At 34.0% G+C, this 243,395-nt stretch overlaps 8 protein-coding genes and 2 non-coding genes across 14 annotated transcripts in view; 3 read left to right on the top strand and 7 right to left on the bottom strand.

The window, feature by feature from the left end:
- The window catches only part of LOC146527243 (gamma-aminobutyric acid receptor subunit beta-like), a 43,995-nt gene extending 4,013 nt beyond the window's left edge, over window positions 1-39,982 (bottom strand). The window contains exons 1-10 of one of the 2 annotated variants that reach the window (XM_085205820.1): window positions 39,860-39,982; window positions 10,099-10,199; window positions 6,743-6,810; window positions 4,636-4,862; window positions 3,855-3,937; window positions 3,398-3,535; window positions 2,966-3,250; window positions 2,540-2,727; window positions 2,299-2,469; window positions 1-2,129 (exon numbers count right to left, since the gene is read on the bottom strand). The exon at window positions 1-2,129 is cut by the window's left edge and continues 4,013 nt beyond it. In XM_085205820.1, coding sequence (XP_085061946.1) covers window positions 1,965-2,129; window positions 2,299-2,469; window positions 2,540-2,727; window positions 2,966-3,250; window positions 3,398-3,535; window positions 3,855-3,937; window positions 4,636-4,862; window positions 6,743-6,810; window positions 10,099-10,199; window positions 39,860-39,948 — 1,515 coding nt within the window. In that variant the 5' untranslated portion in view covers window positions 39,949-39,982 and the 3' untranslated portion in view covers window positions 1-1,964. Of the gene's footprint in view, window positions 2,130-2,298; window positions 2,470-2,539; window positions 2,728-2,965; window positions 3,251-3,397; window positions 3,536-3,854; window positions 3,938-4,635; window positions 4,863-6,491; window positions 6,560-6,742; window positions 6,811-10,098; window positions 10,200-39,859 lie in introns of both variants that reach the window. The other variant, XM_085205821.1, reaches the window with a different exon arrangement.
- Window positions 39,983-47,915: 7,933 nt separating this feature from the next.
- On the bottom strand, window positions 47,916-50,636 carry LOC146527242 (uncharacterized). Its single transcript, XM_085206658.1, has 5 exons — window positions 50,007-50,636; window positions 49,634-49,764; window positions 49,073-49,138; window positions 48,714-48,799; window positions 47,916-48,140 (listed from the first exon to the last, which is right to left on the bottom strand). Exons 1-5 carry the CDS (start codon window positions 50,111-50,113, stop codon window positions 48,084-48,086), a joined length of 447 nt encoding a protein of 148 aa, XP_085062784.1. The 5' UTR covers window positions 50,114-50,636; the 3' UTR covers window positions 47,916-48,083.
- Window positions 50,637-51,375: 739 nt separating this feature from the next.
- On the bottom strand, window positions 51,376-67,061 carry LOC146527241 (sodium-dependent serotonin transporter-like). The gene is made up of 12 exons (XM_085206604.1): window positions 66,998-67,061; window positions 66,243-66,350; window positions 65,030-65,202; window positions 64,300-64,484; window positions 63,686-63,800; window positions 62,909-63,034; window positions 60,295-60,618; window positions 59,522-59,641; window positions 58,962-59,156; window positions 54,428-54,571; window positions 53,718-53,846; window positions 51,376-51,562 (listed from the first exon to the last, which is right to left on the bottom strand). Exons 1-12 carry the CDS (start codon window positions 67,059-67,061, stop codon window positions 51,413-51,415), a joined length of 1,833 nt encoding a protein of 610 aa, XP_085062730.1. The 3' UTR covers window positions 51,376-51,412.
- A 3,713-nt stretch (window positions 67,062-70,774) lies between these two features.
- LOC146527240 (putative cytochrome P450 305a1) lies at window positions 70,775-85,549 on the bottom strand. The gene is made up of 8 exons (XM_085206297.1): window positions 85,437-85,549; window positions 81,827-82,081; window positions 81,112-81,330; window positions 76,634-76,815; window positions 75,776-75,872; window positions 74,597-74,774; window positions 73,815-74,074; window positions 70,775-71,092 (listed from the first exon to the last, which is right to left on the bottom strand). The coding sequence occupies exons 1-8, from the start codon at window positions 85,519-85,521 to the stop codon at window positions 70,914-70,916; spliced, it is 1,455 nt and encodes a 484-aa protein (XP_085062423.1). The 5' UTR covers window positions 85,522-85,549; the 3' UTR covers window positions 70,775-70,913.
- Window positions 85,550-92,276: 6,727 nt separating this feature from the next.
- On the bottom strand, window positions 92,277-142,171 carry LOC146527238 (putative cytochrome P450 305a1). Its single transcript, XM_085206298.1, has 10 exons — window positions 141,838-142,171; window positions 141,572-141,729; window positions 135,745-135,837; window positions 97,091-97,345; window positions 96,687-96,905; window positions 95,761-95,942; window positions 95,077-95,173; window positions 94,794-94,971; window positions 93,305-93,564; window positions 92,277-92,546 (listed from the first exon to the last, which is right to left on the bottom strand). Exons 4-10 carry the CDS (start codon window positions 97,305-97,307, stop codon window positions 92,365-92,367), a joined length of 1,335 nt encoding a protein of 444 aa, XP_085062424.1. The 5' UTR covers window positions 97,308-97,345; window positions 135,745-135,837; window positions 141,572-141,729; window positions 141,838-142,171; the 3' UTR covers window positions 92,277-92,364.
- Window positions 132,857-140,755, top strand: LOC146527239 (uncharacterized). The gene is made up of 5 exons (XM_085206647.1): window positions 132,857-134,591; window positions 134,671-134,872; window positions 136,456-136,637; window positions 137,461-137,605; window positions 140,578-140,755. The coding sequence occupies exons 1-5, from the start codon at window positions 134,424-134,426 to the stop codon at window positions 140,718-140,720; spliced, it is 840 nt and encodes a 279-aa protein (XP_085062773.1). The 5' UTR covers window positions 132,857-134,423; the 3' UTR covers window positions 140,721-140,755.
- A 1,136-nt stretch (window positions 142,172-143,307) lies between the features above and the next one.
- On the top strand, window positions 143,308-173,171 carry Unr (cold shock domain-containing Unr). Of its 3 annotated transcripts, none has more exons than XM_085206292.1 (17): window positions 143,308-143,463; window positions 144,179-144,611; window positions 145,110-145,330; window positions 146,123-146,499; window positions 147,886-148,093; window positions 148,910-149,098; window positions 150,367-150,518; window positions 152,131-152,263; window positions 153,149-153,334; window positions 157,859-157,981; window positions 158,388-158,569; window positions 160,424-160,641; window positions 161,025-161,201; window positions 161,676-161,847; window positions 168,678-168,782; window positions 169,280-169,443; window positions 169,835-173,171. In XM_085206292.1, the coding sequence occupies exons 2-17, from the start codon at window positions 144,512-144,514 to the stop codon at window positions 169,849-169,851; spliced, it is 2,724 nt and encodes a 907-aa protein (XP_085062418.1). In that variant the 5' UTR covers window positions 143,308-143,463; window positions 144,179-144,511; the 3' UTR covers window positions 169,852-173,171. The 3 variants fall into 3 exon arrangements, with proteins under 3 accessions (XP_085062418.1, XP_085062419.1, XP_085062420.1); XM_085206293.1 differs by having other exon boundaries at window positions 143,427-143,526; XM_085206294.1 differs by lacking the exon at window positions 143,308-143,463 and adding an exon at window positions 143,716-143,734.
- A 3,372-nt stretch (window positions 173,172-176,543) lies between these two features.
- Window positions 176,544-242,746, bottom strand: LOC146527234 (peptidoglycan-recognition protein SB2-like). 2 transcript variants are annotated; one of them, XM_085206295.1, is made up of 5 exons: window positions 242,444-242,745; window positions 228,547-228,705; window positions 178,935-179,136; window positions 178,247-178,359; window positions 176,544-177,354 (listed from the first exon to the last, which is right to left on the bottom strand). In XM_085206295.1, the coding sequence occupies exons 1-5, from the start codon at window positions 242,658-242,660 to the stop codon at window positions 177,074-177,076; spliced, it is 972 nt and encodes a 323-aa protein (XP_085062421.1). In that variant the 5' UTR covers window positions 242,661-242,745; the 3' UTR covers window positions 176,544-177,073. The 2 variants fall into 2 exon arrangements, with proteins under 2 accessions (XP_085062421.1, XP_085062422.1); XM_085206296.1 differs by lacking the exons at window positions 176,544-177,354; window positions 178,247-178,359; window positions 178,935-179,136; window positions 228,547-228,705 and adding exons at window positions 235,019-237,530; window positions 237,741-237,896 and having other exon boundaries at window positions 242,444-242,746.
- Window positions 204,289-204,361, top strand: TRNAR-ACG (transfer RNA arginine (anticodon ACG)). The gene has a single exon. It is a non-coding gene; the product is annotated as a tRNA-Arg (tRNA).
- Window positions 216,931-217,003, bottom strand: TRNAR-ACG (transfer RNA arginine (anticodon ACG)). The gene has a single exon. It is a non-coding gene; the product is annotated as a tRNA-Arg (tRNA).
- Window positions 242,747-243,395: the final 649 nt, after the last annotated feature.

Raw genomic sequence — 243,395 nt, 5'->3', positions numbered from 1 at the left:
AAACTTATTAAAATAATTATTAAACGTCAAGTTAGTTATACCTTCAAACTAAGTCAGTCTTAAAAGAGAAGTAAAACAATTTAAAGTGTACATGCCTTAAATAGTAAATTCTATATTTAATACATATCCACTAATAAATTAATTTATTGAGCATGTTTAAAAAATAATTAATATTATTATCTATCATGTTATTATAAAGATAAATGATGTTATTTTTGTGGCACGTGTAAAAAATATTTTTAACACTAAATAACGGTTTTTTGTTTTAACTTTAGAAAGTGTGAGCCAATTGATAGGTGAATCTCGTACTATCGTTTCAACCAATTTTCATTAGTCACATTTTTATTTTGTTTAAAATTCGACAAAGTTATATTTTATTTTTTTCTTTGTGACATTTGTATGAAAGTTTCCACCGTAAAACAGTAATCAGTTTCAAGCAAAAATTAACGACTTTATTTTTTATTATTTTATTCGTCCATTCTAAACAACTATACTGTCGAGTTAGCTATTATATTAGCTACTGGTAATTTTAATTACAATAAATACTATAGAGATATTCATATCATATTTTTTTCAATTAAATAAGTATGACGTCTACAATATTTCTTTTTTAATTTAGTAACTATGGTTGTTGTTTAAAATCTATATTATTTTTATATGTATGTATAATAATTATGTGTACTAAAAAACTAAACTGGTGATGTCTATCGAAAATTATTTTTAATAAACTACAACTATGTTTTACATATATTTAAGGGGTTCCGTATGTCCGCAGTACAATGATATCTATTATATTTCCAACCTTTTTTTCACAGCCCACCAAACCTTAATTATGCTTATCAACATAAAAATAAAATATAAAACATTCATTCACACACAATATATTTTCAAAATTTATCAAATATAATAAAAATAAATACCAAAACACCCACGGAACCCGCGTAATAATAGCGATTTGAATTTAATAAAAAAATAAGAGTTAAATATTTTAACTGTTTATGTGATTGTGAGTACGTATAAGCAATAATTGTAATATCTATGTATTCAGTAAAAGTGATTGGTGCACTAGATTTAATATTGAGTGGTTCGTGTATTGACAATTATACGATTATTTGACATAATATCGTTCAGGTTAGATATTATATCAGAACATCCTATATAACATAGTAGACGTATAAATATTTACAATTTACCTTATTCACATAACATGGTCGTTCCTACATCCGTCGTTGAATAAAAATTTAATACTATTTTAAAATTATTTTTATGAATAGCTAAAAAACGATAACTAATAGTTGTATTACTCATTCATATCACATTCACTTGACAATGTCATCACTAAAATCTACCGACGACGGTAATAAATATATTTGTAATGTATGATTCTTATCAGGTAATAAGTTAAAATAGGCACTAATTGTAGTATTTGGTTAAACTTAATAACATAACGTATTTATATTCAAACTTAAAATAAATAATCCTATGTAATCCTACTGAAAACGAATCCTATTTTTAATAAAATTTTATAAAATAGTACCTACTTAAATAAGTAACTACAGTAAAGGTTTCATTGAGTTACACTAAGTAAGTCTTTGTTTGAGTACACGATGAATTAGTATGAATGATAATATTTTTTAATTATAATACAAACAAAATATTTACTATTCTTGCACACACATATCTTGGAAAGTTACAACAAAGAAACACGTCTGTACTACTTTCTAAATTTATCTATAAGTACTAATAAACACATGTATTAACATTATTTTTAGGTGATTTTTATTTTATTTTCTATATCTCATGGGTTAATGTTTTTTTAATTTTTTTTTTAACTTCCCACATTTCACGAGGGGGGATGCGTATGATAATATATTCTTAAGAAGCTCAAGGCCGTAGAATAAAGTTAGAAGCTGTTCTGGCGTTAAATGGTTGTGACGCAATAATCGGTGTCCGTTCCATAATATTTAGTTCTCTTCCCCAAGTAACACTAAGTCATCCGCGACCACGTCAGACACGTGCAAATAAATGATCCAATACATTAAATTAAAGCAGACAAAACACACGGGGAAAACGATGCGAGAATACTTGTCGATGTCGGAGGGCGTCGTACCGAGGAGCTTGTTGATACCCTGGAATATTTTTTTATCTTGGCTTATACTAATAATAAAATGAGAATAAAATAGTTTGCACTTCAAAAAATTCGCAACTAGGCTCCGTTTTCCAATCGCATTGCTCGAACATTCGCAGTGATTGAAACATTCAAATGCAATGTAAATAATATGTTATGTGAATACAAACCTTAGCAGCCTGAAGTAGATGAGCTGCAGCTTCCTCATCCACTGGCGGTACTGGTACCGGGACGTTAACAGGCATGGGTGCTGTTGAAGGACCGCCACGAGCCGAGCTAATGGTATTCACCTTAGGATCGTGAAACTTGAATCGAACTTCCTGTGTATGGGGATTATACGACTAAATTAGACGTAGAAGTCAGTTCTATATCAAAACCGTAAATAGAATATGAAAAAAACATGATTCTCACAGATGATCGGCTCGGTGGAGCAGGTCGATTCAGCGTAGTAGTACGTGGCGGAGGTAGAGGTTCAGGTCCAGACGGTCCAGGGGCACCATCAATAGCCAATTTCTTCTCGGCAGCCATTTTTTGAACCGCCGTGAAACGTTGTTTGCGCATTTGGATCCGTTTTGCCATGTAGCCGACAGTCGCGTACTCTGCAATTAGTATTACCAGCTATCTTATGAAGTATAACACTTAACGCTTAGCTACATATTGTTAGCAATTTTAACTTAAAAATATACTCAGATATATATAAAAAATTCGCGTGCATGTGCATGCATGCATGCGTGCATGCGTGTATATGTAATAGAATACAATCATTTAGAACAACATTCACTGTAAAAATACACGCAAATTTCATTTTTATTCATCAATTTAAATATTTTTTGTTACCTAGCAAACTCGCGAAGACCATAACGAAGCATGTTCCCAAGTAGACATCGATGGACTTGACATATGAAATCTTTGGTAAAGCGGCATTCGTGGACGACATAAGCGTAGTCATAGTGAGCACAGTGGTGACGCCTAGAGAGACTCGCGCCGGTGTAGCATTTCGATTTAACCAGAACGATACCCAGGAGATGATGACAATTAGACCCGATGGAATGTAAATTTGAATCAAATAGTAGCCCATAGAACGGACGAATTGTATTTCACATGCCAACCGGGAATAATTTCCTGGAATTAAAGATTAATAATGGTATCTTATTACTATAATAATATTTGATGTTACAATGAAATATAACAAAAGCGAAATACGTGCTGCAAGCGAAAATATGAGATGATTAAAACACTAAAATGAAATAAAATATTTTGTGCTTCTACCTGTTGTCAGCGAAATCTCCATAGCCCGTTGGCGATGGCCAAGCACCTTGAATTGGGGCAAAGATACTTCGCTCGATACGCCAACTGAGTTAGGTCCCTCGTTCCATTTATATCGGATGTCCCGCATGGTGTAGCCAACTGTACCATGCAGAGATACGAAACGGTAAAATATACACCCATCGCACTGGGTTTTTACATACTCCAAATGAGTGTCCAACTACCAAAAGCTGTGTAAACGACGTAGAGATAATAGCGCCGTATGATATTATCAAGCATTTTTTGCTTCAATCGTCTATCGTATGACACATATGTAGCGCACGTGAAATGCATATTTTCTTCTCGTATGTATTATGTTGCTTATAAACTATTGTTTAGAAGCATATGGAGAATTTAATTAAAATATATTAAATGTCTAAGAAATTAAAATATACATTATATTTACATATCCTTAACTTACAGCTTTCTATTTCGATGTTGCAAAGCTGACGGTCCATAGGAAAGTATTGCAAATCCATAGGACATGAGGCAGTTATGGTTAACCTGCAGCAAAAAGTTACAAAATTCTTATTTAATTTTAAAATATTATACATTGTATTATAAATTAAAATCATTTTTGAGTTCACGAGACTTAACCTGATCTTTGCATTCGTGTGAGAGATAGAAGTAGAGTCTGAAAAAAATAATATTAAATACAAACTTAATAAACAGAAATCATAAAAAAAATCTAACGTAATGTATTTATACCACTTCTTTTATGCCGTACATTGCATCCTGATAACTTTAACTCTCTGGTTTGAGTTAATAATTAATATTTCCGTTATATCATCAAGAACATCGCTGTGTCGACGATATTTTTAACTACTTGGTCAAATATATTTTTTCCATTCACGTACAGTGATACTGGCAATTTTATCTTTTATTTTTAATAATTCCAACACAAAAATAAAATATTAAAAGTTAAATATGTGACGCTGCTGTCAGTACAAATGTGTAGGTCGGTTAACAAAAAGTAATATTTATACCGGTTTAGACCAAGCGAGTGACGTTACCTACATTATATATGAACACTCACACAAATACAAAGCTCCACTTAGACCTCGCAGTAGTTAATACAAAAATTGTATATTAGTATAATGTTTTAGAATGCTTTTCGAGCATTTAACATATTTCAATACTTTTCCCAGTGGTGAAACATTATAATTAACCTTCAAACCATTTTAGTATTTAAATTTTAATACCTTATGCTCCGTGTGATCGACCCAGAATGATGGATGCGAATAAATTCATTACTGGTAGTAGCAATATGGAAATAGGATTGCTTTTCGTTGACGAAGAAGGTATCGGGCACCCAGATATTTCGTATAAACTCTGATCCCACTGACAGAGTTTCAACGCCAGGTCTCTTCTTGTAGGCGAGACGCGGGTCCGTCCAGAATTGTCGAAAGTAAAAATCCAAGGTGAAGTCCTGTTAAATTAACATTAATTTAAATAATGATTTTGACATAAAGAAGTGACAATGCATATATCATTTGTATTTTATTGTTATTATTATATTTCTTTATTAAGCCTACCAACACTGAGACATGCTTTGTTCGAATGCTACACACAGAGCAGCAAGGTAGACTTAAACGACATTCTGCCTTTAAAAATTTAATAACTCTCTTTGTAATAGACAAGTTTAAATTAAAAATCAAATTATAGAAACACTTAAATACTTCTTTAAAGATATATTTCGATATAAATGTACATTTAAAACGCGAAAGAGACACAAATTGAGTCAAATTATCCGCCAGTATTGGCTCTTATCTCAGTCTCGAGTGCTCTTTGACAATCTCTTTTAGATACACACAAACATAATTAATTAATACGGAAACTTCTAACTATAACATTCGGATAAAAAGGTAATATATATGACACAAATTAACGGTTTTAGCTTTAAATTGTAAGCTTGAAAATAGTAATTTTTGTCAATATTCAGAAAGAAATATAAACGTAGTTGTAATAAAAGCTTAAACATCTTTTTGTGTTTTTAATTAAATATAATAACTTGCTGCCAAGTGCAATTAAGATAAAACAGATACTTCGCAAAAAGATATTGTAGTTTTGCGTAAATTTATAAAAGTTACACGTTCGACATAATATGTCAATTCATACAAATTATTTTATATTTATATAATTTATTTTAAAGTCAGTCAAATAAAAGAATTTAATATAATAATAATATTTATCATATAACTCTCATTGATTGTTAGGCAATGCTTTTTAAGGTGATTATAAGAATTATTAACTAAAGAATAATAATAACGTGTAATTTTTATGGAAAATGAAATAAGTCTATATTTAATATTAAAGGCCACGTCTTAAGGTGACTTTAGAAGTCCCCTTGATTTGGTTTCCACAAGGGTTCACGCACTTTTAATTTATTGAAAGTGTTCATCGTAACCGCTATCGAAGGTCTTTACCGAGTTGAAGCTCAAGTTTTCAGGTATCAACAACAATTTACTTGACACTGACATACGAAAAAAATTCCACACACATAGATAATAAATAAATATATAAAAATATATATATCCGACATCAAAATACAACATATAACACAAATAATAAAACAATGATAACACAAAATTTAAACAAAGTTCCCTCGTCCAACCGGAACTTATTGACAACGGTACAAACATCAAAACATTCATAGCAAGTCTACTAAAAGTAAGTAAATTGCAAGTGGCGAGTTGAAAAGTTAGAGCGCCAGTTTGGGAGACAGTATTGAGAGCCCAATAGTCACAACAGATACAAGAAACATAAAAAGCTAACGTAAAATTACATTGATAGAGCAAGTCCACGAAGAAATATTTGGAGAATTGCTTAGTAGCAGAGTAAAATTTAGAAAATAACGATAAATCAGTACCACCCGAACGGCACACCACTCTTTGCCAATACGACATTATGAGGAAGTTAATATATAAACAATTTTTGGTGTTAGTTCAGAGTGGTGAGCGCCATCCGGGCGGTCAGAAAGAGAATGTTTACGCCGGCATGCTCGCAGCCTAGTGTCTAGGGCTACTCGTGTCAAGCGAGAGCTGACAGTGGCGAGTACCATGAGCACTTCGGAGACGGAACTGATTGACAGCACATACATGGTGACGCCGACTTCGACTGGTGGACCTGAAATCAATCCCAAACATAAGAATACCGCGCGGCGCGCAGTGAAAACCAAACCAGAGGACGATGACGCGACTTAACCTCGCTCGGTTGAGCGCCACCTGTGCCAGGCCAGCGCTCGACCGAAAGAGTTTAACCTAGATCCGCCTCACTATTTTCGCTACTTAATAATAGGCTCTTAAATACCATTTTCACTTCAGATAAGGAGCTGATGGATAGCACGTACATGGTGACACCCACATCCACTGGTGGTCCTGAAATTTCATATCCGTTACGTACTACTAGCATAGTTTTCTTCATTCGAAATATCATTGTTTTATTAAAAAATATTGTCACGTAACAGAACGATTACCCTTTTCCAACAATAATTTTGTGTAATCACAAATAAATGGTAACACAACTAAAACCTTATGATTAAATGTCTAATTATTTATATTTTACATTTTAACATTGGTAACTATTTCTTTAAAGCAGATATTTTATATAATGTTTTCTAATTAAAAAGTTATTACTCTATTTATTATTAAATTTATTTTTTTATTAACTTATGCAAATAAAAAATATTTTTTATATATTTTGTAAAGTCGGTTTCAATTTTGATCACTTTCAATTTCCTTTGTTCAGAATTAAATAAAAATTTTGACCTTCCCAAGCGATTAGTCGGTAATTCACAATTTAAATATATAACTCTACTATTCATTAGCGGATTATATAAGTCTTCATTAGGTGGGGACGTTAATGAGGAAAGAATGCTTAGTATTCCATAGAGAAAGGCCGAATAGTTCATTATTTGATTGCCGGGCCCGTCACGTGGCAGTGCGAAGATCTCATAACAGTGCCTAAGCAGTGTATAAATTATATTAATTTCTTATTATGTGAATTCATGTCTCAATGTTTCAATTTTTAATAATTATTTATTATTTATTTTTATTATCACTTGAGATTTATCATACCGTCTTTGAATTGGACTATATCTCGATTTAGGTAAAATGATATATTGCTAGACGTATCATATAGCTTATCAAATGCATAAACCATTGCTAAAATATATGAAGCGAGCATGCCTAAGGCAGTACTGGTGTACGTGCCAAACCTCTAAGCCGAAGTGATAAAACTATAGCCGCAAAGTTTAGGTCTATGCACATCCGGATGTCTATTTCAATAGGGATAATGGAATGTAAGGATGGAGATTGCTGTAAGACTGGCGAAACTGATATTTTTATTTAACTTCACATTGAATAGTATTTATAAAGGCCTAATTGTTTAGAGATTGATTTCAATAAATTTGCGACAAATTTTATGTGTATAATCCATATAAGATGACAATTATACAATTTATTGAGGCTTGAGATTCAATTATTTCATGAAAAACATGTCAATTTGCAAAAGATATAGCCGCAATTTAATTTACTGTGTCCGCAGTTATTGTTTATATAACAAAATATGTATTTATTAATTGATGAAAATGGTAAAAAGTGGTAAAAGATTGTATTCAAGATTTATTTTAGATTTATCTTATCTTGGTGATGCCGAAATTATGAAAATAAAAAACTATTACAGTGCATTAAACTTTTACGATTACGAGTAGGTACTTGGGAACGTTTTTGTATATCGTTTGCTCATTTCGATACTCAAATATTATTAATATTAATATTAGTCTTCACGATACATATTACATTATATCAAGTTTTTGAATAATATTATAAAAATCTATCTTTAAATTAGATTATTTTTTACTTTATAAACTCAATAAGAAAATCGATTCCAAACATTTTCTCCAGTTATCCTTCAGTTATAAATAATGAGATAAATATAAAAAAATATGTCTTCTATATGTTAATTACTATACTATATCTAAATAATATAATTAATAAATAACTTATGGAAAATAAATATAAATCCTTAAGTACCTATTTGAGAAAATGTCCATAATGTACCTACATCTAGACAGTAAAGCTAGCTTACTCCGCATTAAGTACGATTATTATTTTTCGTTTACAAAATTATAATTAACATGTTTCTCGCGTCCAAAATATCGTAATGCTTTGAAGCATTGAGGCACATGTAATCTGATAATAGTTATTAATAATATGGCAGATTATTTGAAAAAAAAAACCATAACGTATTTATTAACTCACCGTCCTCTAGTTGTGGCAACTTATTTTTTTATTCTAAAAGCTAAAATTAAATATATATAAAATTTAACATAAATTACACTAATCTAAGCATCTTTCATGTCTTAATTATTATCTTATTCATTTAATCTCATAACAATTCATTTATACACAAAATTAAGTATCAATTTTGATTATACAGACAGATTGCTCCATTCAACATTCTTTTAATAAACATAATAATAATGTAAATTTATGCGGATATTTTCCGTTAAAAGCTTATTTTTAAATACCTTGGGCCTTTAACCTGTTTAATTAGGATTTTTTAATATTACAAAATCCTTAAATATTTTTCATTAATTAAAGCGTAGCATCAATTTATAATGAACATTTTAGATATTTTTGGTAAAATATTGTATAATTTAAGTAAAAAATCTCTTTAAGTACGAACAGCCATGTAAAATTTACGACAAAATTAGTTCTCGCATACTCGCTTTTTCCGGACTAGTAAAAACATGTGTTGACTATCCAGTAGAAGTTTGGTAAAATTTGGATGACATATTTAGTGCTTAACATTTTCGTGACATGACTTGGAATTTGTTGTTACGTATTTTGGAAAAATAGAGAAGATAATAAATGAATTTCACGCTGTATCCCGATCACAGCAGAGTAGCATAGCAGGGGAACATAGTGTTAAGACACTCCGTTCCCCACTTTCCTTGGAATTCTGGAGGCACTGCGTGTTGAGTGGCGGAACTGAACGCCGTGCTTTCGCCTCGATTCCGGAGCGAATAAACGGAAATATAAATTTAAGTAAAATATTTCGTTTCCTCAAGTGGGGCTCGAATCCACAACCATCGCGTTACAGTCACACCCCCTGAGCCACGACGGACGGAAATAGAGATGTTACGTGGAAAATTTTATATTTATAAACAAATAAAATGTTCCAAAAATGTCTATTTTACATGTAAACCTTAGTAGACAATGCAAATAATATACACTAATTGCAAAGATAAAAATTAAGTTAGATGGTTTTTTATATAAATGAATAAATATTCAAAATATTAGTATATGTGTAAATGTTGCTAAAATTTCATGAAATTGCTAGTTGTATTGGTCATTATAAACATCAACTGTAGCAATATTTATTAAAAATTTAGTAGATATTAAATTTTAGGGCGTACCCGCTGAAAGGTTAATGAATATAACAAAACATAATATAATAATGAAAATATTATAATTTTTATTCCGAATTATATTTTGTAATTTACAGTATTTATTTCTGTAATATGTTGTATGAAACGTATCGTCCAATAAAATATAACATTTTTAAGTTAAGTTAATAATAGCTTAATGTTCATTAAATTGTTTTGATGCTTAAGCCTTTTTATTTCTACAAGCCACATTTCAAGCACGCTTCGAACTCACCTCCGTAGTTTGGCCTGACTCTTTTATCATAACTTACACTCAGCGAATCTAATATTGCCGAGATGTTTACATCCCCAAACATGCCACCCCCTCCAGATCCTCTGTGAACAAAAATAATTATTAATATTCTACCGATATAATTAAACAGTACTATTTACAACAACAACAAACAAAATAACTTAATAAAGCCTTCATGTTTTAGAACTCTAAAGCGCGGCGTTGAGTTCCTCTTCTCAACACGCAATGCTTCCAGAATTCGGTGGATAACGGAGAACGGAGTGTCTTAACACTAAGTTCCCTCTGCTTACCCTGATATGTGCGGAAAGCTTGAAGCTGATTTAAAAAAACAATGAAATCGCTTATATACTTTATCATAAAAGAAATAAATAAATATAAATTCCATTCCATATCACGTTTACGACAGGCTATTCGAACGTGTGAATTGATAAAGAGTTTTCTACCGAGCATATTTCAGTCCTCAAAAGTGCTGTCAAAGTTGGAAATAGCACGGCAATGTAACAAGATTTGCTCAAACTTTCAATCCTATCTCGCTAACAGCGAACAACTTTACATCAGCACCGCAGATATAATGCACTTCTATTTGAATTGTATTTCTTTTTAGTATTATTCCGGGACACAAGATATATTATTCCTTTTTACTAGCTCTTGGTGTAGTCGTATGTTTTTTTGTTTAATTATTAATTATTTATAATGTTAATTGAAATTATTTTAGGTGTTTTTTTGCGTTTTGTTTCAATCTTTAATATACCAGTACGAATGATGATATTTTAATGTGATAAGACGAAACGTGGTGTTCAGTTCCGCGATTTTGTGAAAAATAACTGCTCTTTACTCCCCTTCCTCCACTCGTCCACCCTATTATGCGTAAAAAGCAGGCAGTATAAAAAAAATATTTGAATTTTCTGCCTACGCTGTTTAGTAAGACTTTACGAGTATATTTCGAACTAGCGCGTAGACTCAATATAATTTATTTAAAAGCTTTTATTTAACTTGCAATGTATGTATGTGGGTTCGGGTGAAATCTTAGAGCTCAATTTTGAAGTAGATATCGTCAACCGATTGAGCTGAAATTTTGTATACACGTTTACTTTGGATGACAATGCACGATAAAATATGTGACGTCATTCTAAATGTAACATGGCGGACCATGCAAGATGGCGGAATTGTTATATTTCACGAACTTCTATAATATGGGTATCAAATGAAAGGACTCGTTGAGAGCAACCCGAAAAATAATGTAATGTCACGATAAATCCCATAAGGAGGATATCGAAGATAGCCGAGTATCTATTTGGTCTACTTCTACAATATAGATATTAAATGAAATGGGTCGTTGACCGTAACTCTAAAAATAATGTGACGTTGTACTAAATCCAATATGGCGGAACATCTAAGATAGCGGAATAGTTATTATTTATGCACTTCTGCAATATGGGTATCAAATGAAAGATCTTGCCGAGAACAATTAGAAAAATAATGTGACATCACTTGAAATCCAATAGAATTGACACGATTCAAGTTTTTTATGCTTTCATATAATGAAAGGTATGTTCGTACGATTGAGCTGAAATTTTGTATACACATTTGGTTTGGATGACAATGCACGATAAGGTTTGTGACTTCATTCTAAATACAATATGGCGGACCATCCAGGATGGCGGAATAGTTATATTTCATGAACTTCTATAATATGGGTATCAAATGAAAGGGCTTGTTGAGAATAACTGGAAAAATAGTGTAACGTCATTCTAAATCCAATATGGCGAACCATCCAAACTAACAGAATAGTTATTTTTGATGCACTTGTACATTACGGGTATCAAATGAAAGGGCTTCTTAAGAGCAACTTGAAAAATGATGTGACGTCATTCTAAATCTAATAAGGCGGACTATCCAAGATGGCGGAATAGTTATATTTAATGCACTTCTATAATATGGGTATCAAATGAAAGGGCTTCTTAAGAGCAACTTGGGAAATAATGTGACGTCATTCTAAATCCAATATGGGGGACCATCCTAGATGAACGAATAGTTATTATTTTTGCAATTCTGCAATATGGATATCAAATGAAAGGGCTCATTGAGAGCAACTTGAAAAATAATCTAACGTCATTCTAAATCCAATATGGCGGACCATCCAAGCTAGCCGAATAGTTAATTTTAGTCTACTTGTGCAATATGGATATCTATTGAAAGGGCTCATTGAGAGTAACTCGAAAAATGTGACGTTTTTCTGAATCCAATATGGCGGAACATCTAAGATGGCGGAATAGTTATTATTTATGCACATCTGCAATACAGGTATCAAATGAAAGGGCTTGCCGAGAATAATTAGAAAAATAATATGACATCTAGTGTGAGAAACCTTCTTCCTCCTGGCATTAATCCCGGCTATTGACAGGGTCTGCCTTTCTACTCAACCTACTCCACTTTGCGCGGTCTTTTGCGTCCTCGGTGGTTAGACCATTGGCTCTCATATCCGGCATCACGACATCCAACCAGCGCTTCCTTGGGCGTCCAAGAGGTCTCACTCCAGGAACTGATATAGCAAGGCACTTGCATCCGACATAGTTCTTAGACCGGCGCGTAACGTGGCCAAACCATCTCAGGCGGCGCTCTTGGAGCTACGTCACGGACCCCAAGACTATCTCGAATGAATGTGTTGCGTATGCGGTCAGACCGCATTACGCCGCACATCCACCTCAGCATCTTCATTTCCGTGACGTGAAGCTCCTGAGTGTGCCGAGATAGTGCTGGCTGCTTATCCGGCCATGGACATCGTGATCGATGCCTCCAGACTCGTGCATAACGGATCCAAGGTACCTGAACTTTTCTGACTTAACGGCTGGCTCAGGACCTACAAGGATCGTGCTCGAGTCCGAGCTCCCGCAGGCCATGTACTCGGTCTTCGACACATTTAGTTTAAGACCGCCGTTCTCAAGCGTACCCTTCCAGAACTTCACTTTACGCTTCAGCATCAGTCGGTTCTCGTCAATGAGTGCTATGTCGTCGGCATACATCATCAGCTATCGAGGCTGCACTACATTGAATAAGAACGGGCTAAGAGTCGAGCCCTGGTGAACCCCCACTGTAATCGGGAAGAGTCTAGTGTCGCCAACAGCATTCCTAACCATAGAAGCGGAATCGTGGTACATGTCTCTAGTATGAGAAACCTAGACAGTGGTAACTAAAAAGTAAAAAATAAATTATAAGCAAAAAAACATTTTTAGAAAAAGCTTTTATTTAAAAGCCCTAAAAAGGAGAAAATAAAATTTGTCTTTTAAATTTTAACTATCAACTCATAACCTCATTGTACACAATTTATATGATCATAAAAGCTTGTCGCGTTAATCAATATTTAATTCAAACTTTAAAAATTAAAACTTAGCAGATTTTACATAATTAAATTAGCACTAGTTTAGTTACATAAGTAAATCGCGCGACAAGCTTTTATGATCATATAAATTGTGTACAATGAGGTTATGAGTTGATAGTTAAAATTTAAAAGACAAATTTTATTTTCTCCTTTTTAGGGCTTTTAAATAAAAGCTTTTTCTAAAAATGTTTTTTTGCTTATAATTTATCATATATTATCATTAAAATTTTGAGAGTAGAAAAAATTAAAAGAAAAACGAAAAAAAAGTCAAGAAAAACATTTTCACGTACAAATGCTTAATTCACTACATATAACTACATGAATTAATTGGCATAAATGTTAAGTTAAATAAATTGTAAAAAAACTATTTGTTTTATAATATAAATTTAGAAAACTAAAATCTCAACAATAAAACTAAAATATACGTAGCTTAAACATCATCTAACTATTGCATCTGAGGTTTACCTTTTGTTACCGCTTTAATAAATCTAAAGCCTGGGTATCGTTCTTTGTGAACTTTGTCTAATAATAGCATATAATAGCATTGTCATGCATCTTTATTTTAAATATTTAAAGGTATTCATAGAACATACATTTAGAGGACATCCGCCAACTGTTAAAGCAATGGTTGTGGGTTCGATCACCATGCGGGATATTGAATTTTAATGTCACTGATTCATTCTCTGCAAATGTAACTTTTTAATACTATATATTTATATGGGATTCCAGAGTATTTATGCAGTTTGTGTTTCTAGACAACTGGACCGAAATGCCATTATATTATACTAGCGACCCGCTCGCGGCTTCGCCTGCGTGAACTACGTTATTATTAATTTCTGTCTCCATGTCTACCTACGTCCTATAAGTGACGTCCAAGCAAAATTTGAGACTCCTAGCATTTGTAGTAACGAAGTTTCATACAAACTTTCAACCCCAAAAACAACCCCTTAGAAGTCGAATATTGTAAATTCCCGTCTTAGCGAGCACCTACGTCCTATAAATATCACCTATGCAAAATTTGATATTCCTAGCACATGTAGTTTCTGAGATTTCGTGATGAGTGAGTGACCTTTCGATTCTATATATATAGATAACTAGCGGCCGGCTGGCGGTTACACCCGCGTGAACAATGTTATTATTAATTTCTGTCTCCATGGTTACGTCCTAGTGACGTCTATGCAAAATTTGAGACTCCTAGCATTTGTAGTAACGAAGTTTCATACAAAATTTCGACCTCAAAAACAATCCCTTAGAAGTCGAATATTGCAAATTCCCGTCTTAGCGAGCACCTACGTCCTATAAGTAACTCCTATGCCAAATTTGAGATTCCTAGCACTTGTAGTTTATGAGATTTCGTGATGAGTGAGTGACCTTTCGATTTTATATATATAGATGAGTGACAGAGTTACGTAACTTTGTCTAGTCATAATTACTCCTTCAACTTGAATGAAATTTAAAAAATAAATTATAAGCAAAAAAACATTTTTAGAAAAAGCTTTTATTTAAAAGCCCTAAAAAGGAGAAAATAAAATTTGTCTTTTAAATTTTAACTATCAACTCATAACCTCATTGTACACAATTTATATGATCATAAAAGCTTGTCGCGCGATTTACTTATGTAACTAAACTAGTGCTAATTTAATTATGTAAAATCTGCTAAGTTTTAATTTTTAAAGTTTGAATTAAATATTGATTAACGCGACAAGCTTTTATGATCATATAAATTGTGTACAATGAGGTTATGAGTTGATAGTTAAAATTTAAAAGACAAATTTTATTTTCTCCTTTTTAGGGCTTTTAAATAAAAGCTTTTTCTAAAAATGTTTTTTTGCTTATAATTTATTTTTTACTTTTTAGTTACCACTGTCTAGGTTTCTCATACTAGAGACATGTACCACGATTCCGCTTCTATGGTTAGGAATGCTGTTGGCGACACTAGACTCTTCCCGATTACAGTGGGGGTTCACCAGGGCTCGACTCTTAGCCCGTTCTTATTCAATGTAGTGCAGCCTCGATAGCTGATGATGTATGCCGACGACATAGCACTCATTGACGAGAACCGACTGATGCTGGAGCGTAAAGTGAAGTTCTGGAAGGGTACGCTTGAGAACGGCGGTCTTAAACTAAATGTGTCGAAGACCGAGTACATGGCCTGCGGGAGCTCGGACTCGAGCACGATCCTTGTAGGTCCTGAGCCAGCCGTTAAGTCAGAAAAGTTCAGGTACCTTGGATCCGTTATGCACGAGTCTGGAGGCATCGATCACGATGTCCATGGCCGGATAAGCAGCCAGCACTATCTCGGCACACTCAGGAGCTTCACGTCACGGAAATGAAGATGCTGAGGTGGATGTGCGGCGTAATGCGGTCTGACCGCATACGCAACACATTCATTCGAGATAGTCTTGGGGTCCGTGACGTAGCTCCAAGAGCGCCGCCTGAGATGGTTTGGCCACGTTACGCGCCGGTCTAAGAACTATGTCGGATGCAAGTGCCTTGCTATATCAGTTCCTGGAGTGAGACCTCTTGGACGCCCAAGGAAGCGCTGGTTGGATGTCGTGATGCCGGATATGAGAGCCAATGGTCTAACCACCGAGGACGCAAAAGACCGCGCAAAGTGGAGTAGGTTGAGTAGAAAGGCAGACCCTGTCAATAGCCGGGATTAATGCCAGGAGGAAGAAGGTTTCTCACACTAGATGTCATATTATTTTTCTAATTATTCTCGGCAAGCCCTTTCATTTGATACCTGTATTGCAGATGTGCATAAATAATAACTATTCCGCCATCTTAGATGTTCCGCCATATTGGATTCAGAAAAACGTCACATTTTTCGAGTTACTCTCAATGAGCCCTTTCAATAGATATCCATATTGCACAAGTAGACTAAAATTAACTATTCGGCTATCTTGGATGGTCCGCCATATTGGATTTAGAATGACGTTAGATTATTTTTCAAGTTGCTCTCAATGAGCCCTTTCATTTGATATCCATATTGCAGAATTGCAAAAATAATAACTATTCGTTCATCTAGGATGGTCCCCCATATTGGATTTAGAATGACGTCACATTATTTCCCAAGTTGCTCTTAAGAAGCCCTTTCATTTGATACCCATATTATAGAAGTGCATTAAATATAACTATTCCGCCATCTTGGATAGTCCGCCTTATTAGATTTAGAATGACGTCACATCATTTTTCAAGTTGCTCTTAAGAAGCCCTTTCATTTGATACCCGTAATGTACAAGTGCATCAAAAATAACTATTCTGTTAGTTTGGATGGTTCGCCATATTGGATTTAGAATGACGTTACACTATTTTTCCAGTTATTCTCAACAAGCCCTTTCATTTGATACCCATATTATAGAAGTTCATGAAATATAACTATTCCGCCATCCTGGATGGTCCGCCATATTGTATTTAGAATGAAGTCACAAACCTTATCGTGCATTGTCATCCAAACCAAATGTGTATACAAAATTTCAGCTCAATCGTACGAACATACCTTTCATTATATGAAAGCATAAAAAACTTGAATCGTGTCAATTCTATTGGATTTCAAGTGATGTCACATTATTTTTCTAATTGTTCTCGGCAAGATCTTTCATTTGATACCCATATTGCAGAAGTGCATAAATAATAACTATTCCGCTATCTTAGATGTTCCGCCATATTGGATTTAGTACAACGTCACATTATTTTTAGAGTTACGGTCAACGACCCATTTCATTTAATATCTATATTGTAGAAGTAGACCAAATAGATACTCGGCTATCTTCGATATCCTCCTTATGGGATTTATCGTGACATTACATTATTTTTCGGGTTGCTCTCAACGAGTCCTTTCATTTGATACCCATATTATAGAAGTTCGTGAAATATAACAATTCCGCCATCTTGCATGGTCCGCCATGTTACATTTAGAATGACGTCACATATTTTATCGTGCATTGTCATCCAAAGTAAACGTGTATACAAAATTTCAGCTCAATCGGTTGACGATATCTACTTCAAAATTGAGCTCTAAGATTTCACCCGAACCCACATACATACATTGCAAGTTAAATAAAAGCTTTTAAATGAACCGTGGTTGTACAATGGTTGCTCGATTACTGAAAATTCAAGGTTTGACTAATAGTAAAAATGGTTTGTACTGCTTCGAGAAAAGGATGGCACGGCCGTACAGCTGTTTTGCTCTATTTCATTACATGAAAGAGGCTTGTACAAGTTACACAGTCATTAAATGGTTCCCAACCCCCTAAGCTAGGAAACAAACCTGTATTTTAGGAAGAAGTGAGTCTAGTGAAACTTAGGTTTAAGAGGGAAATTATACAAGCCGAAAATTTAAGAGTTGAATATATATTTCTCTAAGAAAGGACTATATATTTCTATATAAATATATATAAAAGAAATATATATTTCTATATTCTATATATATTTCTTTCTTAGAGAACAAAATAAGAATAAAAATTAAGTAAAAAGAAATGTGTTGGTATGTGTGATTGTTTGTGTATGTGTGTGCTAAATAACGAACTTTATTAGGAATTTGCAAGAAGATCAATATTTAATATTTATAAAAGATTTTCAGTGAGTTTATAGTTTAAACATTTCAGTAGTTTTTCTACTTTATCCTTTACGATGTGTTTTTATACGAGTATAATTTCTTAACGGTGTTGTTAACGTTATTGTAGACCACGACGCTAAAAATTCTCTACTACCTGGTGGCAAAAGTTGTTTTGTAACGTTTGTTTAGATTACTTCAACATATCTACGCAGGATGATGCAATAAATAAAAAGGTTCATACCTGTTAGAACATTTACTTTTAACTTACTACAACTTTATATTAATACTAGCGGACGCGCGCAGCTTCGCTTGCGTATTTAAGGGTGAATTCTAATAACCCATGAAACATGTGTTCAATGAAATATTTTTAAGAGTCTAAATTTCAAATTTTATAAAAATCGGTAGCGATTTAAAGATTTTTCCATACAAACTTTCAACCCCTTATTTGCACCCTTAGGGGTGAATTTTAGAAAACCATGAAACATATGTTCAATTAAATATTTTTAAGAGTCTAAATATCAAATTTTATAAAAATCGGTGGCGATTTAAGAATTTTCCCATACAAACTTTCAACCCCTTATTTGCACCCTTACGGGAAGAATTCTAGAAAACCATGAAACATGTGTTTAATTATATACGTTTAAGAGTCTGAATTTCAAATTTTATAAAAATTGGTGAAGATTTAAAAAAAACCTATACAAACTTTCAACCCCTTATTTGCACCCTTAGGGGGAGAATTCTAGAAAACGATGAAATACGTATTCAATTAATTACTTTTAAAAATCTAAATTTCAAATTTTATAAAAATCGGTGCCGTTTAAATTTTTTTTCCATACAAACTTTGTACCCCTATTTCACCCCTTTAGGGTTAAAATTTTTCAAAATCCCTTCTTAGTGGATGTCCAGATTACGAAAGTAAACTTTTGTCCAAATTTAACGTTTCTACGCACAGCGGTTAATTTCATATGAACAATTTCCTTGGTTTATGTTTCTCATTTTTAGATTTAATTTTATTTTATATGGTGCTTAATAATTAATGTGCTTAAATGATAATTCCAGGTACTGAAACATACGTGCACGTTGTAAGTATTACATATCCATATCTATATTATAAATTCGAAAGTAACTCTGTCTGTCTGTCTGTCTGTCTGTCTGTCTGTCTGTCTGTCTGTCTTTTCCGCAATCAGGGCCAAACCGCTAATTTAATTGTGATAAAATACTCATATAGAGATACTTGAGGGTCCCGGGATGAACATAGGATACTTTTTTTTTCTCATATTTGTAATATTTTCGTTATATACCAATATATTAAAATAATTAATTTGACAAGGAATTTATTCCGCCATGTTAATAACAATCGTCGCTACGCGTTGCTAAGCAACGGCTTGCAAAGTTTGCTGTTTTAAGAAAACGTCACCCACAGTGAGTTTGCTTAATGCATACATGGTGCGCGCCGATATAGATTTATACAAATCTCTTTATACAAATCATTAACAAAAATTAGATGATTTCTATAATTTGATATTCATCCTTATGAAAATAAATATAATAGTCACTTTTAGCATTTCATCTAGATGGAAATTATAATTTACTGTATAACATTCTAATAAATAATTAAGATGTGACTGATTCCAAATGACCTAGCCTACGAGTGGTATAGTATGAGTATGACCGACGCGAACGGGCGGATGACTTTATAATAATAATAATAATAATAATAATATTTATTTTTCAGACATATGTCCACACTTTGTTAGTAATACAAAACCTTAAAAACCTAATGTTAGTAAATAATAAAATAATAAATTTATAATTATTAATAAATAAAGACTTTGATGATTTTGTAAATTTTTATAGATTTTCGAATTACTATTATTTTTTATGTAATTATTTGCTGCTTATAATTAATTTATCTCAGTTTGGTTATCTATAATGATGTTATACACTTAAAATATCGTAATTTTAATCATTTGAGATTTTATTTAATATTGTTCGCAAAAATTAATAATTATTTAATATAGAAAAATGTTTAGTACGCGCGCACAGCAAAGTTTAGGTTTTTTTTTCTAATATTAAGAATTTCCTTTAGTTACTTTTACTTCTTTGGTTTGTTCATTTCGGTTACTCAGATATTTTTTCTAATAATAAATCTCCACTTATTATTATTTTTTAACTTATTTTAATGATTTAGGCTTATATTTTCGCGGGCGTAGCCGCGTCCGGGCCCACTATTTTATATATATGTTAACTATCGGCCCCTGCTCAACTTTTTTGTATAATTGATATCCAAATATCGTTCAATTATGGTAAAAATATACAAATATCAATCATTTATGGTATTAGTTAAATCATGGTTCTTTGTAGTAATGAAATTGAATATTTATTACGAACCTTTTTTTGTTAAGAAATTATATAGTATGTTTTATAATATATTGTGAAAAATTATATCACAATAAACTCTCCCTTTTTATTAATTAACTTTTTCTATTTTGCATTTTCTTCCTCGGTTTGTGAAATTTCATTTATTACATCAAAGTTTGCGTTTGAAGTATTAGCTGCATCGATTACTTTCTTTTCTTCAAAGTTATTATCATTCGACTTCCATATATTTTTTTACACATTTAAAAAATATGGTAAATTAATTGAAAAAATATTAATGGTGAGGTGTCGTGGGACACCAGGTAGTAACGAAGTTCCTTCGGCTAATGTAGAATCGACACAAATTGCAAAAAAAGTCGTGCTCAATTTTATGTAGGTTTTCTTGATTTTTCTCTTAAATTTTGCTGATTAGTTTTTATTTAAGTACAAGAAAGTATTTAGGAAATTCAGTTTTTAGGAAATAATAAATTACTTAAAATAAAAAAAACATCGTAATTCAAATTATCAACTAAAAAAAGAAAGAGGAAGAAAGAGAAAGGTTTTATACACTACTCGTCTGTGTATGCGAGTGTCGCGCCTGCGCACGTCTCATTTAACGGTTTTATTCCACGCATTTTTCTTACGGTTTTACTATCACATTTTTTTCAGTTCGGTCACGCAGCGAAATCCCTATCCCTTCCAAGCCTGCCGTAAGGAACTTCGTTCCAATATTGGCTTTAAGTCATAGGAAAACGGTTGATTTTAATGTAACTTTAATTAAAGTCCAACATAAATCCTTAGGATTTATGTTTAGATGACAACAATTGGTTTGACCATCTTCTGTTTTAAACACTTTGAGTAAAATGCAATCAATTGTTTATAGACTAAAAGTTTATAAAGTAACGTTTTCAAGTTTTTTCTGATCTTTTTGTTGATGCATATTTTCCTTTAATTTTTTTTTATTAACAAATGTAAGTGATGATCAATCGTTCACACTCGTACAGTATACAGTAATTGCTCGACTCTACGTTTGCGTGCTTGACTCTAGGTGCTCCTTGTAATTAGTTAAATAGTACATTTAATTACATAATTAATAACAAAGGTTAAATTTAATTATATTAATCACATTAAAGTGCAACACAAAGTTTTACAGGCTATTTTACTATAAAATTTAAAATTTTCTAAGGAAACCGTAATGTAATTTATTCTACTAGCATGTAATAATAAAAAAACAAATGTCATAAATAAAATAGATACCCGCAGATTTTTCCAGCAGGATCATGTACTAGTTAATACCTATGTCGATACAAATTTTAATTAATACTGTTGGCCAAATACGCAGGTTTCAATTTAGGTGACCTCGGCTGCGATACGAGTTAAATGTTTTAGTCAAAATTAACTGAACGGTGTCGCGTTACCATAAAGTATAATACTTGTATCAAAATTATACGAGTATAATATGCACTTAAATTTTAGTCAAAATATGTTTGTATTTGATTAGATAAGTATTACAGAATGAAAGTTATAGTTTTATATGACTTCTAAAAAAATATTTTAAGGAAGAGTTTAGATTCATATAGTTAATGTGAAGGAATAAGGATAAAGAAATGCTTACGTACATCATTATATCCAAAAGTAAAATTTTGTTAATTTCCTTGCAAAAAGAAATGCATTCATAACGATGAGGGAAAAATGTAGTCTTTATTTTTCATGAAATTCAATTGAATTTTTTATTTCTTAATCATCTACTAGTAACATAATAAATAATGGTTGTATGGATTAGTCCTAAATCAAGTATAGGTATATCTTATATCTGAATTTGCCACGTAACAAATCGACCCAGTTTTTACGATGTCTTGTACCCTTGCACCGCTCTTTCACGTCCAAAATAAAAAAGTCTTGAAAACAAGTGAAAATAACAATTTAGTTTATATTCACTAAAAAAGTTTATTTAATTAAAAAAATACTTTATTTTGTAACAATTATAGCACAATCAATTTACGAATAAATTCCAATATTTAAAATGAATGAAACCAACATCAAGAATTTAAAATTTGTATCAAAACTGACATCTAGTGGCTTGAGTTGAGTGCCCTCGATGGGAACTCTGTTTGAGTGCCATTGATGTTCATTTAATGCCAAGAGTGGCTAAGGAGAATGATATTGACTTTCTATTCCGATTAACGAACATTTTTCCATATAACAGACACTGTGTTATTTTGTTTACTGTTGCCGAGAAGTGCAGGTGTAAGTCCCGCTACGGCCTAATTTAATAAAAAAATAATATTCAAAATGTTCAATATACATAAGTTTTATCTTAAAGTATGTTTAGTATTTTATATATAGTAAGGTCTTATTATTGTCCGTCTGTCCGCCTATCAAAACCACTACTTCGAGATCAAGCTAAAATTAATATCAATTATATATATTCTTTATTGCATAAAACAAACACACAGTAATATAAAATGAAAAAATAGTTGACAAGGGTGGACTTATTTCTAAAAGAATTATATTCAGGTCTACAGTCCCTTGAAGTACAGAAAAAAATAAAATTTCTAAGTCAACGCAATCGAAATATACAAGCATTTATATATATAACTTCACGTGGACCTACAGTTATGCAATTTTCTGTTTTCAATATACTTTGAAAATCTACTTTTCTAATCAAAATTTACCTACCTTGTACAATATCGAACACTGATGCTTTCAAAACTTCGCTTAAACAACTTACAATTACCAATTAATTACTACTACCAGTTAATTTTATTTTAAGCTACTCGTTAAAGTTAGATTTTGATGTTTTAAACTTTGGACTAGTATAGCAGGAAACATAAGAGTGTAGGACTAGTATATAAATCTATCAGCTTCACGCTGTATCCCGCATATACCAGGGATGTCGAGGGAACCTAGTGTTACGACACTCCCATTCTTCACTTTCTGCCGAAGTCTGGAGGCATTGCGTGTTGAGTGGGAGAACTCAACGCCACGCTTTACCTCGACATCAGAGTGAAGAAATAGAAACATAAACATAAATAAATATTTCACTTCCTCGAGAGGGAATCGAACCTACAACCGTCGCATTACAGGCACACCCTTGTGCCGCTGCGCTACGGCGGCCTCTATATATAAATTCGAATGCTTATAAATTGCATGATTATTTAAATAGTGTCGTAATATGCCGTAGGGTTTAGAACTCCGTTCTCTCTGTCTACCCTGCTACATAAAGCGTGAAGCTAAGATAAGATATAAAGATAGAACATATAATTCTTCAACTGTTAAATAGAAAATTTATACTTGATACATTTCAAATTGATCTTAAAAACTTCACCCTAATAATCTAATATACGAATATTAAAGATTTATAGAGAGAGCCAATAGTGGAATAGCAGAGCCAGACCTTCGTTATTTTATAAAGTTTCTCTATGGAACATACCCAACACCAGCAGGTTAGTATTATTAGGGAATATGGATCCTGGGTGGTGGTTACATTGGCAGTTATTAGGTTACTAAGATGCAAAAAATAGTAACTACCTTTCGTTAAATTATATAGTTTATTTTTTTATATTTGCTTGGTACTTACCGGTTTTGGGTGTATGCGCACAGAAACTTTCAGGCTTTTAAAATAACGGAAGTCTGGCTTGCTTTGGCTCTGGGGTCATTAAAATGCGGGGACGGAGCCATCATCTCACACTTTTGCGAGATATCACATTATGTCATAAAATAGAGCTTCAAACTATGCAATTAGCAGAGGATGGTCTCTTACGAAAATTATTCTGAGAGGAATTCTCAAGTAATTTGTCAATTAAATATATTACATGTAATAGTATTACATTCGATAGCTATATGCACAATACATAGTAGATATTAGAAGGTATTTATAATTATTTTTAAAGGAATTGCAAAGGGTCAATAGTTGGGACTATGTTTAATACCTATATTATGTTTTAAAAATAATAGAATATATTCTGTCTATATTTAATTAATAAATATCTATAAAGATATTTAAAAAAAAGAAAAAAAAAGCGTGTAACCTTTACACGGCCTTTTAGCCTGGTGGTACAAAAGGGAAAATAGAACCCTATTACTAAGACTTCGCTCACTCTGTCACCAAGCTCATGTACCGTAATAGTTATACAGCTGTTGTTGATAATAACAAATACTCAAAAACAAATTAAATAATTATTATAATAAACGTTATTTTTGCTGGTTTTATAAATGATACGGAACCCCTCGTGCGCGAGTCTGATTCAATCTTTTCCGGTTTTTTAGTCTTTACTCGGGTTCCACAAAGGGAACGAAGAAAACAAAGTGATAAGTTGCTATATTCTCCACTACCCTGTCTCTGTCTACTTGGAAGATAATATTTGGAAGAACAACAGTGCTATTTAATTTACATATACCTATATAAAATTCAATTTTATAAATTTTAATATTTTTTTAAATTTTCATAATTTCAACGTTTCACTCTGTTGTAGATGTTATTATTAAACATTAGTTCATTCACAGCTTTAAAGTGCATTCAAGACAAGTAAATAATACGTTCTTAACACGAAAACTATTCAAATTGCGACCTCATTTCTAGTGAGTGAAATTAAGGAAATTCTTTCCTTTTTTTCTAGGATAAATGTAGCATATCCACGTTGGTTTACAGATGAAATTTTAACAAGAAAATGGAATATGGAAAATGGAGTGTCCTAACACTAGAATCTCTGCTTTTTATGTTATATGCGAGAAAAGCGTGAAGCTGAGGAAAATAACAATGTCAGTGCGAATGATCTTATTCTAATTAGGTGCTACGTGTTGAGAAAGTTTAAGTGCGTATCTTGTTAACTTACTTCTTTTATAATTTTACTCTGTATCCCATGAGGCAATGCGTGTTGAGAGGCGGAACTCAACACCGCACTTTGCCTGGTTACCAGAACGAGGAAATGAACATATTAATATATTATAATTCATTAGTCCGAGTGGGCAATGAACCCACAACCATCGCGCTTACAGTCATACACCGCTAGCACCGTTGCTTGAATAATAATAGATTATATTTTTAAAAGCATTACTTAGTAGATATAGTGAGTGATGATTGCACCATGACATTATAATAACAATATGTACGAATACATATGTGTTCAACGTGATATTGGTGATGTGATAAGTGCTGGACTGGCACGCTCGGAGCACCACAGATAAAGAACATCAACAATATATTATATGTGTAAGCGATAAAAACTTTATTGAAAGTGATGAATTAATTGTAAACACGATTTGTGATGATTCGTAAGCCATTTTCAGAGGAGTTTAGGTATAAAGGTCTGAGTGAAAAAAATATAAGAATATAATAGCTTTGTAGTGTTATTTTTTTCATTAATATTACAAAAATAATAAACGCAACCATTGTTTTTCATTTTTTATGAATATTATAAAAAATATTTTCTTCTATCTATGAATCGATTTATTATGTCTGCCACTTTAGAAATCAATAAGCTTCTTTCATAACGGAGTTACACCAGTTAACATCACTTCAGTGGAAACATAATGAGTCCACCACGTGCGATTACTGCCCGCCTGTTTGCGTAGAATAATGTGTAAAATACAAATAAAGAAAAATGTAAAATAAATATTTAAAATAAAGATTAGTTTTCTTTGTAGGTATAAGGAAACCGGGAACCTAGTGCTGAAGACCGTTCCTATTAAGACACTTCCCTTATCCATTTTCCGTCGAATTCTAGAGAAATTGCGTGTTGAGTGGCGGGACTCAATATAACGTAATATGTATTTAGTAATCATCATCAATGTCTCGCTTGTCGGTCAATGAAGTGATAACACAGGCTTATAACCTTCAATTGTTAAATTTCCAATGTCAAAAACAAAGTTATTGTATTATAGAAAAGTAAACTATACATATTTTTTACTCAAATAACCTACTTTAAGTTAATTAGCATCGTTGTATCAAAATATTGTGACAATAGAGAGAAAACAATAATACATTGTCATAGAAATTTGTAAGTGCAGTTGTACCTAATTACCTTACAAAATAATATACAAAAGTTTGTTAAATTATAATACGGTAATGATGAAAATCAATAATTATACGACGGTGTAGCTTTTTAATTTCAAACAATATAATTCAATCCATTGTTTCTCAAACAATTATTTGCTATTTTTATTAGGTTTTATTCAAATAATCTAATTATTTGAGTTCATTCTAACAACTGAATATATTTTTACAATCATAATGACTAAATTAGGACCCCCCGGAGTACTAATGAAGAAAATGGCTTAATCGCAATACGGATAACGTCGAAGAAGCTATAAAGAAGGTTATAGAAAAACGACGGTCAATTTGAAAGGCTGCTGAAGAATATTATGAAAAAAAAAACAAAGAAAGCGAGATCACAAGAGTCATGGAAAATCTCAATAATGCTGTGAAAATTTTCTTTACTGATGAAGAAGAGTAGTTAAAAGTATCTAAATTTCACTATGGCATTTGCAAAGGGGATTTTATTAAGGTTTTTTTTTCTCAAAAAAATATTTTTTAGTAATTCCATCCATGTACGACTGTTTATAAATATAAGGATATGAAAAAACAATACTTCAAGTTAATTAAAACAGAAGTTGTGTGGGATTGAAGAATAGTGTCTTAAGGTGCAAAGCTCTCCCTTATGTACATTAATTATTGTACAAAGCTTTAATTCTTTATAAAATACACATATTTCATATATAAATAAAATACATTAACCATTGATAATGGAAACAGCCTTAATTACGTGTCAACTTCTCGCGTTTGACCGGAATGAACTGTTTATGATGTTTACCACCACCACCACCACCACCGTGTTGCCCCCTCTATTGACCATATTGAGGAGTTTAATACGTGACAATATAAAATATTTACAACGTACATTGAAAATAACCAGCGTAATATCCTTAATTAAGTTTCTATTATTTGTTAGTACTTTTGCACCATACAAACTAATTGAGCTTTTTGAACCTAAATTATATATAGTGTTTCATACACGAAAAAAAAAAGAAAAAGGAAATAGGCGACACTTAATTATTATGACTCCGTTCTCAACATTCTGCCATTCATTAAATCGAGGAGTAATGAAAGTATTTACTTTAAATAAAAATTATTAAAAACTTTTTAGGTACCTACTAGTAATTTTATAACTTTAAAACTAAAATAGAACTAAATTGTCAAGTCGTTGTACTCCCTTATTCCAGGCCGCGTAATTCCTACCATTATGTGTAATTAACATGTTGAGTTTAGCAATTAGAACATTCGACGGCTAAATCTAGAAAATACAGATTCTGATTTAATTTTTTATTAACCGACTTCTGTAAGAAAAGGAGGTTATCAATTCGACTGTATTTTTTTTTTTATTTATTTTTTTTATGTTTGTTACCTCATAACTTTTGACTGGGTGAACCGATTTTGAATTTTTTTTTTGTTTGAAAGGTGAAGCTTCCCGAATGGTCCCATTTTTTTTTGGTCCATGTCTGACAATGGTATCTATGAGAAAATCACATAAGTCTTAAATTTGCATTAGGTATGTGCGCGACAAATAGACGAATAACTGAATGTCGCGCCAACCGATTTTGATGAATCTTTTTTTTATTTGAAAGGATACACTTCAAGGATAATTTGGTGAAAGTTTGGTTAGGTTCCGATTATGGAATCCGGTGAAAATTGAGAAAGTTTGTTTTTTCTTGGTAAAAAATTGATTATACTGTTATAGTTACAAGCAAAAACTTTTTAAATTGATGTCAGAAGTGAGATTTTCTTTTGAACCAATCTCAAAAAAGAGGATGTTCTCATTTTCAACCAACTTCGAAAAAGGGAGATTCCCAATTCGCCCGAATACTTTTAATGTATGTTCTTGTCAATATACCAAAATATTACTTTGCACAAAAATAATAGCTAATTAAATGAAGTTTTACATAGAACAATCACAACCACTCGTTGACAACCACTACCACCACCATCATCACTCGTTCAAGAAGCATCATTTTAAGATCTACCCATCACTTAAAATCGTAAAATAAATTATTTTTTAACAAAAAAAGAAAAACCGACTTCTAACAACGAACTAAAAAGTGAAAAATAATTATATAATGATTTTATAATTTTGAAGTCGGTGCAAAGTAAAACAAACAGGCTTAGTAATTAATTAGATTTGACACCGACTTCAAAATTACAAAATCTTTATATAATTATTTTTCACTTTTTAGTTCGTTGTTAGAAGTCGGTTTTTCTTTTTTTGTTAAAAATTAATTTATTTACTTAAATGTATTCTATTTATTCTCTGTTACAATTCTTATTTAAATTTTGTATTTTTTTGTTTATTTCAAAAAAAAATCTGTTTTACGCCGTATCTCGCATTCCCCTGCGTGGTAGGCAGAGGGTACCTAGTGTTAAGATACTCCGTTTTCCACTTTCTGCCGAATTCTGGAGGCATTGCGTGATGAGTTTTGTTGATTTCAATGTTATATAAGCACTGTACACGTGATGATTGTGGGTTCGATTCCCACACGGGGGAACGAAATATTTTATATTTTCATTTCTTCGCTATGGTGACGAGGCAAAGATCGGCGTTGGGTTGCGCCAGATTTATGATTGAAAATTCCGTGAAAAGTGGAAGCGATCTTAACACTAGGTTCCGAGGTTCTACATGCGGGAAACAGCGTGAAGTTGCATTAATAATAATTAATACAATAAAATTATTTAAAAACAGTTATTATGCATCAAACTAATGCATATATTGACGTCATTGACTCATTGTTCAAATCCATGGATCGGAATAATCAAATTACCTTACTAAATTAAGGTTCTAGTTGAATAGAATTCGCTAGGGAAATATGTTGTAGAGACTACGAACAACATATTAAACAATGTTGCCTCGAACTATTATAATATGTGATATCTATGCACATGTATAATATATTAGATTCAAGTAGACATACGACATAGTTACTGTTATGATAAAAATATCAATATGGTGGCTTAATTAAATTTTTAGTCTTTCACACAATGAGGTCTTGTGAATGTTAAAAATTACAAACAATATTTATTAATTTATAACATATTTAGTAACTGATTATTATGTAAAATCCAACAATTAAAAGCACTGCAAATTCACGATCAAGGGAACCTAAAGGAGCATTATGCACGCTATAACTGAGTTAGTTCGCTAACTGCATAACGACGAATATTACTGACTTTAGAAAGTTCGCCGTTACATCGCACAAATTCAACATGACATTAATTGTGCATATTTAATCTGCCTTGATAATAATAAAGTTGGTTACAATCAAATTTCAATGAAATCTTTCTTTATGGAAAGTACTAGCGGCCCACACGCGGCTTCGCACGCTTAATCTTATTGCAGTCGTTGCAGTTGTCATTATATTATAGCATAATTATACAAAATCTATACATAAATTGTAGTCTATGTGTTATTAGCCGACTTCTGTAAGAAAAGGGGGATATCAATTCGACTGTATTTTTTTTTAATGTTTGTTACCTCATAACTTTTGACTGGGTGAACCGATTTTGAATTTTTTTTTTATTTGAAAGGTAAAGCTTCCCGAATGGTCCCATTTTTTTTGGTCCATGTCTGACAATAGTATCATATGTATGGTAATGGTATATACAAAGATTTTATAATTTTAAAGTCGGTGTCAATCTAATGCTACAACACCTTTACTACAATATCTAATTACTAAGCCTGTTTGTTCTACTTGGCACCGACTTCAAAATTATAAAATCTTTGTATAATTATTATTCACTTTTTAGTTCGCTGTTAGAAGTCGGTTTTTCTTTTTGTTAAAAAAATATTTATTTTGATTATAAGTAATATCAGTTCAAAGTAAATCTTTCATCATAAATTTAGATAGTTAGGGGGAGACCTCCGTTGACCTTCGAAAGCTAAGAGGAAGGTCACGTAAAACGCATGAGGACTGACCGGAGGGCATGTATGAAGAGGTTGATAACAGTGGAAGAGGCGAAAGAGGTTTGTAGAGACCGTAGCGTTTGGCGCTCCGTGCTGTCTGACTACCCCGCTAGGGATACAGCGTAAAGATAAGTTAAGTGTTAGTTAGCATAGCAAGTTAGTTATAATTTTAAATCATTTTATTAATAAAATTGCTACAATTCTTCCTCTTAAATTGCTTCCATGTAAATAAAGTATAATAGTAATCACTATAATAATTTATTTAAATGTTATACTTAGTTATTGTTATAAACACAACGTATGCATTAGAAAAATAGAATCTACGGTATATTCGATTCGTCTTTTTCACATTTTTATGTTAAATGTAAAAAGTAATTTATTTTTATTAGAAATGCAACTGTTTAATTCAAGATCTTTACTGAAACAATAATAGAAACTGGAATCATTATAGTGCCTAATTTATATGTTAATGGTGTTTTAACAAGTCAGATTTTCAAATAACCACGAATTCAGTACTGATGCGAGTGTGGCACGCACTCTTTGTTTCAAATTTTTACGATGTCAAGGTAAATTACAGCAGTATACTAATTAAGATTATATTAGAAATTACTTCAAGATATATTTCTTTTTTTATTATAAATAAAAAATATATTTTTCTGCTTGTAAAGCAGATAGGTAGAAGTTAGTGCACTTATATTTTGTATTGGCTAGCTGGTGTAGTCTTGGCTTGATCCACACCAGGGAAGTTAAAATAATATTTTTGAATATACATAGACACTCAAGCAGCCTCTAATTACACGTAATAGTTACAATATAGCAATTATATGTAGTAGGTATGGCTATTTTCATACATTTGTGATTATATGTGACCTTTTTACAATTTTATCGACTTCAATTTTATTTATATATTAAAATTAAAAAAAAATCCTCACGCGAGATATCGCAGACAAAAATAAATACTCGTACATACAATACATACAGGCTAAACTAAAAACATCCTTATGTTAAGTCGGTTAATAAAAAAATATGTATATCTCTAACGAAATTAATAACCACTTCTCTTCCATTACTTAAAATGTCTATTGTTACAAACTGGATGTATACAGACAAATCGGAAAGCAATTAAAACTCTTGTTAAAGTTTTCGATTGTAAACGATAAAATGTATGTATTATACGGTTATTTTTTAGGGTTCTGTACCTAAAAATAAAAAACCGGTAAAATGCGAGTCGAATGTCAACGGTAAGTACAATTTGAAGTTGACAATGGCGAAAAAGACTAAGTAAATAACAGTCGGTGAAAGTTGTCCAAAGTGACCTAATAGTCGATTTGCACGAATATGCATACGAATTGCACGAATGTATACGTAGTTTTAGGATCCTCAAGTGTTTAAAACGCCTAAAATTATTAATAGTTAACATTTCGTGGTATTATTGACTGACTGAATGCAGAAATAAAAAACGGCCCACATGCAAAAGAAAAAATCCATTTCATCAAGACAATGCACCGTATCACAAGTGGTTGAAAACAATGGATAAATTGGATAAATTACGCTTTGAATTGCGCTCTCGCCCACCGTACCTTCCAGGTTTAGCCCCCAGCGACTACAGGCTTTTTGAATGAAAAGAAAAGACGCTTCTGGCATAGAAATTTGACTCGAATGAAGCTTATCTGGAGATTAAAGAAGTTGCTAAATCGTTGCTTCAAAGGGTATCGAAAAGAGAAGAACGTTGGAATGACTGTATCACTCTTGAAGAAGAGTGAGTATATTGATGAGTAGTGGGCTTTCGATAAAAAAAAATATTTTCTTAGACCTGAGATTCATTGATTGATGTGTTATATACGAGTATATGTGTTTACATGAACTAAATTAAGTTTAAGATCGATTTGATAATAAAGAGCCGGTTACTTTATTTTGAATCACCTTGGTTAGCTAGTTCACTATTTTGTATCGTTTTTTTAGTTGGCACGATCCACATTTTCTGCCTTTTAGTTTCAGTTTCTATGCACTTGTTTCAATTTGTATTGAGTTTTATTGGTAAAGATATTTTTCAAGAAATTCCTTACATTTCGTATTACTTAAGGAATTAGTCATGTGCAAAACTTACTGACCCGTAGCAGTGTAACCTATTTGGCTATAGCAAAGGCTACTAAAGCATATTTTTTTATGTTAAATCTAGCAAAATATATACTAATTTTACTAAGATCTCTTAAATATAAGGGTTGTTTATTTAAGCTATCTATATTAATCTATTAACACATAATTTATATTAATTTCAATTTATCAGTTTACAAAATTAATTTACAAAATAATAAATGAATTTCGCTCAAATATTAATGTCACAGTTCTACCGTATTCCACAATTTTGTTACTCCATTGTAGCTATCTATAACGGAATAAAGCGAGAGTCATTGTCCCTTTCTACGGAACACTTTTGCGCAAGCGTAATCGTGTGAATTCGGCAAATTCCGGGCACTCTCGCGTACCCCGGATTCGGGGGCCGATAAAACAGCTGAGCGGTGTTTAGTTATAACTAAATATGTAGAATCTTTGCGGGATGTGACCTAGCCGTAGTGCAGCCGTCGTATTGTTCTTCATTTGGACATTTAATAAGTATTTTTATTAATATTTAAATAAATATGTACAATTTTTCGATAAATATTTTTTGGGAGTAAGATTTCTCAAATTCCCAAGTTATAGAATTCTGGCATTGTGTGTTGAGTATTGGAACTCAAGGCCGCGCTTTACCTCGACAGCAGAGCCGGAGCGAAGATTTTTTTTTTCCCTAGCCTACACCATCTCATTGTTGGGCAAACGCCTCTCTCCACTTCTTCCATTCCGGTCTATTTAGGGCTATTGAGCACCAGTCAGGCCTATAATGGTCCAGTTCGTCCCGCCATCTCCGTTTTGGTCTGCCGATTCTCCTTTTAGAGCTTGGAATCCATCTGGTAGATGATTTCGCCCAAGACTCTTCAGGCATGCGGCAGACGTATCCGGCCCAGTCCCATTTCAGCATAGCGGCTTTCAAGCCCACGTCAGCGATTTTTGTGCGAGAGCGCAGTTGGGTGTTTCGGGTTTTATCCTTTAATTTGACACCTAAAATACTGCGCTCCATCGCACGTTGGCAAACCTTGAGGCCGGACTTCTGTGAGTTCGTCAAAGACCAAGTCTGGACACCATAGGTGAGTACTGGGAGGATGCGAAGATATGAAATATACAATATATTTTGTCCTTGGAGTGGGAATCAAATCCACAACCTGTCACGTTTAAAGTCAAACTTAGCGCCCCTGCGCCACAACTGGCCTCGTAATGATACATAATGTATGTATTTTAGGGTTAACTACTAAGCTTACTAAAAAAACTGCTAAAGGCCGTAATCTTTATTTCCGCTTTCACTTAAAACCCTGAGTTTGATTAAAAATTACTGACCGGCTAACGGGGTAAAGACTCTTTGACGTTTTTAACATTGGGTTTTTAAACTAGTCAACTAGGTACTGTAAACTAAAGAGAATTATTGCACTAAAACGTCATCAAATATTTACAAATTTATGAAGAAAAGCAAGATTAGAAAGAAGAGAACAATAAAACTCGAAGCAGATATTTGAAATATTAATTGTAAAATGTTGCCATACAAATATAAACTTAATATGAAAAGCCCGCACAAGGCAGAGGCAGGCAAAGCAGAGAGAATCCTAACTAAGACACTCCATTCCCCATTTTCCGCCAAATTCTGTTCAAAGAAAGCTTTATTATCTTCATATATTTTTTTATATAAATATATCCACAGCCTATGTTAAATATATGGTTGTAGTCTCCACTATTTGTGTCTAATAGAATATGTACACTCAATTCGACAGTAACAATCTCGCATCAATTTACAATTCTAAGTAAGCCGCGCAGGAAGCCAGGTACGAAGCGACTAGCACACGAGTTGGCCATTAAATCATGACAAGTGAAATATGTATGATCTTCTTAATTTTTAAATATTACGTCCTTTGTGTACCCGATAATGTTATAAATAGAAAATAATTGTGTAAATAGATGAAATCGAAATACTATATAATATAATATTTGAATAATTGTATTAAGTCTATGCACCTGCTATTAATATTGCATGTGCATATGCACCTCAGCCTGACTTAGCATTGCTAAAGATATTTTGTGTAAAAATAGTAATTCTAACTCAAGAGCGTCAAAACAAGGGATTTTTTAGGGGTCACAACGCCGGTTTCTACCATATATCAGTAGGTTGAAGTTAAGGTAGAGTTGGTAGAAGCTTTAGCACTTGATGATATTCATTTACCGTCGAGACAGAATTTCTGTTGATTAAGCTGATTTGAAATATGAATTTGTTATTGTAATCATCATAATAGATAGATAGATAGACAGAAAGATAGATAAAACTCTTTATGGCATACATAGTAATAGCAATATAAAATAACACATAAATAAATAGTAAAACATAATAATCAATTTGTTTGTATACAGCGATTAAACTATCTCGAATTTATACCTATTTATTTACATCGAATATCTGAATAAAAATGTTTTATACATTTCTAATAGATCCAACTTAAGCGGCTTACTTTCACACTACAGCGTTGTTCAAAGGCCTATACAAGGCGAGATGAAATCAAATATTATATTTTTTAGAACTTTTTTGGTAAATAACTTATAAAAAACATTAATTTCATAATTAATAGATCTTTGATTAAATACAACGATTTAACCGGATTAATCACATATATTTAGTTTTATACATTTTTGGAAACCCCACGTTTCGAACACTGCAGTATTCCGTGGGCATGGGTAGACTGAGGTGACATTCGCCTGTTAGTTAACATAATAATTATCTTAAACTAACGATTTCCTAACTGCCTCTCGTACTACACAGGATTCTAGCAATTTAATGAGCTGACTGTATCTTGCTCTCTGGTATAGTGGTCTCTGGTGGTTTGGGACTTCAAAGTTTTTATGAGTGGGTTCCAGGCCTTCTCTATTGAAATAAGGAAGTTTTTATATTTCAATAGCCTTGTGGATCATTCGGTGAATATATCTGTTAACCTTAGCGAGGATTTGGGATTTAACCTGATGTAATGCCAATTCTTGATATTGGAGATGTGTTCCTTCATCTCATCACCGATGCTTATCTTTGTTTATCCGACGTATGATAAGCCAGTCACAAACGGTTTCCAAAGATGTACATACTACTTTTACACGCTTAATCCGGTTAAATAGTTTTATTTAAAAATTATTCAATTTCAGTGCCTCTATAATATTTTTATATGCAAAATACTTCAAGTTCAAGATATTTCAAGGGCATGACGCAATTGAGAATACATGCAGCTAATAGCTTTCCATTCGTTTCATTAATAGTTGTGTGTGTTGCTTTATGTACATAAATAATCGACCTAAGAAGTCGCCAGAAAGGAAAATGAAGTGAGTTAGATAAGGAAATAGACATTATATAATATTTATCTAAATCGGAAATAGGCTCCTGAATAGGCATCGAACCTATATGTATCGTATGCACAGATACACTAAGTCATGATGGCGTCATTATACATGAAAATTAAATATTATTTTGGTAATTATAAACTATAATTTCAATGTCAGCCTATGTTTGCAAAATATATTTTGTAAAATTTCTGTCTTTTTTTCTATTCCTTTTTCAACTATGCAATAATTAATTGCAACCGCTGCACGCAGTCCAATATATATATATATATATATAGGACTGTATATGTATATATATATATATATATATATATTGGTTTGTTACTTGATGAACGGTGGAGGCAAACGCCTTTAATTTATATTAGCTGAGCGGGAAATACAAGAAATTCCTAAGTAGGAATCGAATCTTCAATGATCATTTCTAAAACTAGACACAGTCCGGCAGCTACGATAAGTTTTAAGCAAATTTAATTTTGAAATTTCAAATGAATTCACATAACCAATTTTAATAATACTAACAATGCGGATATAATTAATAGCCAAAATTAATTATATTGCCTTATAATAAATAAAATCTAGCCTTCTGGAAAACGCGTGATCGACTGGCTAGTGAAAACAAATTACGCTTTACTACATAGTAATAAAGATCAGAACTGTAGTGTTAAATTTTATGATTGAATCATAAAATAAAATTTGTTTATTTTGTACTCATTAGTTCAAGAGTAACAAATTAGCGAATTTCCAATAACGCTTACTAAAAGATTAATATTGCTTATTTAAATATCAAAGGTTGATCTTACCTTTAAATAATATAAAATGACGGATTATAAATATTTATTGTTTAATCACCTATCAATTACTTTTTGCCTATTTTACTCTAGATTGAACTAGATTTAAATAAATAATTTAATTAATTAATTAAAAATCAGTAAAAAATCTTAATTGCTAATATTATCTGGCTATAATAGAAATATGTAACTGTGACAAAAACTCTACTTTAAATTTTCAGGTACCTGCTCTTACCGCACTTGCAAAGAAGTTATTCCAAGCACTTGTTATTCCAAGAAGCACGTGTGTTGCAGTTTGGTAAAATTTAGATTGCGTATTTTGTATTTATTGAAATATTTTAGTAATAAAATTTGCGAACTGTTGTTATTCATGCTCGGTAAGTACCCCTAATTATTGTGCATTTTTAGGGTTCCGTAACTTAAAAGAAAACAGGATCACTTTGTTGTCCATATAATTCATCTATTATAAAATTTCTGCGATATTAACCTGTAGAGTATTTTGCGTGGATCATAATTATATTATGAAATTTGATACAAAATGAGAACTTTCAACAGAAATATACGAAAAATGTCAATTTATAGGTATTTCATATAAAAAAAAATATTACAATCTTATGGTTTGGACTTCATTTTACTCAACTTTAGCTTGTTAACTTCCCATGGACATACAATTTCGAAATTGGTAAAGAACCCTTGACAGATGAGTTTTTTAAAATATTTTCATATACAGGGTGGAATTGTCAGCGCCACTTTAAATGAAACCACAGTTATAACTACTCTATAAAAGCCTAATATAATTCGGAAAAAAAAATATTCTCAAAAATGAAAAAGTTTTTTTTTTCAAACAAAACAAATAATAAAATTATCGTTTTAAAATAAAACGCCATTTGTAAAGTATAATATAGGCACGCACACACTTACCTGTCAAAGCGGCAACGTCGCATACGTAAGTGTGCGTGACACGAAATACAGGTATGGATAAAAATCGTGAAATGTAAAAAAAATCCTACGTCCAAACCGTTGAGGTACCTTGATTTTTTTTTTATTTTGGGTTTGAAATATTTTACCCTATATACAGTTTCAGTAAAAGAAGCGCTGCCTCTTCCACCCTGTATAATTACTTGTTTCATCCATGCAATATTCGTGTTGGTCAGCAAAACATCAACGATATTTACTGTTGAATTTCCTGTCAATTGTCGCTCATTCTTCTCTCTTTTTGTCATTTTACAGTAGTTTCCTCTTTTTTTTATATTTACATATATCATACATTTTTATAAACACATTTATTAAAAGTTCTAGTAAGTATTTCACAATGACAAATATTTAACTTAGTGAGTTTAAAAAATTCTCAAGCGTCCTGCGACTCGAGCCACGCATGAATGATTACAACTCTCATAGCATTTTAATGCTTCTTTGCATAAAATTCAACTTTTTAATATTTAAAACTTTTAAAAGTTTTGCGTTTAAACTATGTGGATTCGAATCTCACTGGGAGGAATTAATAATTTCCTCGATCTAGTAAGAAGACAAAGCACCGCGTTAAGCTACGTTTCCCACGTGATATCTCGAAGTTTGGGCAGAAAGTGGGAAGCGAAATGTCTTATCACTAAATTCCCTTTACTTACCCTACTATATGCGAAGTACAGCTTGAAGCTAAAAAAATTGAACTATTCTTAAGCGTACGATAATGTCGTATTCAATAAAATATAATTTTTAATAATATTTCTTATGAATCTACGGAAACGTGTCTAATAACGCTATATTAATTTCTTTTGAATATGAGAATGAAGACACATTCTATTGTTCGTTGTAGTTTTATAAAATCAGTTTGTACAAAGGTAACCTTGAACTTGTCAGAATATTTTCATGAGTGCCATACATCTTATATATTCTTAATTGGCTTACTATTTCATTATTATTATTAAAGGTATGAAACAATATACTTGTAGTTTTATTTATGGTGTATTCTTACGAAAGCTTGATAAAAACCGCAAAAACTCTCCCTGGCAATCTTGGACTTAAAAAAAGGTAGAGGAAGACCACAGGCCAGGTAGTGGATAACCGTCACCAAAGATCTGGAGCGGGCAAAATGAGATTTAAAGACAACCCAAGATCGTCTGACTTGGTACCCGAAAGCGAGGAGGTCCAACCCCAAATAAAGGGAAAAGGCACATAAGAAGAAGAAGAATCTTTTGTAACATAGATGTAATCTGAACTAAAAAAATCTAACTCTTACTCTATTGCTCAATGTAATAAGTAGAGTTGGAATTTTTTTTTGTAAACAATTCTTTTTTTTTTTATTTTATGAGCACACTCCAACACTATAACTGATTTATATATTTTCATTTGGATTAGTTATTATTTTTCTGTTTGTATGGCAAAAATATTTTTATTTTAGTTAAATATATAAATGCTTAATCACCGTAACGTCGATAATGTCCATCTATGCCATGATTATTTTTAATTGGAATTGAAGTTATTTTATTCATATGTATTTTAATAAAAGAAATAATATTTTATGACAGTTTTGTTTAATTATTTATTATAAAAACAATGTAGTTTTGCTATAGGTAGATATCATTTTGTATATTTAATTATTTATGTTTCTGTAAATATGCAATTATATAAGCTTTATTTAAATAGTTTTCGATTGTTTTAAAAACTGATGCTGACTTCGCGATGATTATATGTATTCCTTCTATATTTTAAATGTGAAACATGTCTGTACGAATTTCCAATGCAAGAATATAGAGACCCAACAAAAGTGTAGATATACATATATTGTGATAGAATTAAATGCTGAAATCATACACCACAAAGCTTAGATCCAAAGAATGATGTTTCTATAATTGCGACGTTTGATCTTAAAAAATATAAATAGTAAGCCAAGATACTTTTATATAAAAATATAATAAAATAAAGTAAATTATCACAAAGAAACGTTTTACTTAGTAAGTAAAAAAATATATTCAGACAGTTTGCGTTTCACGCACACTCTTAGCATAAAATAAAAATAAAAAAAAAACAAATAATAACATAAGATTAATCAAAAAAATATAATATAATAAAATATACATTTTTAAATATCAACTTTTATATAATATAATATACACAAGCAATTACACTTACGGGACCACAAAACAAAAAAATATACAATAAATAAATAACATAATTGAACCGAAATAAAAAAAAAATTAAAAAAAATATAAAGTCAAAAATCCAGTGCAATCGCTGCTATAAAGCTATTACTTACGCGGCGTGCTCTGCGTGCGGCAGGCAAGTCATCGTGAACACCAAGATGAGCGCGGCATTGCGCAAGTGACGCGGTCGTTTCGAGATCATATTTCCGCCGCGAGCGGACCAGCCGCTCACTGTGTCTGCCTGTTGGCGGACTAACACGCTTTCCGACTTCCCCCACGGTCCCAGCCCGCGCCTGCGCCCTGCAATATCGATCGCACCCCAGCCACACCTTCCCCCATCTTCCCTCAGATCATATAGTCGTATCAAACGAAGAACTCCTCCCAACTTACAAAGAAATGTCATATCATGCATATTAATATGAATTTGCGATCAAGATACGGATTTCGAAACAAATCTCTTTGATGCATCTAGTTGCTTGGGATTTTGATTTTACATCATATATATAGATATATGCTTATAAATATATTTTTGGAAATATCATGATAATATAAAAAAGAGCTATGAATTAAGAGATATTGATATTAAAAATATTTAAAGAAATGCCGTCAAAAAAGACGATAAGCGTGTCGAAGCTAATTGACGCGAAAGAGATGTGCTTTTATTTTCCAAACGCTTTAGAAGTAAATAAGCCTTGCACTATTCTCAGTAGCAGGCAAATAAGTAGGTGGCAATATGCAGAAAATGCGATCGGCTCACCGATGAATCGAGAAAATTTCAAGAAATTTGTAGAATTTGATGGAAATCGCATGCATGCTTTCGATCTCAAAGAAAGGCTAGAAAATAAAGTTGGTCGTTCTTGACCGCATAATGTGCAGATTTCACGGCGATCCAACATCACAAAGAGCTGATTTTCCACTGAAAGCAGTTTCTACATCTTATATTAGAAACTCTTATATTGGAAAATTTGAAGTATTAAGTCGGAATATTTGAAACTCTAAATATTTTGCTATTTATATTTTAAGCAATAGCATATTAAATGGTATTTATTCAATAGTTATATATACCAATTTTTTCACTAATAAATAGTAGCATCATCACATCGACTTTTACACTTTAAATAAAAGTAAAAACTAAAAATTTACAGCGTTCGTCCCTTTTAGGAATGTGGGCTGTGTCTGTGCCAAATTTCATGATCTGGCCCCCGGAATGGCACACTAAAAACAAATAACAGTTCAATATTCATAAAGCAATTTTTTTGAACACATACTAACAGTTTGTCTAAAGCTATTAGCAGTAAATATAGTGCTAGGTGTACTTTATTATTCAGATCAATCGCATATTCCTCTCTTATTAGGTGCTGTGCCGCATTGCGTCAGACCAGGTATTTAATGTTAGCCCTGTAACAGCTTTTTTAAAGCTAATATACTGAAATATCACCAACGGTTTATATGCTGGTGATATTTTATTTTACTGTTATTAAATACCATGAGGAGAAAAAAAAACAAATTTGGCTTTTCACAAAAATTTGAAAATGTACTATATTTTTACATTCATAGAACAATTATTGGTAAATAATATAATGTAGTATATAGCTTGAACTATACGAATATTTATTAAATATAGAGAGAGAGAGATGCGTTAAGCAAGCTTATTTTGGATGACATTTTATAACAACAAACTTTGCAAATCGTTGCTTAGCAATGGTCGCTTAGCGACGGTTGTTATTAACGTGGCGGAATAAATTGCATTTGTCAAATTAATAAGTATTTTAATACATATTATATATCGAAAATATTACAAATATGAGAAAAAAAAAGGATCCTGTGTTCATCACGAGGCCCTCAAGTATCTCTATATATATGAGTATCTATACTATATGAGTATTTTATCACAATTAAATTAGCGGTTTGGCCCTGATTGCGCAAAAGACAGACAGACAGACAGAGTTACTTTCAAATTTATAATATAGGTAAAAAAAAAATGGAGGTATGGATGGATAATATCTACTGTCCTATTGTACTAAAAATTAAGCTAACAATAAGTTAATACTATATTGATACTCCAAGAGTTGTATAACATAAGTAATTTACTAAAGTTCACACTTACTATGGGAATTCAACTTGATTGGGAGCTCCACAATAAATACATTTAGGTAGTTTATTAATATAAAAGATTTAATTCTATACCTACATGGAATAATGGACCTTGTGTCAAGATGTGTGTTGAGTGAGTTGTCTTATTTTTTTTTGTTTGTCATGCTATATCCCGCACATAGCAGGATAGGCAGAGGGGACCTGGAAAGCTAGTGGAAAGACACAGGCGTTGCGGATTGAGTGGAGGAACCTAACGCCACGCTTTGCCTCGTTACCAGAGAAAATGTTAAATATTTCGTTGCCCCGAATGGGAATTGAGCCTACAACCTTCGCGCTTACAGACGCACACTTATGCCCCAAGACAGCCTCAACTTAAATTAAAATGTGAAATTAAAATGATTGATTTCCCCGAGAGGGAATCGAACACACAATCATCGCGTTTACAATCAGGTGCTGTTCCACTGCACCATGACCATTGACCATTTTAAATCTTAATTGATTAAATGACTCTCTGGAAATATGTTCGTGAATAAAACCAGTACTAGAACAAGACTAGGCCTAGGATAGAGATTTTTTTGGGTCTTAGGATCTGGAACTACATTTTATATCGGTGGTTAATAGTGAAAAATATTTTGTTCGTTATCAACCTAAATAAATGAAGTAATATTTTAATTAAAAATAGCGTATATTTCGTAATATCATAATTAAAAATCGTCATATTAATAATGAAATGTTAACGAAGTTAAGGCGTGGATAGAAAACAAATTATGAAAAATAATTTTTATATGAGGCCACCATGGTGCGGCATAAGGATGTTACTGACTCCAGAATTAGGCAGAAAGTGCGGAACGGAGTGTCATAACACTAGGTTCCCTCTGCCTACTCTGCTGTGTGCGTGATACAACGTGAAGATGGTTTATATACGACACAGTTATAAGATAATATAATTTTCATCTTTATAACTTGTTTGTCATTTTCTTATAATAAAATAATATTATTATTTTACGTTATCTTTATTTATTAAAAATCTAATAAAAAAATCTAATAAAAATCTAAAAATTAACACACATAATTTATCAAAACAAAAAATAGTATGTCTATTTATACTTGAAATTGGCCAGTTCCACAACGAGCTTTTGCTTAAACTCCGTTAAACGATATTTTACAATAAATAAAGTCAAAGATCTCTAACGTAAAAAAGTTCTCGAGAGCACTTCATTAAAGGAGCGGATACGAGGGCTTTTCACAATTAAATAGCGCCCGCATCGTAGACGCTAATTGGGTGAAGCATTTCTTACTTGTAACGGTGGTCCATACTGAGATTTTTGTATGGATGATTTTATCTGAATACGGTTTAGTCTGGTAAAAGCATTAATATTAGAAGTCAAAATATAACTGCCTTGAAATTAGGTTCCTTACACTAGGTTCCTTCTGTGTGCAGGATACAGCGTGAACCTGATTTTTTTTTATTTAATTACCCCAGTATTTGGCTTGTATGATATATTTTTTAAATAATTAAATTATAATGTATGTCTCTACATAATTTTTAGTGGAACGATTTACTGCCAGTTTCTATTTTTCAACCAGAAAAGGTTAAGTAATGGTATGTTTGTTTAACTACTTTTATTTATATATTATTTTACTATACTTGTCATCTTAAACACTTACGAGGATAAAGGATATAGACTATCCAATTTTGTAACCAAAAATTCAGTATTTAATCATTTAGAAAATTTATTTTAATAAATAGAACCAGTCCAATATTTCATTATCAAGTACACTAGACACAAAATTATAATATATATATATATATATATATATAATAAAACTGTAACGGGGGTAAAATCTGTACATTGAATATAAACTAAAAAAAACACTTCAGGGGGACACTTCAATACAACCAATAGAAGGTAAAAATATGATTTTTGGAATTCTTGTCTGTCTGTCTGTCTGTTGTGGCTCTTTAACTCAAAAACTACTGGACATTTAAATAAAACTTATTTTGTTACATAGCTATTAGTCTTCGGCAACATATAGGCTATAATTTATTTTGATAGTCCGAATACCTAATGCGAGACCCTAGCAGCCCGCCTAATCTATAAGAGATATCAATACAATGCTTTAGGAAAAGTTATTCAGCGTGATGAGCATTTTCTGTTGACATAAAAAAATGGATCTAATGTAGAACCCCAGTCACCCAGCTAAACTTTATAACATTTAATTCGTCAGTCGTCTTAAAATAAATTATTCTACGTAATAAACATTTGTTTTGACGTTTACGTAATACCATAATTATTATTTAAAATGGTTCAACACTAAATAATATAAATTTAAGTAAATATTTTTAATAAATATATACAAATTAAATAAAATTTAAAAAGAAAATCCATAAATCGGTAACTTATATGTGTATCACAGATAAATAAAATGACATTCTTATAATTTTGAGGCCCGTTGTGGCGCAGTGGCACAAGCACGGGACTATAAACACGATAGGTTCTGAGTTCGATTCTTACTTGAAGAAATGAAATATTTAATATTTTCATTACCTCACTCTGGAACGAGGCAAAAGTAATTTTATAATATCAATAAAATATACGAAATATCTTCTTTTTTATAAAAATTAATCGCTGAATGTGTTGCTAAGCGCAAATCTCGAGAGCAGCTGAACCGATTTCGCTAATTCTTTTTTTATAATATTCCTTGAAGTACGAGGATGGTTCTAACGGACAGAAAAAATAAAAAAATACCAGAAAAGGTCCAAAAACATGACTTTTCTATATTCCCATACAAAAGATTCGTATTAATATCTACTTAAAAGTCAATTTGGACTTTAATACCCTACTATAAAGTTTAAATGTTAGTAGCTGGATTCCTGGAAGGCAAAACAATTGAGTGACGTTAGTATCGTATAAATATTATAGCCCAAGAACCCAGAGTTGCCAGACTGACGTCATTTTAGCAAAGGTGAAATTTTGAGGACTATTAGTCTTACATGTAGTTAAGACAGTATGCTTACTCACTAACTTGAAAATGGGATCCTTTCAGAGGTAGAGAAAAATAACGGTATATCTCTTTCTGGGAAAATGATAAAGCCATCGAAATGATCTGGTTGCTTAGGGTCTGGGGCTAGAAAGGTCTTGAAATAGTCCGTAAATAATATTTTTTAAATTTTAAATTTACTTTAATGTAATTTGCCCCAATTTTAAAAAAACCTTTATGACATCTGGCAGAAGTAAAGGTCCACGTGAAAGAATGTGAAATATACATTTTTTTCCTTTAAAACATATATAAAAATTCTCTTCCTTACTTAAGGGAGCGTTTTCAATTGATACTTCCAAGTGAAAGACATGTACGCACATATGTAACTCTAAGAAAGCTTGAGTGCCCTATATTTAATACCTCTTTCTATGAAAAATCCTTCACAGTTCAAGCAGTGCGCTTATGGAACTCACTACCTAACTCTATACTGTCGGGCAATCCATTTCTAAATACTATTAAAATCAAATTAAAACAACATTTCTTAATCTCAATTAGAATCTTTAGTAGTCGCTTTGTCTTTTTTTTATTAATTTTCTTTGTCTGTTTCAACTCTTTTATGTCATTTTATATATTTATGTAGGTATAGTAATATTGATTAATATTATGTATATTTGTATGTAAGTTTATTATTATTATTATTAACATTATATTAAAATACCGCACCCGAATCATTTCTTTTAACATCCCCTACATTCAAGGGTTTCTGGTAGAGATCTCTATTAGAGATAAGTTATACATTGTACACATTTTTTCTGTTGTCGTAAGTTTTCTGTACTTTCTTTCTTGTGTGGTACATAAATAAATGAAAAAAAGAGACTTTCTACTTTAACGCAACTGGAAGTGTGTTTTAAGTTGGCACTACCTCTGAAAGTTTTTTAAGTTAGAGAGTATGCATACAGTCTTAAGTACATATTAGACTATCGATCCTCAAAATTTCAGCTTTGCTAAAATTATGTAGGGCTGGGGCCCTGGGATCTCAGTCTATTAATGTCAATATCTGTAAATATTTCTATGGTAAGATGTCACTTGAAATGTAAACGTCTCATTGTGCATCTATATTATTACATCTAAAAATCACAAATTTTTATAATATTAATAAAGTGTTGTATATTTGTAAATATGCCTTCTATAAGGTAGTGGACAAATTTAGGCAAAAGAATCTAATCGTACTGCCCAGAACGTGAAGATTGCAATGAACGTGAGCACGATAGTTGACTGATAATGGTGCAAATTTGAATCGAGCTGCTTTTTGTTACGATATATCAATTGATGCCAGCAGTGCCTACAGCTGTGTTGCTATTGGACCTATGAACTCAGCTTGCCAATATTGTAATGTTATTGTAAAAACTCAGTTTACCAATCAATTTGGTGGCGCAATGATTTTATTATAAGGAGGAGGATTGCTAGTGGTTCCACGTTCAATGCAAGCTGATGAACTGAATTCATGTTGTCGAAACTTAAACGTTTCACTGAAATTGTGGAAACATGTCAAGGTATTACATTTAAGCAAGAATATGCGTGTCATGTTGCAAAATGATCAATCTGTAGACATATTCTCTAAACAACTCATTGATATTGGTAATGGAAAACTTCCTATATATGCGCTGACTGGCTGCATCACCTTTCCTGATTGTTTTTGTCAGTTAACGTAATCCAAAGATGAACTCATTCCTAAAGTGCTTCCAAATGTTGCTGAAATGTTGCTGATTATTTATTCCATAATTGGTTGAGCGAAAGAGCTTTACTGGCTGGCAAATACACTGATGTAAATGAATTAAATATAAATTTTCAAGATGGCATTCCTGGCAAAATAACCCAGTTGATACGGCAACTAATGAAGATGATGTCGTGAACTATCCACCGGAATTTTTAAATTCACTTGATTTGCCAGGATTGCCGCCTCACAACCTTCAATTAAAGCTTGAATGTGTAGTTATAATGTTGTGAAATATTAACCAACTGAAACTTTGTAACGGCACACGATTAGCGATAAAAAAATAATAAATAACGTAATAGAAGCAATCATATTGAAAGGAAAGTATAAAGGAGAAGACGTTTTGATACCCCGCATCCCAATGATTTCGACTGACATACCATCCGAGCTGAAAAGACTACAGTTTCCAGTACGGCTTACTTTCGCAATGACTATAAACAAATCCCAGGCGCAATTGTTAAGTGTTTGTGGTATTAATATAGAAAACTCATGTTTCTCGCATGTTCTGTTGTATGTTGCCTGTTCCCGTATTGGAAAACCATCTGCTCTGTTTGTTTACGCGCCAGATAAAAAAAATAAATAACGTGTACCATAAACTATTACAATGAAAATGAAACTGAATTTAGAATAAGTAAAAATAAAATAAAATATAATAAGTAGGCATCATAATAAGATATCAGAAATTGTTATTTTTATTATCATTTTTAAGAATAAAAAATGATTTAAGTTTTTATTTTTTTATCTTACTAGCTGACCCGGTGTCGCTAATAGCAGAATACATATTAAAAAAAAAATCGACTATTAGGCGATACGAAGGTCGCGGGTCTGCTAGTCAATAATAAAAGTATACCTGTATGATCAGTGTAGCTAGTCTATTCGTACTATAGAATTATGTAACTGAAGAGTTTGTTTGGTTGATGTGCTAATATAGATACTAATTTAGAGTGGAAAAAACGTTTTGTGCTAAATAGTCCATTTATCGGAGAAAGCTATAGCCTATACATAATCATCTCAAAGTAACTTACTGTACTAAGGTATAACTTATTTAGGCATTTTGAATATGTTGTGATTAATACAAAAGTCATCTTAATGCAGACGAAACCACAGGCAAATGTTAGTCTTATTTACAAAGATACAGTCCTTACAGTTTAAATGATCCATTGTCTCCATTTTCTCCTTATATTAGAAACATCAGATAAAGGAAAATTAAAGAAAATAAATAGAAAAAAAGAAAATTTATATATATAATTTATTTTTCAAAACAGCAATTTTAATATATATACGTATCAACTAAAAAAAAAAAAACTGTGGCACTTCTGTACACATATATATGTAAATAGAAATCAATTAGGCATTTATTTATTACACATATGATTTATTTATTATATTATATATAATTAATTATATTATATTATTATTATTTATTTATTATATTATATATAGTTAATTATATTATTTATTATATTATGTATAATAAATAAATCAAATCACGGCAACACGTCGTCCGTCACGCCGTCATCAAGTCGTCTTGAGTTGGAAGTTGACTGAAAAGAAAACAATTTTTAGTCTTATCCACACATCAAGGGGAAAAAAATGATATAGGTATGTATATTGTAAAATAATGTTATTTTATTTAGCTTCATGCTATATCCCGCACAATGCGGGGTAGCCAGAGAGTACCTGGGAACAAAGTGTTAAGACACTCCATTACTCCATCTATTAAGACTCTTCCGTTCCTCACTTTCCGCCGAATTCTAGAGGGATTGAGGGATTTGCCTCGTCAAAAATAAAGATAATTAAGCTAGTTCTTTTCCTCAATAGGAAAAAGATAATATGAGCTTTTATATTTTTACTCATTAAACATGGAATGATTGTGGGTTCAAACTTGTTGAAGGAATAATTATATTTAACTTATTTCTTTTCTCGCTCTGATAGAGAAAGTGCGTTGAAAGTTGCATTGTTCTGAAAAGAAAACCTTAAGTTCGCATGCATTTGGGAAAAATAAAAACGCAGTTCCTTACGAAGTCACTAAGTTCGCACTAGGTTCTCATTGTTAAAAAAAAACTTTAAATAGCTGTTTAAAAAACTAATATACAAATATTTTCTTTATTTCTTACATCATTTCCATCACTTTCAGGTGATGGCGTCCGTTGACGGTTCCGAGAACTCGCAGTATCAGTACCTCTAGATTTTTTTCTTCTACCTGTGAAAGAAAATATTACATACAAATAAACGTCTGTGTTTATTTAATGTAATTACTATCAGTTACAGTTTTATGTTAATAACAAATTTGTAGAGGCTAGTCGTGACATTGGTGGTTGTGAGTTCGAATCACGCACGAGAGAATTAATTATTTAAATTCCCCACTCTGAAAGACACAACAAACGAAAAAAAGAACTTCTTGTTTTTCTTCTTTTAGGTTTCTTAAAATGTGGTAAAAGCGTAAAGATGAAAAAATATTTAAACTTATTTTTACCTGTAGAAGAATTAATTGACTTTTTCTCTCGCCCCTCGGACATTTTTGAGTCCAATTTAGCACAATCTAAGAAAATTGATATGTATTATTACAAGTTCGCGCAAAGCGCATTTGTGAGGTAGGCGTAGATAAATATTTAAGTTTCAGAATGCATTTGAATCCTGCACATACTAGGCTAGGCAAAGGGAACCTCTAAACCTAGTGTTGATACGTTCCGTTCCCCACTTCCCACCGAATTCATAAGGGATTGCGTGCTGCCTCAGCTTTCATTACCAGAGGGAGGGAATACAATGTTATAGAGATTATAGGATTGCTGATTGTAAATTCATGTAGGCTCGATTTCCACTTTTATTTAAATATTTATAATCTTTTTAAGAAAGTTTATAATCTTTTATTTAAGAAATATTTTATTTATTTACGAAAAATCTTTCTTTCTTCGTTCTGGTTAGATATAGCGTAACGTTGAAGCCATGTAATAACGGAGTTTCTTGATACTATATTCAATTTTGCAAAAAGGCTAATTTTGGCTTCATAAGCATTATATTTAAAAAGTTTATTTACCTTCAAGTAGATTGTCTAATTCTTTGTCCAGCACTCTAGCAGCACCGTTCACCAGCACAGACGCAGCCCGCAGCGACAGGTGCGGCCGGGTGTGGTCTCCGTAGTCCGTAGTCCATTTAGATATGTGTGCGCTAACAAAAGTTAAAAAACGATATTTTAAAATACACAAGTATACAAAATAATGTCTATACAATTATATGTAATTTATATAAACTCTAACAAATTGATCTAAGTATCGTCGTGGTGCAGGGTCACAAACCTCCGAAGGATGTGGGTTCGATTCCTACTCGAAGAAATGAAATATTTGATATTTTCATTTCCTCATCCTGGTAAAGATGCAAAGCGGGATTCAGCGTGAAATTAAAAAACATACCAGACTCTCTGGAGGTTTACATCAGTCGTATTGCCGTCCAGGCCGTGTGCTGCTCGCCAGACAGCCCCCATCCTGTCGCTATTCATTACCCTAATATCGTAAAACATTGTTAATATCTTTACAATTAAATAAACCAAGTTGTAGACAAAAATGAATTATTGTGTTGAATAACAATGTTATTTTACACACGGACTAAGATGGCGGAAGGACGCGTAATGGCGTCGTAACACATTTAAATTTAGAACTTCATCTAACAACCACCTTAATTGTCATTTTCTTTCATTTATTTAAGAATTATTAAGCGAAAACTATATAACATTCAGCCTAACGAAATAGTAAATTTAAAAATTGTTTTTTTTTAAATCGGCACCGATATTTATAAAATTTGAACTTCAGACTCTTAAAAATATGTTATTAAATAGGTGTTTCATAGTTTTTTAGAATTCACCCCCTAAGGGTGCAAATAAGGGGTTGAAAGTTTATATGAAAAAAAAATTAAATCGCGACCGATTTTTATTAAATTTGAAATTTAGACTCTTAAAAATATTTCATTGAACATGTGTTTCTTGGTTTATTAGAATTCACCCATAAATAAGCAAGCGAAGCTGCACGCGTCCGCTAGTTAAAAATAATAAATAAGATTAGCTTGTTTTGACGAGGGCACTTCTAGATGTCGCTATAATTAATCTTAATTAGGTAAAACAAGTAACGAGTGGTTAAAAAATAATAAACCAAAGATATCGTCTTCAGTTACAAACTGATATAAAGATTGACATTATGACAGTGGAATTATAAATGATAATTCCATGTATTTGTTTTTAAATAGTCTGTTTTAAAAAAAACTAACATATTTTCTACCTTATACGATAGTATGTTTTTAATAGTATAGATAGTAGAATGAATATTTCGAGTAATTGAGAATGAAATGACTAGTCGTTAAGAGAAATAACCACGGTGCATTCCTTCGCTCTGGTAACAAGGCAAAGCACCCCAATGGATTCCACCACTCTACACACAATGCCTCCAGAATTCGCCAGAAAGTAGGTAACAGAAATGTCTTAATGGGAACGTAGTATATTAACAATAGGTGCCTAGGTTCCCTCTCTCTACCCTCCTTTGTGGGGGTACAGCTTGAAGTTAGGAAATAATTTTATGAATCTATATAAATTGGAGGACAGAGTGTCTTGGCCCGTATTTGTGAAGCTGATAATAATGAATATAAAATTATAAAAGTATGCCCATTACTACTTCGTGGTAGTATATAATTCAGAAGAAATCATTCCACCAAATACTATATTTTACCACTGAAATATTTAAAAAAAAATAGTTATATTAAATACATATTCATATTAAATTAAAAAAACAAATATAAAATTATTTTTTTATTATTTTATATCCTAAAAGAGCTAATTGTTTTGTAACACTGACACATCTATCACACTTGATGGTTTCTTCTTCGACGATTCAATATATATATTCGCTAGAGACGACTCTGAATTTGTTAAATTAGACTTGGTCCTATACATCAAAGGCAAGTGGTTGCATTCATATTTTTCCTGAAAAATTAGTAATGCACGTGTTTTAAAATAAACATAGACTTGCTCAGTATGAAGTATCAAGTAAAGAAAATATTTCTATCTTTATATTTTAAAACTTAGATGTATATTTAAAATAATAACACTATAAAATAAAATATAAAATAGGCCGTCGTAGCGCAGCGGCACAAGGGTGTGACTGTAATGCGACGGTTGTGGGTTCGATCCCCACTCGAGGAAGTGACATATTTATTTACGTTTATATTTCCATTTCTTCGCTCTGGTGTCGAGGCAAAGCGCGGCGTAGAGTTCTGCCACTCAACACGAAATGCCTCCAGAATTCAGCAGAAAGTGGAGAACGGAGTGTCTTAATAGTGTTAAGGTTCCCTCTGCCTACCCTGCTGTGTGAGGGATTCAGCGTGAAGCTAGTACAGTAAAAGCGATACAAAACCAATTATCACAACCACAATATTCCATCTAATCCCAAAAAGCTGAGCTTAAGCCCAGCAAACATATACGAGTGACAAGAGAGCTTGGATATAAATAGAATGAACGTATAAATACCCTTAGATATGCACTGACCTACTAATGACACGCTACTGTTCATGGTTCATTTAACTCGATGTAAAAATATAAAACTGGCAGATTAGGCTTTCATATTAAACGAAATTTCCCAAGTTAGCAGCCCAACCGCGGGTTCGCCCGCTTATAGTTAGTAGTTAGTAGTGTTATCTAAATTATATATATACTTTTTACATAAATTGCATTCTTTATTTTATTCTGATAAATACGATATATATTATTGTAAAAAATAATCTAAAATCATTCAGTAGTTTCCGCCCATCCATCCCACAAACTTTTACATTTATAATATTATTGGAATAGCATATTACCCCCCAACTAGATTCCATGACCTTTGCCCCTCGTTAGTTTGTACACTTACAACGTTAAATCCATACAAAATGATATATCCCAGATACAAATACGGAATGATGTCTGAATTAAGCAATAACCTATGACCTTCCTACGAATCTAGTTCGTTGCTTGAAGAATTTATAAGCACTAACAAAAGCATGTGGATTCAATTAAAGCTTTTTTTAGCCACAAATAAAAACTATAAAAATATTCGAGACTATTTCCTACTAAATATACTTACCTAGTACAAATTGCTGCTCATTCGACCAGTTAATTGTTAGTTCAAGCTAACTTTTTACTTGAAAATTGACAACTTTATTGTTTCTTGGGGATCAGAGTTGAAAACAAGTACAAAGTTTAAACCTAGATTTTAATCTATTGCACCAAGCTCGGAGACGGGGAAGAAAACAATTAAGAATAAAAAAAAATCGATGGCTAAACTTGTTTATTTATCTAACATTTATATTGTACTGGTAACCATTTAATAGTAGCACCTATTGATTTTTTAGAACATTCAGATTCTACATCTTTGAAATTTGACTTACGGTTCTCTCTGCCTAACCTGCTGAGTGAAGCTAAAAAAACATTTATTGTATATAACATATATTTTCACTCTGTATCCCGCAAATAGAAGGGTAGGCAGAGGATACCTGGAAGCCTAGTGTCTAAACACTCTGTTCCCATTTAAACATCCGTTCCCTATATACCGCTGAATTTTAAAGGCATTTTTTTATTTAAATTTATTTCGGAAGACATTCATATAGTATCATGATTTTCTGCATAAGAATAACTGGCACATTCTGTTTGCAGGTAGGTAATTCAATTTATTTGAACTGCCTACCTAAGGAAAACAAAAGAATGCGAAACAATAACGAACTGTTCCACTTTAACTGTCAAGTTAGGTGAATGCCTCGACGTTATTGTATGACAGCTTTGACGTATTGCTCTCTTTCAATAACCGAGTTGTAGCTTACATTTACTTTCCTAATGAAGCCAAAGCTGAATTATAAGAAAATTAACACAATACGCCAACGTTAGGGAACTTTGTTTCAAAATTTCGTTAAAATTCTTATTTTCTTATCTTGTGAACAGAAAACAGAGTATTCTGTTCTCTACTTTCTACACAAATTTGAGTGAATTTTTGCCAATGTGAAAAATTAAAAATAAATTATTGCCTCGAGCTCATATCTAACCCACAGCCCATCCCATTCAGTCGGATCTTGGTCTCAAAACGTCAATAATTTCAAATATGTATACTTACATCTAACACTAAGCAGTCATGCCTGCACTGTCGACTTTGGATGATCTCATCAAAGTTTCTCCTCCTTTTACGGTCGTCTGCGTCCGGCGGTCCGTACTTAAAATCACTTTTTAAAATGCCAGCTATATTCTGAATATAAAATGAATCATTAAAATGCAAACCTCGCTACGTAATTAAAGCTGCATCCAAACTGAAGGAGTTATATGCAAAATATATATATATATATATATATTTCCTAATATATAAATATATATATATATATATATTAGGAAATAGCAAATAATATTAATTTTAAATTAAGACGCCTTTGTGGTGCAGGGGCACAACGATGTGACTGTAACGCGACGGTAGTAAGTTCGATCGCAATGAATAAATATTTATTAATATTTTTATTTCTTCACACTGGAACTAGGGCTCCCGCACTCAGCAGTCAATGCCTCAAAAATTTCGGCGGAAAGTGGGGAACGCAGTGTCGTAACACTAATATGTCCCTCTCTCTCTCTCTCTCTCTCTCTCTCTCTCTCTCACTGCCTACTCCACCGTGTGCTGGATACTGCGTGAAACTGATTTATTCTTTATTTATTAATTTATTTTCCTCAACATTTATACTATAATGCATCTATATATATAATATTTATAATAATTGTCACTGAAAAATTTAAATAGCAGTACCTAATTAAGTTATTTAGTTTATATACAATACTACTAACATTTTTAAAAAAATATTTAGTTAATACCCTAGCTTGGGATATTAATAAAATAACAAATGTTAAGGCAATCCACGAGATGGCCGCTATCTGTTGGGATGCGTCTCTTAAATGTAAAACCTTCACGAATTTACCGCATCCTAGAACCTGGATAACAATGAAATTATATTATTGACTTATTTATGCAAAGTTCTAAATAGTCTATCATCTTATAATTCTTATAATCTTATGACTCAAATAAAAACTTAGGCCCAATTTATATCTGATGTCATAAATAATTTCGTTTTAAGAAAAAAATCTAAGGGTACAAGACTAGAAACTTTAAGAGAGTTCCTTTCAATTTCCGTTTCACTTTCATATCTATTTGTACTTTTTACCGTTGTCGTGCTTACGAAATATATAACTGTATAATATGCTTTTGAGAGCAAATTCTATTAGGAAGGAATTTAAAATTAAATTTGAGATAAGATTATAGTTAAATATTTAAACACACAATAAATGTTATCTTATAATAAAAATGTATAAATTCAGGTAGCCATGAGATAAAAGATAAACTAACCAGAAAAAGGTTATTTTACAGATTACGATTGAAGGAGTTAAGTATATATAATATATTTTTTAAAAAGAATTATCGAATTAATACGTTGATAGCACTATAAATAATACTATTTAATGAATATCTATAGTAGTTATAGAAACTCTTTCAGACTTGATAGAAATCGAATATTATAAGTGCCTTATTTATGAAAAAGCGCAACTTTCTTTTTTTTTATATTTTGTTGTTACACATGTACGTATTTTAATACTAATAAATTATAGAGCACAGATACTGGGAACATTTTGAATCAAAATGCGACTCTTTGTCATTGGTCGGGTTATATCCGCCTTTTTTACAGTAAATCGACCTGTTGATACGAGAAAACTGTTTCCAGATACTTTTGTTTAAATCTCGTTATTGCCTTATTACTTTGATGTTTTTTTAAAGTTTCTAGTTCTAAAGATTATTAGGTTATATTTATTGATAGTTTTCGTGCTTAAAAATATAAATGAACCTTAAGCACGCAACGCTTGTACTTTTCTCCGCCAAAACAAAACCAATCAAAGAAAATTGCAACAAGGACTATCTGTTATTAAAGTGTTCTAACACGTAGAAGAAGTTTATTTTTTACATTTTATCTCATGTCCAAATTAATAGATCTAGTCTCTTAATTGAAGTTCTGCGCTAAACATAAATAAAGTACTTATGTATAATAACTTATGACTGTAAAGATTACAAACGCTACTGTGTGTGGGTTCGATCCCCACTAGAGAAAATGAAATATTTATTTAAGTTTATATTTTCTATGGTGGCAAAGCGCGGCGTTGACCTCCGCCACTCTACACGCAATGTCTCCAGAATTCGGCGACCTTTTCGCTCGCTTTTCGCTAGTATGTATAATAAATATTGTTTATATTATATGTTTCGATTTCGTAGTATCAAAGTCTATATTCGTTTTCATCTAGTAAGGGGACTCTAAAGATTCAAAGTTAATTTTGTTGGCTTCCATGGACGAATACATTTTACCTTGTATATTACCCATACTGAATTAGTTTCTAAATATAATTTTATTCAGCTTCATACTAAACGTGTACCTTAACACTGCAAAATATTAATTTATAGGATATTCTTATGACATTAATTTAAAAACGAGATTTCAATAAAATGGTTCCATCTTAATTTTTAAGATTACTTTTCTATTTTGAAATAATTTTGCTTATCCATTTTGTATTATTATAGAGCAAAAATTGACAAATTTTGAATTTTTTTAGTGTTGTTCCACACTAAGGTAAGAAAAATAAGAAGTTTTAGAAAATATAAACATTTGAAAATAGTGCTTCAGTTCGTCTTTGGTTTCGAGTCCCACTACGTACAATTTTTGTCCATTGACTAGAAATAATAAAGAAGCCATCGACGACGATCATGGGTTATTTTATTTCCTCGCTCTACAACAATAATATTTACAAACTGCAAATATTATATATAAATTCTTATACAATATTGTATACAGTAAAAATTTCTATTTAGAAGAAACAGTGAGTTATAACTCTAGAACAACTTGAGTAGTGATTGATATAGAGCATCTGGTACTTTTAAACTTGAAAGTGAGTAACATAAAAATATGCCAGTAATAAAAAAAAGTATGAACTACTAAAGAATATTTTTATTTGCGAAGGTTACAGTTACACCCTATTTACGAGGAATATTTAATAGTTTTATTATTCCGTTATGTTAGAAAGCCCGCCTTTAGCGTACAATATTGGTTAGGTGGCATAAGGTCGAGTAAAAAGTATCATAGCACTAGTTTCTCTATATATCTCGCAGGAAAAATAATCTTTTTTTAACTACACGCTGTATACCGCGAGTAGCATGGTAGGCAGTGTGTTAAGATACTTCGTTTCCACCAAATTCTGGAGGCACTTCTTGGAACTCAACTCGGCGTTTTAACTCGGTACCAGTTGCTTTTAAAATAAACTTAAATTGTAAAATAAACACCATAATTTACTCGTATTACATTTCACACCATCACCTCTGTATATGTTAAAAAAAAAACTTTAGCACAATATCAATTTCCAGAATTTATTACAATTCTGTTTATTTGTTGATATTGCAATACGTGGAAATCTACATCATATACATAGGTACCTACCTTCCTACAGTGAGGAGTTTGATAGTACACGATAGTATCGATCAGACGCAACCCAGTGTTAAGGTCAAAGTTACGCGCCGCTCTCAGCGCAGAGATGCATAATTATAAAAGGAATCATCCGACCTGATGCTCGAGAAAAGTTTATAACAATATCAACTTTAAACTCTTGTGAAATTGAAATGGAAATTAATTCTCTAGATAGTATTTTTTTCTATCTTTTAATAATTTATCTTTTTTTTAATTTGTAGACATTATAGTAATGCGGAAAAATATATATTTTGCTAGAAAATCTAGTACTTCACGTTACATTCTGCGTACCCTGGGTACGCGAAGGTCGCCTAGTGTTAAGACACGCCGCTCCCCACTTTCAGCTTTATTTTGGAGGCATTGAGTGTTGAGTGGCAGTAATCAACGCCGCGCTTTGTCTCGACACCAGAGCGAATAGATTAAAATATAAATGTTTCATTTCATCGAATGGGAATCGACCCTACTACCCCTGTGTCACCACTGGCCTCAAACTCGCTAGAAAATTAAAAAATATATATATTACAATAAAAGTTTAGTGATAGTAACAATAATTTACATCAGCTCTAATCAGTTTCAGGAATAATAGATTAATAAAAAAAGTACGATAAAAATGGTGAGAATCAAATATTTTTTTAGCGTTACGCTGTACGCCACACATTACCTGGTAGGCAGAAGGAACTTGGTAACCTAGTGTTAAGATACTTCCGTTCCACACTTTTCGCCGAATACTTGAGGCATTGCATTGTTGAACTCAATTATAATCATTGAATTTAATAATTATCTACTCATTTTCTTTGATTTCCTCTTCCAGTTCTTATGAGACTAAACTGGACTAAGTATTGAATCAGACTGACTACTGGTAGATTGTATGAATAAATAGCGGTGCCTCCACAAACACAGAATTATACTCATAAATTAACCTTCTATGAACGATACAATGGTATATAAACTTAAATCAATAATAATAATTTTATATCGAATAAGAATAAAAAATATATATTTACAACCATCGAGTGCTCATATAGAATATATCTATATTTAAACTAATAATATATTAAAATATTTTCTTTCATATTATTCTAAATGCCAAACGTTATAGCCATTCTAACATAATATTAATTATTATAAAAAATACTGAACATCGTCGCTTATGAAGGAAAAATACTTGTAATGATTAATGTGATGTACTATGATGAGGCCGTCGTAGCGCAGCGGCACAAGGGTGTGACTGTAACCCGCTGATTGTAGGTTCGATCCCCACTCGAGGAAGTGAAATATTTATTTACGTTTACATTTCCATATCTTTGCTCTGATGTCGAGGCAAAGCGCGGCATTGAGTTCTGGCACTCAACACCCAATGCCTCCAGAATTCGGCAGAAAGTGGGGAACGGAGTATCTTAACACTGGGTTCCCTCTGCTTACCCTGCTGTGTGCGGGATACAGCGTGAAGCTGAAAAATAAAATATTAAAAAAGCCGTTTTAAATTAACTATTAGCAGGCCAAAGTATCCCAGCAACTACAATATTATGTAAATGTTTGATATATTATTAGCTATTTGATTAATAATAAGTGCCACTTATTCAATTAGCACTCAGATCAGTTTTATTTCCATTCTAAAGGCTGAACGAGTATTATAATACCCGCCTACTGCATTACCTACTCGTCACAATCGGAAATACCTATTCATCTGACAAAGGTATTTCCAACGATGAATTTTGAATATTTTTTGATTCAATTACACTACAATACCTAAGCTTTGACTTCATAATGAATGCTAATGTCACTCTTTGAAGTGAGTTGAGTGAAGTTTGAATGCCACTCACCAATATATGGAAGGGTAGCACCGCCCAAATGTACCTCCAAAACTGTGTAGGCTTGAAACCCAAACAAAAGTGGATGTCCATAGAGAATTTTTTCACTCCATAGATCCACATTACGATTGCCACCTTCAAAGCCCCAAGGCATAGAGTGCATGTATTCAAGCCGTAAAGCAATCCCAATTTCGTATCAGAAGATAACTATAAGAAAACAAACATTTAAATATTTATTATACTAATTTAGTGTAGTTACGAATTCCTCTATAATTAACTAACTTTATCTTTAACTAGATTGAAAAATATTTTTGAAGTTCATAATACTATCATAACATTTATTTACTTTCATTAGGGTAGTGGGAACCTGAAGCTAGAAGAGAAGAAGAAAGGTTCAGGTTCCCACTGCCTACCCTAAGCGAGAAGCTGATTTATTTTTTATTTTATTTCTATAGCTACGAAACATTTGGCAGACTGGGGCAGATCTACAAATAGGAATTACTATTATTTAATAGTAACTTATCAATAAATTATTAATAAACTACTAATACAATTAGCAAGAAATTACTAACGGCGATAAGGGGCATTGATAAAATGAATCCCAAAAAACATAGCAGTCCAACAATATAAATATTTTTCAAAGAGTGATATAGACTATGCAGAATTCGGGATGTAGTTGCTGTAAACATTGCCTGTAATCATCAATCATCTATATATATAAGATATTAGGTGAGTCTGTGTAACCGTATAGAACGTTGCAAGTTTTAATTGTATAATTATTATTTTTTTAGCTTCACGCTGTATCCCGCATATACCAGGGAAGGCAGAGAGTACGTGAGTTCCTAGTGTAGAGAGCATCCGTTCCCATAAGACACTTCCATTCTCCACTTTCAGCAGAGTTCTGAAGGTATTGCGTGTTGAGTGGCGGAACTTAACGTCACACTTTTCCTCATTACCAGAGCGAGAAAATGAAGATATTTCTTACCTGTCGCATTAACAGTTTCACGCTTGTGCCCCTGCCCCAGTTCTATATTCAAAGTCAAAGCTACGCTGTAGGTTCGATCCCCACTCGGGGAATTGAAATATTTATTTAAATGTATTATTACATTTCTTCGGTATGGTGTCGAGGCAAACGCGCAGTGTTAAGTTCCACAACTCAACATGCAATGCCTCCAGAATTCGGCGGAAAGTGGGGAACACACTATGTTGTGTCGGCCTACCCTGCTCTTTTTGAGGCACATTTTCCAGAACTCGTAAGAAATAAATAAAAAATATAATCATCAATCATTTATATTATAAACGAAAGTAAGGAAAATTAACAAATATTTTCAAAGACTGTACTCACCAAGCAAGCTACCAATGCAGCAGAGAGATATGAATAAATATAGAGAACAAAAATTTTATGAGCTTCCATGAATTCAGTGCTTAGTGGCAAAATAACAAATAATAAATAGTGAGGTGACTCCACTATATTGACATCCACGCAGTGCTTTATAGTTAGATATAGAACTTGAACTATCAAAGAACGTATAAAAGCTGTGCATATAAATATTATAGTAAATATGAGAATTGCGTTATCCACCATTGTAAATGGACTCATTGTTGCGAAATCGTAAACACCAATGAGACCAACGCCGAACGGGTCTGTGACTAAATTGAAGTTGTTAACCTGCAAGAAAATAAAATATTATTACTAGAATTTTAATTTAGAATTTTAATTTTAAGAAAATTTATACATTGCAAACGCAAATAAAACAATCTTTTGATTCTGACGAGATTGGTTTTATATTTTTTTTTATAGAAAAAACATGTAAAATGGATAAGCGCCACAGATCACCGGTCAGTTTTTAAAACCAACTTCAGGCTAGTTGTGATAGAAAAGTGATTTTGCTAAAGCGTTTTTTAACTTTGATGCTTGACAATTTATCATTGACGCGTGCACTGAATAAAAATCTAAATCCTGCATGTAGTTTCCCAAAATTTCAGGCACGTAATGGGTAATATACCGCTCAGGGTAGAGTTTAAATAAACCCTTTTACGTTAAATACTAAACTATGTACTAAGTATATGTTCGTATACTTTTATAAAACTAACTGGATTTGATCTTTCAAATACAATATAGAGATGTTCAATGAGATGTGAATTTTGTTTCTTAAGTAACAATTAAATATTATTAAAATAAGCCAAAATAAAAAATAAATACAAAGTCAACTTCTTAACTTTTGTAAGTTACTGTGCTTTTGTCATCTTGGCGGTAGAAAATTGTAACTCAAAAATGAAAGACATTTTAAAATACAGCTGGAACCAAGGGAATATAGTGAACTTGACAATGGATAGTTTCGTCAAACATCGACTAAAATATTCAGAAGGACGGAAGCGCAAAATTTTCTCGGAAATAGTGCTTTTAACACAAACAACATCTTGAAGGGTAAAAAACTTTAGCCTACTTTGACTGCATTTTCATATGTTCATTGACATTTTCTGTTGTCTCCAAGGGAATATTATCAAGAGCACTAACAGCGCCCACGACTCTGTTCGCGTGCAACAGAATTTTTACTTATTTTTTTATCATATGTAACAATTTTCGTTAGAATCTGTTCCGCTGGTTAGTTAGAGTTTTAAAGGTTGTGAGTTTTTCAACACGCGATGCGTGGAGTGGATGGAAAGTGGAGAGCAGAGTGTCTTTAAACTAGGCTCCTTCTAGGCAGAGGGAGAGTTTTACACGCGAGATACGGCATTAAATTATTAAAAAATATTTTAATTTTATCACAATAACAACGGTGAACAACGTAATAACCAAAATCTAGGTCATCTATGCCTACTCTGTAAAATATAAAGTATAATAAATAATAATATCTAATATATTATTATATTATTGCTTATTTCAGATAAACAAATAATAAATATTTCATAATACTTAAATGACTACTTAATGAAAATAGTGACAAAAAAAATACTTAAGAAGTCCTAATTGACCAATGACAACCACTGCAAATATTTTTTACTGGCAACAGCATTTTTCAGTAATTAAGTCTCTAAGTTTTAAAAAGGAATTTATTGCTAATACATTAGAGAAGCAGTTAAATAAGAGCTCCTTTCGCTGAAAATACTTTTATTATTAAAATATGCAATTAAGGAGATTGATGCGGAAAATAATATTTTTTAGAATATATTATGTAGGTTATTTATTATGAAACTGGGCGAAGGTTTAAAAACTGAATATTATATTATACTACTAGCAGACGCGCGCAGCTTCGCCTGCTTATTTGCATCCTTAGGGGTGAATTCTAATAAACCATGAAAGATGTGTTCAATGAAATATTTTTAAGAGATGAAGTGAAGATTTATTTTTTTCTTATAGGAATCATATTGTAAAAAAAGAAATTGTGATGGAAAAGATTTGGAAAATAAATTCGAATCGTGTTGGTAGTGTGTCTAGTTTATGTAAATATTCCAACAACTGAGAAGTCAATCCACATAGAGTATGTACATTACAGATATTTGACCATTAAATTATTTCACAAATAAAATAATATTGCAATCGCGTATATAATATGTAATTATTGAGTAAGGAAGACCTTATTTTTACAAAGTACAAAATGAAGTCGCTTCCTAGTAATATACAGGTGAAGGTTTTTAATGTGATGTCTACAGAACACGTTTTCTTCTGACATTCATACGCTTAGGAAAAGAAAGTACTTTTATTTGAAAAATGTATAATTATGGCTTACTACATTATAGCTTGAGGATGGCTAGAGGTGGTATCCAAAAGTCGCGAGGTCAAATCCCACTACGTTCAAATTATTATACGTTTTCTAAAATTATGTGGGTTCTATTCTCATTCGAGGAAATGCAATATTTAATATTTTCATCGCCATTTATCAGAATACCGGCCCTCAATACACAATGTCTTAACACTAGATAAAACGAAAAAACGAGAAAGAAGTTGTAAAACTTACGTGAAAAAAATCTTTAATATTCATTAAATTATAGAACGCCTCAGTTGTATGTTCCGTAGATAATAATAAGAAGATCAAAATGAAAGCAGTTGAAAATACTCCCCATAGAAACGAGAACTTGAAAAGCTGGAATATAATATTAATTAAATTAATAATTATTACTATTATTTATATGTTTATATTCACAAAATTCAAAACAACTGTATTCAATATTTGACTCTATTAAACTAAATTATTAATAGAACATGTATTTTTATTGCTGTGATACCTGTATACTGTTATTGACATTTAGTTCAAGGCACAACGGTATGGTTATGGGTTCGATTCCCTGTCGGAGAATTAAATATTTCATAATTTTATTTCTTCGCCCTTGTGACGAGGCAAAGTGTGGCATTGATCGAATCTTATAAATAAAGGATAATAAAACAGTTAGTTATGTAGTTATTAAAATATTATGTTTATAAAAGTTATCTTTTCCTGATTTACGCATCTCCTGCTACAGTTAAAAAAAAACAAAATATTACTTTTCAGTTTAGAATCTGTCATTTTTATATGTTTTTCCTTGGGTTTTCTTATTTTCTATCCTTATTTATATTATTTAACATGTTGTGATATTAAATTGTATTATATAAAGTAAGAGTGTAGAGCTAAATATAATTTTTTTTTACTATTTTTTTTAAATCTTCCATACGCTTGGTACTGGTAGTTCTCTTTCTTAAAGAAAGAGAACCAATTAGCGACATAAAAAATGGTGGTATATTAAAAAATATATATTACCTTCAAAAGTCCTTTATCCGTCATAGTTGCTATAAAGAAATTACAAATCCAAACTGTGCCAATGACAAAAAGCCTAATAGACATGCTGTTTCTGTCGTAATTGGAAAACAGTTTCCTAAATGAAAAAATGAAAAAATATTTAAACACTATACAGAAATCGCATCATGTATCTGTTATAGAAATATTTTTTCATCTTCATGCTACATCCCGCACATAACAGAGCACAGGGAACCTACGACTGTACTCTAAAAAAATAAAATTCTTGTGAAAATAAATAAGATAAGTATAATATATTATAATATTTAGTGATTTTTTAGGAATCCCGCTGTTATATTAAATGTAAGTGAATTATTATTTTCGATCCTCACTTGAAGGAATGTTTATATGTAAATTATTTTCATAGTCCATTCTATTTTCTCACTCTAAATCAAAAATAATATAATAATTAATACCTATATAAAGATTCTCGTTTGATTTCAACACAGTATTGCCTCGTCAGTCGAAAGTCTAATAGACTAACTATATAGAATTGATTTAAGCATTGACATAATAATTAACTGTTTCAAAGTAGAAACGACTTCCATTTTTTTTCTAATTAACAAAAGACAACTCACAAATAATTCAAATGGGCCGAAGTACTGTGTAGGTCCACGATTATATTTTTACGACAGTGCAAATATATATCCTGAGGATTCGTACATGTTATGTTCTTGTCGACCTTCTGACATTTTGACCATGAAGGTGTTTTGCCTATACTGGCAATGAAAAATCGTATTGAATCCGCCAGGTCACTAGCGTGCTAGAACAAAGTAATAATAATAATATTTTAATTTATTTTTTCACACATTGTAACGTATACAAAAGAAATTGTATATGTTTGTGTACATAAAATATTGTATTCAAGCATGTGAGACTGACGCTTAAAGCTTGTGTTGCTAGTCGCCAGGTTCTCACTCGCAGAATGGGTAAATATGAATGTATAGTATAGAATGGTAGGCCAGCATGGTGACAAGAGAATAAATGAGGCTTGGCTTGGAAATTTGCAAGGAAAGGAATTTGTTTGTGACAAAAAGGATGTTTGACCATATCACTATGTTTGATTCAGTATCAAGATACTTCGATTTTTTCGTTGCATTGCATGTCGAGTGGCGGAATTTATCGCCGAGCTTTCTCTTTCTTGATCAAGAAAATGATAATATTTCATTATCCTGAACTCGAATCCACATATCATGTTTACAGTCAGATATCTGTCCTTCTCTTATTTATATAGAAAAAAGATTTATACATTAGCACTATATGATAAACGAGATAGAATAATTCAACAATTTTATGCATTTTACTCACCAATATCGACCAAAGAGCGGTTTGTAAGAGAATCGCGAACGATACACCTCGCATCAGCGGATTCAGTGCTTCATTTGTATCCAGCTTTCTAATATATTGCTTTATAAAAAAATCCATAAACATATAGCTTACACCGATAAAAATTGCATAAAATATGTATTCGAATAGGTGAGCTGAAAGAGAATAAGTAGCAGTAGGTACATAATAAATATTTGGAAGGTTATTAGATCGACTATACACTATGTACATTAGTACATAGTATACATTTTTCTTAAAGGAAACTCTTTCCCATTATCATGGACCTCTGTTCTTCAGTTCCAGCCTAATTCGAGTGACAGAACTCAACGCGCCGCTTCCTTTTCCCAAAGAAGGTTAATAAAAATAATTCATGGCCCTTGCCCCTTGCATTAGAATCGAACCCACAATCATCACATTTATAATCAAACGCCGTTCCATCATGATCTACATATTTATAGGCATTCTTATACAATCATGGCCATAGGAATAGGGTTGCCGATGGTCCGTGCATGTCCCAGAAATTTTAATAACAAAAAATAGAAAACCAAACCTTTACACGAATATATCTATTCAAAGCTGAAGTCCAAGAAATACCAAATACATACATATATGCCCATGTAAACATCATATCCCTAGCTCATATTTTTATATATACTTTTATGTGTAGAATAAACACATTCGATAGAGTGCTAATAATGCCTGCGGTGTCCTTCAGCAATGTAGTTGGATTTAGTTTTCTACACTTTTATTTTCACTTACTTGTTTTTTTTTACATTTGTTCTAAACTTGAACTAAGTCATGTAAAAATTTTCATACATTAGGATTTCACAAAATTAATTTACAAGTTTCAAAAACAAATATTGTGACTTTAGGAAATGCCTGAAGACACGTGATGGTTGTGAGATACATCACACATACAGCTAAAAATAGATAAATCTCTCTCTACCTAGCTCGCTGAAAGGTTTGTAAAACTAATATTCACAGTTATAAATAACAGGGTGCTTCGCCGTCTGCTCGCTTCGCTCACAACCTAAACTAACCTAACTCCCCCTTGCTTTGGCTTGCAATGATCGAAAAATTAAATTAAATTAAAATAAATAATCAATCATATGTTGTTTTGTACAAGTACTCCAAAAAGTGACCCGCGACCTAGAAACACATTTTTATATAATACAAATAAAAAATATATGAATACCATGAACTACTAGAACTTTTGAAAAGATGTCAAAAGTTGTGCTGGTCGATGAAAATGCGTAAGCAAGGTATACAAATTTCTTAATGCTATCCCATCTAAAGTGCCCTCCTATTATTTCCTGAAAATAAATAAGAATAAATTACATAGATTTTTTGATAAAAAAAATATTCGGACAGCATAATATATAAAAAAGGCCAGTCGTGGCGCTGGGACACTAGCGTGTGACTGTAAGCACGACAGGTTGTATGTTCGATTTCCACTCGAGGCAATGAAATATTTAATATTTTCATTTCTTCGCTCTGGTATACACAACGTATCCAGGAGACGGCGGAGAGTGGGGAGCGGCGTGTCTTAACAGTAGGCTCTCCCTGCCTACTCTACTGCATTCGAAAAGGACATATCTCGATTAAAAACATTTTATCTTATAATAGTCGATTTCACAAATATATTCCGTTTGAGTTAGAGACTTGGCCATTTCTATTTCTCGTAATATCATCGTATAAGAATTCTAATCTGAAAATTCAATTTGAAAAATTATTTTATTTTCATAGTTATTTTAGTCTTTTGTAGGCAGCTTGGAAATGGAAGACATAAAGATATTCTATTTATCTAACACAGTTTAGTTTTATATAAACTTACTTTGTTTTTTTTGCTTTAATTAATTTCTTCATATGATTCATGTCTCCGGAAGGAAAAAAAAATGATACAAAGGTAAAAATATAAATTATAATAAAAAATATTCCTTTTCAAATTACTCACATTTTTATCACACGAAGATGATGACATGCTTAGCGTCAGATCTACGAGTCGATTATGCATGTTTTCTATACCAGTCAACTAGAAAGGTATAATCTATTTGGTAATTCTTATAAAGTAAAATATATATATATTATTTATCTATGCCTACTAAAAAATATATTTTTATCTTTTAAATATTTTTGTTTCTTATAAAAGATTGTTATTTCAGTTAACATTTATAATTTATAATAAAAAAAACTAAATAACTAAAACCGCTTAATTAATTTACCTTCTTTAAAAGTCAATTTTTATAACAAAACAACTACAAACAAGCAAAAGATAGATTCAAAACATTTAAGTTTAGTAGGTATATACGAACGCTATTGGAATTCAGCTCTAATTAAAAATGCACTTAAAACGTCCAATTCATTCATAAAAAGGCTTGGAATACTTCAATATGCCGACTTTCAAGATGTTTATTTTTATAAGCTCTTAGTTTTTACTATTATAAGTTTAAAGAGGTTGTTCTGGAATTAAACAAAAAAATATATTTTAGATCAAAAAATGTATTTAATAAACATGGTGCATGGTACGACGTAGAGTTCCTCCATTCAACACGCAATGCCTCCAGAATTTGGCGGAAAGTGGGAAACGGGAGAGTCTAAACATTAGGTTCCCTCTGTCTACCCGGGTATGTGTGGGATACAGGGTGAAAAAAGCAAGGCCATATCATATTTTTAAATAGATACCTGTTTAGAAAGTCATAGCAGCACTAGTTATCATATCATATATCATACATATTTTTTTTGCTTCACATTGCACCCTGGATATAGCAGGGTAGGAAGAGGGAATACAGTGTTAAGGCACTCCGACCTCCACTTTCCGCCCAATTTTGAGACATTGTGTGTTGCGTAGCGAATCTCAAAGTTTCGCTTTGTCTTGTTAGTTCGGGAGTAAATAAAATAGTGTTAGAAATAAGAAGTGAAATATATTTAAGGAAACGTTACTAAAACACCAGTTAACAGATCAGTGGATGGTGGTTACAACTTAATATTAGCCACGGTCTTTAAATGAGGTGGAACATGGAGCAGTGCCTGGGACTTGCGACCATAGATGTAGGCTTAAGAGTCCCTTCCCCCCCAAAGTCCCCTTTCCAATATATCAACACTCGCCTTGCCTGCTTCAACCCAGTGTAATTATAAATAGGTATGGACCACATTTATCAACTGATTTTGATAACTGTCACTTTCAAATAATCGAGTCCGCCAATAATATTTTATTCATATTCGATTGAGAATCGAAACCACAGTCGTCGCGTTTACAGTTTGGCACTATGCTTATATACAAAAGTGATTGAATTATGTATTGAGATGAAGAGTTGGCACGAAATATAACTTATATATTTATTTGAATGCAATATAACTTAATCAAAAACTAATCCATTAATTATTTAAGAGGTAATTTGTCTCACCAATAATTCCTTTCAATTCAAAAGTTTAAATGCTGCATTTAAAATACAATATATTTGCCACAAAAGATTTTTTTGGGTTAAAACAAACGGTCCCAAAAACTATTTATTATCACCTTTAAATAAAAACGAAAACAACAGGTATAATTGGCTTATTATTACATTTTTCATAGTTTGCTTTTATTTTGAAATATTTTTTTTGTATGTTAGTCCAAAGATGATGTTTAACGTCATATTTTGACAACATCTTCTGACTTTAATTTATACCATAAAGAAGACTTGTAAGATTTTTGTTTGTTTATTTTAAAACTGTCAAATAAAAAAATGATAGAAATATGATCAGAAAAAGGTTGTTTACGCGTTGGTTATCTATTGACGTGAAAGAGAATACAGCTATAGTACGGGAAATTGGACCAGAAATCTGACATCTCGAAAGGTTGCAATGTGTCTCTAGCTAGAAATAAAATTACAAGAATTTTCTCGATGGGATGAATCGTTTATTTTGAATATACAGAAATTAACATGAAAATTTCAAATTCCTATTGCTTATTATTATATTATTGTTTTTAATGAAATTAATAAGTATAGTGGGACGTTTAGGTGTTTTGGCAAGACGTTATTCAGTGTCTGTACTATATTTTACTCATTTATTTCTTTAAAATATTTTTTTTTTTCAAAGCGAACCTAGTGTTAAGTCACTCCGTTCCACACTTTCTGTCGAATACTGGAGGCATTGCGTGTTGAGTGGCAGAACTCAACGCCGTGCTTTGCTTCGACACAAATTTTCAATTTCATGTTAACTTCCACGTAATATATTTTATAAAATATTATTCAGTAACATATTCTTTTTAATATAACGTTGCAATTTCAATAACGTCATTTTGTATTGTTTTTGATCATGCAATACGTATGTGAAGCTTATCCAGAGTCGGGGTCAGCTCAAGGTCTGCTGAAGTTCAAGCTCAATATCCAGGATTATAATTTATATAGAATAGATGACCTTGTGATAAACATTTTGAAATATATAGTAAATATTGAAATAAGATTTATAGCTCTAACGTTGAACAGTTGATACGCTCCCAAATGAATATTATGAGACGGATTCGAATTCTACTTTGGGAATGTTTATTTGTACAAAAAGGACAGTTACCCCATCTAGTTAAACATAAAAGGAGAATGTGTATAGAGAAGATAAATATTTTGCTTAAAGCAAACAATCTTTTCATTTCCAGAAACTCTTTCAATTAACAAATAATTATTAATTTTAAGGAACATTTATAAAAAAATTTATAATATATTACGTCGGACTAAAGTGTTTCAAAATATACTTTTTTTCAGCTTCTCGCTTGTAGCAAGTAGCAAGGTGGGAGCCCAGTGTTAAGGCACTTCACTCCCCACTTTTCGCCAAATTCTGGAGACATTACGCAAGGCATTGCGTAACAACACGCGTGTTGAGTGGCAAAACTAAACGCCGGAAATTTTATTTAACATTTAATATTATATTAACCCAAGTAGGAATCGAACCCACATTGCATGTACAGTTACACACTTGTGCCCTTACTCCAAGATTGGCTTCAAATGTAGTTTCATATATCATTTTATAACAGTATTAGGTTTTCACATTTGTAGAACTGTTTATTGCATTTCTGTAAGAGGTGCAACTTACTTTGCATTTCCACGACGTTGGCTAGATTAAATTTCCTCGAAGGAACTGAAACTTGTAAAATAAAATAAGAGAAGCTCATAGATAGAATACTTATATATAATACATGTTTTTAAATATTGATGAAAATGGATGTAGGCAAGCTCTTAAGTGAGAAACATTCCCACGTAAATTATGGTATAATTTTACTATTATTATTATTTCTATAAATTTTCTTCAAATCCAACGCAGCACAATGAGTAGAGTCTGACTTCAAATATTATATATAATATTGTATTCTATTTCTTGGAAATTATTAAATAATATTTTAATTTCTTTGGCCATTCGCGAAAAAGCACGACGTTGAGACTCTGTTTTTCCTTAAATATACTTAAATAAACATTCGTAAATTTCAAGCGAGCATAGCCGCACGGGGACCGCTAGTAATGAAATATTTTCCTTTGTATGAACAATACGAAAATACTTTTGCCCTCACCTAAAATATATATATTAGGTAAATCAAATACGATGCGATATAATTTACTTTAAGTTGAGTACATTTATTAAATTTACCTAAAAAAGTTATAATATTTTACTTTATACTTCTTATGAATTATGCTTTAACAGAGATCTTTCTTTAAATAGAGGTATTTCCGAGGCATGTATTCAATTACAAAAAAGTAATTATCAAAAAAAGATGTATTATATAAGGTAGGTTAGTAAATAGGTATATCATACAAATTATCATATTATTATAAGAAAATAAACTTATAGTATAATTTTTATATAAATATTGTATAAATTGTACAAATTTATTTTTCAGCTATGATCTTGCTATAAAATCGGCAGTGAAGGGTTTCGCGCTGGATATAAGGCCAATACTGGGAACGTCCGACGGCAGAATGCCGTTGCTGCATTCTATCCTATACTTTTGCAAAATTCCAACGAAGGTGATGAATATAAAGGATTTTGCTAAAGAATCTCCAGGACACCGTCTTCTACCTGTAAAAAAAACCATTGTGGAATCTCACGTGCTAAGCAATGTCATTGTAGAGTTTTAAACAATCAAAAGTTCAATTAACCAATTATTATTTAAGTAAGTTTATGGATTTAATAAATTTACTAAGAAATATGACTATTTCGAATATCTTACACACTACTATGAAACATTAATTTGTATTTTAAATGAAAACTTGTAGAAATGATTTCGCTTCATCCTTATTAATTAACGAAGGTCATTAAGAGTCAATTAATAAGATACCATAAGCTAATTACTGGTACTTTACACGAGTAAATATATGGATTCGCACCTTTGTAAATATTATTGGATGAAATTAATTATACGTTAGTAATTACGAAGTGAATTAAAGCTTAATACGCATTTACGGCCTTGGCACAATGAGTTCGTGTAATGTTTTGAAAATGATTGAATAATAATAATATTTTTTTAGGTTTTTTTATTTCTCATGATTTTTCTGCAATATATTTGTTAAATAAACCATTTTACGAGGAAAAAACCAGAACATAATGAAGAAGAAGAAGTAGAAGAAGAAGCAAACTAAAAGTGAATTTAACGCATAGGAGTTGTACGCAAAGGCGACCTTATCTGAATTAGTGATCTCTTACAGGTAACCTTCAGAATACCTTCTCTGCCCTTATAGTAGAAGCGTTCTTTTTAGCTAGTCCTTTATAATTATAATATACTGTGCATTTAGTAGCGACAAGAGAACCAGTTAGACATTTGAATAATTCAACTACTAACAAATTAATCGAATTTCAGCTTCCTACGCAACGAGAGCGAGTGGTGTACATTTCCTTTGAGCTCAAAATGCCACTAACGTTATAATAAAGTTTATTTTTTTTTATTGTCATGCATTGCTCATGTCACATAGGACTGGAGTTTTTTGGGCGCCATATCATTACAATAATATAATATACAATACAATAATCTATATATATAAAAGGACTTGTCCTCACTGACTGAGGTAAGACGCACGCACAGCCGTAACCGCTGATGGTAGAAACGTCAAATTTGGACAAAAGTTTACTTTTGTAATCTGGACATCCACTAAGAAGGGATTTTGAAAAATTTTAACCCTAAAGGGGTGAAATAGGGGTTCAAAGTTTGTATGGAAAAAAATTTAAATCGGCACCGATTTTTATAAAATTTAAAATTTAGATTTTTAAAAGTATTTAATTGAACACGTGTTTCATTGTTTTCTAGAATTCTTCCCCTAAGGGTGCAAATAAGGGGTTGAAAGTTTGTATAGGTTTTTTTTAAATCGTCACCAATTTTTATAAAATTTGAAATTCAGACTCTTAAACGTATATAATTAAACACATGTTTCATGGTTTTCTAGAATTCATCCCCTAAGGGTGCAAATAAGGGGTTGAAAGTTTGTATGGGAAAATTCTTAAATCGCCACCGATTTTTATAAAATTTGATATTTAGACTCTTAAAAATATTTAATTGAACATATGTTTCATGGTTTTCTAGAATTCACCCCCTAAGGGTGCAAATAAGGGGTTGAAAGTTTGTATGGAAAAATAAAGTTAGAAATTTAGACTCTTAAAAACATTTCATTGAACACATGTTTTATGGTTTATTAGAATTCACCCCCAAAATATTCAAGCGAAGCTGCGCGCGCCCGCTAGTATAATAATATTTGAATTTTATGTTATACAGTATTTATATTGAGGCCGGTCGTGCCGTAGGGACACATGCGTGCAAATGTAAATGAAAATGTCTTAATGGGAACGGAGTATTTTAACACTAGGCTAGGTTCCTTCTGTCTACCCTGCTATGAGTGGGATACAACGTAAAACTGAAAATATATATATTAAATCTATCAAGAAAGACAATATTAAATTCATAACTATAAAAAGCTTATACAGCATCAAAAAAAAAATAGGACAATATAACGGAATCTACAAAAAAAGTAAACTGGTATTCAACAAGCTATTTTGGAAGGAAAGCAGAGATATTATGTTAAGCGTATTCCTCAATATACTAAAAACATTTTAGCAATAACAACATAATATATATATATATATTATTAATTATTGTGATCTCATTCTACATAAATGAATGTCAAATGGTTTATTACTTACGCAATGGTTCCTTTAACCAATTGATATAAGACCGTTATATGAAATGACTATTGAAATAATTGTACTTAATTTCAGACATACAAAATATTGTGTAACAAATATTTGTGTATTTTTTTTCAGCTTCACGCTGTATCCCGCAGGTAGCGGGTTAGGCAGAGGGAGCTTAGTGTTAAGACACTCCGCCTAATTCTGGGGGCACTGCGTGTTGAGTAGTGAGTGGAGTAAGTGGTGAAATATTAATCATTATAATTTTCTAATTATTTTATTTGTCTTAATAAGGTTTAAATTGAATAGTAAATAATAGTAGTTAATATGGAAATGGTAAAAGGGTAACTTTTTATATTCTCACAAAGAAATTTCGCTTAGCAAAAAATACGCGCTTTAATAATAATTGTTAGCGTTATAACATTTGCTGTTAATAGACACAATGCACTATTAGAGTACAAATATCGCTTAAGCAGATTCAAAAAAAAAAATTAATTGTAATTAACATAATAAATCACTGTAAAACGGAATTTCCTTATTTAAAGCGAAGTCTATATACAAAATATCAATTTGTTTTAATAAAACACTTTCAAACTAGTTAAATAAATTAAACGGAAGGAACACTTACCAATACCAAATGGATACAAGTGTTCGGTATTTTTAATGTTTCCCGTTTCATCTATAAATCTCTCTGGCATGAATTCATCAGGTCTATCCCATATCTTGTTATCCTGATGAATATCTCCAATAGATATTAATACTGTTGAATCTTTGGGTATCAAATATCCGTCGATTATAACATCATCTAACGCCCTCCTTGGACCCGCTAACGGAGTTATAGTAAAATACCTTTGTACCTCATGAAGGAAAGCCATTGTGTATGTGAGTCTGATGAGAAATATATGTAAATTATCATATATATTATTTGTTGTCTTTTAATTATCACTTATATCTAAAGTGTTTGGTTATCTAAATTTATTTTCTGCTTCAGGCTATCCCGCAAGTAGCAGAGTAGACAGAGGGAACCTAGTGTTAAGAGATTCCGCTGCCCACTTTCCGCCGAATTTTGGTGCCATTGCGTGCTGAGGGGCGGAACTCAACGCCGCGTTTTACCTCGTCACTAAAGCGAAGAAATGAAAATATTAAATATCTTATTTCCTTGAGTGGTAATCGACCCCACGACCTGTCGCTGTCACACGCTTATGCCACTGTGCCACATTTTCCTCTGGCTGGCTACATAGAAACCTACATTACAGTATTAAAAAGATTTTGCTAACATTTCGATGATAATTATCGAGGTAATAACATATTTTGCACGAATTTTATGCGGTTGAAAATAAAAATAAAACAAAAACTAACAAAATGGCAAAACTATATTTTTTTTTATTTATTAATAAAAATAAAACTTACCTGTTGCTATCGACCCACGATGGTGTTGATTCCCCTATAGTATTAATTATTTCGTCGTAGATTTTTTCCTGGATTATTTTGTTTCGTAAAACCATTAAAATAGCAAATTCCAATACATTACTGGTCGTTTGTGATCCAGCAATTAAAATATCGAGGCATATAACTCTTAATTGTTCCTCTAAAAAAATTCCTCTTATTAATATTAATAGTATTTATAGAATAACGCCACCATAATTAAAGATTTAGCGGATTTTAGGTACAGGTTAGGTTTTGTTATTTTTACAAAAAGTAACAAAAAATAGAATCTTTTTGGCTTTGCGACGTACGCGCATATTAAATTTCTATTTACTTTTCGTTTAATATGCAGTTATCATATTCTTAGAAGGTCGTCACAAGGACACAGGCGTGCATCTGTAAACGCAACGGTTGTGAGATCGATTAATTACAATAAACATGTCTCGTTCTTAAAAAAAATGTAATGGAATTCTATCAAGAATCCAAGTCAATGTATAAAACGATATAACAAAATTAGAAACGTCAACCTATTGCCGACGAGCTCATATATGTTTTCAGTTTTTTTTTGTATTTCTTTTAGCTTCATGCTGCCTGTATCCCACACATAACGGAGTCAGAAGAGGGATCCTTCCCCAGGTATCCTACTATTAACTCACTCGTTTCCATTAGGACATACCATTATCCGCTTTCCACTGGAACTTTCCACGAAACTCAACGGCGCGCTAACTCGTTACCAGAACGAAGAAATGAAAACATTAAATATTTAATTACCTCGAGTAAGAACCAAACTCACAACTTGTCGCGTGTAACATAAGAAATTAATAAGCCAAGTTTCTGAGCATATAAAGTTACTCATATAGGAATGTAATATACACCTATTAATTACTTTATCATCGTTTTATATTGATTTTCTGTGGACTATTTCATAATAATATATCATTATAATATTCCTCGTTGTAGCATGAAACTTCAAATGTATCACTTAAATTATTATACTTTACATTCCGCACTGGTGTCGAGGCAAAGCGCGACGTTGAGTCCCACTACTCAACTCACAATGTCTCCAGAATTCGGTGGAAATTAGCAAGGGAGTGTCAGACAATAATACACTAGGTTCCCTATTCCGATCCTGCTGATTTGTACAAAAATAAGAAGAAGACATACCTGTGAATGTTTCCTTATTTTCGTTCATCTCTTGCAAAAACATGTATATAAAGTCTTTGCCTTCTATTACGTTGTACTTGTGCTTTATTATTGCCTCCTAAAATAATAACAAACAATTTGTAATTAACGTGACGGTTGTGGATTCGTTTCCTACATGCGGGAATGAGTTAATAACAATCAATATTTTCATTACTTCGCTCTGGTACCAAGGCAAAAACGGCGTTGAATTCTGCCATTCAACACGCAATGCCCCGAAAATTTAACAGAATGTAGAGAACGGAATGATTTAACATTAGGTTACCTCTGCCTACCCTGCTACTTGCGGGATACAGCGTGAAGGTGAAAAAAAATATACTAAACCTGTTCCAGTTACACGTTTATGTAATAAAGTTTTGAAAGTTCATCAGAAAGAGCATGCAAAAGAAACCTCTTTAATTTCTGTGAAACGCTGAAAGTAGGTTTAAATTTTGAAGAATAATGATATATAACCGCTTATAATAATAAATAATAAAAAATATAAGCTGTAAAAAAGCTATAAAGAAATAATTTCTGTGCATTTGTAGTTGAAAAGTCTTTTTGTAGTACTTAAAAAATATGGACAAAGCATTTTTGTTAAAGGAAAAAGAATTAGTTGCATGAATAAAGTGTATAGAGTAAAGTGTCTTAATTTCTAATTTCTACAAAAGGATTGTAAAAAAAACTGCTAAGAATTTCAGTTTAAATTAAAAAAGAATTTATTTTGAGACAATAATTCAAACTGAAATTTATGAAAAAAATATAAAAGAATAACAAAAATATGGTTTGGCTAACACTAAAGAGACAGTTTCTTATTGCTTGTGAAATATATGACAAACTTACGTCAATAATATCAGATATTTGTTGATTCATCTTCTTTATTAACGTGTATCCACTTGTATCTGGCAAAAGAAATCGAATCCACGGCCATTGATTAAGCCATCCTCCGGCCATTGAAAACGCTTTTGTTCTAGTACTTAATAAATCCAATAAAAAATTCAAGCGATCTTCTTTTATTCTTTCACCTGGCGAAATAATTGTGAACAAGAATAATTGGAAGACTAGTTGCTACTTGCAAGTTTATTTGAGCACATGCACTTTATGAGCTTTTCTATAATATTTCCACTTATCGCCCGTTTTCATTGAATATTGGGGTCAGAATAATTATTAATAGGTATGTATTTACATGGAGGCCAGTGGTGGCGCAGAGGCACATGAGCATGAGCATGAGCAGAGGATGACTGTAAACGCCACTGGTTGTGGTTTCGATCTACAGTGGAGGAAATAAAATATTTATTTGAATTTATATTTCCATTTCTTGGCTCTGGTGCCGAAGCAAAGCTCGCGCTGAAGCCCGTTACTAAACACACAATGCCTCCAGAATTCGGCGGAAAGTAGGAAACGGAGTGTCTTAACACTAGGTTCCATGTGCCTAGCCTGCTGTGTGCGGGATACAGCGTGAAGCTAATTATGTATATACACATATACGATATAGATTATTGGGTACAATTATATCCATCACGCTGAATAACATTTCTAACACGAGATTTCCATATTTGTCAGTGTGTGTAGATCTATTAGGCTTGTATTTATACACCGCTCTCAAGTCTGAGATCGATCTCGAGATGCCGTTTTTGTATAAATTACATATCTATAAATGAACAGCGTCTCAAGATTAATCTCAGCCTAAAGAGCGATTTAAAATACGGACCTTAGATCCATATCACATGTTTCTTCCCCTAAACTACCGTCAGTCATCCATCCGTCATCCAGCAGTTCCGGAGATAAGAGATGACTCTCATTTGTCTCACAAAAGTTGCAATTTTTTATATCCTATTCGTAAATATTTATTACGTACAATAATAAATAAAATATAAGCCAAATATTAATTTCCAAGCAGTGGTTTTAATATTTGAACTTCACATTGCGTTAGAAAACTTGGGTCTGGCAAAATTTTAGTCCATCCATAAAGATAGATAAATGTTTTCAAACGTTATTTACGAACTCAAAATGTATGATACAGCATTCTGATATAGAGAACTTTTATTTGTATTCATGTATGAGCTTAAAACGTTTTATTAAAACGGAGCTCTTTGCTACTGAAATAGACTGAGGCAGCAATAAAAAAATAAAGGGACCCCTTTGTAAAAGCACTTGCTTTCTAAGTAATATATTTCTCATTTTCTGTCCATTTCAAAAATTAGGTCGTTGTTTTTATTTACAAATAACACTTGCTCCTAAGCTATTTCCAATTACATACATATGCATACAGTATAAATTTCGGGGTAGTCAGAGAGGAGTCTCTATATACCTCTTTCGCCTGGTCCACTGTCATCAACCTCTCTCAAAGAGAGAGAGGGTAAGGACACCATGTAAAAAGCACGAAGACCCCCTGAAGAGCATGTATGATGAGGATGATGACAGTCGATGACGCAAAACGGGTATACAAAGACTACAGCGTTTAGCTCTAGCAGCTCCCCACCTAACTTCTAGGGAAGGGTGAAGCAAAAAAATATTTATTGTGTAACCGACTTCAAATATGCTTGAAATATATTATATACTTTCATTTGAAAGGAGCATGGTAGATATCCTAAAAAATTTAAAAGAATTTGGTGTCTCAACACTAGGTCCTCAGGTTTCTTCTGCTTACCCTGCTATGTGCGGGACTCAGAGTGAAGTTAAAAAAAATAGATGTATACAATATTTTATGAATGAAAAATAAATAACGGAATATCTTAACAGCAAATTCTCTCTACTTTCTCCACTTTACGAAGAATCGTGAAGGTAAAAGCAAAAAAAAGACGAAAGAAAGGCGATGTGCCCTAAAGTTAGAAAAAAGATACTGTTAGAAATAGAGCGCTGAGGGAGTCGTAAAAACCTGCGTCATGTAAGTGCTGCAAGTGTACATTAAAATTGTACAAGTGTAACCTACGAGTATGTTCGAGACAGTAATAAAAGAGTCAATGGCAAGTATTTTTTCTTCCGAGTTTTAATTTCGATGCGAGAAGTCGCAATTGTAACGATACTACTATATTTACTCTGCGGCAGAACTCAACGCCGCGCTTTATCTCGACACCAGAGCGAGGAAATGGAAATATAAACGTAAATAAATATTTCACTTCCTCGAGTCCTCGAACCCACAACCATGATTTTACATTCACACCCTTGCGCCGCTGCACCACGACGGTTTAAAAATACGTTTACATTTTTAAATACATTGTAATCTTAGGAATTTATACAGTTAATAAGTGACATACATAGAAGTTTAAAAATAACGGTTTAGAAAAAAAATCTAAGTGTAGTTTATAGTGTAGGTTATAAAGGCTCGACGGATGGCTTTCTCCCATTCGTTCAGGAAGAAACATGATTTTAGAAAGGAATTGATTTACTTATATAACTTAGCCAAAAGAGACTTTGAGAATTTTCTATTAGATAGATGATCGCGCCTTAGTGCATCTAAGATGTCTGTAGTCTGTATCTATGCAATGCAATGTATTATCAACTAACGTTTTTTGCATTATATTCTAAGGATATTCTTAATAAATATCCTTAATTAAAACAATGAGTAACCATTACTGAACTTATAATTTACTTCTCAAGTAGTTCAAATAAACTTGTAAGAAAATATAATATTTTTTATATATTACAATAAAATTAAGCTTTAGTAAATGGCGGAATTTAAATGAAAAACAAACAGACCAAAAGCAAGTACTCTTATTAATGCATTAAATAATCATCGCATGAACGCTAAAACGGATTAATATTTAAAACGTTACCCTGAATTCGTGACGGGATGGAGTTCATATTCTTCCCACATGTAATTTATGTTCATTAGAACTGCATAAATTACTGTAACGAAAGTATAGGTTAATTGGGGCCATATTTACGTAATAAAATGCTTGCGTTTATTTGAGCATAAAATGTTTTCTCAAAATCTCCCTACAGAAATGCTAACAACATAAATAAGTTATAACAAACGTATATGAATTTCGACGTAGCTTAATAAAACTTATGGTTTAGTGGACTTTGACGGTTTCCAACAAGCCCTGGTTCAAATCTCGCTACGTCCAAAAAAAATTTATACGTTTTCTAAAAAGTATAAAAGTAAATAAATTAAAAAACCGGACAAGCGCGAGTTGGACTTGTTCCCCGAGGCTTCTATACAAAAATTAGAGGTCTCGAGCTTTTTCTAAAATTCAAGCTTAGCTTAGCCAGCCAGCCCTTTCTTGTGATATCTCACTTAACCTAGTGGCTTTAATACTAAATTTTGCCCCTTTTTTAACCACAAATATAAAGTTTATAGATTTTTTCCTGAACTATTACTACCTGTAGATGCTAGCTGCCAAGTTTCATAATGCTAGGTCAACCGTAAATAACCTATTAGTTTAGATTCTCTATATAGTGTCGAAATACGCCACATCTTTTTTTAAGTAAATGTAAAAATACGATTTTTTCAGGAAGTCAATGGACCGTAGATATATAGATTGAATTTGCATTCGATATCTCCGAGCATTCCTGAGATAAAGGCTTTTGACAGACAGACAGAGAGACGGACTGATGGACGGAGAGACAACAAAATCTTATAAGGGTTCCTTTTTTCCTTAAAAAATACGGAACCCTAAAACAATTAGGTATATATAATACAAAAAATATTGGACAGACGAAACAATGATAGCGTAATATACAGAAGTTGAAGTCAAACAATGTTAAATCCTTTATTGTGTACAGCACCACGCTCAGACAGCTTTGACACCCTCTAAGCACGTGTTTTGACCACCGCATCTATTCAACATACGTTTGTAACAAACTTATTTGTTAATAAACTTGGTGTATGGAATCCAGAGACAAGCTAATTAGTAAATAATGGGCGTTACCTCCAGTATATTATACTCTTTGTGCATCGAATACGTTGCAGTCGAGTACGGACAGCTGACCGTTTCGAACTTTGTTCTCTCATTTAAATAGAGTTAGTTATGTTTATTCCAACTATGTGAACTTCAATATAAATTATAAATGTAAAATATAATGTTAATACTATCAGCTTGTATCCCGCATATAGCAAGGCAGGTAAAAGAAACCTAGCGTTAAGATATTCCTTTTCGAGGCATTGTGTATTGAGTTGCGTAACTCAACGACGGACTTGGCACCAAAAAGAGAAATGATAATATAAATTTCAGTAAATATTTCATATCCTTGAGTAGGAATCGAACCCACAACCTGTCGCGCCTACAGTCACACACTTGTGCCACTGCGTGGAACTGGCCTCTTTAAAATATAATATTTACATTAAATTTTAATTATAGTTATATTTGTATATATACCTGCTGTAAACTGCCATAGAATGTTCATAACAGACATAGCAACGATCGTCTTAGTGTTAATCGGCTTAAAATTATTTGCACTTATATATTTTAGAATATTTTGGAGCTCCTTCTGAATTTCTGTCTCCATAGCTGTTTTTCCAAAACCCACGTTTTTTAAATGTTTTACTGTAAACTGTCTGTGTTCCCTCCATAAAGCACCATCCGCAAAAGTAATCCCTTAGAAAATATAGTGTATAAGATAGATATAGATAAGATAAATATATCACAAATTTACAGCATCTACAGATTTAAAATGTTCGATTATTATCCTTCTTAAGATAAAGTGTATTAGTATCTAACAATAACTAAAACTAAAAGACTATTACTAATAGTTTGATAGATAGATATTAGGTAAAAAAATATAATTTGGTAACAATAATAATATCAAGTAATAGCGAAAAGCCTCTACCAACATCTTAAGATGCTATCGCTTAACTGTTGGATCAAAAACCGAGTGCAGAAGGCAGTTTTACTTGAGACGGTGCATATTGTGAGGAGGTTCCTCTCTCTGGAGCCCTAGCCACCGATGTCCCTTGGACCCTTGTCCCGCCCTCGAAAGAGTGTATTTTATATATTTAAATGGATTTTTTATAACAACTTATATAATAAAATATATTTAACTTATAAAATAAAAGTATATATCAAGTAATTATATATATGGTAAAAAATTTACCCATCCTTTTCCCAAGACATCGTAATCTTAAAAAGAAGCTGTTCGGGCGTCCTTCAAACTCTTTCTCCATAAAAACTCTTCTAATATTGTTCTCGCCGTATACTACAACAATTGGTTCAACACCAAGTTTTATACCGAGAACTTTTGTCGAATATTCCTCCGCCAATTTTGAAAGACCTTTCCATTGAGATCCATATTGTTTAGCCATTTTCTGAACTATTGTGCTGCATCCAAATATGGGATACCATGTTGGACCTGTAAAATATTAGTATAAATATTTTTTTTTTATATTTCTTAAAATGTTAAGGTTTTTTTTATTATGCGTAAATCATTATTCAATCAACGTTTTATTAATTTTATAACGATTATTTTTATTGTTTTAGCACGCCTCAAGGGGAATAATAAGATAGATAGATATTCCTGAGTTTTATGCAGGAACTTGCTAGTACAACGTATATCATGAAAATAATTAATTTTAGTTATTTTTCATGATATTTTCACATAATTAATTATATTTTATTTGATAATTTCGAACTGAAAGTATTTATTTTGACGAGCAGTGAACTGATGGTTGTTCTGCGCCATGGTTTAATCTAACCTAAGTATAACCGTACTACAAGATTTTGGACCTTACGAATAACTGTTGCATGCCTAAAAATAAATCCAAGTATTTCACATGATAAAATTTTTATTTTGTGTATATTTGTCAAAAATAAGCTCAATTATTGTAATTGACAATATTTTTTATATAATATATATACTCTCATTCAAATTCAATTGTATCACCTATACGTAAGTCTCATTTAAATAGATATCTAATTTTAATTATTTAAAACTAATCATTATCATAAACAAACATAAATTTTTATTTCAATCAATTCTTATAATTGTATGTAGGCTGTGTATAATTTATAAGTTTTCAATATAAATTGATATTAAAATATCCTGTGATATTAAATTTGTGGATGCAAGGGCACTTAGTAAACCACATTGGAACATGTAGAATTAATTAATCAATTCAAATTAAACATAATAGTGAGACTAGAGAATAGAGCGGTGTAATTTTTGCTACTTTTTTATTTTTGATCTTTTGTTATAGTAATTGAGGAGGCACACGCGACAGAAAAATCGAAAGGTCACTCACTCATCACGAAATCTCAGAAACTACATGTGCTAGGAATCTGAAATTTTGCATAGGAGTTATTTATAGGACGTAGGTGCTCGCTAAGACGGGAATTTGCAATATTCGACTCTTAAGGGGATGAAATAGGGGTTGAAAGTTTGTATGGAAAAATTTTAAAATCGCCACCGATTTTTATAAGATTTGAAATTTAAACTCTTAAAATTATTTCATTGAACACGTGTTTCATGGTTTATTAGGATTCACCCCTAAAAGTGCAAATAAGCGGGCGAAGCTGCGCGCGTCCGCTAGTATTTAATATTTTCATTAACGTCACTCTGTTAACTAGGCAAAGCGCGAAATTAAGCTCCGTCACACTATATACAATGCCTCGAGAATTGAACGGAAAGTAGAGAACGGAAGTGTCTTAATGGGAACAGCCTACCGTGATCTGCCCGAGATACAGTGTGAATCTTAAAAGAAATCTATTATTTTATAATGTAAAATTATTAAATCGGGATTAAAATTCGATTGGCACAACGTAAATACGTGTGTTTATTAAAAAGTTTATGAGTACACGTTATTAGGTCACGGCCAGGGAGGTCGGAGCTAGTCTTTGTCAAGGACAGGTGCTTCATAAGTCGCATTAAAACTAAAGTTTCTATTTAATACAAATTTTTAAATAGTGGACCTTGTTTTGTTTTTATGCTTTTACTTCGTATTAAATTATGAATAATAACACGCCTTAGAATTGTTGTGAATTTGGCTGTTTTTCTTGAATGTTTTTTTTAATTTGTGGTTAATTATTTGTCATTGATATACCCTACGTATTAACCGAAATATCAATACATTTATAATTATTAAATATTATAATTTTATTTTTATTGGGGAGCGGAGTGTCTTAACTCTAGGTTCCCCTGCTGTTTGCGGACTACAGCGTGAGGCGAAAAAAAATTACAGCAAGATAAATGATGATGATAGTTCTGCCGTAAACCTTATATTATGACATATCCGTTTATATATTAGGACCGTCCGTGTATTTGAATATTTATTTGGATCTGTACATTAATTGAAGGAAGGAATTGAAGGAAGGAAGTTAATGTCGTAAGAACTGCCGCTGCCCGCGGTCATACCACTAGCAGTAGCCTATCACTCACTAAAATAATAAATAAGAACAGAATAACGAAATTTTAAAGAATAATTATAAATATGAAAATTTGTGAGAGAAAAGTTATTTTATTAACCTCAAGGCACTGAAAATTTTCACTGAAATTCAATCCTTATAAAATTGTAAGTAGTTGTATATATTAATACCTTTTTGAGTATAATATTAAGGAATACGGGCAGCAGTGGAGTTGATGATTTTAATTTCTATACATAAAATGTTTTTCTTAAAACAAAAAATATCAACTTTAAAAAGATAAGATAAGATAAGAGAAATAATTTAAAAAATATATAAAAACCAATTTTAAAACTATATCTATTCGCACAAATTAAAAAAAAACTAAAATGTAGAAAATAATATTTTAACTACTTCCAAGTAAAGGAAATTAAAAAATAATATATGTAGCCAACCACTTGGCTATATTTTTTAATTAATTTTAATAAAAAGTTTCCTGAACGGCTCATCAAAAATTATGTGGGCTGATGTAGTAGAAGCTTCGACACTATGTCACATACAAGCTTAGTGTCATTAACTTTGAACGGAATCACTTCTATTATTATCATAGCTTTTTTTTTGGAGAATTTATTAACATTTTTTCTATTAAATAAACTTATTACATTTTTTTTTATTTTACACTTACACATTTTTTATGTCATAGACACAGAATATATTTTGTAAATTTATAATTTTTAAGTCTAACATTGACTCATGTTTCACTTGTAAAATAAGTAGGTACCAAATCAAATAAGGAAAAGTCTTCTAATAAATTTATTATATTGCATTGTATTGTGCAACGTCTGTCGGCGATTATTACCTCATTATAATGTAACACTATTGATTGTTAGTATGATATTGGTATTTTTTTTGTGAACTAAATTATTTTGGGTTTTTTTTTGTTAACATTATCGTCGAAGTCGTAGTTTATAAATTCGTTCATGCCCAATTTAGACGTAGAGCTTTACTGTAAATAGTCAAAACTAAAAATTACATTTTAAAATATGTAACAATAAAAACCACTTATTAATTTTTAAATGAACGATACTCCTCAAAGCATAGTAGAGAGCTAGGTAAATACCTACTATACTCAAACTAATTTCCTTCCTCTTGGATACTTTGTAATACTATATCATATATCATGGATATGAAAGATTTAAAAATAAAACAAACGAATAAGCAACGAATAGTACTTTCTTTGCCATTACTTGGCACTCTACTAAACTAAACGGCCTCGATAGTACAAAAATAAAAATACATCTAGTCAATCAACCGTTACATCAGAGCTGTCGTATATTAAATTATATGTATAAACATATTAAATATAATACCTGGCGGGAAGCTCTTTGGTTTCGTAATAGATTTTACGATCAATCCAGTTATGATAAGCACTACTAGTGTGATTAAAGCGTACATGATAATACACGCGCTCTCTTCCCGGTCTAAAACGCGACTGTTGATAATTAACACCCAACAATCTTTTTATGATTCCTCGTATTACGTACAAGAGCCATACCGGTGTCAAATCAAATTTTATTTGAACCGGTTGATATTTTGTTGCATATCAGTTTACTGATAGTCGTAGTAAGAAAGGAAAGATAGTAAGCTGTCACAATAATTAACTAATATAATATGGACGATGTGAAAGTGCTGCTTTTAGGAAGTAATCGACTTTACTGTGTACGAGTATACTAAACAGGATGATTGGGATTCGAATTCCATTCGGATTCGAATTCAATTCCATTATTTTGTTTTGATCAGATAAATAGTTACCCCCTGTTCCGGTCCGGTCGGCTTCGAATCATTGAAAAACTAATTTAAATTCATTAAATTAAAGAAATTTGTAGCAAAAGTTATTTTTTGAAAACCCCTCTATAGGATTCTTTTGATATCATTTTAGTCCAAAATACTCAGAAAAAAAAAGTTATAACACCCAAATAAGTGTGCTCAAAAATGTTTGACAAGCTTTTTTATTTTCGAAGAAAGTATATTTATTTAATTAGGGTTTTACCAAATTTGCAAAATTTCATGCAAGTAAACTAATTAGCTTACGAGTTATGATAGATTAAAAAGTAGCTTGCAGTAAAAGTGCAAAATATAGTTTCCAAAATTTTAACTTGGCTGGACACGCTGGCGAGTCTCGTCTTGATTATATAGGTAGGTAAGGTTAATAAATATAAAATACAAGAACTAAAACTTGCATTTCCTTTTATTTATTTAACATCTGTATTCATTTGGAAATCTGGAACAAAACGTATTCAAGGAAGAGGGACTTTGAAACCATTTTAAAGTGTATGTGATATCATTATTAAAAACAATTTCTTATTTATATTTTACTAACGTCGCTGCCAAGACTGAATTTACATAATGAGTACAATTAATATATTTCAACGTACGCTAAGTACTTAGACCGCATATGAACATACTCCCATCTACAGCAGACATAAGGTAAAAAAATAGCTTTTTACTCACTTGTCCACCTTTTGGTTTTCTGTCGAAATATTTTCTCGCAGTAAAAGGTAATTTACAGTCGCCAAAAAATAATAAACATTTTTTTATGCTAATCAAAAGATTAAGAAATTACAATTCAAGACGCATTTTTCTTTCTATCTTTTGATAATCATGATATTTCATACAAAGTTTGAATTCCTACTTTATGCCAATCAAACTTTATTGAAATTGTCTCACTCAGAGGCCGTCGTAGCGCAGCGGCACAAGGGTGTGTCTGTAACACGTTGGTTGTGGGTTCAATCCCCACTCGAGGAAGGGAATTATTTATTTACGTTTATATTTCTATTTCTTCGCTCGTTAACTTCTGTCACTTGACACGCAAGGCCTCCAGAATTCGGCAGAAAGTGGGGAACGGATTGTCTTAACACTAGGTTCTCTCTGCCTACCCTGCTGTATGTATACAGCGGGAAACTGGTTTCTTTTTGTCATTTCTGCTCTACAAAGAACCAACGAGCAAAATTTCGAGAGTGGCCAGTGGCCTAGCTAACGCGTTTACCGTTGAATATCCAAATACGTCAGACATCTGATAATCGACATCTATAGAAGAATCAAAATTAACGTTTAAGTAATATTTTGTTAAAAACTCTTCATTTTTATCGTTTTAATTAGTGTTAGCCTGGTGTTAATGTTTTATTCAAATTATTAACATGAAATAAAAAGTTTTTATTATCAAAACTTTTCTTTATTTATGAGAATTTATTTTCTACATATTATGCTCATTAAATTAAATAATTGTCAAAGCACTTTAAATAATATTTTAAAAAAAAAGATACATTTAAAAATATAAAAAAACCACTCTTTCGAGGGCGGGATAAGGGTCCAAGCCATCGGTGGCTAGGGCTCCAGAGAGAGGAACCTCCGCACAATACGTGCCGTCTCAAGTAATACTGCCTTCTGTATCCGGTTCTTGATCCAACAGCTAAGCGATAGCCTCTTAAGGTGTTGGTCGAGGCTTTTCGCTATTAAACCGCTATATTTAATATTATTACGTGCATCCCACGTCATAGCACAAGACAGAACTCCTGACTGGCTGTTCCTTCTAACTATTCAAGTCACGACAGTAAATATAGAATTTTTAATTATACGATAATGAGACCAGGTTCGATATCAAGGCCTTTGTTTATGTCTTGGAAACTACGTGATTGGAAACTTAATTTATAAATATCAAAAAATAAATATGTAGGTATTTGTTATATTTAGTTGCAACTAATATATGTATGTTACACTATTAGACCACCACCACCATGACCACACTAAATCAATACACTATTATTCCATAAATGCACTTAAACAATATTAACTAAATAAACAATCATATTATCATTCACGCGTACAAAAAATTCATATTTTAAACATGTTATATTATGAAATTCGCTTCACATGAATATACGACTCATATGGTTTTATTTTTGCCTCATAAATCTTTCAAGGCTAAATATGTTAATTTATTAAAATCTGTTTTTATAAAATTTTGCAATTCAGAAGTCTTATTATATACTTAGTAATTATAATATACTCTGTGTCTGTAATAACCTTGTCTTTTATGCATATTACTTGTACGAACAGGTCATCAAGTGATGCCTATTTTTTTTTTCTTTTCAGTATATCTGTTCGCCTAGCAAATTGGTATAATTTTTTTCTCATATATATCTATATTTTTGTTTTAGAGGTCACCTGGATTGATTGGGAAACATGTTGATTGGATGAAAGAAAAAGATAAGAAGATAGAAAAAGAAGATGAAGCAAAGACTTACGTATCTGTTTTGATGATATAGGATTAGTTTAGCAATTTGGATATGTTGGGCACCACTATACCATTAACTGTTCAGTGTTCACAGGGACTTAAATGATAATGACCCTTAAACATTCAGTCAACCGCAAATAGAAAAATAAGAGCATTAGTAGCTAGCATCTCTTTCGTTGAAATTTCTTCGATAAAGAAAGGATAAAGCGGTTTAAGTGTAATAATGAGACATCTCTCTGTAAAACAACGTTTGGACAAAGGGATCGCTTTAGCCAGTCACAAGGACTAACTAAAGCGATTTAACTAGTCGACGTTGTCGTTTGAGGTACTTTAGCTCGTTATTCTTTTGAAATAAGGTCTTGTCCGTTCTTTAGATTCACTGCCATATGTACAACACTGAGAATGTACATCTCGTCGTTGTTGATAAAATATTAAAAGAATTTGTTTTGCATTAACTTTTACATTTTTTCATAGTCTATTCGAAACTGAAAATAATCCAAAATAGTGAATATGATTAAAATCGAAACAATCGTTTTTGTTCTATAAATGGTATCTATATCTTACAAAATTATATTATTCTATCTTTATGATATTTATTTTTCTTACTAATGTCATTTTTACCATTATCGTTATTTTTTTTTTATTTTTTAGCAAAATTATAATTATAATAACCTGTTCTTTTTAAATTTATGTAATTAAACTTTATGTATATCTTTTACTAATAATTAACATAAAAACTTTTGAATATTAATCTCCTCAATCTTACATATGTTATTCACCTTAAAAATAATGCATTTTAGGATAAGAAATTTTTAATTTAATTAAGAAAATTATGAATTTAAAATATATGTAATTACCACTGCGTGAGTCTGTATAAATAAATTAATGAACAAAAATTAATGACTTTGTTTTATATACCTATACTTACTGATCTTTCATAGTGTATTTACAACAAGATGTATCAAACAGGCACAAAATGTATAAAAAATAATTCCACATGATGTAATGAAGCAAATAAAATTATAGTAACCAAATTCCAGAAAAGAATAGAAATAAAAATCGAGATATGTAAAATATATTTTACATATATATTACTTATACATATGTTACTTTTATTTTACAGCGATATACCAATGTTAAAGACTAGATAATATGTATGTCAACTGACAAGAGAGCTCGTTTAAACATTTCAATCAACACACAGCTCCCAGCAAGTGTTAATTGAAGTATGGCATGGCAACCGATATAGGAAATTGAGACGGATTGATTGGGCCTCATTGTAGAGAGTTCTCGTTCCATAAACAATAATGTGTTGTTTTACCACGACGAACTAAGGTTTTTTTTTTAGCATTACTTCAGAGAACCTAGTGTTGAGACATTCCGTTCCCCACTTTTCGTCGAATTCTTGAGACATTGCATATTGAATAGATGAACTCAACGCCGCGTTTTACCTCGTTTCCGAAGAAATTAAAATATTAAATATTTCATTCCCCCGAGTGGAAATCGAACCCATAACCATCGTGTGGACAGTCGCTGTCCCTGCGCCACGACGGCCTTTAAAAATATGTATATAGTTTAGGTAGTGTGAGATACCCGAGTAAAGGCTGTGTACATAAGACATTGAAGCGATATCTGGTACACGTGTAGCTCGTGTAAAATCACAATAAAGTGAACTATAATCTATAATATAACAGCACCAATCTTCTATAAGAAGCCGCGTGTACACTATCAAAGCTTTGTAATTAACAACATAAAAAAACAACTTTATATAATACTAGCGGACGCGCGCAGCTTCGCTTGCGTATTTAGGAGGTGAATTCTAAAGAACCATGAAACATGTTCAATTAAATATTTTTAAGAGTCAAAATTTCAAATTTTATAATAATCGGTGGCGTTTTAAAGATATTTCTATACAAACTTTGAACCCCTTATTTGCACCCTTAGGGAAAGAATTCTAGAAAACGATGAAACACGTGTTCAATTAAATGCTTTTAAAAATCTAAATTTCAAATTTTATAAAAATTGGTGCCGATTTAATTTTTTTCCCATACAAACTTTCAACCCCTATTTCTCCCCTTTAGGGTTAAAATTTTTCAAAATCCCTTCTTAGTGGATGTCCAGATTACGAAAGTAAAAATCTGTCCAAATTTGACGTTTCTATCATCAGCGGTTACGGCTGTGCGTGCGTCTTACCTCATTCAGTGAGGACAAGTCCTTTTATATATATATAGATTAATTAAAAAAAAATTAAAAATATTTTTCCCAAATATAGAGATCAAATGAAAAGGATTGACTTGTATTGTATTTTATAACAGCAATATGGATTATATATATATTACATAAATTCATTTTCTCAACAGAATTGAAGACTTCCAAATTCCAGATCAATCGGACACTGAAACGTGGGTCAAATTGAGCTTGAAAGATTTCACATACACTAACACGACGAGTCAGGTAGAAGCTTGTAAAATACAATATTGCCACTTATAAGCAAAGCCAAGCAACACAAAAGCCTATAAAATAGTTAATCACAGCTCTACTTTGTTAAAGGTTTTATAACGACGGAGTTGAAAAAAATAACGATTTTAAATGTCATAATGCATATAGATATACTAGCGGACGCGCGCAGCTTCGCTTACTTATTTAGGGGTGAATTCTAATAAACCACGAAACATGTGTTCAATGAAATATTTTTAAGACTCTAAATTTATAAAAATCGGTGGCGATTTAAAGATTTTTCAATACAAACTTTCAACCCCTTATTTGCACCCTTAGGGGGTGAATTCTAGAAAACCATAAAACACATGTTCAATTAAATATTTTTAAGAGTCTAAATTTAAAATTTTATAATAATCGGTGTCGATTTAAAAAATAATCTATACAAACTTTCAATCCCTTATTTGTACCCTCAGGGGGAGAATTCTAGAAAACGATGAAACACGTGTTCAATGAAATACTTTTAAAAATCTAAATTTCAAATTTTATAAAAATCGGTGCCGATTTCAAAATTTTTCCATACAATCTTTGAACCCCTATTTCACCCCTTTAGGGTTAAAATTTTTTTAAATCTCTTCTTAGTGGATGTCCAGATTACGAAACTAAATATCTGTCCAAATTTCACGTTTCTACGCACAGCGGTTACGCCTGTGCGTGCGTCTTACCTCAGTCAGTGAGGACAAGTCCTTTTATATATATAGATTATATTCTACGCAAATGCGTACCATATTTTTTATTAACTAAATGTGGTAAAAAACGAGTGTACTAATAAATTAATTGTATGGATAACATTTTATTCAAAATAAGAAGTTACAAGCGTCATTTGAACATAAAATAATTAACCATCAGTTTACTAAAGTTACTACATGAGAAAAACCAGCTAGAAAATATAAGATCCTAAAATATAGAAACAAATTAAAATAGACTAGTACGGTATGGTGAACCTTAAACGAAGTCACGACAATACGGCGCTGGTGCCGACCGAACACGTAAGTGTACATACACGAGATAAAAAATATATTTCGACGGTTGAAAGCAGCATACTAAAATAATTATAAAGATAATTTTTTTTATCCTGTTATATATATATTTGTTAAAATTGTATTTCTGAACAGTACAACTGGCACTTGGTCACTTGACAGTAGTGTTTTTCAGTTAATTAAAAATTTCGGCAGTAGCAAACTTAATAAAGCACATACTGAAATACTTAAATTTTTAAATAATACTTAAATACCAAAAAAACTTTTGAAGGCGGTAAATTTACGTTACTAGCTTATCTTTACTTTTCGATCCTATCCCATGTCTTTTAGCACACAATATTCCAAATTCAAAATTGGAGAACAAAGTATTTTGACACTGGGCACTCTGTTTATCTTGCTATGTGGAAAAAAGCATAAAGTTGAAAAAATAAACAATAATCTTCAGTAATGGGGCATAATTTATTTGTAAATCAACATGTTACCCTGAACCTAGGCCTTTATAAACATTAATTAATCCTTAGTCAGTTTTCAATTGTCTCTCTTAATAAATCGCGCAGTAAACGGTTTGGCTTCGCAGAGCATTCCATAAATTTTTTCATCAGACGGTAGCTCACCATTGACACATTCGATTCTGTATTTTTGTAATATTCTCACTAACATTAAGAATAATGCCGCTTTAGCTAAAGGCTGGCCGGGACACTTTCTACGACCTGGAAAATAAATATTAACCAAATTAAAATTAATTTAACACCTAAGGTTTTGAGTACAAAATGTTCATGTTCCTAAAACTTCGAAAATAATATTGAGAAAAAATAAAGCCTTTTTTATAATTAAATATGTATAATTGTAAAACTATGAGGACTAAAAAGTGATACAAGTATGTTACAAAACAATAATATTATATTAAATGTAACTTTTACTTTATTAATTACTGTAAATAAAAAGTGGGAACAATTCAATCAAAGTTCGTTTTCCAACTGACCAAATTATAATGATGGAGTACCTAGAGAAACTTTACTCATTCTCGACCTATGCGCTACTTTGGAAGCACTAATTTAAAGATTTTTTGTAACAACAGTTTGTGTGGATATGATAACAAAGTCGTTATGTTTCATGAACGACTTCATTTACAAAGTTTTCCTAATCTGTTATATCCATTTAAATTATAGCAAAAACAATATTTCTCAAGAGCAGCGCCATCTATGATTTGAGTTCATAATAATATAGCTCCATCTATAGCAAATTCAGCGACAGAGTACCCTCTTCCGTACCCAACCGATGTCGCTGTAAAAGCCAATAGGGCTAACAGCATTAACCTCATGATCGAAAAAAATGGGTTTAAATCTAAGCATAAATTAAAATATTGTTAATGTTAATTACAGTGATTAATGTCATAGAAAGATTAGAATCGAAAAATTCTGCATACGGCGCTCTCTATCTAAAGGCAAAAATTAAATATGGGACCTACCCAATCCAAAGGGAAAAGACATTGTCGATGTTTTTAAGACACCCTTTTCATCTATAAATCTGTCTGGATTAAACTTCTCTGGCTCCTCCCAGTATTGTTTATCGTAGTGGATATCTTCTAATGAGATGAGAACTGTGGTACCTTTCGGCACCGTGTATTTTCCCATTTGAACGTCACTTAGTGTTCTCCTAGGACCACTGAAAGGAGCTATCGTGTAGAATCTTTGAGCTTCTGCCAGAAATGCACTCGTGTATACCAATCTGAAATCAATGTAAATCGATCAATCAAATCAGCTAGTTCATGTCCACAGGACATGGGGGTGCCTAAGAAGATATGGTTAAGGGGAGGATAAGAAGATGTCCATGCAAATCCTGCGATAGTTATATTTATACATTATATAGATGGTTACTTCTCACATATTACAATGACCTAAAAAATGTAAAATTTCACTAAACGTTGCTTATTTATTTTATTTTATTTTCCTCAAGGAAGGCTTCCAGCCTTAACTCACATATATAAATTGATACTCACTAACAATGAAATATTTTAAATATAGTGTAATTATTGATTATTATATTTATATGTAATTATTTACAAAGTATATTCCATTTGTCTTAGTATGAAGCATTACCGTATAAAGATCTTAATTATTTAGTAAAATTTAACTGCCTTACATACCATGCCGTGCATGCATACATTGCCTCATATTCTCGGAAAGGATACTCTTAAGGACTATGATTTATATTTCAATCTATATTATAATACTTCATTACTTAATACCGTTGCGTTTGACGCCCTGTTCTCTCTGACTACCCCGCTTTAGGAGCAGTGTGAAAGTAAATTAAGTTAAATTAAGTTATTAGTTAATAATTATTGAAAAGTTTAATATAATAATAAATAATTATTGTGTCCATTTCAAAAAAAAATCATGTGTGGGACGTAGTAAAATAATAATAAAAATAATAAGTAGGTAAAGAGCTTATATAAAAAAGAAAATAAATATGAGCTTTTCATTTGTATTTTGCAATTTCAAAAAACATGTCTCATCTATATATATAAAATCGAAAGGTCACTCACTCATCACGAAATCTCAGAAACTACATGTGCTAGAAATCTCAAATTTTTCATAGGAGTTATTTATAGGACGTAGGTGCTCGCTAAGACGGGAATTTGCAATATTCGATTTCTAAAGGGTTGTTTTTGGGGTCGAAAGTTTGTATGAAACTTCGTTACTACAAATGCTAGGAGTCTCAAATTTTGCATAGACGTCACTAGGACGTAGCCATGGAGACAGAAATTAATAATAACATAGTTCACGCGGGTGAACCGCGAGCGGACCGCTAGTTGTACTATAAAATTTGAAAGAATTATTGTAGTATAATGAGAAAGCGACTTAATTAGAGTTAGGGACAGAGTTGAAGGTGCTTTATTACAAAGCTAATCCCGAAAAAAAAACCTTAAATGACTAGACTAAAGCGTATGACGTTACCTTCCGCTGTCGTCCCATGAGGGCATTTTTTCTCCTATAGTATTAATAATTTCATTATAAACTTTATCTTGTATTTCTCTGTTTCGTAAAGCCGCTATTACTACAAAGTCAAATGTATTACCAACAGTTTGGGCACCTGCTATTAATAAATCTAGGCATATTCCTGTTAGTTGATCAACTGAAATAAAAATTAAATATTATTGAATAAAGAATATATAAAGGTAACAGACTTATGGTATCTTATGTACCTACGTTACCTAAGGTTTTTACAATGCTAACTTACGTGTATACGTCGGCTTTTGCTTGTACATTTCTTCTAAAAAGAAATACATATAATCAGTGCCCTCTATTTCCTTATTTAAATGTTTGCTTATGGAATCCTGAAACAAAAGACAAAATCCGTTACCTCAATTTGTACCTTCCTTACATTCGTAAATCTTTCAAAGAATGTGGTTAAAAAATTAGTACGGAGATAGATTTAGGACAATTTTTGATGTAGTAAATGGTGGGAAGCGGATGGTATATTCATTTGATTATTGTGATAAATAATAAAGAAGTGATTAAAATATTTTTGGCGCGAAAGTAACGTTTAGTAAGAAACAGCAAATCCATCAAAACAATTTTCTTCATATTTTTGATAAAAAAAACGTAAAAATAAAGTGATTTGTTGACGAATGATTAATAAAATAATAAATTATAATTTATTTTACTCATATAATTAATGATATAATATGTTAATAACTGTTTAGTCATAACTAATTATTACTTATAAGTGATTATTAAATATTTAAATAATTAAAAATTCTAATAAGGATTACGCACTACTATGTTTTTTAAATCAACAAAATAAAAAAATATATACAAAGACAATATTTATTTTATTCAATTTATTTTGAGGAAATAAAATAGAGTGTCGCATAGACTATAAGTTTAGTGTCATAAAATCCCAGTGTAGTGAAATACATACATTTATAATTTCTACCATTTGTTCGTTCATCCCAATAACTTTTGAATATCCGGACCACTCAGGAGCCAAGTAACGAAGCCAAGGCCACTGATTAAGCCAGCCTCCAGCCATCATTGTTATTTTAGTTCTGTCGCTTAGCAGCTTAATAAAATTCAAAAGTTTCTTATCTTTTATGTATTCACCTAAAAAATATAATTTTAATACATACTTAATTAAATATGTTTTAGGGCCGATTTCACCACTGGCTGATAAAGTTCTTGATAGCCTTGTCTACCAGATAAGCTACAAACTTTGATTTCAAGGGACTCGCGCATTAATTGGATGATATGAACGTTATCCAAGAGTTTTGTGGCACTATTGGGTGTTTTGCATTTCATTAAAATTATAAGATGGGCAAAATCAAAATTATAACATATGTAGAGATCGTAACTTTTGCCGTTCCGTTCTCTCTGGCTACCTCGCTAGAAATACAGCGTCATTCTAAGTAAGCTGAATACTATATTATTCTACATGAATTATTGTAAATAAAAAGTATTCATTATTTATTTTTTATTAAATTGTTTTCCAATGATGATAATTTACGTAGAAGTGACGAAACGCAAAAAATGGTTTTTTTATGTTGTTGCCGTTCCGCTTAAAGGTGAAACGGAAAAAAATATCAGCAGAGTCTATCTGATAGATTACATATACTATCACATAACTATCTGAAACTTTAATCATAACCGGTGAAACTGGCCTTAAAGTGTCAAATAGCAAAATAATAATAAAACTCATATATCGCAAATTTTGAATACCCGAGAGTACTTGAAATGTCTTTGAATTTTAAGTCAATTTCCCACGCTTAGTTTCATCAGTAGACGATGTACAATTAATTTAAAAAGAAATTAAGTATAAATAATAAAATGTAGTATGATGTAAAATAATACCTCCAGTGTACTTCCAAAGTACATTCATAGTGCACATTGAGATCACCGCTTTAATATTTATAGGGCTGCCGTTGCTTTTTTCTATATAAGATAGCAATGAAATCATCGAATCTTGTATATCTTTGTCCATTGACGGTTTGCCAAACCCAACATGTCTTAAATGTTTCATTGTAAACATTCGATGCTCTCGCCACATGGGCCCATCTACGAATGTCATTCCTAAAAAAAATAGTTAAATTTTTTTATTCTATTTTTAAAAAAGGCGTCACATAATCGCAATAATAGCAAAGTTTTTAACCTTTTGCGTTAAAAACTTTGCTATTACCCTATTGTGGATAAAAAATAAAAAAATCTATTCGTGTACTTTATATATTTATTGTTTAAAATATGATGTAAATATATACCTATTCTTTTGCCCAAACATCGCAATCGTAGAGTAAAACTATCCGGGCGCGCATCGAATTCCTTATCGGAGCTTACTTGATTTACATACTTCTCACCGAAGACAACAACTACATTTTCATGACCTAACTTAAGTCCTAATATATCAGTGTTATATTCTTTCGCCATCTCATACAAGGCTTTCCACTGTGATCCATGTTTTTGGATTCTGCTCTGCATTACATTGTTACATCCAAATATGGGATACCATCTAGGACCTATAAGAGAACAATAAAATTATTAGGAAATTAAAATAAATAAAAACGTAATAATATTTGGCTACTTTTGATATTTGCAGCGTGACAATTATAGATAAATAAATAAAACTTTATATTATTATTTTTTTTTTTTTTTGATTTATTGAGGTAAACTAACAATATCACAATAACATAATTTATATATAATATAATTTATACATATAATAATTGTGAAATCCACATCGTTTACCATAGATATAGTAAATAAGTTTTAAAAGTTGAGAGTCGATTGTACATTGTAATTCTGTACAATTTATTAAGTGTCATCATACAGTTCCTCAAATAGCAATCTTTTGTAAACGCTTACAATATTTGCAAAAATGTCGATATGGCTAAAGTTGCTGTTGTAGGAATTTAATGTGTGCTGAATAGGTGCACGTAGGCCTGCATTAGTACGAGTCGTTCGTGTGGCAAAAAGATGATGGGTGGAACGACAGGCCCGCCTATATGATCTAGTAGGCACTCCATAGCTTATACTATTCACAATATCAGAGCAATCGTATCTGTTATGGCAAATGTCATATAAAAACATGCATATACAAAATAAAAATTACAAGAAAAAAAAAACAGTATGTATTTGAGGAAAACATAACTAGCATGCAAGGGCGACCTTATCAGTCATCTTCATTAACATCTAATTAACTATCACTTTCAGGTAACCTTAAGCATAAAAAATATATTAAAGAAAAAATATGAATAAATAAATATACATAATAATAAATGTGACACATTTAACATAAGATATATTTTATATATATGTGAAACTAGCGGCTTAGCATTTTTTAAATGTTTAGATATTTCACATCTAGGTAGGCGGTAGGTAAACGTGGCTTTTTCTGTATAAACCATGATCCGAAAGGAATTTCAGGATAAAAAGTAGCCTGTATTTTGCCCCACAAACCCTTCTATCTTTCAATGCTAGTCCCATAACAATCAGATCAGCTGTTCCGGAGATAAGTCCGGGCAAACAAGAAAGACGAACAATAGAAAAAAAATTAAGATCCTAAGCCTAAGTACCAAATATAACAATTAACTCCAAAAAAATTGACTTGACTATATAAAAAGGGTCCTAATGTACGTCCTATTGTGATCCAAAATAAATAAATATAATAACCGCACACATTTTACAAATATTCTTTTTGTTTCCCAAAACAATAAATGGTCACCAAATAATGTCTAACTTACTACCAAAAACCTTACTTCAAATTAGTTTGACGTCGTCCAAAATAAATATATTGTTGCTCTATTAACCCAATAATTTGAAATGAAAATAAAACATGTGTTTTAATTTTGCTTGTGATGTTTATATAACAATAACGCGGCGGTTGTGAGTTTGATCAACACTCGGGGGAATAAATTATTATTTATTATTTATTTATTTTTTACTTTGACACAAAGGGAAAAACCACGCAATGCCTCGAAATATTCGGCGGAAAGCGGAGAACGGATCATTAACAGTAGGTTCTTTCTGCATACCCTGCTATATGCGGGATATAGCGTGATGTTACATATAGTATTTACCTATATTATCAAATTTAAATAATGTCGTATAACAATATGTATGTTTGGCAACATTGTTTGGTATTTAAAAAATGTTCTAGCGATCGAAAGCTTTAGCCCAATAAAAATGACAAAATTAAAACTCGTGACCTCGTGAAAATATCGATGACATTTATTTAGTGACAATATAGTATATTTAGTGTGAAGTAAGTTTAAATGGTCTATATGTTTTTATGGCATTCAATAATAAGAAATATTGAATTTACTTACTTTATATATTTTTATTTTAGAAAAAGTCATTTGGTGACCATTTATATTATAATTTATTTTTGGTAAACGTTTCGCATTTTATTGGTAGTAAAATAGGTATATTTTTGGACAGCGTTTAAACATAAGCCAACTCTATATGCACTTGAATAAACACGGTTATTATGAAATCACAAAGAGACTCTTTATTTTTTTATGTCTATAGACATAAAGATAACAAATAAAAAAAACACACATGTATATAAATGACAAGCATAATTTTTCCATTAGTAAAAAAGGCTAATGTTATATTACATAAAAATAACTTTCAGCAGATACTCGCTCAGAATTTAATATAAAATTTTAATATTATTTGGGATGTGACGATGCACAGCATCTGTGAGAGGGCGCTGTATACTTCCCTTTGATTATCCAATGATTTTCACTTCCGGTTGCTGTCTTCGACCAATCAGCGATCGCCGGAAGTCACGTGGTCTCAGGTGGTAGGGCGCCGGAACGTATAATAGGCGACACTACGCTTCTTACCTCATAATTTCGGATTTTATTTTTAAAGGATTCGCACGTCCGTCGAAGAGTGAACACCTTAGAAGACCTCCCACTACATCGGCCCGAGTTCAACAATCAACATTCAAGATAACTTGTGATTATTTCTGGTGAAATAAATCTACAAGTTTCGCCTGCGCTCCCCAGCGTGGAGACGCCTCCGGCATCGGAGACGCCCGTAAACCATCGAGTGTAACCATCGCTCGTAAACCATCGGGTGTAACCATCTCCCCCCCGACCTCACGGTCAGCCGCACGACGATGACCGAGGACTGCCGAAACGGACGACAAGCCTGACTGCACCCGCATCAGTATGAGCGGCCGTCAAGGAAGAAGATCGCGCTCGCGTTCCCCCGCACGCGCCCGGGCGCTTTCGAGTGCAAGGGATGAAGGGGCGAGGGGTCACCATCTCCCTCGCACCTCAGCTCCCAGTGTAACCACCCCGCCTCCAGCGCGCGCCGCCGCTGCGCCCGCCGCGTCTGCCGCTGGCTTTGCTGCCGCCGCCCCCGCGCACGCCGCCGCTGCGCCCGCCGCGTCTGCCGCTGGCTCCGCTGCCGCCGCCCCCGCGCGCGCCGCCGCCGCGCCCGCCGCGTCTGCCGCTGGCTCCGCTGCCGCCGACCCCGCGCGTACCTCCGCTGCCGCCGCCCCCGCGCGCGCCGCCGCCGCGCCCGCCGCGTCTGCCGCTGGCTCCGCTGCCGCCGACCCCGCGCGTACCTCCGCTGCCGCCGCCCAAGTGCGCGCCGCTGGCCCCGCCGCCGCCCCCGGCCCCGCCGCCGCCGCGCCCTCCGCGTCGGTCGCCGAATCCGAATATGAAGTGACTCTGCAACGGTGCAGACCTGTTGCCAGGGATGCCCCCCGACCTCGCCGCTCTCCTTCCGCACCCCCGCGCATGGATTTGGAGCTATCGCCGCGCTCCACTCTGCAATCGGACATGATTGCCATAGCCGAGTTGCAGAAGCGTGGGGTTCTCTCCCATTCGTTGATGGCACATATTGCCATGTACCTCAACGATAAGGGTAGGGAGCTAGACCGCGCTAGCGCCGGCATTGGCCCAACCTCAGCTACGGGGCCAGGAGGGGCCCGCGACGCGATTGACATCGCTCCACTAAGCCAGACTCCCGCAAGGCGCCCACGCACTTCCGATGACGCCTCCGAACCCGTATGGACGACGCCGAAGAGGCTGTGCGCTCAACCACCCCCCCCTCGCGACCACTCGCGACTCGCGAACACCCACGATCCGCGCCTCCGCCTCCCGGCTTCTCAAAGAGGACAACCGTTTGCCTTCACCGCTGGCACTTCGGCCGCCGTCACCGGCCTTCCCAGCACAGACACCACAGCCTCAACTTATTCGATTGACGGCACGAGCACGGGAACCTTTGCCGACGCGCTCCGGGCAGCCGGTTCGAGCCTCCCAGCGCAGCTTCCTGCCGCTCCCCCTTCTTCTACCGCACCTACTGCGCCGAAGAAACCCAGACTTCCGCCTCTGATTGTGGAAAATCTACCCAACTGGGCGTCGCACTTCAAGACGCTCAGGGACAGGATTGGCCAGGCACCCAGCGCACGACCATTCGGACGAGGCGTCAGATTTTCACCTAGCTCGGAGGAAGAGTACCGCGTAATACAGCGGTACCTCTCCGAGCTTGAGAAGAGCGAGGCCTTATCTTGGTTCTCCTACGCCCTCCCGGCGGACAAAAGCAAGAAGGTAGCCATCAGGGGGCTACCTGTCTCTACTACCCCGGAGGAAATTACTGATGCCCTGGCGGGCCTCGGCTTCACCGCCGAGTATGTCCGCCCTATCAAAGCAAGGAAGGGGAGGCCGGGGTGCATCTTCTTCGCCATTCTGTCTAACACCCCGGACCTGATACCTGGCATCTACAACGTGACGGAGTTGCTATTCATGCCAGGTATCAAAATAGAAGCTTGGAGGAGCAAGAGGGGCCCGGCGCAGTGTCACCGCTGCCAGGCATTCCGGCACTCCAGCCACGGGTGCCACCGGCGGCTGGCATGCGTGAGGTGCGGCGAAGAGCACCTCGCGCGCGACTGCCCGAGGCCCCTAGACGTCGCCGCCACCTGCGCCAATTGTAAAGGTGCACACCCGGCAAACTACACCGCTTGCCCACAATTTAAGCGCGAGTTAAGAAACAAGAGGGCCGGCACAGTGGCTCTCTCTCGTGTAGACTCCTCCAAACCAAGAACCGCCGCCCCCCGAGTCACCATCAATACGATTGAAGCCGAGGGCACCGCCTCCAATCTGATGGCCTCCGCAAACCTCCCGACGGAGAATGCAGGCAGGAGATACAGGAAAAGAGGCGGCAAAAGGACAAGGAGGCAGAAGGCAAACGAGGCAGTCCCGCCCGCCGACATCGCTGCCGCTGCCACGGCCCCCACTACTACTCAGCAAGCCTCTCGGAGAACCTCTTCCGTGGCCCCTGATGCCACTCGCGCAACTCGCCCGGCTACAACCCATCAGCCGACACACACTACTATCGACAGGGCCATCGACACCCTGAAGGAGGTCCTCCTTGCCTTGAAGGAGGGCCGTGACCCTGTCCAGTGTGTTATAAATGGGATGACCAATCTTCTTCTCAATGGCTGAAGCACTTCGCCTGGTATACTGGAACGCCGCAGGCCTGCGACGTCGCCTGCCCTTCCTCCGCTTTATCCTTCGTGAACATCGAGTCGACGTGGCACTCGTCAATGAAACGCATCTCCACTCGTCGCTCTCCGCCCATCTGCCGGGCTACCATGTCCTGCGGCTGGATGCCACTCCAGAGAAGCCCATGCGCGGGCTTCTAATTGCCGTGCGCCGTAGCCTGGTGTTTGACCAGCTTCCAGACCTCGATGCCCAGTCGTTCCAATCTCTGGGTATCGAAGTACAGCTAGGCTCCAGTGCCATTAGACTCTACGCCGTCTACCGCCCATGCCCTCTTGTCTTGCGCACCAGTGAAGTTCAACGCTTGCTTGGCAGTTCCACCCCCACCCTCGCCGCTGGGGACTGGAACGCCAAGCACCCCGCCTGGAGGTGCCCGACGGCCTGTACCACTGGTCGCCGCCTATACAACGACTCCATACGGCATGGCTACGAGGTGGTGGGTCCCGACGAGCCAACCCACTACTCGAACACCGCCTCCCATTTGCCTTCCACCATTGATCTGGTGGTTCACAGGGGGATCGCAGCTTTGGACCTAGAGACCCTCTCAGACGCCTTCGGCTCCGACCACCTACCCGTCCTCGTTCTACTCTCGGGCAGAATGACGTTGGCCGGTGGCCCACCTTCCTCCAGAAGAATCTGCTGGGAGAAATTCGAGGCCCTCCTCAATCAGAAGCCTCCAAGCGTAGAGCCTCCCAACAGCGTCGAGAGCATAGACCGCCTGGAACACGAGCTGACGTCCTCAATCCAGACTGCAATGCGCGACGCCACTCTTCCCGTCACTTCTCATGCACGTCCGCCAATCCCACGGCGGGTACAGGTGCTAGTCGAGCGCAAAAGGAGGATTCGCGCCGACTGGCAGGTGTCCAGGGACCCTAGCCTCAAACGAAAGCTCAATAAGCTCATTGAAGACATAAGGGCCGCCCTTGAAGACACGGCGAGCGACGCGTGGGACCGGCGAATTGCGGAGGCGCACGACGACCAGCCCTCGCTCAACAAACTATGCCGCCAGATAACAAAGAAGAAACCTCCGGTGAGACCTCTTCTCCACCCGGACGGGACCCTCCGCTACTCGGCGAGCGACAGAGCGGAGATCATGGCGGACTACCTGTCAACGCAGTTCAGACCCAACCCCAGCGAGCGTCCGGAGCGCCATGCGGCTATAGAAGCCGAGGTCGAAAATCGCCTGCGCTCTCCTCTTCTACCATTGCCGCCACCACCCTTCTTCTCACCTTCATCTGTAAAGAAGGAGATCCTACGCTTGAAACCGAAGAAAGCCCCTGGCAAGGACGGGGTTACCAACGGGGCTCTCCGACACCTCCCGCCAAAGTACATCGCCAGCCTCACCAGACTCTTTAGCGCCATTCCGCGCCTGGGCTACTTCCCTCAGGCGTGGAAAGAGGGTCTGGTGATCACGATTCCTAAGCCCGGGAAGAACACGCGACACCCAAAGAGCTACCGCCCTATCACCTTATTGAGTTCTACAGCCAAACTGTTCGAGAAGCTTACCCTCCCGCTTCTCATGCCGCACCTACAGCCGCGGCCCGAGCAGTTTGGCTTCCGCAGTGGACACTCAACCACGCTACAAGTGGCAAGAGTCCTCCACTTCGCCGCCGCTACCTTCAACCGGAAGGAGAGCCCAGCAGCAGCATTCCTGGATGTGGCCAGCGCCTTCGACCGCGTTTGGCACCCTGGACTGCTCCTCAAGATCCTCAATGCCGGCATGCCTCACCACCTCGCTCTCGTCCTAGCCGCCTTCCTCCGTGGCAGGACCTTTCGTGTGAGAGTTGAAGGAAGCATCTCCAGGAGTCACCCAGCCACAGCAGGCGTGCCGCAGGGCAGCACCTGGTCCCCGGCGCTTTACTCCAGCTACACCGATGACGTTCCGACAATTAAGGACACCACGCTGGCTTTGTATGCGGACGACATCGCCCTCCTCACGAAATCACTCAACCCCTCCCACGCCGCCGTCAAGCTCCAACGGGCCCTCAACCTGCTGCCTAACTGGCTAGCGGAGTGGAGGCTCACCATCAACGTCAGCAAGACTCAGATCGTCTCCTTCGGATCGCATCTCAAGTTGCCTCCTCCGCTCAGCCTACAGGGCCAGCAGATCCCTTGGAGCCCCCACGCCACCTACCTGGGAGTGGTGATAGATAGGAGGTTGACCATGACGGGGCACATCCGCAAAGCTGCCAGCTCCGCCAAGACAGCGTTGTTCCTGCTGCGTCCTCTTCTTCGTTCGCACCTGCCGCTGCGAACAAAACTGGCGCTCTATAAGACATATGTGAGGACTCGCCTCACATACGCGTCACCGGGGTGGTACTCCCTTGCCAGCCCTCGCCAACGAAACATCCTGCAAGTGGTCCAAAACTCTGCCCTAAGGCGAGTCACCCAGGCCCCATTCTTCGTCCGCAACCGAACGCTCCACCGCGATCTCAAGATGGAAAGCCTGGAGGAGCACATCGGCCGGCTCGCGTCCAACGCGTTCCGCCGTGCCGATGTATCAGACCACTTGCACCTTAAGGATATCGCCCCGTGGCACTCAAGACCACCAGATGCGCGCCGTCTCCCCAGGGATCTCCTCTCCCCCCCAACATCCGATTCCTGAGCTGTCGCCTCGGTCGCTGGTCGCCTAAGCTGGGCCTCTCTCGGGTAGCCGAGGGTCTCACCCGGCTGGGCTGACCGCCCAGGCGACTCTAGCTCATCCTCCCCCTCCTAGCCTCCATCTATCCTAAAATTACTCCCCTCTCGGTCAAGTAGCGCCTCTACAGCCACAACCCGAAGACGCACCCATTTTAATAGGTGCAGAGTGATACCCGGCAATAGGGACTCTCCCTGATGCCGCTCCCCTCGCTCCCGCAGTGTGAGCAAGAAGGAAGATAACACGATCGCTTACCTCATAGCGTCGTTATTTCCCATCAGAGTAACATCGTTTAAAAGTGAAAGTGCTGTGGTAAGTGTAGTGTTGGAGATGGAATTTCTTCACATCGTGAACCGGATTTCTATATCGGGCCTACTCCTCGGAAGGCCTCCAGCAAAGATGTTCATCCTCATCAAGAGATTTTGCTTTTGTGAAATTCAAAGGTAACAAAATGGACAACGGGTGAGTCATTTGAATCTCTTGTGTAACAAGTTTCTACATGCATGTAATACTGTTCTATTGCTTGGTATTATATATACCAATACTGTAGTGGATTCTGAGCTTACCGAACACGGCTGTGTTATAACGTACAATAAGGTTAGGTATATGTCTCCGATTTTCAGCAGTTATGGCCCAATTTTATTCAACTAACGGGCATTGCAAAAAGCAAGAGGACTCATCGCTTGTTTAACGCTCTCGGCATAATGTCATGCGATGTAAACGGAGTTGTTGTATTATCCATTAATATACTACCTTCGTTTAAATACGATAAATTCGTTAGGAGCGTATCCTGAGCGAGTTATCAAATATATAAAAAATTCTGTTCTCCTCATATATATCAGGGAAGCGGATTATTTAATAGTTGCCAGTTGTCAAAACCAGATGGCGTTGCCTGTCACTCTGACGTGACACCGATCGATGACAATCAGAAATGGGATCGGAACAAGCTCCGGTCCCAACCACCTTATTCTGCAGACATATATAAGTCTGTCTATTTTTAGATAAATCTTTTTTATTTATTTGTAATAGGATAATTACTAACGTTGTTGAAATGTTATAATCGCTGGGAGCGTATCTTAAGCGAGTTAACGAATAACAATGGATAAATCTGCGTGGGACTTTCTTTTGGCTTCTTTTGACAATTGCAGGCGAATACTCGACACAAGGATTCGAAGACAATTTCAAAGCCTCCTGGCAGGAAAAGTGTTTCAAACATGGAATATCGGAGGTTCATTTTCTCAATCCTGGAGGAGTGAGGATAAAACAATTGTGGATTTGCTGCTTATTCATGGTTACTGCCATCGCTGTGAACGTCATAACATTTAGCAATGGGCTCCATAGTATTTAGCAATCACGGGATCTTCTGTATGGCCTCTTCGGCAAAAGTTCTAGCCAGTCACCTATCTTAGTTGCCTTAAGAGGGACTCGGGCTATTACTTGACATAAGGTATGTCCAACTATTTAAAGTGCATTTATCCGTACATTAGAATTTAAAAAAGCTCGGTACTATTTTAATGCTCTCAATTGTACGGGAGGGGGGGCAGTTATAAGGAGGCTGCCTCTGAGCGTATCGGAGGCAGTGGCTGATGGTTTGGGCTCCGTAGGCCCTTCCCGGTTTAATCGCGGGAATGCATCTAGCCATTTACCTCCATGCCACCAATAATCCTTTTCCAAGATTATTTGAAGCAGTTAGACCTTCGTCAACCGTACATGCATCAAAAATTGAGAAGCATGCGTTGAGTATGAAACTCTAGCACGTTTAATTATACATTAGCAATTGTCAAGTATCAGTGCATACCGGATATCGGAAGTATGGAGTGAGAACCCGCCGACGGGTAACACAAGCCCAGAACTTAGTACAAGGGTGTTACATGATTGTTAATAATTTTATTTAAATGTAACCGTATCTTCCGGTATACATGGTGTTAAGAAATACGGAGGCTGCCTATGGGTATATCAGAAACGGGTGTAGATGGTTTGGGGGCTCTGAAAACTCTTTTCGACTTAATAATGAGCATTCTCCATATCGTCTCTGGCTTTATCCAATAAGAATTTTCAAGCGGTTCGAGAAAGCAAGGATAGAAAATAGTTCGACTCACGTTCTACAACTGATAAAGCAAACCAATAGGATATGGATGGTTGAGTAATGGATAAAAAGAAGCAATGTGTCAAAACTAAATTAAAAAACTGACTAAAATAGCGAGTTCAAGTATTATAAAAAGTCGCCGAAAGTTTCTTTGGGCTAATTTGGCATTACCCTCGTGCAAGTGAGTGCACATCCCCGCGAGTGCCGCGGCAAAAGTATTTTATAGCTGACGTACTATATAATAGATACCGTACATCCCTGTGGTGCATTCGAGTAGCCATCAGAATTGAAGCTGATGTAGTAGAAGAAATCTATAATCCATCTAGAAGAAAAGAATCCAGCTAGAAAATGCGACGGCGACTGATGTTAGTATTTGGAAAAAGTAAAATTTGCATCTAGCAAGAGTAAGAAGCAGGAGAAGGAGGAAAAGAAGGCAGCTAAATAATTCAGAAGGCAAATTAAGACCAAATTAAAGTCGCCAGTTGAGCGACTTATTACTGAAGTTGTTAGATATGACAAAATATGAAATGTGAGAATTACAGACGACAACCTTTTATTACTAAGTTGTTGGATACGACAAAGTATGATACACAATAATATTGCAAAAAGACTATCAAGAAGTTTCATTCGTTTTTTGTAACTTTGGTTCCAAAGCTGGGGAAAGCTAATGAAAATAATCGTCTTCATGGGACATGAGGGCTGTGTAAAGGTAGTTACATAATATATACCTTGGCGATATCCACGTGCGTAACGTAGATATTCCGCCGCATATTGCCATGAGTTTTGCATAAACTGAACCTGGCTAGCGAGGTGTACACGTAGTCGCAACTCCAATATGGTGGAGAGCATGTTGGATGTCTACGACATCATTAAGTCCGGGGAAATCGGACGTTTATATTGAGTACATCTGTATTTAAATCGTATAAATTTTGACACTAAAGTTACTTCTAAAGGCGAATTTCAGAGAGTGAACTATTGTAGTTCTAAAATACAGCTAAGAAGCGATAATTGAAATATTATAAAATTGATACCTTTATATGTAAATGTATAGTTTATTACACTTTATTACACTTCGAAGAATGATATAATCATTAGTCGGCCTGAATTTTGTTGAAAAACTAATGAGCTCATAAACTCACATTTTCTAACGCATCGTATATCAAGTCCAGTTTGCTTCAAAACTGTACCTAAGTAGCAGATAGGACATTCATATCATGAATTGTCGGTCTGGTTGCAGATCGGGTAAGCATTCATTGATGCTTTTGTGAAGTTGTAATACTCAAAGTATGTGATAATGAAATCAAGTCTTAAATTTTACAAATGCGTTCAAAGGTTTGACCAGTATAAGAATATATTATTGGGCTAAGTACATAATATTTTATAGAGCATTCTATTAAATACTCTAGTGTTATAAATATGTTGTACTAATGGCATCAATTACAAGGTAAAAATTAACTTGGGTAACTACTTCATCATCATCATCATCAGCCTGTCCTCGTCCACTGCTGGACGTGGGCCTCTCCAATGGCGCGCCGCTGGGCTCTATCTTCGGCTCTCTGCATCCGGCCGTTGCCGCCACCTTGCGGACATCGTCACCCCATCTAGCGGGAAGACGGTCTTTAATTACGCTTGCCAAGGCGTGGTGTCCACTCTAGAACGCGTCTACTTACTATAAATTTATTATAGTTGTTGTATGGAGTTGGCCGGTTCTATCTAGGACCTGCTGTCTGAGCCGGATTTAATTTTCAATAGACCGGACGACATTTTCATTGTCATTTCGATCCTGCTCGTACTTCTAACATATTTTTTCGTTTAGAAATATTTTGGTGAAACAGGTGACCTGTCGAAAATTACGCTCTAGAGACGGTGGTGTCATCCTAAGAAAAATGTTTTTCTAGGTTCTACATTAAGAAACTAGCTAGACCACCGGAAACAGGCTACAAAAGGTAACAATTTTGTTGTGTAACTTAGAGGTGAGGCTACGCAAGGGCTTCATGAATAATAATGAATACTTATATAAACAGGTTATTAAATTATCAAAAGAAGTGAGCACGTCTAGCTTTATTATTTAAACGGTTATGCGAGCTTCCTTTCCTACTCATGCTTATCAGCGAGTTGCGGATCTTCTTTTAAAATTTGTTTGTATGCAAATTATAAGTAAATCTAATAATTGAAGTTAGATTATTTTGGCTCAGCTTCCGGCAGAGCGATTATTAATTGAATTAAAAAATTAAGCAATTAACAATTTGCTTGTAAATAAAACAATGTTACTCATGTTTTTTGTGGTTTTACAGATCAATTCATCTGAATGTATCAGAATCAGTTTATACAATCATTCTGATTTAGATCACATAGCGTCGTGCGTGGTCACCAGGAGTTATAAACACGTCTCTCACAGATGCTGTGCATCGTCACATCCCAAATAATAGTACAAGTTTTACATAACAATAAAACTTGTATTATTGTGGAGAGACGATGCACAGCATCATTTTAAGGCTCCTGGTGAGAATCTGCTATGAGGTAAGAAGCGTAGTGTCGCCTATTATACGTTCCGGCGCCCTACCACCTGAGACCACGTGACTTCCGGCGATCGCTGATTGGTCGAAGACAGCAACCGGAAGTGAAAATCATTGGATAATCAAAGGGAAGTATACAGCGCCCTCTCACAGATGCTGTGCATCGTCTCTCCACAATAATACAAGTTTTATTGTTATGTAAAACTTGTACTATTTATGATAATTGGTTTATATATATATATATATATATATCGTGAAAACTGTAGCGTTAGCTAACTATTAATAGCTTTATATTAAGCCTTTAAATAATCATTAATTATTTAATGAAAATATTTTTCATACGTCACTATTAATAAGCTTCAAAAATTTTATCAAAGAACAAACTGTTCATTCAACAAAAATACTTTCTAATATTATAAATGTACATTCCATAAAACCGAGTTTACCAAGTTCGTATAGCTATTTAAACGATACCAAAACATTTCTGCCCGGTCTAATCTCTGAAACAGCTGAACTGATTTTTATGAGACTTTAACTGAAAGATAAAGACAGTTGTTGAGGCTTCTTTTATCCCGGAATATTCACGGAATTGGAATTTACGTAAGGGTGCAAATAAGCAGGCGAAGTTGCACGCGTACACTAGTATTTTATATTTGTTGTTATAGTCTATTGTGATTTGAGTTCTGTCTGACATACACGATCAGTAAAAAGGGGAAAATAAAACCGTACAAGCCCGAGTCGGGCTCGCCCACCGAGAGTTCCGTACAAAAATTGGAGGTCTTGAGCTTTTTCTGAAATTAGCCCCTTTAGCCCCTTTTAAGGCAATTATTTTTTAGAATTTAAAACAAATGTATTGTTTTAAGATTCTTTCCTAAATTAGTACTATCTGTAGATGCAAGGTGCCAAATTTCAGAACTCTAGGTTAGCCAGAAATACCCCATTAATTTTGACTCCCCCTATATAGTGGAAATACGCGTTTTTTACGATATAAACGGCCATATCTTTTTTCTTAGCACATATAGAAATGTGTTTTTTATTAGGAAATTACGGGGCCGTAGATCTGAGTATGTGGTTTGTATTTCAACTCGATATCTCTAAGCGTTCCTGAGATAAAGGGTCTTGGCAGACAGACGGACAACAGAATGATCTTATAAGGGTTCCTTTTTTTCCTTAAAAAGTACAGAACCCTAAAAATGAAAATACAATGCTATAACTTATTTCTTCACCTTGAATAATGAAAAGTCTTGTTATTATAATATTATACAGTATGTATATTATATGTACTCATATAATTTAAAATGAAATTCAAAATTTTTCAACATTTAAATAGAAATTATTATAATAGAATATATTATTAGATATAATTTGAGATATTCGATATCGTTCGCAATGCCTTTTTAATTGAAGAAAAAATATTTAAAGTTTATATATTACTTATATAAATTTATAGTACCTAATTAAAAACTTTATGTAATATACTTACAGGAAAAGAAAAAATTATATACTTATCATATTTTTATAATATAATAAAATTTTGTAACGACCGACAACTGCTATAAAATTATATCACAATATTATCACAAAATCAACATGTCCATAATATTTAAGTATCTATAATACTATAATATATATAGTCTGAGTGTCCAAGGAGAGCACATACCATTTTAAACAACCATTGATTTTTAAAAAAAAAACATTTCTCGAATAATTCAACATAAATAAAATATCACTCGCATTACAACACGATACGACGCCTAAGTATTGTATGTTAAGCAAAAAAAACAATACAAAAAGCATATAAAAAGTTAGCAAGAAATAAAATAAAAAAGTCATAATATAATTTAAGTTTCACTGCATTTAGCTATAACAATGTGACCTTTAAATAGAGACGAGCAAGCGGGAATCACTTATTTCTATGTTTGTATTCTAATCACCGTAGCTAATGTTTATTAATTACCAAACCCATTTATTGATGGAGACATTACAAAAAATGTCTAAAAAATATTAAATAACAACATTTTAATGTAGAAAAACTCCGGACCAAAATATCACCACCTTATCTTGGCAAAGTGTTTGTAGCTCTTAAAATACTAATCCGATTTTCATAAAAAATATCTAAGAACCACCGCAATGAATAAGGCTTTCAATTTAAAGAAAATACAATCAAATCGGTTCATTAATTCAGGAGCTACGATGTCACAGACAGACAGACACTTGAAACTTATAAGCCCCCTATTTTGCGTGGGGGTTAAAAAATATCAAACTATAATAATAAAAAACAGCTTTCCTGGTGGATAGTTCTTCGGCTTTACTATTGCACTTGCGATGTACCACAGAGCAACGACTGCGAGGACCAATAACGCGAACATTGCAGATTTCAGCCAAACTGTAATATAATCACTTCTCAACCGACACACGCAAGCGCGATGACTGATATTGAGAAACCCAATCGTGCCATTATCACTATATATACTCCCCCATCAATATTCATGACTTTTCCGGAATGTATAAAAACATAGTCGTTATAAATAATTTTTACTTATATATATATATATATATATATATATATATATATATATTTAATTAATAATATTTAATTGATCTTCGGTTTTCACGTCTATTTTAAATGTCAAATTTGATGTTATAATGTATTTTTAATTTACTGCAACTGGATGAATAAGTAGCGAGGTAATAGATACATTATACGAAAGTTTAATTTTATATTCAAGAATATATATAGATATTCAGGAATACCTTGACAGAAAAACACGATAAATAATTACTTATTTATAAAGTTGCAAATATAAGGTAAGTAGGTTAATATTACGTCCATAATTTTTACATAAACGATAGATTACAGTATAGATAACAGTAAAGACAGTACTGTAATATAATTAAACAATTGAAAATGAGTGTTTGTACATAAAATGTAATTATAATTAAATAATGGCTTAGGTGATTAGAATATTTTTACAATATGAATTTATTGTTTTTTTAATATTAATTATGTATCTCTTTGTATACGCACGTCTTTCGTATATCAAGATAGAGAAATTTGAAAAAATGATTTTGAAGACTGGAATATCTTAGACATGAAGGTTAGCGTGAACGAAATAATAAAATGCTGACTTAATAAAATGTTCTAGAACGTGATGAGAATTTTAGAAAATTAAAGATCCAGAATTACTGAAAAACCCTTGTTACTATTATTGTTACTTTACGTTACTTGTTACTATTGTTACTATTAACAAGAAATAATCAATTGCCGCTCAGGAAAACTTGTTTAGTGTGGTAGGCATTTTCCCATATCATTCAAAAATTAAAAGCTACTAGGAACTTTGTTATTTTTTTTATTAATATTTTTATATTATAATTATTATTTATATACACAATTCATTCCTATCATAGAAAAAAAATATCATATCATATATCTAATATATATATAGATGATAATAATATATATTTCATCTTTACATTATTTTTATCATCAGAACTAAGCGAGTTTTTATATAATTGCTACATTCACTATTACACTATATTTACTTAAATACATACTTTTTTAGGTAGATATTTGAATAGTTTATAAATCAAAAATTTTGAATTATTATACTTTACTAAATTATGAATTACTATAATAATAATTGATTGTGTTTCACTTATTATTAATATAAAAAATAGTACTTACGTTTGGGTGTGAATGATTTTGTACTAGAATCCTAGAGTCTCTTTCCGAATTAACATTTTGACCCCTTCATCATCATCGTCATCTTTGCCTTCGCTGAGGTATTGCTACGAAGGGAATCTAGTGACGACTAGACGTAGTATATATCTAATAGTCTCGTTACAACGGTCCATTCCCCATTAAGACATTTTTCGTCGAATTCTAGAGGCATTGCATGTAGAATGGCGGATCCTAACGCCGCGCTTTGCCTTGTTACCTGAGCGAGGAAATGAATACTTCGCCGATCTCATGTCTATGTCTTTTCTAGTCAAATAATTTAAATTATAACATACTCTGCAAGATTGTTAAATTGAATCTTTTCTGATAGAGGTTAACATCGTCTTCAGAAACATATAGTAGATACTTAATTGAAGATTTGAGAAGATGTAAATTTATTTTTTTAGGTTTCCGTATCTCAAAAGATAAAATATCCTTATTGGAACACTTTGTTGTCCACCTGTCTGTCAGTCAAGACCTTTTGTCTCGAAATCGGACGGAGGTATCAAGCTGAAATTAATATCAAATTTTTCAAGTCTATAGTCTTTTGAAACACAAAAAAAATCAAGCTTTTAAGTTAACACAATCAAAAGATACGAACTTTTATATATCGATTTTGTTGCATGTTGTACGAAATTCGCTGCGTTAGCGCGGACCTACAGGTATGAAATTTGGCACAGAGTGAATTTTACTTTTAAGAATTCTCCTGATCCATCTTTTCAACTGAATAAGCAGCTTTAGATTTAATAAAACCCAGATTTAGCTTTGCTTAAAGACTCCATCTCTACTATAAGCAAAATATTTAACCTAATAATTATTTTCCATTGCTAACTCTACATATTATTTAAATTACAGATTAAAAAACAATTTCAAAATTACTTAATTTTTCAATGTAATCCTCGGGGGCCACTGCCTTCATTATATAATCGTTATTATTCGTCCGATATTTACCTAATGAGACATCGTAAGGTATAATATCGGGATCCACTATACCAAAAGTATATAGTATATAACATAAATAACGTATTAGTAGATGACTTATTAAAAAAAGTAGGTAGTACCCCACAACACTATGCAAGTGAGTTTATTAAAAATTAAGACGTTCTTATTAAAATATCAGCTACATGTTTACGTGATAATTAACAAGTAGAATAACTATCAATAAACACATAAAATAAAAATAAGAACAAGAGAATGAGTAATTATATATTAAAGAAAAGTCAAGGCCAGTCGTGGCGCAAGGCCACAGTGTGCGACTGTAAACGCGGCAGGTCGGATGTCTGACTAGAGGAAATAAAACATTTAATATATCCATTTTCTTCGCTCTGGTATCTAAGCAAAGTGCGGCGTTAAGTTCCGCCGCTCAATACGCAATCCCTCCGGAAATCGTCGGAAAATAGGGAACAGAGTGTCTCAACATTAAGTTCCCTCTGCCTACCCTGTTGTATATGCCGGATAAAACGTAACACTAAAAAAAATCTAATAATCATTGATTTTGGTACATCTGAATCTATATTCTTTTTATTTCATAAAATATGTACGATTACTAAGGCATAATTTACAATAATCACACGGAATAATTTTATCTGACTTATATCTGAAGGTAAATCTTAATTACTATTATTATTTTCTTTGATTAATTTATTTGATTAATTTCATTACTCTCATAATTATACTATAGGCAACACTATTTACTATAATTGTGGCAAGAATCTCCAGAAATCGGCGGAAAATGTGGAACGGAGTATCTTAGCTCTAGGTTCCTTCTGCCTCCCCCACTGTGCGCCCGATACAGCGTGAAGTTGATTATAAAGATATAAAAACATAAGAATTAGGTCTGTTAATATATTGATAATATAGGCTGAAACGAGTATTTTCAGAATTTTTGTTTGTCCAGCTGTGGTTTTTGTAAACCAGACGATCACCGGTTGAGGGACCACGGCGGAAGCCATATTGGCGGCTATTGATCATCCAGCGATGCTTACATAAACCAAGAGATGGCTATTTTCATGTCCTTGATCTGGTAACGAGGCAAAGTGCAGCGTTAGGTTAGGCGAAAAATGGTGTACGGAAGTGCCTTAGTGTCAATGAAGTATATAAATTGGGTTCCCAGATTTTCTCTGCCTACCTTGCTATGTGAGGGATTCGGCCTGAAGCTAAAAAAATGATAGTAACAGTTATGTAAAACATTTCTTTTAGTTCAAATTTATAATGCTCTGTAACAAAAAAAATCACATAAAAATGATAAGAGCCCTTATTTTGATATTTTTATATTAAAAATCATTATATCATTAATTGATAAGGATCAAAGCCAGTTATTTAATCTTTACATCTGTTTACGCAATTGTAAAGGCTTGAATAATTCAAATAAACTTTCCTTCTTTATTACTTTCAATTTCCGGAACTTATGTCTTACTCGCATTCACGCTTAGACCATTATTTTCAAGGTGACTTGAATAATTGCATAAAAGTCATATTGTTACGGGTCAGTCTCTCTCATACTTTTTCTTCACCAACCCTGTCGAACGCATTTTCCAAGTCCGGAAAAGCACAATAACTTTTTATTTCACAGCTGAAATCTTCACTTTAATATTTTAGTATCAATGAAAATATTGTAAGATGATCATTTACATGATAAATTGTGAAGGATAATTATAATTTATAGTAAATGCAAAACGTATCTAATATATTCAATTGGTTAAGAAATAATAGGTAGGTACGTTCAAAATGATCACAGCAAGCGAGATCCGTCGTCAGGAGGTATATATAATTTTGGAGCTATTTTGAAAGTTTGAGTTTATCGCATCTTCTAAAATATTTATTTCATTTATATAGTGTAAAGGACAATTAATGTGCACTAAATGAATGCTGAAGCTAATGAATGTATTATTTAGTTAACAATTAATAATAATTAAAAGAAAACAGAATCGAAAATAATAAGGTAATATTTTTCATTAATATTTTGATCATTAGATTAGCTATTGTGAGATGTATGATTTTTTTGTAGCATTATTTTAGATGTACATGTAACTTTATTCATTTTATTTCATTAACACATTACTCTTATACATAATTTTAATGAATCTCTAATGGTCTATATTTACCAGAAGAATCCACGCAATAGTTTTTTTGCTCATCGTACGTTTACGTATGCTACATACGTACGTCGCTCGTACATGTTTAACAAATAGAGAAATATTCTCGAAAATTTTAAAGAATAGTTAGTTACTCACTTATAAACAACATCTTATGGATATGACGCTATTGATTAATCCTTAAACATTTAACTACCCATTAGCATTGAACTTACTCGTATAATGACTTATTTAAATTATTAGCGAAGATTTCAATTCATACTATATCATTAAAATAAATGTTGCTTAATAGTAAGAGGATTATGTTAATTTATATTTCAAAATGGGTTTAATTTACACTAATTAGTAAATAATAAAAGTTACTGATTCAGGGCAATTATTGCAATCATTTATTTCTCGGAGAATTTTTTATTATTATTATACTTATGTTCATATTCCCGTCTTGTTAACTTTAAGGTATTATGAAACTGTTTTGTGAATTCTCGTTGGAACTATAATTCGAAGTGTACCAACTATGTAAGACTTTCCTTGCCTGCCTTGAGTTACTGTAGCTATCGGTATAGAATTAATATACTACTTAAAGGTTGTAAAGGTGGAATATTCGCGACCAGTCAGGATCATCAATTACTTAGTCGTTTATTTACTAAAAGATCTATAATTATAGTAAAGTTCGAATCAGTTTTTTAAGCTGTGGTCCAAAAAACCTGCTTCACTTTGTAGGAAAAGTACAAACCTGTCAGAGGCTTAAAAAGTATTAATTTCACAGATATTGATGGACAATCAAAAGGAAAAACCGGGTGGTTATTATCAAGCAAATTCATTATTTTTCATCTATTGAATAAAAAAAATGCGTATACGATACTTTATAAAAAATAAATTTCCTTGTAAGTATTTATTATTAAAATAAAATCTCTATAAAAAAATATATTATATTATTACATAACTTTTTGTGTTGTAAATTAATATAAAACCATAACTAAGTATGATTATCTAAAAGCCTCTTCTCATAACTTATGTAAAAAAATGTGTTTAAAATATTCTGCACGTAAAATGACATGTGATTTTGAGATAAATACCAACACTGGGGTTTAGTATATTTTTTTTTATTCTCCGCATTATTTAGAGTCTTGTCCTAAATTTTCTGCATATTTCCGAGAAATACTTTGAAGTAAATTCGTTTTTCTATAAAATATTTTTTCAGCTTTACGCTGTACTCTGCTTTTACCGGTATAGGCAAGGAGAACCTAGTGTCAAGACACTCTATTCCCCGTAAGAGTATCTAGCTACAGCTAGCTCTAACGTAGCTATAAGTTAAAATAATAACAATTATATTATCATACTTATACGTATACGTTTGTAGGAATATGCTGTCAGGTCGATACGAAAATAAAAAAAAACGACAAGTAGAGTTATAATAAAACTCTGGAAATTTATAATATAGTTTCTATAGTTCTTCTAACTACACCAATATAGAATCAAATCAGTTCTGTTTTTGAGTGGATATCAGCAAGTTTTGTTTAGTATTTGTGTATAGTATTATAAAAAAATAATTATTTTATATAAAATAATTTATATAATTCTTAAGGTAATTGAAGAAATTGAACATGCATAAACCATGCACCAAAGGAATCTTGTGAATACGTAGTCACAACTACGTTTAACAAAAATCCTAACATATGACATAGTAATTTTTAACATGAATATTAAAAAACATGAATATAATTTATTTTTAACTAGTGGGCCCCCTAGCTTCGCTTTTTATTTATTTAATATTATTTGAGTGTAATTAGGGAAAATTGGTTGGTTATTTTAATATGTTTGTTATACATTTCAAAAATTATATTTTAAATCTTTTTATTTGAAAAATGTTTAATTATTTCATATCTGTACGCGCACAAACAGAAAGGCAGACAGGCACACATACACAAATGTAAAAAATGTTTGTTTGTGTTTGTGTTTTAGTATCGTATAACTATAAGTTATACGATACTAAAACTTAAAAAAACACGGTTGTTTTGAAATCATAAACAGATACTTTAATTTTATTTTTACGTATATATTATTTAAGTGTATTCAAGAGAAATTGATTGGTTATTTTAGTATGGGTATTTATACTGTTATATATTTAATAACTCATTTTTATATAATCTTTTAAGATTTTATTTGATTTTGCTGAAAAATGTTTAATTATTTCATATCTACCTAGGTACCCACGCACGTCGAACGCGAATTTTCCTACGTAAACCCATTTCTCATGGAAATTCTGAGATAAAAAGTAGCCTATATCTTGCACCATAAAGATTTAACTTTTCCAGAGATTTGCCCGGAAACCAGGCAGGCAAAAGTATAAAAAAATTTTGTTAATGTTTTAGTATAGTGTTAATACTCGTAATTATATGCACTTAAAAACCAAGGTTGTTTTGAAATCACAGACAGACACTTCAATTTTATTTATATGTATATGTGCAGATTAAATTGTTCACTATACTTTTTTAATACTTTTGGGAAGGCATTTATTTAATTTTTATTAATTTATTATAATTATATTTGACATTTTGTTAGTTCTTATAATTTAGCTAAGCTAATTACCACCATTATGTTTTTATCACATTTTCCAGATCATTCATTTAGTTGGTTCTCTTCTTATAGAGATTTGGTTCTTATAGTTTAGATAGACTGCTATGATTATTTATCAGATGTTCCAGATCTTCTATTTTTATATGCCAATGGAAAATGTCTATCATGCTTTATACTTTTGCTACAGCGGCATTTCCTTATTTCTTATAGTTTAGTTCACAACACTCCAGTGTTGTGGTTGTTCATCAGATTTCCAGAACTGTTTTTTTTTATGCCAATCCAAAATATTTACTCGTACCACGCTCAAAAACTTTTGTTAAGGCAGCTTTCATTATTTATTACAATTTAGCTGGACCACTAGAGTTCTTCATAAGATGTGGAAGCCTTCAAAACCAAATATAGCCTATCCTACCCACAGCTACACAACAAAATAAGTTAAAGGAATAATTCATTTCATTTCTTTACTCAGAGAGAGACAAAAAGATGAGGTCTAATTAAAATTAGGTATATAGAGCAAAAAGTATTTTTTTGTACGATTGATGGTATTTTGTAAAAAAAGCTTTTAAAAAATTTAATGTTTTACAAAATAATACCGATAAATTTCATGATATTATGTTTTATCATTTTTTATTTTTTTATTTGTCATATTTTTTTAAAGTTGTGGAAGTCTTTAAATTCAACTTTGAATAATTTTTAAATGAGTCAAATTAGCAAAAATATACATTAGACCTTTTTCGTATTAGACCGTTTAATTTACTACAAGAATATATATGGGGCTTTATACCAATAATATTCGTTTAATCGCAATAAAATTTCAAATAATAAAAATAAAATTTCCCCTGTTATTTATATGGGAAATCGAAAATCGCAATGAGACACCATTCAATAAGGGCCGTTCTGTGCCTACAAGCAACTCCTCCAGATTGACACAATTCCATTGCATCCATAGTCCTTTTCACCTACACCTACTCCCTTTTACACGAGTTTGCTAACAGTAAATATTTTAAAATTGTTATTTTTTTAGCTTTACACTGTATTACGCATGCAGCAGGTTAAGCAGAGAAAGAAGAAAATATAAGAAGAAGAAGAAACTATAAAATTAAAATAAGCTAAAAAAGAATAGTATGTGGAGATTTATCATTAGATTTATCTGAGTAATTGAATTGAGTAAATCAGCTTCACGCTGTATTCCGCACACAGCAGGGTAGACAGAGGGAACCTAGTGTTAAGTCACTCCGTTCCCCACTTTCTGCAGATTACTTGAAATGAATAAACAAAAGAAGTAAAAGTAACTAAAGGATATTCTTAATATTAGAAAAAGTACCTAAAGTTTGCCGTACGCGCGTACTAAACATTTTTCTACATTAAATAATTAATATTTTTTGCGAATATATTATTCGAATTTCAAATAAAATCTCAAATGATTAAAATTACGTTATATATTAGGTGTATAACTGATGAGTTTAGATAACCGAAATGAGATAACCAAACATTCTTTCCCAAATATATTTAAATAACATTGAATAAAAAGTAGCGCTATGTAGCGCCACACCAAGAAATTAAACTTCTTTTTAAATTACACTTTGAACTCGAACTCTATTAGAAGAGAACCAAACAAAAGTATAAATTAATTATTATATTATTTGCATAATTATTATTTAGCAAATAATTACATAAACATTAACAGTATTTCGAAAATGTATGAAAATTTACATAAACATCAAAGTCATCTGCCCGTTTGCATCGGTCATACTGTGGCGCTCGGTAAACATATACCGTCGTGGACTTTTTTTAAACATTATTTAAAGGACAATATTTTTGTAAAACATTGTTTTTGTGTCTCATAAGGTTGAGTCGGCGCACGCCATGTATACGTTAAGCAATATATTAAAACAACAAACTTTGCAACAAACCGTTGCTTAGCAACGGTTGCATATCGACGGTTGTTATAGCAGAATAAATTGCATGTGAAATTAATAAGTATTTGAATATATTGACAATATTCATATATATATGAGAAAAAAAAGTAACCTTTGTTCATCTTAAAACCCTCGAGTATCTCTATATGAGTATTTAATCACAATAAATTAGCGGATTGGCCCTGATTTCGTAAGAGACGGACAGACAGACTGGGGAGGAAGGTTAATTTGCAAGGTGCTTGCTAATCCGTGATCCGAGGACAATGTCATGTCAAGTTATTAAATAATAAGAACAAATGTGAGAAATATGCAATAGAGGTATTTATTTACTTAATAGAAACGCTGCCTATTACGTAGTAATGTAAATATTAGAAAAAAAAAAACAATTTCAAAACATTACTTTTATATATGCACAAACTTAGAAAAGACTAAAAATAATAAAATTGTAAATTCAAAATTAATATGTGAATTTCCTGATACTTATATACCTACTTACTATTTAAAATACGTTATTTTTGCAGTCGGAACCAACATGGATACTTCTTTATTTATTGTTTTGCTTCTTCTTCAGTATATTTTGTAGATAATTATCTCTTAATGCAATTTTTTTCTTGAATGGTACTGACTTCAAGAATAGCGGATGTGATAAATTAATAAGTATATAAGTATCAATCTTCTTCCTCCTGGCATTAATCCCGGCTATTGCCAGAGTCTGCCAAGTATATAAGTATCAATGATTTTATATATTATTTTTAAATTTTCTTGACTTTGAAGTAATTAAAATATTATTTGGGATGTGACGATGCACAGCATCTGTGAGAGGGCGCTGTATACTTCCCTTTGATTATCCAATGATGTTCACTTCCGGTTGCTGTTTTGGACCAATCAGCGATTCGCCGGAAGTCACGTGGTCTCAGGTGGTAGGGCGCCGGAACGTATAAAAGGCGACACTACGCTTCTTACCTGATAGGTAAGGATCGGATCAGCCTGACTGTTACCTGCTTAGGATCAAGTACTCATCACTACCAGAAGAAGACCGGACCGAAGCAAGCTCACCCGAACCCGAGGACCACACCAAGAAGCTCTCACCTTATTTGTGACCAAATAAGGAGGAACTTCGCCCGCACTGGCCTGTGCGGAGGGGACCCCCTTCCCCTTGGACTCCCTGCCCGGACCGAGATGGGCAGAAGGGTTGTGAGGACAGTCAACTGCTGCCGCCTCCCGTGCTCATAGGAATGAGCAGCCACCAGCCGCCGCGTGCGGGGACACAAGCGTCCCCTGCTGCGGCCGCAGCCACCGCCGCAACCAGCGGCACCCGGCCCCCGCGCTCCACTGCGCTGTACGGCGTACCCGTGCAGGCAATGGACCATGGGACCACGTCGAGGGAGCCCTCTCTCTCCGCGGCGCAACCTGGCGCGCCGTGCCTCGCGGGATCGACGCCCGCACCAGCCGCCTCGCCTGCCCCAGGCCAGGCATCCAGGGCCGCACGCAGCGCCCACCGACACCAGGAGCAGAAGAAGCGCTCCCCCTCCGCGCCCCCCAGGGTGCTGGACGACGCCATGTCCCCGCAGTCATCACTGAATAGGGACATGGTAGCTTTGGCAGAACTCAAGCGCAATGGTGCGCTGAGTCGGGAGCTGATGGAGCACATGGCCATGTTCCTAAACGACCGTGCTCGAGCGTTGGACCAGACGCAGCCGCAGCCCATGTACCTGACACCGGTGCGCCGTCAGCGCACTGCAGAGTACGAAACCCCAGGCACTGGAAAGCGCCACTGCCCGGTGACCATCCAGGCCAGCCGGCCTGAATCAAGAAAACGCCCAGAGGGAGGCAGGGTCGGCAAGGACATGCCACTCCTCGTTCCTCCAACTACAGTTGCTTCCACGTCGGACCAGGCATCGGGTACCGTATCCACAGCGACCACCACTTCGAGCTCAACGTTCGCTGACGCGCTCCGGGCACCAGGCCCAAGCCGGGTGACACAGGATGCGCCAACCACTGTGACCTCTGTAACACCCAAGCCGCGCTATCCCCCGCTGATAGTGGAGAACATGCCAAATTGGGCGACTCATTTCCGGTCGCTCCACAACAAATTGGGACAAGCACCTAACGCGCGCCCCTTCGGCAGAGGGGTGCGTTTTACACCCAGCTCGGAGAATGAGTACCGCGTAATACAGCGGTACCTCTCCGAGCTCGAGAAGAGCGAGGCCATATCCTGGTTCTCCTATGCCCTCCCGGCGGAGAAAAGCAAGAAGGTAGCCATCAGGGGGCTACCCGTCACTACTACCCCGGAAGAAATAACCGATGCCCTGGCGGATCTCGGCTTCACTGCCGAATACGTGCGTCCAATTAAAGCGAGGAAGGGGAGGCCCGGGTGCATCTTCCTCGCCATCCTGAAGAACACCCCGGACCTGATACCTGGCATCTTCAGCGTGACGGAGTTGTTATTCATGCCAGGTATCAAAATAGAAGCCTGGAGGAGCAAGAGGGGCCCGGCGCAGTGTCACCGCTGCCAGGCATTCCGGCACTCCAGCCACGGGTGCCACCGGCGGCTGGCGTGCGTGAGGTGCGGCGAAGAGCACCTCGCGCGCGATTGCCCGAGGGCCCTCGATGTTCCCGCCACGTGCGCCAACTGTGGCGGCGCTCATCCCGCCAACTACTCAGCCTGCCCCCAATACAAGAGGGAGCTCCAGAACAAGAGGGCGGGCACAGTCGCCCTCACGAAAGAAGACTCCACCCGCAAACCCAGGACCTCAGCTCCCTTAGTCTCCTCCAACACGGTCGGAGCGGAGAATGCAGCCGCCACTCTCATGGCCCCCGCCAATCCCGCTACGGAGAAGGGTGGCAGAAGACTCAAGAAAAGGGGAGGGAAGAGGACAAAGAGACAAAAGGCCAGCGAGCCCCTCCCTCCCCTCGCTGCCTCCTTGAAGACTGCAGCCGCGGCCCCTGATGCCGCGCCTAGAACCACATCGGCCACAACCCGCCAGCCGACGCACGCTATCATCGTCAGGGCCATCGACACCCTCAAGGAAGTTCTCATTGCCTTGCAGGAGGGTCGTGACCCTGTCCAATGCGTGCTAAGCGGGATGAGCAACCTTCTCCTTCACGCCTGAGACCCCCCGCGTACTCTATTGGAACGCCGCAGGACTCCGCCGTCGCCTGCCCTTTCTCCGACACCTTCTACGCGACAACAGCGTTGACGTCGCGTTGATCAACGAGACGCACCTCCACCCAGCGCTCCCCTCCAACTTGCCGGGGTATCACGTCCTGCGGTTGGATGCGCCGGCAGAAAATCCATGGCGCGGGCTGCTGGTAGCCGTCCGCCGCAACCTCGTGTTCCACCAGCTGCCCAACCTCGACGCCCAGTCGTTCCAGTCTCTGGGCGTCGAGGTGCACATCGGCTCCAAAGCCATACGGATGTACGCCATTTACCGCCCCGGCGGAAACAACCGCCTACGAGTCAGCGAGGTGCACCAGTTGCTCGGTAGTTCCATCCCCACACTCGCGGCCGGGGATTGGAACGCCAAGCACCCCGCCTGGAGGTGCTGGACGACGTGCACAGCAGGACGCCGCCTACATCAAGACTCCATCAGACACCAATATGAAGTGATGGGCCCCGATGAACCGACCCACTTCGCCTTCGCCAGCGCACATCAGCCCACCACCATTGACCTGGTGGTGCAGAGAGGACTCGACACGATCGACCTCGAGACCCTCCCTGACGCCTTCGGGTCCGATCATCTGCCTGTCCTTGTAACACTTAGGGGCAGCCTGACACTGGCCAGAGGCCCACCTCCCGGACGGCGGATCTCTTGGGAGCGGTTCCAGGCCAACATCGGTGACCAGCAACTTCCTACCTCTGAGCCTATCGTCGACGCCGCGGACGTCGACCGCCTCGAGGCCAGGGTGACATCCGTCATCAAGGATGCCATGGAGGAAGCCTCAACCCCCGTCTCCACCCGCTCATTGCCTCCAGTCCCTGCACACATTCGTGCCCTCATCATGAAGAAGAGGCGGGTGCGAAAGGAGTGGCAACAGTCCAGGGACCCCGCCATCAAAACCCGACTGAACCGGCTCATCGAGCGCGTCCGCGAGGCGCTCATGGAGGCCGGCGCCGACGCCTGGGAACGCCGCATAGAGGAGGCGGACGAGGAGCAACCTTCTCTTAACCGCCTATGCCGCCAACTCACCAAAAAGAGGCCAGCAGTGCACCCTCTGTCTCACCCGGACGGCTCTCTTCGCTATCCCGCGGCGGAGAGAGCGGAGATCCTGGCCACACACCTGGCCTCCACGTTTCACGCCCCCTGCCACCTCCTCCCTTCTTCACTCCGACGGCCGTCTCAAAGGCGATCAAGAGACTGAAGTTGAAGAAGGCGCCCGGACCTGACGGCATCACCAATGGCGCGCTCCGCCATCTCCCTCCTAGGATCGTCGCCGCACTGACCAGGCTCTTCAACGCCAGTCTACGCCTGGGATACTTCCCCCAGGCGTGGAAAAAGGGCCTGGTCATTATGCTGCCCAAGGCGAGGAAGAACCCGAGAGACCCGGACAGCTACCGACCGATCACCCTCCTCAGCGCGGTTGGAAAGCTCTTCGAGAAACTGTTGCTGCCGCTCATACAGACGCACTTCCAGCCGCGCAATGAACAATTCGGGTTCCGCAGCGACCATTCTACCACGCTGCAGGTGGCCAGAGTCGTACACTTCGCGGCCACGGCTGCCAATAAGAAGGAGTTTGCCGCAGCAGCCTTCCTAGACGTGTCACGCGCGTTTGACCGCGTGTGGCACCCGGGGTTGCTGCACAAGGTGCTACGAGCAGGCATCCCCCACCACGTCGCCACAATCCTGGCGAGCTATCTCTCCGGCAGGACGTTCAGCGTTAGGGTGGAGAGTGAGATCTCGTCCAGCCACCCTATCGCCGCAGGCGTCCCCCAAGGCAGCATTTTATCGCCCGCCCTATACGCCTTGTACACCGACGACATCCCGACGCATCAGGACGCAACTCTGGCACTCTACGCAGATGATATTGCCCTGTACACGAAGTCGATCAAACCCCATCACGCAGCCGTGAAGCTCCAGCGCGCCCTCGACCTGCTGCCGGACTGGCTGGCGGAGTGGAGGCTCGCGCTCAACATCGCCAAAACCCAAGCGATCAGCTTTGGGTCCCACCACAAACTGCCTCCTCCGCTGAGCCTGCAGGGCCAGCAGGTCCCATGGAGCAGCCGAGCCACCTATCTGGGCGTGGTGATCGACCGAAGACTAACCATGGCAGGGCAAGTCAAGAAGGCAGCCAGCGCGGCCAAAATCGCGCTCTCCTTGTTGCGTCCACTATTCTGATCAAGACTCCCTCTACGAACGAAGTTGTCGCTGTACAAGGCGTACGTCAGGCCGCACTTGTCCTACGCTGGCCCGGCGTGGTACGCGCTCATCAGCGAAACCCAGAAGAAGATCCTGCAGGTGGTCCAAAACGCTGCCCTCAGGCGCGTTACCCAGGCTCCCTACTTCGTCAGGAACGCTACCCTACAGCGTGACCTGCGGTTAGAGAGTCTGGAGGATCACATCGGCCGGCTCGCGAGCAACGCGTATCGCCGCGCCGATGCTTCGGACCACCTGCACCTACGCAACATCGCCCCGCTCCACACTCGACCGCCGGATGCCGCCAAACGCCTGCCGAGGGATATCATCCCCCCCTCCCCCTCAGCCCCCGACTCCTGAGCAGCCTCCTCGGTCGCTGGTCGCCTAGCTGGGCCTCCCTTGGGGCAACCAAGGGTCTCACTCGGCTGGGCTGACCGCCCAGGTGGCAAACGCTCATCCCCCCCCTACACCCCAACAAGCCTCCAATACCCAGTGCCTGCCTCGGCAGCCACAACCCCACCGGGCCTAGTGCCCACTCCAACGACGTGGCCATCGTAATGGCCACCGCAAGAGACCACGGTCAGAGGGCTGTTGCCTGCAACCGTTTCCCAGCGCCACGGCGCCGGAGGAAAGAACTTCCACTACCTGATAGCGTCGTTATTTCCCATCAGAGTAACATTGTTTAAAAGTGAAAGTGCTGTGGTAAGTGTTGGAGGTGGAATTTCTTCACATCGTGAACCGGATTTCTACATCGGGCCTACTCCTGGGAAGGCCTCCAGCAAAGATGTTCATCCTCATCAGAGAATTTGTTTTTGTGAAAATCAAAGGTAAAAAATGGACAACGGGTGAGTCATTTGAACCTCTTGTTTAACAAGTATCTACATGCATGTAATTCTGTTCTATTGCTTGGTATCATATATACCAATACAGTAGTGGATTCTGAGCTTCACCGAACACGGCTGTGTTATAACCTACAATAAGGTTAGGTTAGGTTATCTCAGATTTTCAGCAGTTATGGCCCAATTTTATTCAGTTAACGGGCATTGCAAAAAGCAAGAGGACTCATCGCTTGTTTCACGCTCTTGGGAACGTTCTCAGCATAATATCATGCGATGTAAACGGAGTTTACTAAATAAATCGGTTTTCACCGAGTTTACTTAGTTGTATATTATCTATTAATATACTACCTTCGTTTCAATGCGATAAATTCGTTAGGAGCGTATCCTGAGCGAGTTATCAAATATATATATAAAAAAAAAAAAATAAAACTGTTCTCATCATATATATCAGGGAAGCAGATTATTTAATAGTTGCTAGTTGTCAAAACTAGATGGCGTTGCCCGTCACTCTCACGTGACACTGATCGACGACAATCGGAAGTGGGATCGGAACAAGCTCCGGTCCCAACCACCTTATTCTCCGACATATATATAAAAAGTCCGTCTATTTTTAGATAATCTTTTTTATTTATTTGTAATAGAATAATTACTAACGTTGTTGAAATGTTCGGGAGCGTATCCTAAGCGAGTTAACGAATAACAATGGATATATCTGTGTGAGTTTCTTTTAGCTTCTTTTGACAATTGCAAGCGAATACTCGGAAGATTCTACCCAGTCACCTTATCTTAGTTGCCTTAAGGGGGACTCGGACTATTACTTGACATAAGGTATGTCCAATTATTTAAAGTGCATTTATCCGTACATTAGAATTTTAAAAATCTCGGTACTATTTTAATTGGGAATGCTCTCAATTGTACGGGAGGGGGGCAGTTATAAGGAGGCTGCCTCTGAGCGTATCGGAGGCAGTGGCTGATGGTTTGGGCTCCGTAGGCCCTTCCCGGTTTAATCGCGGGAATGCATCTAGCCATCTACCTCCATGCCACCAATAATCCTTTTCCAAGATTATTTGAAGCAGTTAGACCTTCGTCAACCCTACATGCATCAAAATTGAGAAGCATGCGTTGAGTATAAAACTCTTTTCGACTTAATAAGGAGCATTCTCCATATTATCTCTGGCTTTATCCAATAAGAATTTTCAAGCGGTTCGAGAAAGCAAGAATAGAAAATAGTTCGACTCACGTTCGACAACTGATAAAGCAAACCAATAGGAAATTTTGTAATAGATAACGAAAGGTTTATCAAAAAAGAATAAAAAGTTCGATATATGGATTGTTAAGTAATGGATAAAAAGAAACAATGTGTCTAAAACTAAATTAAAGTCCACATAAGTATTATAAAAAGTCACCGAAGGTTTCTTCGGCTAATTTGGCATTATCCTCGTGCCAGTGAGTGCACATCCCCATGAGTACCTCGGCAAAAGTATTTAATACCTGACGTACTATATATTAGAAACTGTCTATACCTGTTGTGTATCGCAGTAACCATCAGAATTGAAGCTGATGTAGTATAAGAAATCTGTAATCCAGCAGAAAATGCGGAGGCAATACATAGGTTAATATTTGGAAGAAGTAAAAATTTGCATCTAAATAGAAGGAAATGTTGGTAAGAAGCAGGAGAAAGTGGAAAAGAAAGCAGTTAAATAATTCAGAAGGCAAATCAAGACGAAATTAGTCTCCAAGAATTACAGACGACAACCTTTTATTACTAAGTTGTTGGATACCATAAAGTATGATACACAATAATATTGCAAAAAGACTATCAAGAAGTTTCATTAATTTTTTGTAACTTTGGTTCCAGAGCTGGGAAAAGTTAATGAAAATAATATCTTCATGGAACATGAGGGCTGTGTAAAGGTAGTTGTGCTAATTATTACTGTCAACAGTCTTGTTATATGATGTCTGCATATAGACCTTGGGCGATATCCGCGTGCGTAACGTAGGTATTCCGCTGCTTATTGCCTTGAGTTTTGCATAATCTGAACCTGGCTAGCGAGGTGTACACGTAGTCGCAACTCCAATATGGCGGAGAGCATGTTGGATATCTACGACATCAAGTCCGGGGAAATCGGACGTTTGAATTGAGTACATCTGTATTTAAATCGTATAAATTTTGACACTGTAAAGTTACTTCTAAAGGCGAATTTCAGAGGGTGAACTATTGTAGTTCTAAAATACAGCTAAGAAGCGATAATTGAAATATTATAAAATTGATAACTTTATATGTCAATGTATAGTAGTATCAATTACTTATAACTTTATTACACTTCGAAGAATGATATAAGCATTAGTCGGCCTAAATTTTGGTTGAAAAACTAATGAGCTTATAAACTCACATTTTCTAAAGCGTCGTATGTCAAGTCCAGTTTTCTTCAAAACTGTACCTAAGTAGCAGATAGGACATTCACATCATGAATTGTCGGTCGGGTCGCGGTTCTGGTGAGTATTCATTGATGCTTTTATGAAGTTATAATACTCAAAGTGTGTGATGATGGACTCAAATCTTAAATTTTACAAAGGTGTTCAAAGGTTTGACCAGATTAACTCTAAATTGGAAAAATTGGAACATATTATTGGGCTGAGTACATAGTATTTTGTAAAGCATTCTATTAAATGCTCTAGTGTTACTAATATGTTGTACTAATGGCATCAATTACAAGGTAAAAATTAACTCGGGTAACTACTTCATCATCATCATCATCATCAGTCTGTCCTCGTCCACTGCTGGACGTGGGCCTCTTCAATGGCGCTCCGCTGGGCTCAATCTTCGGCTCTCTGCATCCGGACGTTGCCGCCACTTTGCGGACATCGTCACCCCATCTAGCGGGAAGACGTCCTACATTACGCTTGCCAAGGCGTGGTATCCACTCTAGAACGCGTCTCTACTTACTATAAATTTATTATAGTTGTTGTATGGAGTTGGCCGGTTCTATCTAGGACCTGCTGTCTGAGCCGGATTTAATTTTCAATAGACCGGACGACATTTTCATGGGCATTTCGATCCTGCTCGTACTTCTAATATCATATTTCGTTTAGAAATATTTCGGTGAAACAGGTGAGACCTGTTGAAAATTACGCTCTAGAGACGGTGGTGTCATCCTAAGAAAAATGTTTTTCTAGGTTCTACATTAAGAATCTAGCTAGACCACCGGAAACAGGCTACAAAAGGTAACAATTTTGTGTAATTTAGAGGGGAGGCTACGCAAGGGCTTCAGGAATAATAATCGATACTTATATAAACAGGTTAGTAAATTATTATCAAAAGAAGTGAGCACGTCTAGCCTTATTATTTAGACGGTTATGAGAGCTTCCTTTCCTACTCATGCTTATCAGCGAGTTGCGAAACATCTTCTAAAATTTGCTTGTAAGCAGATTATAAGTAAATCTAATAATTGAAGTTAGATTGTTTTGGCTCAGCTTCCGACAGAGCGATTATTAATTGAATTAAAAAATTAAGCAATTTACAATTCTTTGTTTGCTTATAAATAAAACAATGTTACTCATGTTTTTTGTGGTTTTACAGATCAATTTATCTGAATGTATCAGAATCAATTTATACAATCATTCTGATTTAGATCACATAGCGTCGTACGTGGTCACCAGGAGTTATAAACACGTCTCTCACAGATGCTGTGCATCGTCACATCCCAAATAATAGTACAAGTTTTACATAACAATAAAACTTGTATTATTGTGGAGAGACGATGCACAGCATCATTTTAAGGCTCCTGGTGAGAATCTGCTATGAGGTAAGAAGCGTAGTGTCGCCTTTTATACGTTCCGGCGCCCTACCACCTGAGACCACGTGACTTCCGGCGAATCGCTGATTGGTCCAAAACAGCAACCGGAAGTGAACATCATTGGATAATCAAAGGGAAGTATACAGCGCCCTCTCACAGATGCTGTGCATCGTCTCTCCACAATAATACAAGTTTTATTGTTATGTAAAACTTGTACTATTATTTTCTACGATTTAGTTTTTGTTCAAGGTTGTATAAATACGTAAGTATAGTTTTATTGTTTTTATAAAAATTATTTTATTTTTTAGTTTTAATTAAAAAATATTATTTATTATTGTTAGAAACACTAATTATAAAAATAGGTATAATAATTATCAGCCCGTGTTCTTGTCTTATAATAATAATATTAATATACTAATATTACGACAGAAATTTTTGAAAATCATGATTACTTATTAGTTGAATTGAAATAGAATAACGAGCCAAGTGCATTACATGATATATACCTAAGTCGTTTCGGAATGTTGACTGTAGAAAAATGTTACTTTTAATCATTTATCTTTTACCAATTATGAAAAAAACGTATAACTTATATCTCTATCGACTGTTTCAGTTTGTCTTTATTTTTTATTGAGGCATTAATACAACTTCTTTTAGAGGTTACACTTGTAAGTGTAACGATTCCTCCCTTTTCCGTTCGAAGTTAATCAAATACTAAATATATTATTTCGGTTCTGTAAATGCCATTATTTTTATGTTATTTAAAAATAATATAAAGCAGAGAGAGTTTGTTTGATCTCTGGATCTATTGGTCGGATTTTTATTTTGTAAGTAAGTTATATTTCTCAGGTAAAGGCTATGAAACATTACTGTGTTATTTTTAGTTAGTCTTAAGTAACGAAATAATAATTTGTATAAACGCCATCGAAGCTATGTTATGATATGTTATGTCTCTCTATCGGTCTGGCTAATTTTACTCATAATCCGAGTTTTCTTTGCGTGAGTGCCTAGATAAATATGAAATAACTAAACATTTTTCTATTAAATAGAAAATTAATTGCAAGCAAAATCAAATAAAATTAGGATTTATTAAGTGTAGAACTAGCGACCAACCGAAGTTCCGGTTGCGGTTTTGATTTCGAAGCGTAGGCTCACTTTACTATTCCATATATACATATCCACGAATAATAAAATCAGCCGATCCGATGTATTTATTATTCATCATAAATAATTAATATAGTAATAACAATAATTGAAGTGTGTGATTTAATTATTATCGTTTCTATATTATATTTTATAATTTATCAGATTTAATAAATAATAGTTACGTACTTAGTATTTTTTTTTAATAAATATAATATCATCAAAATGAAGACGTGTTTATATTATTATCAATTAATAATTAATTAGAATAGAAAAGAAAAAACTTTATTGCACACAGAAATACAGATAACAGAAAAAAAACAATATAAGTTTATAAAATGTATGCAAAGCAATCTCTTACAGGCAACCCTTGTAAAATAAAGGACTAAAAATTCAACAAAGAAAGGGAATAATATTATAGTGCACAATTATCCATACCTATATTATAAATTCGAAAGTAACTCTGTCTGTCTGTCTGTCTTTTACGCAATCAAGGCCAAACCGCTAATTTAATTGTGATAAAATACTCATACAGAGATACTTTAGGGTCTCGGGATGAACATAGGATACTTTTTTTTCTCTTATTTGTAATATTTTCGATATATACCAATAAATTAAAATACTTATTAATTTGACATGCAATTTATTCCGCCATGTTAATAACAAATAAACAGTTGCTAAGCAACGATTTGCAAAGTTTGTTGTTAGAAAACGTCACTCAAGATAAGTTTGCTTAACGCACCTCTCTATTGAAAACTGAACATAATTTCATAAATATATTTAACAAATATCTATATAGTTCAAGCGGACGTAGCCGCTTTCGGGTCCACTAGTATTAAATAAAATACAGTAATAAAATAGATATATATATACTTAGGAGACTTCCGTGCTACAAATGTCAACTGTCAAATATAGTACTGCAATGTGTCAATGTCTTCAAAGGTTTCTAGTTATTTAAACTTCAGTTTATAGTTATTTTGATTTTTAATAAATAAGATTGTATTTGTAACAATAGTGTTGTATAGTTTTCTTTTGATATTTCACTTCTGAAACCTAATTATATATACATACTATACTAATTAATTCCAAATTATAAAAATAAAATTATTTATAACAAGTGCAAGTATTGTAGATATCTTGTGTGGGGAGATTTTCGTTGAATACTCGTAAGTACAACTGGCTCACCAGTTTCAAGTCGCTCAGCGTGTGATGGATAGTATCTCTGAAGGATCGAATTCAAAATGAAGTTATCTGTCAGAGAACCAATGTTGTCGACATAACCTAAAGGATTAGCAGGCTGAAGTGGGCCTGAATGGGCTGGTCACATTTCCCGCAGAACCGATGATCGTTGGAGTAAGCGCGATCTAGAGTGGAGACCACGACTCGGCAAACGTAATGTAGGACGTCCTCCAGCTAGATGGGGGGACGATATTAACAAAGTGGCGGGCAACGGCTGGATGCGAAGAGCTGAAGATCCAGCTCAGTGGCGTGCCAGTAGAGATGGGGCCTATATCCAGCAGAACGAGGACAAGCTGATGTTGATGATGACACGTCTCAAAAACTAAATGTACTTCCCTTTTAATAGCATCTACAATTTCAGAGATGATAAGAGTAAGCACGTGATCAGTTTTTGTCTTTTTTGAACAAAAGTTATTTCAGATTAAACTTAAAAGCCTTAGTGGTACTATTTATTTGATACGATGATACAGATTCAAAGATATTGAATATTTTTAACGTTTTTAAAGTAAGGATAGAAAAATATTTCTTGAAAGATAAATAAAAATGATAAGCATTTCAACGTGGCGGATTATTTATTATGCGTATATATTTTTGTACATGTACATTACATTATTTTATCTCTTCATCACTTTAAACTTAGTTAAATATGTTGATATCGATGCAATTCTTTGAGTGTTTTCAAAAACCGCTAACAAAAAAATGCCACAGCATTTTGTTCTGCAGCGTAATCAATTGAAAATGACGACTTGAGACAAAATGTTAACGTTTTTAAATTTTGTAACCGTAACCTCGTATCTGAAAAAGATTTAATAAAAAAATACTTATTGCTTAAAAACGATAAAACTAAGGACTGTGCAATATAGAGTGAAAATAGTAAGTAATGACCACCTCTATCGACTATTTCGTATTTTATTTAATAAAACTATTATGTGGGAGCTTTCCCAAAGAACAGAGAGAACTTGAACAGTAAAACGTATGTAGACACCTGTTCTTGCTGTCAACAATCCTATACCTACAGCTCGTCCTCAGTCTTTTGCATTCAGCATAATTCATAAAGTGAAGCCTTTTTTAATTACTACTTAAAACAAAAAACTTAAAATTTTAAAAATCTATAGAAATCCAGTAAGGCATGATATAATTATACTTATGTCAAAATATGGATATTCCTAATATTTCAAAATTTACAAAAGGAGAAAAATGTATTTTTGCTCACCTAGTATTCACATTTGCCCTTATATTGACTATGGTGATAATATATTTAATTCATTTATATATAGTAGAACATGATTTGAAAGAAATTTTCATCACTAGAAGGTCTTTTTTGGTAAATAAGGGTAGGTAAAAATAAGCAATATTTTTAAGAATGTTTACCTACTTTCTATATGTAGATATTATGATGATAGCGATTTACAGAACGTCCTATGATGGAATATTCACCTATTGGAATAGTATTATTTAATCAAAGCTCCGTAAAAATTATTTGTAATACAATATTAATATCCTGGCGGTGGTCGCTTGCACCAGCGCATTGTTTAGCGATGCGATCCGATCCTGATTTGTCACATTTACTCAGTGCATGGAAAGTTCGGTATCTTCATAACTCGGGTAAGTATACAAAATACCAAATACAATATACCTACTGCTAAAAATCTGTCTTGATAATATTTCGTATACAAAATGTATTAGCTAAGTACTTAAGTAGGTTTTTTTATAAAATTAATTAGAAACAGAGATCAATTGAATCGTTGTGGCACGAGGGCATAAGGGTGTAACTGTAAACGCAACAGGTTGTGGGTTCGATTCCCACTCGAGGAAAATTAAATCTCTATATATAATAAAACAGTAAAAATATTTTGTCTATACATGTACAGTATTTTTGACCGAAATTGATTGAGGGACACTTAAAAAGAATAATGGAAAGCAAAAATATATTTTTTTAATTTCTGTCTGTATGTCTGTACGATCTCCGAAAGTACTGAACCGATTTACTTAAAACCAATTGCTTTGTTTTAACTCAACTATCTATCTATCATATAAAGTTTGTTTCATCAAAATCCGTTCATTAAAAAAAAGTTATTGGGTTTGAATGAACTCAACCCATTTGATCGCATACAACGTAGAGCCGTTCGAATCATTAAGGACCCAATGAGCTGTGAAAGGCTTGACACTTTGGCTCTGCGTAGAGACGTCTCCTCGCTGTGCATTCTCTATCGCATTTATCATGGTGAGTATTCTGAGGAACTGTTTGACCTGTTACCTGCCGCCAAATTTTTTAACCGCACAGTACGTCACAAACTTGAATATTATCCATACCACCTGGATACGTGGCACTCCACTACTCTGCGGTTTCGTAGAAATTTCCTTCCACGCGCCACTTAATTGTGGAATGGCCTACCCGCGACAGTGTTTCCTGGTCGGTACGATATGGGTACCTTCAAAAAGCGCATCTATTTCGACCTCAAAGGCCAGCAACGCACCTGTGGCTCCTCTGGTGCTGCACGGGGTCGTAGCCGGCGATGATCACCATCAGGTGACCGCGTGGTGAAAAAAAACTCAAGGCATGAGTTTGTCTGCAAATATATGACAATCTATATCTATACTTGTAATAAATCTATATTTGTTTGTGATAAATCTATATAATAAGAGTATATAATAAGCAAGAATAGCAAAGCACGGCGTTGAGTTCCATCACTCAACACGCAACACCTCCAAAATTCGGCGGCAAGGACCGGAGTGTGTTATCAATAGGCTCCATCTGCCTACCCGGGACATAGGGTGAAGCTGAAAAACATTAAAAAGAGAAAAATAACACTAAGGATAGGGATTAAGGTAAAAACCCCTGTCATGCATTGCGGGGGTTCCGTACCAATTTTATGATTGTTTAATGTATTCTTTCTGTGATAAATAATAAATTTCTTATTAAAATATGTATTATTAATATACACTGTAAGCTATAGACAGGCAAAGAAAATGATCCTACAAGGGTTCCGTGGTTTTTTCCTTTTCTTTTAATGAAATTCTTAAACATAAAAGTGCCTATATTTTATAATTTTTTTATGAAAAATATAATTATTTAGATTACATTAAGGATATTATGTGATCATTTTCATACACTATAAATAGGAACCTATACTTAACATGTTATAGCTTTTAAAATTTAATATGTAAATTATAATTTCATAATACAGATAAAAATGTACAAAGGAGTCTCATACATCCGCATTTCGACAGTGATACATTTGCAAACAACATCGGATTGTTCCGGCATGATTCTATACATGGTTTACAGGAATATAGAAGTATGTACCTAACTGCTGCCTGCATATATATTTTCAATATTAACAAACTATTCAGTATCGGCCTTACTCATGTAAGTTAAGACGTAACTAATAGTTATCAACAATAATAAAGGTATTTCGATATAAAAAATAATTACACATAAGTAATTCAACATTTACGAATCTGTTCTGTTTGGTAAATACGCTAACAATTTATAAGCTTCACGAATCTCCTACATATTATTGTTCTAAATCATATATACTTAATACAAATAAAAAGAATCTTTTGTCAAAACCACTCTAATTTCCTCTTTTCGTATGATCTAGAACAGTTGCAATTTGCAATTGTAAATTGGCAAATCTCAGAGCCAGAGCAGGAAAATGCAAAAACAAATAAAGTATAATGACTTCCCCAACTAAGAATAGAAATAACAATAACAGCGATAAGCCTAATGCTGCCCTCCAACTGCACCGCATTAACTTCTATAAAATCTCAATCAATTAAACAAATTAGCAACTCCAAAAAACATATAGGTACATAATTGTATAAATACCCACAGTCTTGGATTCCAAAGAAGTTGTATTGGATGAAATATACATTGCGAATTGGAATGATAAAGGACACAATGGTAATAATAATACTTAAAAATGTCTTAATAGTGTTTACAAATTTCAGCTTCACACTATATTCACCTTATAGCAGAAATAAGAAGGCGGAGGGAAATCTTGCCCGGAGTGGCTGTTTGATGTGAAAATAACTCATTCCGCTGAGAGGGGATTGAGCCTATAGCCATAGCATTTTCAATCCACCTTTGGAAAAGCATAGAATCCACCTTCATTCCTTCACTAATTATAATCACATGAGTACTTATAGGTTATAAACTCAATACTCTTATAATTTAAAATAATAAATAGTATATTTCAGACTACAGTAATTTAGAAACATATTCAGTTGTGTTAATAGAAGAAAAAATATGTATGATATATTTGACATCAATACTTGATATGAGACAATATGAGTTCTGTGTTAAGTTAAAAGATAAAACTAATATCTCATTGGGTGAGCATATCTTTATGAGTAATAATACAAATTACCAATAAATAAAATCATACAACTATTTTTACAGGATTTGGTGTTTTGTTTTACAACAATAATTTTATTATTTATTTTGTTTGAAAAAGAACATTTTCATTTTAGGGTTTTTTTTATTGTATTAGGCTTTTATAAAGTAGTTAAAACTGTGATTACATTAAAAGTGGTGCTGACAAAAACACTCCGTATAATAAAAAAAAAGTTCTTAAATTTGATTCTATTTATGATAAGATTAACCTACAATTCACTATTGCAAATGTTTCCAAAAATATAATAGTTATGGGGGATTTTAATGGACAGATTGGAAAACAAAAAAGTGGAGAAGAATATACTATAGGAAACCATGGATTTGGCAACAGAAGTAAAAATGGCTCACGATTAGTTTCCTTTGCTATTGAAAATAAATTAAGCATCCTAAACAGTTTTTACAAAAAGAAAATATCAAAGAAATGGACATGGATTTCTCCTAATGGGCGGTATAAAAATGAGATCGACTATGTTATGTCTAACGATGTAAAAGTTTTTGAAGACCTGTCTATTTTAAGCAACTTTAATTTTAACACAGATCATAGAATGGTAAGAGCAAAACTCTCAGGGACATGTGCTAAAAAAGCACGACAATTTCACAACAATATGAAAGCCATCAAATGCACTGGTAACATTAATATACTTCTAAACAACCTCGAAACCTCCTTGCAAGCAGTGGAAAATGGAAAAGAAAATATATCGACTCAAGATAAATACACCAGATTGATCAAACAACTAAAATCAGAAACAAAGAAAGTAAACATGACAAGTAAGATAGCGACATCATGTATAAGTAAGCAATTATTACAAGAACGGAAGGAACTATTACAAGGGAAAAACAAAAATTATTATAATCGCCACAAGATAGCAGAATTAAGCAAAAAGATAAACGAACAACTTAGAAAAGAACGAAAAACAAAAAGATTAGCGACATTAAAGAGACATATAGAAAAAACAGGAGGAATAAAGAAGGCGCTAAAAGAAATGAATTACAAAAAGGACTGGATTCTACATATGAAAAATAAAAATAGTAAAACAACAAACAATAGACCAGAAATACTACAAATTGCTACAGAATACTACCAAAATTTATATCAAAGCCATAATGGAGAACACGTAATAAAGGAAGATACGTCATTAAATGAAGAGGAGATTACACCAATTTTAAAGGAAGAAACAATAAAATCTATTCAAACACAAAAATTAGATAAGGCACCAGGATCAGATTTAATCACAAATGAACTACTAAAAACTGCATTACCAGTGTTAGCATCAAGACTTACAGAACTGTTCAACGAGATTCTCCAAACGGAAACCATCCCGGAAGATTGGACTAAATCCACAATCATACTGCTTCATAAGAAAGGTGACAAGGACGATATAGGAAACTACAGGCCGATCAGTCTAATGTCCAATATTTATAAAATATTCTCAAAAATAATACTTAAAAGAATTACTAACACATTAGATTTAAATCAACCTAAAGAACAAGCTGGTTTCCGTAGTAAATTCTCAACTATAGATCACATTCACACGCTAAGACAAATACTACAGAAATACAGAGAATATAATAAAACGTATTACATAGGGTTTGTTGATTTTAACAAAGCATTCGATACATTGAAGCACGAGTATATTTGGGATGCTTTGAAAAAGCAAGGAGTGCAAGAAAAATACATACGAATAATTAAAAACGTCTATACAGCGAGCACTGCACAAGTCCAACTTAAATCTATGGGCAAAGAATTTCCTATAAGAAGGGGTGTACGCCAAGGAGACCCTATATCTCCCAAATTATTTTCAGCAGTGCTGGAGATGATCTTCAGAAACCTAAACTGGACCAAAAGAGGCCTAAATATAAATGGCGAAAATCTAAACAATCTACGTTTTGCAGATGATTTGATTTTGTTCTCAGAGGACGCTGGAACTCTGGGGTTAATGCTTCAGCAACTATCTGATGAAAGTGCTAAGGCAGGACTGACAATGAATCTAATTAAAACCAAAATTATGACGAACGCCCAACAAACAGTAACTAATGAAAAAATAATAGTAAATAACGAAAGTATAGAATATGTAAAAGAATATATATATTTGGGCCAACTGATATCTACAGATAATTGCATGAAAAAGGAATTAGAACGAAGAATAACGAATTCTTGGAAACGATTTTGGTCTCTGAGGGAAATAATGAAGGATAAAGATATGCCAATGAAAGGAAAAAAGAAAATATTTGAAATATGCATTATGCCATGCTTACTATACGGTTGCCAGACATGGGCGTTGACAGAAGCACAAGAAAGCAAATTAAAAGTCTGCCAAAATGCAATGGAACGGAGTGTATTAGGTATAAAAAGGAAAGACAGAGTAAACTTACGAGAAATTAAAAAGAAAACAAGTTTTAAAAATGTACACACAACTTACAGACAGCTTAAATGGCGTTGGACGGGACATATGTTAAGGGAAAGTAAAGAAAAATGGACAAAGTTAGTAACCGAATGGTACCCAAGAAACAGCAAAAGAAATAAAGGCAGACAATCAAAAAGATGGGAAGATGACATCAAAAAAATAGCTGGTCCAGTATGGACCCGTCTAGCAAAAGACAGGAAAATATGGAACTCTTTAGAGGAGGCCTTTGTCGACAGACAAGCTGTTTCACACAAATATCTAGTTGCCGATGAATAAACAAAAAAAAAAAAAAAAAACAAACAAATAAAATTAATTACATTATTATTATTGAAAAAATATTGATATTAATTATTAAAAATCAATTTAGTTTATAGATTAAATTTAAATTTTATTATGATAAGATTAATCAAAATGTAGTAGTGGATATGATGAAAAACAATAAGTTTGTTATTTAATTATGTTTAAAATATATCAAGGACAAAAAAAAGAATAATAATAATTTTCAGGAGTTGGAGCAGCAATCCTAAATTTAAGAGATAAGCAAATTATTGGCTTTTTTACTTGGGGTGAACAAACACCACAGTTATTACCAATGGTTATTTTAAACATAACACATTATAAGAAATGGTTAAATACAGTTTTGTTGTAATTTATTTATAAATAAAATGTTTATACAGAAAAGAAGTTACTATTGTTTAAATTTTCAATAACCTTGGAATCCTATAATATAATATAGAAAAACTGAGAAATCATATTATATAATTCACAAATTAGCCAATTTTCAGATTTTGAACTTCTAGCCCGTTAAGATTTTGTCACATCTCAATTGTCAGTTCCTTTTTTTGTTGGAATTGCATAAGAAATTGTTTTTGGACACATTTCTAATCAAAGCTCAATCATGTATACTTATCAAGGCTGGAAAATATGCATTATTTACCTTTTTACTCTCTGTAAAGGTAGGCACTAACCTAACCTAATGGTTATTTGATATATATGATTACAGTTTTTTATTATTTTAATCTGTAATCATATATATCAATACTAGCGGCCCACTCGCGGTTTCACACGCGTGAACTATGTTATTATTAATTTCTGTCTCCATGACTATGTCCTAGTGACATCTATGCAAAATTTGAGACTCCTAGCATTTGTAGTAACGAAGTTTCATACAAACTTTCAATCCCCAAAAACAACCCCTTAGAAGTCGAATATTGCAAATTCCTGTCTTAGCGAGCACCTACGTCCTATAAGTAACTAATATGCAAAATTTGAGATTCCTAGCACTTGTAGTTTCTGAGATTTCGTGATGAGTGAGTGACCTTTGGATTTTATATATATAGATGAGTTGTTTTTCTATTTTAATTGGGTATAAAGTGATGTGTGTATGTGCAATCACTATTAATGGAAATAAAGAATTAAGAGCATTTAATATAATTTTTAATATTTAATTTAATTAAAAAAATATATGTCATAAGATATTTTTAATTGAATAATAATTACATCAACTCTTTCTTCTTTCTAAAATCTTCCTTTCTAGAATACCATTTTTAAATTTTTCTTTTCGGATATTCAGCTCCACTCCACTTAAAATATCTCCAATTGTTTCTGGTGTTCTTGATCTTTCAAGCTTTTAGCATCGTCTCAACATAGTTATTGCTCTGAAAATTTTAATTAGCTGTTATTAATTTAATATTGTTAGGTTAATAACTAATAAACAACAAGTAATAACAAAAGAGTTTGAAACTTTTGTAGTCATATTAATTTACCTTTGCAGAATAAGAAGACACTTAAATCTTTAGTTTTTATTGGTATTTGTTAAAAAAATACCACATGCATAGCATTCCATTCCATTAGTTATAAATTGATATGTTCAGAACAATTAACGAAAAAAGTATTAATTAGAAACGAAATAAAATAGGATCACAAATATTGAATAGTATAAAATATTTTTTTACAAATAGCGGTATTAAAAACTTAGTTTTTTCTTTATAATACTATTTTATAAATAAGTGTAATTCGTGTTTTTAAAACAAAAATGTGTAATGACATTTTGACAACATTACAATTAACAACAATATCTTGTCAATTTTATATAGATTTATGTAGTTGTAATTCACAGATTAATTATGATCCATATAAAAATCGATTACTTTATGTTCGATCGATCGTTGTTCTGTTATAGGTAGCACCTAATATTATGCAGTTACTCCGGTCGGACATAAGTAATAAGATGTAAGGACACAAAAGTATTATGGATTTCGTTTAGATTCAATGTGAAATGGTTGATAATTACATATTTTATTAAAATAAATGTCGTGTCCAAAAGCATTCTTTAATCTCTTATCAATACGTTTTCGCATAAATTTATAATAGTTCGTTAAGATTATATTTACAACATTCTTCAGTACTACGTGAGTGGAAATTTTCAATAATTAACTACTTTAGTCTATTTTTTTTACTTGGCATATTTCAATTCGTTTGTAATTGCTACACTCATACCATACGCTGTGTCTACACTCTACACCAGCGAAGGCTTTTGAACCGATATTTGCAGCATACTAGCTAGTCGCTTTTACCAAATTTCTACAATATGAGATGATATTCCTCATATCCATATTTTTAAACATTATGTTCTTCCATTTGATGGTCTAAATAAACTATTTTTAATTATATCAAAGTTTAACTACGTGCAAGAAAGGTAAATATATATTTACTAAAATATATAATAATAAATTGTACTCAATATTTATACTCAGTAATTGTACTCAGTATACTCAATATTTTAAATATCTTTTTAAAGGATATTTTTTTTTCTTTTTAGTAATTGATACCGAGTAATCGTAAAGCTATTTTATTAAATCGATTAATGAATGAAAAATCGATTGGCTAATATTTACCTATTCTTAAAATGGGTTATATGAATCGATTGTATAATCTTAATATTAGCACAGATTCAAAAATAATTCATATATTGCCACCAAAAATATTTTTTCTATTATCTTCATTTAGAAGTTATTTTCTATAATGTTGTAATTTAAACATAAATATTACTTTATATATTTGCTTATTAAAATTATTTAAATAAATCCTGACTAATTTTTGTTTGTTCATGATTGCTGATAATGGCTGTTTTTTGACTTGGCGGCCACAAAACACAGAAAAATAAATGTTAGACTGACTTTCGCTTTTAGGTAAAAAAACAAGTACAAAATTTTAAAAAACTATTTATTTTTACAAATCCGTGAGTCAGAGTAAATTATACTACTGCGTAAATAGAAAATAAAAGTTATTAACTAAATTGAAATTGTTTGTATGCATGTACAATAGGCGCGATTATGTTGACATTCAATATGGCGATTGGCGGTATGTCGTCAGTGCTGTGCTGTGTCGTGGTGAGATTTGTTAATTTTACAGATTGTGTTTGTACATTTTCTTAATGATTTGATTTCGTTCAGGTATAATTTATTAAACAGGAGTATTTTATATGCTTTATTACCTCGTCAGTCTTTTTATATATTAGGTAAAGTTCAGCGGTAGTGTACAACGTTATAATTTCTGCACATAGTCTATCGGGTCGGGCGACCGATACCTATCTACATAGCAATAATAAAATGTAGAACAATTTTCTTATGTGACGCTTCTTTATTATTCGATTATATAGAGGTATTAAATGATAATCGGTGATTATATTTATGTTTAGAACATTATTTTATGTAAATTAAGTTCTCACGGTTCGATATTCTCATTAAAGGACTGAGGGTCTGCAATTGGATAATATTTTTAATGATATGATTTGTTTTATTACATGTGAAATGAGTTTCGTTGGGGCATAACTATGTAGTAATGTATGTTATCTCACTGTTATTGGGTTGTACAAATTATAGTTAAAGTTATAATAAGAAAATTTGCGGCGCGCGCACGCAACCCTATGTAGTCGTACTGTAGTTCACAACAGTACACATTCATATTGCATTCGAGTAGGATCTGCAAGCAGTGATCGATTACTTCGAAAGTTTTGTTAGCTATATGAGGCCATAATAAATGAGAAAACATCTCATCTAGACTAGCCCCTGGTTTTATACTGAATAAAGATTTTGTCTTTTGCAGTAGGTACTTGTGGATAACCAAACCAATACATATACAAACCAGCCTATGAACAGCAGAGCCCCGATTCAGCAAGCATTGAAGACATCTGAGGATCTAGTATAGTTTAATCCTAAGTAGCTTTTCTTTTGAAATACAAGTGATTTGATGTTAAACAGTGACATTAAAGACTAATTGTGTTCTCCTTGACACTAAGACAAAAAAATGTGATTTGATTTACAACTTTACATCAGTTACAAACGTTAAAAACTTTAACACTACACCATTTTCTGTGATATATTGGTAAATAATACTGAGATTTTTGACCTATATACAAGTAAAACAAAAACATCAAAAATGTCAAGCAATCCTCAGTGGAAGATGTTCCAGCCGCCAGATTCAATTTCCTCCTCCTTGCAAGACATTTTAGATCATGCCAAACAAGTTTTTCGTAATGGTAAGTGACAATTGTTTTTGTATTATCATGTATATATTTATATATACCTACATTTCCTACAATAATAAACAACCTTAAGCACATTTTGTGGCAACAAAGGATGCTGCAAAATTAACTGGTTGCAAGTTCAATCTTCACTTGAGGAAAGGAAATATTTATTTAAATTTATATTTTTTTTCTTCGCTCTGGTGTCGAGGCAAAGTGCGGCGTGGAGTTCTGCCACTAAACACGCAATGCTTCCCTTTGCATTCCATTGCATATATTTGGCAGAAAATGGGGAATGTTGTGTCTTAACACTAGGTTCCCTCTGCCTACTCTGCTGTGTGCGGGATACAGTATGAAGCTAATTTATTTTGATGTATTTACTTTAACCAGAAGTTTTAATATAATATTCACATTTCTATAGTCATTCTACATATAAACTAACAAGGTTTTTAAATGTTGACAAAATCTTCTTAAATTATGCTGTGTTACAATAAATTAAAATGTTGTCTACAGGTTCTTACAGCAGTGACTTTCCAAGCTCCCCACGAGATAACTTTAATAATATGGGTAACAAGAGTAGTGGTAACAGATTCACTCTTGGCAATTTCAATATGGACTTGTGTCCCATGGGAGACTCAAATATGTATTCCTCCAGTTCAACTAACAATCAATCCCAGTATGATTCCGTGAGCCACCCACCTATTAGAGAAACTGGCATAATTGAGAAATTACTTGTGAGTAATTATTGTTTGTTTGAGATATTGTTTATGCTTATACATAAAATTATATTGTAACTTAGGATTTTTTATTATTTGTAAAGCCTTTAACAAAATTCTCAATATGGAGTTGATTTATTAAAATATTAACATATAATAAGTCAAAATATTGGAAGTATTAGTTTAGTTAATTCATATTCATTTATATTAATAAAACACATGTATTTTACATGTAAACACATGTATTTTGTTTTAAAAACATCTTATTAAAAAAATTTAAACAATCAATGTTTACATTTCAGCATCACTTAGAGTGTAGTGGCTTAGAGTGTAAACCTGCTAAATATTGGTTAAAAGTATAGACAAAAACCAAATTGATGTTTATTTTATTTCATATAATAGAGAAAGAACTCAATTTGTAAAGATCTGATAATACAAATATACTCACAATCTTTTAAAAACATTTTTTGTCTCTTGAAAATTTGCTTGATAGGCAGCTAGCAGGTTTACACAATCCTGACAATTTATTCCCATTTACATTAAAAAAGTTAAAAAAAGAAGTAAAATTGTGTTGATATGAATATTTTTTTTGAAAAAGTATTTTTTCCTATGTGAATGGAATTTTAAAAATAAAGAAAGAAAAAGAAGTTTGGATCAACGTAACTAAGATGCAACAACCTCTTGGAAACTGTCAAACTTGTTCTGGCCACTAAGCCCTGCATGTGCATGTTAAATTTTTTAAATTTTCTGAAAATATTTTTCCATCATTAGTGTGAAACTAACACTTAATAATAATTATTTCTTTTGTAGCATTCCTATGGCTTTATACAATGTTGTGAGAGGCAGGCGCGTCTATTCTTTCACTTCAGCCAGTTTGGTGGTAACATAGATCACTTGAAGATAGGTGATCCTGTAGAATTTGAAATGACTTACGATCGTCGTACGGGAAAGCCGATAGCTTCTACTGTTACCAAGATAGCTCCTGAGGTAGTACTTAGTGAAGCGAGAGTGACAGGCTTAGTGACCACTGGGGTCAAGGGGGAGGGCTCCGGCGACAATACAGGCAGGATCACATACGAGAATAGAGGCGAATGTTTTTTCTTGCCCTACACTAAAGACGATGTCGAAGGCAATGTCACACTTCGTACTGGGGATGCTGTCAGCTTTCAGATCGCTACCAACCAAAGGTAAGTTCATGTAACATCTCTTAAAACATTTTCCTATTTATTTAAACTCAAAAATTATTCTATTTTGATATCACTCACTCGGCTTGTTAACCAATCTATATGCAGAGTTTTAAGTAAATTACATTTTATATTCAAACAACATTTTGCTTTTAAAACAATAATGCCAACAAAGATTTTTCCAGAAAGAGATTGAAAACTTGTTTTTAAAATATTATTTATTTATTGCGTGACTGATTAAGGTAATCCTTTTGAGATTGTAGAATGATGATGTGTGGAATTTTTAATTAAAATTATAAAAAAATCGATTACAAGTACATAAATATTAAATAACTTAAATTATAATAGATTCCAAATTAAGTAAAGTGAGACAATTTCTCAATTAAAAATATTCACGCTCATCGATTCACGCTCTGTGCTAGTATAGCTTTACAATATCAAAATATTTGTACACAAACATTATCTTACTGTGCTTGACTGGAAAAATGCTAACATTTAGGCTAACACCTAAAAATCGATTTATAGGCAATCAATTCTCGTAATAAGAATAAAAGTATTTTTTATTTCACGATTCAAAAACTTAGAAATTATTTCTCTCAAATATCAGTAGGTTTGAGAATAATAATTATTATTATAATTTGCGCCAAAAATTACCAGTAGTTCGCATTTTTTACACTACAGCTCCTGAAAGTTTTGTTAAAATTTAACTTTTAGAAATAAGGATTTTCGTTTCAATGTTATTTACAAGATTGATAGACCGTTATTTTACAAGTAATATTTGATATGAAAGGCCTATTATGAAGCACACTAAAACCTGTACAGTTGTGAGTTCTAGGATGAGCTATGCATTTGTGAGAGTGTTCATATAAAGTGTAGGTGTGATGTCGGTAGTCAAGCGCGGTGCATCTCTTGGTCTACTCGTAAATCGGTTTGTACTGCTTTTTAACAACCGGCCTACACCTCATGTATTGATAGTAGCATCATATAGTTAATTCATATTATATAACTTTTGTGTTCCATTTTTTAAAAGTGAAACATAAAGTTGACACTACCACTGTATAATAATGGAAAAAATGTATGTGACCGAGCAGTAAAGTGTAAAAATTCGTCAAAGGTTACAAAGCTGTTCTTGTTGGGGACGGGACCATCCGACGACACATCAGACAAGTGTGGAATCCATGAGGATGTAAATTGCGGTGTAGAAGAAATTATATATATTTTTTGTTTGATCTTTAATAATAAATATATAAATTTTACTTTTAGAAGTCTTTTTTGTAGCTCTACTTTTAGTGATCACTCACACAAATGCAAATCTCAGCCTAAGCTATGTACTTCACGGCGTGTAACATATTTTAAAAATCGCAATACATGTATATGGTGTTGTTTCAGAGGCACGTTGGGTGCTTGTCACGTACGTTTTGAGAATCCTGCCCATCCAGTTAAGTACCATGGTGTGGTATGCTCGAAGAAGGAAAATTTTGGTTTCATAGAAAGAGCCGATGTTGTCAAAGAAATCTTTTTTCACTATTCTGAAGCTAAGACCAAGGAAGATTTATCGTTAGGTGATGACGTCGAGTTTATAATACAAACAAGACATGTAAGTCTTATTGTTTGTTACTTATATAATTTGTAGTAGTAATATTATATAAATAAACAAAACAGTTTTTTATTTTATTTAATAGGAATACGAAAAGACTTTCGATTAAAGTAAGATCTATAGCAGAGTGACTCGGATACTGTATTGATTAAGAGTCACCTTGCAAAAAAATATCCCTTCAGAATTAACGAAATCGTTAGTGTCGCAATCAAAAGGAGATAATAACATTTTGAATAGGAATTATGTATCGACGTCTTATATTCCTAAGTGTTTTAATTCAAAATCACAATATTTTTTTATGACACATGTAGTAGAAGATTATATTGTTATTATGTGAACGGATAAAAACTATATTAAATATCTTCTGACAAAAGTTTGGACCAGTTTACGAAAAGAAAATAATCCTTATTGAAAATGAATATAAAGCAACACTTGCATTATGTGATGATACTCACTCAAAGGGGTCTCTCCTCGAGGCCGGTTTAATTGAACCGTATTCAGCTACAATTGAACGAAATATGCATTCCCTAATCTGTATAATATTTGAAGTTGTGTATTATTAACTGAAAATCATTCTAAAAAGTAATTAGTTCTTCTTTAAAATTCATCATTATTTTTTTATTATTATTATTTTTATTTCCCCGCTTTGGAAAGGCAAAGCGCGCAGCGAGCTCCGCAACTCAACAGGAAGTGTGAAAATATCGAAACTGGGCAGAAAATGGAGAACCAAACGTTTTGACACTTGGTTCTCTCTGCCTATCCCGCTATGCAGGAAAAAGCTGTACCTTTTTTACAAGATGATTCCTTTTGGTCTAGGGTAAAGAGGTGGCGTGCAACATAACGAAACTACCCAGTGGCTCAGTGGTGTTTGAAGATGTCAGCCCAGAAATTATGCGTGGTCAAGTGTTGAAACCACTTGAACGCGGAATAATGGCGCGGGCGACGCAAAACGATCCACTGCCGGGCAGGATCCGATATCGTGCTGCCGATCACTCCGAAGTTGAGGTAGGCTAATGTCTTTATCCATACAACTAATTCTATCTTTACTTTTTGTTTCTTTGTATACTTGCCTATAGAAACTAACGAGTATTTAACCTGTTTGATATTTGTAGATAATATAACGAATATATTTTTTTATTTTAATTTTATAATAACTTAGCTAAAATTACAAATTTGCAAAAAAATTGTGAAAAATATTTCCTAAAATATAGTAAGTTTTGAAATATATATGTTGTACGAAAATGTGTTACTTGGTCGATGAAGAAAATTTCACAATTCTTTCGACAATTATGTTCAAAGTGTTGTTTTTCCTTGAAATGATATAAAATACACCTCTGGAAATATTAAAACGTTAAATAAACGACACATGACACTTGAAAGTTGATAATTAACAATGTATGTTTTTTCTGTTTCGCAACTTGGAATTCTGAGAGTGTTGAATTATACTTTGCAATTCTTATTAAGTATTTTTTAAATATTGAATAAGGTTACCGTTACAGAAAATTATTGTATATAAATGATTAGGTTCATAATAGGTACTATATACCGTAATCATTTTTTTATTATTTTGTATTTTGTATCAATTATCGTGCTTTATACAAAATAATAGTTTGAATGCTTTTTTTTCTGAACGTACTTCAGTATGGTATGAATAATACCTTTTTCACTGTTCTCGTCAGCTTAAGCCAGATCTAGCTGGAAAAGTTTAACTATAAATTAAGTTAATTTTTATAGAATGCCTTTCATTTATAAAAAAATACTATATAAGACTCTGGAGTGAGTGAAATCGTTACAACGACCTACATTTTATAAGGATTCGATTTCGCACCGCTGATGATTCTGTAATCAATATATATTAGATTTAGACTGCACTGTGAATATCGGCGCTTTGAACTTCTAATTGCTTTTAAACATTCGTTCCTCGCGTATGATTTTCTTACAATATGAAAAATAATTGAAAATGTTAGATATTATTCTTCATTGCGGGTAGGATAATAAGTTCCTGAAATAGGTGAATGAAATAAGTGAAACTGATTAATTATTATTAATCGATAGAATTGAGTATTGATATTTAGTATGCGTATACCTATTGTGAAATTATGTATTCTTTAATAATACATATATAAATATTTTAAATTTGAATTTTGAATTTATATAAAATATTTAAAATGACCTCTTATGAGAAGTACTGTATATTTAAAATTTAATTTCTAAAAATGTTATCGTAGTTGTTGTTAACGTGGTATGTATGTACATTGAAGTATATATTGTAGGTATCTTTCGGGGATAAAGATCAATGCGGAGAGTTCACCCTCCGCCATGGTGATTGGGTACAATTCCAAGTGGCTACAGACAGGCGGGACCAACTGAAGCGCGCTACTAATATCTCTCTACTCGACGAATCTTTCAACGTGTCTGGAGAACGGTAAGTGATATTTTTCTATTAATTACTAGCGAACCAAACGCTACGGCGGCTTAGGTTTATTGACAGATTCAAGTTTACTAGTTTTGCTTTTGTAAAATTACTTAAAATTTACATGCTATATATAACATAAATCGAACAGTTTTACTCTTTTTGAAAAACATAAAAAAGTGACGTAGCAGGATTTGAACCCGCGCCTCTTGGAAACCGACCAAGCGCTCTGACCAACTAAGCCATACGTTGTCTTCGGCCTACGTCGAAATTCTTATATGCTTGTTACGACTTATTGATGCTAGCATCTTTGGGAGATTTTTGCAAATTTTTGCTACCCAAAGATAATTGCTTATAATTATTCTTTGGCGAGAGAGAATGCTAATTATATACATATATTATACATTTTTAAAGTGTTATTGCACATTTGGGAAAGAGAAATACTTTTTAGAAAACATAAAAAACGTAGCGTAATTTGAACACGCGCACACATCCCGTCGAACTGAACAGTCGAATATTTCTGTTCAATATATTCATGTCTATAGAAATATAAAGAAAAAATATTAATGAACAGTCAGCGGATCCGTCGTCCCTTTAATAACTGTTCAATCCTTTAGGGCATATTGCGTACCTACAAATTTTATTCGCTATGGTTTTAGTTTTGTATTGGTAGTGAGTTTCATTTAATAATCTCGTCTGCTCCAACGTTGCCCCGGTCACTGTCGCCTCACTATGCAAATCTGTATTAATATTGAAACTATGATTGCCATTCCCAATGCTCAAACAAATATATGGTATATAATTGATATTTTGAACATTACTTCATATGAAAATTTTACATAAATTATTAAAACACACCGAGACCAAAACCAACCAACGAGAAAGAAAATCTGAAGAATAAGATAGCGATATCTAAAGAAAATCAGAGAAATCAAAATGTAATAAATAATATTTGGAGGATTATATTAGATATTTTACTTCCGTAATTATAAGTAAATTTAGAGATAGGTACAATTTAAATTATAGTTAATAACAGAAAACATCTTTAAGGCGTTGATTAAAATATCGATTAATGGCATTATTAACTTCGTACGTTATCGATCCTACGAACTATCATAATAAAACAAAAGTAATTTATAAATTTTGTTAATATGAATATTAGTTAACTCCCTTATTGTAGCAGTTTCTTATTAATATAAATATTTCTAAATGCTTTTAATACATTGATAATTAAGCAAGGCAAGGCAGGCAAGTAAGTAATATAGACGAACATAATACTGATAATTATTAAGACAGCAGTCAATGTACTACTTGTATTCAATTTTGCCAATTCATTTATACAGTGCATGCATCTGGACGATACCAGTTGTTATTAATATCATTTGATCATATTATATCATAGGTTATATCGATGATTAAGTAACAAACTAGAAATTAACATAACCAAAGTATTTTTATTTTACAACTCAGTTGTACTTACAAATTAAAACTGATACAACACCCGACAACATATCGCCAAGTATTTTTATAGTTCAAAACTGTTTATCATATTAAATTATTCAACAAGTATTTTCTAATATGTACAAAATTAGTAGTAGAAAGTAAACAAATTGTATTTTAACAGGCGGGAACAAGGAATGGTGTGCTCCTTGAGAGAAGGATTCGGATTAATACGGTGTATTGAACGAGAACAAACCATGTACTTTCATTTCGCTGAAGTACTACGTCTCGGTCAGGAGCTTAGTGTTGGAGATGAGGTAAGTAATTTATTAAGCTGAAGCTATTTTCTGTTTCGACCTCTCTTCTTTTTAGACCTCTTCTTTCGTATTTAGTGAAGAAGTACTTATGTTACATTGAAAAATTATTATTTTAAAGAATAAGTTTTTATACAAATAATTAATTGACTAATAGAAAAAATAGATGTGTTTTAAAATCATTCTATAAAAAAAATCAAACATTCGCTGAGTACATTATGGAATAGGAATGTTAAGACTTTTCCATTTATAAATATTGAAATGCAATTTTTCACAAAGGGAAATTTTGTAAAGAATTTTATAGTTTTACTTTTTGTTTTGACTTTATTTTTTATTTTTTAACTATAATATCGAGGATTAAATATTGTCTACTAAAAATGGTATGAGCTGTAAATTAATTCGTATTTTTGATTAATTAAATTTTATACAATGACATGTTACTTTTTGACATTGTAAATATCGTAACGTCGCCTTAGAATTGTATACTTGCTAAGTCTGTTTTTTGTCGTTGTGTACAATTTTGTACCATTCAAGTGTAAAAAAAAAATACAAAATCGCCAAAAAATAAAAAGTTCTGCCACTCAACACGTAATAAATACCTCTAGAATTCGGCGGAAAGTGGGGAGCAGAGTATCTTAATCTCATCTTAACACTAAACTCTCTCTGCCTAGCCTGCTATGCGAGATACGGCGTAAGGTGTATGTCTGCGTTTGCCATTATAAATCCAATACAAAACAATCCAAACGTCAAATCAATAGAAACGTATAATTTTTTTTTACGTAGCAGGACTCTAATCTTCTCCTATTGGAAGTCGTCGCAAGACTTCTGCCATTAAAACTTTTCTCATTAAGCATTTAATGTTTTATTTTGTATTGTAAACGTAAATAGGTGGAGTTCACTGTGGACCCGGTGTCTACCTTCACCAACATGAACAACCGTCAATCGGCCATACGTGTCAAGCACCTGCCGGCAGGCAGCGTCCAATTCGAAACGCTCTTGGAGCGCGGCGTTCGCGGCATTGTGGCTAAAGAGGCGCCTTGCTATCCCTCGTCTGCAAGTCCAACTCGGGCACCGGTAAGTTTTTTTTTTTTCATTTAAATGTATTTTTTTATTATGTTTTTAGGTATATTAGAGACCATCGTCGCGTTTTGGGAGATAGTTTGACTGTACGTTATGATTGTGGTTTCGATTTCCACTCGGGGAAAAGATTGTTTAAATTCTGTTCATTTCCCTGCTCTGATCGACGAGTAATTTAAATTGGGCGGAAAGGTCTCCTCTGTTAAATATATTTATAGTTTATGGGAAAAAGCAGGAAACTGAAAAAAAATAATATTTACAGTTTTCTTACATTATATTTCGAGAAGTAATGACTTTGTGTCTGAGTTCAGAACAGAATAAATAATTAGATATCAGAGTATTGTTCTTTATTTTTCGAAATATTGGTGTTGAATGTGGTTGAAGCAGTTCACTTGTTGCTTTTTTTACCGTATATTTGGTATACAATTATAAGCAGATAGGCAGAAAGAAAGAGCCCAATATAAAAATATTACGTTTTTCGTGTTCCGCTTTAAATATCATTATTTCTGTACAACCATCGTACATTTCAAATTGACAGTATACCACTGCGCTACGACAATGTAGAAATTGATTACTACGATAAAATACAGGTATTATTTTAAACTACATAAGAAACATTGGAATTTTAAAATAATTTAAGATATTTGACAAATTCTATACCCGGCAATTATTTTGGTAATTTCCAAAAAAAAATCAGTTATATTTCTATTTTACATTTAAAAATTACTCATGTGAAATATAGAATAGGAAATTATTACTATCATAACTTGAGTTTTTCATTTAAATCGCGGCTTGAAAGTTATCTACGGATGCACAGTGACGTGTATAACAAAGGAGTCGATCGTTTGGTTCTATTTGACCAGTAGAAGTGAAACAAAGCTGTATATTTCATAAAACGATAAACTAGAAAACGTTTGTTTGTTCATATTGCTCTTAATAATGGATAGCAACGATGTGGTTTGTTAAACTAACCTGAAATGACAGGTTATTCTTTTATAATGTATGTAATTGTAAATACGAAATTCGTCAGTTTTTAATCGACTTTTCTAAAAAGGAGGACTTCTTTCTATATTCGATTTCAAGTATGTTCCTCGGTTTCTCCGTTTTTTGTGAAACGATTTTAAAAATGATTTGTTTATTTGAAAGTAGCTACGTACTCGGGTACTTATATACAGATTTACATTTTATTTTTGCAGTCTGTGCCATCTAAGAAATAAATAACATTTAGAAAGAAGGAAAGGCTATAAGAAGTTATTTAAAAAAATACCTAAAGTTGGCACCCACCAATATTATTCGGTAGTACTCCAATCTCCAATACATTTAATTCGATTGAGATTGTGCTGACGAGAATTATATTAATAATAAATGTTATTCTTAATCTAGGTAGATAGTCAGTATTTGATTATACTAAGTTCACATCTTTAACTGATATATTGCTCTGCAAATAAACGTATCGAAGCTAAGTTTCCGTTATTACATAAGGCATTTGCTTTGAGCGTTTACCCTTTTGCAAAGTGAAGTGAACTGTATATATGTAGCTGGTATATATTACCAATGCATATTTGTTTATAAACATATGAAATATAAACATATATCTCAAACTGTTATAGAATAATAATAAACTGCTAAAACTCTGTAACATGACATTTTCAACATAGTGTTTCTTTTGTACCTGAACGTCAACAACATGCGTAGGGGTCGTCCAATATTAAATTACGTATGCGGCGGCGAGATAACATGATAAAAACTGTTAACGACATGTTCTCTCGTTACTATTAATTTGCTCGATTATTAGATTTAACACCATTATCCTTTAATATGTTTTTTTAAATAAGATTACACACACTTAACTTCCACAAACTAACTATGACTATTTAAATAATCTTTGTTGACCAAGCCTTGCCCGAGGAAACAATTTGTGTATCACTTACCTTAGAGGCATACCTTTATTATAAGTCAAATATATATTTAATTCTATCGAGGCTAAACCAAGCTGGCTGCTAAGCTGCTATTTAAAAACTTTGCAAAATAGAATTTTCATAAAATATTTTTATATTATTTTAAATTGTTTCCAAAAGGAATTTAAATACTACTCTATGTATGTATTTATACAGTAGTTACGTTACAGTCACAAAATAATACTGATACAATTTTTTTTAAAATAAAGTCATGCAGCTTTCCTGCCTGTAATCACCAATAACTAAGTTATTCGAACATTTTAAACTTGTTAAACGCTACCGCAACATTCGGCGTGTGATTCAATTATAATGTGTATATAATGAATAAGTAGCCCATAATTTTTTTTTATCTATCCATCTATCAGCCTTTTAAGGTCCACTGCTGGACATAGGCCTCCCCCAATGCTCGCCACTCCGTCCGGTCCTGCGCCCTTTGAATCCAGCGGGTTCCCGCTGTCTTTTTAAGGTCGTCGGTCCACCTGGTTGGAGGGCGGCCTGTACTCCTTTTGCCGAGGCGTGGTCGCCATTCGAGGACCTTTCTTCCCCATCGGTTGTCGGTCCTCCTGACAATATGGCCTGCCCATATTGTCAGGAGGACCGATCATATTTTTATCATATTTTTATCTATAGTTATTTCAAATAAGATTATCTATAATTAAACTAACGCTTGTTACATCTATGTAATTTTGACTTTATTCACAATATTTTTTCAATCGCAGTCTGGATGTCCAAATTAAGTTTTGCCAATATAGCAAGGTGATGGGTCAAATAACGGTAACATGAAATCAATAGATAATTTGATAAATGTCGTCTGTTCGTTTCATAATCGCTCTGGGAAAGACGTAGACTCTCTCGTAGCTCTGTTTACTTTCGACCTCTAGTTTAATGTATAATAAATGTGGCTTAAAATTTCGATTGGGTTTTATCAACCAGTATAAATTAAGATGAAATTAAGTTATAAAAATATTTTTTATTATAGTAACTCAACATTGTATAACAGTCAATCGTTTGACATTTAGTTTAATCTAAGTCCTGGTGCAAGTATAGATTAATTTAATTTATTAGATTCCAGTTCCACTAATATCGTTTAATATTCAGTTCCTTCCTCGGCTATCACCTTTTATTACAAAGGGCTCAATTAATTTTACTTTAAACCGTTGGATGAACTCGAACGGAAAGCTAAAACTGCATTCGGACGCTCCAATATTGTGGTTAAACGTTGAAATATCCTTCGCGATCACGCTCTATTTCAATCTCTGTTCCGACAGTGACAGAGGCTATTTTCGTTTAAATCCTATATTCGACCCTCCGATACTAAGTGGGTATTAATGACAGGTAACTACGACGGATGTACATCACTTGCTTTTATTGAACGTTTCTCTGTACATTATTAGTTTTGGGTGCAATATTGCGTTTACATTTAAATATGAACACAATATTGATTTATATTTACATTAATAAATATAAAAGGATGAGACCAGTCGTGGCGCAGGGGCACAAAATGTGACTGCAAACGTGACAGGTTGGGGGTTCGATTCCCACTCGAGGCAAAGCACGGCACTCAACATGCGATACCTCCAGAATTGGGCGGAAAATGAGGAGTTGTTTCTTAACACTAGGTTCCCTCTGCCTACCTTGCAATTCAACGCTAAAAGAAGGAAATATAAAACGCTTGTCCAAATGTCCATCGTTATACAGTATATGATTACTCAATAATAATTATTATATTACATTCGCTAATTTAGAGGCTTCCATGATTGATCTATAGCTGCATACATTGTATATATTAGTTATGGATTTTTAATTACAGAGAAAATTTAATAAGTCGATTTATATCAATTTATATGATCGTTACATTTGGTTATTATATTAGTTTTTACTTCTATCTTTTAATTAGGTGCTTCTTTTAATTCGTAAGTAAACACAAGTTTTGGGATCGACCCTCACTCGGGGAGTCAGCATTCGGGTGGGAAGTGTAGAAGGGAACATTGACACCAATTTCTCAGCGCCTACCCAGTTATTTTGCGGGATAGGTCGTCAAGTAAAAAAATACACATGTAGCAGAATAGGTTAATGAATAATTTGCACTATATTTGAAAAGTTCTTAATATTTAATATTTTATTGGGTGTAATTAATCTTATAATATAATATTTTTTGATGATATCTTTTTATGTAAATCAACTGAATGTGGTCAACAGCCTTCCATGTGCTCTTTGCCTCGTCCTACTGTTTACTTCATTCTTCTCTATTCCGAGTTAAAGCCGTTCTTTTCAAATTTTGAAGGTTCTTGAGGTCTTCGGTAATTCCGATCTGTTATTATCCATTCGCTGCTTGGGATCAAGCTATGGTTCTTATTTGACTTGATATGACTTGTTAGGACTTATGATGTTAGGGACATTGTACGGGTTGTTAAATTCATGGATATGCAATCCACCACCTTCTTCACAGATAAAACCAAAGAAAATAAAAAAAAAATCACTCCAATATAAGTGAAGCACCTTCGTCCTTCCTACTGAGAACCCACATCTTAATTTTGATAATAATTTAGTACAATTGTTTTAGGAAACTGGTATAATAACTTGTCAAATTAACAACATGAAAAAGTCGGTCTCATATACCGCTAAGAAGTGCGAGTCGAAGATGTTGCCGCGTGTCGGTGATAAGGTCATTTTCGATATATACCAGGTAAGATTTGTATTAATTTCTATATTAGAAAAGCGAGGGAGTATAGCTAACAGCTTTGTAAATTTTTAACTTAATCATTTACTAATTTACGCTATTAACATCTATAACAAAATCGACACGTTGATGAACTAAATTCTTATTTGTGATAATTTAAACTAATAAATATTATAACAACTTTTTATACTATCTATACAACATGTTTTACTATGATGATGTTAAATCCGTCAATATGATATTCATCTCTTAGTTATATTAATACTTATTTTGGTTCTTGATGTTTTTACTAAATAAATAATAAAGAAATACAATAAATACGGTCTCTACATTGAGACGGAACAATGCTATTGATATTTATTAGTTGTTTTACGGATATATAGGTATTTAATTTATAGTTTAACTTTTCTAGGTAAAAAGGACTAAAGAGTTGGTAGCAATGGCCATACAAACTCAACACAGCCTCACAAATGGCACCGCGAACGGAGCCTCGAACCTCCGACCCATCATGCAAGGATTCATAGCGGCTCTGAAGGACGGCTTTGGATTCATAGAAACCGCTGACCACAACAACGAAGTTTTCTTCCATTTCAGGTAAATATAACCTTCTTAAATTCAAAATATCTATAAAAAAATAGGTATCTATTTTAAAAGATGCAACAAGAATTATTTTTACTTTCTTGTTTGCAATTGATACTTTGTTGCTTGTATTTTAAACACTTATTCACTTTAAAATGGAAACTATTTAAAATGCTATACAAAATATGAGGCAAGGGAGTTAGCATCAATTGCGGACAATAATAAAATCCCATCGTTTCCGATTTGATTATAACTTTAATCATTTGGAAATATAATATTTACCTTATTTTATTGAGGGCGTCGTGACGTAGCGGCATAGCGTTTGACTGAAAATGGGATTGGGATGGAATTTCGAAATTGCACTGCGAATATGGTTCGTTTATCATATACATGTCTCTTCATTTTTATACTTTGTCTTTTTAAGATAACTAGTTATCCCGTTTATAATGTATTCATGAATTGAACAATATAATTGTTGACTTAGATGGTGACATCAATTTGTTGCTTTGCGAATATAAAAAATTGGCGAATTATGAAATTTATATAGTGCGAAATAATTATCTAACACTATATAGCATATACTTTATGTGGTATTTCCAATTACATTTTTTTGTTATAAAAATGTTTTTCTATTTTAATTCCAATTGCCTTTTTGTAAACACTCTAATTTGTCGAGTATATGCACTCCCTATAACTTGTTAAAGTAATTGCAACATCACATGGTTAGACAATATGATTGCTTGATAACTTATAAAACTCGACTTTATATGGAAATTGCTTTGAACCTTTTATATTCGCGCTGGCTGCCCAAGCTATTATAATTTGAAGTACTATAATAATACAAGTTATTCGCTTGCAATTTTGTATGTAATTAAATCAAACCTTGTCTACATTTAATGCCTTTAAGACCATAGTGGTACAGAAAGTAGGAATGTTGTGGGTACAATCCCCACCTGGGTAACGGCTTGGGTTTCTCCGCGTTGGTGGCCGAGGCGGAGACAAACTGTGGCGTTAAGTTCTGTCACTCAATACGCAGATGGTCGAATCTGGATGTAAGATGTGAAACGAAGCGACACTAGGTCTTTTGACTCTGCTAGAAGCCAAAAGATTGTGTGAAATAAAAAAAAATAAGTAAATATATCTTGCACTGTGTTCCTAATTGTGATTTAAACGTAATGCTTTGCTCTTAATATATACCTATCTAATAGAATTTATTTTTGATTAACTTACATCATAATTGTATTATTTTACCTTACTACTTATTTTTATTATTTATTTTAAATGGTTACCTGTATGTATGTATATAGGTTTTCGCAATTTCATTTTTTTTTGTAAATGAAATAAAATACAAAAATACAAAATACCCTTTAGGTAATTACGTATTTTTTACACTTTCCAAAGATATAAAAAATGTACACAAACGAATAAACATAAAACTGATTTAGCTGGTTAAACACTTAATATTATGTCTTTATTCGTATTATATATTCAATCTAATTATTTCTAGTAATACGACTAGTCTAAAATAGGATTATGAGGTTAATGTTGTGTACATTGATACACGATGAGTGTTTGCAACTAAATAATGCACTAAAAGACGACCGTAAAGTGCTGTTAACTTTCCCTGATTGCACTTCATAACATTAAATGACATTAATGACGGTATAGTTGTACTATACTCGTTTTAATGATAAATTTAACTGTTTTTTTATATGTACGATTTAACTTTAACTTTGCTATTCATAAATGCTGTATTTTCTGTAAAGTTTGTTGAAAGCGAATTTATGACAATCAACTATAACAATTGTTTATTTTAATTTTATATAACGTAATTATTGTTATTAATAATTTTAAAATTATTACTTCCAGTAATTTCGAAGGCAACCCCGACAGTCTGGAGCTGGGCACGGAAGTGGAGTACAGTCTTGGTCGCGGGAACGGATCCGGCGGAGGGTGTGCCAGTGCGGAGTTTGTTCGTGTATTACCTCGAGGAAGTATTCATATAGCGAAACCGTTGAAGGTTATGTCGAAAGGCACGGTCGTACGTACCCTGAGAGCCCTTAATCCTGATCAAGCTAGGTATTCAGGTAATATGAATGTAGTATATAGTTTGGATGAGTATATAAAGGTGACAAAATTTTACGCTGTTTACATTGTTTATAAAGAGTAAACTTTAAATATCTTTTACAATGCCTACCTTGTCATATGAAGTAGTATTAGTTTAGACGAGAATGTACGGGCTGTCATGGCGATAAAATTTAATTAAAACATTAAAGTATATCCGTTATAAACCATATAAAAATATCTTTTACAACGGTTATCCTGTCATATAAAGGATTCAGCAAAAAAAAATCTAATAAATACACAGGGGGAGTTTTAAAATAATAACAAATAATTACTCATGGGGGGGGGGGGGGGGGTGGTTGTTGTTAACAATAACAATTAAGATTAATAAAGACAAAATGCACAGGTCTCATCCAAACAGAGCGCGGTCTATCGTACGAGTTCGGTATAATGGGGCTCTCGTGCAAGCGCGAGATACTGCAAGTTGGGGACCCGGTCGCCTTCCAGGCGGACGCTGAGGGCAGGGCGACCAACATTGTGCCTGTGAGGAAGAAGCGTAGAGCCATTGTTGATGCTATTAAAGGTATGTTGCTAGATTTCGATTGGAGAAAAATCCAAATTTAAGATTTTGATATGAGAATCCGATAAATGTATTCTTTTAATTTCAACTCTTTTAAATATGTAAGAAATATAGGATTTATTTATTACATTTTGAATGATTGATATGACATCGATATAATGCGCGAGCGGAAAGCAGAGAACGGAAGTGTTTTGAATCGGGAACAGAGTCTCTTAACACTAGGTTCCCAGGTTCTCTTTGCCTACCCGCATACAGCGTGAAGCTAAAAACATTAAAACAGTATATTTCAACTTTCAACAGTGACCCGTCACGGACAGAATAGTTCATTTATTTATTTTTAATACTTTATTACACCATAATTGATATTAATTAACTGAAATACAAAACGAAAAATAAACATAAATTAACTTAAACAAAAAACGGAAAAAAAATATGTTCATATGTTTAATGAAAATATGTCCTGTATCAACATTCCAGATGGCTTTGGATTTCTATCAGTCGAATCGGAGGACTCTCGTCGTCTCTTCTTCCACATGTCGGAGGTACGTGGCAACTCGGCGGATCTCCAGCCCGGTGACGCCGTGGAGTTTGTTATGCTGACCAACACGAGGAACGGGAAGTCATCCGCTTGCAATGTGGTTAAAATCGGGTTAGTATGCTAAACAAAACTTCGTGTAGAGACCATTCGTTCTTCACGAACGGAATTTAATACCGCGCTTTGTCTTGTTATCAAAGCGAGGAATTTTTTTTTTTTTTATATTTATTATTAGCGTATACAAACTTACTTACACTAATAATGTTATATTACGATCTAGCCATTACGTTGACTAATGAGTAATTTAATTTTAACCTACTTTTATAATAAACAATACTATGCTAAGATTGTGTCCATCGGCACTTTTCTTATTGTCTCTATTTAAGGGGAAGACACTTAGTTAATGTGTTCTTTATATTTACGATTACACTTTCACCACTCAACTGTTATGCACTACACTAACTCGAAAGGTTTAATTCTTTTGAGTCTTCTCACTATGTCCGTGTTGTCGAGGAGCTGGATTGCCTCGACGTTCACATGATGATGAAGTCTGTGTTCGTGAGCAGCATATTTCTTAATGACTTTATCAACGAACTCTATATTGAGGTCCCTGTGGAGGTCGTCGTTTCGAATATACCAAGGAGCACTAACTACTGCTCTAAGTACTTTATTCTGGAATCACTGTATGATGTCTATGTTACTTTTGCCTGCACAGCTGTATCCCGTAGGTCCATATTGGCATGAGGACTTGTTTGTATAGTAAGATCTTGTTTTGAACTGCTAGAGTAGAATTTCTTCCAAGCAGCCAGTACATCCTATTGTATCGCATTTCTAACTCCTCTTTTTTAAAAGCTTTTATTTAACTTGCAATGTATGTATGTGGGTTCGGGTGAAATCTTAGAGCTCAATTTTGAAGTAGATATCGTCAACCGATTGAGCTGAAATTTTGTATACACGTTTACTTTGGATGACAATGCACGATAAAATATGTGACGTCATTCTAAATCTAATATGGCGGACCATGCAAGATGGCGGAATTGTTATTTTTAATGTACTTCTACAATATGGGTATCAAATGAAAGGACTCGTTGAGAGCAACTCGAAAAATAATGTGATGTCACTCTAAATCCCATAAGGAGGAAATCGAAGATAGCCGAGTATCTATTTGGTCTACTTCTACAATATAGATATTAAATGAAATGGGTCGTTGACCGTAACTCTAAAAATAATGTGACGTTATACTAAATCCAATATGGCGGAACATCTAAGATGGCGGAATAGTTATTATTTATGCACCTCTGCAATATGGGTATCAAATGAAAGATCTTGCCGAGAACAATTAGAAAAATAATGTGACATTACTTGAAATCCAATAGAATTGACACGATTCAAGATTTTTGTGCTTTCAAATAATGAAAGGTATGTTCGTACGATTGAGCTGAAATTTTGTATACACGTTTGGTTTGGATGACAATGCACGATAAGGTTTGTGACTTCATTCTAAATACAATATGGTGGACCATCCAGGATGGCGGAATAGTTATATTTAATGTACTTCTATAATATGGGTATCAAATGAAAGGGCTTGTTGAGAGTAACTGGAAAAATAGTGTAACGTCATTCTAAATCTTATATGGCGAACCATCCAAAGTAACAAATGTTATTTTTGATGCACTTGTACATTACAGGTATCAAATGAAAGGGCTTCTTAAGAGCAACTTGAAAAATGATGTGACGTCATTCTAAATCTAATAAGGCGGACCATCCAAGATGGCGGAATAGTTATATTTCATGCACTTCTATAATATGGGTATCAAATGAAAGGGCTTCTTGAGAGCAACTTGAGAAATAATGTGACGTCATTCTAAATCCAATATGGGGGACCATCCAAGATAGCCGAATAGTTAATTTTAGTCTACTTCTACAATATGGATATCAAATGAAAGGGCTCATTGAGAGCAACTCGAAAAATAATCTAACGTCATTCTAAATCCAATATGGTGGAACATCTAAGATGGCGGAATAGTTATTATTTATGCACAACTGCAATAATGGTATCAAATGAAAGGGCTTGCCGAGAATAATTAGAATAATAATATGACATCTAGTGTGAGAAACCTTCTTCCTCCTGGCATTAATCCCGGCTATTGCCAGGGTCTGCTTTCCTACTCAACCTACTCCACTTTTCGCGGTCTTTTGCGTCCTCGTTAGACCATTGGCTCTCATATCCGGCATCACGATATCCAACCAGCGCTTCCTTAGGCGTCCAGGAGGTCTCACTCCAGGAATTGATATAGCAAGGCACTTGCATCCGACATAGTACCGGATACCGGCGCGTAACGTGGCCAAACCATCTCAGGCGGCGCTCTTGGAGCTTATCCGCTACGTCACGGACCCCAAGATTACCTCGAACGAATGTGTTGGGTATGCAGTCAGACCTCGTTACGCCGCCCATCTACCAAGCATGCGCCGAGATATTGCTGGCCAACATTCGCGGCCGTATAAAAGAACCGGTCGTATGATGCTCTTGTATATCAGTCCCTTGAGCTTGGCGGTTTTCTTTGGTCACAGACCACACCAGTGACCTCCCACCATTTGGCCCAGGCAGCACTTATCCGGCCATGGACATCGTGATCGATGCCTCCCGACTCGTGCATAACGGATCCAAGGTACCTGAACTTTTCTGACTTAACGGCTGGCTCAGGACCTATAAGGATTGTGCTCGAGTCCGGGCTCCCGCAGGCAATGTACTCGGTCTTCGACACATTTAGTTTAAGACCGCTGTTCTCAAGCGTACCCTTCCAGAGGTTTACTTTACGCTCCAGCGTCAATGAGTGCTCGTCGGTTCTCGTCAATGAGTGCTATGTCGTCGGCATACATCATCAGCCATGGAGGCTGCACTACATTGAATAAGAACGAACTAAGATTCGAACCCTGGTGAACCCCCACTGTAATCGGGAAGGGTCTAGTGTCGTCAACAGCATTCCTAACCATAGAAGCGGAATCGTGGTACATGTCTCTAGTGTGAGAAACCTAGCCAGTGGTAACTAAAAATTAAAAAATAAATTATAAGCAAAAAATCATTTTTAGAAAAAGCTTTTATTTAAATGCTCTAAAAAGAAGAAAATAAAATTTGTCTTTTAAATTTTAACTATCAACTCATAACCTCATTGTACACAATTTATATGATTATAAAAGCTTGTCGCGGTAATCAATATTTAATTAACTTGAAATTTTAAACATTGAAACTTAGCAGATTTTACATAATTAAATTAGTACTAGTTAATTTACACAAGTAAATCGCGCGACAAGCTTTTATGATCATATAAATTGTGTACAATGAGGTTATGAGTTGATAGTTAAAATTTAAAAGACAAATTTTATTTTCTTCTTTTTAGAGCATTTAAATAAAAGCTTTTTCTAAAAATGATTTTTTGCTTATAATTTATTCTTCTTAACGTGAGCTTTCCAGCGTAGTTTAGCATCCAGCATCATGCCCAAGTACTTTGCTGTATTTTGATATGGTATTATTTGGTCATTAATGAATATGGGGTGATATTCATCTCTTTTGTAAGTGAAGTTAATATGAACCGACTTTGTTTAATTTAATTTAATTTTCCAATGTTTTGTCCAATTGTGAATTTTGTTCATAGCTTCTTGAACTTTTTTGGCTGCTTCTGCATGAGTTTTTCCTACTGCCATTATGGCAGTAGGAAAAATAGTATTGCGATAGTATTATTTTCTAACTGAGGGATATCATAGGTATAAAGTAGGTAGAGAACCGGACCCAACACACTTCCTTGTGGTACCCCTGCTTTGATTTCTTTGATATCAGAAAAATAATTTTGTTGTCTTATTCTAAACGCCCTATTTAATAAGTATGATTTAATTAAATCTACATATTCAATGGGCAACACTCTTTTTAGTTTCAATAATAAACCTTCATGCCATACTTTATCAAAAGCTTGTGCAACGTCAAGAAAGATAGTAGTACAGACTTCTTTATTTTCCAATGTTTTCTCAATGAGGTTTGTTATTCTATGAACTTGATCAATGGTTGAGTGTTGTTCTCTGAAACCAAATTGATGATCTGGAATGAGTTTCTTACTCTCCAGGACTGGCTTGAGCCTTTTTAAAAACATTTTTTCAAATAGCTTTGACATAATAGGTAGAAGTGAGATTGGTCTGTAAGATGTTATCTCTTGGGGTGGTTTCCCCGGCTTTGCTATCATTATTACTTCAGCTACTTTCCATAGATCTGGCACACATTTAAGTCTAAATGCAGCATTAATTAAGTTCGTTAGTTTAACTATAGCTTTTCTTGATAGATTATGTATTATATCTCCTGAGATTAAATCAAATCCAGGAGATTTTTTCCGGTTAATTTTTTGTTTTATTTCACGCCAGACTTCTCTAGGTGAAACCAGTTTTATGTCTTGACTTTCATCACAAGAATTTAATGGAACAGGATCCTGGTTTTCATTATCATCGTTCGGCTTAAAGATATTTTCTAGATATTCTGCGAATGCTTTAGCTTTTTGCTCATTACTTACGGCCCATTTTCCGTCTCCCATTTTTAATGGTGGAATCTGGGTAATAGGTCGTTTCAAGTTAGTAAGTAGGTACTTTTCTCTTTTGATTACGTGTCTTGGTGGACAGTAAATTGCTGCTACCGTGATTGAATATTGTTTTGTCTCTATTTGAATTGCCACAGATTGGATGTCTGGTTCTCCACATTTATTTATTTCCTGATGTTTGATACGGTCCCTTACGATAACTGCACTGCCACCTCTACTTTTATTATCTGGGTGTAGTGCATGGTAGAGTTTGTAACCTCTAAGATGTATGTAAGATTGTTTGGTAAAATGTGTTTCTGATACGAGACACAGGTTTATATTTTCTATATCTAGGACTACTTGCAGTTCGTTTTGGTGTTTTAATAGTCCATTGCAGTTCCAAACCATGATTTTAAGTTTTCTAATCATTTTTTGTGTCTGGGTATAGCTGCTAGCTTAGTGCTATTTTCGATCTCTTTTAAACGCTCATCGAAGTTGATCATGAGCTTCAAGATTTCATCCAGTTTGTGCTCTTTTGGGTTATTTTGTTCGCCTTCACTCTGTGTTACTATGGGTTTTCCTCTAGTAGCTTGGGCAAAAGACATTTTTTTATTTAAACCGGTTGTTATGTTATTTGCTTTGCTTGTAGTAGGCTCTCTTGCTTTCGACTCTTGCTGTTGTTGCATAGGCGAAGACATTTTTAGTGTTTTATTACGCATTTTTTGCATTTCTTTGGCGATCATGCAGCCTCTGTAATTAGCAGGGTGTGGTTCACCGCAGTGTACACATTTTGGTTTTTCTGTAGATGGTTTTGTACAGTCTTTGGTAAAATGCTTACCAGTACACTTGACGCACCTAGGCTCTTTGGCACAGTACTTTTGTGTATGTCCATAAACCTGGCATCTTTTACACTGGGGAATCGGTTTTGTAGATCGGAGGGGTTGTATTTCAATAGTGCAACCTAGGATATATTTTATTTCATAGATCCTTTTAATTTCTTCTTCATTGCTGAAAGTAAGAGTGAACATGTTGAGCGGCTCCTTAGTTTTCCAGCTCAATTTGTTTACTGCATCCTGTATTTTGAAACCTTTAATTTTAAGATCTTCAACAATTCTATCAGGCTTGCAGGTAGAGGGTAATTTCTTTACTATTACTCTAATAGGTCTTTCCTGCTTATTTTCATAAGAGTGCCAGAGACAATTATTCTCTGTCAGCGTCTATGTAATGGAGCGATATATTGCACCATCGCAAGCATTTATTTTGACACTTCCGCCATTCAACATCATCACAGTGAAGGTGCCAGTGGTGTGTTCTGTAGACAGAAAGTCATAAAAATTTTGGTAATTTTCCACGCCGTCTACTATGATAGGAGGTGGTGAGGCGATTTTTCTGACATTTTCTTTTATTTTATTTTTGGGTGATAACTCAGGTGACACGTTCAATTTTCTTTTTTTTCTAGTCTTTACCCTAATCCACTCCGTTTCTCTCGCAAGTTCTTCTTCATCAGTCTCATATTCGGTATGTTGTGGCGCAGTATCCATATTTGATGTTGATGGAACTTGCATTGGTTTTTCTGCAACACATTGTAGGTGTTGCTGTAGAATTTCTATTTGTTTTTTGAGATCTTCTACTAGATCTTGCAGTTATATTCGCTCTTCTTTTTTCTCTCGGTGGTGACATTGAAATTCTTTAAGTCGGGTATATAGCGTATGTTCCAATTCCGTTGTTAGGATTATTCGATCTTTCGAAGGTGTACTCATTGTTTAGGCTAGTAATAACTTCGCCTTAACAATATGATTTGTCGTTTGAGCAATAATTATCTAGGTCATCGTCTCCGTCCGGCCGCCTCGACGACTATGTTGTGCTGCGTTAACACTTTGCACCGTAGGTGCGCGCGTTTGCGTTTGACACGGCTATTCTTAGCGAAAATCGAACGATCACTGAAAGCGAGGAAATGAAAATATTTAATTATTTGATTCCCCCGAGTCGGCATCGAACTCACAAACGTCGCGTTTATACTAGCACGTTTGTGCTCCTGCGCTACGATAGCCTCAATTACTAATGAATACTAACAAGAAAATTAAATTAAATCAGCTTCACGCTGTATCCCTCACACAGCAGGGTAGGCAGAGGGAACCCAGTGCTAAGACACTGCGTTCGTTATTTTCTGCCGAATTCTGGAGGAATTGTGTGTTGAGTGGCAGAACTCAACGCCGCGTTTTGCCTCGACACCGAGGGCGAAGAAATGGAAATATAAACGTAAATAAATATTTCACTTCCTCTAGTGGGGATCGAACCCACAACCGTCGCGTTACAGTAACATCCTCTAGCCGCTGCGCCACGACGGCCTCTAATACAAACAAATATTTTATTTATTATATTTGGCAGGTCACAACCATCTTCCAGTTCGCACGCAGGATTGTCCAGCGGACACCAGCTACATAGGACCTCCGATGGTCGCAGCTCCCTTCCGAAAATGTCCAAACCCGATAGGTATATCATCATCTTTTCTATAATTTCGTGTATAAATAAAAAATGACTTTATAAATAAATCTTCTATTAAGTTATTATATACTCTGGGACATACTTAGGAGGAACGCAAAAAAGGTAGTAGTTATGTTATACATAATTTATAATTTCGTGCTGACATGTAATTTGAAAAAAAAATACAGTCGAATTGATAACCTCCTTTTCTTACAGAAGTCGGTTAAAAAAAGAAGAATTTTACTTAAAATTTTCATTTTTTTTACTTTCTGTGAGTTTCTCGGATACGTAGTATATGAAAGTTTGTAGTCTTTTGTTGAAAAGTAATCTTTTTGTACGAAATTGCTATAAAATAGCTGTTTTATTAAGTTAATTTTATTATAACACAAAAGTTATTCCGATTAGTAAATAAATAAATATGTAGTTCAATTGGGTGAAACTGCGAGCGGGTCCCTATTCTCAAATATATTTAATGTATGACATGATATTATTCCACCACCTATCAGATCGACCCAGAAGCCGGCCAAGACGCACACCGAGCGTCCGTCCCGCCTGCTGGCCCGTCTCCGCACCATATCGCTGGAGGAGCCGGGGCCGCGCGTCGTGCTCGCGCGGCCGCCGCGCGGGCCCGACGGCAGTCGCGGATTCAGGCCGAGGCGCCCACTCGCCGGTCAATATATATATTTTTTTTTAGCCTAGTGTTAAAACACTCCGTTCCCTTTTTTGAAAACCTGCGCTCCCCACTTTCCACCGAATTTGAACTGTGTGTTGAGTGGAAGAATTTAACGTCGCGCTTTGCCCCTTAACCACAGCGAGGAAATGAAAATACAAAAACTTTCACTCCTTCAAGTGGGAATCGATCCCAAAACCGTGGTTGTGAGTTGTGGATGTTTCTAATTTTATTTATTGTAATGCTTTATTTAGTACAATGAAATTATATAAAAATCAGTAACTATTAAATCTCTCCACATTCAAATATATTTGAAAATTATATATAGAGACTGAAGTTAATACCGTATAGTTAAACACTTGTATTTAAATGTGTTGTTTATATTTTACAGAACAACTGGGCGAGTGAGAGCGTACGGAGCATCAGCGAAGGCCTGATAAAACTATATACTGCTACGTAGGTAAACATCCTAGGTTTGATTTCAAATTCTAACGGTAAACTATAACAACCTCCGGCACCCTCCTTATAACATTACAAACTCCCATTTGATAAAGTATTTAATATTATTCCACAACCTTCAATTTGCTTATCATTGTCATTTAGAGCTTCTCGAGAGTGCCTTCACGTTGTATAGTTTACCAGTCATTGTATTCACGAGAGACTGACTGACCATTTCTTTAGCAGCATTTAGGAATTATTTACTAATTTTTTTAGGAAACAAATTCAGAGATATGATCAGTACAGATTATAAAATATAGTTTTTAACGAGCGAGAAACATATCAAAGGTGACCCGAGTTTTGTTTGCTTGTTACTTTTTTGTGAGGTTCTTTTTCGCATACACGTTGTTCAAAATTCCGCGACCATTCCTAAGAACGGTCGTCGTACGTTCGGACTGCACATAATATATGAAGAGACCTAAGGCTTATATTACACTGAAAAGTTAGAAGAATCTCGATTTCGACGTTTTCCTATTTAAATATCCAACCTTTTTCGATATATTTTTGTTTAACATTGTGCTATAAGCCTTAAATGTGGGTACACGACCTTTTTAATAAATGACGACTGCCAATAAAGAATGCCTTATTCTCTCCACTTTAAATTGATTCACTTTTTAAATAGATAAATAATATAATTAATTATTAGGTGTTATAGTTACAAACTGTATTATATGCTAAAAAGAATTTATTAATTAGGCTCACGTGTACCAGTGCTATGCCATAATATAGCAGTAGATCTTTTGAAAAAATGTCAAAATGTTAAATATATTTTCTTTGTAAATAAACTTTGTTATTTCTAAAATCTTAATTGAAAATTGTATGGCGAATCATTGCTTGCAAAATTTTGCAAAGCGAATTCCCTTCTATTTTATGTTTATATAAAATATGTTGTAATTTGAGCTGTTATTATTATAGAAATTGTAACAAATTTATGTAACTGCACTTGCTTGCGATCATTTTACTTAAGAAATACACGATTTATTTAATATGTAAAACAATTTTATTGTACACGGTGAACTTAGTAAAACCATTCGTAAAAGAAATTTAATAAATATTTTGAAGTGCCTTTAATATAATTTTGCGATTTTGAACTTCTAATAATACTAAAAAATTGTCTAAATAATTTTTTGTTTCATTATTTTATAAAAATAATTAAATAGTGCAACAATCATCGTGTATAATGAATCAATGAAACATACACACACAAATTACTATAATTTATGTTTTGTTCTAAGAGATCTCTATTGAAACTTCTGTGATTTTCGAAAACACGTGCAATACAAAAAATATATTAAAAGAAGCTCATAGGGCTCATAGATTTAGAAGGAAATCCTCATATATTGTGTTACTCCGAACAATAGACCGACCGTTGCGAACAAAATTTAATATTAGCTAAGAAATTAATTGGAATAGAGCATATGATATGCTACGTACTGGGATGGAACCAAAGACTGAGAAAAATATTTATTGCAATAATATTGGTATTAGATTATGTTAATTAGCGATATTGTGTAAAGTCATAATCCAAAATGGTTGGTGAGAAAGTCTCACAAGTCTGTAAAATCATAAAATAAATGATATTGCATATATCGTGGATGCACTGAGGCTTGCTTGCCATTTATATGACATTGTCATACACCAAGCGGACTTAGTAACGGGTTACGACAACGATAATATTTCGTAATAAATTTAAATAAAGTTATCATTTATGAACAATATGGATATTGGATGCTTTAATAAATTACAGTTTTTTTGTTATCAACTGCATATGAACTGAACTAACTAACTAACTGACTTATGAAAGCAATATATGTTTTCATAGTTGCTATGTCAATCCATTGACACTATCAGATTCACGACGGGCCGGCTGTGTTTATTTGTATGGGACCGTGTATTGTAATGATTATTGTTTTTTTTTGATACGATTGTTTTATTAAATATTAGTAGATTTGATTTACGTTATTATAATTTGTTGAGAAATTAGTGTGTTTTTTCGCGTGTGTTGATTATCTGACAGTCCGAGTTTAAATGAGTCTCCCGTCCCCAGTCCCCGGGTTGGAGGATCGTGAAAAAACATGGTTTCTAAATAATTTCTAATTTCTAACAAGTACGCTTATAGTTTTTTTTAAATTATTGTGATCGTTTATAGAATTTGTTTCTTTTTTCGTAGGCTTAATCGGGATTTCCCGACGTTGATTTACATTTGAACAACATTTTTTTTGTTTTTCTATTGATTTTCACCACTTGGTAATTTAAATAACACACACACACAATATTATTATAATTTTTTTTATTGATTTGTGTACGAGAACGCTTATAGTAACTAACGACTCGGCATTTAAATATATACATTATATCGAAATGTGTGTGTGGGTGAAGACGTTACGATGCGTTGTTTATTATATTTATGAATAATTCCAAAGAGTAATAGGAATTTTGAACAAACGTTTATATGCTGTACGCCTATCCGCAAACTATTATTTGCTTCTCTCATATAATAACCATGTAATCATATTTAGTAATAGTGACAAAATATAATAATATTAATAATCAGGATATCGGTGTTGTAGTGTTGAAAATGTGACCCGGATTTTATTCGGGTATAGTTATAACGTGTACTAGTCGGGTACTACCTACACCCGGATTCTCTTACTATAAGAATTATCCCCCCCAATGATCTGACTCGAGGCGTCGTACTCGCATTTCAAACAATTATCTTTATTATAAACATCACATATATATATATTTTGTAACTGTCAACTATATATGTATGAAATGAACAATATTATAAAATTTCATTTTAAAATGTAAAATGGATGTGTTTTATGAGAGTGCGATGCCGTTTTAATTTATTTGGCGAACCTACACAAAATTTGTAATACAGTGCCTAAAAGAACCTCGATGGAAAAATTGATTAAGAATTTATAGCCTTTCAGAATTACAAAACTTTGGAATTATCATAAGAGTCTATTTTATTTAGTTTGTCATATTTGTATTCATAAGACAAGTTATTTATGCCAAATGTTTATAAGTCCTGTACATTTTGAAATTGTGATTAAACTAATGTACACCTCGAAATCGAGTCCTGTTTCTGCCTTCCTAAGGTTTGATATCGAAGTATGTGTATCGGCTGATCGTCGCTCTTTACGTATAGATACGATACGCATTACGTATAAATACGCAATAAACTTCTCATTAAGCATATACTAATAAACGATGTCATTATATCACTGAGGGCTTTCTCTTTGTTGCGAATCAAACTTTGTTTGTTCCCCTTACACGTCTTGTTTTTGTGATGAAGGAATATTTTAATCGAATAGGAATAAATATTGGATTCGTCTCAGTAAACGCGACGATTCCAACGCGGGGGAATGAATTTCATTCGCATCATTTCCTCACTCTGGTGACAAAATAAAGCGTGGCATAAAGTTCTGCCACTCAACCCGCAATGTTTCGAAAACTTGACGGAAAGCGGGGAACGGAGTGACTCTGTCTGTCTGTGTAGGTTCCCTCTTTCTGCCTTGCTGTATAGAAAAAAGTGAAGCTAAAATAAATGTTGGTGAATAATATTCACATATTCTTATTTTATTGGCAACTGTTCCTAAAATTAAATATAAAATCAATGAAAAAAAAAAATAAAAGAAAATATGCATTTTCTTCTTTTCATATTTGACAGAAATCTTTTCTGTAATAAAGAAGAATTATTGACCTAGCTGTTTATACTTTATACTTGTAAAATGTTTTCTAAATCTGGTAAAATTAAGCCTATACATAAAATAGAAGTAATTGAAATGTAATTAAATTTTATATATTTTTTTCGCTCGATGTATATGTCGATTTTATGCGATACCTTCGCATTTCACATCAAACCTCAGGATTCCGTGTCTTGTTAATACTTATACAAAAACATTAGGTACATTGAAATAACTAAAATACTGTGTATGGAGTTATATACTGCTTCAGTGATTCACGCTTCTTACAAAGGAGATCATAAACGCATAACTCTTTAAAAACATTAAGTACATATTTTTACTTTTAATTTCTTTTTGTCCATTAGTAGGCAGAGAGAACCTAGTGTTAAGACACTCCGTTCCCCATTTTCCGTCGAATTCTGCAAGCATTGCGTGTTGAGTGGCGGAACTAAAAGCCGCGTTTGCCTCTACACCAAAGCGAAAATTAAAATATTAAATATTTCATCTTCTCGAGTTTGCACGAACCCACGACCTGTCGCGCTTATTACATACATTTTGTGCCCTTGCATGTTTAATTAATATAATTAAATTTTATGTGACCGATCCTTGAACATTCTTTAAGCATAATTAGGCGTTGATATATAGAAGTCAACGGCCAAGTGAGTGAGTCGGAATAGTATAATAAAAATTTGCTTTTGCTAACTTTGGAAGTATATCACGTACACTTTTGAAATTTTGAGGTTATGGCGTTTGCTTATTTATAGTTTACTAGGAGACGATAATTTGAAAGCTCTTAATTTATCCAGAGGTTCTCAAATAGGGGCACAAAAATACGCCAAAATGTTTCCAGGAGAGGATGGTACGGCAGTGCTTTGCTTGGAGCTCAACTTAGTGGGGGGGCAATGCTGTGCCCCCAGATAAATAAGATTGATGGTACACGGCATGTATATACATATATATTTATATTGTACAAATAGGAAAGTAATACAACTTTAAATTAAAAGGTTAGTGTGGATTATGACACTCCATTTCCCCATTTTCCTCCGAATTTGAAGTGAAGACATGAAAATACTAATAAATAATAATTAACTCTCCCGAGTGAGAATCGAACCCACAACTGTCGCGTTTTCACTACGGCCACTACGGTCTCAAGAAAGGAACAAAAAAACTGATATATTATGAATACCTACGGTATTTAATAAATTAAACAATTTCTAATAACAATGAAAACTATGCTTTGGGATAATAATGATTAGCTAGTCACTTATATCATACAGGCTTCGAAGTTCTACGACTGACCGTCGTGGAATATATAGCCCAAGGTCCCAGAGCTGCCAGACCTACGTCATTTTAGCAAAGCTGAAATTTTGAGGACTATTAGTCTAATGGGTAGTTAACACGTTGACGGACAATTGCGGCTATAGCCGTCAAAGTGAAGTTCACAATGTGGCATGACTGCTATAGCCGTCCAAAACGAAACGGTCGTTTTTAGACACTACGGCTATAGCAGCACAAATGTGCACTTACTGGCGTATACGTAGAAGCATAGTGTCGTGTTTTGAAAACATCTTTTTCTTTTTTTTTCTTTCAAAACATATAGTGTCAATTTTCGAACTTCGCTTGTTCCTACTGTCCGTCAACGTGTTAAGACAGTGTGCCTACTCACTAACGTGAAAGTGGGGCTCTTTCTTAGCCGACACCTATCCAAGGCGTCTAGAGGCAAGGTGTGTCGTTTTAAAAAGGTAAAAAAACTAGGAATTATTTAACAATAGAAATAAACATACTTTAAAAGTATTGTTGTATTTACATTTATCATTTTTAGTTTGTATTTTTTTTAAATATCTCCTTTTAATTATGGTACCTACTCATTAATTAAAGGGATTAACGAAACACACTTAAGTGTATCTACTTATTAAATCAGCACTAAATATTTACTTCTCGGTTATTACATAGGCACTAGAAAGATAATATTTAATTAAAATATTAAGAAATACTTACGTGAGAATTAACAAAAAAAATATTGGTTGTTCTAACAGTAACTACTTATATTGTTTTTGTAGTTATTTCACATTCAGTCCATTGACTTGGAAATCTATCTGTCTTTTTGATTTCAATATTTTGTATAACTAAAATTCCCTTCTGAGGTACACTCGGTTACAAAGCTATGATATTTGGACACACCTGTCCTCGGAGTCGAGGTGCCTAGACCCTTCAATTTATAGAGCCTATAAGTAACCCTTACCCTTATATTCGGGCCCCTCGTGAAGTTGAGGGTCTCGTGCGTTCTTATAGTGAAGCCAGGACTGCTTATACAGATTAAACAAAATTAAATTTAACATCCTGTTTTGATTTTTTTAAGGATCTTTATTTTAAAAAAGTAACAAATATAAAAAATAAAATTCTAAATTTAAAATTAACAGTTATTACTATATTTAAGTAAGGAAAATGAATTGCATTATATGTAGCACCGTACTTTGTAACGGCAAATGCGGTACGTACATAAAGAAAATAAATATTATCGAGAACGTTTAAATAAGTATATATATCCATATTATGCTTACGATTTGATAAGACAACCCGTGAGTCTTGAATTGCGTTACAGATATGTTGGTTAAAATTTCGGAATATTAATATTTAAATTACTTTTTGCAAAATATTTTCCATTTATTAATATAATCTCCCCATGTAAATGAATTTACTAAGCTTATAAAGGTATAACTAACACGTAGAGGAACAGAAAGCAAAACGAAATATGTAGTTATAACGGAACTGGTAAATTACTTACTTTGAGATTATTAGTGGTATTTACTTAATGAGTAACACAAATTAATTACTCTTCCTACCTCCTGCCTGATACTACAATACAATACGATATACAATATAAGATGTGGAAAAACAGTCATAATAATATCCTTGGCCAATTACACAGATCTTAAGTCAAAGATATTGAACAAGAATCTCAACTTAAATATAAATAGATAAACCTAATATAAGTAAGCAAATGGTAAAAAGAAAATAAAAAAAAACAATCGAGGAGTAAAACAAGAAAGGAAAAGAACTCATCGTCCTCCTCAATAATTAATCAAAAGTAGGATGGGTGGGTACAGTGTTCCATTAGACCCCTTAGTAGCGTAGTTGTATAAATATTGACAACGACGATGAAGATGCACGCGAAAAGAAGAGAAGTAAAGTTGTTTGCGAAATGTATTCCCTGGATTTGTTTACATCAAATCATTAATGAATCCATTTTGCCAGATCCAAGCTATAATTTATTGATTACTAGTGGATTTTTCTAAGGTATACCATTTTGCTTTCCCTTCCCCTATTCATTTCAATGAATTGGAATACCAATTTAATTTCAAAACGCTTGTGATGTAAGCGTTTTTCTTAACTACAATATGCTTATTTCAAGAAAATATAATGAAATGTTAGAGTAATATCTAGTACTCATGATCAAAGGTCACATTGCCATATTTCTTTTGAATCTGCTCACAATTCATGTTTCGGAATCGGCCTTGGTGATCGAAATTGTTCCATTGTTGTAATGCATTGTGTAGGTTAGAGCCAGGGCTTTGTGTGGATTGGACATCTTTAGCCCCGACTATCAAATAGTCTGGCCTCATATAGCCTCTTCGGACCCCTTCGTCGAGTAACATTCTAGTTCTATTTAGCTGAAGATCTGTCACTCTACTATGATGTGGCCTCTCTTCCCTGTAATCTCCTGCAAAATTTATGTTAACATTGCTATGACATTAATATGAACAACAGTATTGACATATTTTTTAAATTATTCTTCAATAAGTTATTCGGTTTGGGGAAACAAATCACGATTGGGTTTGTAATAGTATGTACCTTGGATATAAGTAAGTTGTAAAAAAAATAAATAAATAAAAAATAATAATAAACTATGCATGCCAATACACATACTACAATAATACAATCTAAGTATATATTTTTAAAATCATGTTAATTAGTTCATAGTTCATAATAACTCGAAGCCTATTAAGGCACGATCCTTTAAAATCGGATTTCTTATAAAGGATTGCATTATTGCATTAGGCATGTGTAGGAGCGGCACATAAGTATTGTCGACTACAATAAAAAATTAATCATAAAAATACATAGATTCTTCTTGAACGGACTTGCAACATCATCGTTTTCTCTCTGTTTTTGTATCCTCGTCTGTTGTGTTAATAATAAATCGTTCCGTTATATTATGTAACAGGGTTGTGACTACGATATTTTTTTCTTTTGCTGCTAATCTGCTTTACAAAAATATACTTATGCCATTTTTGTACAATGATCGTGACATTTTTTTTTTCATTTTAATGAATCGAAGAAAAAAATAAATATTAAGATTTAACACCTGACGGAGCACCGTCAGGTGTACGAGAGCAACCAGTACGAGAGGTTTACTTACGGCAAATAAGGGAAGGTTGACAAAAAACTGTTTAACCGACTTAAACCAAGCGAGGGTTACGCCGCGCTTCAATAAAAATTTAAATTATAATGTCATAAGTATGTCTATGAAATTATAAATTAATTAACCAAAACTAAACGTGGCTGTCGATAATGTAAAATATAAATATAGGGACAAATTAAACATTATTCACCAATAAATGCAATGCCCAAAGAGCATCTGTTATAGCCAAAGGTGTGTGCTCCTTCTTTGTTCCAGCCGCGTCCTTCGTACACGCGCCCATCGTTGCCAATTATAAAATTGTATCTGGAAATCAATTATATATTAATTACTTGGTATGTTCGTTGTAATTAATATTGAACAGGCACCGATAATATACCTGCGTCTTGGGGCTTTAGATTCAATGCCGTCACCATAATAATTTTTTAACTTATAGAAATTTACAAGAATTTCTAGAGATACTTATTTCGAGTTATAGAGCTTGCGTCATTAAAGAAAAGGAAAAAGGCAGGCTTGCGGGGCCTCTTTTACCTCAGTGGGGGTTCAATTGCGTCCCCCCTTAACGACGCTTCTAGTAACAGAACTAAAACTACTGGCCGTACTAAAATCAAGATTACAGGTTTAACTGAATTTAAATTGATGGCACTGGAGATCTTATTTTTATTATATTAACATACTAGCGGCCCGCCTGCGGCTTTGTCTGCGTGAACTACGTTATTATTGATTTCTGTTTCCGTGAGTACCTACGTCCTATAAGCGACGTCCATGCAAAATTTGAGATTCCTAGCACATGTAGTTTCTGAGATAACAATATTACATTAAGGAATCGATCAATTATTTCTATCTAAAAATAAATTAAACGATAGCAAGATATTACTTACGGTATATTATACCCCTTATCTCTTATAAACCAGCCTTGAATGGTCCTCAGTTCCGCGGCGCATTGGGCGAACTTCGTGCACTCACCACTAACAGTGTGCTGGACGATGACGAGCATTAAAGGTAGGAAGTTTTCGGCTATGGGATTGTCGTCGTATGGTTGAGCCAGCCACATTTCACTCGTTATATTCCAGAGGTTAGATGCTGAATAAAATAATAATTTGTAAAATATCAAAATATTTAACCCTAATTTAAATTGAATTAAACCAATTGATACTAATCTTAATTGATATTAATTTTAATAATAAGCAATATTAAGGTAACGGTGCGGGTTTGATGACGTCATGGCACAGGGGCACAAGGGTCCGAATATAAACGCGACAATTGTGAGTTCGATCCCATTTGAGTGAATGAAATATTTAATATAATTTTCATTTTAATAATTTTGATTACTTTGCTCTGGTGATGAGCTGGAGCGCGGCGTTGAGTTCCGCCGAAAAAGCTAAAAAAAGATGTAATAATATTTTTTATGGTTACAAAAACAAAATAAATATCCCCATGTTTATTTTATTTCTTATGGAATTGTGAAAAATCTTTAAATCACCACCGATTTTTATAAAATTTTAAATTTAGACTCTTAAAAATATTTCATTGAACACATGTTTCATGGGTTATTAGAATTCACCCTTAAATACGCAAGCGAGGCTGCGCGCGTCCACTAGTATTATATAAAGATGGTAGATTGTTGTTAATCAACACACTATTGTTAGGTAGGTACCTACTACAAGTAGCAAAGAAACAGATATTAATAAATTTTATATTTTATTTTTATTCAACTATTAATAGTAGGTACATTGCTTTTTATTCTACGAAATCGAAATGCTTGCAAAAGTCTATTTGAATGAAGAATATTGATAATTTAAATAAAATAATATCCACACATAAGTATTACTATAGTACTCAAACACGCATTTATTTCTTCACCAGTTAGATTAGTCTTATCATAGTAAGAAAATGAAGAATTAAGGAATTAAACGTCTAAACAAAGAATTTGAATATAGCTTTTGTCAATAAATATGAAGAAATATATATTGCTACGTATAATGTGTTTTAAGCGAATATTGATCCGTCCCGAGAGGTCCGTGGTTCATATTTAAATCGGCTCAGTTCAAATAGCCTCTTTTAAACTCATGCGGACCTAGTAACTTGCATCCGAGTTTTCTGTTATCGGTTATTGAACTTGCTCTTAGTAAAAAAATACACACGCAACCCCTATTTATTATATGAATGTAATGTATGTTATCTTACTGTAACAATCTATTATATATACATTACTTACTCAAAATAAAATTGTAACTATTCAGTGCTTACACATGGAAGATATAGATGTCATAGGTAAAAGCCATTGGGGGAGAGGGGCAATTCTCAATGCAAGAGAACCCAAAACAATGTTTTTTTTGTCTGTTTGTTCACGCTAATCTCAGAAGCATCGTAATCAATCGCTGTAAAGGCCAATAGGACTAACAGCATTGTACGCATACTAGGAAAATAATAATTTTAACACCAAAAAAAAGCTACTACAAAGCTTAAAGATTTCCGTTACTTTGTGTCACTATTATATTCTCGTTTATTGTAATAAATTCTTTGATTCTTTAGCTATCCGATTAATATTTAGCATATAGTATAACTCTTTTTTGGATGTAGAGGATAGTACTTAGTGGTTCGAAACTAAAAAGAAGTCAAACTGTATGCCCAGATTTTGTTATCATTAGGTTTTTTGGATTGCTTCTGTATGGTGGTTTTTAATTATCTATATCTATATCCTTCCACACACCTACCCTACAACCTACGCAGTGTAAGACAATTGTCATTGTGAGGGCAATTTTACAGAAAATAAAATAATAATACCCACATAATTATTTATAAAAGAGGAAGGGAACGGCTATAAAAAGTAACGTTTTTGAAGGATTGAGTCAGTACGTCGTTATTCTGCCTGTCGTAAGGTGTAAAATTGTGACAGTGTTCAAGTATTTAAAATCAGTGTCATTGTTGGAACTATGCGTTTTAAAACGTGTATAAGTGTAAAGTGTTATATCCATACCTATATTATAAATTCGAAAGTAACTCTGTCTGTCTGTCTGTCTGTCTGTCTGTATTTTACGCAATCAGAGCCAAACCGCTAATTTAATTGTGATAAAATACTCATATAGAGATACTTGAGGGTCCCGGGATGAACATAGGATACTTTTTTTTCTTATATTTGTAATGTTGTCGATATATATTAGTATATTAAAATACTTATTAATTTGACATGCAATTTATTCCGCCATGTTTATAACAACCGCCGTTGCTAAGCAACGATTTGCAAAGTTTGTTGTTAGAAAACGTCACCCATAATGAGCTTGCTTAACGCATCTCTCTATTGACAACTGAAAATAATTTCATAAATATATTTAATAAATATTCGTATAGCTCAAGCGGGCACAGCCGCGTTCGGGTCCACTAGTAGTGTTATATATATGTTAGAAGTGTGCATATGTAAAAGAGGAACAATAAATTGTGGTTATTAAGTATTTTATTATACTTAGCACCTGACATTTTCACAAATGTCAGAAGTGGGATCCAACACCTAAAGATAACTGGTGTTGTTACTACGCCCAAAGCAGACCAACCGGCGCACGACGACCAACACGGTACGTCTGCGACGGTGATCGTAGACAGAATAGACGCGGAGATAATAAGCGGAAGCGATCACAGCAACCGGAATAACCGAAGTTGTAGTCAAAAGCATAGTTATGGTCGCCGTCCAAGTAGCAGAAGGTACAGTCGAAATCGCAGAAGACGTGAACGTGAGGAACAGGGACGTTTCAGCAGGCGTAGGTGCGTGGTAGCAGGCGTGCCCGTAGTAGTGTTCAACAAAGCAACAGCGACCATGTTTATAAGCCGAAGCGTGAACAGTATGTTTGCCGCTAGCGTGACAGCCGTGCAGATGACTCTTCTAAAGAAGACAATGAAAATCGTCTTCCTTGAAGTAAGCATCATTATGAAGGTACGAGCATTTTATTAATAGTAACAGTAATATTAATCATCAAGTAGAAGTGCAGAAGCGGCACAATATGGTAACAAAATTTTAATAAGATATTAAGATGCAAAAGTCAAAGTAGTCGCTATAATTAAAGTCTCCTTTATAACAAATCTAACAGTGTGCTAATGTCATCTTATGGTTTACTTAGTTGAAGTCTGTAGAAAAGTGAATCGCGTAAATGAACTAAGTGAAAATGTAATCGAAAGAAAAAGTAATACAATTAACAGTGACGTGTTCTCAGTAAACGGCATTGTTTTGAATTCTTTCATTAAACTAGGAAGAACTTTAAGTGAAATAAAAGGTCGGTAGTATATTAAGTGAAATAAGGATGAAACAGAGCCTTCAATAGGTTTTGGTAACTCGACAGTTACACCCGTAGATAGTTATGATATTTAAATTATTATTGATGGCATTTTGGCAATAACGGAAGTGCTTAGTGTCTACTGAATATTTACTTAGGTTATGCTGTTACAGAACAAACATTTATAATGTTTAAGACTTACGATAATTTTAAAATAATAGCTAAATAAAATTATAATACCCGCAGTATTATCATTTAGTAGAATTGAACAAAAAAAAAGTCTTATAAAGTCAAAGCACCAAACAACGGTTTAACAATGGTTAGTGTATAGCAATGGTAGATGTAATAAACTTATAGACGTGTAAAGAATATTTTGTTTTATAAGAATTAAATGAATTTAACGATAAAAATGGTAAACTTATTCTAAAGTAACTTGTTGAAGACAAAAAGAAATAAGCTGTTAAAATATAGTTAAAAGATAGTTATGTGTCTCAATAATTATAAAAGTAATAATAGTAATTTAAATAAGCAGACCCAAACTTAAAGTAATTTAGAAATAGAAAATGAATAAAAAAATAATAAGTGTTAGTATAGATATTTCATTAAAGGGATACATATTGAAATTGTTTTGCTTTTGATTCAAGAGAATTAGGTGGTGATCTAGCAAATTAAATGAATATAAAATAATATAAAGTAAGAGTAATTACAATATAAATGTTATATTTTATATTTACTACTCCAGTTACCAGATAGTTGACAGACATTTAAAAACACGATTTACGTGTTAAGCCTATTGTTACCGTAATCTCTACTCCACGGTCAAATGAGCAGGTGGATATAATCGGAGGAGGATAATAATATGTTCCAGTAGTGGTTTGAATATAAGAATGGTAAGGCGAGCAGCGTCATGTTCTGTTGGACTCTCTTGGCTAAACAAATTGTTTATTTGTATATTTTCGAGCTTTTTATCGAATGAGCTACTTTTATATTTTAAATTTGTACAATATAGAAAGTAAATATATTTGTCAGAGTATTATTTACAAATCAAGGTGTCATTAATTATTAGTTATAATTGAATTGAGTATAAGACCGTTTAGAGGTCTTAGAATAAAAGTTATACAATAGGAAATGGAATGCTGGTACTAGTTACAAGTACTTTTTATATAGTAAATGAATCTACTTAATTTAAAGTGTCATTACTATTATTATAACAAACCCTTTTGATGTATAGAAAAGTACACGATAATAAATAGAAATATTCTGTTTAGTATTGCTAGTGTTGTTTAATACTTACTTCAATTCAATCGTTAGCAATTGCGGACAATAATTGTGTTGTTAAATAATATTCATAATAAAGGAATCGGTTGAATGTGAGTAGCAACTCTGATAGTCTTATATTAAAGTCATTAAGCGTAGATATAAAGAATAAAATAGAGAAACAATTCGTAATAAAATTATAAATGAAGTATTTATAAAAAAGGGGGTCAAATATATAATAGCATAAAAGAACCGCCGTGTAAGTACCAAAACGAATTTTTCGTTAGTTATTCGTAATAAAAAGGTTACAAGTTTTTAACAAAAAAACAAATATGACATTTAGATCTTCTCCCAAGTACAAAAGTGTAGGGGTGTTTATAAAGCAATAGTGGCCATAGATAAAGATAGAGCGTGGGTAGTGTTGACCATCTTTCAGACGATAGTGATTCTCAAGCCAAATCGGGTAGTCATGATGATAATGAATGTCAGTCTCGAATTATTTAATTTAATGAAGTAAGTAATTTAATTGTATAAGTTGATAAATAGTCTAGATAATATTTTAATACTATTAAATAAATTTCAATTAATAAAAAAGTAGCATGTATGAAGAGGTTGATGACGGTGGACAGGGCTAGTTAGTGGTAGCTAGGCAGTGGCGTTTGGCGCTCCTTTCTCTCTGACTGTCCCGCTAGGAATAAAGCGTGGAGTTAAGTGAAGTTAAAAGTATAGTATACAGTGTATATTTATGTCAAGTAGATAAAGTATACATGTATATGGATTTATTTAATTCTAAGTGAATTGTTATGGTTAATGTATGGTTTTAGATTTAGTTTTAGAGCAATTGCCCCAGTTCAAGATGGGCAGATTGCCCCAGTTCAAGATGGGCAGATTGCCCCAGTTCAAGATGGGCAGATTGCCCCAGTTCAAGATGGGCAGATTGCCCCAGTTTCAGTTGGGCAGATTGCCCCAGTTTCAGTTGGGCAGATTGCCCCAGTTTCAGTTGGGCAGATTGCCCCAGTTTCAGTTGGGCAGATTGCCCTAGTTTCAGTTGGACAGATTGCCCTAGTTTCCGTTGGGCAGATTGCCCTAGTTTCCGTTAGGCAGATTGCCCTAGCTTCAGTTGGGCAAATTGCCCTAGCTTCAGTTGGGCAGATTGCCCTAGCTTCAGTTGGGCAGATTGCCCCAGTTTCATTTGGGCTGATTGCCCCTGTTTCAGTTGGGCAGATTGCCTCTAATATCAGTTGGGGAGATTGCCCTAGTTTCAATTGGGCAGATTGACTCAGTTTTAGTTGGACAGATTGCGTCCAGTTTCAGTTGGGTAGATTGCCTCCAGTTTCAGTTGGGTAGATTGCCCCAGTTTCAGTTGGGCAGGTTGCTGCCAGTTTCAGTCGGGGAGATTGTCCCTAGTTTCGGTTGGGTAGATTGTCCCCAGTTTTAGTTGGGTAGATTGCCCCAGTTTCGGTTGGGTAGATTGTCCCCAGTTTCGGTTAGGTAGATTGTAGCAGTTTCATGTGGACAGATTGTCCCAGTTTCATGTGGACAGATTGTTCCAGTTTCATGTGGACAGATTGTCCCAATTTCATGTGGGCAGATTGCCCAAGCTTTATGTGGGCAGATTGCCCCAGCTTCATGTGGGCAGATTGCCCCAGTTTCAGGTAAACAAATTGCCGCAATGCTGATCACCTATCAACTTAGGCCAAGTAGACGCGCAGGTAGCTGCTGCGAGCTACCTTGAGCAGACCATCAACGGTGACAACATCATCTTTGGCTCCGTAAGGTGCCTAGCAGGCTTCTGCCGCCACGTTTCACGGAGGATTCTAATTTTCGCTGGCTTGCAGCCAGTGGGAGTCGAGGAGGAGTACTGTGAGGAGGGACAGATTGCCGCAAAGCTAATCACCTACCAACTTGGGCCAAGTAGACGCGCAGGTAGCTGCTGCGAGCTACCTCGAGCAGACCGTCAACGGTGACATCATCTTTGACTCCGTAAGGTGCCTAGCAGGCTTCTGCCGCCACGTTTCACGGAAGATTCTAATCTTCGCTGGCTCGCAGCCTGTGGGAGTCGAGGAGGAGCACTGTGAGGAGGGACATATTGCCGCAGGTTCAGGTGGGCAGATTGCCGCAGGTTAAGGTAAACAGATTTCCGCAGGTTAAGGTTAGTAGATTTTTACAGGTTTAGGTGAGCAGATTGCCACAGATTAAAATAGGCAGATTGCTGCAGCTTAAAATGGGCTGATTGCCGCAGTTTAAAATGGTCTGATGGCCGCAAGTAAATAGGTGGACAGTTTTCCGCAGGTTAAGGTGAGTAGATTTTGCAGTTTTAGTTGGGCAGATTGCCACTGATTAAAATGGGCAGATTGCCGCAGCTTAAAATGGGCAGATTGCCGCAGCTTAAAATGGGCAGATTGCCACAGTTTAAATTGGGCAGATTGCCGCAGCTTAAAACGGGCAGATTGTCGCAGTTTAATATGGGCAGATTGCTGCAGCTTAAAGTGGGCAGATTGCCGCAGGTTAAGGTTAGCAGATTGCTCTAGATTCAGGTGGGCAGATTTACCCAGGTTACGTGGGTACAAATTGGCCCCAGTTTAACATGGCAGATTGCCTTTAAATATTGTTTGTGAAAGCTGTAAATCATTTTTGTAAGAGACATTATTATGGAATTGGAATTGGAACTATGCGTTTTAAAACGTGTATAAGTGTAAAGAGTTATATAGAAACAGTGTTAGAAGTGTGCATATGTCAAAGAGGAACAATAAATTGTGGTTATTAAGTATTTTATTATACTTAGCACCTGACATTTTCACAGTAGGTAGGTTTCTACCTAGTCTGTGGTCTTCGCCGGAGCAGCCAACAGCAGCCAACCCGGTGTCGTTTTGCATAGATTACTTCGTATTAAGTACTTCGTAGAATATTTTTTTACTAAAACTGTTTAAATTTGCAAAATGATATAATTATTAGATTAAACTTAAGCTAAAAATGTTTAGATTCTTACTAACACACACTCGCCTCGCTACTCAACCCGTTGCGCCATTCATTTTTTTTTTGCATCTATTCCAATTTCCATAGACCTGTGAGGCATGTGTTTGTTTTAACTCTTAAGATTACCGAACGTAACCGTAACCGAACGTTTTAACTCTTAAGATTAAGACGACTTTGTCATAATAATACATCCCGTTATTATTTATTTCGAACTTGTATTTCGAAGAATTTTTTTCTTTTTAATATTTTTCAACTTGGAGAAAGAGTGACACTCTCACTTAAAAAAAACTGTATTATGAACAACGAGTGTTCACGTGTTTATTTTAATTCAAAAAGGCATATCGTAAGCCAAAAATCATTACTACTTTAGAGTCTTATAAATTGTCGTTTTATTAACTTTTATATATCCTACATATTTTTCATATGGAAATTACTATTTCTCTGTATTTTTCTTGTCTGGCCTTCGTCTTTTTCAAAATCCGAGTTGGTAACTTGGAAACACTTGCGTTCACGTCGTAGTCCGTACTTCACAATAGACTGGTGGTGGGTTCGATCCCCACTCGAGGAATGAAATATATACTATATAGCTGAATCGGGATGGATACAGTTAAATAAAAAAAAATATGGAAAAAAAACATCAACACATTTTACTGTCAGTCAGTTCTGATTATTAAATGAATAATCACGTAGTTCAAGCTGGAGAAGCCGTGGGCGGGCCGCTAGTACTTTGGAGTTGAAGGAAGTTTGAAGGGTTTGTTTGTGTTGTGGAGTCTGTCTAAATTTTAATATCTCTTCGCTTATGATATCCTTGTACCAATATCTCTTTTACGTGCCCACGTAAATTCATACATAGCGCATGTACATACAATATATGTTGTCTACATACGTTCGAGTTATATATTGATTAGCGTCCCACGCGTATCCTCTTTGACCTGTGCCGATCAAAACCTCCGTACCGTTTATGCGATCCTAGTAACATTGCATCGAAGTTTTCTGTCACCGGTTGTTGACCCCAGTAGTTTGTACAATTTTATCTCCGCTCATACATACTTTCATTTGATTTTGATTGTTGTCGTTTTTTACACCTACATAATCTAAATCTATATATATAATAAAACTGTAAAGAGGGTAAAATCTGTACATTGAATATAAACTAAAAAACCCCTTCGGGGGGACTTAATACAAGTAATAGAAGATAAAAATATAATTTTTGGAATTCTGCTCCGTCTGTCTGTTGTTCGTCTTACAAGCAAAAACTACTAGACGAATTAAAATGAAACTTATTTTGTTACATAGCTATTAGTTTTCGACTACATATAGGCTATTATTTATTTTGATAGTCCGAATACCTGATGTGAAACCATAGCAGCCCGCCTAATCTATAAGAGATATCAATACAACGCTTTAAGAAAAGTTATTGAACATGATGAGCATTTTCTGTTGACATAAAAAAGAATTGGATCTAATGTGGAACAACAGTCACCCAGCTAAGCTTTATAAGATATAGATATATATAATGAGTCTTCATTCATCTCATCGTCTTCATTAAAATAAATTATTTTACGTAATAAACATTTTTTCGACGTTTTTTAGTACTAATTTGGAATTGTTCAAGACCAAATGATAATTTTTTGCTTAATTTAAAGAAATTTTCTCTTGTTGAGAAACTAAAAATAAATGCGCCGGCAAAGTTACCCCGTGCACGTAAATATATCCTATTTTTAACCAAAATTTCAAAAACAAAATTAGGCCTTAACACTACAATAAATAGATTAGCTAACGAGTATACCAGGATGACAAAACAACCTTACGCTAGTATTGATATCCTCTCAAATAGTCTTGAAATGTTCAAAAGTTGAGTTAATGCATTCCTGTGTTCTTCTCCGTCTTGACACTAAGGCATCATTCTGTCTCGATTACGTTTCTGTATGTTACTCCTTATATATTGATTTTTTTTGTTTTGTTATATATCTTATATACATTTATACCTACCATATATTTTCTGTTTAGTCCTTATTTATATTATAAGTTTGTAAGTTAAATTTTATATTAAAGTTTTAGTTTTTTTTATATTAAAAGTTTTTTACTTAAATTTTATATTATAAATTAAACACGAGATATTTATATACATATATACTTTTAATAATAGTAATGTAAGTTTTTCATTTTAGTATTTGAAATTGTCCCTAATCATGCCGTGACAGCTTATAAGTAAAGCAACACTAAGCCAATAGTTTTTTAAGACATGTTTGTTTTGTTAGTTGTCCTTGATAAATATCTGCCCTCTTTTACACGAGTTCGCTAAAAATATAATAAATAATAGCTTTACGTATCAATGCTCTAATATCTAATCATGTATATTATTTCAAATATCAAATACTAGCGGACGCGCGCAGCTTCGCATGCGTATTTAAGGGTGAATTCTAATAACCCCTGAAACATGTGTCCAATGAAATATTTTTAAGAGTCTAAATTTCAAATTTTGTAAAAATCGGTGGCGATTTAAAGATTTTTCCATACAAACTTTCAACCCCTTATTTGCACCCTTAGGGGGTGAATTCTAAAAAACCATAAAACAGATGATCAATAAAATATTTTTAAGAGTCTAAATATCAAATTTTATAAAAATCGGTGGCGATTTAAGAATTTTCCCATACAAACTTTCAGCCCCTTATTTGCACCCTTAGGGGGTGAATTCTAGAAAACCATGAAACATGTGTTTAATTATATACGTTTAAGAGTCTGAATTTCAAATTTTATAAAAATTGGCGACGATTTAAAACATACCTATACAAACTTTCAACCCTTTATTTGCACCCTTAGGGGGAGAATTCTAGAAAACGATGAAACACGTGTTCAATTAAATACTTTTAAAAATGTAAATTTCAAATTTTATAAAAATCGGTGCCGATTTAAATTTTTTTCCTTACAAACTTTGAAGCCCTATTTCACCCCTTTAGGGTTAAAATTTTTCAAAATCCCTTCTTAGTGAATGTCCAGATTACGAAAGTAAACTTTTGTCCAAATTTCACGTTTCTACTATCAGCGGTTACGGCTGTGCGTGCGTCTTACCTCAGTCAGTGAGGACAAGTCCTTTTATATATATAGATTAGCATTCCTTATAGAAATTATGATAATGTCGTAAAAAACATATTAGGAGTCATTATAACTGTCAGTCAATACTGGGCCGCTAGTAAATAAATAAATAAAAAAAAAGCTGCTCTTTTTCAATCAAAACATATTGAATTATTGATTTCATAAACATAATGAAAAATAACGAATACTCCTGTGAAGCTGTTAACAAGCATTGTGCAATTTTCAAAATTGGACAGAAAGGGGGAACGGAGTGGCAGATGGAACCTGGTGCTAAACTAGATCTCTATTGACTACCCTGCCTATCCTATATATATATATATATATACACTTCTGGGACACCCTGTATATATATACATACAACACAAACACAAAGCTAGCTCACGAATGCTAAGTATTTAGTTAAAACATAGTTATGAGAAGGATAGATAGATAGATATTGATAGTGAGCGAATCGTCGCTTAGTCCAACCTTTTTGTAGTCGAATTATTTTATATGGCAACTATTTCAAAGTTTTTTCTACATATGATCAGTTTACAAAAAAAATTAAATTAAGTTAGTAAATAATAAATACTATTCGGTTATGCATGACAGTATTATATAGTATAGTGTGGAAATGTCCTTAGCGTTATCTCATAGAAATCGAGATCCTTTAATTTTATGTGCTCCTGGTAATATTACGCATATTTTTATAAATAATATACTAGTTACATTCCTCGCTGGCCTCTCTGGCGGTTTCCGCCCACGTGTAGACGCAATTCCCAGAATCCCTTCAGCCTTCCTATGGTCTGCGCGTTATATGTTTAAATTGTGTTTTTCAATAGATACCATTGTTATGCTAGTAATTCATGCCATTTATTTTTTTTCTTGTAAGAATTTCTTGTTTTTTATCTTGTTGGAAATATAATACAATAAGATTTATTCCCTACGCGAGTAAGTAAAATTCTAACCAGAAACTGAAAAATGAAAGCTCTTTGAAATCGGAAGTATAATTTTCCAATAATAAATAATTATTATAAAATGAAGCCTTTTTAAGGCTCACTCTGTGTTCAACAGATGGCGTTGAACGTTTTTAAATCGCGCTATGGTTTGGTTTGATTGTAGAGTATATAAGCATTACCTCCAGCTCTTCTCGACAGATCCGATTCGGCCTTGCTTCGGTGAGGTCGCACAATTGGGCTATTATATTTAGTTCGATCCCTTGTCGAAGTGCTACTGTATTTATATTAGTGTTGTGCTGCGGATTCCTGCGACTGCTGAGCTGCGTGGCGTCCTGCTGCGCTGCGTTGCCCTGTGGTTGCCGAGTCCCGCATCGCTTGTTTCCAGCGTCCGGATTGTTTGTTCAGTAAGTGAATACACAGTTGTTTTTAGTTAGGTACTCACCTACCGTTCACCGACGGTAGATTTTGCTTGCCAAATATAGTGTAGTCTTAAAATACACACCCCGTCCCTCGCCGCAAGGTGAGGGGAGTGACAAAGTATGGCCGGCCTCAGTCGCTCCGAGCTGCTGAGATACCTTGAGACATTCCACGGCGATACGTATAACGCCGTCGTCAAATTCGCGCAAACGCGACATGATGCGCCTAGTTCGCCTAGCGCGCCCGAAGTAGGCCCGGATGCCGATATGCAGCCTTCAGCTGCCGGCCCGAGTGCCGATGATGAGCCGTTGTTCTCCGGTGGGCCTTGCGACCTCGGAGTCGCCCCGCCGAGGGAGCATTCTCGTGCCCCTACGCCGATCCAGACTGAGGTAGAGATGGAGGAGGGCACTTGCCTGTCCTCCGATTCGGACGATGACGGTTTCGAGACCGTCGGATCACGCTCGGCCAAGCGTAAGGCCAGGGCCCCTAAGGCCCCCCCCCCGCCCAAAAAGGCGAACAAACCCGACGGCCGCCGTTCCCGCGCGAACGATTTAACGGTTTTCCCCTCCCCTGCCCCCGCCTCTGCGGTTGAGCGGGAAGAGGATGTACCCCCCCGCGCGCCCCGCGTTAAACCCCCGCCGCCCATCTATGTGCAAGATAAGCACAAATGGGGCAAGGTGTCGCAGTGGCTCAATAGCCACAATGTCCAATATTCCACCGCGCGCTTAACGCAGGTTGGAATCAAAATCCAAGTTAGGTCTTCGTCGGAACACCGACAATTTACCTCTTTCCTTCGTGAGTACCAGATAGGGTACCACTCTTACGCCCTGGAGGACGAGCGCCAATTGCGCGTCGTGCTCAAGGGCATTCCCAAGGAGATCGAAGTCGATCTCGTGTTAGATGACCTTCGTAGCAAAGGCTACCCCGTGCGCCAGGCGCACCGCTTGTATAACTCTCGCACGAAAGCGAAATATGACATCGTGTTAGTCATCCTTGACCTCACTAAAGAGGGAAAGGAAATTTTCAATCTGAGGTCGGTGTGTTCGCTCACCGGCATCAGAGTAGAACCCCCACACTCTAGGGGCCTCATAGGGCAGTGTCACCGCTGCCAATTATACGGGCACTCTGCCCGCAATTGTTTCGCGCGGCCTAGGTGCGTCAAGTGCCTAGACGATCACGCGACCGCGGATTGTCCCCGCAAAATCCCCGATCCCGCTGTGCCCCCTAGCTGCGTGCTATGCGAGACGCAGGGCCATCCCGCGAACTATCGCGGATGTTCCCGCGCGCCGCGCAGACGCACTAGGCGCGGAGGCAAAAAGCGTGCCTCCAATAATAATAATAAGGAGCCGGCTCCTACTCAATACGAGCCCGCCCCTCTCCCTAAAGAGAATGCGTGGTTTAAACCCGCACCTACACCGGTCGTCGCCCTCGCCGCGGCACCGGTACAGCCGCCTACCCCTCAGGTAGCGGCTCCCCGCCCCGCGCTCGCGCCTTCCGGCGCGACCGCGACCGCGCCCTTGCGCCCGGCGCCTCCCCGCGCCGCGCCCGCGCCCGCGCATTCCCGCGCCGCGCCCGCCCCCTCTTCTAACGCTAGCGACTTAGCACTTGTGCTAAGTTTCGCTAGATGTTTTGATTTTAAAGAAATCAAAGTCCTCGCGGCGAAACTTAGGAACACGAACGGTTCCGACGATCGCGCTCAAGTCATTATAGATCATATAGATCTCATCGAAGCCATTCAGGGCTTCGTCGCGGTTTAAATTTTTTCCAATGGCGGTCATAAATAGATTTACCCCACGGCCCGCTGACTCGCAACTCGCGCGTATTAAACCTAGAGCCCTGTCAATAGCGACCTTTAACGCAAACGGTGTCAAACGCCAAAAAGAGGCTGTGAGCGCCTTCGCGCACGCCCACCAATTAGATATCTTATGTATACAGGAGACTTTTCTTAAACCTGCTGTTCGTAGTCCTGGCATTGCGAACTACAGGATTGTAAGAAATGATAGAGCCACCCACGGTGGAGGCACTATGATTTATTACAAGAAGAATTTACACTGTATACCACTCGACCCTCCGTCTCTCGAAGCAGCCGAGGCGTCGGTGTGTCAGGTATTCCTCACAGGCCATCAGCCTTTAATTATAGCTTCTGTTTATCGTTCGCCGTCTAGGCAATTATTAGAAAGCGACATTTTGGCGCTACTTAGTATGGGAGACTCGGTCCTTCTGATCGGGGATTTCAATTGCAAACATAGACTTTGGAATTCGTCGGTGACTAATGTCAGCGGCAAGAGGCTTCTAGCCTTCACTGAGAAATATAACGCTTGTGTTATAGGCCCGCCTTCTCCCACTCGCTTTAGTGTCCTCGGCACAGGCGATGTACTCGATATTGCCATACTTTCGAACGTTGCACTGTCGCAACGTTCAATAGATACCATTCTCGACCTAGATTCGGACCATCGTCCTGTCATTCTCAAGTTAGGTGACGAGCGCCCCTCTGGCCCTCCCACCAAAACTGTGGTCGACTGGAGGAGATTTGCAAAGCTCCTCCGCTCGAATGAATCCCCTCTTAAGGAATTAATACCTGGCATCGCCGACTCCGCGGCGCTAGCGATAGACGCGGCGAATAAATTTACCGATTATATTTTAAATACAATCCAGAGTTGTTCGAAAGAGGTAACAAACTTGCCCGACGGTAGGTTTGATATCTCAGAAAAGCTCAGGCGATTGATTAGACGCAGGAACGTAGCTATGCGACGACACGATACCTACCCGACTGACAACAATCGTAGGGAATTTTACAGATTAAAGAGGAGAGTTCGATTCGAATTCGAACTTCTGCGCGGTGAGTCGTGGGATAAGAAGCTCGAGGGGCTCGCTCCATCGCACCAGGCATTCTGGGCGCTGTCGCGAGCTTTTAGAGTCGATTGTCTCTCGACTATGCCTCCTCTAGTTAGGTCAGATTGTTCAATTGCCGCCGATGACACCGAAAAAGCGGAATGTCTCGCTGACAGTTTAGAGGCTCAATGTACCCCGAGTAGTCAGCCCTGCGATCCGAGCCACATTGCGCGTGTGGATTCCGCGGTCGCAGAATGGGCGCTGACGCCCCCGCAAGGGGAACCGCTCCGCCCGACCTCTGAAGACGAGGTCAAAGTCATCATCAAAAACCTCAAAGATAGGAAGGCCCCGGGGCCCGATAAATTGTCTAATAGAATGTTCAAGTCCCTACCGGCTCAGTTCATATCTCTATTGGTCATAATTTTCAATTCCCTTCTTAAGTCGTGCTCATTCCCCGACGAATGGAAGGAGGCCATAGTCATAGGCATTCCCAAGCCTAATAAGCCGCGGAATATCCCGTCCAGTTATCGACCTATCAGCCTTCTCAGCTGTTTAGGTAAAATTTACGAGAGAATCATTCTCGTTAGACTCTCAGAGGTGGTAGAGGCCGACTCTCTGCTCTGCAATGAGCAATTCGGTTTCAGAAAGAAACATTCCGCCATACATCAAGTCCACCGTGTTGTAGAGCATATAGCTCGATACAACCTTAGGGATCCTTCTCACAGCAATACAGCTGCTATTTTTCTCGATATAGCGAAAGCTTTCGATAAAGTCTGGCATAACGGCTTGATTTACAAGCTGCGCGCCGTTTACGGCTTGCCAGACTGTCTCGTACACATCCTGCGGGACTTTCTCTCGAATAGATACTTTCGCTATAAAGTCGAAGGCACTCTCTCTTCCCCCCGCCTCCTCCGCGCAGGCGTGCCACAAGGCTCTACGCTAAGTCCTATCCTGTACTCGTTGTACTCCAGTGATATCCCGCTCACTCCGGGTGTTCACCTGGCTATGTACGCCGACGATACAGCCCTCTTCACAACCTCGCGTTGTACTATCCTATTAAAAGATCGACTCCAGAAAGCGGCCCGCGCACTCGGTGAGTGGTTCCGCCAATGGAGAATCGAAGTCAATCCCGAGAAGAGTAAAGCAATACTCTTCCCTCTCAATAAAAATATTAGAGTCTCTACCATCCATCTCTTAGACAAACCCATTCCCTGGGAAAAACAGGTCAAATATCTAGGTGTCACTCTAGACTCTAGATTAACTTTCAAACCCCACATTACAAAAGTCTGCAATAAAGCAAAGTACATTCTCAATAGATTATATTATCTCATAAACAAGAATAGTAAAATGTCACTTAGAAATAAGCTGACACTATACAAAGCTTGTATTAGACCTGTCCTCACTTACGCTTGCGTTGCGTTCGCGCACACCAAGCTTGCTCCCTTGCAAAAAGTGCAAAATAAATTCCTGCGCATCGCATCAGGTTCCCCCTGGTACGTGCGTAATGTCGACCTACATAGAGATTTTGAACTGGAATCGATTCACGAGCACTGCAAACGCTTAGCGAAGCGCTACTTTGAGCGCGCAGGCTCGCACGCGAACCCCCTCGTCGCCGCGGCGTGTAATTACACGCCTCACGCGATTCGTAGACGCCCGCGTAGCGTCCTCTTAGACCCCGATGACGCCATTACCGTAGCAAACGGCCCGTACGTAGGTAGGAAACACACTACACACGCACGACACACACACCGTCGTCGCCGGAACCGACGACGTAGTCTAGCTTATCTCACGGCCCGGCGGCGCCTCGGCGCCATCGGGTCCAGCGGTTAGGGACCGTTAGCTCCCTTAGATTAGTCTAATTTTATCCCCCGGTCGCGGCTTCTGTGTCGCGGCCGGCTTTGCTTAGAATAGGGAAACTCCCAGCCCGCTCGACGACCGCAAGCCGAGGTTCGAGCCCCGCAGGGGGCGCCCTTGCGTCGTCGGCACTCCCCACAGGCAGCCACACAGTGCCTGCATATTTTCAGGGACAGAGTACCCTCTTCCCTACCCACCCGGTGTCGCTGTAAAGGCCAGTAAGGCTAACAGCATTAAAGTCAAGTCCGAAAAAAAAAAAAAAAAAAAAACTCTTCTCGACGTTGTATACAGATATGTAGCTGTAGATTGTGTTAATTTTGATTGTGTTTTTGACAGCGAGACAGATGTTTCTGTCTCGTTTAGAAATTCTAATAAGACCAAAAATAATGATGAACTTCTAATAAGACCAAATGACCAAATTATATTATGATTATAGTTCAATTACGTTGGTATAAAGAAGTTAAAATTAAAGTACTACTCCGTCTGCATAGGGGGTAACGTAAGTCATTTTATAGAAAAATTACATGTTTACATATAATAAAGCAATGGTATGGTACTAAGTAGTATTTTTTTATAAAGGTATGAAAATTTGAACAAAAAAATGTATATATGTGTTAGTGAAATCAAAAATAACAGCTATAACAAAACCTAAATAAAATAAAATATATTTTTTTAGTTTAACATTAAAACGTTATAAAAGTATTTTCTTTTATTGTAATATTTTTAATTTTTTTTTACTTCTTTAAAATTAATTAATAATATATTATATTTTTTTATGTACTTTAACTATTTTCAACTGCAGAACGAGGAGACCAAAGTAATTGAGGACCAACATACTATGCAACCTTACATCATCAGTCAAGCAAGATACATACTAGCAGCCCGCCTAATCTATAAGAGATATCAACGCTTTAAGAAAAGTTATTGACCACAATGAGCATTTTCTGTTGACATAAAAAAGAATTGGATCTAATGTGGAACAACAGTCACCCAGCTAAGCTTTATAAGATATAGATATATATAATGAGTCTTCATTCATCTCATCGTCTTCATTAAAATAAATTATTTTACGTAATAAACATTTTTTATGTTGCATACATTTTGTATGTTGCATAGGAGTTATTTATAGGACGTAGATGCTCGATAAGACGGGAATTTGCATTATTTGACTTCTAAGGGGTTGTTTTTGGGGTTGAAAGTTTGTATGAAACTTCGTTAATACAAATGCTACGAGTCAAATTTTGCATGGACGTCACTTATAGGACGTAGGTACTCATGGAGACAGAAGTTAATAATAACGTAGTTCACGCAGGCGAAGCCGCGGGCGGTCCGCTAGTATAATATATATGTCACACAATACAAAACAATTAATTCTATGGAGTGGGAATCGACACCACGACCGTGGCATTTATAATGTATTTTTTTATAAAACCGCCTGTTTACTTTTCAATGATGGCAGAATTCTAATTTGTATTTCTAGCACAATTATTAATTAAGTTCATCTTCGTATGAAATGTGTTATTCGTAATTATTATTCGTTTTGAAAGTATTTATTTTTAATTATTTCTATTTTCCGGATCCTCGACCGTCACTTTAATAATAAATATGGTTTTGAATTCAAATATTAAATCACACTGCATTTATTTTCTTAACAGTTTTCTTGTTACCTTTTTTATTCATTAATTCTAATTATTAATATTTTTTTATAATTTTTTTTTATTAATTAATTAATTAACTTCATGCCTTGTCTACTTAGTTAGTAGCTAGATTTTGTTCTATACCGTATCGCAACTGACCAGGAGATCATGAAGTGCTAAGACTTCTTCATGGATTGTGCATTTTGTTAGTGCAGTTAGAGAGAATAAATAACTTATTGTTTCCCTTTCTCTCAGAGCTCCACCCCTACTGAATGACACGCCCTGTTTATTTGCACTAAGTATATTTCACGATATTTTCTATGCATTTTGTTTTAAACTATCTACCTTTATTTATCTTTATTATCTATCTATCTTTATTTAGTAGGAATATCATATAGATGACATGACTGCCATGCTTAATAGTAAAATAATCAACATTTGTTTTCATTAGTCTTCTGAAATATGTTTTTAATACCGTTATATATGTAGCGGTATTAAAAACATATTATTTAATCGTACGTAATGTTTGCTTTAATATCTCCTTTACGGCTATGCGTTCTTAGTAAACTTGCATCGTAAGTTGCAAACTATTAGTTTTCGCGCGATCGCAAATAATTTTTGTGTATACCTATCGATGATGATGTCGTTGAACTTTTCTCTATTAGAGTGGTAGACTCAAAGAGATTGTTTGAAAATTGTTAACTGCGCTGAAACGCATAGGAACTAAGGAACTTTGTTTTCTCAATTTTGTGTGTAATAAATACCAAAAGGCCTTTTCTCGAGTCTAACTTTGTATGTAGGTATCTAAATCCTTATCTTTCTGTATACATTGTGTTGAGAAATAATTTTTATTATTATTATTATATTATTAGTAACTTAAGCTTCAGTAGTAGGTAGAGGAAGTGTCTTAACTTAACTAGGTTTCTAGGTTCCCTCCACCTACCTACTACTATACTATGTGCGGGATACAGCGTAAAGCTAAAACAACAAAACAATAAAAGAAAGTAAACAAACAATGCAAGACAAAACTTGTTAAAACTTCTTTATTTTAATTAAATTTTAAAAACAATTTTGTAAGTTAGAATTCGTAGCGATTCACTAGGACAACGAAAATATAAAAAGAGAAGCAGCAACTTAGTCAAACGACCTCCTCGACCCAGTATCTATGCAATTTGTAGAATTGCATGCACATCTTCTTTATCCTTATGAATACCTGGTGTGAGTGCATCGTATGTCTATACAACAATTATGTAGGGATCGATCCTCGCTTATTAAAAAATAAATTCTTTTTTTATTCATTCATTTGGTGTTGATAAAAAAAGTATTGTAAACCTAAATAAGTAAAACTACAATAATTATCATTTAAAAATTAAATTAGGTTCACACTGTAATCCACACAAAGCAGGGTACGTAGGGGGAACCTTGTGTTAAGTAAGACATTACGTTCTCCACTTTCCGCCGAGTTCTGCGTATTGCGCTTTGCCTCGACGCCAGAGCGAAAAATGTAATATATTCAATTTCCACCAAAAATGTAAAAAATAGCTTTTGTAGTTCGTACGTATATAATTCACAACATAGAGGATATTGTGAATTTAAAACCTCACAAATTATATTAATAATATAATTTAGGAGTACCCATTATTCAGTACCTACCAAATGTTATTTTTAAATATTTTCTGAATTATTTAGTTTTGAATTAGTAATTAATAATAATTTGAACCTGGATTTGAACCTGCAGCATCTATAAATAATCCATCATAAAATATGACTATAGAAATGTCTACGTGAGTGGTCCATGGCTGACACCTGTGACTGTGGAGTTGTGTTATATCGATATTGTAAAGTAATTCACTAGGATAACATAAATAGTAAGATATTGATATATTTCCAATCACCCACACACTTATAAATGACAGTAGTGTATAAAGTATGCATTTAAGCAATGCAATAAAAGAGATGGATGGATATTATTTTGGCGATCTCTTCCCTCAGCTCTGCCCCTACAACTTGACACACCCTCTACGTCTGTACTAAACACATACGGTGGAATTTATTAAGAATTTCCAAGCAAAATTTTACGTCAATATTGTTAGTATTTACCCTTTTATAATTTACGTTTAAAATATAATCGTTTAATACTAAGGTTCAAGTATCATAAATAAATAAATATCTTAAATTTGTATTAAGGTGACATTAAAATTTAACAGACACGACTTCCTGATATCTTTTACTATATGGAACGAAGAAATGCATCGATAGTTTCAACAAAGTTATGTGTTCCTGGTACACCTGCATTGTAATAGTTACTGCATTTATATAGCTGTAGTTTATTTAATAAACTTGACTTGACTTGACTTGTACTAGTGGACTTGACTTGGCTGTTTTTTTTTTACAAAATATATCTTATCAACCTAATATAGACAAAGTGAAACTTGAAAATATAATAAAAAAAGAAAAGAAATATTGAGTGAAATGGATCCCGAATGAACACAGAACTCGTTACCGACATAGATCTCCCATTCTTTTGTCGATGAAGTCACTCCGTTCTCCACTTTATGCCGAAGTCGCGAACGATGCATGGGTGGCATTTATTGAATTGGTCTTTAATAATTTATTTATTAATTATATATTATTATTTTATTTATCTATTTTTAATAATTTATTATTCATATTTATTGTTTGTAAAATTATTATTTGTCTAATGATCGCGATGACGGCCTCAATATCGTTTTTTTTATAATATTTTGTTTATAAATTAAATACACATATGAATAAAATTGGGGCGTCTATCTGTGATTTGAAAATAACCGTGTAATTTCTAAATCCATATACATATAGTCGTAGTTATATATATAACTAAACAACAAACTAAACAAAATTTTCAAATTTTTATCTGTCTGTTTGTCCGGTCTAATCTCCGGATCATCTGAACTGATTGTTATAGGACTAGCATTGAAAAAAGAGGGAGTTTTGAAACAACATATCGGCTAATTTTTATCCCTATAGAATAGCTTTGTGCATAGCAGTATAGATAAAACCATACTAAAATAATAATATTAATTTTCATAAATAGACTTAAAAAAATATTCGTATAGTTTAAGCGGACAAAGCCGCGCAATCAAGACGGTAGAATTTAATTTAATTTGAAAAAAATAATCAATATTGATTTATATATTTTTCAAATATTATAGATAGATACAGCGTAGGTATTAATTATATTGTTTCAATTATTTTTTACTACAAAGGTATACTTACTTTTTACTCCTAACCAAATTGGAGGAAATCATTCTAAAATAAAAAAGTAAAAAAAAAAATAAGTTAAACGGTTTTATATTGCAGATAAATATACTAAAAGCTAAAAAATAATTTCATGGAAATTATGATTACTAAAATAAAATCGTGGGGCACGACAATTGCTACTTACCACTAGATGTGTGAAGTCTCATGCTATGTCTTTCGATTGTAGATATTGAATTGTAAAATATAATTAATTTTTCAGAAATATTTTCTTAAACCTAAAACCCTGAATATCACTACGAAATCAGTTATATTATCTTGCTTAATTTTTTAAAATTTTCTAGCACGTTCTACAAACATTCTTTCATCATTATTTTATATAGGTTGTGACACTCCACATTGGTTATGTGTTCCTAGTATTTCTGCATCATAATAGTTTCCTCGTTCCATTAAATAAAATATTTTTTTTATCATTCATTCATTCATTTTTTACGAAAATTGTCTGGTCGTAGGAGTATCTCGTTCTTGGTTCGTTTAAAATAATTGAATAATTAATTAATTAATCATCTATGAGTGAAGAATAAATCCCCAAAAAAGCTGAAGAAACTAGACAAATAAATCATTTTTTTTTTAAATGTTCTATCTGCTTATGCTAAATCTAGTATCTGTAGTAGATAGAATTATAAAATAAAACATAGATCTTAGTGTTAGATTAGTGACTAGCATAAATTTTGCCCTTTAATGAAACAATATACCTATAACTTTTGTTTTCATTTTTTTGTCAGCTTCACGCTGCATCCCGCTAGTGTTAAGTCACTCCTAGTGTTAAGTCACTCCGTTCTCCACTTTCTGCCGAATTCTGGAGGCATTGCGTGTTAAGTGGCAGTACTTAACGCCGCGCTTTGCCTTGACACTAGAGAGAAGAAATGGAAATATAAACGTAAATAAATATTTCACTTAATCGAGTGGGATCGAACCCACAACTGTCGCGTTGAAGTCACACCCTTGTGCCACTGCGTCAGGACGGCCTCGCCCTAAAGGTATAATTAAAATTACATTAAATGAATTTGATAGTGCATTAATTCTAAAAAAAAAATTCTTTCTTTTTCTATCTTTTTCTTTCCATTTCTAAAAGTCGAATAGTAATAGAACGGGGGTTGGTAAGCGTATAATAATAAAACGGCCTTAGTAAAAGGTGTCGTCATCACTATGATAGTTGTAAGTACCAAAATCAATGAAATAGCAGCAAGTCGGTAAAAACTGACGACGGTCGAGCTGTATTGATCTTATAGTACTAGTATAAGGTTCTGATACCAAGTTATCATAAAACCACAGGAGCTTTATATTTTCTAGCCTTGTTTGACTATAAGAAATTTATAGGAGGAGTTTCATACAAGTAGCATTACTATGTGTGAAGTATAAACATTTATTTCTGAGTTTAATATTTGTTTGTATTAGTTTATTTTTATATAAATACTAGCAGCCCGCCCGCGGCTTCGCCTGCGTGAACTATGTTATTATTAATTTCTGTCTCCATGAGTACCTACGCCCTATAAGTGACGTCCATGCAAAATTTGAGACTCCTAGTATTTGTAGTAACGAAGTTTCATACAAACTTTCGACCCCAAAAACAACCCCTTAGAAGTCGAATATTGCAAATTCCCTTCTTAGCGAGCACCTAGGTCCTATAAGTAACTCCTATGCAAAATTTGAGATACCTAGCACATGTAGTTTCTGAGATTTCGTGATGAGTGAGTGACCTTTCGATTTTATATATATAGACTAGTGGGCCCGGACGCGGCTACGCCCGCGAAAATATAAGCCTAAATCATTAAAATAAGTTAAAAAATAATAATAAGTGGAGATTTATTATTAGAAAAAATATCTGAGTAACCGAAATGAACAAACAAAAGAAGTAAAAGTAACTAAAGGCACTTCTTAATATTAGAAAAAAAAACAAAAAAAAAGTTTGCTGTGCGCGCGTACTAAACATTTTTCTATATTAAATAATTATTAATTTTTGCGAACAATATTAAATAAAATCTCAAATGATTAAAATTACGATATTTTAAGTGTATAACATCGGTATAGATAACCGAACTGAGATAAATTAATTATAAGCAGCAAATAATTACATAAAAAATAATAGTAATTCGAAAATCTATAAAAATTTACAAAATCATCAAAGTCATCTGCCCGTCCGCGTCGGTCATACTCATACTACGCCGCCCGAAGGCTAGGTCATTTGGAATCAGTCACATCTTAATTATTTATTAGAATGTTATACATACAGTAAACTATAATTTCCATCTAGATGAAATGCTAAAAGTGACTATTATATTTATTTTCATAAGGATGAATATCAAATTATAGAAATCATATTATAGAAATTTTTGTTAATGTATACAAATCTATATTAGCGCGCGCCATGTATGCATTAAGCAAACTCACTTTGAGTGCCGTTTTCTTAAAACAGCAAACTTTGCAAGCCGTTGCTTAGCAACGCGTAGCGACGATTGTTATTAACATGGCGGAATAAATTCCTTGTCAAATTAATTATTTTAATATATTGGTATATAACGAAAATATTACAAATATGAGAAAAAAAAAGTATCCTATGTTCATCCCGGGACCCTCATGTATCTCTGCATGAGTATTTTATCACAATTAAATTAGCGGTTTGGCCCTGATTGCGTCAAAGACAGACAGACATACAGACAGACAGAGTTACTTTCGAATTTATAATATAGGTATGGATTATTTTATACAAATACATGCAATTTGAGAACACATTGACATATCTATGTGTGGCACCGGGAGAAAAAGCTTGTTCTAATGTTATAATTTCCAGATACTTGGTTTCGCTTTACGTGGTTTTTATTTAGACCACGTGATCTAAAAATGATTTACATAAATAAATGTATATATAATAAAAAATATTTATGTGTATGCTACAATATATCTTAGGTACGTAAGTAATTGTATATCTGTCCCTGTCAAATAGGTGAGATCTCTTTACTCGTTAGCTCCTCACCTGTTATGGTATCCTAATTCTGTTTTATGGAAAACAGTCGCTGACGTTTAGTGGCGTGTCGGCCGATCACTATATAATATATATATATATATATATATATATATATATAGATAGATAGAACTCTGCGGTCAAACTATTCAAACTATAAAAATATTTTATTCAACTAACTATTACACAGAAGTGTACAGTTGATCGAAGAACAAGATGGTTAAATTCTGATTAAGATTTTGAAGTAAAGACAAAGAATCACCATCACCTCCGACTTGTTGCTCCGTGACACACCAGACCGCTGGACAGGAGAAGACTCCGCCGAGACCTTGTCCCCCCACACTCCTCTATTAATTCCTGAGCTACCGCCTTGGTCGCTGGTCGTCTAAGCTGGGCCAACACCGGGCAACCGAGGGTCTCACCCGGCTGGATTGACCTCCCAGGTCCAGGAGCATCACGCTCATCCCTTCTTTCTATCCTTCGCCTCCCAAAAATTGATATTTCCATTGGGCCAATGGCCCACATCAAACACGTGCGCATATTCATTCGCGGAGCTAGAACATCACGGCCAGAGGGCAAAGCCTTGATGTCGTCTACCCTCTCCTTCCATGGGGGTCGCGAGAATTGATTATATGATAATGTTCATAAATATCATTTGACATTTGTGTTTCTCTAGAATCCTAAATAGACAACCAATCTCATCTGGCCCTGTGGCGCAACGGATAACGCGTCTGACTACGGATCAGAAGATTCCAGGTTCGAATCCTGGCAGGGTCGATTATTTTTTTTAAGTTTTTTTTCTATAAATATAAATATCGATAAAATTTAAAGTAAATAAATACAGCTCGTATTTAAATTAAAACGTATAAGACAAATGACAGCGTAAAACTGATTTTAACTTATTTATACTTTTATTTAAATGTTTTTTGATATATATTTATATGTTTATTAGATGTTAATTATGTTTTGATATATTAGTCTCATGCTTAGTTTTCGATAGTTTGACGCAGCACAGGCGCGACAATGTAGATAAGTCTTTCGAGTGCGAAAGAAAAGTAGTATGAAAACAGGAATGAAATATATCTTAAAAATAAAAAATAGAATTAGAATCTATTTTGCTGGACGTTTCAAAGTTAATATTTCTTACTTGTTAATTTTATAGTTAAAGATGTTTATTAAATATAAATGTAGCACAATAATTATGCATTCTTTATTTATGTGAAGTATCTAATGTTAAATGTTGCTATCAATCCCAACATTTTGGATATTACAAAACTAAATGAAGTCGTTTACATTCATAGGCATTTCATCGATTTGTGTTGAGTTACGAGTACCTAGTAGCTTAGTAATTGTAAGTGGCTAAGTATGATGACCTTATCTCGACTTAGTACTTGTTTAAAACCCACTTTAATTTTCAAATGAAACAGAAAAATATTAAAGTTAGATAAAAACATTTATGAGTTTATTACAAATTAATCAGTAAATGAGGATTAAAAACCGGTACACGGACTTAGTAGAACGTTAGTTTATTAGTTCGTTGATCGACAAAAGGATGGAGGATATGAATTAAGGGGTTCCTGAGATATGGTAGCATTTGATGCACCTTGACAGACGGACAGACGTTCCGGCTCCATTAGACATGGTAATATCTTGATCAAAGATATTCCTATGTCTAACTAAGCCTAGTTGAATCAAATGCTACCATTTCATTTTCATTCCATACTTATTTGCAAGATCATAACCAAACGATAGCGCGATCTAACCCGGTATAGTAAGAGCGGGAGTTAATTAACAAATAATAAATTAATTAAACATTAAATAATTAGGTTTGTCTGTCTGCCCCTTTCTCCGGAAGAAGCTCACGGTAACTATTACGATGCACGTGTACCAGGATCGCATAATCGAGATAGTAGTCTCTATGCAGTTTTATGTTATCTAATATAAACTGAATAAGAGTGTATGTACGTACAACTGTTCATTTTAGGTTAAATATTAATAGCAGAAATTCCATAAACATTATGAATCAAATTATATCTGCTGGCTTAATTTTTTTTCTTCAAATATGATGAAGAGTAATACCTTTTAAATTTAAATAAATTAATGTTCTAATAATAATTTATTGTCAAAGTCCATGAAATATCGTGAGTATAGATGAAAGGGGTGTGTCAAACCTGTAGAGGTGGAGCCACAACTTATTGGTTCAGGCAATGAAAATTGCATTGCTGAAACGCATACAAGTATTATTTTCAGGTGTGTGAGAAAATGAATGTGTTCCTGTTTTATGTTATCCTAGTAAAACTTTTCAGAAAACAGCTATCTGCCGCTCAAAAATAAAAAAAATCTAAAACGACAACAAAAAAAAAGACTATCAGTTGCACTCCAGATTATATAAATTTTAAATTTCAAATTTGTTTAGTGAGTAGAATAAAGTGTAAAATATATATTCTAAGAAACTATTCTAAATATTAAATAAAATAGGAAAGGTAATGAACTAAAACAAGGCTTCAAATAATTATTAAACAACTAAAGTGAATCTAGCAGTCTACAATATCCGATTCTAAAGAATTCATCGGGCAGAGAGACGTTAGGCGATCCTTTTCTTTCGGTCGCCGTTGACAGCCCATAAAGGTGCCAGCCAGTAATTAGTAATTAGAGGCATCCTTATATATCCTCTATGGTCATTATTTCTAACAATACCTATATATGAAACAAGCGGCCCGCCCGCGGCTTCGCCTGCGTAAACTATGTTATTATTAATTTCTGTCTCCATGAGTGCCTACGTCCTAAAAGTGACGTCCACGCAAAATTTGAGACTCCTAGCATTTGTAGTAACGAAGTTTCATACAAACTTTCAACCCCAAAAACAACTCCTTAAAAGTCGAATATTGCAAATTCCCGTCTTAGCGAGCACAAGTTCCTAGCATAGTTTCTGACTGAGATTTCGTGATGAGTGAGTGACCTTTCGATTTTATATATATAGAAGATGAGGAGTAAAGAAAGAGATTTTAAATATTTAAAAACCAAGCATGGAATCCGCCGCGCTTTCAACTGTTGTCACACCTACACTACAGCCTACGTCTCGCGGAGTGCACTTGTACTTGTGATTAACAATATAATTATTCGTTGAGCAAACTTTTTAATGTTTTTTAGCTTTTAAGTAGATACTCGATAAGAAAACTATTTATAGCATGCCAAAATGCCAACAGCAGATGTTCATTTTATATTAATCTGGCAATGGATATGATAAAACAATCATCTCTGGCAATCCAGATCTAGGCACTGTTTCAGCCCCATGCCAGACATCTAATTCTAATAAACTATGAGCGTCTAAGGAATTATGGGAATATAATCAAATACTGGTAAATTTTCTTGACATTGGTTAACAACATTTCTTTTTATACTTTCTTCTTATCTTCTTTGCTCCTATTCGCGTACTGTTTGTTAACTATTACGATGCATCTATACCAGGACGGCATACGAGAAAGAGAAAAGTATCTATGCAATTCTGTATTATTTACTATATATAAACTCAGTGAGAGTTTATGTACATTCTTTTTTCACGTAAAATATTAATCACAAAAAATAAATCAAATCGGTGTTATAAAAATGACCTCCACAAAAGAAATCGAGTTAGTCGTGTGGCCTAGTAATAAATATTGTTTCGTAACTGTTTATCATGAAAATTATTATTTATGTATGTTTTTAATTTTAATATACACAGGAAAATATCCACTCTTCTGTTTTCTCCGATGTTATTAATTTGTCTACAATAAAACCCCACAAATTAGACGAAATATTATTTATTTATTATCTTATCCGTGTTATTTAATATTTGTAAATAAAAATAAGAATAGTACTAGAACCTAATGTTTTATTATTAAATGGTATTTTTATTAAACAAAGATAGGGAGGTCTCCGTTACTCACTTTCCACTAAATTTTGGAGGCATGTTGGCATGTTGAGTGGCGGAGCTTAACGCCGCAAATCTTTTTAAAGTTATGCATACCTATGTATTATCTGCATTCAAAATTCATTATTCATAAATATTTATTAAATGACATTAAAATTTAAATATAATAAAATACTAATGTTAATTAATCTCTTAATGCTAAATTTGAAATGTCAAAGAATTCGGCAGATAGTGGGGAACGGAGTATCTTAACACTAGGTTCCCTCTGCCTACCCTGCTATGCAGTTATTTGCAGGATACAGCTGTGTGAAGCTGTTTTTTTTTTAAATACTTTCCTTCTGAACAAAATAAGTACGTATCACGTATAACCACTGCCGGTTTTAGCACTACCGGGGCGAAGTTTTTTCGGCGCCCCCTAACTACTATTCAATAACATACAAAAAAGGGAATGGGTACAACGAAATAACCATCTATTTAAAAAAAAATAATGAAAAAAACTAATAAAATTTCACTTCTTCTAGCCTTTTTATCTGCGAACTCTTTTATTAGGCATTCAAAGTCTATGTTTTCTGCAATTTTATTTTCAAAGTTGTTAAGCAGCTAAGCCGCAAGGGGCATCAAAGTCGACGATCACTTTGTTTTTTTTTTAGATCTTAGACCATTTTAAAGGGCATCAAGTCCCCTAAGCCGCACCGGGCAGCAAATAGCCTAGCTACGCCACTGCAGCGAGGAGACATCTTTGCGCAAAGCGTCCTAAACGGGCGTTTACGGCGCCCTTTTTATCCGGCGCCCCTGGGCGGTCGCCCAGCCTCGCCCTACCCTAACGCCGCTATCACAACAAATGTATACCTGCGAGGAGCCTGAATTGAATGAACTGAAAGATTATATTTATTATTTTTATTACTAGCTGCACGGTACGCGCGTTGCTACGCCGCCGCCAAGTGAAATAAATTTGAAGGAAAGGTATTAAACAAATATTCAAATTAATTGTGAGTCATTTTATTGATTTTGTTCATTTTAGAAAAAATCTACTCTACTTTACTTTTTCAGCAAAAACTGCTGAACTTAAAAGATTAGTGCTTTATCCCACACACAGCAGGGTAGGCAGAGAAAACCTAGTGTTAACACACTCAATTCCCCATTTTCCACCGAATTCTGGAGGCATTGGCGTGTTGAATGGCGGAACTAAGCTCGTGGTTTTTGCCTCCAAACCAGAGGACAAAAGGAAAATATAAATTAAAATAAATATTTCATCTCCTCGAGCGAGGCTCGAACCCATAACCTACAAGTCGCATTTACAGTCACACAATATCCAATAATGTATAAAGAAAAAAATAGTAATGCAGAAAGAGATAAATATCAGAATCGCCACCGTGCATACTAACCCATATCAAAAATTATTATAAAAAAATAATCATCTCCACTTGCTTTATATTTTCCTGGTAGCTGAGTGCGTAGAGCGCTTTAAAATTTGTTTTCCTCTCTTTCAATTTGGCCGATTTGACAGGGAAATAAATAAATACACACACACAAGCTCAAAAGCTAGGCGGGGCGAGCTGGGAATTATATATAAAGAACTATATATAAGATTTACACACACTAGTGACAGTAGTCATCGTATCAATCGTAGTTCTTCCTATTTTATGCCTTCCTAGTAGCAACGCTCGGAAATTTCATACAATGATTGCAACTGGGCTTGATAAGTAGGTATTCTTCTCCGCTTTCTTTATATTCTCCTGGTAGTGAAGTTCGTAGATCGCTTTAATATTTGGTAACGCGGAAGGAAATAAATAAATACAGACAGACACCTACACAAGCTCACAAACTGGGCGGGGCGGGCTTGGAATAAAAAATTAAAAAAAAAAATTATTCCAAGCCTTTTATATAATATAAAGAAAAAAATTGTAAGGCAGAAAGAGATAAATATCAGAAATCGCCACCGAGCATATCAAAAATTAATATGATAAACTGCATATCTATACAACTAATAGTAGAAAGTGCAGTAGAAAACGGGACGCTTGGGTTATTTATTATTTTTGCTCCTTTCCCATTTGCTTTCTCCATCACTCCCTCTCAACTCGCAAAAATCCAGTAGTACAGGGGTGTGTGTACTACTATGCATTTATGATCTCCTAGTAGCCTGCGATACCGTACAGTCAGAATGACCGCATCCGAAATGGTGCACGGACTTGTTAGACCGAGATCCCAGGGCCCCAGACTTACGCCATTTTAGCAAAGCTGAAATTTTGAGTATCCTATCCTATATCTTATAAAACAAAGTCGCTTTTCATGTCTGTCTGTTGTTTCTAACTCTTCTTCTTCTAAACAACTCAACGGATTCTGATGCGGTTTTCACCATTAGGTCGAGTGTTTTTCGTAGAAGGTTTATATATAGTTTATTATTTGTAAATTTTTATGTAAATTAACATAAATACGATAAATGTGTATAAAGTCCTACCTGTTGAGACACTTTCGCGCATGCGCTGCTTTAATGGTAAGTACTACATGAAAAAAATGTACTGGAGTATTGTTCCTCTTAATAAGATCTACAAAAAAGTTCGCGACGGCATATTCGTATCTTTTAAGAATAACGTGTAGTGATCATTTTTTTGTCTAAAAATAATAATTTTAATATATTTTTTATTGTGAGGGATATTTTTCCATAATGGTATTAATCCTTATCCTTTAAAATACTTTATTAATTTTCTACGTTAAACGAAGATAAAATTTGCTGTTTACACTATTTCGAAATTGCGAATAGTTTTATAGAAAAACGCATTTAATTGTTGACACATCCCGCCGTTGACACATCAGCTGCATGTTACTCAAGTTTCACTTATCCCTTAATCTCAGCATATAAATAAGTATATTAGTTACGTTGGCGGGCGCGGGCGGCCCGGGTTCGATTCCCGGCCGATGCATTCTATTTCATTTTCCTCACAGGCAGCCACGTAGTGCTTGCTTTTCATCAAGGACAGAATACCCTCTTCAGCATTAACCACAAGCTCGAAAAAAAAACCCCGCCTGCCTCTATAGCAACGAAGATTTAGATGCGTTTGCCTGTATTGGATAATTGGAGTTGAAGTATTATTTCAGCGCGATGTATTTGGTTTCATATTTTTTGTAGTAGTTATTAGTAGGTAGGTTTTTGTTTATAATTTCTTCCGTTTAAAAATAGTCATTTAACTATCTAAAAATAGTCATTTAAATATATTTTAATAAGTACTTGAAAAGATTAGTAGCACAGATTTAAAATAACGGTACCTACTAAAAAATCCTTGCTGTATAAAATAATTGGAAAATCCTTATTGAAACTACGAAAATGCGGGTTGCATTAGGGTTTAATTAATTTTCACATTATCTTAAGTGCTTTGCAAACATACATTATATGAATAATCCAGTAGTAAAAGCGGGCGAAGCCGCAAGAGGGTCGCTAGTTAATATATATAGTTAAGACTATATGCATACTCTCTAACTTGAAAGTGGGGGACCCTTCGGAGATAGCATCAACTTAAGGTATACGCCCAGCTATGTTACAATTAAAACGCTCGTTTTTAAATATATTTTTAAGAATGACGTAAAAAATGTATATTTACTATTACCAGACCCTTTACGTGAAACGTTCACTTCTGCCAGACGACTTTATATCTCTACGGAGAAATCCTATTAATTTAAACCTTAACAATTGAAACAAAGATGCAAAAAGGCTCTGATCAAATCAGAGGGACAAGCTAGTATTAAATAAAAAAAAAAGTTAGTGAGTAGGCACACTGTCTTAACTACATATTAGACAAATAGTCCTTAAAATGTCAGCTTTGCTAAAATGACGTAGTTCTGGCAGCTCTGGGATAGTGGGCTATGTATTTCTGTCGATAAGTAAGTTAGTAAGTATGCTTTGCTTAGCTTGCTGCTTGGTTTGCACCAAAGCGAAGAAATGGAAATAAGTATTTAAATATTTCATTTCCTCGAATGGGAATTGAGCCTGACGCCTTCATAGTTACACTTTGTGCCCCTGCGCCACAACTGACCAATAATTATTCACCAAATTCATTTAAATAAGATTAATTAAAATGTGTGGTCCACTATTTATTAATAGATGTAATAAAAAACTACTAGATATTTCGTGCATACGTTGTTTAGTAAGGCTGAGCGAGATGACCATCGAATGTCCGTGCGCTTGTCGTAGGAACGGCGTAGCAAATAAAACTATAATAGCTGCTCGCTGCTGCTAACAAAATGCTGCTCGTATTTTATGTTATTCTAGTAACTGGGTTCGAAAAAGGCCTCAGAGGCGTCATTGTACTATAGAGCAACCAGCGGATGGAAAATGCCAATCAATAAATAACTTTTACGTCATAAATCAATAAGTTTGTCTAGACATCAATGACGTCGTAAGTACTACGTACATGTAAATACACTTACTTAAACATCGTTAAATAAGCTCAATTTTTATTTGTTATATCTAAATCCAAAGACAAAGTACGTCATCGAGGTCACTCCTCTCAACACACAATGCATCAAAAATTGGGAGGAACGGAGTGTTTTAACACTAGATTCCTAACGCCTACGCTGTGACTGTGATACTGAAGTGAAGTGTGATAGTGAAGCAGAAAAAAAAAACATCAACAACTATGAAATAAAGACCATCCTTTGGCGTCTTAGTAGTATGAATTGTAGATGAAGAATATATCTATATATATAAAATCGAAAGGTCACTCACTCATCACGAAATCTCAGAAACTACATGTGCTAGGAATCTCAAATTTTGCATAGGAGTTACTTATAGGACGTAGGTGCTCGCTAAGACGGGAATTTGCAATATTCGACTTCTAAGGGGTTGTTTTTGGGGTCGAAAGTTTGTATGAAACTTCGTTACTACAAATGCTAGGAGTCTCAAATTTTGCATAGACATCACTAGGACGTAGTCATGGAGACACAAATTAATAATAACAAAGTTCACGCGGGTGTAACCGCGAGCGGGCCGCTGGTTTATTTATATAATTTATTAACTTTTTACAAAAGTTAAGTTTAGCAAGAGAAAATAAAAATATTATTTAAATATATATCATGTCGCATGCCTGTGCCCATGCAAAAATACAAAATACACGAAAAGGCGAACTAAAATGCTAAGCGAATACAAAACATTCATTTATATTGTAATTAAATATATTGTCTATGAATGTTTTAAACAAATGCATACTTTTCTATGAAATTGTATGTATTTTTCATACAATATAAATATATTCTTTATAGAACAATGTACAACGAGGATGGGATGCGCAGATAGATTGCACTTTCATTTTCAATTAGCGCCAGTTCAATTTACCCATATCGTACCGACCTGGAAACACTGCCGCGGGTAGGCTATTCCACAGTTCGGTGGCGCGTGGAAGGAAATTCCTACGAAACCGCACAGTAGTGGAGTGCCACGCATCCAGATGGTGTGGGTGATATTTAAGTTTGTGACGTGCTGTGCGGTTAGAAAATTCGGCGGCAGGTAACAGGTCAAACAGTTCTTCAGAACACTCACCATGATAAATGCGATAGAGAACGCACAGCGAGGAGACGTCTCTACGCAGAGCCAAAGTGTCAAGCCTTTCACAGCTTACCGGGTCCTTAATGATTCGGACAGCTCTACGTTGTATGCGATCAAATGGGTCAAGCTGATACTGGGGTGTACCAGCCCAGAGATGAGAACAGTACTCCATGTGTGGCCGAACCTGGGCCCTATATAGAGCCAATCGGTGTTTTGGCGTGAAGTACCGTCTCGCTCTATTGATGACCCCCAGTTTCTTCGAGGCCAACTTGGCCTTGCTTTCCAGATGATCGCGATACTGGCAGTCACTCGAAACATTAAGGCCCAATATGCTGATACTCGGCGCGGCTGAAAGGGGAGTGTTCTGAAAGACTGGCGATACGATAAATGGGGTTTTTTTTGTGGTTAACGCGCAAACCTGTGTCTTCAGGGGGTTAAATTGGACCAGGTTCTTTTCACCCCATGAAGAGACATTCTGGAGGGATGCCTCAACAGAAGACACAAGTTTATTTCGGCACTGTTCAGCGTTTTCCCGAGAAAGACTTGCGCGGCTGGAGTAAACAGCGTCCACCGTGCTGTCATCTGCATAGCAATGAATGCTAGAATCCTCCAGCATGTCATTGATATGCAGAAGAAACAGCGTGGGGGACAGCACGCAGCCTTGGGGAACGCCAGCGTTCACGGGCATATGTTTGGAGCAAAAACGGTCGACAGCGACCTTGATGCTGCGCCCAGTGAGAAAGCTGGCGATCCACCTGCATAAGTTCTCGGGAAGCCCATAGGATGGAAGTTTAGCAAGGAGCGCCCCATGCCACACTCGATCAAAGGCCTTCGCCATGTCCAAACTAACTGCCAGGCCCTCTCCTTTGCTTTCAATAGCCGCAGCACAACGGTGGGTAAGGTAAACCAGAAGATCACCGGTTGAGCGACCATGGCGGAAGCCATATTGACGGTCATTAATCAATCGGTGATCCTCTAGATAAACCAAGAGCTGGCTATTGATGATGCTCTCCATGACTTTTGAGAGTAGGGAGGTGATGGCAATAGGCCTGTAGTTAGATGGATCGGAACCATCGCCCTTCTTCGGGATCGGGTGGATAAGAGCGCTCTTTCATGAATCTGGGACTACGCCGACTGAGTAAGAGTGCCGAAACAAACGCGTTAGCACCGGTGTCAGCTCAGGAGCACAAGAACGAAGCACTAAGGGGGAGATGCCATCTGGCCCGCTCGACTTATGGATGTCCAAAGAGGACAGAGCTCGCCTTACAGCTTTTTGGCTGAACTTAACCTCAGGCATTGAGCTCTGGCACCGCGGGATGGTCGGTGGCGTTGATCCTTGGTCATCCAAAGTCGAGTTCGAAGCAAAGAGAGCGCCCAGGAGATCGGCTTTCTCTTTCGCCGTATGGACCAAGATGTCATTCCCCTTGCGTAAAGGCGGAAGCGAAGGCTGGCTGAAGTTGCCGAGTGCCGCCTTTGAGAGCGCCCAAAACTGGTGAGTTCCGGACGGGTAGCTCTCAAGCTATTCATATGCATGCATTTATATTATTGAATTTTCAAATAAGAAGAACGTAAATAGATTTTATTTTTAAACCTTAATAATTATTTAATTATTTTATTTTCTTTAATTACGATTTTATTTAATTTAATCTTCTTGTTGAGCTCAATATTATAAATATGCTAAACATAGGCTTGCAAGTATTTGTATACAGTAATATTTATTAAGTCAGCAAATAGCTATCAATGCAATTGCTAATTGTTGTTAACATTTTCAGAGATAATAAATGTATAATAATTATTATATTATTAATTTTTGAATTAGAAAAATACTTAAAATTTTTATGGCTATTTATAATTTACCACTAATTTGCCATTTAATCATCATATATTGCTAAGATACACATTAAATAGGTGTCACATCTGTATTTTAACTTTATACACTACTAGCGACCAGCTTGTGGCTTCGTCCGCTTAAGCTATACAATGATTTATTTATTAATCTGAATTATTTTCGTGTCCTAATAACATTATTATTTTAAAACGCTGTATTCATACATTGAAAATTTAAGATTCCCCGAATTCAATAAAACTGTATTTTTTATTTATATAGGAAGTTTTCCAAAATAAAACAGTGAAAACTGCATTTAAATGGGCTAAGCCGTTTGTGAGATACGAGTGCACAAATAAACAGATTTGGGTTCCGTTACATTGCAATTGCAATTGTCATGCATCTGCCATGTAGTGGACACAGCAATTACAATTTAATAATAAATATAGATTGAAATAATAATTATTATGCATCATATAAAAAAAAACAAATGTACTTGACTCCCAGTTCATTTAAGTTTAGTAACTCCTTTATTTCTTGTTAAGACAAAGAAAACATGTAATTTGTAGAAACAACATACTAACACACTGCAGTTTTGCACATCAAAGGAAATCCTATGTGTATGTACGAGTGTAAATAAAAATAAAATAAATGGTGAAAACTGTAGAATGAAAAGAGATAACACTAAATCATATATTTCGTTTAAGTTTACGCTGCATCAGTGTGCAAGTGTCTATGTGGATCGGTAAATGCATTTGTAATTGTTGCGTCACTATAACCTCTCTTTGCTTCATGCTGTCCTGGTAGATGGATTCGAAGAAGGCCGGAACAAAATAGAATGAGGATTGCAAGCAAGCATCGGAAAGCCTTGCCCACTTATATATAAATTTTGAATTGCTTTTTTCGTTACTATGCCGAGAAAAATTGTAAAATCATTCGTGATTCGCAATCAATAAGGCTGTCTAGACTTTGATGACGTCATGACGCGTGTATGGGGAAGCTGTACGATATACAGAAGGGAAGTAAGTAATGAGAGGGAAAGTAACCACAGCAAAAATGAATACTGGGACGAGTACATTTTCTTACTGAATATAACACAATAGGCATGCGGAATAACACAATAGGCATGCGGAAAACATAACTTAAAGAAGTTATTTTATACGTAGGAAAAAAAAGACTTGTATTGTTTACGAAAGAATAAAACTGAAGATGATTATAACTTATATGTCTATCATTATTAAGTCCAAGTTAAAACTGAAAAGAAGCTGACGACCCATACTGATAGTATGTGTAAAATTGAAATACACAAAGAATTTGAAATTATTTTTGATCTTTTAATAACTTAATATTACCAATTTGTAATAACTTAATATGTATATATATGGAAACAAACTTTTAGCTAACTAAATCTGCTACATTTGAGGCATAATCGACGGAAAGTAGGGGGTGGGGGATTTTCGACGTATTGCTTGATGAGTGGTAGAACTTAACGCTGGAGTTTTATCTTGGTGCCAGAGGGAAGAAATTAAAAAAAAATTATAAATAATTATTCATTCTCCCGAGTAGCGATCAAACTTAAACCATCGCGTTAATAAACTCTTAACAGGAATTATATTCCTGTTAATAAAATATAACAGGAATATAATTCCTGTTAAGTGTCATTGTTATATAATAAATCTATAAGTTCAGAAGTGTAAGTACTCTGAGTAGTTTGAAGATTTCAACAAAGGCATAGCTTCATAATAATATAATTAATTATCTAAAAATATATTTGACTTTTTGTTGTTATAGTAAAACGATTTTTTCAGCAACTTTTTATGATCACCAAGCTTTTTAATAATAAATGAATATTTATTTAAAAAAAAACAATAGAATTAAATGATTTCGTGAATGTCTAATATAAAACATTGGGCAAACAATATTTAGATATACCTTCTATTAACAGCTTTTCTATAAAGTTTGAAAATAATATTCAAATTTATTTAGCTTAATATCTCATAAGTAACATATTGAAAATGTTATGATTGCATATTCAAAAACTTTTAAGAAAAGTGAAAAAAAGATATATAATAAATCGACCCTGCCAGGATTCGAACCTGGAATCTTCTGATCCGTAGTCAGACGCGTTATCCGTTGCGCCACAGGGCCAGGTAACACCTTTAGTATATTTAGTGGTCTATTTTAAAAAATAAACCTACGCTTATAAAAAAGTCATAATGTGAGTCTAGAAAGTAAGTGAGGCCAGTCGTGGCACAGGGGCACAAAGAGTAACTGAACAACCGACTGGTTGTGCGTTAGATCCCCACTAGAGGATATGAAAATTTTATTTAAATTTCTATTTCTGGTGTCGAGGCAAAAGCGAGAGGTATTGTATGTTGAGTTCTGCAACTCAACACACAATACCTCCAGATTCGTGCGGAATACAGTGTGAAGCTGTTTTTTTTCTCACAGATAAACAGACTTTCTTTCTCTGTCACTCATTAGATAATAATCTAATGAGTGACAGACAAAGTCCTATTGGACTTATGCTACGGCAACGTTATATTGCTACGTAGCAGCTACGCTTTAAGTTAATACATATATATACATATGCACATAGCCCGTAGCCATTGTACTATTCAAATTATAAGAAACAGATATTAGTAATTTTATTTAGTAGCGTAATTTATTATTATTTAAATAATAAAAATATTAATTTATATATATCGTTACAACAATTTTACTTCATTGCAATGACACAATTTATTGTAACAATATATTTTCATGAAAATAATAATAATAATATATGAAATATATTACATTTTTTCTTTAATTAGGACACACTTTAAGACTTAAGAGATAATATTTTTGTTAAGTTAAAAAAAAGTATTTACCAAATTACAACATAAATAAATACTAAGTAGTCACACTTATAACATACATCAAACAAATAAGATACCTATGATTTGTGTTATATATTAATATCGTTTTATATGAGTAGCAATTTAAAATATAATACTCACTCGATTCATAGATGGCGTTGAATATTTTGAAATCGCGAATAAAAGCAGGATCCCCGAGGATTTTTCAGTTGTGATGTAATAATAAGATAAGGTAATAAATCAAATATTAATTACTGTATATAATGAATGTCTTAATTATTATGTACATTTAACGGAAATAACTAGTTTTTTATTATAATTATTTATCAAAGCAAATCTGGAAAGTATAATGTTTAGTGTACTAGTACTACTATACATGAAGCATATTATTAGCTTTAGAGGCCGTTAAATAACATTACCTAAACAATATGTTTTGTTGAAAGTTAAAAGCCGGGTTATATTTATATTTTTTGTTAATGCTACATGATATTATGTTGCTTCTACGAACTGCTACGAAATAGCTACGCGGGTTATTAAATTCGTAGAGATAACTCGTAGCGCGAATATTTGAATTAAAAATGCTATTAAGGTTATTTATTATACTCTTCGTATAATTGATTATATATTTTTTTCCGAACGATTAATTTATAAATAAGACAATTAATTCCTTAAAAATATTTTTAAAAAAGTACCAAATTAGAAAAATAAATTTGTTACCAATATTTCATTACTAGCTAGTATTAGGCTTCAATTTTCTTCTCCTCTCTCTACAATTTATTAGGCTTTTCATAGATGGCGTTGAACGCTTTTAGATCGCGCTATCATTTGGTTAACTTGGAAAGCATAAAGCGAGCCTTAACATTAACTGTGTACATCCAATCAGTCGTAATAATAATATTACGAGAATTTTTGGGGGCGGGTATTATATACCTCGCCAAGTCAAGCCAAACCAGTTCATGACAAACAAATGGATATTTTCCTGTATTTCAGTGATGTAAATTAAATTTGGTCTATTACTGAAGGCTGCTGAAGAAAAGAATATGAAACAGTACAACTAACTTTACAATTTTTAACTCCTTGAATATATTTAGATTATGATCGGATCAGAGATTACGAGTATATATAATTGTCTGCCATTAGAACTAAAAACGGTTATATAGAAAAATACAGTGCGACTACTACGCACTGTATTTTTCTAGCCTATTTGATCGATCATTCAGGCTTATCAAATAGGCTACAATAAGTACAATAAGGATTTACACGTAATCGTAATAAACGACATTATAGGAAGGATATTTATTTATATTTAGATAGAATTTATTATAAAATGATGAATTTAATAGCATTTTAAAGAGATTTTTATTATAAACAACATAAATGTCATTCTCCATTTTCCGTTTATTTTATAGAAAATCTTTTTTTTATCACTGGAAATTAATACAGCGACATTTTTACTTCAGATACCATTACCCTCAAAACGAATCGGACAATACAATTTTCACCTATAAAAAAAAGAAAGGCCTCCTTTTGTTATCAAATAAAGAAAGCCACGTGTTTAGAAGAACACGTGGCGTTTTGATCCGAGGGCCATGACTGAAAGTTACGATACGAGAATACTAGGAACGCATAATCGATGGACAAGTGCATTTTGTATATAAACTAGTATAGATTCCTCCATTATAACAAACAGAGTATGTATATACTATCTATACTGTTCATATTGATGAACTTTTCCATCATTGGCCGCATCCTCCTTTTGTAGCCAAACCCACTGAAACATATGATACAAAGCTACTAGGATCATATATTTACAGTATGGGTGCATTTTATTACTTACTATACGAGTATATTTGGAGTACACTCGGTCATATAATCACTCAAATATAGTACAAAAGTATTTTTTGCCCTTGATATTAATAGCCATGGCTTATGGCAAAGACAGGAAATTTCCAAAAGACTTTCAATATTTTTTACACATTAAACAATTTACTATTTATAAAAAATGTGATGAAAGCTTAAATCAAAACGGGAGAAAATTGTAAATCTAGTTTAATAATAATAAAACAGAATAAACATAGCTTGCATATCCTATATCTTATAAAACAAAGTCGCTTTTCGTGTCTGTCTGTTGTTTCTAACTCTTCTTCTTCTAAACCCCCCAACGGATTTTGATGCGGTTTTCACCATTAGGTCGAGTATATTTTTCCATAATCCTTATCCTTTAAAATACTTTATTAAATTTCTATGTTTAACGAAGATAAAATTTTCTTTTTACACTATTTCGAAATTGCGAATAGTTTTACAGAAAAACGCATTTAATTGTTGACACATCCCGCCGTTGACACATCAGCTGTATGTTACTCAAGTTTCACTTATCCCTTACTCTCAGCATATAAATAAGTATATTAGTTACGTTGGCCATTTAATGTAGACCAAAACTGTCTTTTACTGTTTTTCATTTTAATAAGTACTTTAGAAGTTGTTACAATATCAAAAAATCCTTGCTGCGAAACTGCTCGCCACTCGCCATGTGTCCGCCGCGCCCGCCTGGCTTACAAGCATCGGTGGTTCAGTGGTAAAATGCTCGCCGGCCACGCGGGTGGCCCGGGTTCGATTCCCGGCCGATGCATTCTATTTAATTTTCCTCACAGGCAGCCACATAGTGCTTGCTTTTCATCAGGGACAGAATACCTTCTTCAGCATTAACCACAAGCTCGAAAAAAAAACCCGCCTGTCTCTATAGCAACGAAGATTTAGATGCGTTTGCACGTATTGGATAATTGGAGTTGAATGTATTATTTCAGCGCGATATATTTGGTTTCATATTTTTTTTTGTACAAACATACATTATATGAATAATCCAGTAGTAAAAGCGGGCAAAGCCGCAAGAGGGTCGCTAGTATTAAAATATAACTTAAAGTGATAAACATTAATCAATTAAAAAAAGATTGAAATATTTTCATGAATTTATTAAATAAAATTAAAAACGTTTAATTTAATTTAATAATTATAATTTACAAACAGAATCTGTCTATTCTCTTTCTTTAATAGTCATTTAATAACGTACTGGAAAATTGCATCTTGCACATCTTCTTGCAATAACACCATTAGGAGAACATAAAAAGTCACAGATAGATTCTTCAATGTACGGAAGAGACCACAGCAAAAATATGCAAAGAAAGTGCATTAGTAAATAATTTGCATCAATAATGTAAAAAATAACTATATATAAAATATACTAACACCATCTATTAAATATTAAAAATTAATATATGAAATTTAATATGTTTTGACTCAGCTACTCAATAATTTTAAGAACAAACTCTCCTGTTTCTAGACTTTGCAAGTTGGTTAATGAGTACAGTGACCTATTTGACATTAATGCTGATTCAACTAGCAAGATTCGATTAATATTGTTGAACACCAAAATTCAAACATGCTAAAAATATGTTTATTATCTTAAACGTTATCTTAGCATTTTTTAATTTTCTTTTTTACTTGTTTTGTGTCTACGTTTAGGAGTTATTTTCGCTGCAAGCAAGTAATAGCAAGATGTATCTATCTACCTGTAAGTGTTTCTTTCATTCAGTCTCTTAGTTCCATGTACTATATATCTTTTTTGTATGTATTGATGTAAACAAATGTTGGTGGAACAATAAATAAATAAATAAAAATAAAATGACGAGGACCTGAAGAAACAGTGAAAGATGGCTAATGAAATCTGGACTGCCTAGTAGTAAACATATCGAGTTTTAGCCCATTCCATTCGTATCTAAGGTAACTAATTTCACCATTTTCCAAGAATCGTAGCGTAGTGTCATGAATTTCGGCAGCTGTATGAAGTACAAGATAAAATATAATATGTTACTGTCGAACTGATCTCATGATACAGCCAGAATTTTCACTCATAAAAGCGGTACCACCCGCGTTTCGCTTCTTTCTCTATGCGAAGCAGACGCATGACATGACTGAAATTTACGATACAATGTTACTAGGATCTCATAACCAAGGCACAAGTGCACTTTACACTTGTACTTTAAAATTTTGTATATGGTAGGAGTATGTCTATCTATTAGCCCAGTCATATTGATGACCGTTCCTCGTTGGCTTCCCCTACTGTCATATAGGCTAAGATCTTTTATCTAATACTTGTATGTTGAACAACGTATTTTTTTACCTTCATGCTTTTTAGCTCTACGCTCTCTGCAGACCTTGTTCTCCTCGTACTCTGTCATCAACCTCTTCATACATGCTCTTTTGTGTACTCCTCATGATTATTAGTAGCCTCAGCATCAGAGGTATGTTTTCTGACATTTTTCATATTAAATTACATAAATATTGTGAGATGCAATCATACCATACATAGCATTGTAAAATTAAAATTGAAATTATATTCTTTCTTATACAACTTTCTATACCTAATAATATTCATTCATCAATTTAAAACCCGTCATTAAAAATTTTAAATCAGTCCTTAAGTCAGATTAAATAAAATATAAAATTTTAAATTTTGAATGAATTATAATCAGTTCTTTCTTCTTCTTAAACTTATTGTACCTTCAAGGTACCATCTTCTTGCAACTTACCAGGATAACATGGAATCGTCAGAGGAAATCACATGCACCTATCTACTCACACTTGGACACGCTACGCTTACAAAGGCACAGTATGCACTTTTGCAGATTGTGATGACGTAAATTTAGTTTATGGTGAAAATCAATAACAATTCAGTGACTATGACGACGACACTTATGACGTTGTATACCGTATTGATCTGTTAAAACTACATTTAGGTTAGGGTACCAAGCTATCAGGAAGTTCTAGAAGTTAAACTTGTCCATCTCTCTCTACAAAAGAATTGAACGAGGCGTACAAATTTTAAATTAATATTATGTTCTTGACTTCAACTGGCATTGGGCCCCGCCACTCAACATGCAATCCCTCTGAAATTCGGAGGAAAGCAGAGAACTGAAGTATCTTAATGAGAATGGACTGTTTTTACACTAGGTTCCCCAGTTCCCGTGTCATTACTACTAGAGTAGGAGGAGCCAATGAGTGAAATCCGAATCAACAAGAATGGGGCAAACATACAAGGACTTATGTTATACATATTTATTTATATATTACTAGCGGCCCGCTCGCGGTTTCACCCGCGTGAACTCTCTCTCTGAGACTCCTAGCATTTGTAGTAACGAAGTTTCATACAAACTTTCAACCCCAAAAACAACCCCTTAGAAATCGAATATTGCAAATTCAGCATTTGCATTTAAAGTTCCAGCCTTATAAGTCACGTGCTCTACTTATAGGATATTAAAAAAAGACGAACTTCTTACATTTTTTAACACCTTTTTAGCTGTAACTATGCCATGAAATCTTAGAAACCCACATGGTCTACATTTTGGTCCACATTTTTGTCTTTCATTGATTTCATAATTGAAACTTGGCAGTAGCTTTAGGTGATAACATAATTATACATCTATGTTATCTTCGAGCTGGTCTTGAGATTGAACCAACTCTTCAGATTTATTAAATCACTCGAGCTCATGTTATTTATAAATACGAGTATATCCCACAGCACTTATAGCACTTGATGTAGAAAAACGTGTTCTTTTGTTTTTTTTTTACTATATATTTTTAATATCGTCTTTATAAATAATTTTTTCTTCATCAACAGAATCGAAGAAATATTTCATTCCTTTGAGAGGGAACCGAACCCACATTCTTAAGCCCCTGTGCCAAGACGGCCTCAAAAAAGTAATTTGAAGTAATACAAATCTACATAGGACTTGAATAATAATTTAAAATATTATTGATACTTTAAAACTTAGGCTTTAGTTTGCACAATATAATATAAATTTATAATATAAGTTTAATTTCTGACTTAACGAAAATAATGAAATACTGGACGTGACATACAACGAACAATGAACACTGTCAGTGGGAAGGAGAAGTCGGCAAGATCTTTGATTAAAGCTTCGAGATATATTAATTATTATAAATCCATAAAAAACTAGCTTTTTCTAATTTTGTTAATGAATGTGCTTAGATAAGCATTAAAAATAGTTACAATAATTTCTTACGGTAATGTCATCATTTTTCTATTAGAAAACATGTTCGAAAAAGGCAGCCCGCGCTGCATGCAACATATATTACAAGTGCATATAGTTTTGCATCGAGTTTACTAAGAGAACATAAAATAGTTACAGGTTACTTTATATTTCCAATCAATGCCTCCACACCCCACCCTTTGTTCTTCACCTCACCAGGTAGAACTCGGATAGATGAGAAGGGTGTATTCAACAATGCGCTTATTGAAACTGAAAGTGCATTCGTATTGCGCATGCCTCACACCTTTTCCAGTATTACAATTTACATTCCCACATGAACATTTATTAGGAGGATTAAAAAATCTGCTTCACGCTGTATCTCGCACACAACAGGGTAGGCACAAAGAACCTAGTGTTAATACACCCCGTTCCCCACATTTCGCCGAATTCTAAAGGCTTTGCGTGTTGAGTGACGAAACTCAACACCGTTCTTTGCATTAGGAGAATATGATTATTATAAATTGATATTTAATAAATTAATAAAAAAATATTTAATAACATATATAATAAATTTATAAGCTAAATGTAATCTTACATTGTATCACAAAATCTTCGATCAATTATACACAAAACATAAAAATTAAGCAAAATACGAGTACTTATATATTTATATGTTTTTACACAAATTACTTTGTATTTGTATTTAATGTATTTTGATTTTATTGGTTAAACTATGTACTTCAACGTCTAGTAATTAAGGATTTGATTCTCCCACAATCAATAAAAAAAAATAAAAGAAAGAATTTAAGTCAATTTAGGAAAAAATCTAGTACGAGTGAGTATATAGATCTGGTAAAATAGATACTGCTACTCAATATCTATAAAAATGTAAAAAAGCGAATCAAAAAGGACATCTAAATAGAAATTGCTGCATAAATGTCTTTAAAAGCGTTGATTAAATATCAAAACAGATATTGAAAGTGTAGATACAGTCTGCACTTTCAATAATACGTGGTTACTTTGACAGTTAATAGGTAAATCTAACTTTAGTTAAACTATAAAGCTCATTTTTTATATTTTCTTGGGAATAATATAAGAAATGACTTTACCATTGCTAGACTTTTGACACGATTTCAACCTCCTCTCGGCCCTAAACTCTAATCTATATATATAAAAGGACTTGTCCTCACTGACTGAGGTAAGACGCGCGCACAGCCGTAACCGCTGATGGTAGAAACGTGAAATTTGGACAGATGTTTACTTTCGCAATCTGGACATCCACTAAGAAGGGATTTTGAAAAATTTTAACGCTAAAGGGGTGAAATAGGGGTTCAAAGTTTGTATGGAAAAAAAATTAAATCGGCACCGATTTTTATAAAATTTGATATTTAGAGTCTTAAAAATATTTAATTGAACATGTGTTTCATGGTTTTCTAGAATTCACCCCCTAAGGGTGCAAATAAGGGGTTGAAAGTTTGTATGGAAAAATCTTTAAATCGCCACCGATTTTTATAAAATTTTATTTTATAAAAAATTTGATTATTTCATTGAACACATGTTTCATGGGTTATTAGAATTCACTCCTAAATACGCAAGCGAAGCTGCGCGCGTTAGCTAGTAAAATATATGCGCCTACGAAAATTAGAGGGGCAAATACAGGTTTTCTGTACATCAGTTAAAAGATAAAGAGAAGTAAAGACGAATTTATAATTTTTTTTAATATTTTTGCTTAATAGTAGTAAAAATATCTATCCAAATATAACAAATTTACACATTTATAGCTAGTGATGAGAATACTAGGGTAGTAGCATAATTATCACGTAAAAACTTTATTACTTAAAGTATATATTTTTGTTCATTAACATTATTAGTCATTAATAAATACTTTAAACATTTCTTTTGTTTTTCTTCCTTCACACAATGTTTTTTTTTTCAAACGTGGTAGCAGGATGATCACTATGTTCGTAGTCATTGGTCAGGGGCTTAGGAATGGGGAGGCCTGGTGGTTCGTGCCTATTCCAGAAGTCTTGTGTACCCCAGAATTTGTAAGTACTAGCAAAAATACCCTGAAAATTTACTAAAAAAACCTTTACACGAGCATATCTGTTCTAAGTTAAAGTTTAGGCTCCCACTAGACGATATCTCTAGGCACGTCCACCCCTATTTTAAGAGACGCTGTCTGTTGTATACCAGGCCCACGGTTGCGCTAGAATTCATTGTAATAGGGAAACGGTAATAATTTGAATTTTGATAAACCCAACAATTATAATAAATGCAATAAGAGCAAAGGCAGAGGGAACCTAGTGTTAAGTTGTAGTTGTACACGCCGTTCTTTACTTTCCCTTGAATTCTAGAGGCACTACGTGTTGAATGGCGGAACTTGAAGCCGCACTTTGCGTCGACACCAGAGCGAAGAAATGGAAATATAAATTTAAATAAATATGTATGTTAATCAATAGATATGTTATTCAATATTATTTTATTCCTGTGTGAGAAGCGTGAGAAAACAGAGCTCGGGGCTACTGAAATACTATAACACCCTAATTCATTAATTTAAGGATTACTGCAAAGGTCGGCTAAAGAGTATTTTAAAATGTGTAAATATCGCGAAAATCAAAGTCTTTCTCTACAATATTCAAATTATGTAATATTAAATTGTAACGTTTTAAATAACGTTACGGTACCGTAATAAATAACGTTGGTCTTTTCAGACCCTATACCAATATTAATATTTTTAACGCCATATTTATTAAAGCACGGTTTAAATAAAAGCTGTATACTAAAAATCACCTTAATATCTACTTATTTTTCTGTAGATTGTATTATATGGTTAATTGCTAGCTGTAATTTATTTTATACATATACACAAAACGACCTCCTTGGATCGTATGACATCCTAATATTTTTACGCGCCACAAATATAAAGTAATCAATAAATAGTTAGTAAGTTTTAGCTGACGTCAGACGATGAGACGTATGTGTATGTATTGATTTGCCGACTTTAACTTTGACCTTGTTATCTCTATCGATTTGTGTCACCTGTCTCCTGCCTGGGTCGTTATATACAAGTGTTCCTACTCTTTTATGGGGTCCTAATAACATTTTCGTATCATTTCACGTTCAAGGATATTGGGACAAGGTTGAGATCCAAGGATCCTTGAGAGGTTTGTTCTTTTGAATCATTATAGATTCTAATTCCACATAGATTTATGATATTTTCCATATGGTATTTTAGCTTCTTGTTTTAGCCAGTCTAGTGTCAAGACACTCTGTTCCTTGCTCTCCATCTTTGAGATATTTATTTCGAGTTAAAGTTTTGACTGCCAGAATTGCTTTGCCAGAACAGAGAAATGGAAATAATTCATTTGAACCCAAAACATTCGCGGTACAATTAGACACCTGCTACTGCACCCGGGGAGAGATAGCTATCGATGATATAAGATTTCATTACAATCATAGTTTTTTTTTGTTATTTTAGTTTTGCTTTTAGTTTACTATAAATTATTGTCTTTCTAAAGTTCAATTACCTAAAGATGATGCCTTCCATTGCGTTTAAACATAGTGTGAGTAGAGGAAGAAAAACTTAATTAGTATCTCTTTCACTTTCCCGTCAAACCCGATGAGAAAGAGAGAGATAAACATTTAATTTTCCATGTGCAATTGATGCGCAATAAACGGTGAAAGCTTTCAATAAGCGCAGTATGCTAATACTATCTCTCTCTCACTGAAATACATTTGTGTGCAACATGAGGACCTGAGGTAATACGAACTCCTAGCATTTCATGATGTCCCAGTACATCGCTTTGAAAATTTCGAAAAAATATCTTGTGAAATATGTATGTATGTAAAAAAAAAAGCTGCCGATCGGATTGATTTGCTTTTGATTTTTTTTTTTTCATGTCTCCGTCATCAATTTTATATATTAAAAAAAGATTATAAATAAAGAAAAATTATTCAAAATAATTTTCCCGCACACGGCAGGCCGAGGGGGGAGGGAACCTAGTGTCAAGAAACTTCATTTGCCTCTTTCCGCCAAATTCTGAAGGCGAAGAGCGAAGAAATGAAATTATAATCATAAATGAATATTTCACTTTCTCAAGTAGGGATCGAACCCACAACTGTCACGTTACAGTTACAGCCATATGCCGCTGCGCCACGACCGCCTCTAAATGAATTAATTTTAATTTAGAATTATCATCATTAGACAATTTCATTATTAGATGTTTTTTTTCAGTTTTCACGCGGTATCCTGCATGTAGCAGGGTAGGCAGAGAGAACCTAGTGTTAAGACACACTCTCTACATTCCGCTAAATTCCCTACGCCACACACTTGTCTCCTGCGCCACATCTGGCCTCCTTGTAATGAAATTAAAAATCAAAAAAATTCTACCAGATGGCATTGTATATGTATAATACAATCAAGAAGGAATATGTCGAATCATGAATTATGTAAATGTACCTACATATATGTTACTTGTAACGTTTTCCTTTTTCTTACGATTACAAGGTAAATGTATAGGTAATACATACAAATATAGATATTATGTTATATATTAATATGACGACAAACAATATGTTTTTCTACAGTTCATCAATTAATTTGATTTGCATGTAGAACATGACAAGTCATATTTTTAATCACTATTTTAATAATTGAAAAATATAAGAATTGCTAATAAATAATTATTTAAATTTATTAAATAGTTATGTGTTAATTTGCGTTAATTAGTATTATTGTAGTTTTTATCTATTTCTGAAATATAAAATTTAATAATTTACTTACGTCTATCCTCAGGTTCGCCGTCATCTACACTTTTGACACTGAAGTAAACAATAAGAGTGATGCAAGTGACGAGCACTACCAAAACAGCAACACAAGACAGTCTCTCTGTACGTGAACTATTTCTTATTAAGTTCCAAAGGTACGTCAGGAAAGGCAACTCTGTAAAATCAAAAGATATGAAATTTGTTTAACAATTAAAAAACTCACTAAAATAAATATTAATAGTATCTTAGGTGAAACTATTACATATATATATAATATGGGAGATGAAATGAAAACGAATATATTCAGCTACTATAACTTTTATTTCATTTGTCATAAAATAAGATTAAAAAAATATTATTTTTTAAAATAAACATGCAGCTTACTGTTAATACGTCGCATAAAGCGGGACAGACAAAAATCTATTATAAAATGATTCTTTGCATACCAATATTGTTATTAATAATAGCGATAACATTTTAATTTAATTCTTATAATAAAACCGAATCTTAAACCTTCATCGTGACCATTTTAACTAAGTAATTTAATATTTATAGCACGACAACATCGTATAAAGTTAAATGGCGTTAAATATAAATAAAAAGAAATATACATATAGGAACTGCTGTTGTGAGCTTCAATAAAAATCATTGACCTATCATAGCAATAGCCTCTTATCTTTAAGTCTTTAATTGGTTTAATAAAAATCATATCTTTCTGTGCTACTTTCCAATTATTTAAGTGCAATTTATTGTAAGTGTATATATTTTTTTATTTATTTTATATATTCTAGCTAGAATATTTTTTACAAAATGGTGCAAATCAGTGCTGTCAATTTAATAATTCATATTAATAACTAAGCAAAACATTTTTTATTTATAGTTATAACAAAAGATATTATTTTTTTAATCTTATCGTAATCACAGTTATCGTGCCGTGTTATTTCCAATAACAGAAAGAAAACAAATAATGTTAATTTCAATAAAATATATTTATGTCACACATTAACAAACACATCTATATATATAATAAAACTGTAAAGGAGGTAAAATCTGTACATTGAATATAAACTAAAAAAAACACGTCAGGGGGACTCGATACAACTAAATACTAAATAAATGAAACGTATTTTGTTACATAGCTAATAGTCTTCGGCAACATATAGGCTATAATTTATTTTGATAGTCCGAATACCTGATGTGAGACCCTAGCAGCCCGCCTAATCTATAAGAGATATCAATACAACGCTTTAGGAAAAGTTATTGAACATAATGAGCATTTTCAGTTGACATAAAAAAAATTGGATCTAATGTGGAACCCCAGTCACCCAGCTAAACTTTATAACATATAACTCGTCAGTCGTCTTAAAATAAATTACTCTACATAATAAGCATTTGTTTTGACGTTTACGTAATACCATAATTATTATTTGAAATGGTTCAACACCAAATTATATAAATTTAGGCATATATATTAAGTAAATATATACAAATTAAATAAAATTTAAAAAGAAAATCCATAAATCGGTAACATATATGTGTATCACAGAAAAAAAAGATTACATTCTTATAATTTTGAGGCCCGTTGTGGCGCAGTGGCACAAGCACGGGACTATAAGCACAGGTTCTGGGTTCGATTCCTGCTCGAAGAAATGAAATTTTTAATATTTTCATTATCTCACTCTGGAACGAGGCAAAAGTAATTTTATAATATCAAAAAAATATACGAAATATCTTCTTTTTTATAAAAATGAATCGCTGAATGTGTTGCTAAGCGCAAATCTCGAGAGCAGCTGAACCGATTTCGCAATTTTTTTTTTATAATATTCCTTGAAGTACGAGGATGGTTCTAACGGAGAGAAAAATTTAAAAAATTACCAGAAAAGATCCAAAAACATGACTTTTCTATAGTCCCATACAAAAGATTCGTATTAATATCAACTTTAAAGTCAATTTGGACTTTAATACTCTACTATAAAGTTTAAATGTTAGTAGCTGGATTCCTGGAAGACAAAATTGAGTGACGTTAGTATCGTACAAATAATATAGCCCAAGATCCCAGAGCCGCCAGACCGACGTCATTTTAGCAAAGGTGAAATTTTGAGGACTATTAGTCTTACATGTAGTTAAGACAGTATGCTTACTCACTAACTTGAAAATGGGATCCTTTCAGAGATAGAGAAAAATAACGGTATATCTCTTTTTGGGAAAATGATAATGCCATCGGATTGATCTGTTTGCGTAGGGTCTGGGGCTAGAGGGGTCTTAAAATAGTCCGTAAATAATATATTTTAAATTTTAGATTTACTTTAATGTAATTTGCCCCAATTTTAAAGAACCTTTATGACGTCTGGCAGAAGTAAAGATCCACGTGAAAGAATGTGAAATATACATTTTTTACTTTAAAACATATATAAAAACTCTCTTCCTTACTTAAGGGAGCGTTTTCAGTTGACACTTCCAAGTGACCTGTACGCTCATGTGTAACTCTAAGAAAGCTTGAGTGCCCTATATTTAAAACCTCTTTCTATGAAAAATCCTTCACACTTCAAGCAGTGCGCTTATGGAACTCACTACCTAAGTCTATATTGTCGGGCAATCCATTTCTAAATACTATTGAAATCAAATTAAAACAACATTTATTAATCTCAATTAGAATCTTTAGTAGTCGCTTTGTCTTTTTTTTATTAATTTTATTTTTCTGTTTTAACTCTTTTATGTCATTTTATATATTTATGTAGGTTTAGTAATATTGATTAATGTTATGTATATTTGTATGTAGGTTTATAATAATTATTATTAACATTATATTAAAATACCGCACCCGAATCATTTCTTTTAACATCCCCTACATTCAAGGGTTTCTGGTAGAGATCTCTATTAGAGATAAGTTATCCATTGTACACATTTTTTCTATTGTCATAAGTTTTCTGTACTTTCTTTCTTGCGTGGTACATAAACAAATGAAAAAAAAGAGACTTTCTACTTTAACGCAACTGGAAGTGTGTTTTAAGTTGGCAATATCTCTGAAGGTTTTTTAAGTTAGAGAGTATGCATACAGTCTTAACTACATATTAGACTATCGATCCTCAAAATTTCAGCTTTGCTAAAATGATGTAGGTCTGGGGGCCCTGGGATCTCAGTCTATTAATGTCAATATTTGTCAATATTTCTATGGTAAGATGTCACTTGAAATGTAAACGTCTCATTGTGCGTCTATATTATTAAATCTAAAAGCCACAAATTTCTATAATAATAATAAAGTGTTGTGTATTTGTAAATATGCCTTCTACAAGGCGGTGGACAAATTAAGGCAAAAGTATCTAATCGTACTCCCAGAACGTGAAGATTGGAATGAACGGAGCACGATAGTTGACTGATAATGGTGCAAATTTGAATCGAGCTGCTTTTTGTTACGATATATCAATTGATGCCAGTAGTGCCTACAGCTGTGTTGCTATTGGATCTATGAACTCAGCTTGCCAATATTGTAAGGTTATTGTAAAAACTCAGTTTGCCAATCAATTTGGTGGCACAATGATTTTATTATAATGAGGAGGATTGCCAGTGGTTCCACGTTCAATGCAAGCTGATGAACTGAATTCAGGTTTAAAGTCCTCGAAATTGTGGAAACATGCCAAGGTATTACATTTAAGCAAGAATATGCGTGTCATGTTGTAAAATGATCAATCTGGAGACATATTCTCTAAACAACTCATTGATATTTGTAATGGTAAACTTCCTATATATGCGCTGACTTGCTGCATCACCTTTCCTGATAGTTTTTGTCAGTTAACGTAATCAAAAGATGAACTCATTCATGAAGTGCTTCCAAATGTTGCTGAAATGTTGCTGATTATTTATTCCATAATTGGTTGAGCGAAAGAGCTTTACTAGCTGCCAAACATACTGATGTAAATGATTTAAATATAAATTTTCAAGATGGCATTCCTGGCAAAATAAGGACACATAAGTCAGTTGATACGGCAAATAATGAAGATGATGTTGTGAACTATCCACCGGAATTTTTAAATTCACTTGATTTGCCAGGATTGCCGCCTCACAACCTTCAATTAAAGCTTGGATGTGTAGTTATAATGTTGCGAAATATTAACCAACTGAAACTTTGTAACGGGCACACTGTAATAGAAGCAATCATATTGAAAGGAAAGCAAAAAGGAGAAGACGTTTTGATACCCCGCATCCCAAAGATTTCGACTGACATACCATTCGAGCTTAAAAGACAGCAGTTTCCAGTACGGCTTGCTGTCGCAATGACTATAAACAAATCCCAGGGGCAGTTATTAAGTGTTTGTGGTATTAATATAGAAAACTCATGTTTCTCGCATGGTCTATGGTATGTTGCCTGTTCCCGTGTTGGAAAACCATCTGCTCTGTTTGTTGACACGCCAGATAACCAAACAAAAAATAACGTGTACCTACCATAAAGTACTATAATGAAAATGAAACTGAATTAAAATAAAATGAAATAGAATGAAAATAAAATAAAATAAAATAAAATAAAATAAAATAAAATAAAATAAAATAAAATAAAATAAAATAAAATAAAATAAAATAAAATAAAATAAAATAAAATAAAATAAAATAAAATAAAATAAAATAAAATAAAATAAAATAAAATAAAATAAAATAAAATAAAATAAAATAAAATAAAATAAAATAAAATAAAATAAAATAAAATAAAATAAAATAAAATAAAATAAAATAAAATAAAATAAAATAAAATAAAATAAAATAAAATAAAATAAAATAAAATAAAATAAAATAAAATAAAATAAAATAAAATAAAATAAAATAAAATAAAATAAAATAAAATAAAATAAAATAAAATAAAATAAAATAAAATAAAATAAAATAAAATAAAATAAAATAAAATAAAATAAAATAAAATAAAATAAAATAAAATAAAATAAAATAAAATAAAATAAAATAAAATAAAATAAAATAAAATAAAATAAAATAAAATAAAATAAAATAAAATAAAATAAAATAAAATAAAATAAAATAAAATAAAATAAAATAAAATAAAATAAAATAAAATAAAATAAAATAAAATAAAATAAAATAAAATAAAATAAAATAAAATAAAATAAAATAAAATAAAATAAAATAAAATAAAATAAAATAAAATAAAATAAAATAAAATAAAATAAAATAAAATAAAATAAAATAAAATAAAATAAAATAAAATAAAATAAAACATATATACTTACAGACATATCTACACAAACACCTACATACTTACATATATACATACCTACAACAATTAAAGATAAATACATATACAATTATAATATTGTCGTTTTATGAATTGAGTTTGAAATAGTGAAGTTTAAGACGTCGTTTAAAAATCCCAATTGACTGGGACCGTCTTACTTCCAGCGGCAACTTATTCCATAGCTTTACTGTTTTAACCGTAAAAGAGTCACTATAGCATTTCGTGTGGCATAGAGGAGTTTTGAGGATATGGTTAAGGTGGGAACGCAGGTTTTGGGAATGAAAGGTGTCTGACCCCAGGAACTTAAAACGCTCCTTGAGGTAGGATGGTGTAACAGGATTGAAAAGGATGCTATAAAGAAGAGTGAGGGCATGCAAGTTACGCCTGTATTCTATTCTGTATTCTACGGTACTGCGACATATGGTCATGTTTCCTTAGCCCAAAAATAAATCTAATTATAAGATTTTACAGACGCTCAAGTTTGTTTAGTAGTTGCTGGGACAGATCTAAGTAGCACGTATCAGCATAGTCTAGGATAGGCAGAAGGAGAGCGTGACACACAAAAATACAAAAGACCTTACGACTAAGCTCTGATACGTGAGACGACCAGAAAAAAGAACTATTCCAAGATTCCTAACACCCTCACTAACCTCCAAACAAACATTATCATAAAAAATTGAGGGTAAAGGAGAACGTAATTTAGATAATTGTTTAGAGCTACCAAATATACACACCTGAGACTTGTTGTGAAGATATCGGAAATTGTTATTTTTATTATAATTTTTAATGAATATTATAAGAATTAAAAATGATTTAAGTTTTTATTTTTACTAGCTGACCCGGTGTCGCGAATAGCAGAATACATATTAAAAAAATCGACTGTTAGGCGATACGAAGTTCGCGGGTCTGCTAGTCCATACTAAAAGTATACTTAATTATTCTTTCAACGTTGTCATTATCAAGGAAAACAATCAATTTACAATGTTTTTGTTAATATGTAATAGATAAATAGGATAATGTTCCCAGGAAATAATCCAAAATAGTTATTAAGAGAATTTAAAATTACTAAAGACTTGGACCCGTACCTATATTCATAATATATTGAACGTATGGCATAGTTGTCAAAGCGCTTGGAGAATTTTTAAGAGAAGCTGGTTCAAATAAAAAAGCACCTTTAGCTTTCCTACTACAGGGCAATATACTTAAATACAAGTAGGTATTATAACAATTTAAATAAATAAAATTACTATAATATCTTTCCATTTTATTAAATAAAATAGTTATAATATTAAAATACTTGCTTATCATATAGTAAAATTACGTATTACATAAAAAAGAGGCTTTCTTGCATATAACGCCTTTTTTATTTTCACACGTCTCTATTATCATAATATGTTTAATGTAGATGTGAACTGACAACAATCGCGTGTATAGTACCAGCGATGATTGTCAGACACTGCAATTTAAATTTCAAGATGATGTCAAAATGGTTAATGATACAAAAATCATTACAAGATTTTATTCTAATTAATTATATAGGTGATATTAATTATGTTATTTTTCTTATGTAGTTACAAATAATACAAACGTGACAGTCTATATATCGGTTTCAAAATAATTTTCAGTAAGATTATGAAATAACGATAGAAAGGATTTCCAGGTGGAAAACATATTAATTAAAATTAAGTAACACTATACCTACTAGTGGATGATCCAAAAGTAATGATAATCGGCACCAAAATAAAAGTAAAATATCCTTTACTCGCTTCGGTATCCACTAGTTCAGGAAGAAAACACTTTAAAAAACACTTCAATAACACACGACCCTTGGGGAAGGAATGAACGAATGAACAACAAAATAGAAGAAAATAGAAAAGAGCTGCCATCAACTACATTTTCTTGATAAAAAATGTCTACTAAAGACATACACAGTAATTTGAAGGCCAAGAGTTTAATATTAGAAAAACATCGAAAGAAGATGAAAATTGTGAAGGATGCCCGTCTACGTCCCTCGCTAAAGATAAGGAGAAAAAAGGAGAAGAAACAGCGTAGTACATAGAAGAGTGATAATCAGGCATGTAGCTGAGAGACCTCATTGGGGAGTATTCAAAGAATTCTTGAACGAAATGCTAATAAGAAAACGTTTCCTCTGCTGCAAGGAACACCTTAGTGGCAAATGATTTAACGACGATAGCAATGTGATTGCGGCTGTTTTTGAGGGTCAAGATGAAGATTTCTTAAAAGGAAATTTTATGATTAAAATAGAGGTAGATTTAGTACGTATAAAAAAATAAATTATAGTTATAATTTTTACTATTTTATTTATTATGTTTATAATTGATTATTATTAGTTTTGGATCAACTTTGTAAAAAACATATATGATTGTGACTATTAGATACAGAAATAAAAGTAACTCAAGATAGAGTAATTTGTTTCTCATGACAAGGTCAAGCACCGCCTAGTATAAAAATTACAAGAAAAATACAAGAAAATAAATATCTTGTTCATATTAAGATTATAACAAGTAATTTTGCTGTGGGTTAGTCCATATGATATTTTGTTACTAATCGAAGAATAACTAAGGCGTCACTTAAGGAAAATCTATCGTTTCATTGTGTAGACATTAACACTTTATAATCATTATAAATGTATATAGGTAAATTTAAATAATACATAGTACGTCATTTTATGTTTTTAATAATACTTTATTATAAAAGCGACCAAATTATGAGAGGCATAGATATATTTCTAATAAGATTGAATTTTAGTTATAAATATTTTTGAATCATGAAGGCAATCGAATATTTGTTTTTTGTTCTGTTTATAATAAATAAAATATCTTTGAATAAAGTTTTAAAATCAATATTACATATTTATCTATTTATTTATAGCCAGTATTTTTTATTCAATGCTATGATGAATTTAATTCTTCTGAACAATTTTCATTTGAAAACTATATAATTTCGAGAACTAATGTCAGTTTTATCTATTTATTATATTTATAGTATAATATGTAAAGAATAGCTTGGTAAAAAAACAGACTTGTATAAATGTAATAAAAAATCTTACTATTAAAAATAAATATTCATTTCTTACACGGCCCATATGACCACACCACATTAAGTGGTTCTGCGTGTGGATTTACTCAAAAAATATTTAATGGTTTTAGCAACCCATCAAGTGGAAACTTTTAACCAATTTACTTGCCATTAATCATTTGTAATGTTTCGTCAAGTTCGTAAACAAACATGAGTATTTGAAGAGTTCCAATGAGGAAGGTAATGTAGATTATCGATTAAGTGAGGTCCAGGACTAAGGGTGAAAGGATTGACTTGGCATTGTCCCCAAATTTTATAATTTGGATGGAGTACGCCTATCCTTAAAAGAGTATCAAGAAGAATATTGGTATGGTTAAATTGGTACTGGTCTGGTTCCGCATGGCGATAGTCGCCTACAAACATTATAGATATACTAATCCTATTATGGGTTGATATCATTGCACCAAACACGTTTGCGCCTCGACCTTCGAACACCCATCCTCCTCCAGCAACGAGAAAATTTGGGCCAATATCATCAAAGTCCCGTCTTAAGTGATTCTGTTGTATTTCAAGGACTTTTTCAATGCAATCATACTTTTGGTTGCAATATGTTGAGGCTGAATGTCCGATTATTACGTAGGACACAGGCAATTCGAGAAAATTAACGTGGTAAGCTGGCATCGCTTGCCAGTCTCCACGACGAAGGTACCATGTTTCGTTTAAACCTGAAGAGAAAAAAATACTTTTTTTTACAAATAAATAAGTAATAATAATATAACATATGTTATATTACGTTTAAAATAAAATAATTAATAAAATAGTATACATAACATCGAAAATATTCTTAAAAAAGCAACAGTTGTAAAATTATATTGAAGAAAAAAATTAAAATTACTGAAAAAAGGTAAGCTAGTTCTATAGTATAAATGTGTTACCTATATCAAGCCTGGTTTGCTTAGGCAGAGCGACGTATATAAGGTAAACAATAAGTCCGGTCGCAACAAGTAGGGCCCAACAGATGAAAACAGCAACACTGCAACGCACTCTGCGAGAATGTTTTGAAGACACCAATTCAAGGCCCATAAAATGGCCTGTAACAATTAAAAACACCATTAACCAAAAATTGGTAAAGAATAAAGAAAACAGATAATAAAATATTATAAACTAAATCTACTATTTATAAATTATATTAGAGAAAATAAAAGACAAGGCATAAGTACATGGTAGATACTACAAAGAGATAATAAAAAGTAATTATATCTATTTATTAACAGATCAGATCAGCTTCACGCTGTATCCCGCACACAGCAGGGTAGACAGAGGGTACTTCGGGTTTAAGGCACTCCGTTCCTCACTTTCTGCCGAATTTTGGAGGCATTGCGTGTTGAGTGGCAGAACTCAACGCCGCGTTTTGCCTCGACAACAGAGCGAAGAAATGAATATATAAACGTAAATAAATATTTGAGGAAGTGTCCTCGAATGAGAATCGAACCCACAACCATCGCGTTACAGTCACACCCTTGTGCCGCTGCGCCACGACGGCCACGGCTTATTTAATAACTATTTTATTATATTAATGAATGCATTATCAGAAGTAAAAATTATTTTTCTAGATTTTTTATCGTATTTATATTTTAACATACATTTTTAATGATATGCAATAAATTGTTTTATATTTTATATAATTTAACCGATTTCCTTTTTCAAATTGGGGGAGGTTATATATTATTCGATAACTATAATTTTTATGTGTCCTTCGATTTCGTCGTAATTCGTGGACTAATTTATTTATTTTTATTTATTTGGAAGACTATACTTTCTTATTGGTCTTATTGCCACACGGTCATGGTGGTATGGTCAGGATCTAATGGCGGGATCAAATGGAAATCGAGGAAAATTTTCTAATTTTTATGCACCTATTATGTGTTTCATATAATTTCTTATAATATTTATTTGCGTCTTGTAGCTATCAACTGACGACAATATTCAGCTGATGATGATAATGATTATAGGAGAAACAGTTTCCCAATAATTATAAGTTTTTTTCAACTTCATGTTGTATCCGACATATAGCAGGGTAGGCAGGAGGAACCTAGTATTAGACACCTCGTATCTCACTTTCCTCCTAATTTTCGAGGCATTGCGTGTTGAGTGGTGAAATACATCGCCACGTTTTTTTGCCTTATTGCAGCGAGAAAATGAAAATATTAATAAATAATAATAATTCATTCAAATCACACGCATTGCACCACGATGGCCTCATTTAGATAAGTTTATAAAAACACATTTTTTGCGATACTTTATAATTACTTGATTTTTATCATAAGCGTTTTGTTTAGGTATTTGCCTGATTATTTGGAGTTCTTATCAGTCAACTATAATCGTATTGAATATAAGTAATTCACTTAATCGTTTACGGAGCCAGGTTGGCCGATGCAAAGAGCTTCTCGTGAGATGGGGGTACGAACTGAGGGATGGGTCACCCTGTGACTGTGGCGCCGATCCACAAACGATGGCACACTTACTCTCCTGCCCGAAATGTCCATTCACCTGCTCACATGACGATCTGATGGAGGCAACAGATGCCGCAGTCGACGTGGCTAAATACTGGCAAAATATGATATGAATTCTCCATTCATTGACACGAAGAAGAAGATTGAATATTAACACCAACCATTTTAGCTTAATACTAATATTAATTGTGCCTCGACTGTACAATTTCTACACTGCTTCAGAACAGCTCTTTCTCTCCTCTCTCTAAAAGACAAGGTTTTAAAAGTATTTTAAAACCCACCATACCAAAATAAAGAAAATTTCTGACGAGACACTCCAACTCATGGAACATGATACCAGATCATCGTCTGGTACTACAGTACTCGAAAGATACTACCATTATAGACTGTTAATTATCTTCACTGGCATAATACGAATCGTTTTTAAGAGTAAAATCAAGGCTAAATATTTGCAAAGGATCTATTTATTGAGCAAAACCGATAGACAAGGACCACTGACGATATTAACATCGTTTTGACAAGGTATGGAAACCTGGAAACATCGGTTGATAGTTTGCCTAACACTTTACCGAATATATACCGGCCGTTAGCCTGTATGAGATTAATATGGCTCTTAAAAGCAACAATGCTATGGGTAATGTCAGAATCACTACAGAATTTCTGAGAGCACCTTTATTGAGTTATTGTCAACAGCAAAGCCCGAGAGGTTATTTATTTTGTGGTTGTCAAAAATTGATGATAAAAAAACTCTTAATACACGAACCAATCTCACTTTTATTCCATGAAAACATCACAACACATCCAACATGTCTGAGGAGTATAATTTGCCAATTTGCTTGGCATTTGTGAGCTATGAAAAAGCCTTTGATTCTATCAAGACGAGAGCAGTCTGGTAAACGAAACGTGGCCACTAACTAAATATGAGCCTCATGAGAAGTCTGAAGGTCATGCAATGGGCAGTGAAGAGAGCAATGCTTGGCATTTTCCTAATAGAATCAGAATCAAAAATGAGACTATCTATATGCGAACGAAAGTAACCGACGTTGCTCGAAGACTTGCTCAGGAGATGTGGTAATGGGCGGGACACAAAGCTAGGAGAACGCTCAGATGGTAGTTTTCACCACCAGGACCGGACCAACCATCACAGAGCGAACGTTGCAGAAATCCTTGGTGAAGGTTTGATCCAGCAGTGGGCTTCACTGCTGGATCTAAACAAAAGGCTTGAATGATGAATAAAAATTTTTATTTTTATTTTTTTTTATATTTCAGATTTTTTTTATTTTTTTTATAATTCAGATTTTTTTTTTTCTAACGACGTTATGGGAAACGTTAAGCTGGACTTGGACAGAATGTCTGATCACTGCATTCTTTTTAAGCTAAATACGATAGACGTGTGAAAATAAAAGAAAATTTTAAAATATAAGCTGTATGTATTTTATATTATAAATTAGCCACCATTGTTATACTTTAAATATTGAAGTGTCGTGTCGCCGTGTCCAAGCTCCTTTATTTATCTAATCTACTTATGTTGGTATGTACGAGTATGTTTATATTATATCCAAATATTATTCGTAAGTATTAACATACTTTATTTAATATGTTAATCACATGTTCACTTTGAAAATCAAAAACATTTGTACAAAATCTTTCCTTTTAGGATAGTTTTTAATTGTGAAAATGAACAAGTATTATGTTTATTTTTTTGCACTAATGTAGAGCACATAAGTGCAAAAAATGCTTTAATAATTCCCTTAAAGATATTTATGTATTAAAATTAGAAAAAGATCGAATGAGTTTGTTTTTTTCGTATCTGTAAAAATGTAATAAGAATAAATTTTATGAAAAGCAGTAAATATTTCTACTTTACATTCGAAGACTATGGCAAATTTATTAACAAATATAGTGTTAAAATAAAGCTGATAAGCTTATCAAATATAATCAATCGCTAGTGCATTAAGAATTTGGACAGTAAATAGATAGGTAATTATAATACATTTTTTTTAATTAACAAAATAATAATAATTAATTTATTATTACATCAAAACAGTTTTTATAAAAATTAGGTGTCCTTAGGAAAAAAATCGTTGTTTAAAACAAAACGTTACTTTAAGATTACAAACATAATCACATTATTTCTTTCGATATCACGCTCTACCTGCATTCAGCAGAGTAGGCAGAGGGAAACTCGTGTTAAGACATTCCCCACTTTCCGCCAAATTTTCGAGGCATATCGCGGTGACAGGCGGAACTCAACCAGGTACCCTTGGTACCAGAGCATATGAAAATATTCATAAATAATAATTCGATCACCCGAGTGGAGATGAACTCACAACCGTTGCTTTACTGTCACACGCTTGTATCCTTGCACCACGACGGCCATATTACATACATAGATAACAAATAAGGTGACGGATATCGTTGCAAATACCTAACAGTTGTGAATAAAATGTATTAAAATATTCTTAGCATTGAATTTAAAAACTCATAATAAATATGATTGATTATAGATTTTATAGAAAATGACTGAGGATTTTTATGTGAATGTTAGTAAATATATTATTAGAGAATTTTCCTTGCAAATTTATCATAAATTTACCTAAAAATCAATGAATCAAATAGGTATAGTAATTTTATCAAAAATTTGAGGCCAGCCGTAGTGTGAAAATAAACGTGACAGCTTGTGAATTCGATTCCAACTCGAGATAATAAAATATTTAATACTTTCACCCTTTCGCTCAAAACGTAATACCTCCAGAATTTGGCAGAAAATGGGGAACGGAGTGTCTTAACACTAGCTTACCTTTGCGTACCCTGCTATATGCGACATACAGCATGAGGCTAAAAAACTTTATTTGTAATATCATTTTATTACTAATCTTCTATATTGAATTAATATAACATTGAAATATGTTTCGCGTACTTTAAAAACATCTCTTATTTGCACTACGCTTATCATTAATAAACAATGACCACATATACATACATTCATATTTATATATTTACATCATTTCGCGCCGCTTCACATGTGTATGCAGTATTATAATGTATATCTTAAAAACATCGCAAATGCTTAAATATTGAGAGCTTAAAATATATATAAGACAAAGGATGCGCACGCGACTCACCTTTAACCACTTCTACATTGTGGACATTCTGCGTGACAGATACGATTTTCGTCCCTATATGCACTTTGGACGACTTGGTGACATTAAGAGTGGACACCATAGGAGCTGGTGGAACAGCCGTGGCGACCGCTCTATCATCCATAACCACGATATCAGAGCAAGCATTGTTGCAGTAACCACTATTTGTTTCCGGACCTCCATCTTTTCCAGGCCACATCACAAAACACTGACGTAATCAATTTACACGCTTTAAACGGCAACTCGCGGCGGTTTACCGAGAGTGACTAACTTCTGGTCTTATTTATCTACAGCAAGCAGGCGTTACGTTGATAATACTGGTATAGCATTTTTTTACGTCAGTCAAAACAACTACGTCAGTGTGCTTTAAGATATCGGCATATATAAGGAAGTTTGGCTTGATAGGACAATTATAATAAAAAATAACTTAATTATTCTGAATTCTAAAAAAAATTGTTCTGTTCTAACAAAGAAAATTTTAATTGCTTTATCAGCTTCACGTTCTGTCGAATAATCTATATATATAAAATCGAAAGGTCACACACTCATCACGAAATCTCAGAAACTAAATGTGCTAGGAATCTCAAATTTTGCATAGGAGTTATTTATAGGACGTAGGTGCTCGCTAAGACGGGAATTTGCAATATTCGAGTTCTAAGGGATTGTTTTTGGGGTTGAAAGTTTGTATGAAACTTCGTTACTACAAATTCTAGGAGTAACAAATTCATAGACAATGCATAGACGTCACTAGGACGAAGTCATGGAGACAGAAATTAATAATAACATAGTTCACGCGGGTGAAACCGCGAGCGGGCCGCTAGTATATTATAATCTTATTTGATAAAGTATGAGACAGACGTCGAGCGTACATGAACCTTTGTTTTTATAATTTTATCACCTTATTATAATTAGTAATCTATGTATGTACATAACA

The sequence above is a fragment of the Heliconius melpomene genome, chromosome 21 (genome assembly GCF_056956725.1).
Source record: "Heliconius melpomene rosina isolate 202511_hmr_F chromosome 21, ASM5695672v1, whole genome shotgun sequence".
Lineage (NCBI taxonomy): Eukaryota > Metazoa > Arthropoda > Insecta > Lepidoptera > Nymphalidae > Heliconius > Heliconius melpomene.
The sequence above is the reverse complement of the archived record's forward strand: the minus strand, read 5'-3'. Positions and strand labels throughout refer to the sequence as shown.

Bases quoted from the DNA above. Each gene is read 5' to 3' on its own strand.
- LOC146527234 (XM_085206295.1), bottom strand. From the start codon at position 242,660: ATGTGGCCTGGAAAAGATGGAGGTCCGGAAACAAATAGTGGTTACTGC. The intron at 179,137-228,546 runs GTAAGTAAATTA...TATTTTATTCAG, and splicing joins CGGCGAACCTGAGGATAGAC to CATCTAACCTCTGGAATATA. The intron at 177,355-178,246 runs GTGAATAATGTT...TAAATTTTGCAG, and splicing joins TTTGGGCATTGCATTTATTG to GAGATTACAGGGAAGAGAGG.
- Unr (XM_085206292.1), top strand. From the start codon at position 144,512: ATGTCAAGCAATCCTCAGTGGAAGATGTTCCAGCCGCCAGATTCAATT. The intron at 145,331-146,122 runs GTGAGTAATTAT...TTTCTTTTGTAG, and splicing joins GCATAATTGAGAAATTACTT to CATTCCTATGGCTTTATACA. The intron at 153,335-157,858 runs GTAAGTTTTTTT...CAATTGTTTTAG, and splicing joins CAAGTCCAACTCGGGCACCG to GAAACTGGTATAATAACTTG.
- LOC146527241 (XM_085206604.1), bottom strand. From the start codon at position 67,061: ATGCATAATCGACTCGTAGATCTGACGCTAAGCATGTCATCATCTTCG. The intron at 63,801-64,299 runs GTGAGTTGTCTT...TTTTTCATTTAG, and splicing joins TCGGCCCATTTGAATTATTT to GAAACTGTTTTCCAATTACG. The intron at 51,563-53,717 runs GTAAGTATACAT...CTAATTTTTCAG, and splicing joins ATGACTGCTTAGTGTTAGAT to GAAAAATATGAATGCAACCA.
- LOC146527238 (XM_085206298.1), bottom strand. From the start codon at position 97,307: ATGCAGAGCAGAATCCAAAAACATGGATCACAGTGGAAAGCCTTGTAT. The intron at 94,972-95,076 runs GTAAGTTAGCAT...TTTTTATTTCAG, and splicing joins GCAAAAGCCGACGTATACAC to TTGATCAACTAACAGGAATA. The intron at 92,547-93,304 runs GTAGGTCCCATA...TTTATTTTCCAG, and splicing joins GTCTTTTCCCTTTGGATTGG to GTCGTAGAAAGTGTCCCGGC.
- LOC146527240 (XM_085206297.1), bottom strand. From the start codon at position 85,521: ATGTACGCTTTAATCACACTAGTAGTGCTTATCATAACTGGATTGATC. The intron at 81,331-81,826 runs GTAAATTTTTTA...ATATTTTCTAAG, and splicing joins ATGTCTTGGGAAAAGGATGG to GGATTACTTTTGCGGATGGT. The intron at 74,075-74,596 runs GTAAGTTTTATT...ATTTCTCATCAG, and splicing joins TCGTGGGTCGATAGCAACAG to ACTCACATACACAATGGCTT.
- LOC146527242 (XM_085206658.1), bottom strand. From the start codon at position 50,113: ATGTTTTACGATATTAGGGTAATGAATAGCGACAGGATGGGGGCTGTC. The intron at 48,800-49,072 runs GTAAAAATAAGT...TTTCTTTCACAG, and splicing joins GTCAATTAATTCTTCTACAG to GTAGAAGAAAAAAATCTAGA. The intron at 48,141-48,713 runs GTAAGAAATAAA...TTTTCTTTTCAG, and splicing joins CTGAAAGTGATGGAAATGAT to TCAACTTCCAACTCAAGACG.
- LOC146527239 (XM_085206647.1), top strand. From the start codon at position 134,424: ATGGATATTCCTAATATTTCAAAATTTACAAAAGGAGAAAAATGTATT. The intron at 136,638-137,460 runs GTAAGTTAAGAC...AATAATAAATAG, and splicing joins TCAGTATCGGCCTTACTCAT to TATATTTCAGACTACAGTAA. The intron at 137,606-140,577 runs GTGAGCATATCT...AATAATTTTCAG, and splicing joins TAAAACTAATATCTCATTGG to GAGTTGGAGCAGCAATCCTA.